Here is a 288,358-nt window from a genome sequence, read left to right as displayed (position 1 = left end):
AGAATAACATAAACAAATAGGAATACATCAAAATAAAAAGCTTCTGCACAGCAAAAGAAACCATCAACAAAATAACAAGAGAGCCCACTGTCTGGGAGAACGTTATTTGCCAATTTTATATCTGATAAGGTTTTAATCTCCAAAAGTTACAGGGAACTCCTACAACTTAACAAAAGGAAGATAAACAATCCATTCAAAAAATGGGCAAAGGACCTAATAGACACTTACCGAGAGTGGACATACAGAAGGCCAAGAGGCATATGAAAGCATGCTCAAAGTCACTAATCATCCGAGGGATGCAAACCAAAACAACAATGAGGTACCATCTCACCCCTGTCAGGATGACTATCATCAACAAATCAACAAATGACCAGTGCTGGTGAGGATGCGGAGAAAAAAGAACCCTTATACACTGCTGGTGGGAATGCAGACTGGTGCAGCCACTGTGGAAAACAGTATGAAGTTTCCTCAAAAAACTAAAAATGGAACTCCTATTTGACTCAGTGATCCCACTTCTAGGACACTATCCCAAGAAGCCAGAAACACCAATCAGAAAGAATATATGCATCCCTATGTTCATAGCAGCACAATTCACCATAGCTAAGATTTGGTAGCAGCCTAAGTGTCCATCAGCAGATGAGAGGATTAGAAAACTGTGGCACATCTACACAATGGAATATTATGCTGTTGTAAAAAAGAAGGAACTTTTACAGCAGCACGGATGGAACTGGAAAGCATTATCCTAAGTGAAACAAGCCAGTCAGTGAAAGATAAATATCACATGATCTCATTCATTTGTGGAATGTAATGAACAGTGTAAACTAATGAACAAAAATAGGCCCAGAGACACAGAAGCATGAACAGACACACTAGCCATGGAGGGAAGGCAGGGGAGGGGGGAAGTGGGGATGGGTAAGAAGTCAATCAAAGGACTTGAATGCATGCATATAAGCATAACCAATGGACACGGACAGTAGGGGGCAGGACATGTGGGGGGGAGGGCGCAGGGCAGGAATAGCCAGAGAGGGGACAATAGGGGAGAAAGGAGACATATGTAATAATTTCAACAATAAAGAATTTAAATTTAAGAAAAAGGGCAGGAGAAAGGAGTCATAGGGCATATTTCTATAGGCAACTACAGAATGGAATCTTCCTAAAACAATGAAACCTTCCTATGGAATTATCCTGGATCAATGCTTCCTTCTCCTTACCAGAACTGAAACTTTTCCCACTTTATCTACTTTCTTTAAACAGAACTTTCAGAAAAATAAATGTTTGGTAATAGACACTGGAGGACTCACAAGCACGGGTTCAACTGGCTGGGGAGACTGGGGAGACTCTTCATCTTCTCCTAGTATTCTTTTCCACAAGGATCTTGCACTTACACGCCAACTCATATTTCACACTGGAAGTAGAACATTTTGGTTTGGATAATGTACTTAAAAGAATAGCTATACTACTTTCTTGGTTAAATGATTTCTTTCTTTTATTTTAACTTTGAAAGTACTTTAAATATATGTGCGCAGGCTTTCTGGTTATACCAAGCACATGGGCTTGCGAAGACATCATGTCATGACCCTCTGGCAGGGTCATCCCCTCAAGCGGGTGACAAAGGCGAGGACTGGATTCCCGGTATGAAGACATTTAGGAAAATGCTGCTTGAGAGACACTTGTGAGATGGTTGCTCTTGCTGCCCTCCGGGTGAAGAGGCCCATTTCCCCTTAAATAGAGCTCAGCTGGACCACAGACAGGCCCGAGGCTCTGCAGGCTGCCTGTGCTGTGGGCAGGGAGGGAGAGCTGGCCAGTGGGGGTGCAGTGGGGGTGCCTGCCTCTCCCTTGGCCTCTGCTTGGCGCACTGCAAACCCCAGGGCGCTGCTGAGGTCCCTGGGCCTTCCCCTTTCTAGGCCTTTCCTTTACCGCCGCCCCACCCCCTGCCCAGGGCTCCAAGGAGGACTCTGGATCCTATGCTCCCTTTCCTGGTGCCCACAGGACCCAGGCACCTGAAATAATACCCCAGACTCTTGCTGATCCCTGTCCACGTGGGCGCACCACCCTCCTTGTCCAGGTCACGTGGGCACTCCCAGGGCCCCGGCGGCCATGATGCCTGAGAGGAGAAAGGCGCTGACCTCGGGCCCTCCCCCTAGGAGGCCACGGGCTCCTCCTCCCACTCTCCCATGCTCACTAGAGTCCTGGGGGCGCTGCTCCCTGCATCCACCAGTTCAGTCTTAATGGGAGAAAGGATGCGATGCAGGAAGACAGCCGCCTCCCTTCCTTCTCCTCCCAGGATGCTGGCAGCAAGGCGCATGCGCAGCAACTGAGGAGGCTCAAGTGCGCATGCCCGGCAATGCGCTTGGGTCCGCTTGGGGCTTGCACAGTCACGTGGGCCATGCAGTGAAGCTTGTCATTTTCTTTCTTTTTTTTTTATTTCTTAACTTTTTATAGAATTTGGCAAGTTAAAATAGAATAAGTTAACAAGTGTTTTTTTCAAAAAAATGTTTTGTACAAAAATACTGTCAAAATTTCCTAAAAAGCTTTCAATACTGAATAAAACTATTAGAACAGTGTCAAAAATGTTGAAGAGGAAACAAAATAAAAATCTGGGGTCCTGCAGCCTGACCTGCATGCGCCATCGCCAGGGAGGCCTGGGAGACCATGGAGGAGGAGGAGGAGGAGGAGGAGCAGGAGGAGAAGGAGGAGGTAAGGCTCCAGGGAGGCCAGGGCCCCCCGCCCCACCCCCTGCCATTCACAGGCCACCTTGGCCCGGAGCCCAAAGTCCTTCCTCCCGGGTAGGCAGTGGGCGCCAAGGGGAGGGACCGCTCCTGAGGACAGGAAGCTGCTGCTTAAAAGGGCAGCCCTTGCAGGGCCATCCCTCCCTCCCATGGTCCCGAGCCTCTCAGAGAACTTCTCGTCCGCCCCCACCATGTCCCACTGCCTGGGCAAGGCATCGGGCTGCAGCCCTGGGCTCCGCTGCAGCTGATTTGGCTGCGCTGCTGGGCCGGCCTGGCCTGCAGGCAGCCCGCAGCCGCCACCCTGCAGCCGGAGCTCCCTCCACCTTCCTGGTGACACTACAGCCAGGCAGCGGCTGACTGCCAGGACTACCTGACTTCTTCAGGAGGGTGGAGGGCTTCTTCCACTGTGCGCCAGCATCATGGAGGACAAGCTGGTAGAGGACCTCAAGACCCTGGAGGAAGAGCGAGGGAGGAGCCGAAGCGGGTGCGCGGCATCATGCGGATCATCAAGCCCTGCAACCATGTGCTGAGCCTGTCCTTCACCATCTGGCGCCAGGACAGTTCCTGGGAGGTCATCCAGGGCTACCAGGTCCAGCACCGCCAGCACCGCACGCCATGCCAGGGAGGTAGCTATTCCTGACAGCACTGAGGTGAGTGTAGATGAAGTGAAAGCTTTGGCTTCTCTGAGGACATGTTCATGTGCCATTTGGGGGTGCCAAAGCTGGTGTTATGATCAACCCCAAGAACTATACCGATAATGAGTTGGGAAAGATCACAAGGAGGTTTACCATGGAACTGGCAAAGAAGGGCTTCATTGGTCTGGGCATTGTGCCTGCCCCAGACATGAGCACGGGGAGCGAGAGGTGTCCTGGATTTCGGACACCTGTGCTAGCACCATCGGGCACTATGCTATTAATGCCCTTGCCTGTGGCACTGGCAAGCCCATCAGTCCAGAGATGGATCTCTGCTACTGGCTGGAGAGTTTTCCATGGAATCAAAAACTTCATCAATGAAGCTTCTTATATGAGCATTTTAGAAATGACACCAGGGTTTGGAGATAAAACATTTGTTGTTCAGGGATTTGGTAATGTGGGCCTTCACTCTATGAGATATTTGCATCGCTTTGGTGCTAAATGTGTTGGTGTTGGTGCATCTGATGGGAGTCTATGGAATCCAGATGGTATTGACCCAAAGGAACTGGAAGACTTCAAATTGCAGCATGGATCAATCCCAGATTTCTCTGAGGCAGAGCTTTATGAAGGGGGCATCTTAGAGGCCGACTGTGACATACTGATCCCTGCTGCCAGTGAAAAGCAGCTGACCAAGTCCAGTACACCCAGATTCAAAGCCAAGATCATTGCTGAAGGTGCCCATGGGCCAACAACTCTAGAAGCAGATAAGATTTTCCTGGAGAGAAACATCATGGTTATTCCATATCTCTACCTGAATGCTGGGGCGGGGCGGAGGGTGGGGGGACGGCGTTACAATATCTTACTTTGAGTGGCCGAAGAACCTAAATCATATCAGTATATCAGTTATGGCTGTTTGACCTTCATATATGAAAGGGATTCTAACTACCACTTGCTCATTAGCTTCTCCATCTGCTTGTGGATTGACTGAGCCACTGCAAATGGATCCACTCCTTTCATTCTTCAGCAAATTCTCTCAGCACATATCCAAGTGAGGGTGACATATTATTCCCAGAGGGGAGCCCTACTAGGAAAGACTGTTTTCAAGTCAGCATTGAATTTACTGAAATTTGTAAAATTTTTCTTAAGTGGAAAAGCCTGCTTCCAACACAAAGAGAGCTGAGGTCTCTACAGAATGGTCCTATGTGTGTCCACATCAATGATGATTTGTTTTCCGAATGTGGACCTCTGAGCAGTCCTGCTTCCTGGCATTTCCTATGTAGGGCAGTAGATTCCATTTCCCCTGGCCTGACATTTCTGACTCTCCTTTCAGAAATGAGTTTGCTAATGCTTGAAACATTTAGGTTGCTTTTCCTGGCCCACCTACATTTTATTGACAGTTTTCTTACAGTCACTGAAATAAATCTCAGTATCCCATTGAAAGCCTCATTTACAGTAAGTAACATGAATTTAGCCTTGGGACTTCCTATTTTGAGACCATCACAGTGGTTGGTTACTCGCTTCTCAGTCTCTTAACCATGATGTTGAATTTCAGTTCCCAAATGTGTGACATCACAAACCATCTTTTAAAATAATGTTTTGGTTATTGCAGCATTGGTCTACTTCATTTTGACCATAATTGGTTCGACATGCCCTGGAAACATCACTGAAGAAACTTCAGCTGGACCGTGTAGATCTATTCATCATTCATGTGCCAATAGGTATGAAGGTCAGCCTTTGTTTTCCTTGTTATCCCGAGTATTTAAAGGTAATTTTAAGTTTTGATGTAATTTCACGTTTACAGAAATTTACCAGAATAATAGGAGGACCTTCCATATACCCTTGACAGAGATTCATCAGTTTTGTTCATTTGCCTAATTTTTTGATTGCCTCTTCCCTATTTTTCTTCTCCTCCCTTTCCCCCCTCTCCCTCTTTGTGTGTGTATATTAATGTGTGTGTACACGTCTTTGTGTGGATTTGTGTTTCATTTCTCTTAGTAGACTTCTAGGGTAAAAGTTGACGAGTCATGTGGTAATTTTTATGAACCTGAGGAATTATTTCCAAACTAACCTTATAATACTGTACTCCAACCATCTGTGTTTGAGGGTTCCAGTGTCTCTGCATCTTGTACAGTAGTACTTCTTATAGTCTGTCTTTTTTTTTTAAATTTGAATGTATTGCAGTGACATTGACCAGTGAAATTATATAGGTTTCTGGTATACAGTTCCACAGCAGATCATCATCTGTATATCGTACTGTGTGTTCACCACCCCAAGTCAGGTTGCCTTCCATCATCATTCATCTACTTCACCTCACCCCTTTTAGTCTATCTTTTTGCTGAGGCCCCGTCTAGTGGATATGAAGCAGTATCACATCGTGGATTTAATTTACATTTCCCTAGCACAAGTGATAATGAGTGTTCTCTCCTATGCTGTTTACCATTTGTGTATCTTTGGAGAGATATATATTCAAATATATGACTCCCAACCCTTTTGGGGGTTGTTTGTCTTATTCATTTTAAGAAATCACATATTATGAATACAAGTCCTTTATCAGCTGAATCTTGCCTTTTAAAACCCAGTCTGGCAATCTCTTATGTTATTTGAGTTCTGGGTATGGTTCCTTCATAGTTAATATTCATAAAGTTGTTTTTAATATCTGCTATTTCTCTTTGTGTTTTCTGTTTTTCCCATAGATAAAAATGTCCCTATGTTCATTTTTTTAATTTAAGTTACATTTTAGTGAAGATAATACACATCAACTTATCCTAGTATACTTCAAAATACTACAAATTTAATTCTGGTAAAATACATTACCTTTATTCTAGTAACTTCTGTTCTTCTGTTTCTGCTATTACTGTCATATGTAGTATGCGTATATGTTACAACTCAAAAATACAGTGCTATAACTGCACTTTATATAATCATTTTCAGTCTTTGTTGGGAATGTCTTTAATATGCATTTTTTAAAAGAATATTTTAGCTGGATATAGAATAATACATGGTCAGACAGCTTTTTTCTTTTTTAAAGTTTTCCTTGTTGTTTAAAAAATATATTTTTATTGATTTCAGAGAGAGGAAAGGGGAGGAAGAGGGAGATAGAAACATCAATGATGAGAGAGAATAATTGACCACCTGCCTCCTGCACACCCACTACTGAGGATTGAGCCTATACACTGGACATGTGTTCTGACCGTGAATGGAACCATAACCTCCTGGTTCATAAGTTGATGCTCAACCATTGAGCAACACCATCCAGGCCGTTTTTTTTCTTTAATAACTTTGAATATGTTATCCCACAGATCCTTGACTTCCAGTATTTTGGTGAGAAGCCAGCAATTCATCAAAATGTTTCTCTCCTTTGGTGATAGGTTGTTTATTTCTCATTTTCAAGATGCTTTTCTCAGTTTTGACCTTTAGGTGTGTATGTCCTTGTGTGTTTCATGCTTGGATTTGTTGAGTTTCTTGGATCTGTACATTAATGTTTTTCATTAAAGATGAGAAGTTTTCTTTTTTTAAATCTTCATCTGAGGATATGTATCTATTGATGAGAGAAAGAGAGAGAGAGAGAGAGAGAGAGAGAGAGAGAGAGAGAGAGAGATTAACATCAATGTGAGAGGGAATCATCGATGGGTTGATTCCGGTGCACCCCAAACATGAGTCAAGCCTCCAACCTAGGTATGTGTCCTTACCAGGAATACAACCTACAACATTTTGAGCCACCCGGCCACAACACATTTGAGAAGTTTTTAACAATTATTTCTTCAAATATACTTATCCATCCTTTAGTGTCTCTCTGCTCCTTCTGGGATTGTCAATACTTGATGTTGATCCGGTCTCTTGAGCTTTGTTACTGTTCTTCATTGCCTTCTCTCTCCTCTTTAGACTGAATAATTTCATTTGATTTTTCAAGGTCACTGAATTCTTTCTTCTACCATCTCAAATCATTCATCCCAATGAATTTTTCATTTTAGATCATTGTATTTTTCAGCTCCAAATCCTATTTGGAATTCTATTTGGTCTATCATATACTCTCTATCTTAATTGAGATTCTCCATGCATTGCATTATTTTCATCATAATTTTCATTAATTCTTTCAACATGGCTTCCACCAGTTCTTAGAACATGTTCATAATAGCTGTTTTAAAGTCTATACGAAATCCAGCATCTGGAGGAGATAAGCAATTTCTATTTTCTTTCTTAGTACAGGTCACATTTTCTTACTTATTTTCTTTCTATTCTCATTGAATTTCAGCTAGTGTTGCAAAAATAAAAATATATTTTTATTGATTTCAGAGAGGAAAGGAGAGGAAGAGAGAGATAGAAACATCAATGATGAGAAAGAATCGATATTCTTTGTAGAGGTTGTTCTTGTTTTGTTTAGTAAGTTGCCTCCAGATGTTGTGCAATTTGTGAAGTTTGTCTCTACTGGAGTGTGCAGCCATTCATGTCTCTGTTCATTTAAAAGAATTTGAATCTTGCTTCCTAAGGGTTATTGCTGTGTTTGGATTGCTTACCATTTAGCCAGTGATTGGACCAAGGTTCTCTACACACCACATCAGTCAGGACTTCCACTCTGCTGATGGATCTGTGGGTTGACTCACAAGTACATTCAATGTTCAGAATATTTTCAAGTCTTCCCTGGTTTTGCACATCACAGAGAACAAATGAATCAGTTGTGGAAAAGTGTTCCACATGTTTCTTGGTTACTCTTACTAGGAAAAACATTAATGACAGCATTTCAACCGGATTTGGAAAACCTTTGCTAAGAGATTTGGTAAGGCAACCATCTCTCAGTTGTTTTTCATCACAAAAGAAATATTTGTCAACACATTATGAATTCCAGTAGCATAACTTAAATGAGTGTGCAGGAAAGCTGAACCAGGGCATTATTTGAGTCTTAGATAAGCACAAGAGTTCCAAGAAATACCTTTCTACAGGGCATCTGCTCTGGGTCTACAATTAGTTTCCACAGAGATGTGGGAATGGGAAATTTTAAATTCCAGTTGCTCTTTGACCAAGGAAACACAGAAACTCAGAGCTGGCATAACCTATACTCTGAGTATCCCTGATCCATGGAGAAACACTAGGGTCAACTGACCTGGAGTCCTGGTGTGTGTTTCCGACCTCTCTGTAGCCGGGTCATGTCTTTGATCCTCATTGTAGGCTGCACAGGAAATATCAGACCCTTCTTGCCACATGTCACTACAGAGAGCCTCTCCTGTAAATTTGAGGAGCAAATAAGGGACAATAGATAACTTCTAGTTGGGCTGATGTAGGAGGCAACTGCTTGGTGATCATCGTTTACACCATTCACACACACCAAAACCAGTTGGTCTACCTCTGCTGAGTGACACATGTTTGGCCTCAGAATTTGTTGTTGGTTTTGATAGTTGTTCCTTTCCCAATGAAGGCACTCATCCCTCAGTGGGGAATCTGTCACCAGCAGCAATGTCTGCTGAAGGCCCAGGCACTCAACTTCTGAGCTTCCATTTCCAAGCAATTTTGTGAACTACTCAAGCAACAAAGAACCAAATGGCAGTAAATGGTCTCAGAAGAATAAGTTAAAACCTATGTATTTGTCTTGCTGTAAGATGTGTTTGCCAAACTTTCACATTTTTCTGGTGCATTTTGTGCAGTGTTGGTTTCTGTTACTTTTCATTTTGGTTAGCACTTGAAATCATTAACAAATGCAGTGGGAATGTGGTGAGTTCTGAGTTAGCTGGGTTTGTATTAGCCGTTGCTGTGGGGCTGCTCCTGCTCCTGTGTGTTTCACCCACCGTAGCAGGTGTAGTCCATTTGGAGTTGCTGGATCAAGAACTACACTAAAAGGAGTCTCTGTATGTACTCACATGTTTATACCAGTTTCTATGGAATATGGAGTCAACCTATTTTACCTTCCTAACACATGGTATAAAGATGGAAAGACAGAAGTTGCTGGTAGAGAAAGAAGGAAGCAAGGGGAAATGAGTATTTAGACTTTAAGTTTGTTAATCTTAAAGAATATGGAACACTTATGGAGTACAAGAGGCTTCATGATGGTGAAGATAAGGTCAGTAAATGAGTTACTGAAAAATTTGGCTAATGTGATTTGTGGGAAAAATAGCCATTTTATATAATTTTATTTTTAGCGATTATCTTATTCTTCAATAAAAACGACCCCTCTTGCTTGCATTTTACTTTATTTGTTTTTCCATCTGCATCATAACATTCCTCAATATCTTTCTGGTGAAATCTTTACCATGCAGTTTGCCTTTCCTGAAAAACTGCCATAAACTCTCAACTCCTTCACCAGTTATGAAATTACAGCTTTCTTCAGTCTGATTATCAAATGTACAGATATTAATGCAATAAACATAATGATAATGGCAAAATAGTCTGTCACAATAAAAAATGAAAAATCCCTGATATGTCTAGAAGTGGGCAAAATTTACATAAGAAAAAGAAATACCACATCCATAATAATGTCAACAACAACAAAAATAATTTCAAAAGCAAAAATAAAAATACCATTCTGGCTGGGAAGCTCAGTTGGTTAGAGCATTGTCAGGAAACGCTAAGGTTGTGGGTTGATCCCCAAGTCAGGGCTCATAGAAGAAGCATCCAAGGAAAGCATACATAAGTGGAACAAGAAATCGATGTTTCTTTCTCTCTAAATAAAAAAATAAATAAATACATAAATCTCTCTATATAAAAACCTAAGTAAATGGCTGAATGTCCAACTTTCCAACTGGTAGCTATGACAGGCACTGACAACCAGGGAGCAGACGCTCAATGCAGGAGATGCCAAGCTGCAGTGACTTGGCAGCTGTGGGTCTTGGGTGACACACCTGAGACTAGAGAGGAGGTATTCTCCATCTTTTTTTTTTTCAATATTATTCTGTACTAGTGGCACACTGCATGAATTTGTGAACCTTGAAAGAAACTGTGGACCTCGAGGCTGAGGTGGGCACAGGAGCAGGTCTTGGCCCATCCTCTGAGTCACTGCCCAACCCCTACTGCCATGCCCCCACCGTCCCCTGTCTGCCAGAAGCCCTGCTTCTGCCACCACCACTCCCATGTGCTGACAGCGCCAGCCCCACTTGCACCCGCTGATGGCACGGAGTGATTGGGGCTCATTCCAGCAGTGGGTGTGATCAGGGCCGGCACTATTAGTGGGTGTGAGTGGCAGCTGCTGCCCGGATCGCCCCTCAGGGGCAGGGGGAGGTGTGAAGCCCTCAGGGGCAATTGGGGCCAGCAGCTGCCACACACACCTGCTGACGGCGCCAAGCAATTGGGCCACTGCCGGGTGCCAGCAGCAGGTGTGAGTGGGGCCAGTGCCAACAGCAGGTGTGAGTGCTGGGTATGACCACAATGTGTGGGAGCAAAGAATTTTCAATAAGTACCAGAGGCTCACCCTGATGACAGTGACCAGCACCCTGCCTTGGTCTGGTGCCCCACTAACCTGTTCCACCATCCCACCGTGGCTGACACACCCATGTTCTGAATTTTGCTGCCTGTGGCCATGCCCCCTGGTGGTGACTGCATGTCATAGTGACTGGTTGTGCGGTTGTTCTGTCAGTCAGTCTATCTGCATATTAACATTTTATTATATAGCATTAGTTTCATGTGTACAACATAGTGGTTAGACAATCTTGTACTTTACAGAGTGGTTCCCCTGATATTTTAAGTACCCACCCCCCCTGGACTGTACATAGCTATTACAATATTATTTTTCCCCCATTAGCTTCTCCCTGGCCACTCCCACCCCCCAGCACATGCTCTCACCCCCCGTCCCAATGGCTGTGTATATTTGTAATGCTTCTATGCATGCATACAAGTGCTTTGGTTGCAGAGTTTTTTTTTTAAGGGAAGTTTCCTAGGACATAATTCCTTGTGTATCCTGGAGTTTCACACCACCCTAGCTCTGTTCTTAGGCAAAGACTGCTTTTTCACTGGGTGAGTAACTGTTACAAGCCTCTGGAAATACTTGGCCAACTCCCAGGGATGTTTGAGCAGAACCCAGACCTTCCCACAGGAAATCACTGATATATTTCTTTTAATTTTTATTTTTCTTAATCCTCACTGAGGATATTTTCCCCATTTTTTAAATTTTTAAATATTTATTCATTACTTTGTGGAAGGAAAGTACTGGAGGGAGCAGGTTTAGGAGAGAGGGAGGGAAAGAGAGAGAGAGAGAGAGAGAGAGAGAGAGAGAGAGAGAGAGAGAGAAACATACACATGAGAGAGACTTGAATTGACTGCCACTAGCATGCATGCCCCTAACTTGGGACCAGGGATCTAATCTGCAACTTTAGTTCATGCTCTTGACCACTTATGGGACCGCCACCCTCTGGTGCTGGTGTGGGAGCTTGTACCAGGGAGACACACCCACCAGGGTAGTCTCTGAGATTTCAGATATTTGGGCTTTGCACATGTGCTCTGGCTACCTTTGACCTCAAGGCTCTATGTGCAGGGGTAGTGATGTCAGAGGCCGTTGCTTGGTTACTATGATTCCGAGAGGAGATGGTTAACTGCCAAACTGCCCTGCTTGAATGCTGTGGCATAAGGTGGTTGGCTAGAGAGCTCGTGTTCGGCTCAGGAGGTTCAAAAAGCAGAGGGAAGTTAGGGCTTCTCTGAAGCCCTAGACTCTCTGCCATGCAGAACCGTTTTCCTTTTCTGAGAAGTTCCAGAGTGGGAGTCATGGATTCCCCCACCAGTCCTGGGAGCAGTGGCCTGGGAGCCAGAATGCCCCACTATGGTGATGAAGATATGGGCGCCATCCACAAAGCTGCCAGCGTGGGAAACCGTTTTCCTTTTCTGAGAAGTTCCAGAGTGGGAGTCATGGATTCCCCCACCAGTCCTGGGAGCAGTGGCCTGGGAGCCAGAATGCCCCACTATGGAGATGAAGATATGGGCGCCATCCACAAAGCTGCCAGCGTGGGAAACCTGTGGAGAGTGAGGCAAATCCTATTGTTCAGGAAAAGTAGCCTGAATGATAGGGACAGGATGAGCAGGTAATAGGGTCTGGGAGGCTGGCAGCCTGGGGTCCACTGGGAGGAGGTGGGTGGACGGGGAGAGGCGCACCCTTGCAAGGCCCAGCAGCAACTCCTTGGTGGACACCGGACCTGGGGCAAGTGCTCAGACCAAATTTATGAGCAGCAAAAAATAAAAACACATGGACTCACACAGAATTCTTCTTACAGAACACTTTACTAACAATTTTTAAGTGATTTAACTACATATCAATAATGAAGCCATGCACCAGTGGAGTTCCTTGGCCTGGCCTGCAGGACTGGGCCCAAACCGGCTTTCCAACATCTCCTGAGGGGTCCTGGATGGTGAGAGGGTGCAGGCCAGGCCAAGGGCCCCTACTGATGCACATTCGGGGCCAGGGAGTGACACGAGAGGTTGGCCAGCTGCAGAGGGACCATGGGAGGGCTCCAGGGCATGTCTGGCCCATCTCGCTCAGTGCTGATCAGCTTGACCTCAGCAGTAAGCAAACCTACTGGTCCGAGTGTCTGCTCCCTGGTGGTCAGTGCACTTCATAGCGAGTGGGTAAGTGGCCTTAGCTTATCATAAACATATTACTCTTTGATTGGTTGAACAGGTAACTGATAACCGACACTTAGCATATTAGGTTTTTCTTATATAGGATTTTATACCATACACATTTTTATACCATGATGTTACATACTATAGAAAAGTGCACAATGAGAGAGATAATTCCCATAATAGATCCACTTCTGGGCTAAAAATTCCTTGGATAAAATCTAATAACCTATGTTCTTTATGGAGGGAACTCAGAAGCAACTTTGAAACGGGAAGGTGGCTGTGGTCCTGATTATGATGACTGAGTTTCTCAAAATGTGTGCTTGTCCTGTTTATTAGTTTTACCAACCAATTCAATATACTTTAAAATTTTTGAGTTACATGTTATCTCCCATCATTGGAATGAAATTAAGACAAATTTTGCATAGTAGACACAAGTTTACCCTTCTAGCTATTAATGTGTGCTATACATTTCCACAAAGTATTAGTTTACTATTAGCTGAAAAGACAGATAAATGATAAGAACAGAATGGAAAGTGCCCAAACCTCCAAATATATGTAACACTTTAGAAGTAGATACTGGTGACGTTTCATATTTGTAGGAAAAGGTCAATGAAAAATGGTGGAGGATTCTATGTTAAGTGTTTGTATAAAACTAGCTATATTTTGATTACTCCAAATAAATCTCAGATGAAAATTTTAAATATGCAAAATGAGAAAAGTACCAGGAGAATACACAAATGTCTGTTTATACTTTGTTGTTGTTTTTTAATGTTGACAAAGACTTGAAGCACCAGATTTCTGGAGGTTGATTGAGCAATATAAAAAGTTCAAGTCCGGCTGCATGACTTAGTGTTTGAGTGTTGACCTAAGAAACAGGAGGTCATGGCTCGATTCCTGGTCTGGGTATACATCTGTGTTGCAGGTTCTATCCTTTGTAGGAGTGTGCAGGGGGCAGCCAATCAATGATTCTCTCTCAACATTGAATAAAATATATTTTATTCATCAATGAAAATATATTTAAAATGTTTCAAACACTCTGTCTATCAGAAAATAATTTTAGCAAAAGAAAGAAAACGTTCTTGCAAAATATTTGCAGTATATGTGTATCAGAGGAAAGGTATGTCTTCCTTTTACAGAGAAGTCTTTGAGATCAACAACAAAAAACTATAACTTGAAAATGAACACAGTATTTTTTTGCATAAGTATAAGTGACCAATGGACAACTGAGAAAATATTTAGTGTCCCTGGAAAAAAGGGAATAAGGTAAAAGAATAATATAATATTTTCCATCCATCCAGTTTTTGAAGATTGTCCTTATACTGCTGTTTAAATTTTACATTGTTTTTGACATTTGCAGTAGGCAATTTGGCCCTGAGCACCACATTTAAAAATCTGCTAGTAGACTAATAAAGGGGTAATATACTAAATATACTGGATAGACCAGACAGCTTCCAGACATCCTTCTGTATGACCTTTCTGACAGAGCAGGGGCCCAGGTGCCTGCAGCTGGCTAGAGGGAGGAAAGCCTGGGTACCAGGTGCCTGCAGCCAGCTGGAGGAGAAAAGCGGAGGTCCCGGGTGTGGGAGACGAGGCAGATGCAGTTTGAGGCGATCAGGCAGGCAGTCAGAGCAGGCAGGGTGGCAGGCAAGTGGTTTGGAGCCAGTGGTCTTAGAATGTGAGAGGGATATCCACTGAGGGACTGGGCCTAAACCAGCAGTCAGACATCCCTTGAGGGATTCTGGATTGCAAGAGGGTGCAATCCAGGCTGAGGGACATACCCACCCCCGGACAAATTTCTTACATTGGGCCTCTAGTATAGATATATTCCCAGTACCCATCAATTCTATTTATACTAAAATCTAATTTTTATAGTTTGTTTCACTCAGTACTTCTGAAAATAACAATGTCTTAATAAGAAAAACTCATTTTGATTATACATACACACAAACAGACTATGATCTTAATTAGTGAAAAATAGATGCAAAATGTGATAAAATTTATTTCTGAGCATTTGTATTAAAAATGAACATTTCCTTTTTAAAAAATCTGATTTCATGTTTGAACATGTACGGAAATTCTAGTAAATATTATTATGAATAAAAGCATCCTCAGGAAGAGCAATCATATGAATCGTGCTCACTAAAATTCATTTCTCACTTTCTGCCTTTTGGACTTCTTTTGAAAATGTTTTATTTTTATTGTTGACACTGTCAGAGATGTCTCCCACCTCAACACTTTAGTGTCTCTCCACACAGTCTTCAGGCTTCACACATTGTTGTCTGTGTCCAAGGGCTATGCATATGTGCATATATGTTCTTTGGCTAGTCACTTCCCTTTCCCCACACCCCTTCCTCTGAGATCTGTGAGTCTGGCCCAGGAATCCAGGCCTCTGGTCCTATTTTGTTTGTCAGTTTATTTTCTTCATTATATTCCATGTGTAAGTGAGATTATATGGCATTTGCCTTTCTCTGACTGGCTGATTTCATTTAGCATAACAATCTCCAGATCTGTCTATGCTGTCGCAAAGGGTATAAGAGTGCCTTCTTTTCTACAGTAGCATAATATATCATTGTGTAAATGTACTACACATTTTTCATCTACTCATCTACTGATGGGCACTTGAGCTGTTTTATAACAGTGCCTGTAAAGTATATATATATCTATACTGATAAAAAAGGAATATGGTAATTAGATTGGGAGTCCTTCCAGAGACCTTCTAGATGTCCTTCTGGACAAAGCCTGGAGCTTGGCCAGCCTGAAAACTACCCCCAAACTACAGCCCTTTGCCCAGGTCCCCTTAACTGCAGTGGGGACCCTAACCCCATGGGGATGTGGCCAGCCTCCAAAAGGCCATTAGCCCCTTGCCCAGGCCAACCCCGCCCCCAGCGGAAACCCTCATCCCAATGGGGGCTTGGCCAGCCTGCAAGCAGCTATCAGCCCTCACCCAGGCTGGCCACACCCCCAGCAGGGATCCTCACCCCAAAGGGTGTGTGACTGGCCTGAAAAGAGCCCCCAGCCTCTCACCCAGGCTGGGCATGCACCACAGCAGGGACCCCCACCCAGATGGGGGCATGGCAAGCCTGCAAACTGCCCCTGCCCCTTACCCAGGCCAGCAATGCTCCCATGGGGACCCCCACCCTGATCAGGAAACCCCTTCAGGGAAGACAAGCTGGCCCCCACCCATGCATCAGGCCTCTATCTATACTAATAAAAGGGTAATGTGCTATTTAGGCCGGGAGACCTTTGGGAGACTTTTTTGGATTTTCTTCCAGACAAAGCCATGGTGTCAGGGCTGAGGCAGAGGCAGTTAGGGGTGATCAGGCCAGGAGTAGAGGGTACTTAGGGGCAATCAGGCTGGCAGGGGAGCTGTTGGGGGCAAGAAGGCTGGCCGGGGGAGGGGGAAGTTGGAGGCAAATAGGCCAGCAGACAAGGTAGCTAGGGGTTATCAGGCAGTCAGGCAGGAGGTGGGCGGTTAGGTGCCAGAAGTCCCAGATTGCGGGAGAGATATCCGACTGCCATTTTATGCCTGATCCTTAAACCAGCAGTCAGACATCCCTCAAGGGGTGTAAGTTTGGAGAGGGTGCAGGCCTGGCTGAGGGACACCCCCCTCCCCCCCCGCCCCCACCATGCACAAATTTAATTTACGGGGACACTAGTCCTGTAAAATAAAAGACCAGTGACCATAATGGTGTAAAGACCAGAATGATTGCTCTACCAGTCACTATGAGGTGCATCAACCACCTCTTGGACCCTCCCCGCAAGTTCGCAGGCTCTGATCATCAGCTGGTGAATGGAGAACCAGGGCGGGTCTCAGTGCTGCGGACTGGGGACTGGTGAGGTGAACAGGGTAGGAGGCAGAAGTGTGGTGGGACTGGGGAATGGCGAGGGGAACTGGGTTGGTGGCGGCGGCGGGGCAGGACTAGGGACTGGTGAGCAGGCAGAAGATGGACCTGATCACAGACTAGGCCTAGGGCCCTGCCAGAAGCCAATCCCAGCATGACAGCAGGGCTGAATCTGGGAATGGCTGATGGCCTTTCCCCAAACCTCAAAAGGGATTGACTGATAGTTTGCTGCCAGACAGCTCAGGGCATCTTAATCTACATGTAATTGCCTCCTACTGGCCAAACACCTGAATAGCTGTAGGCTAATTCCCCAAATCTGACAATGCCTCTGTATAGGAAACCCTGACCCTTTGAAGGATATATCTCTGCCTTGCCTCAGGACCAATTGTGTTAATCAAAAGCATGGGGTCCTGAGACAAGGAGATCTTAGTTTCCTTTAACCTAGGTTCCTCTGACCCCCAAATGCCTTTCAAAATTATGCATCATCTCTGGATTGTTATTTAATCTACGCACAACCTTCTCCAGATTTCCTGAACCCTTCGTAATACTGGAACAAGAACCCTGGCAGGGACCCTACCTGCACACAATTTCGTGCACTGGGCCGCTAATACACACACACACACACACACACACACACACACAAACACACTAGAGGTCCGGTGCACAAATATTTGTGTACTCGGGGGGTCTCTCAGACCAGCCTATGCCCTCTTGCAATTTGGGGCCCCTTGGAGGATGTCCACCTGCTGGCTTAGGCACACTCCATGAGGTGTTGGGCCAAAGCTGGCAGGCAGACATCCCTCTGGCAGCCCGGCAGCCCTCAGGGGATGTCCACATACCAGCAGGGAACAGACCTAAGCTGCAGTTGGACATCCTCAGTACTGCCTGAGGTGGTGGGAGAGGCTCCCGCCACCACCACTGTGCTGGCAGCCATCAACCTGGCTTGTGGCTGAGTGGAGCACCCACTGTAGGAGCGCACTTAGCACCAAGGGGCAGCTCCTGCATTGAGTGTTTGCCCCCTGGTGGTCAGTGTGTGTCATAGTGACCAGTCATTCCCAGTTGTTGTGCTGTTAGGGTCAGTTTGCATATTATCCTTTTATTATAAAGGGTAGAGGCCTGCTGCACAGGTGAGGGCTGGCTGGTTTGCCCTGAAGGGTGTCCTGGATAAGGGTAGGGCTCCTGCTGGGGTGTGTGGCCAGCCTGGGTGAGGGGCTGATGGGTGTTTGCAGGCTGCTCACATGCCCTTCATGGTGGGGGTTCCCACTATGGTGCCTGGCCAGCCTGGGTGAGGACCTGATGGCTGTTAAAAGCTGGTCACACCCCTTCAGTGTGGGGGTCCCCAATGGGGTGCCTGGCCAGTCTGGGTGAGGGGTTGAGGGCTGTTTTCAGGCTGGCCAAGCCCCGCCAGCGATGGAAGCTCCCAGCCTCTCCTTTTTTTCTTTTTTTTTTATTCTGGCATTTATTTACCTTCTATAATTGAAATTATGTACCTTGATTGGACCTCAGAGCAGGTCATGGTTGCTGGGAAGCTTGGCTTCCTCCATCACCAGGGGCAACCCAAGCCTCCTGCTTGCTTCAGCTCCGTGGCCACGGCCGACTGAAAGCAGGTATCTGGGGTTTATTTATCTGCTATAATTGAAATTTAGTTGCCTTCAGTGAAGCTCAGAGTTGGCCATGGCTGGTGGGAAGCTTGGCTTCTTCCATCACTGGGGAACCGAGGTTCCTGCTTGCTCCTGCTCTGTGGCTGCCGACTGCCTTCTTGGTTGGGTTAATTTGCATATACTCACTCTGATTGGCTGGGGGGCCTGAGTTAAGGCATAGAGAAGGTTTGATCAATTTGCATGTTTGTATTTTATTACTGTAGATATATATATATATATATATATAATTATACACATATGTGTTTTATGTTATATAGCTTTATTACATGTAATATGTAAGTTATTATAGATTAGTCACATCTTAGTGTGCTTATGAACCTAAAAATTTCAAAATAGCACCCTGATCAGTATGGCTCAGGTGGTAGGAGCACCATCCATTAACCTTATTGTACTCTGAAAGGTCTTGGGGTTTGTTCCTGGTAATAGAGACCTATCCAGGTTTCAGATTTGGGGTGCCTATGGGAGCAAACCTATTGATGCATCTCCCTCACATCAATGTTTTTCTCTCTAACCCTCCTTTCTCTTAAAATCAATTAAAAGTACTTTTTAAAAATTTTTTTATTTTTTGTTGTTGTTTTTGTCAGTATTACAGAACTCTCCCATTTTGTCCCTTTTTTGTCCTCCTACCACCTAAACCACACCCCATTCCACCACAGAACTTTCTCATAATATTGTCTGTGTCCATGGGTTATGCATATATGCTCTTTGTTTAATCTCTTCCTGTCCTACCACCACCATCCCTAGATCTGTTGTTCTATTCTAGGCACCATTACCTCTGGACATATTTTGTTCATCAGTACATTTTGATCTTTAGATTCCACAATTAAGTGAGGTCACTTGAAATTTTTCTTTCTCTAACTGAGTTATTTCTTTAAAAAAATATAATTAAAAAATAGAAAGCACAGAAGAACTAAAATGGTTACACAAGTATACCCTGGTACTTGCCACCTCCAATAACCACATCAAAATTACAACTAAAATACAGATACAGAATAACCATCATTCAGAATCACCTGACATCTGGGTGAATGGAATTCCTACAGCTAGAGAAGTAAAGAAGAAGCACATTTTGGTGGGTAGGAAGGGCAGAGGCACTGAATGGGCTGGTCCCACAACAACATGTGGCGTCTTTTTCTAATCTTGATATATGTTGTGGTTATGGAGGCTTCCTGTGAGAAGCAAGGGTGTCCCAGTCTTACACGAGACCCACAACCCAGGGTTCCAGAGCAGGGGAAGAGAATTCCCTTTAACTTCAAGCTGTGAAAATGAGCAATCATTGTGGCTGATTGACAAGAACACACACTGTGGGAGACCCAGGTAGTTCCTTTTAAAGGGCCACCACAAGAACCTACTAGGACTGAAACACTTTGTACTCCATCCTGGTGGTGGCAGCTTGAAAGGAACTTGTGACAATCGGGGAGTAACTGGATTGTCTGGCATCAGGGCAAGTACTCAGAGGCAGCTTTCTCAGAGACAGAGGTGCTCACAGAGGTCATTGTTCCTGTGCTGAGACTTCCCCCATCCCAGAACTGACAGGCACCCATATCTGAGTTTTCATCAGCTTGTCTCAAACTGTTCGCTCCACCCTGGTGATTCTCTGAGACCCAACCACATGCAATTTGAATACCACTCAAGCGCTTTGTACCACCGTTAACATATGAATGGCATGTCCTGGGTCAGGCTTCACACTTTGCTAAAATATCTCAAACAAAAAAAATGTATCTCCTTCACAACATCTCTTCCAATGTAGTCCCAGCTGATCCTCACAGCCAATTGGCCTGGAGATCAACTGCACCTAGTGACACCGACAGCAGTCAAGGCACAGATAAATGATTCTGCACATAGCCCACACAGGGGTTCACCTAGAGTGCCCAGCTCAGGTTCCTAAAGAGACTGAGCCACAGGATACCTCTTATACAAGGCCACTCTACTAATTCCAGGAGACATAGAGGTTCTACCTAGTACATAGAAACAAACACAGGGAAGCAGCCAAAAATGTGGTGACAAAAATACATATCACAAATGAAAGAACAGGAGAAATCATCAGAAAAAGAACTAAATGAAATGGAAGCAAGCGAATTACTAGATACAGCATTCAAAGCAATGGTTATGAGGTTGCTTTAATGAGAGCTTCAAGGAACTTAGTGAGACTTACAAGGATTTAATGACTACACCAAAGACATAAAAACGGACCTGGATCCGTCAGAAATTAGGCACACACTAACTGAAGTCAAGAATAATTTTGGGGATTCAGCAGTACAGTTGAAGATCCTGAGAATCAAATTAAGACTTGGAATATGAGGAAACAGAAAATGCCCAGTCAGCAGAGCAAAAAGAAAAATGAATCCAAAAAATATGAAGACAGTGTAAAGATCTTCTGGGATAACTTCAAGCATACCAACAATTACATTATGTTCCTGCCAGCAGGTGAAGGGAGAGAGCAAGATAATGAAAACCTATCTGAAGAAATAATGACAGAAAAATTTTCCTACCTGCTAAAGGAAATAGAATTACAAGTGGAGAAAACACAGAGAGTCCCAAACAAGAGGAATGCAAAGAGGCCCACACCAAGACATATCATCATTAAAATGCCAATGGCTAAAGACAAAGAGAATTTAAAAGCAGCTAGAGAAAATCAGTTAGTTACCTACAAAGGAATACCTGTAAGACTGTCAGTTGATTTCTCAAGAAAAACTTTGCAGCCCAGTAGCGAGTGACAGGGATTATACAAAGTGATGAATGGCAAGGACCTACAATCCAGATTACTCTACCCAACAAAGCTATCATTTAGAATTGAAGGTCAGATAAAGAGCTTCACAGACAAAAAAAAACTAAAAGTGTTCACAATTACTAAACCAGTGTTGAATGAAATGTTGATGGGTATTCTTGAGAAAGAAAAATAAAGAAGAAGAAGAAGAAGAAGAAGAAGAAGAAGAAGAAGAAGAAGAAGGAGGAGGAGGAGGAGGAGGAGGAGGAGGAGGAGGAGGAGGAGGAGGAGGAGGAGGAGAAGAAGGAGAAGAAGAAGAAGAAGGAGGTGGAGATTAAGAAGAAGAAGAAGAAGAAGAAGAAGAAGAAGAAGAAGAAGAAGAAGAAGAAGAAGAAGAAGAGTTTAAAAATAGAAACAATAATATGTCAATACATATGTATTTACTAGACACCCAATGCACGAAATTTGTGCAAGGATAGGCCTTCACAGCCATGGCCTCTACCTGGATCTCTCCCTTGCAGCTACAGGGGCTTCCTTGATTCTGTGGCTGCAGCCCTGCCTTCATCTGGAAGTCGTCCCGAAGGATATCCAGAAGGACCTCTGGTCTAATTAGCATACTATGCTTTCATTATTATAGATCATCAATTGAATGTAAAAATCAAAACAAGTAATTAATCTAATGAACAACAACAACAACAACCAATGAATAGAATAGTACCAGAGGCATGGAAACCTGTAACAGACTTCTGTATCTCAGAGGCAAGGGGGAACAGAGGAGCAGGAAGAGATTAACCTAAGATTTTACCTATGGACACAGACAGTAGGATGTTGAAGGCCTGGGGTGGGGCAGGAACCAGGTGGAGGGTGACGATGAGGGAAAAATGTAAGAGATCTATAGTACTCTTAACCATAAACTTTTTTAATAAAGAGAGAAAATGTAAAAGATTACTATTAATGCTGAGGTGTGTTTTTAATCTATAAAGATTTATTTAAAAATATTGAACTCTTCCACTATGTGTATGCATTCTCTCAATCCATTTTTACATGAAAAATAACCTGAGTACCTATTATGTAGCAGACATATTCTACTCAGGACCCTTTCCCTCCAAATCAGGCCCTTTCATCTTTATGATTTCATGTTGCCCAACATGAGCAAAATGAGAAGTTCATAATTGAAATATTAGGACATCATCAGGTTGAAACTTTTTCTACCTGTTTCCAAAAAAGTATTTCTGAAAGTAGGAAATTGTAAAAAATAACCTTAAACTGGCCTTTTGACGATGTATAATAGTAAGAAATACTAATATTGTTCATTGAAAACATCCGTTTTCCCTACAATCTATAAATCTAAATATTGAACAAAATGAGTCAACCTAAATATTTGAATCCTGACCTACCTTTGACTTAAATTTTCTTGAAAATCAAAGTCAGAATTACCTTTAAAAATTTTCTTGATTTCTTTTTGTGTCCTCTTTACCACCATAAAGATATTAAGAATTAATATGAATTTAAATGCCAATCATTTGACAAAACTGCAAGATCAATGTTATAGTTAGCCATATTTTCCTTAATGTAAGGTACCATGGATGTCCAATTGTCAGTATATTTTGTATTAATTAATTTTTTAAATGCTGCCAATAATGTTTGTAAGTCTTTCTGATTTAAAAACTGGATTCTAATATCAGCGATTTTAAATTGTGAGAAAATAAGCATTTTAGAAGCATTGAAATACTATGTACATTCTGATGCTTATAATAGATCTGCAAAGTAGGTATGATGATATCATTTTATTTAATTGAAATGTGGTTCCTGTAAATTGGTAGTAATCTACACTAATAAAAGAGAAACATGGTAATTAGCGTACAACCGCTACCCTTCCCAATGGCTAATCAGCATATGCTTATGCAAATTAAATGTCAGCCAAGATGGCGGCCGGCAGCCATGCACTGAAGCGAACAGGGAGGCTTGCTTGCTCCAGTGAAGGCGGACTCCAACGTTCCCCGCCTCACTTGCTGGCCTCTCAGCTGCAACTCTAAGGAACTATGTTGCAAATATAGAAGCTAAACAAGACCCCAGAAACCTGCGTTAGTCAGCCAGGCTTCAGCCAGCCAGACCGCAACATTGTATCAAATACAGAAGGTAAAGGCCAGAAACCGAAAGCGAGGCCTCAGAGCTAAAGCTGGCCCAGAATAAAAAAAGAAAAAAGAAAAAAAAGGAGAGGTTGGGAGCTTCAGTCAACCCACCAGCCTGAAAACAGCCCTCAGCCCCTCAGCCAGACTGGCCAGGCACCCCCGTGGGGACCCCCACCCTGATCCAGGACACCCTTCAGGGCAAACCAGCCGACCCCCACCCATGCACCAGGCCTCTATTCTATATAGTAAAAGGGTAATATGCCTCCCGGCACCGGGATCAGCAGAGCAGTGAGGCCTCCCGGCACCAGGATCAGTGTGACAGGGGGCAGTGCCCAAACCCCCTGATCACCCTGCAGCTCTGTGTGTGACAGGGGGCGGGGCCACAACCTCCCTATCTGCCCTGCTCTGTTCGTGACAGGGGAAGGCACCCCAACCCCCTGATCAGCCCTGCTCTGTGCCTGATAGGGGGGAGCTCCCCAATCCCCTGGTCACCCTGAACTCTGTGTGTAACAGGGTGTGGCGCACCAACCGCCCCCCTCGCCCCCGGGCCCTGCTCTGTGTGTGACAGGGTAGAGCCATAACCTCTCCATTGGCCCTGCCCTGCGAGTGACAGTGGCGGCGCTCAACCCCCTGATCAGCCCTGCTCTGTGGGTGATAGAGGGCGGTGCCCCAACCCCCCTCCACAGGCCTTTCTCTGTGTGTAATGGGATAGTGCCATAACCTCCCCATTGGCCCTGCCCTGAGTGTGACAGGGTGCAGTGTCCCAACCCCCTGATCTGCCCTGCTCTGTGTGTGACAGGGGGTGGAGCCCTAACTCCCCTATCGGCCCTACTCTGTGCATGATAGTGGGGAGCTCCTCAACCCCCTGATTGACCCTGCTCTATGTGTGACAGGGTATGGAGCCCCAACCCCCCTGATGGGCCCTGCTCTGTGAGTGACAGGGGGTGGCGCTGCAACCTCCCCATCGACCCTGCCTTGAGTGTGACAGGGGGCGGTGCCCCAACCCCCCAATTGGCCCTACCCTGAGCGTGACTGAGGGTAGCATCACAACCTCCCAATCCGCCCTGCTGTGTGCATGATGGGGCGGTGCCCCAACTCCCCAATCGGCCCTGCTCTTAGCCCGACCAGGGGCTGCACCTAGGGATTGGGCCTGCCCTCTGCCACCCGGGAGCAGGCCTAAGCCAGCTGGTCGTTATCTCCCAAGGGGTCCCAGACTGCGAGAGGGCACAGGCTGGGCTGGGGGACCCCCGTCTCCCCGCCCCCCGAGTGCACAAATTTTTGTGCACTGGGCCTCTAGTAATAATAATAATGATACTGATATTTTCTAACAATTATTGAGTTATTTTTCCCTGGGTTAAGAACTGTAGTAAATACTTTGCATAAATTCTCATGAAAGCCAACAATGGTATCCTGTGAGATACCTATTTTTTTTATCCTTGTTTTGTTGATGAGAAAATTGAGGAACAGAAAGACCCAGTGTTATCTAATAAGTGACAGTTAATATAGGAACAGAACCAAGTAGAGCTTCATCCTCAGGTCATCCTCCCTCTATTCAAATAGGGTAAGTAACAAGACCTAATAAATATTGTACTGTCTCCAGAAGAAAACTACAGATTTAATTTGAAGGTATAGTGGGAAATGTTTACAATTACATAGACAACTGTATGCTTTAATGTAGTGTACTCTAAGTCCCTAATAAGTCCTCTCACTTTCATAGGACTGCTCTGCACATGGCCTGTGGCAAGGGCCATCCAAGAGTGGTGAGACTGCTAGCTCAGAGACATTGCCTATTGAACCTTTGTGATATTGACAACAAAACAGCTCTAATTTACGTATGTATTAGCCAACTATGTGAACTTGAGATTGCTTTTAATTTAATTACTTAGAATAACTTGTGGAATGTTTACTTTGCATTACTAGAATTTATCATCTATTTTTTGCCATAATACTGACAGGCCATCCAAAATGAGCAAGAAGAATGTGCCGCAATTCTACTAGACCACGGTGCCGATCCAAACAAAATGGATATCCATGGAAACACTCCTCTTCACTATGCTGTCCTTGGTCAAAACACAGCAATAGTGGAAAAGCTACTTTCCTGTATGGCAAATATGGAAGCGAAAAACAAGGTATAGATCAAGTAACTTTATTTACAAAATGTTTAAAATACATGTTTTTACTTCAGTTTTAAGCCTTTTTAAAAAAACTGTATGTTTTGTTGATATTAAAGATAAAGGAAGGGAGCGTTAGATAGAAATATCAATGATGACAGAGAGTCATCCATTGGCTGCCTCCTGCACACCCCCATTGGGGGATCCAGCTCACAAGCCCTACATTTGCCTCCTGATTCAAGAGTCAACATTCAACTGCTGAGCCACCCCAGCTGGGAACAAGCATTTTCTTTCTCACTTACATACACTGAATAAAATAAATCAGGCCCTGTCACTATGAAAACAACTCCAATGCCCAGGCAGGGAGGGCTGGAGAAATGTGGGGTCCATGGAAGGGGCAAAGCTCTGCTTCCCAGCTACCCTTCCACCCCAGAAGGAAGAACTGACTGTTAGTATCTGGGAGTGGTTGATAGGCTCAGATCCCACAAAGGACTGAAGGCAGGGAGGAGTGAAGTGATGGTGGGGACTGGTTGCCATGCTGACAGGGGCCAAGGAAATGGCTGCTGCTGGCCATGGGTGGGGAGAGGAGACCTAATACCCAGCAAGGGGAGCTGGGTGAGTGCAAGTGAGAAGAAGAGGTCCCAGTCCACAGGCAACATAATGACGACAGTGTACCAGGATAGATAGTAAGACAGGAACATAGAATCTTGGAACCCACACTGTAAATCATTGAGGTGAGTTTTGGGGAATGATGTCAGAGTTAATCTGTTGAAGAGGGAGTGGAGGACATTTTAAAGGGAAGAAGCATTCAGTGACTGTTCAGAGGTGAGAAGAACAGGGCTGCTACTATTTTTTTTTTTTTTCATCGACATCAACACATTTTTTTCCATTGCTTTTTGAGAGAATTGAAGGGAGAGAAGGAGAGAATGAGAGAGAGAAAGAGAGAGAGAAAGAGAGAGAGAGAGAGGAAAACCTATGTGTGGGTGCCTCCCCATAGGCTCAGGCCAGGGTTGGGGATCAAACCTGCTATCTGGGTATTTGCTCTTGAATGGGAATTAAACCTAGACCCTTCAATGTGCCCTCCAATGGTCTAACCAGTGAGAACATGAGCCAGGGCAAAAGGGGATGCTGTTTATTTACTTTCTATTGTATATGTTTAAGTTCAGAGGATCTATTTAAATTCAAATATTGAGTTTGGATTCATTTAATTCTATGAATTATAAATAGTTTCTTCTGCTCTACAGGATGACTTCACACCACTTTCACTTGCCAAATCTGAAAACAAGGAGAAAATGGTGGAAATTTTACTAACTAGAGGTTCAAAAGATCATCCACTGGAAGGGTACAATTGTTCATTCTTTTGTTTTTTATTCAGAGAGTACATTTGTTAAAGCTGGGGACAGGGAAACAAGGAAGGCCTTAGGATAGAAGAAACAAGTGTTACTTGGAACCATTCGAAGCTGTCAGAGAGGTTCAAATAATGCTGCAGGAAAAGACCAGACATTCCTTCCTCCTTTGTTTCCATTTCTGTTCCCCCGGTTTGCCTTAAACCCTATAGAGCATCTTTGTTTAGATAGTGGAAGGTCCCATATTGCCTTTCCCAGTGTAGTAGGCACCAGCTTGCCTGAGATACCAAAATTGAGGTTGGCCCCTCAAGTGATCTCTTTGCCATAACTATGAGACATTCCCAAGAGGGTTGAATTTCCTCAGGTCTGAAAATATTTAAATTGTGTCTCACATGAAAGCCAATCAACAGAAAGCTCTGATTGAAAAATAAATTATCGGCCCTAACAATTACTATGGGTGCATGACCCATCAGTGTCCATGTGTGACAAGTTGAATTCTATCTTCCAAGCCAATTGGGAGTGGACAGGGAGAATAAGCATCATTCTCATGAAGATCTGCTGGTTCACAGTTTGAGGAGGTAGAGAAGGGACAGTAGTAGTCTAGGCCAGGTCCTAACTTCTATTAGTTTTCTATAATTCACATTATTCAAAACAAAACTAAGGTAACATTGTGCTATCTCACTTCATGAGATAATATATTTGCATATAAATTTAGTTGCAAGTTCTAAAGTAACTGACATCCTCTGAATTACAAACCACAAAGAAAGGACAGGTAATTACCAAAATTAATAGCATTTTCAGAAAACTGTGACATTTCAATGTTAGAAACTATCAAAAACCCACATGAGGCTTTCTTTGGGATTCCAACACAGTTTCAACAAATAAAGTTGAATAAAAGATTTTTCCTTTGCCGTACTGTTTCTCTGAGCATCTCTTTTTGATGTGTTCTTTCATTCCAATCTCCTAGCAACCTTCTAAAGTAAGGCCGATAGATTCTTATTTTGTAGAGGAGGACCTCAAGCCACAGAAAAAGAGTCTTGTTTGAGAACAAATAGCCCTGTTTATAAAACTAGGAAGTCTGAGTTCAGAAGACTTGCCATTAAGTGAAGCTAAGTCTAATTAATTCACGGAGCTAGATTGCCTGCAAATCATGACTCTTTTATGCTACTTTTCCTCAAAGATTACATGCTTTATCAGAAGTTTGTGGAACTTACAAATTTGAAGTGTGTAATACAACTAATGTTTTAATATTAACTCTGATATTATCTGACATATGCTGAGAATTTATAATAGTTGGAAAATATTTTTTGTATGTGTATTAAGATGGTAATATCATTTATCACCATTTTTTATTCACAGCAACCAACAAGCAACTTCTGAAAAAAAAGAAAAAAGAAGACTTTTGAAATCTTTTGGAAGTAACAATCTTGGTAAGACTTCTGATAGTGAATTACTCTTGGTGCTCCTACCATAGATGAATTAAGAGTAAGGAAATTTTGATAATTAAGGAGCAAGAAAAAACAAACAATGTGTAAGTTGCACGTGAATGTTTTCTTAATCTCTTTGTTAATAGATTAGTATTCAGTATTATTTAAAAAATTAATTGTAGATAATTTTAAAATCTGGATCAATATTGGTTGAAAAGAAGTTCATTTATTTATTATTGATCCCTAAAATTCTATATGATATCTTTATGTAAATAAAGATTTTAAGTTAGGATGTTGTATGTTTTCTCTATTTTCACATGTAAACTATAGGACTTGTTATACAAAATGGACCTTTTGTTTAGTGTTTACAGGCCATGGATTACATTTTGTAAATGAGAACTTGGTTATTATAAAAATCTTTTTTTAAACATATTTTAACTTATTTGAGAGAGGAAGGGAGAAGGAGAAAGAGATAGAAACATCAACGATGAGAGAGAATCATTGATTAGCTGCCTCCTGCACGCCCACCTCCAGGGATTGAGCCTGGACCCAGGAATGTGCCCTTGGCCAGAATCAAACCCAGGAACCTTCAGTCAGCAGGCTGACACTCTATCCACTGAGCCAAACTTGCTAGGGCTGAAAACCTGTTTTACAGAGTGATTTGTCTCACTAAAAAAGTAGCTAAAAGTGAGAACTCACCAATACTTTCCTGGTACCACAAACAAATGGCAAACAATAAGAACTACACCACTTAGTGTGCAATTATCCCAATGAAATTGTGTTGCTGTTTTTCTTAAATACATTTATATTGATTTCAGAGAGGAACAGTGAGAAAGACAGAGAAACATCAAAGATGAGAGATAATCATTGACTATCTGCCTCCTGCATGCCCCACACTGGAGATCTAGTCCACAAAGGGGGCATGTGCCTTGATCACTAATGGAACCTTGACCTCCTGCTTCATAGGTCAAGTCTCAACCAATGAGCCCCACAGTCTGTGAATACTGAGGTTGTTTTTTAAGATACCTACCAATAGCACAGAAGTCATAAAGGCAATACCTGTTGAGAATCATAGTATACTTTACATATTATTCCAAAAAGACCTCACTACAATCAACTTCATTCCTCAGAAGTCAGAACAGAAAGAGATATGTTGATGCATTAGCACAAGATGTTTCCTCCTGTTTGTTGCGGAATAGTCAGGACAGTGCAATTTTTTAGAACAGGAAGCAATATTGCCATTGATCAAAAGATAATCATAATAAATATACAAATACCCCAACTCGGGACTCAATAAATTATAATAAAAGTACAAAAGTGTCTTACAGTGACAAAGATGCCAGTGGACTACCCAGTTCCATTTCCAACTTTTTTGAGGAATTTCCATGCTGCATTCTACAATGACTGTACCGCTTTACAATCATATGAATAGTACAGAAAGGTTTCCTTTTTCTTTATATCCTCGCCAACACTCATTATTTATTTATATTTTAATGACAGCCGTTCTGAGAGGAGTGAGCTGGCACTTCATTATGGCTTTCACTTGCATTTCCTGATTAGTGATGTTGAGATATGTGCTTCCTTTAATTTTTTAAAAAAATTTGTTTTTATTGATATTTAGTGAGAGAAGAGGGGAAAGAGAGAGAGAGAGATGGAAATGGCAAGGAAACAATCATATTGCTCGGCTGCCTCCAGACCACCCATACTGGGCATCCAGCCTAAAACCTGGGCATGTTCCCTAAATGGGAATCCTGCCAGCCATCTCCTGGTGCATGGGACGACTCTCAATCCACTGAATCACACTGGCTTGGCCTATATGTTTCTTTTAAATCGGAAGAAAACAGATTGCCTTGCAATTGACGTCCCCTATCTAACATATTATAAGATTGGGTTACATCACACGATTGTTCCTAAATCAGTTACTGTGATGAGCTCAGTATAATTTTTTCTCTTTTTGGAGCTAGGGAGATACCACAATCGTTATGTATCACGACAGTGACTGTCCAAATAGAGTTGTGGTTCTCCAGCAAGTGTGGAGACTGAGGTAGGGAGCCAGCATATTCACTGCAGGGATTCACTGGAGTTTTGAGCAGAAGTGTAACAAGATTGGATTTGATTAAGGCCCTCTGGTTGTGATATGAAGTAGGTATCAGCAAGATTTGCCTGTAAAGGGCTTGATTTTAGGCCAGGTGGTCTGTCATATCTACTCAAGTCTGCCATTGTACTGTCAGAGCCATCCTAGACAATCTTTAATTCAACAGGCAGGACTGTGTTCCAGTGAGCCATTTCTTTACTAAACCTAATGGCAGCTTGCATTTGGCCTGTGGTCCTTCATTTGCTGAGGCCTACCCGCCCCCCCACCATATAAGTGACAGATGATAGGAAAGCACATAAAGAGACTGGGAAACAAAGGAAGATTTTGCCTCCTTGGGCTAGCATTAGTCTATTATGAAGTATCATCTATCCATAAGTCAGAAAGCTCAATTTATTGTGTCTAAAAATGTTGTTTTCTAGGTGTATGCCTTTCTCATTTTTCTGCTCCAAAAATCTTATTAATTCAAGAGGAAACAAGAATAGCTGGTGGGAATTTTCCCCTGTGAGAGCCATCTCTGTTAAGAGCCTTTGTTTGACTAGGGCAGTTGACAGTAGCAAAGTAAAGCAGAGACAGAGAAGAGGTCGAGTTCATATAATTTTATGATGGATCAATGTAAAATGTTGGTCGGGAGAGAGAAATACAAGGTGATTTGTAGGTTTCCAGGCAGTGCACTGGCATTTAGATTGGACATGAAGAATAGGACTTTGTGAGATGAGCAGGAAAGAGCAACAGTTCAACTGGAAAAAACAGTATGTACCCATACATGTTGAGTTTGGTGGAATATCCATGGATATCCCTAAGTTCTTAGTAATATTTCTTTGACTTTTTGACTTGTCCTCCCAACAACTGCCTTTAGTGGGCAAGCCATGCTTTCAGTTTTATAGGAAATCAAGAAAAGGATTAGGAGGAAATAGAAAGAACTCTGCAAGCACTAAAACACTATTACACGACATGTGATAATTATTGTTTTTCTGTAGCTATCCCAGTTATTTGATTGACTCATAACTACTATTGCAAAAAGGATTAAAGCCTGCTTCTTTGGAGAAAATTGTCAGTATGGGGGCAATTGTTTTTAGAGGAACTTCTATGTTACGGAATATGTTGTCAATCATTTGGATTCTGTATCTTCTATTCTGAGTAAATAGGATTGCTGCTTGTTTAACATTGTTTTCTGACATTTATGTTTTATTTATCCCTTTTATGCCTTTATTTCAATAGTTACTGATCTACAGAAATCTCTAAAACAAGCTTGGAGCAAAAGAAAATCAAAGAAAGGTATTCTATGAAATCAAGTTCTGACTGTAATCATGTATCAACCAAATTATAAAAAATTCACATAATGAAATTGAGATAGAAGTTCCTAAACCCTCACCTAAGTTTGCTTTGCACTAGAATGATTCACGGGACTCAGCATATAGTTATGCTCCTACCTGAGATTTATTGCAGTGAAAGGACAAAAGCAAAATCAGCCAAGTGAAAGGTTTGTGTGACAAAGTGTGAGGGAGACCAGGAACAAGCTTCCAAGGGTCCTCTCTCTGTAGAGTTACCAGGATGTGCTGAATTATTCCAGCGTCAAATTTTGACCACACACATGAGATATGTTATCTACAAGTCTTCTTAGACTCAGTGGCAAGGTTTTCATGGCACGCTACTCACATAACCATCTTCCCTATAGCATGTACCAAAATTCTAGATTCCCAGAAGGAAAGCAAGTGTTCTGCATGAACCTCATTGCTTGTGCCACTCTTTGGGCACTGGGGGCCACTGTTATCAGATAGGGAAAGATGGGAACCCCCTCCCCAGATTCAAGTTTTCAGACACCAAATAAAGGGCAGCCATTTCAGCAGGACTTTCAAAGGATAACAGTCCTAGGCCTGCTGCATGACATGTTTCAGCACAATGTATGGCCCTCACTGAATTTTTGGCATTGACGTACTTTTTTTTTTTTTTTAGAGCCGGTAATATAATAATATAACATGGTACTGGTTTCTGTTGCATCATCCATAATTGCTTGCATTTCTGGTTATTTTTCTGACTCTTTTTGAGTATTTAACAGGTATTTGTACATAAATTACTAGGGCAATATTAGGCAATTATATGCTTTTTTTAACCAATTAATGTTTCAAAATAATTTTTAGATAAAATTATCATAATGATTTCTGATTTTAAATTATAATAAAACGTGTCTTTCAATTACATGGATGATTCAGTTTTGGTTTATGTTGCACTTAATCCCTGGTTGTAATTTTAAAGCAAGATATTCAATCATATTTATCAGTTATTTTCTTTCTCTACTATACGGTTAAAATTATTGGCTTTATTTATGTCTTTTCAAATGGCTAAATCAAATCTGAGGATAATCGCCGTATTCAGATACTTGGATCTTTATATTAATTTACAAGTTGACTGTGTCTTGAAGATAGCATAAATATGTTGACAAATGTTAATAGCATGTTCCTCAGATGCTGTAAAAATTTAATAAGACAGTTTTAGAGCGGGTTTAGGTGCACAGCATAAAGGAGGGGAAAGTGTGGAGACTTCTCACAAGCCCCACATCCCCTACACACAGCCCTGCTCATTTTTGTCATCCTGCAATAGAGGTACTTTGGATGAACCTGCTTTGACCCCTCATTATCAACCAAAGTCCGTATTTTACATAAAGATTCACTCTTGGTGTACATTCTAGGGATTTTGACAAATGTATGATGGCATGAATCCACCATTAAGATTATCATATAGAATCATTTCATCGCCTAAAGAGCCTCTGTGCTCTGCTTATTTATCCTCTCCCGTCTCTCTTGGCCTGGAACCCACCGATCTTCTTACTGTCTCCGTAGTTTTGCCTTTCCTGAGTGTTGTATAGTTGGAATCATACAGTGGGTATCTTTTTGCATGTTTAAAACATTAAAATGTCAAGGAAATTGGCTGTAGCTTTCCAAGACGTTCTTTCTCCTTTGTGTCTTGTTGTTGTTCATCAGCATAGGCTCTGATGACATAAGCCATACAAGCAGAACAAGCTTGATTTCTACAGGCTTTTGCCACCTGCTGGGCAGGGTTGAGAAAAATGACCTTATGCACTACTAGCGCCCTCCCTGTCTGGACCCCCCTGCTCTATGAGGTAGGAACAGATACAAGCTAGCATTGGAAGGAGACAGTCTCAAGGGATTCTACTTTATACAACTGGAATCACAAAGTCTTTTCTACTTATTTTTGCAATTACAAATTTGCCATAAAGTTTCCATTTCCTATGTTTTGCTAGGCTGGATAGTGTAGTGCCTAGCAAAGACCAAGCTTTTTTGTGATAGTGTGTTTCATCCTAAACTAGTGAGTCTTCACTGAAGAACTGGAGAAGTTAAATTGTGTTTTGGAAAAAATAAGTACACTCTCTTCTAAACCTTCTTAGTGAAAGGAGTCCAGAAAATTCATGCTATATAAGTTTGATACTTTTAGTTTATGATTCCGCTTCTACTATCCATACCATTTTCTGTCAGCCGAATGCGGTTTGTTTGGGATTATGTTCATTGTAAATATCAGATCCTTTTCTTTCTATCTTGCATTTGATATTTTTAAAGAGAGAAATTAAGTGTTCTTAATGTATTAATGGCCTACCAATAATATGATTAACATTTATCCTCTGTATGTGGTGTGTGGTCCCAAAGGAATACTTTCTAACAAAGCATTACTCAGGTACTTTTAATGTCCTATATTTATATATTATTGTTTTACAATGTATTTTACTTTTTTCCTTAATAGCACGTGAGTTAGCTGAACAAGAGGCTTTATTCAGGTAGGATTTTGTGGATTTTTAAAAACAATATATAACCTACAGGAATGCAGAGAAAGGAAACTAAATGTTCTAGAGTAGTCTACTATCCGCTAGAGACCCTATTTTATGTAACTATCGTGTGTTAAATATTCATCACAATAACTTTCAAAGTAGCTGTGCTATTGTATTCATTAGGCAACTTTTTAGTAATGAGACAACTGTGGTTCAGGGAGGTGGAGAAATTGACACCTGATTCTATAGTTAGCGAGTGGCCACCTGTTTAACTTCCAAATCTATTCCATTGTCCCTCAACATCTCTGATGAATTCCTTTGTAGCATTGGCGTGAGATACAGATGCGAATCAGATCAACTCAGAAAGTAAACCTGATTGTGTGTTAATTCTGATTTAGAGTTTTTCTAAGAGTCCTAGTTAGTCCAAGCTCTTAACTTATTATTCTTGACAATTGTAGTGGTAGCAGTCAATAGAATCTTCTTCTTCCCACTGAAGTTTTAAGGCCCATATCAGTTAGCTATGGTCAGACAACCAAGGCATTTACCTAATCAAGGCCTGGTTATGTTAAAATGATATTTATTCTTCTTGGAATGAATTATTTATCTGAAAGTAAAGAATGTCTATGTATTTACCCTGTTATCTTAATTAAATTCAGCAGGTACTTAGAGGATATCTCTAATTAATTTCTCTATTTATTGTCTTCCCAGTCTGGTTTTCTTTTCAGGCTACTACCTTTGCCTACTTGTGTGAGGGTTTTTTTTTTCTTTGTTGCTATACTCTTTCTTTCCTCTTTCATGACTTATTGACTTTAAAAATTTTTATTCTCTCCTTTTTTGGTGTTTCTTTCTTTGTGTAATTTTTTTTCCAATTCTGCCAGCTATGGTGTTCTCCTTTTTTCTATACAGAATCAAGGGCACATAGAAGTTCAGGAATTTAAGAAAGCCTAGAAATTAATTAAACACAATTCCCTTGAGCTCTTCAACCAGTGTTTAATGTTCTGGCTAAGTGGTTGATTGCATGGAGTATTAGAAATTCAAAGAGTTTAATATGACCTATTGGGTTATAGTAAATGGTGGAATTCATTTATAAATTCAGGTTGATGAGTGTAATAGTCTTCCTTCTTTATTTTTCTGCGTCTGAGTTTCATAATACAAATATGGGGAGTGGGTAAGAAGAAGAAGAAGAAGAAAAGTTGAAAAATATAAAATATAATATGTCTATAAATATATATCTACTAGAGGTCCAATGCACGAAATTTGTGCAAGAGTAGGCCTTCTCAGCCATGGCAGCTTCCTGGATCCCTCCCTTGCAGCCTTGGAGTCTGCCTGGATCCTGTGGCTACAGCCCGTCTTCATCTGGAAGGTTTTCCAGAAGGATGTCCAGAAGGACATTTTGCCTAATTAGCATATTATGCTTTTATTATTATAAGTCGACAATTGAATCCAAAAATCAAAATAAATGAAGAAGAAATCTAATGAACAACAACAGCAACAACAAAACAATGAATAAAATAGTACCAGAGTCATGGAAACATGGAATAGACTTTTGTATCACAGAGGCAAGGGGAACAGAGGGGCAGGAAGAGATTAACCTAAGATTTTACCTATGGACACAGACAATAGGGTGTTGAAGGCCAGGGTTAGGGCAGGAACCAGGTGGAGGGTGACGATGAGGGAAAAATGTAGGACATCTGTAATACTCTCAACCATGAACTTTTTTAATAAAGAGAGAAGATGTAAAAGATTATTATTAATGCTGAAGTGTTTTTTTAATCTATAAAGATTTATTTAAAAATATTGAACTCTTCCACTATGTGTATGCATTCTCTTAATCCCTGTTTACATGAAATATAACCTGAATACCTATTATTATGTAGCAGACATATTCTTCTCTGGGCCTTTTCCCTCCAAATCTCAGGCCCTTTCATCCTTACAATTTCACGTTGCCCAATATGAGCAAAAGGAGAATTTCATAATTGAAATATTAGGGCATCATCAGGTTGAAGGTTTTTCTCCCTGCTTCCAAACCAAAGTATTTCTGAAAGTAGGAAACTGTAAAAGATAACCTTTAACTGGCCTTTTGATGACGTATAATAGTAATGAATACTAATATTGCTCATTGGGAACGTCCGTTTTCCCTACAATCTAAAAATCTAAATATTGAACAAATTGAGCCATCTTAAATATTTGAATTCTGACCTTTCTTTGATTTAAATTTTCTTGAAAATCAAAGTAAGAATTACCTTTAAAATTTTCTTGATTTCCTTTTGTGCCCTCTTTACCCCCATAAAGCTATTAATAATTAATATGTATTTCAATGCCAAACATTTGACAAAACTGCAAGAGGAATGTTATAGTTAGCAATATTTAACTTAATGTAGCGTACCATGGATATCAGATTGTCAGTATTTTTTGTATTAATTAATTTTTTAAATGCTGCCCATAATGGTTGTAAGGCATTCTGAATTAAAAATTGGACTCCAATGTCAGAGATGTTAAATTCTTTGTAAATAAGCATTTTAGAAGCATTGAAATACTATATTCTTTCTGATGCTTATAAGTTCTCAAAGTAGGTATGACGATATCATTTTACTTCATTGAAATGTTGTTTTTGTAAATTGGGAGTAATAATAATAATGAAGATACTGATATTATCTAACAATTATTGAGTTATTTTTTTCTGGGCTAAGAACTATACTAAACACTTTGCATAGATTCTGGTGTCCCGTGAGATACCTATTATTTTTATCCCCATTCTGTTGATGAGAAAATTGAGGCACAGAGAGGCCAAGTGATATCTGATATGTGACAGTTAAAATAGGATCAGAACCAAGTTGAGCTGAGTCCCCAGGTCATCCTCTCTCCATTCAAATAGGCTTCTCCTTCACTAATGTGGTGAGTAACAAGAACTAATAAACACTGTACTGCCTCCTGAAGAAAATTAAATATTTGTTTTGAAGGCATAGGGAGAATGTTTACAAGAACATGGACAAGTGTATGCTTTCATCTAGTGCACTCTAAGTTCCTAAGGATCCTCTCCCTTTCATAGGCATGCTCTGAAGGTGGCCTGTTACAAGGGCCATAAACGAGTGGTGAGTCAGCTAGCAAGCAGACGTCGCCTATTGAATCTCTGTGATACTGACAATAAAACAGCTCTAATTCACGTATGTATTAGCCAACCAGGTCAACATGAGATGGGTTTGAATTTAATTACTTAGAATAACAATGTGTTTATCTCATTTAACTAGAAGCCATTGGTGAAAGTTGTGGAATGTTACTTTGCTTTCCTAACACTTATCTATTTTTTGCCATAATACTGACAGGCTATTGAATATGAGCAAGAAGAATGTGCTGCTATTCTACTAGAGCACGGTGCCGATCCAAATGTAGTGGACATCCACGGCAACACTGCTCTTCACTATGCTGTCCTTAGTCAAAACACAACTATAGCGGAAAAGCTAGTTTCCTGTATGGCAAATCTGGAAGTGAGAAACAAGGTATAGATCAAGTAACTTTATTTACAAAATGTTTGAAATACATGTTTTTACTTCAGTTTCAAGCTTTTTTTTAAAAAACAAACAAACTATGTTTTACTGACTTTAAGGAGAAAGCATGGGAGGGTTAGATAGAAATATCAATGATGACAGAGAGTCGTCCATGGGTTGCTTCCTGCACATCCCCGTTGGGGGATCCAGCTCAGAAGCCCCACATGTGCCTCCTGGTTCAAGAGTCAACACTCAACTGCTGAGCCACCCCAGCTGGGAACAAGCATTTTCTTTCTCACATACATACACTGAATACAATAGATCAGGCCATGTCACTATGGAAACAACTCAAAAACCCAGGCAGGGAGGGCTGGAGAAATGTGGGGTCCATGGAAGGGGCAAAGCTCTGCCTCCCAGCTACCCTTCCACCCCAGAATGAAGAACTGACTGTTAGTATCTGGGAGTGGTTGATAGGCTCAGATCCCACAAAGGACTGAAGGCAGGGAGGAGTGAAGTGATGGTGGGGACTGGTTGCCATGCTGACAGGGGCCAAGGAAATGGTGCTGCTGGCGATGGGTGGGGAGAGGAGACCTAATACCCAGCAAGGGGAGCTGGGTGAGTGCAAGTGAGAAGAAGAGGTCCCAGTCCACAGGCAACATAATGACGACAGTGTACCAGGGCAGATAGTAAGACAGGAACATAGAATCTTGGAACCCACACTGTAAATCTTTGAGATGGGTTTTGGGGAATGATGTCAGAGTTAATCTGTTGAAGAGGGAGTGGAGGACATTTTAAAGGGAAGAAGCATTCAGTGACTGTTCAGAGGTAAGAAGAACAGGGCTGCTACTATTTTTTTTTCATCGACATCAACACATTTTTTTCCATTGTTTTTTGCGAGAATTAAAGGGAGAGAAGGAGAGAATGAGAGAGAGAGAGAGAGAAAGAGAGAGAGAGAGAGGAAAACCTATGTGTGGGTGCCTCCCCATAGGCTCAGGCCAGGGTTGGGGATCAAACCTGCTATCTGGGTATGTGCTCTTGAATGGGAATTAAACCTAGACCCTTCAATGTGCAGTCCAATGGTCTAACCAGTGAGAACATGAGCCAGGGCAAAAGGGGATGCTGTTTATTTACTTTCTATTGTATATGTTTAAGTTCAGAGGATCTATTTAAATTCGAATATTCAGTTTGGATACATGTAATTCTATGAATTATAAATAGTTTCTTCTGCTCTACAGGATGACTTCACACCACTTTCACTTGCCAAATCTGAAAACAAGGAGAAAATGGTGGAATTTTTACTAACTAAAGGTTCAAAAGATCATCCACTGGAAGGGTACAATTGTTCATTCTTTTGTTTTTTATTCAGAGAGTACATTTGTTAAAGCTGGGGACAGTGAAACAAGGAAGGCCTTAGGATAGAAGAAACAAGTGTTACTTGGAACCATTCGAAGCTGTTAGAGAGGTTCAAATAATGCTGCAGGAAAAGACCAGACATTCCTTCCTCCTTTGTTACCAGTTCTATTCCCCCGGTTCCCCTTAAACCCTATAGAGCATTTTTGTTTAGATAATGGAAGGTCCCATATTGCCTTTTCCAGTGTAGTAGGCACCAGCTTGCCTGGAACTCCAGAATTGTGGTTGGCCCCTCAAGTGATCTCTTTGCCATAACTATGAGACATTCCCAAGAGAGTTGAATTTCCTCAGGTCTCAAAATATTTTAAATTGTGTCTCACATTGAAACCATTCAGCAGAAAGCTCTGATTCAAAAGTAGGTTATTGTTCCTTACAATGCTATGGGTGCATGCCCCATCAGTGTCCATGTTGACAAGTAGGATTCTATCTTCCAAGCCAATGGGGAGAGCACAGGGAGATTGAGCATCATTGTCACATCATAAAGATATGCTGGTTCACTCTTTGAGGAAGAAGAGAAGGGATAGCAGTAGTAGTTCAATTAGTTTTCTACAATTCACATGATTCAAAACAAAACTTAGGGAGCATTTTGATATCTGAGTTCATGAGATAATATATATTTGTACATAGATTTAGTTGCAAGTTATACAGTAACTGAGACATCCTGAATTAAAAACCACAAAGAAAGGACAGGTAATAAACAAAATTAATAGTATTTTCTCAAAACGGCGACATTTGAATTTTAGAAACTATGAAAAACCTGTATTAGTGTTTCTTTGGGATTCCAGCACAGTTTCAACATATCTAGTTCCATAACTGATTTTTCCTTTGCCCTACTGTTTCCTGAGCATCTCCTTTTAACGTGTTCTTTCATTTCAATCTCCTAGCAACCTTCTAAAGTAAGGCAGTTAGGTTTTTATTTTGTAGAGGAGGACCTTGAGTCACAGAAAAGTGACTTGTTTGAGAACAAAAAGCCATGTTTATAGAGCTGGGAAGTCTGTGTTAAAGAGACTTGCCATTATTTTAAGCTAACTCTAATTAATTCACCGAACTAGATTGCCTTTACATCAGGACTATTTTATGCTACATTTCTTTAAAAATCACATGTTCATAAGAAGTTTGTAGAACTTACAAATTTGAAGTGTGTTGTATAATTAATGTTTTACTATTAACTCTGATATTCTCTGAAATAGGCTAAGAATTTACAATATTTGGGAAATATTTTTATATTTGCATTTTGATGGGAATATCATTTAGCACCATTTCTTTATTCACAGCAACCAAAAATCAACTTCTGAAAAAAAAGAAGAAATAAGACCTATGAAATCTTCTGACAGTGACAATCTTGGTAAGACTTCTGATAGTGAATTACTCTTGGTGCTCCTACCATAAATGAATTAAGAGTAAGGAAATTTTGATAACGAAGGTGCAATAAAAACAAACAATGTGTAAGTTGCATGTGAATGTTTATTGTATTCAATATTATTTAAAAATTAATTGTAGGTAATTTTAAAATCTGGGTCAATATTGTTTGAAAAGAAGTTCATTTATTTAGTATTGATCCCTCAAATCCTACATGATATCTTTATGTAAAAAAGAAAAAAAGATTTTAAGTTAGGATGTTGTATGTTTTCTCTATTTTCACATTGTAAAAGATTGGACTTGTTATACAAAATGGACATTTTGTTTAGTTTTTACAGACAATGGATTACATTTAGTGCATGAAAACCTGTAGTTTATTTTAATCTTTTAAAAAATATTTTTATTTATTTGAGAGAGGAAGAGAGCGGGAGAGAAAGGTAGAAACATCAATGATGAGAGAGAATTATTGATCAGCTGCCTCCTGCATGCCTCCCACCTTGGACTGAGCAGTCAACTCAGGCATGTGGCCTTGAACAGAATTGAACCCAGGACCCTTCAGTTCACAGGCTGATGCTCTTTCACTGAGCCAAACTGGCTAGGGCTGAAAACCTGTTTGTTTGTTTTTTGTTTTTTTTTAAATATATTTTATTGATTTTTTACAGAGAGGAAGGGAGAGGGATAGAGAGTTAGAAACATCGATGAGAGAGAAACATCGATCAGCTGCCTCCTGCACACTTCCCACTGGGGATGTGCCCACAACCCAGGTACATGCCCTTGACCGGAATCGAACCTGGGACCTTTCAGTCCGCAGGCCGAGGCTCTATCCACCGAGCCAAACCGGTTTCGGCTGAAAACCTGTTTTTACAGAGTGATTTGTCTCACTAAAAAAGTAGTTAAAAGTGGGAACTCAACAATCCCTTCCTGGTACCACAAACATATGGCAAATGATAAGAACTACAACACCTGGTGTGCAACTATCCCAATGAAATTTTTTTTTAAATAATACTTTTATTGATTTCAGAGAGAAAGGGCGAGGGAGAGAGAGAGAGAGAAACATCAAAGATGAGAGGTAATCATTGATTATCTGCTTCCTGCATTCCCCACACTAGGGACCTAGCCCATTAAGGGGGCATGTGCTTTAATTGCTAATGGAACCTTGACCTCCTGATTCAAAGGTCTACCCTCAATCAATGAACAGCACTGCCTGGGACCTTTGAGGTGTTTTTTTTTTTTTTTTTTTTTTTTTTTTTTTTTTAAGATACCTACCAATAGCACAGAAGTCAGAAGGGCAATACCTGTTGAGAATCATAGGATACTTTACATATTATGCCAAAAAGGCCTCACTATCATCAACTTCATTCCTCAGAAGTCAGAACAGAATGAGATATGTTTATGCATTATAACAAGATGTTTCGTCCTGTTTGTTGGAAAATTGTCAGGACACTGCAATTTCCTTAGAACAAGAAGCTCTCTTGGCATTGATCAAAAGATAATCATAATAAATACTGTATATAAATACCCCAACTCGGGACTCAATATATTATAATAAAGTGCAAAAGTGTTTCACAGTGACAAAGATCCCAATGTGCTACCCAGATGTGGCACCTACTGCATTTTGCAATCTGAACCGGAACTGTATGAGGACAGCTTAGTAGACTTCAACCAGAGGATTTGTGTATGTTGATTTTGTAACTTATAGGAAATACAAGATGAAATGTCATTTTGACCTTGATCTCATAATATGTGAGCTGTCACTCTTTTATTTTTTGTTTATCTCATCAGAATTTTCAAAGAAAATGTCAAAATTCAGTTATTAATTTGTCTGCTTACTGGTGTACTATTTAACTCTCAGGTGCCATTTACGTCCTGAATGCTATTCTGATGTTGCAGAATTGAAATGTTTTAAAAACACAGTCTCTGCTCTCCAAGAGCTTGTTACTGCCATTTTTATTAGTTACTATACTTTATTCAGTGCTTGCTGGGTGGTAGAACATACTAGGAGCTTATCATTATCATTATTTATTCTTTTTTATTGGTGTGTAGCATGTGCCAGCAACTTTAAGTCCATGATGAGAATGGGAGTTTTAAAAATATGGTGAAGCTTTGGCGGGTAGGTCACTTGCTTAAAGTATTGTCCCAATAGGCCAAGGTTTTGGGTTTGATCCCTGGTCATCGTCCATGCCAGATTCAACCAATAAGTTGCACAAAAAAGCAATGTTCTCTCAACATCTCTTTTTCTTAAATCAATGTTTAAAAGGTGCTAAAAATTAAAGAAAATTAAAGACATGCTTGCACACCCAAGACTTACCCATTTTCTTTCCCCACAGGGATGATTCACATAGACACTAAGGTACCCCAGGAGGCTTACAACCAGAGCAACAATGGTCAGTAGCAATTAATCCTGGGAAAACCCTCTAAACCTGACTTCTTAGTGAACCTGGGCTCATTTCCCCAGCCCTTTCTTGTCTCACTATCCCCACCTTCAATAATAAATGTCCTCTAAAATTCACCTACACACAAATAAAATAAAGAATATAAAATAAAAATGTGGGTGAGATTTAAATTAAGCCTGCAGATGGAGAAGTTTGCCAGGTTAAAGGGGCAGCAGGGTGATGTTTGGCAAGAGGAACATCATTCCAAGGGCTATGATGTGCACTGTAACTTTGGAGGATTTTTGAGCTGTACATTTTCAATGTGCAAAATGTGCGCTGTGGGAACGGGTGGGAATGAGGTAGTGCCTAGCTAAAGCAAGCTTATGAAAGGCTTTAGTACTACAGAGAGGACTACATCTTAGCCTGTGGCCTTGGGAAATTCATCAGACAGAATGTTTTTAGCTTCAGGTTATAATGGGTGGCCTAATTAAAAGGCTGAAACAATAGGAGCCAGGATTGTTTTGGTGGTTCAGTGATGGCATTAGGATCCCAGGTGTTGTCTCTTATTCAGCTGTGAGGTTGACAGTGCTTATGACTGATTTCCTGGTGGACTAATTAGTGATGGCTCCAAAGCATCCTATTCTCACGTGACAGTATGAGAAGGCCAAAGGACTGCTTTGGTCAATTTTAAATTTTTTATTAAAGTCTAGTTGGCACAGAGTATATTACTTTCATGTGTATGACATAGAGGTTTGACATTTACATATGTTATGATGGGTTCACCATGATAAGTCTAGTAACCACCAATCACCATACCATGTTGTTACAATACTAGAGGCCGGGTGCATGAAATTCCTGCACGGGGGAGGGGGCATGTCCCTCAACCCAGCCTGCACTCTTTCCAATCTGGGACCCCTCAAGAAACTTCTGACTGCCCATTTTGGCCCGATCCCAGGAGCATCGGGCCTCCTGGGATGGGGCCTAAACAGGCAGTTGGACATCCCTCTCACAATCCAGGACTGCTGGTTCCCAATTGCTAGCCTGCCTGCCTGCTTCATTGCCCCAAACCACTCCCGTGCCAGCCTGTTCGATGCTTAACTGCTCCTCTGCCAGCCTGGTGACTCCTAACTGCTTTACTCTACCAGCCTGGTCGCCCTTATGTCCTCCTGTGCAGGTCGCCCCCAACTGCCCTCCCCTGCTGGCCTAGGTCCCCCACAACTGCCCTTCCCTGCTTGCCTGGGTCTCCCCCAACTGCCCTCCCTTTCAGGCCTGGTACCACCCAACTGCCCTCTCATACTGGACTGATCGCCAACAGCCCTCCTCCATTGCCGGCTATCTTGTGTCCACATGGGTGCAGCCATTTTGTGTGTTGGAGTGATGGTCAATTTGCATATTACTCTTTTATTAAATAGGATTGACACATTCCCTTTGCTGTACAGTAGATGTCTGTTGCTTATATATTTTATCATTAGAATTCTGCACTTCTCATTCATATTCTTCTATTTCAGCCATCTCCTCAACTCACTACCCTCTGGCAAACATCAGTTTGTTCTCTGTAGCTATGGGTGTGTTTTTGTTTTGTTTGCTTTGTGGTTTTAGATTTTACATGTAAGTGAGATAAGGTATTTGTATTTCTAAGTCTTATTTCACTTAGCATAACCTCCACTCAGTCCATGGATGTTGCACTAAGTGGCAAAATTTTGTTCTTTTTTACGTCTGAGTAATATTATATATATTGCATCTTCTTTATTCATTTCTCTATGTAAGGACACATACAGTGCTTATATATCTTGGCTATTGTAAATAATGGTGCAGTGAAGATAGGGGTGTGGATATCTTTTCAAATTCCTGTTCATGTATTTGTTGTATAAATATGCAGAAGTGAAATGGCAGTTCTATTTCCAAATTTTTGAGAACATTCCATGTTGTTTTCTACAATGACTCTAGTAATTTACAATCATATGAATAGTACACAAAAGTTTTCTTTTTCTTTTTCTTTTTTTTTATTTTTTATTAAATCTTTATTGTTCAGATTATTACATTTGTTCCTCTTTCTTCCCCCCCATAACTCCCCTCCTTCCAGCTCCCACCCCACCCTCCGCCCTCACTCCCCACCCACTGTCCTCATCCATAGGTGCACGATTTTTGTCCAGTCACTTCCCGCATCTTCCATAGCCCTTTTCCCCGCAAGAATAGTCAGTCCATTCCCTTTCTATGTCCCTGATTTTATTATAATCACCAGTTCATTCTGTACATCAGGTTATTTATTCACTTGATTCTTAGATTCACTTGTTGATAGATGCATATTTGTTGTTCATAATTTGTATCTGTACCTTTTTCTTCTTCTTCCTCTTCTTAAAGGATACCTTTCAGCATTTCATATAATACTGGTTTGGTGGTGATGAACTCCTTTAGCTTTTCCTTATCTGTGAAGCTCTTTATCTGACCTTCAATTCTGAATGATAGCTTTGCTGGATAAAGTAATCTTGGCTGTAGGTTCTTGCTATTCATCACTTTGAATATTTCTTGCCACTCCCTTCTGGCTTGCAAAGTTTCTGTTGAGAAATCAGCTGACAGTCATATGGGTATTCCCTTGTAGGTAACTGAGTTTCTTTCTCTTGCTGCTTTTAAGATTCTCTCTTTGTCTTTTGCTGTTGGCATTTTAATTATGATGTGTCTTGGTGTGGTCTTCTTTGGATTCCTTTTGTTTGGGGTTCTCTGCGCTTCCTGGACCTGTAAGTTTATTTCTTTCACCAGGTGGGGGAAGTTTTCTGTCATTATTTCTTCAAATAAGTTTTCAATATCTTGCTCTCTCTCATCTTCTGGTGCCCCTATAATTCTGATGTTGGTACGTTTGAAGCTGTCCCAGAGGCTCCTTACACTATCTTCGTATTTTTGGGTTCTTTTTTCATTTTGCTTTTCTGGTTGGGTGTTCCTCGCTTCTTCCCATTTCAAATCTTTGACTTGATTCTTGCCCTCCTCTGGTCTGCTGTTGGGAGTCTGTATAATATTCTTTATTTCAGTCAGTGTATGCTTACTTTCTAGATGGTCCTTTATCACACCATCGAGGGTCTCATTAGATTTCCTGTACATCTCATCAAGTTTATCGACAGACTCTAGAAGCCTCTTGAGAGACCTCAAAAGTGTGGTTCTGAACTCAATATCCTCCCTTGATAGTTTTGTCCTGTTTCTTTGTCTCCGCATTTTTTATGCTTTCTTGGTACACCCCCTAGTGGTCTTTGTGTGCAGTCTTGTTGTAGTTAAGCCTTGATTGTTGTAGTTAATACTAGAGGGATTTGACCTCCGGGCCGACTGGCTGTGATAATCAGCTGTGTCTGCAGTGGAAGAACTTGTGTCCTCTAGGGAGGTGCTAATCTAGCCTTTGCCTGAGGTTATCCGGCAAATGCCTCTGGGCAGGGCTTGGGCGGGGCGGGTCCCACGGGATCAACAGGGTGGAGGAGGGAGCAGTTATGGCTGCTCTCAGTCCATCCCCAGTGGCTCTGTCTCTCTGTCCCAGCAACCGCTGCAAACCTCGGAGGGACCATAGCCAGACAGTCCTGCTTCTCCCATTTGAGTCTGGGTCCCTAGAGACTCACCCGGAACTGGAGCTCAGAGTCTGAGGCTCCCTACGGATTGAAACAGACAACTGCGCCCTCAGCCACCAGCCCGCTCCATGCGCACTCTGCACCTTAGTATTTCACTTCAGCACTGCGCCTCCTCTGATTCTCAGTTTCTCCTAGTTGTAGAACTTCCACTCAGCCAGCCTTCCTGTGGTTCTGGATGATGTCCATTCCGTCTTTTAGTTGTATTTTGAAGTGGTTGTTCGAAGCAGCAAACTCCGGCGTTAACCTATGCCGCCATCTTGGTTTTTCCCCAGTTTTCTTTTTCTTCATATCCTCACCTGTCGTGTAAGACTCGCTCCACATCCCACATGGAGTAGAGTTCAGTATCTGAAAGAGGGGCCACACACAAATGAGAAAAAAGACATGAGATAATTTTGCAATATTGGAGGACCAGGCGGGCAAGTCCAACTCCAGGAGAGGGACTTCCACTGATGCTCAGGCCGCTCCAATCTTTTATTGAGCTTGTAGCCGTACATAAGGAGATTTCAATGACACACAGATCAGCAGACAGTTTCTGGGAATAGACAGAGTATCTCATTAGCTCTCAGTAGACACTTTCCTAGAATAGGCAGGGTATCTGATCAACAATAATCAACAAGGATCTACACAAGTATCTAAGGAATTCAGTGAGCTAAGGTGGGCATATTGCTTTACCTAGCATCATCTAGATTAACTGGGTGGTGTCTAAATTAACTGGGTAGTGCACAGCCCTGACCTTTGCTAGGACTTTCAAAGGTTACTAGCTTTTGGGGGGTCTCTGTCTATACACACCAAATGATGTGTGATGAATAAGAAAGCTCAATTTATTCCATTTAAAATGTCATTGTTTTTCTAGGTCTATGTCTTTCCCATTGTTTTTGCTCAAAAAGTCTTATCAATTTAAGAGGAAACAATAATAGTTGGTGGGATTTTCCCCTGTGAGAGCCATCTGTTCAGAGCCATTGTTTGACTAGGGCAGTTGACTGTAACAAAACAAAGCAGATACAGAGAAGAGGTCTATATTTTTGTGAAAAATCAATGTAAAACATTGGCGGGGAGAGAGAAATGCAAGGTGTTTTGTAGGTTTCCAGGCAGTGCACTGGCATTTAGATTGGACATGAAGAATAGGACTTTGTGAGATGAGCAGGAAAGAGCAATAGTTCAACTGAAAAGACCAGTATGTTTCCATACATGTTGAGTTTGGTGGAATGTCCATGGATATCCCCACATTCTGGGTAATATTTCTTTGACTTTTTGACTTGCCAACAACTGCCTTTAATGGGCAAGCCATGCTTTCAGTTTTATAAGAAATTAAGAAAAGTATTATGTGGAAATAGGAAGAACTCTGTAAGCACTAGAACACTACTACATGACATGTCATAATTATTGTGGCTTGTTGTTCGTCAGCATAGGCTCTGATGACATATGCCATACAAGCAGAACAAGCTTGATTTTTACAGGCTTTTGTCACCTGCTGGGCAGGGTTGAGAAAAATGACCTCATGCACTACTAGAGCCCTCCCTGTCTGGACCCCCCTGCTCTATGATGTGGGAACAGTTACAAGCTAGCGTTGAAAGGAGACAGTCTCAAGGGATTCTACTTTATACAACTGGAATCTCACTTATTTGCTATTGGAAATGGGGACAGAAAGTGTCTGTTTTCTATGGTTTGCTTTGAAAGAAAATGTATTGACTAGGCATCAAGCTTCCTTGTGGTAGAGTGTTTCATCTTAAACTGCCTAGTCTTCACTCAAGAGCTGGAGATGTATTGTGTAACGGGAAAATAACTCTCTTCTTACTGCTGTTAATGGAAGGAGTCCAGAAAACCCATGATATTTAAGTTTGACATGGTTAGTCTATGATTCTGCTTCTACTAATGATACAATTTTCTGTCAGTCTGATGGGGTTTGGTTAGGATTATGTTCATTGTACATAGCAGTTCACAGGTAAGTATCAAAATTTGATATATCCCATTCTTTTTTTGCATTTAATATATTTAAAAAGAGAAAGTAAATGTTCTTAATGCATTAATGGTCCACCAATAATAGTAACTCTAGTGTAGTCTTCAGGTGTGGTTCCAAAGTTATACTTTCTAACAATGCATTAATCTGGTACTTTAGAGTCCTATATTTTTACTGCTTTAAAATGTATTTTCCTTTTTTTAAAAATAGTGGTTGATACCTCTGAAGAAGACTCTTCAAGCAGGTAGGATTTTATGGATTTTTCAAAATTATATGTTAATTAAGGGAATTCAGAGGAAAGAAAATAACATTTCTAGAGAGTTCTACTGTGGGCTAGAGCCTAATTAACCTGTGTTATACAGTCATCACAATAACTCTGTAAAGTAACTGTGCTATTATAGCCTACGTTTTATTAATGAGGCAACTGCGGTTCAGGGAGATGGATGAATTGACCCAGGATTCCATAGTTAGCAAGGGGCTGAGCCATGATTTGACTGTCAACCATTTTGGCTACCAAATTATTCTGTTATCCCTCAACATACACTGATAAGTTCCTGTGTAGCTCTGCCATGGAGATAAAGATGCAAACAAGTTCATCCCAGAAAGTCAAATCTGTGTGTTAACTCTGATTTAGACTTTTCCTTAGAAGCCCAGTTAGTCTAAGCATTTATCTTACTCTCCTTGACAAATGTGGTGATAAATAGGACCTTGTTCTTCCCACCAATGCTTTTAGGGCACATCTCAGTTAGATATTGCGACAGAACCAAAGATTTTACCTAAACAAGGCCTATACAGGCAAGTGGTTTTAGTTAAAATGATATCTATTCTTCTTGGGAGGAATTATCTGTGAGTAAAGAATATCTATGTATAGACCATGTTATATTCATTACATCCAGCATCTAATTAGAGGATATTTCTAATAGATTTCTCTATTTACTGACTTCCCAGTCTGGCTTTCCCCCTCAGGCTTGTACCTTTGCCTAGTTGTATGAAGGTTTTTTCTTTTTTCCTAGAGTCCTTTTTTCATCTTCCATTGCTTTCCTTGATTCTTTTACTTTATTGTCTAGATTTTTCTGGTGTTTCTTTGGTTGTGTTATTTATTTGCTCTTCTGGCCTCTCCAGTGTTCTCCATTTTTCTGTGGACAGAATGAAAGGCAGGTAGAATTTCAGGAGTTTAAGGAAGCCTAGCAATTAATTAATCAAAACCTCCTCTAGTAACTTCAACCTGTGTTTACATCTTGGCCAAGTGGTGGTTCCTCATTTAAATCTTCCCCTGCTTCAGATTAGTGACCTCAGCATAGTTTCTTATCTGTTAGAGGACTTCAAATTAGCAATACCCAAGTGGGATAAGAGGTGGCCGTTTTTCTCCTTCATTTTAGCCTTGGAGGTAATTTACACGATGAACACTTCAGCATGTAAATGGTCAACTCTAGACAGACAAACAGGGTATTAACTTGGAAGTATATCAAGTTAGCTGTTTCAATAACATAATAGAATATGCCAAGGGTGAAGTGACTTCTGTGTTATATACACAGCCCGCATGCTTACAGGAAATACAGTAAGGCTTCTTTTTTAGCAAGGTACTGATGGCTTTTCTCAAGTTGACTGTGAGTGGACTGCAGAAGAATGTGCGTTTGTTGGTGGTTTTAATTTGTGTTTGTTTTGAAGTACTAGTTATCACTAAATGAGGTTTAAAATCATTTCACTGTTACTTTTTTTGTGACAGGTGAGATTTCATAGTTTGGGTCAGGTAGTTTGGGAATGCCAGTCAATCTAGGTCATCAGCCAGAAACCAAGGCTCAACTAGTTAGAAGGAGCAATGGGCCAGATTCTTTATCTTAAAACTTTTGAGATTTTTACCCATTTCATTCCAATCTAACTCCTATGCATAAGATTATAAATAAAGTCTCATCTCTGGTTTTTCTAACTAGTTATTTTTGGTCTTGAAGTGTTCACTGTAGCAGAAAATCTGTAGTGTCTGGGGCTATCTCCTATCCATTCCCCCTTGAATTCTTCAGGAATATAAGGATTCTCTGAGTTCAAGGGAGACAATCTTCTCTCACAAGTCAGATGGAGAGGTGAAAAAGGGACATTCTAAATTTTCTGTTGTTTCCATTGATTCTATTGCTGTTGAGTTGCCATTGAAACCCATCATATAGTCATGATTGATCTTTGCTCCCTGGTTGGCCTTGCTGATTCAGATTCCTGAGTCTTCATGTTGATTCACACTTGCACTTGAGAGTTACAGCTTTTTTTTTTTCAGCTTATACACATATGCTTTGTATGCTTAGCCACTATTACAATTACCAGCTCCCTATTCAGGCAGCTGGGCCTCCCAGCTCTAGCCACCCACAGCCCCCCTCTACCCACTCCCCGCTCCACCACCCACACTGGAAAGCTTATGTGGAGCTTACTTCTTAGCCCAGATCTTTTCAGACTAGTTACTCTTTGAGCTTCTTGGGTTTTTTTCCTGCTAGAAAGTGTTAGTTGGAACCATTCTGAGCTGCCAGGGATATTCAAAGAATGCTGCAGGAAAGGACCAGATGTTCCTTTCTCCTTTGTTTCCAGATCTGTACCCCAAGGTCACTTTCTATTCTGTAGCGCACCTTTCTTTAGGTAGTGGAAGGTCCCACATCACTCCCGCAGAGCGGTAGGCACCAACTTGCCTGAGGTCCCATAATTAAAGTTGGTCCCTCAAGTGATCTTTTTGCCATAATAATGAAAGTTTCCCAGGTGACTTAAATTTACCTTAGGTTTCAGAGAATTTTAAATTATGCCTCATATAGAAGCCAGTCAACAGAAAGCTCTGAATCAAAAGTAGGTTATTGAGCCCTGACCGGTTTGGCTCAGTGGATAGAGCGTTGACCTGCGTTTGATTCCAGTCAAGGGCATGTACTTTGGTTTCAGGCATATCCCCAGTGGGGGGATGTGCAGGAGGCAGCTGATTGATGTTCCTCTCTTATCGATGTTTCTAACTCTCTATCCCTCTCCCTTCCACGCTGTAAAAAATCAATAAAATATATTCAAAAGTAGGTTATTGGGACTTAAAATTGCTTAGGCCGCATCCATGACTCAAGTTTCCATGTGTGACCAGTAGGGTTCTGTCTTCCAAGCCAATTGGGGGTGGATGGGGAGATTAAGCATCATTTTCATAAAGATCTGCTGGATCACAGTTTGAGTAGGTAGAGAAGGGATAGTATTAGCCCAGGCCAGGTCCTGGCTTCTATTAGTTTTCTGTGGTTTGTTTGATTTGCTACATAAAGAAGGGAGCATTGTGTTATCTGACTTCATGGGGTAATCTATTTGTACATAAATTTAGTTGCCACTTACATAATAGCTGAGATGCCCTGAATCACAAACCACAACGTAAGTACAGGTTATAACTAAAATTCATAACATTTTCAAAAAACTGCAACATTTGAATATGAGAAACTATGAAAAATTCACATTGGTATTTATTTGGGAATACTCAAGAAATAAATGTCATGACTAGATTTTTTCTTTGGTTTATGATTTTCTGAGCATATCTTTTTGCTGTCTCATCTCTTTTAATCCTCCTAACAAACTTCTAAAATAAGGCAGTAAGTTTCTTATTTTGTAAAGGAGAACTGAGCCAAAGATAAGTGACTTGTTTGATAACAAATAGCAGTTGGTTATAGAACTAGGGTGTCTGAGTTCTAGAAATGTGTGATTATGTCTAATTAAGCTAACTCTAATTAATTCACTGAATTATACTGCTCTCAAGTCATGAAAGTTACATTTTTAAAAAAATTTTACTTCCCAAAACAGTTGTGGAACTTACAAAAATTTGAAGTGTATGGTATCATTAATATTGTAATATTAGCTCTGATATTATCTGAAATATCCTAAGAATTTACTGTATTTGGAAAATTTTTTTATATTAATATTAAGAGAGTAATGCTATTTATCACCATTTTTATACACAGCAAGCAACAACTAACTTCTAAATATAAAGAAGAAAGGAGACCCCAAAGATCAGAAAGTGGCACTCTTGGTAAGACTTCTGATAGTGAATTCCTCTTGGTGCTCCTACCATAGATGAAGTAAGAGTAAGAAAGTTTGATAATTAAAGAGCAGTAAAAAAATACCAAACAATGTGTAAGTTGCATGTATAGTTCTTCTTAATCTCTTTCTTAATAGCATAGTATTCAGTATTAATAACAAAGTTAAAATCTGGGACAATATCCTTTGAAAAGAAATTCATTTATTTAGTCCTGATCCCTACAATCCCATAAGATATCTTTATGTAAAAAAAAAAAAAGATTTTATGATACGATTGTGTACATTTCCTCTATATTCACATTATACAAAATTGTATTTGTTCTAAAAATGGATCTTTTGTTTAGTTTTAACTGTGAGTGGATTATATTTAGTAAGTGAGTACTTGTTATTGCATAGTGATTTGTCTCACTAAAAAATAAAAATAAAAAAATAACTAAAACTAGGAACTCAACAATACTTTCCTGGTAGCACAAGCATATGGCAAACAATAAGAAGTACACCACTTAGCCAGTGTGCAAGAATCTCAATGACATTGTGTCTTAAAGATATCTACCCATAGTTCAGAAGTCAGAAAAACAATGCCTGTTGAGAAGCATAGTGTATTTTTCACATTATACCAACAAGGTCTCATGACATCAACTTCAATCTTCAGAAGACAAAACAGAAGGAGATATCTTGACTTTATTAATTTGATAATTATCAGGACACTGGAATCTCTGTAGAACAAGATGCTATGTTGCCATTGGTGAAAAAATAATCTAATAAATATTCAAATAGCCCAACCTGGGACTCAGTAAATTACAATAAACATACAAAAATGTTTCTCCATAACAAAAATGCCGGCTCTGTTACCTGTTCATTGTGCAATCTGAATTGTGTGAGACACCTTGGACTTAGTAGACGTTTATCAGAGGACTTGTGTAGGTTGGTTTTGCAGGTTATAGGAAACACAGAGATGAAACAGTGTTTTGACCTTGAAGGTATGCATAACATGGGAGAGCTTTCCTGGGCTTATTTCTCTTTGTTTTTTTAAACAGAATTTTCACAGAAAATATCAAAGTTCAGTTATTCATTTTTCGGCTTAATGATCTGCCTTTTAACTCTCAGGCGTCTTTTAGGTACTTGTTACGGTGATGTTGCAGAATTCAAATACCGTCCCTGCCTCCAAGAGCTTCTTATTATCATTGCCATTTATTATTGTAGTGATTTACTATACTTTATTCAGTGCTTATTAGGCACCAGATCACACTAGGTGCTTACAAATATAGTTACTTTTTTCCTTTTTACTGGGTCACAGTGTGTGCCAGCCACTTTAAATCCATGATGAGAATTAGAGTTTTAAAAATGTGGGTGAGGCATTGGCTGGGTTTCTCGTTTGCTTCAGGCTCTGTCCCGGATATGCCAAGGTTGTGAGTTTGATGCCTGGTCAGGGCACATACCAGAGTAACCCAGTGAAAGCATAAATATGTGAAACAAGAAAGCAATGTTTTCTCTCTGTGTGTCTCCCTTACCCGTTCTCACTTTCTAATCAATTTATTAAAATTGAAAAAAAATTGTGTAGTATTTAAGGTAAGTATGCAGAGTATGAAGAACTTTACCAGGTAAAGAGACAGACCGTGATGTTTGACAGGAAGAACATGTTTTGAGATGACACATTTGGCAGAATGAACAGCAGTGCAAGGGCTGGGATACACAAGGGAACTTTGTGGGATTCATGAGCAGTACAGTTGCCAAGGTGCAAATTGTGTGCCATGGGGGTATTTCGGAATGAGGTGAGTGCCTAGCAACAGGCTTATGAAAGTCTTTAGTCCTACACCAGAGACTAGATCTTTTTTTGTTACAATTTTTTGTTAAAATGTAGCTGACACATAATATATTACGTTCTGGTGTATGAAATTATAATGTGACATCTACATTCCTTAGGATGTGTTCACAATGATAAGTCTAGTAACCATCTATCACCATGCAACATTAGTACTACATTGGGTCATTGCCTGTTTTGCACACAAGATCCATGTAGCTTATATATTTGATAACTGGAAGTTTGCACTTCTTATTCATATTCTTCTATTTTATCCGTCTCTCCAAGTCACTGTCCTCTGTAAACCCATCAGTTTGTTCTCTGTAGCTATGGAGCCTGTTTCTATTTTGTTTTATTGTTTTAAATTGCACATGTAAGTGCGATCATATGACATTTGACTTTCTCTGACTTATTTAATTTAGCCTAACACCCTCTCTTCCCATCCATGTTGTTGTAAATGGCAAGATTCCATTCTTTCTTATGCCTGAGTAATATATTCTCTCTCTCTCTACATATATATGTATATGTATGTATGTATAAATATATATATATAATATATAATACATATATAACATATATACATAAAACATGTACATAACACATCTTCTTTATTCATTTATCTATGGAAAGACCCTAGGTTGCTTCCATATCCTGGCTATTATGAATGATGCTGTAGTGAACATAGGGGTGTGAAGTGTGTCCAGCATGGCCGATGGTGAAGGAGGGGTGGTGAAGGATTAAAGACAACGGACAGGAGAATACAGTTGGGACCAGGTGAATCACTGTGCCTGGATGAGGAAACAGTGACCCTGCCTGTAAGCAAGATCTTTATTTTATAGTCAGATCACACAAAGCAAAACAAGGGCAAGATGTTTATAATGTTTTTGAGAATTTCTAAGATTGTAAACAGTGACCCTGCCTGTAAGCAAGATCTTTATTTTATAGTCAGATCACACAAAGCAAAACAAGGGCAAGATGTTTATAATGTTTTTGAGAATTTCTAAGACAATTGGCTTTTTTCCTGTTGTTGCCATTCTCTGAACTCTATCAAGCTTTGTTTAGGCAGCACTTGCTGCACCCCCTGCAGCCCACATCCCTTAGCTACCTAGGACTGTAGGGTTGGACTATAAGGTCAAGCTTACAACCATAGCCTTTTGGCTATAATTGTGCTGGAGGGCTTTGCCCTTAAAGCTGAAACTTGTATGTGGCTTTGCCACAAGTGAGTCCAAGGCTTGATCCTGTCTGAACACTGTAGCCACTCTCCACAGGGGTGCACAGATATTTATTTTCAAAATTTGTGTAATATATATATCTGTTGGGTAAATACCCAGACGAGGAATGGCAGTTCCATTTCTAATTTCTTGAGGAATCTCCATGCTATTTGCCGCAATTACTGCAGCAATTTATATTCACATGAACAGTGTGTGAGGCTTTCTCTCTTACCCATGTTCTCGAAAACACTTTCTATTTATATTTTGATAGCAGCCATTCTGAGAAGAGTGAGATGGTACTTCTCTATGGCTTTAATTTGCATTTCCATGATTAGTGATTTGAGCTATGTGTTTCCTTGAAAATTTTTAAACGTGTTTTTATTTATTTTTAGAGAGAGAGGAAGGGAAAGTGAGAAAGAGATAAAATCATCAAAGAGAGAGAACCATCACATCCATCGGCTGCCTCCTGCTTGCCACTGCTGGGGTCGAACCTGCAACTGGGGCATGTGGCCTGACCGGGAATTGAACCAGGAACCTCTTGGTGCATGGGACAACTCTTAATCCACTTAGCAATACTGGCCTGGCCTATGGGTTTCTTTTAAATAGGGAAAAAACTGAGAGACTTGGAGTTGACTTCCCCTAATTTTTGATGGGCTTGGATTATATCCCATGTTCATTCGTAAATCCTTTAGTGGTAAACTAGTGACTTCAATGAGCTTAGTATAATCATATCTTTCTTTGGAGCTGGGGAGATACAAGCTTCTTTGTGTATCAGAACAGTAAATGTCCAAATACAGTTGTGGTTCTCCAACAATAAGGAAGACTAAGGTAGGGAGCCAGCAATGCTTACTACAGGGATTCACTGGAGTTTTTGGCAGAAGACTAACAAGAATACATATGATTAGGGTCCTCTGGTTGTGGTGTGAAGCATGGATCAGCAAGATTTTTCTGCTAAAGGGACTGATTTTAGTCCATGTGGCCTGTCATATCTACTCAAGTCTGCCATTGTAGTGTGAGAGCAGTCATAGAGAATCTGTAAGTGGGTAGGCACGGCTGTGTTCCAGTGAGACTATTTGCAAAACCAGATGGCAGCTTGTATCAGCCTTTGGGCCCTATTTTGCTGACCCTTCATGTAGAGGATAGATGAAAGGAAACCACATAAAGAGATAGGAGACCAAAAAATATGTTGCCTTTGGACTAGCATAAGTCCACTATGAAGTTTTCAAGCATCCATGCTGAAATGAGTCAGGAAGCTCAATTTATTTCATTGAAAATGTTAGTGTTTTTCTAGGTTTACGTCTTTCTCATTTGTTTTGCTTTAACAAATCTTACTAGTTTAAGAAAGAACAATAATAGTTGGTAGTATTTTCCCCCCTGTGAGAGCCATCTGTAAGAGTCCATGTTTGGTTAGGGCAGTTGACAGTAGCAAAATAAAGCAGAGACGGTAGGTTTTGTGATGATTGCATGTAAGAGTTAGTGGGGAGAGAGAAATCTAAGGTGACTCATAGGTGCCCAGGTAGTGCACTGGCATTTTTTCAGTTGTTGTTGTTAATCCTCACACGAAGGTATTTTTCCATTGATTTTTAGAGAAGGTGGAAGGGAGAAGGAGAGACAGAAACATTGATGTGAGAGGGACACATCGATTGGTTGCCTCTTGCATGCACCCTGACCAGGGACAAGGAACCTGCAACCAAGGTACTTGCGCTTGACTGGAATCACACCTGGGAAATTTCAGTCTGTGGGCCAAAGCTCTATCCACTGAGCAAAACCAGCTAGAGCCTGCACTGGCATTTGGATTGGACACAAAGACTAGGACTTTACTGAACAGCAGGAAAGAGCAACAGTTCATCAAGAAAGACCAGTATTTTTCCATACATGTTTAATTTGATGGTATATCCATGGATATCCCTACATTTTGCATACAATTTCTTTCACTTTTTACTTGTCCTGTCAGCAACTGCCTTTGGTAGATGAGCCATGATATTAGTTTAATAAGAAATTTTTTAAAAGATTAGTAATGAACAAAAAGAACTCTGTAATCATTAGAACACTTTTTAAAATTATATACTAGAGGCCTAGTGCAGGAATTTGTGCACGGGTGGGGTCCATCCGGCCCTCCCCGATGAGGGTCGATCGGGGGCAGGTTCTGTCGGGGGGTCTAATGCTGGAAGCTGTAGCTTTCCTCCAGCTGGATCTAATTATACTTTAAAGATGGCCAAAAGAGAACCCACAACAGAACTGTTTTGCATTTCACGTGAAGTTGTTTATGTGTTGTTTGCAAACGTATATCAAGATGGAAGATGGCCCTTTAATGATTTTTACGTTCTTCCCGGGGCTCTACTCTGTTTCCCAATATGATCTTCATGTCTATTTGTTTAAAAGTATTTCTGTTTTTGAATGTGCCTACCCTTCGCTGTTGCTCCTGGCAGCCTGCAGGTCTTCTTTGCCACCCCATTTAAAGAGAGATTGAAAGCTCACCTAATCTGCAAGGCACTGCAATGTCACAAAATCCCCACACAGCCTCACTACATTCCTCTGCAAAGGGCCACCATCCCGTTAATGCTTAGGTCACCTTTTTGGCTAACTTGGAAGGACTCCTGGAGCTGCCTTTCCTGGAGGGAGAATTACACACCTTGACTGCAATATTAGCAGAGGCCTGTGGAGACTCTGGTCGGGGTCAGAAGGGACTGATAATTATTTTCTTGTGCTTGCACTAAATGTACATGCACCAGAGAGCTAGGCAGTGATCAGGGGTGATGGGAGTCGATTGGGGTGGGGGCCAGCTGTGGGGAGGGGCCGTGGGTGGTTGGGGGCCGGCCAAGCCCCAGATCAGGGAGTTCGGGTGGATTGGGGGCCGGGACAGCTAAGGGGGTGGGGGTAGGGGGGCGATCTCGGCCCAGATCAGGCTGGTTGGCTGCCATGGTGTGCATCATAGCCACCGGTCATTCTGGTCGTTCTAGTTGTTCTGCCCTAATGGTCGCTGGGCTTTTATATATTATAGATAATAATTTTTTTTCAGTTAGCCCAGTTAGTTGATTGATTCATAACTGTATTAAAAGGGTATTAAACCCTGTTCAGTTAGAGAAATTTGTCAGTGAGATGTCTTCCTTTCCTTTCCGTTATTGGAACTTTGATTCTATAGAACATGTCAATTATTAGGATTCTTTATTTCTTATTCTGACTAAATAGGAATGTTGCTAATGTCACATAACTTTCTGACATCATTGATTCATTTGTCCCTTTCATGTCTTTATTCTAATTGTTATAGATCTACAGAAAACTCGAAAACAAGCACTGACCGGAAGAAAATCAAGGACAGGTATTCAGTTAAATCAACTTTTGTATTGTAATCATGTATAACACATCAATCCAGATGATATTTTTACATAATGCAATTTTGTTAGATGTTTCTAAACCCACCCCTAGGTTTGTTTATTCACTAAAAAATTTGCAGGACTCAGCATATAGGTGGGCTCATACATGAGTTTTATTACAGTGAAAGGTTTAAAGCAACATCAGCAAAGAGAAAAGGTGCGTGTGACAAAGTTGGCAGACATCTGGTACAGCTTCCAAGAGTCCTCACCCTGTGGAGTTTCCAGGATGTGCTTAGTTATTCAAGTGTCAAGTTTTGACCACACACATGAAATATATCATATACCGGTCTTGTTAGCTTCAGTACCAAGGTTTCTATGGCATACTAATCACATAGGCATCTTCCCCATCACATGTCCCAAAATTCTAGATTCCCAGAAGGAAAGCAAGTGTTCAGCATGGACCCCATTGGTTGTACAAGGTATTTAGGCTCAGGGAGCCACTCTTCTCAGTTAGGGAAAGGGGGAAACCCTCCCCAGATTCAGGTTTTCAGATACCAACTGAAGGGTAGCCATTCAAGCAGGACTTTCTAAGGATAGCAGTCTTAGGCCTGCTGTATGAAATGTTTCTGCCCAGCAGGTATAGCCCTGACTGAATTTTTGGCTTTGGTCTAAAATTTTGTTTTTAAAGCAAGTAATATGATAATATAACATGGTACTGCTTTCAGTCGCATCATCTATAATTGCTTGCAATGCTGGCCACTTTTGTGACTCTTGGTGAGTATTTCACAGGTATTTGTACATAAATGACTAGGGCAATATTAGGCAATGATCAGCTTTCCTTTTTTATCCAATTAATATTTCAAGATAATTTTTACATAAAATCAGTATAATGATTTCTGATTTAATAGAATAAAAAGTGTCCTTTAATTATATGCATGATTCATTTTTATTTATATTTCACTAAGTTCCTGTTTATAATTACAAAGGAAGTTATTCAATAATATTTATTAGTTATTTTCTTTCCCTAGAATGTATACATTTAACACTATTTGCTTTATTTATGTCTTTCCATATGCTACACTCCATTGCGAGGATAATCCCCATTTTCTTATACTTGGATCTCTATCTTAATTTTTAAGGTGACTGTGTCTTGAAAACAGCATAAATATGTTGATATATGCTAATAGACGATTCAGGGGATACATTGTTTTGAAGAAAATTACTAAGACTTATTTTTTAGAGCAATGTTAGGTGCACAGTCAGATTGAGCGGAAGGTACAGTGTGTGCCCATAAACCACACAGCCCCAAACACACAGCCTTGCTCATTTTTTACATCCTGCACCAGAGAGGGATATTTATAACAATGGATGTCTCCTATGTGTAGCTGTGCTGCAAAGTATGGTGCCTGGTGATTAAGCTTCCTTGGGATAGAGTGTTTCATCTTAAATTAGCTAGTCTTCACTGAAGAGCTAGACAGTTTGTATTGTGTTACGGCAAAATAAGTATACTCTCTTCTGACTGCTGCTAATAGGAGGAGTCCAGAAAATTCAAGCTATTGAAGTTTGACTTGGTTAGTCTATGATTCTGCTTCCAGTAATGACATAATTTTCTGTCAGTCTGATGGTTTTTCGGTTAGGATTATGTTCATTGTACATAGCAGTGCACAGGAAGGTATCAAACTCTGATACATCCCATTTTCCTGTGTGTGTGTGTTTGATATATTTAAAAAGAGAAAGTAAATGTTCTTATGTATTAATGGCTACCAATAATACAATTAATGTTCACTCCGGTACAGTCTTCAGGTGTGGCCCCAAAGTTATACTTTCTAACAATGTATTAGCCCAGTACTTTTAAAGTCCTGTGTTTTTATTGCTTTAAAATGTATTTTACTTTTTTAAAAATAGTGGTTGATACCTCTGAAGAAGACTCTTCAAGCAGGTAGGATTTTATGGATTTTTCAAAATTATATGTTAATTAAGGGAATTCAGAGGAAAGAAAATAACATTTCTAGAGTGTTCTACTGTGGGCTAGAGCCTATTTATGTAATTAACCTGTGTTATATAGTCATAACAATAGCTGTCAATGTAGCTGTGTATTGTAGCCGACTTTTTATTAATGAGGCAACTGTGATTCAGGGAGATGGATGAATTGACCCAGGATTCCATAGTAAGCAGGGGGCTGAGCCATGATGTGACTGTCAAACAGCTTGGCTCCCAAATCATTCTGTTGTCCCTCAACATACACTGATAAGTTCCCGTGTAGCTCTGCTATGGAGATAAAGTTGCAAACAAGATCATCTCAGAAAATTAATCTGATTGTGTGTGAACTCTGATTTAGAGTTTTTCTAAGAGGCCCAGTTAGTCTAAGCATTTATCTTACTCTCCTTGACAACTGAAGTGGTAAATAGGACCTTGTTTTTCCCACCAAAGCTTTTAGGGCCCATCTCAGTTCTCTCTGGCTACAGAACCAAAGGTTTTACCTAAGCAAGGCCCACTCAGGCAAGGGTTTGAGGTAAAATGCTATCTATTCTTCTTGGAATGAATTATTTATCTCTAAGTAAAGAATATCTATGTGTAGATCATGTTATCTTAATTAAATTAAGGATATTTAGAGGATATTTCTAATAGATTCCTCTATTTACTGACTTCCCAGTCTGGTTTTCTCTTTAGGGTAGTACCTTTGCCTAGTTGTTTGAGGTTTTTTCTTTGTTCCTATATTCTTTTTTCCCTCTTGCATGAGTTTTTGATTTATATTAGTTTATTCTCTACTTTTCTTGGTATTTCTTTCTTTGTGTTATTTTTTCCAATTCTGCCAGCTATAGTGTTCTCCATTTTTCTATAGACAGAATAATAGACACATTGAAAATTATAATTTTAAGGAAGCCTAGCAATTAATTAAACAAAACCTTCTCTAGTACTTCAACCTGTGTTTGACAATCTGGCCAAGTAGTTGTTCACATGGAGTATTGGAAGCACATTAAAGTGACTCATTGAGATAATAATAAGTGGTGGAACAGAGATGTAAATTCAGGTTGCTAAATGCAATGCTCTTTCCTTTTTTTTTCATTCTGTAGGTGAGTTTTCATAATAGAAATATAGAGGGTAGGTTGTGAACATAGTTAATAGAGGATAGGAATGGAACTAGAAGTTCCATTTTCAAGCAGAACAACACTGGGTTGGGTTTGAAATAAGAGTTTTGGAAAAGAGAGGAAAATATTGAAGTTTATGAGAAGTTAAAGATAAGTTTTAAGAAGAAGGACACTGCATGTGGTTGTTCTCCAGAAAGGCAGATTAAAATATGGGGCTCAGGATGTCCTGAAAAGGTTGCTGCTCTTTTGCATGGTTGTTCAATTGGCGGAATTAGCAGCATTCAAGGTTTCTTTAGAAAAATATGAAAAGATTTTGAGCCACTGGAAAGATTCTTTTGATCACATAAAGGACTATGGTCTCATCTACCTGAACTGTAGCTCACAGAGTGGGGCTTATGTCCTCTTGAGTCCTGGGGAATGGAGATTGCTGAACTACATAGATCCATGGCCCAAGGCAGGTGTCTTCTCCCCTTTACCTGGGTTCCCAATTAGCTGATGTGCTTCCCATGTACATGGAGGGTTGGCCAGGCGCAGGACTAGATGTCAAATCAGAAATGGAGTTGGGTAACACTAAAACGTTTTTGTAAGTAGAGCCCCACCGTTAATTATATCAAGAATCATTATTTTATATGCAGATAGCTTATCTTTCACTTAAATTTTTTGTTGCTTGTTTTAAAAAAATGAACTCACTCATTTTTGTTGTATATTTTACTGTAAAGACATTGCAGCAAACCTGGCATTGATGATTCAAGGCCTACATCACACGATGAAGACTTGAAGGTAAAGTGCTCCCTTTGGAAATTAATTTTCCTGCTGTCAATTTAATTTCGTGTGGCACTTACTCTTATAATTTTGTAGCAGCCTACCTATCATTGATTTATGTTTGTAATGCAAAATTAGTCTTTTTATTGTTAAATTCTCAACAGAGATATGCCCTTTTTTTTTTTAATATATTTTATTGATTTTCCACAGAGAGGAAGGGGGAGAGATAGAGAGTTAGAAACATCGATGAGAGAGAAACATCGATCAGCTGCCTCCTGCACACTCCCCACTGGGGATGTGCCCGCAACCCAGGTACATGCCCCTGACCGGAATCGAACCCGGGACCCCCCAGTCCCCAAGCCGACGCTCTATCCACTGAGCCAAACCGGTTTCGGCGAGATATGCCTTTTTAAAAACTGATTTGAGAGAGAGAGGAGGGGGAAGGGTTAGAAGGAGAGAGAGAGAGAGAGAGAGAGAGAGAGAGAGAGAGAGAGGATCATTGAATGAGAGAGAAACATGGATTGGTTTCCTTCCCCATAAGCCCCAACTGGAATTGAACTGACAACCTGTGTATGTGCCCTGACTGAGAATTGAATTCATAGCCTTTTAGTACATGGGACATCACTCCAACCAACTGAACAACACAGGCCAGGAAAGAAAATATGTTTATTTTATTGCGTGATTCCTTTTATATGTAATTTCCACAGTAAGTGACTACATAGAGACAGAAATCAGAGGCTGCGGTAGGGGGAAGGGGGAGTTACCATTTCATGGGAATGAAGTCCCCTTCTGGAGTGATGACAATTTTTGGAACTAGATAGAGGTCATCATTGTACAACATTGTAAATGCATCTAATTTTTCACTTAAAAATGGTTTATTTTATTTTTGGTGAACTTTACTCACTACAAAAAGAATACTCTCATAATAATAATGAATCAACCGATCGAATTACGATCATGTTACACGCTTAAAAACAATCCAATAGGCTCATTTAAAACAGGTCTTCTGATGAAAGGTTACATTGTTAATTTGAGATTCTTCTTGTTTCTTGAAGTAGGCCTGCATTGCTGTGAATTTCCCTCTTAGGACTGCTTTCACTGTGTCCCATAGATTTTGGTTTGTCATGTTTTCATTTCATTTGTCTCAAGGTATATTTTGATTTCTACCTTGATATCATTATCAACCCATTCACTCTTTAGTAACAGGTTATTTAGCCTCCATATGTTTGTGTAATTTCAGTGTGTGTTATTTTGTTTGTTTGTTTTTGTAATTGATTTGTGGTTTGATACCATTGTGGTTAGAGAAGATATGTGAAATGATTGCAATCTTTTTAAATGTATTGAGGCTTTCATGGTCTAACACGTGGTCTATACTGGATAATGTTCCTTGTGCATCTTGAAACAAATGCATTTCCTACAGTTTTAGGATATAATACTGTGAAAATCTCAATGAACTTTATTTGGTAAAATAAGTCCTTCAAGGATGCTGTTATCTTCTTGGTTGTATTTGGTAGGTCTATCCATTGATGTAATAAGCACTAGGTATATATTTTTTAAGTCCAATAGCTTAAATATAAGTTACACCTCATGGCCCACCTAATGTGGATCAGTGGTTGACCCATGAAACAAGAGGTCCCTGGTTGAATTCAGAGTCAGGGCACATGCCCTAGTTGCGACTGGATTCCCATTGGCGGGTGTGCAGGAAACAGCCTCTCCTCATCAATGTTCCTCTCTGTCCTTCTCTCTCCCTCTCTCTCTGAAATCAATTTTAAAAATACCCATAAGTTGCATCCCAGAAACAATAAAATGGAAGGAAACTCTGAGAGGAGGGATATAAACAAAATCCCCAGCTAAACTCATCTATTTTTGTGCTATAGTGTGTGCCATCTTCTATGGTTTACTCAAAACCTTGGAACTTAGAATTCCAATGTGATCGCATCCAGATATTTATTTATTTATTTATTTATCTATTTATTTATTTATTGTTTAAAGTATTACAAATAGTAGTACATATGTCTCCTTTTCCCCCCATTGACCTCACCCCAGCCACTTCTTCCCCAACCCCGGCACATGCCCTCCCCACAAGTGTCTGTGTTCATTGGTTATTCATATATGCATGCGTACAAGTCCTTCTGTTGATCTCTTACCCCCCAGGTATTTTTATTTTAGTTTATTTTTAGTTACAGTTTACATTACAGTTTACATTGTATTAGTTTCACATGTACAGCATAGTGGTTAGGTAATCATAAACTTTACAAATTGGTCTCCCCAATATTTCAAGTACCCACCTGCACTGTACATCATCATTGCAATTTTATTGAGATATTTTAATAACAAACATATATACTTCCACATATGTTTTTTATCACCACTCTCAGATGTGTTTGTTGAATCAAAGCTTTACATTATGCTGTTTAATAAAGTGTGGTACTGCCATAAAAAAAATGAATCCTTGCTGTTTGTGACAGTATGGATGGACCTAGTGGGTATTATGCTAAGTGAAATACATCAAACAGATAAAGATAAGTCCCATCTGATTTCATTTATATGTGGAATGTAAAGAGCAAAATAGGTGAACTAAGAATTTTGAGACTCATAGATGACAGAGATCTGACTGATGGATGACAGTGGGAAGGGGGTCGGTAGATTGGGTCAAAAGTAAAGGGTTCAACAAGTACCAATTCGTAGTTATAGAATAGTCACAGAATGTCAAGTACAGCATAGAGAATGTATTCAATCATATTGTAATAATTATGAATGGAGTCAGGTGTGTATTAAAATATCAGGGGATCACTTTGTAAAGTATTTGATTATCTAACCAGTGTGCGGCACAACTGAAACCAATATAAATAATATTGTGAACTGTAATGGAAAGATTAAAAAACATAAAAAGCTACAGAATACCTGTCAAATATAAAAGCATGGTGATTGTCATTTTGACATGTATGATGTAATCATGTAGGTCACATAAATTATTTGCAATAAGATCAGTATTTGTTTCTAAAGGAGAAAACTGAGTTTTGAGGTGCATTGACTTTTAAAATGGAAAAAGATTGAGATATGCTGCTCCTTCATAAGAAAAAGCAGATGAGCCCTCTCATTACACTAAGGCATTAAATTACTTTTTGAAAGTCATGCTTAATTTGCCTGCTTAATTTGATGAAATTTTCTGTTTATTTATTTGATTCAGCATTATAGGATTATATCCTTTCTTTTGGTGCCATAAAATGCAAGGAATTGGGTCCTTACGAAGGTTGGATAGGTCATTTAACCTTGGTTTTATTTCTGTTATCAGTAAATATGGGGCTAAAGTAAGTAGATAACTACTTCTGTGTGCTCTAGCTATAAAATTGTATAGTGATCGTATTACTCATTTTCCAGAATTGTACATTAACCAACAATCCATTGGCTCCACTCTGCTCCAGTGCTGTGGTGAACTGTGGTTCATATATTTTATGAATACCACCACTTTTTTGATGCCCTCAAAGATTTTAAAGAAAAAAGAATTGTAAAAGGCAAAGGGGGAAGGGATAGCTTCGTGCAAACACAGGAAAGCTTCCTATTTGTTTCTGAGGCACAATGTCACATCCTCTAAATCTGACTGTAATGCAAGACCCAGGTGGGACAGACAGAAGAGGACACCTTTTGCATTTTTGTCCTATTATTTCTCTGTCTCTGCTAGACAAATGGGGAGGGGTGGAATGTTAGGTAACAAAGTGTGGATGTGATGTGAATAGGAGCACAAAATTAAGGCAGCTCTTTTACAAATCTTGGAAAATTCTGCTTCTTTACTGAAACAGAAATGAAGAAGAATTTACAGCTTCAATGACCTATAATGAAAAACACACAAAATATTTTTATTGATTAGAGTCCTGTCAATTAAACTAAGAGTCAAATGATAAAATTAATGAAAACACAGTCTTTTTAATGAATAAGGTAATAACAATATCCTTAATATCAAACTTTCATCAAAGGTTAAAGAAGAAAAAAAGCAGAAAAGCAGTAAAAGGAAAGTGTCAGGAAACATGTATAATGCTGCTGCTGCTGACAGTGGTGGACGGAGTCAGAAAAGCAAAGTTAAACAAGCTGATAAGCAGCAGCTTCCTGTTATGGAGAGTGAAGATTCTGCTAGGTAAGCCTACAGCAGTATTTAATAATATGTAATTACTCTTTTCCTATAAAACAAATTCCAATTTGAGCAAATATTCATGATTAACAAATTTTATATTTTTACTAGAGAGATTGATCCTTGCCTGGTAATCAGAAAAATTAAAAATCAACAAACAATGAGATACCATTTAAAAAATTTAAAATGATAAATATTTTATTTAAAAAATAACCAGAATTGGCACATGGGAGGAAAAGGCACTCCCGTGCACTACAGGTACATGAAATTGGCACATCTAACCACCTCTGCCTGCCTGCCTGATCGTCCCTAATTGCTCCCCTGCTGGTCTGATCACCCCAATTGCCTCTGCCTTGCCCATCACCCGGGACCCAGGATTCCCTCCTCTGGCTGGTTGCAGGAACCTGGAATCTGGGCTTCCCTCCCTCTGGCCGGCCACAGGCACCCAGGACATGGGCCGGCTTCACCCAGGCCCGGCACAGCTGCAGGAGACTATGGGCAGGCGGCTTGGCTGGGCCACAACCTCAGGTGCCTGGGACCAACAGGGTGGGTGGCTTGTCCCTCTCATGGGCCACAGCCACAGGCACTGGTGCCCGGGACTGCAGGCAGGCGGCTTGTCCCTCTCCCAGGTCACAGCCTGGCTGGTCCCCATTCCTCTCTCCCCAGTGTTGAGTGTCTGAACAGTTAAGGCATGATGGTGTGAGGGCGTGATGATGTGAGGGTGTGGTGGCCATTTGCATATTAGCTCTTTATTATATAGGATGTATATAAAATATACAGTAGGTCATTACATGTGTTTATATATAATATGACTGCTTATGTATATATTGTATATATTGTATAGTGTATATACATTAAGGATATTTATACAAATGTTACTTGTATACATATATAAAGATATTTATTACAACATTACAGAAAAGTTGTAGGTAGTGTAAATACCTATCTATAAGGTAATACATTATTATACCCATAAAATAATGTAGTATGCAGCCACTGGAACAAATGGGGGAAGTTCTGGTCTACAGAATACTGATTGTTACCCTTGTAGTTAAAGCATTGGGTTTAGTGTCATGATTTAAGCAAATTTGGTGAGAATATTTTTAATATCCATTCAGTTATAAAAGGAAGTTACATGCTACACTGTCACTCTATTTGTTTCCACCTAATTTGCTAGTTACTAGATTTTTGTGTTTTATTCCTAATACCTGAGTGCTCAAATATTGGGCACTCAAATTAATCTGAAAACTGAGGGATTTCACAAGGTAATTTAGTCCATATTTTATATACAAATTTCAGTATATTGTGTAAAACCTATTAAAAAACATCAGGGGATTACTCTTCGAGGTGAGGGGCTGACAGAGCTTTTCTCTAAAGTGCCAGATAGTCAGTATTGTGGGCTTCGTGAACCATCAGGTCTCTGAAATCTGTCATAGACACTAGGTAAAGGAGTGGGTGTGGCTGTGTTCCAATAAATCTTTATTTACAAAAACAGGCTCCGGGCTGGATTTGGCCTGCAGCATTCATTTGTTGACCTTGCGTCATAAAACAAGGTGCTCCTAGTGAGTGAATCTTCTTTTTGAAGGGTACACTGCATGCCTGCCTTTATCCTTCCTTTTTTGGGAGAATACATTTCAGTATGCACCACACACAATTTTTCAACAGGGACTTCATATTACACAATTAACAAAAATAGTTTATAAAGTAAGAATATTACCTGTATGCTTCCCCCTTTATTTCTGTTACACAATTTTAATATGACTAATTACAGTGTGCTTTGTACATTTGAGTAGTGTAACATATTCTAGGATTGGATGATTTTCATCCAGCAAGAAATCCTGTCGTCTTTTTAAGCATGAGAAACATCACAATCAGATTATGTAATCTTATAGATCTAGAAAAATTTCATGGGGTCTTTTAGTTGTATAATTTGTGAATTTGTTATGTAATAGCTAGTCTGGCATGTTTTAAACCATGTAATATTACAGGTATGTAATGAAAAGACTTTTAAGTATTACAAAAATTCTTTAGAGTCATTATGAAAGGATTAAAAGCTACAGGTAAACATGAAGAAGATGAGATTATCCAAGCCCATGTAATTTAGCTACAAAGTCCTTAAAAGAACTATCTGTACCGGGGTGGGCAACCCCTGGCATGCGTGCCAAACATGGCACACCAGTAACTTCTGCTGGCAGGCGAAACTCTCTCTTATAATCTTCCATTTACAATTTTTTCTTAATATCAACTTCTTTATTTTTCAGATAAATTCAGTATAGGTGCATCTTAGATAAATAAATAATTTTACATAACAAGTTATCTTAAAGACCATAGACATGGATTGACGAGAGAGGGGAAGAGCAATTTCTATGCCTCTGCCTTAACTCTCCCTGCCTCCCTAGACCCTACCAATGTTTTGATTTCATCCACATATGCTTGTGAATATTTGTTCTCAGTGATGAATTTTGTTAAGTCTTGTAATAGGAGTAGCTTGACGGATGAAAGTAGTAGCTCGTGCATATCTCTGAAGGTCACGAAATATAAACCTGATGTAAAATCTCTGTCATCAGTGATGCAGCAGCAAAAGTCCCACTGATAATAGCAAACGGAGTCATAAAGTTTTCTGTCGGACTATCAGTGTACATGTATACATTAAAAAATAAATGTAACCCTAACCGGTTTGGCTCAGTGGATAGAGCGTCGGCCTGCGGATTCAAGGGTCCCAGGTTCGATTCTGGCCAAGGGCATGTACCTTTGTTGCAGGCACATACCCAGTAGGGAGTGTGCAGGAGGCAGCTGATCAATGTTTCTCTCTCATCGATGTTTCTAACTCTCTATTTCTCTCCCTTCATCTCTGTAAAAAATCAATAATTATATTAAAAAAATAAAATAAAAATAAATGTATTTTTCATCATCATATACTGTGTTTTTGCCGCTGTAATGAATTTTATTATTTCTTCAAGGTTCTTCACATATGTACACCTTAAGAGATATCAAGTAGGCGTAACATGTTCTCAAAAAATTAGGGTTGGCACGCAGAAGAATTTTGAGTCAGAGATTTTGCTGGTTTTGGCACGCACTTACAAAAAGGTTGCCCACCCCTGATCTATACTCACTGATTCCACTTCCCCTTCCATGCACTCTTGAACACACTCTCATAATGTTTAGTCTCACCTCATCTCCAAAATTGTTTTTCTCAAGGTTTGTACTTGTTTTCCTCTATAAATCTAGACACAATGTTTTAGACCTGGTTTTACATAACCTATCAGCAATATTTGAGCCATTGGAAAACTCTCTTTTTTCATTTGTCTCTTAGGACTTTGAGTTTTTAGGAAGAGGAAGGGGAACACACGTGGTTTCACCCTTGTCTAGTCTGTCCTTCTCATTCTATTTTGTTTCTCTTCATCTCCCAACTTTTACACATTCAAATGTCCGGGGATTCAGTCCTTGATCTTTTTTCTCATGACGTTTACTACTTTGTATATACTAATGATCAGCCCAGATCTCTCTCCTTAAAGCCAGACCTATAAATCAAACTGCCTACTTGATCTCTCTCTTTTTTTAATAGCTATTGGGTGTTCCAGACTTAAGATGTTCAAAATTAATCTACTGATAGATTAAAACCTGCCCTTCACATGGTCTTTCCTGTTTGAGTGAACAACAGTTCTTCAATTGCTCTGCCAAAAACTTGGTGTCATCCTCAACTCCTGTCTTTCTCTTTGTCTTAAACCTCACATCTAATCTGTGGGCAAATCTTGTCAGAATTCCTTCAAAATATAGTAAAACCTTGGAGCAAAGGAACAGTTTGGAAAAGGGGGTGTCCTCAAAGTGGAAAGACCATTCTATATAATAAAGTAGGTTTTCTGAATGTATATGTTAAAAAATTGACAAGTTAGTTTTCCTGTTTTTATGTCTGTAGACACATTTGTGTAATTAAAATTAAGTATTTATGAAAAGTTTAATTTCCCAGAGAAGTTTCCTATAGGTATTGCTTATATACTCACCATAGATTTGAGACTGTAGTAAGTATGCAATCTTAATAGAAACAACCATTTTTTCAGAAAATACACTTTATATTTAATAACAAATGAACAATGTTCTAAAAACAAAACAAAATTTAAATTTTATAAGAACAGGAAAAAAATGTTTTCCTATTTAATTGTCTTTGGATGATGATATATCCAGACACTCCTGTTGTGATGTGACATATAATGTTCAATGTTGAGGTGCTTGCTTTAGGTAATCCTGCTTTGACAAAACTATCATATTTAGTTTGAACGTTTGAAGTCTGCTGTTTTTTATAATTAGCTCCCTAATGTTTTGAAAATGGGTTTAATGAAGTGGAATTTCATTATCTGATGGATTGTCAATAAATGTTATTAGATCGTGGAGATGGGATCCCACCACTAATAACTTTATGTTTGGGGCATGTTGTTCCTTCTTCCTCCTTATCTTCACTGCCACCCTCATCTTCCCAGGTCATCACCTCATCTGCAATTTCACTTTCAGTCATAGTGTGGTACCCAGGGTCACCTTCATCTTCTTCTAACCACTGTAAAACATCTTCCTCAGCTACTTGTCCACCAATATTGTGTGTTGTCCCACAGTAATCAGTAACCTCCAGACCTTCTAAACACAAGTCTCTCTTCATCGTCAAGCCAATTCTTCCAACCAGTTTCCAATGTTTGCACTTTCACTTCTTTTCATGCTGCAGCAAAGTTTAAAAATTGCTGATTTTAAACGGTAACTCTTTAAAACGGTAAATTTTGTAAGATATACTGTCCTGTTGTATGTTCACCATTAACTTCATTCTGCAATACAACCAATACTTCCTCTAAAAACGTTTTGCGGTATATTCATTTGGTTGCCAGAATTATCCCCAGGTTCATGGGCTGGATACGTGATGCTATGTTTTTTGGCAAAAACATACATCTAAATTTGCCATCTTCTGAACATAATTTGGATGGATGAGCAAGGGCATTGTCTAAATGCAATAAACATTTTGCATCCTCTGGTGGTATTCCAAGCTCTTCACCTTGAAACTTCCTGACTGCTGATACAAATTCTTTCAACAACCAGTCTTGGAAAATGTCCGCATTGGGCCATGCCTTTTTAGAGTTTTAATGCAAAACAGGCAGATGATTCATTATATTTTTTTAAAACTCCAGGTTTATGAGTTTTGCCAACAATTAGGGGTATTAGTTTGTGTGATCCATTGGTGTTGGCGCATAGCAGTGCCAAGATCCTGTCCTTGCTGACTTTTCCTCCAAGTGCTGGTTTTTCATATTTGGGGGCTTGTGTATTTTCAGGCACAGAAGCCAGAATAAAGCACTTTCGTCATCATTCTAAATCTGAGACTATAATAGGACTTCATTATTTATAGGTTCTATTATTTTTGCCTTAATGGTTCAGTCTCTTCTGTTGTAGCACTTAATGCTTCACCGTAAGTTCATTTGTACAGAACTCCGTGCCTCTTGGAAAGGGCCAAAGCCACCCATCACTTGCTTTGAATGGTGTGTTCATATGATTTGCAACCTTAACTGCCGCAGAGTTCAATTCAGCTGCCTGCACTGGGCCCACAGGAACGCTGTTGTGTGCGCACTGCAACAATGCTTCCTCAACTGAAGTGCCACGTGCCCAGTTCATTTGCTTTCTGGTGCCAATTTCATATGTTTTCTGCTTTTGTTGTTTGCACCTATATAAATATTAACTCAAATTTTAAATATTTGTCCTTGTTTTGTTTTTGCTGTAATGTTGTTAACCCTTACTCGAGGATATTTTCTTCATTGATTTTTTTAGAGAAACTGGAAGCGAGGGAGGGAGAAACAGAAACCTCAGTGTGAGAGAAAAACATCAAGTGGAACAGGGCTGGGGATGGAACCTGAAACCCAGGTATGTGCCCTTGATCAGGAATTGAATCCGTGATCCTTTCGGTGCGCGGGCCGATGCTCTCACCATTTAGCAACAATGGCCAGGGCCGTCTTTGTTTCTTTTTAATGTCCACTACACTTTGCTTTTTTTATGCCATGTTGCTAATATGTATGAACACACACACTCCTGACTCTTCTAATTTGCAATTTAGCGTTAAATTAACTCTTTTCCTTTTCTTTATATTTTAAGACTAGGGTTAGAATGATGTGTTTAATACATAATTTTAAATTTATAGCGAATAGGTCTAATAATGCATGCATTCACCAGTCACCGAGAATAAGCAAATGCACACGGCTGGAGTGCGGCTCAGTGCACATGGGAACGTTGGCCGGCACATGTTAAATCTTCTGCAGACAGTCACTCCACTCGACAACAGAACCAATTACCCATGTGCCATGTGGTTTGATCATGTCCTAATCATTTGCCAAACATTGTTTAGGAGCAGTGATTTTTGGATTTAAATATGTAGTCTATAGTTGTTGATAAGTAATATGTATTTATGTTGGTGAAATTACTACAGTGGTTTTACAACATATGGCTTTTTGATAAAATTTGTTAAAAATAACTGTGAATTAATCACACAAAAATAACCTGTTGAGTATAAGCAAATTTTGGTTAAAAACATTTTCAAATTAATGGGGTGTTAATTTTCACATAGGACATACAGAAGTTTTATCCATTAAACCCAAAGTCTGTTAATTCAAGGTCTACAAACTCAAGAGTTGACTGCATAGCCCAAATCCTGTCATATCTTCCAGGCCCAGTCACCATCATCTGCTATCTAGATTAGCTTAATAGCCAATTAACTGATTTTTTTTCCTTCCTTCCTTCCTTCCTTCCTTCCTTCCTTCCTTCCTTCCTCCCTCCCTCCCTCCCTCCCTCCCTCCCTCCCTCCCTTCCTTCCTTCCTTCCTTCCTTCCTTCCTTCCTTCCTTCCTTCTTTCCTTTTTTCCTTCCTTCCTTCCTCCTTCCTGCCACCTTCCTTCTTCTTGCTCTCCCCCCACTTCTCTCTCCTTGCCTTTCCCCCTAATTTTCTTTTTTCCCATCAATTCTAGTCTTTTGTTCAATTTTAAACATAGTGGGCCTATTAAAATATAAGTCAGATTGTGTTGTTCCTCTGGTCAATACCTTTGAATTGCCTGATTCACTCAGAGTGCATGAGTCCCACAGATGCCCCAGCCTGGGATTGAACCTGAAACCTGGGTAGGTGTCCTGATTTGGAATCAAACTTGCATTTAGGTGTATGGAACAAAGCTCCAACCAACTGAGCCACCTGGCCAGGGCTAACCAAATGTGTTCTGTTTAAAAGTTGCCTTTCATCAGCTATGTTCAAAATGAAAACTATTTCATATTCAATATTTAGAGACTTATTTTTGAAGTTTGGGTCAAGAGGCATTGTTTAATAATTGCTCTCAGGAAGATCCTCCCCCCTTTCTAATATGTTTTTATTGATTTTAGAAAGAGAGAAAGGGAGATGGAGAGAGGGATAGAAACATCAATGATGAGAGAGAATTACCAATCAGCTGCCTCATTCATGCATGCCCCCTACTAAGACTGAACCAGCTACTTGGGCATGTGCCCTGACTTGGAGTTGATCTGGTGACCTCTTGGTTCATGGGTTGATGCTGAATCACTGACACACACTGGCCAGGCAATCCCCCTGTTTTTGTTTGTTTGTTTTTGTTTTTAGATATGTAGTCTTAACTAGGAGAGTTATTTAATTAGCTGATGTGCTTCCCAAGTACATTGAGAGTTGGGCAGGGACAGGACAAGCTGTCAAATCAGTAGTGGAGTTAGGTAGTTGGTAACACGCCTATGTTATGCGTGGATTTCTGAGACTCCTTTTAGATTGTTTTCCAGGAGCAGGGAAATAGAGAGCTCCTGATCTTGGTCCTTTGAGCCTCTCCTTGTTTCAGGAGTCTGTGCCACATAGGCTGACGATTTAAATGTTGGAGACTGGCATGGAGCCTGCAGAGGGTGATTTGGGAGTGGGATGGCTAACAAGACATAACTTTGTTCTTTGACATTTGGACATTTAACTTTCCACCATTTCAGGGAACTTCCTGTATGGCTTTAGGGTAAAAGGAAGGAATGAGTTCTCCTTAATAAGTGGTTTCCATGCTAAAGAACTAAGACTGCCAGTTTTGACCAACATCCAGTAGTCTTTGAACCAGGGACAGTCAAGGAGGAAAGGACAGTGTATCTTCCTACCTTGATTTAGGTCAGTGATGGCGAACCTTTTGAGCTCGGCGTGTCAGCATTTGAAAAACCCTAACTTAACCCTGGTGCCGTGTCACATATAGAAATTTTTTGATATTTGCAACCACAGTAAAACAAAGGTTTATATTTTTGATATTTATTTTATATATTTAAATGCCATTTAACAAAGAAAAATCAACCATAAACCAGTGTCATAGGTTCACCATCACTGAGTTAGGTCATCAGATGTGTGCCAGTTCAGGAAACAAAAGTTATGTCAGCCATTAAATGGTGAAAACAAAGTAGTCTCAGGCAGAGTGTGTCTTCAGTTAAATAGTTCATAGGTTGGGAGAGGTGGCGGCAGAAATAGATAACTAAAGCCTTTTTTGAAACAGAGCACCAGCACCAATTATATCAAGAATCTTTGTTTGTTATACAGATAACAGATCTTTCACTTAAACTTTTTGTTGCTTGTTTTAAAGAAATGAACTCACTCATTTTTGTTGTATATTTTACTGTAAAGACTTTGCAGCAAACCTGGCATTGATGATTCAAGGCCTACATCACACAATGAAGACTTGAAGGTAAATTGCTCTCTTGTGAAATTAATTTTCCTGCCACCAGTTTAATTTTGTGTGGCACTTGCTCTTATAGCGGCCTACCCAGCATTGATCTATGTTTTAATGCAAAATTAGTCTTTTTATTGTTACATTGTCAACAGAGATATGCCTCTTTAAAATTGATTTTAGAGAGAGAGAGGAAGGGTTAGAGGAAAAGAGAGAGAGAAAGAGAGAGAGAGAAAGAGAATCATTGACGAGAGAGAGAAACATGGATTGGTTTCCTTCCCCATGAGCCCCAACTGGGATTGAACTGACAACCTGTGTATGTGCCCTGACTGAGAATTGAACCCTTTGGTGCTTGGGACAACCCTCCAACCAACTCAACCACATAGGCCAGGCCAGAACATATGTTTACTTTACTGTGTGATTCCTTTTATATGTAATTTTCACAACAAGTGAGTCCAGAGACAGAAATCAGACAAGTGCTTGCCAGAGACTGCGGTAGGGGGATGGGGAGTCTCAATATCGTGGGAATGAGGTTCCCTTCTGGAGTGACGAAACGTTTTGGAACTAGATAGAGGTCATCATTGTACAATATTGTAAATGTACCAAATGCTACTGAATTTTTCAGTTTAAAATGGTTTATTTTATGTTTGGTGAACTATACTCACTACAAAAAGAATACTCTCATAATAATAATTAATCAATTGGTTGAATTAAGATCATGTTACACCTTTAAAAACTATTCAATAGGCTCATTTAAAACAGGTTTTCTGGTGAGAGGTTACACTGTTATTTGAGACTTTTCTTGTTTCTTGAGGTAGGCCTGCATTGCTGTGAATTTCCCTCTTAGGACTGCTTTAATTGTTCCATAGATTTTGGGTTGTCATGTTCTCATTTCATTTGTTTCAAGGTATCTTTTGAATTCTTCCTTGATCTCATTGTTAACCCATTCACTGTTTAGTAACAGGTTATTGAGCCTCCATGTGTTTGTGTGTTTTCAGGTGTTTTTTATTTGTGTGTGTGTGTGTAATTGATTTGTAGTTTGATAACACTACAAATGTGGATGGAGAAGATGTGTGAAATGATTTTAATCTTTTTAAATTTTCTAAGGCTTTTTTAATGGTCTAACATGTGGTCTATCCTGGAAAATGTTCCATGTGTACCTGAAGAAAATGTATATTCTGCAGTGTTACAGTGTAATTCTCTGAAAAAATAACTGAAATTTGTCTGGTAAAATGTGTCCTTTCAGGTGCTGTTATCTTTTTTATTTCTTTTGTAAGATCTATCCATTGATGTCAAAGGGGTATTGAACTCCCAACTATTATTATATCAATATTTGCTGTATATAATTAGGTGCTCTTATGTTTACAAAAGTTATTTCTTGTTTTTGGATTGATCCCATTACTATTATATAATGGTCTTCTTTGTCTCTTGTTATAGCCTTATTTTTAAATTCCATTTTATCTGATATAATTATTGCTATCCTGGCTTTTTTTTAGTTTACATTTGAAAAAATTTTAATTTATTTTTACTTACTGATTTGAGAGAGAGTGAGAGAGAGAGAGAGAGAGAGAGAGAAACATTGATTTGTTGTTCCTCTCAATATGCATTCGTTGGTTGCTGCTTGTTATGCCTTGATGAGAGCTTGAACTTCCAAACTTCGTGTATCGGGACAATGCTCTAACCAACTGAGTTACCATGCCAGGGCCTTTTTAGTTTGCATTTTCAAGAAACATATTTTTCCATTCCTTTGCTTTCAGTCTGTGTGTATCTTTCACTAAGGTTGGTCTGTTGTAGATAGCACGTGTAGGGGTCTTATTTTCTAATCCATTAATCTATTCTATGTCTTTTGATTGGAGCATTTAAGCCATTTACAATTAAAGTAATTATTGGTAGGTACATACTTTTTACCATTTTATTCTTTATAATTATGTTCCCCCCCCTTTTTTTCTTTTTCTTTCTGTAGAAGTCCCTTTAATATTCCCTTCAATGCTGGTTTTTTGATGATGAACTCCTCTAGCTTACCAGGGAAGCTCTTTATTTCTCCTTCAATTTTTAATAATAGCCCTGCTGGGTAGAGTGGTATTGGTTGTAGGTCCTTCTTTTTCAACATTTTGAATATTTTATGTCAATCCCTACTGGTCTGAAATGTTTCTGCTGAGAAAGCATCTGAAAGTCTTTTGGAGGCTCCTTTGTAGTTAACTATCTATTTTTTCTCTTTTAGCCTTTAAGATCCTCTCTTTGTCTTTAACCATTGCCGTTTTAATTATGAAGTGTCTTGGAGTGGGTCTCTTTGAATTCCTCTTGTATGGGACTCTGTGTCCTGCACTTGTGGTCCTTGGTTTTCACCAGGTCAGGGAAGTTTTCAGTCATTATTTCTTCAAATAGGTTCTCAATTTCTCGTACTCTCTCTCCTCCTTCTCACACCCCTACAATGTGAATGTTACTATGGTTTGTGTTGCCCCTGAAGTCATTGAAACTAGCTCATTAAATATATATATATATATATATATATATATATATATATATATATATATGCTTTAATTGGGTGCTTCCTGCTATCTTGTCTTCTAAATCAAATATCCTATTCTTTGCTTCATTGAATATGCTGTTGATTCCTTCTAGCGTATTCTTCATTTCAGATATTGTATTCTTCATTTCTGAGTGGTTATTTTATGTGGTTTCTTTGTCCTTTTTTATACTTTCTATCTCTTTGTTGAAGTTATTACTATGTTCCTTGAGCATCTTTGTAACCATGTTCTTGAACTCTGTATCTTATGCATATTTTCCCTCCATTTCCTTTAGTTCTTTTTTTCTTGGAATTTCTTCTGTTCTTTCATTTAGGGCATGTTTGACTCCCCATTTTAGCTGCCTCTTACTATTTGTTTCTGTATATTAGGTAGATCTGCTTTGCATCGTAGTCTTGGTATAATGGCCTTATGTATTAGGTTTCTTTGAATCTCATTGGCACAATCTTTCTGATCACCTCAGTTAGGTACTCCTGGAATGTCACTATGTGTGTTCTGTGAACCCTTCTTTTGTAAAGTCTTGATTGCTTTGGGCCTATTTGTGGATGGGGTTGATCTTCAGGCTGGCTGACTACACACAGTATATAAGCTGCTGTGCAAAGACTGACCCCATGTTGACTAATTCATGCCAGCTCAGTTTGCTGTCTGCCCAGATCTTCATTTGGGTATTCTGCTTGTGGAGCTAATTGGATCATGATCTGAAGTCCCCCCACCCAACCCCTGGGTGTATTGGTTCTGGGGCCTCTTGGAAGGGACTCTGCTGAAAGGCAATGTCAGTCTCTGCCTGTGATTTTCCCTGGGCTACCTCTGTGGAGCTATAAAGAGATCCAGTATGTGTGACTGTCTCTGCTGGGCCTGGGTACGCCTGGGAGGGGCCAAGCTGCACAACAACGCCTCCTTCCACCAGCACCAAGCCCATGGGACAGCTGAGCAAAAAGCCCACGTCACTTGGACACTCGGGCTACCTCCACCCACCAGCTTTCTGTTGGGGCCAGTCACTGAAAGAGCTCCCATTGGTATGTGAGTCCCATGAGGTAAGTGAGTCACCAGGTAGGTGCCAGTGGTGTTTACCATGCTGATACGGATCCAAACATGGTTTCATTTCTGGGTGTGAGGCCACTCAGCACAAGTCCCAGGGTACACAAATGCCACTTCTCACCCACCAGGTACCCGTGGACTGTTGTGGTTGGGTGGGGCCTCAGGGAGACATTAGGGGAAGGCCATCAGAATTCATCAGGGCCCAAAGACCAAGATTTGGCCGTATGGAGGGAGGGCTCAGCAATGGAATGGTGGCTTTGGTTAGACCAGCAAGAGAATAAAGACCCACAACCCAAAGTCACACAACTCAGTCTCTGACTCCCCCTGAGTCCACCCAGACCTGCTTAAGAGACCTCCACGAAACACCATGGGCCCACACTCCTTTGCAGTGTGTAGCTCCACAGGGTTGGGAACAAGGATTCAGGACGATGGGCTAGTACATTCCCCAGGCTGAGGCCATAAGGAAGGGGAGGGCTTGACCCAGGGGTGATGGCATCGGTGGGCATTGTGGGAGAGGGACTCAGCACAGGGAGGGCACCCAGAGGCCATCCCCTCAGCTCTCTCCCAGAGCCACAGGAAACAGTCTCCTCACAGGACTCCCAGGCCACTCTGAGCCACCCCTTCTTCATAGGCCCAGGGTAGGTGGTGGGAAGGATACTTGTGTGCTGGCCTTTTACAAGGGCTCCTGTTTTTCTAGCAGACTCCCACCTCTTCCTGGAGGGCATAATCCTTTCTGATTTCACAGCCAGATGTCCTGTGGTCTCCTCTTCCAGGCTCTGGTTCTCAGGGCTGGGAGCCCAGCGTGGGGTTGAGTCAACATACTCCTCAGGGGGATCGTTACACTGAGACATGCCTCTGTTTCTCAACCACCACAAGTGGATGCGGGGATAGCCTTTTGAAATCTCTGTCCTTTCTGCTAGTCTAGCTGAGGGTTCTTGGGTATAAGAATGATATTCAGCTAGTCTTCAGTTGGTTATTCAGATTAGTAGTTACATAATTGAGTTGTAATTCCAATCTGGTCCACGGAGGAAGTGAATGTAACTTTCACCTCCTTTGCCTCCATCTCAGATCACCCTAAAAAATTCTGAAATGCACTGCAAAAGGTCACTATTTAGGATATAGTGAGGTGAAAAGTGAGGAAGGTTTTATAATGTTAAAATTCAGCTATTAATTTATTTCTGATAGATTTAACATCTAATGAATTCATTGATTCCAATAGTGTTACAATTAGGTTTGAGGGCACAGGTTTTTATTTTAATTTAGACGAAGGCAAGTTTTTCTTTTTTTCTTTTCTTTTCTTTTTCTTTTTTTTTTTTAACTTCTCAGTTACAATTCATTGATTTTGGGAATAGGTAGTCATAGATTAAGAATTCTAACAGTTAATTTTAAATTATATTCTAATTTTTCTTTGTCCATACTTGATTACTTAAGGATAAAGTTGTTTCAGAAACACATACCCCGACAGCAAAGACATCTAAAAATCAAAGCAAGCATATCCGTCTTCCACTTTTGCATCTGGGAAAAATGACTCGAGAATCACAAATAAATAGGGCCTGTGACAAAGAGGATACATCTGCAGATTCAGGACACCCTTCTATGCAAAAGAAGGAGCAAATGTGCATCAAACAAGGCACATTAAAACAGAGGAAGAATTTACAACTTCGCAAAGATGAGTCAAAGCAGAAGTCACATGAATCTTCTGTAAAATTCAAAATGACTGATTATCCTGAGGAAGAGCCACTACGTAATCACTCTAAAGAAGGAGCAAGCTTAAGACAAATGCCTTCTAATTTGACAAGTAAAATGCTTGATTGTGAGGGAAAAGATGCATTTGGAAAGTCTGCCTCTGCAGCATTACAAACATTTCCTGGACGAGAGAAACCGACTCTCAAAATTGTTTCTCCATCTCATGTAGACCCTGGGTCTCCGATAGACTCTCCCTGGTCATCTTCTTCTGAGCTTTGTTTAAGAGAAAAGGAATTACACCCTGAAAATGATCACAAACCTGACGCTGAACATGTTTTAAACAAAAATGAGGAGAGTTTTCATAATGATACAGAAAATAAAAAAGTAAGACACCCAGTAGTTACGTCTGAAGTGAAAGAAGACCAAGAGTTTGCTATGCAGATGACAAAAAATATGAACCCAAATACCACGGATTGGAAATTAGGCATCGGACCTACACCTCAGTCCCGTGATCCAGAAAGCCGTCTTGAATGGCAGCGTCCCTGCTGCAATGAAATCAAACTCAGCATTGACACAAAAAGCCAATATATACCTGCTGTTACAAATACTTATAACGAAACAAAGCCAAATCAAGACTTGTTCCAGAAGCCATTATGTGCAGATCATTGCAGTGCTAACTATTGTAAAAGCATGGACTCTAAATTAAAAGATGAGCGTTCCTCTGCACTGCACAATGACAGAACACCTGGAGTATATGTAATTGAAGAACTACGGCAAGATGTACAAAGTCTTAAGAATGAGGTAGACATGTTCAAAGTAGAGGGCAAAGATGAGTCAAAAAAAGAGAAAGTTCCACTTCAAAAAGAGGTAGAATTTCACTTGCTGCAACTGTTTGTTTTTTCTCTTTATCAATTCTCTGATCCATTCTGATTTTCCACTTCTGAAAAATATACTGTACGTAAAATGAGGTTGTCTAAACATGTAATTGTGTATATAATTAGATTCCTTCAACTAAATAATAGGAGTTTAGGAAAATATTCTCCTGTTCTTTAATTGACTTAAGTCTCTCTGTCAGTCTTCCCTCTGAATTGGGCAATTAATTTAGCTATGTACCATGTGACCTATGTACTATGAACCAGTGAAAAGTATAAAGGAAATTTTTAAAAATATGTAATAAGTACTATGCTGTTGCTTTTTAAGTCCATTGGCTTAAATATACATTACATCTTACAGCTCAGGGCATGTGGTTCAGTGGTAGAGCATTGACCCATGAACCAAGATGTCCCTGATTGGATTCAGGGTCAGGGCACAGTGTTGTGGCTGGATCTATAGTAGGGGATGTGCAGGAGGAATCCAATCCATGTTTCTCTCTCATCGATGTTGTTAACTCTCTATCTCACTCCCATGCTCTCTTCCTAAAATCAATTTAAAAAACCATAAATTGCATCCCAGAAACAATAAAATGGAAGGAAGCTATGAGTGGGAGAAAGGATATAAACATATATCCCCAGCTAAACTCATCTATTTTGTGCTATATTGTGTGCTATCTTCTATGGTTTACTCAAAACCTTGGAACTTAGAATTCTAATATGATTGCTTCAAGATATTTTTATTTCATTTTTGTTACAGTTTACATTCAATATTATTTTGTATTAGTTTCACATGTACAGGATAGTGGTTAGGTAATCATATACTTTACAAATTGGTCTCCCCAATATTTCAAGTACCCACCTGCACTGTACATCATCATTGCAATTTTATTGAGATATTTTAATAACAAACATATATACTTCCACATTTATTTTTTATCACCACTCTCAGATGTGTTTGTTGAGTCAAAGCTTTACATTATGCTGTTTAATAAAGTGTGGTACTGCCATAAAAAAAAATGAAACCTTGCCGTTTGTGACAGCATGGATGGACCTAGAGGGCATTATGCTAAGTGAAATAAGCCAGACAGAAAAAGAGAAGTCCCATATGATTTCACTTATATGTGGAATGTAAAGAGCAAAATAGGTGAACTAGGAAATTTAAGAGCGACTCATAGATGACCGAGATCTGACTGATGGATGCGAGAGAAAAGGGGGTCAGTAGACTGGGCAAAAAATATAGAAATTAAGAAATACAAAATGGTAGTTACAGAATAGTCACAGGGATGTCAAGTACAGCATGGAGAATGTAGTCAATCATATTGTAATAAGTATGTATGCTGCCAGGTGGGCACTTGGAATATCAGGAGGATCACTTTGTAAAGTATCTGATTGTCTAACCACAGTGTGGCACAATTGAAACTAATACAAATAATGTTGAATGTGAACTGCAATTGAAAGATTAAAAATATAGAAACGTAGAATACCTTCCAAAAATAAAAGCATGGCAATTATCATTTTGACATGTATGTATCATATAGGTCACATAAATTATTTGCCATAAACTCAATATTTGTCTCTAAAAGAGAACCTGAGTTTTGAGGGGGGAAAAATTGAGATATTATGCTCCTTTATAAGAAAAAGTGGATGAGCCTTCTCATTACACTAAGGCATTAAATTACTTTTCAAAAGTCATACTTAATTTACCTGGTTGATTTGATGAAATTTTCTGTTTATTTATATGATCTAGCATTATAGAATTACTAGAGGCCCAGTGCACAAATTCGTGCAACAGTGGTGTCCCTTTGTCTGGCCTGTGGGATTGGGCCAAAACCGGCTCTCTGACAGATTCTGAGGGGTCCCAGATTGCGAGAGGGTGCAGGCCAGGCTGAGGGACCTCACTGATTTATGACTGGTGCCAGGGAGGGACACGGGAGGTTGGCCAGCTGGGGAGGAACTGCAGGAGGGCTCCAGGGTGTGTCCGGCCCATCCCATTCAGTCCCAATCAGCGGGACCCCAGCAGCAAGCTAACCTACCAGTCAGAGCATCTGCCCCCTGTGGTCAGTGCATGTCATAGAGACTGGTCAACTGGTCATCTGTCTGCCCCCTGGTGGTCAATGAAATAGTTGAGCAGCTTTAGCATACCATTCGCATATTACACTTTGATTGGTTGAACAGTCAACCAGATGACTGGACACTTAGCATATTAGGTTTTTATTATACAGGATATCCTTTCTTTTGGTGCCATAAAATGCTAGGTAATGCATCTTTAGGAACTTTGGACAGATCATTAAACCTTGGTTTTATTTCTGTTATTAGTAAATATGGGCTAAAGTAAGTAGATAACTACTTCTATGTCCTCTAGCTATAAGATTTTATAGTGATTGTATGTGACATTAGGGACGCATTACTCATTTTCCAGAATTGTACATTAACTAACAATTCATTGGCTTCACTCTACTCCAGTGTTGTGGTGAACTGTGGTTCATATATTTTATGAATACCACCACTTTTTTGATGCCCTCAAAGATCTTAAAGAAAAAAGAATTGTAAAAGGCAAGAGGGGAAGGAATAGCTTCCTGCAGAAAGAGGATAGCTTCCTATTCGTTACTGACGCACAATGTCACATTCTCTAAGTCTGGTGGGTAGTGTAAGACCCTGGTGGGAAAGACAGAAGAGGACACATTATGAATTTTTTATCCTTTTCTTCTCTGTCTCTGCTAGATAAATGGGGTGGGGCGGGTAAGAGGAATGTTAGGTAGCAAAGAATGGATGTGATGTGAATAAGAGCACAAAATTATGACAGCTCTTTTAAAAATGTTGGAAAATTCTGCTTCTTTACTGAAACAGAAAGGAAGCAGAATTTTCAACAATTTCAATGACCTGTAATGAAAAAATTAAACACACAAAATATTTTTATTGATTAAAGTCATGGCAATTAATCTAAAAGCCAAATGATAAAATTAAAGAAAACAGTCTTTTTAATGAATAAGGTAGTAACAATATCCTTAACATAAAACTTTCATCAAAGGTTGAAGAAGAAAAAAAGAAGCTGAAAGGCAGTAAAAGGAAAGTGTCAGGAAACATGTATAATGCTGCTGCTGCTGCTGATGACAGTGATGGACGGAGTCAGCAGAGCCAAGTGGAACAAACTGATAAGCAACAGCTTTCTATTACGGAGAGTGAAGATTCTGATCGGTAAGCCTTCAGCAGTATTTAATAGTAGGTAATTATTCTTTTCCTATAAAACAAATGCCAATTTGAGCAAATATTCATGATTAACAAATTTTATATTTTTACAAGGGAGATTAATCCTTGCCTGGTAATCAGAAAAATGTAAACAAACAATGAGATACCATTTTTTAAATTTAAAATTATAAATATTTTATTTAAAAAATAACAACCAGAATTGGCACATGGGAGGAAAAGGCATTCTTGTGCACTACAGGTACGTGAAATTGGCACATCTTTTTCAAAGGATAATTGAGCTGGTTTTGAAATTTCAAATATGTCATTCCTTTATCCCAATAGCTTCACTTCCAGAACTAGATCCTACAGGAAAACATGACTTGGATATACACTCATGTACACATTCTAAGGATGTCAATTACATATTATTATGTATATAAAACATACAGTAGGTCATTATATGTATTTTATATATATTATGGCAGATGTTAAGGATATATAATATACATTTATGCATTAAGGATACTAATATAAATGTTACATATATACATATGTATAAGTACATTTATTATAACACTAGAGGCCCAGTGCACAACATTCATGCATTGGGGGGGTTGGTGTGGGGGGTCCCTCAGCCCGACCTGCACCCTCTCCGATCTGGGAGCCCTCAGGGGAGCCCTCTCCAATCCGGGAGTTTCTGTCTGTCTTTGCAATCATATGAATGAATTGTCTGAGACCCCAACTCAGTTTGGTTTGTTGCTCACAGAATAATGGAGGCATTTTTTTTCTTTGCTTCATTGGTGGAGATTTCCTGGAAGTTTTAGGGATATCTTCCCTTTAATTTTTCCAAGAAACTCTGATTTTACTTATGTCTCTCACCTTTGCTTTCCCTCTATCCCCCACTGCGACAGTAACTTGCTCCAGGCTCACTTTTCTCTAGTGCAGTGATGGGGAACCTATGACACGCGTGTCAGAGGTGACACGTGAAACTCATATTTTTGTTTGATTTTACTTTGTTAAATGGCATTTAAATATATAAAATAAATATCAAAAATATAAATCAAAATATAAATCTTTGTTTTACTATGGTTGCAATATCAAAAAAATTTCTATATGTGACATGGAACCAGAGTTAAGTTAGGGTTTTTCAAAATGCTGACACGTGGAGCTCAAAAGGTTCACCATCACCGCTCTAGTGTCTAGGAGATCCATCTGCCACCAAAACTATGATTCCCAGCATTCCTGGTGCTCCCTGCTCTCTGGGCTTCTGCTTCTGGTCCTGGGGCTGCCACCAAAACGACTATTCCCAGAATTCCTGGTGCTCCCCACACTCTTGGTTTTCCCTTTCTGCTCAGTCTCCATCCCATGGCCTCCCACTCTGCCAAGCCCTCCAAGCCACCAGTTCTCCCTCTCTGCTCTTCATCTGGCGGCCTGGCGAGCCAAGTTCCACAAACTGCTCCACTCTCTGCCGGCTCTCCCGCTCTGCTCTCCACCCGGTGGCTTGGGGGGAGTGACTGAGGGATCCACATCCCCCCAAGCCACTGGCTCTCCCGCTCTGCTCTCCACCCGGTGGGTTAATTTGCATACTCACACCTGATTGGCTGGTGAGTGTAGCAGAGGAATGGTCAATTTACATGTTTCTCTTTTATTATATAGGATTGCTTACAAAAAAGTTGTAGGTAGTGTAAATACTTACCTATAAGGTTATACATTATTATTCACATAAAATAATGTAGTATGCAACCACTGGAAAAATGGGGGTAGTTCTGATCTACAGTATACTGATTGTTTCACAATTGACTTGTATTTAAAGCATTGGGTTTAATGTCATGTCTTAAGCAAATTTGGTGAGAATACTTTTAATATCCCGTTCAGTTATAAAAGGAAGTTACATACTACACTGTCACTCTACTTTGTTTCCACCTAATTTGCTAGTTACTAGATTTTTGTGTTTTGTTCCTAATACCTGAGTGCTCAAATGTTGGACACTCAAATTAATCTGAAAGCTGAGGGATTTTACAAGGCAATTTATTCCATATCTTATATACAAATTTCAGCATATTGTGAAAAACCTATTAAAACACATCAGGGGATTACTCTGCGAGGTGAGGGGCTGACAGAGCTTTTCTCTAAAGTGCCCGATGCCAGTATTGTGGGCTTCGTGAACCACCAGGTCTCTGAAATCTGTCATAGACACTAGGTAAAGGAGTGGGTGTGGCTGTGTTCTAATAAATCTTTATTTACAAAAACAGGCTCTGGGTTGAATTTGGCCTGCAGGCATTCATTTGCACCACACACAATTTTTCAACACAATTGACAAAAATTCAATTTATAAAGTAAGAATATTACCTGTATGCTTCCCCCTTTATTTCTGTTACACACTTTTAATATGACTAATTACAGTGTGCTTTGTACATTTGAGTAGTGTAACCTATTCCAGGATTGGATGATTTTCATCCAGCAAGAAATCCTGTCGTCTTTTTAAGCATAAGAAACATCACAATCAGATTATGTAATCTTATAGATCTAGAAAAATTTCATGGGGTCTTTTAGTTGTATAATTTGTGAATTTATTATGTAATACCTAGTCTGGCATGTTTTAAACCATGTAATATTACAGGTATGTAATGAAAAGTATTACAAAATTTTTTAGAGTTATTATGAAAGGGTTAAAAGCTACAGGTAAACAGGAAGAAGATGAGATTATCCAAGCCCATGCCTTTTAGCTACAAAGTCCTTAAAAGAACTATCTATACTTTCCTGTTGGTAAATCTAGCTTTTTATCTAAGGTTAGATGCAAAAGTTACCAAATAATTTCATTTTCAAAGAAAACCATAACTAATTGGATTATTGCCATTTTCTAACTATGTATGTAATGATATGCAGGTATTTTATTTTTTCTAATTTTTTTCCAGTTTTATTGAGCTATAATTGACATGTAACATTGTATATTTTGAAGGGATACAGTGTGTTTATTCGGTACACTTTTATGTTGTTAAATGATTACCTCAGGATTCTTTGTTCACATTTCCATTACATCAGATAGTTACCAATTCTTTCTTTGTGGTGAGAACATTTAGATCTACTCCCTTAGCAACTTTCAGTATATAATATAGTATTGTTCACTATAATCAACATGCTGTACATCAGACAGGATTGGATCTTATATGAACATATATGACATTTATTTAAATAATGCTGGCAATATGAAAGAGCAGCAGGTCATCCAAGAAAATCTATTCTGCACCCCCACACCATATGCCAGCTGCTTATATGGGGTAGAAAGACAAAGATTACATGGGGAAGTAGGCAGAAGAAATAAGAATGGGCATGATGCAAATGCAACAGAAATGGGTATTACAGGCATGGGGAAAGAGGCAAATGGAATAAAAATGGGTATAATGGTAAAGATTACACCAATGAAGGCTGGGACTCCATTGTTTCATCAGCAAAGTTGTTAATCTTTCCCTGATAACAGGTAGTTGAGGATGGACCACATTTCCAGGTTAACTCCCAAGCGCAAGTGGAGTGGGGGGAACTCCCAGCCAGATGAGAATATGATTTCTTTAATCAGAACAAAACAGTCATGGTTAACAGAGCATGATTAATATTTGTTATAACTATAGCTAGTCTCTACTACTCTATTTCTTCCCCTAGCAGTAGGATTTCCTTCTTTCTCTTTTCCCTGGCAAAATTCCACTGTATGTGTGTGTGTGTATGTGTGTGTGTATGTGTGTGTGTGTATATGTATGTGTACACACATCTACACTATTAGAAGACAAAGATGCTAATTGACTGTACCTTTGCTATGCCCTAAGCCACGCCCACCAGCCAATCAGAGTGACTATATGCAAATTAACCCAACCAAGATGGCGGCCGGCAGCCACAGAGCTAGAGCAAGCAGAAGGCTTGGTTGCCCCAGCGATGGAGGAAGCCAAGCTTCCCACCTGCTCTGAGCCAGCTGTGGCCTCCGCTCATGGCAACCAAGTTTCAATTATAGAAGTCAAATAAATCCCAGATACCTGCTTCTAGCCAGCCTCCACTGGGACCTTGGGTGGCTGAGGGTTGTGGCCAGCCTGCAAACAGCCATCAGCCTCTCACCCAGGCTGGCCACACCCTCACGGGATAAGGGTCCCCGCTTGGGGGCTTAGCCAGCTTGCAAACAGCCATCAGCCCCTCACCCAGGCTGGCCAGGCACCCCAGTGGGGACCCCCACAGTGCAGGGGTCGTGGCCAGCCTGCAAACAGCCATCAGCCCCTCAACCAGGCTGGCCAGACACTCCTATATAATAAAAGGGTAATATACAAATTGACCCTAACAGCAGAAGGACTGGGAATGACTGATTACTATGACACACACTGACCACCAGGGGGCAGATGCTCAATGCAGGAGCTGCCCTCTGATGGTCAGTGTGCCCCCACAGTGGGTGCTCTGCTCAGCCATAAGCCAGGCTGACGACTGCCAGTACAGCGACGGTGGTGGGAACCTCTCCTGCCTCCTCAGCAGCTTAGGCCTGCTCTCCACTGGCAAATGGACATCCCCTGAGGGCTCCCAGGCTGCCAGAAGGATGTCTGACTGCCAGCTTAGGCCCAATCCCCCAGGGAACGGACCTAAGCCAGCAGGTGTTCATCCCAAGAGGGTTCCCAGACTGCAAGAGGGCATAGGCCAGGCTGAGGGACTCCCCCCTCCCAAGTGCAAAAATTTTTGTGCACTGGGCCTCTAGTTTACTATATAAACACACATATACATGTACATTCACATACTTAATATACACACCCATACATACAAACAGACATGCATACATACCACATCCTCTTATCTGTTCATTTATTGGTGACCACTTAGTTTATACATCTTGGCTATTGTGAATAAGGCTGCAGTGAACATGGGAGTGCAGCTATCTCTTTGAGGTGGTGATGAAAAATGTAAACTGCTCTCTAAATATTTGTTATATCCATTGGTCTAATGTTTGGTTCAAGTTTAACATTTCCAGCTCTTCACACTGAGCCTTTAAGTGTGTTTAAGAATGAATTGAACCCTGGCCTTTGTGGCTCAGTTGGTTGGAGCACCATCTCTTATACTAAAAGTTTATTGGTTTGATTCCCAGTCAAGACATATACCTAGATTGTGGGTTTGATCTCTGGTTTGGGTATGTATGGGAGGCAAGCAATCCATGTTCACTCTCAAATTGATGTTTCTGTCTATCTGTCTGCCTGTCTGCCTGTCTGCCTGTCTGTCTGTCTCTCTTTCCATTCCCCTCTTTCTAAGACCAATGAGCATATCCTCAGGGGAGGATTTAAAAAATTAAGAAAATGAATGAATTGAGTCTCTTGAAGGCAGCATATAGTTAGGTCTTATTCTAATGTGTCAAGACATTCTCTACTTTTTTTGGTTGATTTTTTTCCCTTTATTGATTAAGATATTACAAGTGTGTCCTTATCCGCCTACTGTGCCTCCATTCCCCCCACTCATGCCCTCACCCCCCAGTGTCTGTATCCATTGGTTATGCTTATATGCATGCATATAATCCTTTGGTTGATCTCTCCCCCTTAGCCCCACCCTCCCTGCCTTCCCTCTGAGGTTTGAGCATCTGATCAATGCTTCTCTGTCTCTAGATCTGTTTATGTTCATCAGTTTATGTTGTTCATTATAATCACAAATGAGTGAGATCATGTGATATTTATATTTCTCTGACTGACTTATTTCACTTAATATAATGCTCTCCAACTCCATCCATGCTGTTGCAAATAGTAGGAGATCCTTCCTTTTTAAAGCAGCACAGTATTCCATTGTGTAGATGTGCCAAAGGTTTTTAATCCACTCATCTGCTGTTGGGCACTTAGGTTGTTTCCAAATCTTAGCCATTGTAAATTGTGCTGCTATGAACATAGGGATGCATATATCCTTTCTGATTGGTGTTTCTGTTTTCATGGGGTATATTCCTAGAAGTGGGATCACTGGGTCAAATGGAATTTCCATTATTAGTTTTTTGAGGAAACTCCATACTGTTCTCCACTGTGGCTGCACCAGTCTGCAATCCCACCAGCAGCACATGAGGGTTCCTTTTTCTCCGCATCCTCTCCAGCACTTGTCATTTGTTGATTTGTTGATGATAGCTATTCTGACAGGAGTGATATTTTACCTCATTGTCGTTTTGATTTGCATCTCTCAGATGATTAGTGACTTTGAGCATGTTTTCATATGTCTCTTGGCCTTCTTTATGTCTTCTTTTGAAAAGTATCTATTGAGATTCTTTGCCCATTTTTTTAGTGGATTGTTTGTCTTCCTTTTGTTAAGTTGTATGAGGTCCCTATAAATGTTGGAGATTAAACCCTTATCAGAAATATCGTTGACAAATATGTCCTCCCATGCAGTGGATTTTCTTGTTGTTTTGTTGATGGTTTCTTTTGCTGTACAGAAGCTTTTTATTTTGATGTAGTCCCATTTGTTTATTTTCCCTTTAGTTTCCATTGCGCTAGGAGCGATATCAGTGAAGAAATTGCTTCAGCATATGTCTGAGATTTTGTTGCCTTTGGATTCCTCTAGTATTTTTATGGTTTCCCACCTTACATTTAAGTCCTTTATCCATTTTGAGTTAATCTTTGTGTATGGTGTAAGTTGGTAGTCTAGTTTCATTTTTTTGCATGTGTCTGACCAAATTTCCCAACACCATTTATTGAAGAAACTGTCTTGACTCCATTGTATGTTCTCGCCTCATTTGTCAAATATTAATTGAGCATAGTGGTTTGGGTTGATTTCTGGATTCTTTATTCTATTCCATTGATCTATATATCTGTTCTTGTGCCAGTACCAGTCAGTTTTGAGAATAGTGACTTTGTAATATATCCTGATAATCTGGTATTGAGATCCCACCTACTTTGTTCTTCTTTCTCAGGATCACTGCAGCTATTCGTTTTCTGTTTGTTTGTTTGTTTTGTTGTTGTTGTTGTTGTTGTTTTGTTTTTATTCCAGATGAATTTTTGGAGAGTTTTTTCCAGATCTGTGTAATATGATGTTAGTATTTTTAAAAAATATATTTTATTGATTTTTTACAGAGAGGAAGGGAGAGAGATAGAGAGTTAGAAACATTGATGAGAGAGAAACATCGATCAGCTGCCTCCTGCACATCTCCTACTGGGGATGTGCCCGCAACCCAGGTACATGCCCTTGACCGGAATCGAACCTGGGACCCTTCAGTCCGCAGGCCGACGCTCTATCCACTGAGCCAAACCGGTTTCGGCTGATGTTGGTATTTTAATGGGAAGTGCATTGAATCTATAGATTGCTTTGGGTAGTATGGACATTTTAATGATGTTGATTCTACCAATCCATGAACACGGTATGTGCTTCCATCTGCTTGTATTCCTCTATCTCTTTTTTCAACATCCTGTAGTTTTCCTCATACAGGTCTTTTACCTCCTTAGTTAAGTTTATTCCTAGGTATCTTAATTTTTTTGGTGTGATGGTAAATGGGACTGCTTTTTTAGTCTCTCTTTCTGTAAGTTTACTATTGGTGTATAGAAATGCCATAGATTTCTTGGCATTGATTTTGTATTCTGCTACATTGCCAAATTCATTTATTAAGTCTAGTAATTTTTTGATGGACTCTTTAGGGTTTTTTATGTATAATATCATGTCATCTGCGAATAAGGACAGTTTTACTTCTTCTTTTCCAAGTTGGATGCCTTTTATTATTTCTTCTTGTCTGATTGCAATGGCTTAGTACCTCCAGTACTATATCAAACAGGAGTGGTGAGAGTGGGCATCCCTGTATTGTTCCTGTTCTTAGGGGAAATGGTTTTAGGTTTTGCCCATTGAGTACTATGTTGGCTGTGGGTTTGTCAATAGGACTTTCATTATGTTGAAGTATGATCCTTCTATTCCCAACTTGCTGAGAGTTTTTTTTTTTTTTTATCAAGAAACTGTGCTGAATTTTGTCAAATGCTTTTTCTGCATCAATTGATATGACTATGTGATTTTTATCTCTCAATTTGTTTATGTGATGTATCACATTTATTGATTTGTAGATATTATACCATCCTTGCATCCTCAGGATAAATCCTACTTGGTCATGGTGTATGATCTTTCTGATGTACTGCTGGATCCAATTTGCTAGAATTTTGTTGAGGATTTTGGCATCTATATTCATCAGAGATATTGGCTTTTAATTCTCTTTCATTGTGTTGTCTTTATCTGGTTTTGGTATTAGGGTAATGCTGGCTTCATAGAATGAGTTTGGAAATGTTACTTCTTCTTGAATTTTTTGTAATAATTTAAGGAGGATAGGTTTAAGTTCTTCCTTGAATATTTGGTAAAACTCCCCTGTGAAGCTGTCTGGCCTGGGGTTTTGTTTGCTGGAAGTTTTTTTTTATGACTGTTTCAATTTCTTCCATAGTTATTGGCCTATTTAGGTTTTTAGAATTTTCCTGATTGAGTTTTAGAAGGTTACATTTTTTTAGGAATATGTCCATTTCCTCCAGGGTGTCTAGTTTGTTGGAATAGAATTGTTCATAGTATTTTTTCACAATCCTTTGTATTTCTGTGGGGTCTATTGCTATTTGCCTCTTTCATTTCTGATTTTGTTTATTTGGGTCCTCTCTCTTTGCTTCTTGGCGAGCCTGACTAGAGGTTCACCAATCTTGTTTATCCTTTCAAAGAACCAGCTCTTGGTTTCATTAATCTTTTGTATATTCTTTTTGTATGTCATTTATTTTTGCTCTGATCTTTATTATCTCCTTCCTCCTGCTCACATTGGGATTTTCTTGTTGCTCTCTTTCTAATTCTTTAAGTTGCAAGGTTAAATAATTTATTACCAGTTTTTCTTGTTTTTTGAGGTAGGCCTGTTAAGCTATGAACTTCCCTCTCAGGACTGCTTTCATTATGTCCCATAGATTTTGGATTGTTTTGTTTCATTGTCATTTGTTTCCAGGATGTTTTTTTATTTCTTCTTTGATCTTTTTGGTAACCCAATCATTGTTTAATAGCATGCTATTTAGCCTCCAAGTGTTTGATTTTTTTCAATGTTTTTATTGTAGTTGATTTCTGGTTTTATGCCATTGTGATCTGAGAAGATGCTTCTTATGATTTCTATCCTCTTGAATTTGAAAAGACTTTGCCTGTGTCCTAATATGTAGTCTATCTTTGAAAATGTCTCATTTGCACTGGAGAAGTGTGTATATTCTACAGATTTGGGGTGAAATATTCTGAAGATGTCAAGTAAGTCCATCTGATCTAGTGAGTCATTTAGGATTGCTGTTTCTTTGTTGATTTTTTTGTTTAGAGAAGTTATCCTGTGGTGTCAGTGGAGTATTAAAGTCCCCTACTATTACTGTATTGCTATTGATCTATCCCTTGATATCTTCTAGATGTTGTTGGTGTAGGTGTTTGGGTGCTCCTGTATTGGATGCCTATATGTTTACCAAAAGTATATCTTGTTGAATGGCTCCCTCTAGTATTATGTGGTGGCCTTCCTTATCGCTTGTTATGGCCTTTACTTTGAGGTCTCCTTTGTCAGATATAAGTATTGCAACCCCAGCTTTTTTCTCATTTCCATTTGCCTGAAAATTTTTTTCCGTCCCTTCACTCTCAGTCTGTGTGAATCTTTTATTCTGAGGTGGGTCTCTTGCAGACAGCAGATATATGGTTCATGTTTTCTTATCCATTCAGCTACCCTGTGTCTTTTGATTGGAGCACTTAATCCATTACGTTTAATGTTATTATTGATAAGTACTTGTTTGTCTTCATTTTTATTCTTAATGTTTGTGTTTCTTCTTTTTACAGCAGTCTCTTTAGCATTTCTTGCATTGCTGGCTTGATGGCAATAAACTCTCTTAGCCCCTTTTTTGTCTGTGAAGCTCCTGATTCCACCTTCAATTTTGAATGATAGCCTTACTGGGTATAGTATTCTTGGGTTCAGTCCCTTGCTTTGCATAACTTTGTATATTTCATTCCATTCCCTTCTGGCCTGGTGTGTTTCTGTTGAGAAATCAGTTGATAATCTAATAGGAGATCCCTTGTAGGTAACTTTCTGTCTCTCTCTGGCAGCCTTTAAGATTTTTACTTTGTCGTTGGTGTTTGCCAATTTAATTATGATGTGTCTTGGTGTGTCAGACTTTTGCAGTTCATCTTGTTTGGGACTCTATGTACCTCTTGGACTTGTGTAGTTTCTTTCTTGCCAATATCAGGGAAGTTTTCTGTCATTATTTCTTCAAGCAGGTTTTCTATTCCTTGCTCCTCTTCCTCTCCTCCTGGTATCCCTATTATGCGAATGTTGTTTCACTTTATGTTGTCCCAAAGCTCCCTTAGGCTCTCCTCATGCTTTTTAAATTTTCTTTCCAGTTGCTGCTGTGTTTGTGTGTTTTTTCCTACCTTGTCTTCTGATTCACTGATGTGGTACTCAGCCTCTTCCAGACTAGTGTTTAAGCCTTCCATTGTGTTCTTTATTGCAGTTATGTCATTCTTCATTTATTCTTGGTTCCTTTTCATGTTGGTAACATTTTCATTCAGCTCTTAATAATTTTCATTGAGTTGTGTGTATTTGTCATTGAGTTGTGTGTACTTGTCAGCCAGCCTTTTGAGCATCCTTATAACATTACTCTAAATTTGTTCTCTGATATGTTACTAGCCTCAATTTCATTTCACTCCCTTTCTGGTGATTTCTCTTTTTCTTTCCTTTGGGGATTGCTTTCTTTGTCTTCTCATGTTTTGCCGTAATGTTTTAATTGTAGATCCATTTGCTTTGCTACCCAGGTTCTTTTGGGGATGGTGCTACTGGTGTGATCTCTCAAGTCTCCTAGGCTTGGTAATCTAGCATAGCTCCCTACTTGAGCTATTTGGGTTCTCTTGATGTAGGCTTGTGATCTGGAAAGACACAACTGTGGTGTCTAGAAGTTAGCAGCTGTGGAGGGTGAGTGTCCCAATTTTTGCTGTCTTGCGCCCTTGGTTGGAATAGTGCGTGCCCAGCGGAGATTCACAGTGGTACCCAAGAACCATCTGTTGTGGGGCTCAGGTGGCCTGCGCTTTGGAAAGGCGTGACAGTGGTGTCCAGAGTTCTGTAGTTTTGGGTGGGCAGACTCAGCTTTTGCTGCTCCCACCATGGTTGGATACATGCACCCCCAGTGGCAGCTCACAGGGGCACCTACAGTGCATTTGCTAGCAGGGTGTACTGACAGATTCTGAAGGCCCTGGTTCTGAAGCCACAGAATTGTGGTATCTGTGGGCAGGTATCCCAGAAGAGGAAATTCAGCATTTCTACAGCCCAGGAGTGTGCCCTGTTTTGTATATGTGCATACCCCACAGGGGCTCACAGCAGTGCCCAAAGGCTGCCTGTGAATGGGTGGGCTTGGGAGGCCTGCATGCTGGAAAAGCGTGTGCCTGTAGTGTCCAGAGTTCTGCAGTTAGAGGGTGGGAAGACTCAGTTTTTGCTGCTGCACCTGTGGTGGATAGGTGCGTGCTCCCAGTGATGGCTTTCAGGGGCACCTGTGGTGCCTTTGCCAGTGTGGCGGTGCACTGAAGCACTCTGAAGGCCCCTGGCACTGAAGTCGCATTAATGGAGGCATCTGTGGGCAGGTGTCCAGGATGAGTGAATTCAGAATTTCTACTGCCGGGGGAGTGCGTCCCTGTTTGTCCAAGATCACACCCAGCTGGGGCTCTCAGCAGCTCCCAAGAGCGTCCTGTGGATAGATGGGCTCAGGGTGCCTGCTCCTTGGAAATGTGCAACTGTGGCAGTGCCCTTGCCAGTGCAGAGTTCTGATGCACTCTGAGGGGCCCTGGTGCTGGGTTGTCTGTGGGCAGTTATTCAGGGAGAGGTAATTCAGAATTTCTACTGTGGGACAGCACACCTGTGTCTGTACAAAATCACATCCAGCAGGGGCTCACAGTAGCTCCCAAACGCTGCCCATGGAGTGATGTGCCCTGGAAGTCTGCGAGCTGGAAACACGCGAATGTTAGAAACCTGCGAATATGGCTGGGGAGGGGGGAAGTTGCACTTACTGCAGTGGGAGCAGTGCACCTTTGGAGCTGGTGGTCCCAGGGTCTGCGGGTTTGCGGGCGGGGCAGCAGGATTTTGGCTGGAGGGGCTGCTGGGTTGCACGCAGTGTCCAAGGCCTGTCTGGGTGGTGGTGCTGATGAGTTCCTAGAAGAGGCTACTCTCCCCTTCAAGGTGGCATGGGCTCCGCGCCTCGAGTCCTGCAGTTTGGGGAGTGCCCGCAGCGGTGGTAGTCTCTCCCTGTCCAAGGGAGCCTGGTCTGCCAGCCACTGCTGCTCCTGCCAGATTTAACTGTCCCTCACTCACTCACACACACACCACACCCACCCACACACTCTCCTTTCATACCTTCACTCACTCACATCCTCTCCCTCACCTCCATCCTGCCAGCTGTCATCTTTTTTTCTCTACTTTTTTTTTCTTTTTATTGAATTTATTGAGGTGCCTCTGGATAACAAAATTATACAGGTTTCAGGTGCACATTCTACAACACGTCATCTATACACTGCATCCTGTGCTCACCACCCCAATCATCCTATGCCTTTTGATTGGAGAATTCAATCCATTTACAAAGTAACTATTGGCAGGTAATGACTTACTAATGCTATCTAGTTGTTCTCTGATTGTTTTGTAGTTTCATTGTTCCATTCTTCCTCTCTTGCTGCCTTCCTTTGTGAATTGAAGATTTTCCATAGTGTGCTTTGATTCCTACTCTTTATCTTTTGTGAATTTGCTAATGGTTTTTGCTTTGTGGTTACCATGAGGTTTACATAAGACATCTTACAATATAACAGTTTATCTTATGTTGATCACATCTTTGGTTATATTTAACTACAGATCTACCTTAAGAGGAGAAAAAGAGAAGAGACAAAAAGCTGATCTGTTATGTGAAAAAAACAGGGTGCAGTTAAGAAAGAAAGAAAAGGACTCTATTAAAGTAGTTGAAATGAACCCACAACTTGAAACCACCATTAAAACACAAGCCATCGCACTGAAGATTATAGGAGAGAATGAGGTAAATTTATCTTTGGGATAAATCTCTTATTTCTAACAGTACTTCATCAATATTTATATCCCTGTCATTTAACGTATGTTATGACATTTAAAACAAATCAAAAGATTTTATCATTCTAAATGTGAACTGTGGCATTTATGATTTAAATTATTATTAATTTATTACTATCCTTGGCATCTAATAGATGCTTGTGAATATTTTCTTTTTTTTTTTAAATGGTTGTTGTTGTTTTTTAAATATATTTTTATTGATTTTTTGCAGAGAGGAAGGGAGAGAGATAGAGAGTTAGAAACATCGATGAGAGAGAAACATCGACCAGTTGCCTCCTGCACATCTCCTACTGGGGATGTGCCTGCAACCCAGGTACATGCCCTTGACCGGAATTGAACCTGGGACCTTTCAGTCCGCAGGCCGACGCTCTATCCACTGAGCCAAACCGGTTTCGGCAGTGAATATTTTCTAAATGAAGAAATGGAAAATAAATTGATCCTACCCATTAACATAAATGTTAACTCTGGCTCATAAAAAATGTTAAAATACAGGCTACATTTCCTTGAGACTGTGATGGAACTAGTCAAATGTTCATAAATAAATTTTATTTCAGAATACTGTATTTTTGCTCTATGACAAATGTAGCAATCACTTACAATTTTAGTTTTTCATGGAAAGGAATGATCCTTGTGCTTAAACAGGCTACTTCCTTTTCACAGTTTGTTTAAGATACTGCTCTTAAGCTTTGACCTTTCTTTTTTTAATGGAATGAGATCAAAAACGAAATGAAATGTGTCCCTAGGTTATAAAAGAGCAAAATTACACTCATAGGCAACCTTCTCCAGAACAGAACACCAGAATATTACAAGATAAAATTCTGACCAAACACTTTTGCAAACCAAAGTTGATAGGAATAGCTCATAAGAAAATGAATTCTGAGGTAGTTTATTTAGTCATTTTCAAATGTATCAGCATGTGAATATGTGTAAGTTTGTATATATTTAAAAAAACAATACTGTACAATGGAAACTGTGGAGGATTTAAAAAGCATATGAGAGAGAGAGAGAGAGAAAGAGAAAGAGAGAGAGAGAGAGAGATGGCTTTTGGGTCCATTGGATAAAATGATATTGTTAATTCAAATTCATTTGTCTCAAGTAGTGACATTCACAATGGCTTCATCCAAAGAGAAGGTTTTTAATATTTTCCATAAGAACTGATGTGTTGTCCATGATCTCAAAGGTATTGCTACTAACAACAGATGTGTCAGATTTTGTCAGTGATTTCATTTCCTTGATATATTAATATAGAGGTAGGTTAGTTTTCACTTCCAGTGATGGAATGGAGGAAAGTATAGCAGGTTCAGAGATCACATTTTAGATGTCATTCTTCTACTTTTGAGAAAAGTAACAATTGGTTCTAAGTAGTATCCCATTTTAATACAAGTGACTTCTGAAGAGAATGCAAGCCATAATATATACTTCGTGATAATTTATTGGTAAGTATTTTAGTGTATTCCCTCCAATTTCACATTTAATACTAGTTTAAGCATCATGAATGAGAAATAAAAGTTATTGACACAACAAATAATCTCATGATTTTCTAAGAAGACTTGGTAAATTTTAACTTAGTCACCATTTGTTTTTGGAAACATAGGCTTCTTTTGTGTTTCTATATCTACACTGGAGAAGAACTATGGATTGGTGCAAGAACACGAATTGTGGAGTCTGAAAACCTGGGGGAAATCCTGAACTTGCTTATCTTTTTAAACCCTCCATTCCAGATTGTGATAACTGAGTTGAGTTCATTGATGGATATAAAAGGGCTTAGCAAAATTCTTGATTATCAGTTACTAATAGAAGTTGTTTTTATAACTGACTATGAAAGTATTAGAAAAGTAGAATATCTATGGGATAATATTGGGGAAAAAAGAATTTTAGGAAATTTAGTTTGTCCTAATATATGCGTGGTTAATACTCTTATTGTGGGGTAGCTCTATGTTCAGACGATAATATCAACTTGTAAGTGTAGAGTTATTAGTCTTTTAGTTAAATGCATTGTCGGTTTGTGATGATTTAAAAAAAAACCCTTTCTAATTCTGAGACTCTTAAAATTCTGTTGTGATTTTTTCACTTAAAAAATTCATCATACTATATTACATTTTTGAACTTTGGAGAATTTATGCTTGTATAAGGTTAGAGGTTTGGATCCAACTCTATTTTTTTCCAGTGGGATATCCACTTATTGCAACTTTTTATTATAAACCTAGGTTATTCTTTAATTTCAGAGGCTATCATGACATGTCATTTCAGTGTTTTAGCTAAAACTCTCCTTTGTGTTATTTAGGTTTCTGAGAGTTCTGAAAAAGAAAAACGTCGATTGCATGAAAATCACATGATGTGGGATGAAATTGCCAAGCTAAGACTGAAAATGGGCACAATAGAAAAGACCCAGGAAATGGGAAAAGGATATTCTGAGGAAATTGCAATTGCTAGAGAAAAGAATGACCATCTTCGAAAGACAATAAGAGAAGAAGTATTTCAACACAATGCGCAGCTTGAGGTCCTGAGAGCTGAGCTTATAATGCTAAACAGTAAACTGGAGGATGAACAACAAAACAGAGGAAGGTTGGAAGCAGAAGTTGAATCATACCGGTCTAGACTGGCTACCGCTGTACAGGATCATGAGCACTGTCAGACATCAAAAAGAGACCTACAACTTACTTTACAGAGAACAAGAGATGAATGGCTTTGTTTATGGGACAAAATGAATTCTGATATGTCTAACCTAAAACATAACAATGAGATTCTTTCTCAACAACTTTCGAAAGCAGAAAGTAAAACCAATAGCTTAGAAGTTGAGCTTCATCACACAAGAGATGCTCTCAATGAAAGGACGGTTTTAGAAAGAGACCTCAGTCAAAAACAGTGTCAAAAGGAGGAAACTGAACACATGTATCAGGAGGAACAAGGTAAAGTGGATAAAGACAATGGAAAGCAGGAATCCTTACAGGAGAAGTTTTCTCACTTACAGAGTGAAATTATGTTGCTTCAACAGCAACTGGGTCAGACTCACAACAAAGTTGATAGAGTAATTAACATCCAAGATCAGATTCCAGCTATCATAAAAATATTTGATGGTAAAAATGAAAATTATGTTCTTACGCTGAAGAAAATAATTGAGGACTTAACCAATGATTGGCATCATTTTAAAGAAAGAATACAACGGTATGAAAATGATGGTGTAGAAAAAGATGTAAGTATCCAGATAGATAAGTGTTTTTCAAATTTTCTAAGAGAAAATTCAGAGTAATATTTGATGATGGCTAAATGTTGAATCTAGTTGAATATTAAAAATGTAGAGATTATGGCCCTCACTGGTTTGGCTCAGTGGATAGAACATTGGTCTGAGGACTGAATGGTCCCAGGTTCAATTCCGGTCAAGGGTACAAGCCCGGTTGCAGCCTCAGTCCCCAGTAGAAGTGTGCAGGGGACAGTCAATCAATAATTCTCTCTCATCATTGATGCTTCTATCTCTCCCTCCCTCTCCCTTCTTCTCTGAAATAAACAATATATATATATATATATATATATATATATATATATATATATATTCAGTTTATAAATGTGTTTGCTCTATCAGCTTTAAAGCAGATGTTGTATCCCATAGATGAACATTAAACCTGAGAGGTGCTTTGTTTTGTGTAAAGACATTGTGCTGCCCATGAAATTTTAAGAGGTTATGTTATAGATTATTATTTTTTTAATGTTTATTTTTTATTTTTTTAAAATCTTTATTGTTCAGATTATTATAGTTGTTCCTCTTTTTTCCCCCCATAGTTCCCCTCCACCTGGTTCCCACCCCACCCTCTGCCCTTACCTCCCCCCACCCACTGTCCTCATCCATAGGTGTACGATTTTTGTCCAGTCTCTTCCCACACCCCTTCCTGGCCCCCCTTAGAATAGTCAGTCCACTCCCTTTCTATGCCCCTGATTCTATTATATTCACCAGTTTATTCTGTTGATCAGATTTTTTATTCATTTGATTTTTAGATTCACTTGTTGATAGATATGTTTTTGTTCATAATTTTTATCTTTACCTTTTTCTTCTTCTTCCTCTTCTTAAAGAATAACTTTCAGCATTTCATATAATACTGGTTTGGTGGTGATGAGCTCCTTTAGCTTTTTCTTACCTGTGAGACTCTTTATCTGACCTTCAATTCTGAATGATAGCTTTGCTGGGTAAAGTAATCTTGGTTGTAGGTTCTTGCTATTCATCACTTTGAATATTTCTTGCCATTCCCTCTGGCCTGCATAGTTTCTGTTGAGAAATCAGCTGACAATCGTATGGGTACTCCCTTGTAGGTAACTAGCTGTTTTTCTTTTGCTGCTTTTAAGATTCTTTGTCTTTTGCTCTTGGCATTTAATTATGATGTGTCTTGGTGTGGTCCTCTTTGGATTCCTTTTGTTTGGGGTTCTCTTCATTTCCTGGACTTGTAAGTCTATTTCTTTCACCAGGTAGAGGAAGTTTTCTGTCATTATTTCTTCAAATAGGTTTTCAATATCTTGCTCTCTCTCTTCTTCTGGCACCCCCATAATTCGGATGTTGGTACGCTTGAAGTTGTCCCAGAGGCTCCTTACACTATCTTCATATTTTTGGATTCTTTTTGCTTTTTGCTTTTCTGGTTGGGTGTTTTTTACTTCTTTGTACTTCAAATTTTTGACTTGATTCTTGTGATCCTCTAGTCAGCTATTGGATCTCTATATAATATTCTTTATTTCAGTTAGTGTATGATTATTTTCTAGTTGGTCCTTTTTCATATCCTTGAGGGTCTCACTAGACTTATTGAGGGTCTTACTAAATTTATCAGCAGTTTCTAGAAAATTCCTGAAAAACCTTATAACCGTGGTTTTGAACTCTGTATCCAGTAGTTTGCTTTCCTCCATTTCTGTCATTTGTGACCTGTTTCTTTGTCTTTGCATTTTGGCTGCTTTCCTGTGTTGATAGAGTGGTTTTCTGTGCTAGGTATTCTATAGGGCCCAGTGGCTCAGCCTCCCCAATTATCTGAGGTGGACACTCTTGGTGCACCCCTTTGTGGGCTTTGTGCACAGTCTTGTTGTAGTTAAGCCTTGATTGTAGTTGGTATCAGTGGGAGGAATTGACCTCCAGGCTAATTGTCTGAGAGAATCAGCTGTATCTACGGTGGGAGAACTTCTGTGCTGGAGACACCCTTATGGGGCAAGACTTGCTTCAGTGGGGCTTTGGTGCTCACTGAATCTGCCCCCTGAGTGTGTCCCTTATGGATCTGAGGAGTAGTAATCTGGATGGTCCCACTCTGACCACTGGGTGCACTGGCTCTTGGATCTCTAAGGAGGTGCTAATTTAGCCTCTGCCTGAGGCTACCTAGCAGGAGCTATGGAGAGATCTGCAGATTCCTCTTCTTTGTTTGGGATTTGGAGGTGCCCAGATGAGGCCCAGCTGTGAAGCAATGCAAGCTGCTGTGGGACCTTGGGCCTTCTTTTGGATGTTCTGGGTCTCTCTGACCCAGCTGCAGTTTGTTAGGTAATTTTAGATTGCAAAGGGCCAGGTCATTCATATGCAAAAGCCTCTGTGCACAGCTTGGGTGGGGCGGGGTCTCATGGAATCAACAAGGCAGAGCAAACAGCTATGGCTTGATCCTCAGCCTTGCCCTAAGAGGCCCCTGGTCTCAGTGGCCTGTGGTAATCTCTGCAAGCACCTCTGAGAGAAAGCTGCCCTCAAGTTCTACCTGCTGCCAGACAGTCCAGTTTCTCTCCGAGTGAGTCTGGGTCCCCAGAGACTCGTCTGGAACTGGAATTCAGAGCAGTCGGGAGTTTGTGTCTCCCTCCCAATTGAAAAAGACAACTGCATCCTCAGTTGCCAGCACTTTCCGAGTGTGCCTCCATATCTCTGCACTTACTTCTGCACCTCCTCCGAGTCTCAATGTGTTTTTCTCTTTCCTTCTAGTTGTAGAATTTCTACTCAGCCAGCCTTCCTGTGGTTCTGGATGATGTCTGTTTTGTCTTTTAGTTGAATTTTTGAAGTGGTTGGGTGAGGCAGCAATTTCCGGTGTTTACCTTTGTCGCCATCTTGGTTTCTTATAGATTATTAATAGATGTAGATTTATATTTAGTCTTATATTAATAAAATAATGATTTTAATCTTTCTGTCACCAAATTGAAAACCATTATGAAATAGGTAAATGGAAATGCTCTACCTAGAATGAGTATTTTGAAATTAAGATTCAATTCAGTGGATTAATTTGAAAGCTAAGTTCAGATTTCCCAGATGAACTGAAATGTAGATGCTTTATCATATATACTACCTTTCCGTCAATAGCTTCTTATACATTTTAGTTGGTATAAAGTTTTTCTTATTCATGCCAATTTGAATTACATTTGGAAATATTTTAGTCTCGAGTAATATATTCATATGACCTCTCAACTCTTTTAAAGGCATCTACTTTTCATTAAATCATAATTTGGGACAAATGTGATGTGTTTTAGCAAACCTATACTTGATTTAATCTTTCCACTACTATTTAAAATTTTATTTGAATATTTTTTCAAATAATGTGCTCGTTTCTCATTTTGAGGCCTAATTACTATCATTTGGAAATAAGTTTGTCCAAGATAGAGAGAATTGTAGCCCTCTGTGATTTATTAACTTGGCATTGGATATCCATTTCAGATTAGTGAGGGGTGGCAGGATTTATGTGTAGCAGAGGGGGAGGTGAAGACCTGGTTAGCTAGGGCCTTGAAGGCCATTGGAATGACTTCATTTTTGTTCTAATTTAGGAACCTATTGGGAGAATTTGAGCAGGGGATTGAATGTGTGAGGAACTCTGAAGTTAATTGAAGCCTCTGGTTAAAAAAATAAATAAAAAGAGAAAATTTTCAATAATATTGATTTTACTACCACTTGATGCACCATTTCTCTTTGAGATGTCAGAAGATTGTATAGCTTTGAGATTTATGGGGGAGGGGGATAAGAGTGGGGCTGAGTCAGCTGTCTGATTTGGCAGGAGTGTTACATTTTTTGTGACTTTAACCTGATTAAGCAAAGAGGAACATGTCCATATGAGGAAAAGAAGGTGAATTGATGTAGCTGATGATATTTTTCCAGTCATAGATTATCGTAATAACATTATGATAATAATATATGACTATAACAAGGTATATCCAGGGTGGGACAAAAGTAGGTTTAAACTTTTTATAGTTGTTTGTATGGAGAATAATACAATAATTAGTCAATAACTATATAAGAGTAAACTCTGTGTTTTGTGTACTCACAACTGTAAACCTTTTGCCCCATCCTTTATGTGAAGTTATGTATTATTAATATAATTTCATAATAATGTGATTTATAAAATGAGTAACAGAAATATCTTACTAGGCCATTGTGAGACAATTTCAACAAGAACTGGCTGATACCAAAACAAAACTATGTATGACAGAGCTTTATCGGGAGATTGAATCACGTCATCGTATGCATTTAGAAGATAAGAAACAAGATTTCAAGAACAAACTAGATCAAAGTAGAAGTCAAGTATGTATGAAATTTCACCTGTCATCAGTTAAACTATAGCTGGTTAAATAATACAAAGTATTTTAGGATACTACTTTTCTTATGTATTTCATTGTGATTAATTTACAGTGGGGCCTTGACTTACGAGTGTCCCGACTAACGAGTTTTTTGAGATACGAGCTGTCTCTTGGCTGATTTTTGCTTTGAGTTGCGAGCTAAAGTTCGGGTTACGAGCTAGCTTCAGATACCCCACTGCTAGTTGTCGCAGCAAACGTCACAGTGAATGCCACAACATATTAATGGCATTTCAATTCATTGTAATGGTGAAAATTGATTTGACATACGAGTAATTTGAGTTACGACCTCTGTCACAGAACGAATTAAATTCGTAAGTCAAGGCCCCACTGTATTATAATTGTATTATCTCTATAGTGCACTTATATCTTAAACCCTGGCTTTTATTCTGCCATTTGTATATATTTTTTAATATTTACCCTTAGGAAAGTTGAGAATTATGCATCATTCTTCATAGAAGTCAAGAGGCTTTGTTTTCTACTAAATAACATTGCAGTTCATGCCATTGGAAAAGCAACCTCACAAATTGTTTTCAGATCAGCTCTTCACCTTGGGCTTCCTGGAGGTGTTGTAGGACAGTGCCTTTAAAACTCTTACATTCTGAAAATCCTTTGAGGCACCACGTAAATGTTTCTGAGGTCTTAAGGCAGTGCTTCTCAACCTTCCTAATGCTGTGACCATTTAATAAAGTTCCTCATGTCGGGGAGACCCCCCAACCATAAAATTATTTTCTTTTTTTTTTAAATTAAATCTTTATTGTTCAGATTATTACATTAGTTACTCTTTTTTCCCACCATAACTCCCCTCCACCCAGTTCCAACCCCACCTTCTGCCCTCACTCCCCACCCACTGTCCTCAACCATAGGTGCACAATTATTGTCTATTCTCTTCACTCATCCCCACACCCCTTTCTCCCCCTCCCCCCACAAGAATAGTCAGTCCATTCCCTTTCTATGTCCCTGATTCTATTACAATCACCTGTTCATCAGATTATTTATTCACTTGATTTTTAGATTCACTTGTTGATAGATGTGTATTTGCTGTTCATAATTTGTATCTTTACCTTTTTCTTCTTCTTCCTCTTTTTAAAGGATACCTTTTAGCATTTCATATAATACTGTTTTGGTGGTGGTGAACTCCTTTAGCTTTTTCTTATCTGTGAAGCTCTTTATCTGGCCTTCACTTCTAAATGATAGCTTTGCTGGATAAAGTAGTCTTGGTTGTAGGTTCTCGGTATTCATCACTTTGAATATTTCTTGCCACTCCCTTCTGGCCTGCAAAGTTTCTGTTGAGAAATCAACTGACAGTCGTATGGGTACTCCCTTGTAGGTAACTGATTTTCTTTCTCTTGCTGCTTTTAGGATTCTCTCTTTGTCTTTTGCTCTTGGCATTTGAATTATGATGTGTCTTGGTGTGGTCCTCTTTGGATTCCTTTTGTTTGGGGCTCTCTGCGCTTCCTGGACTTGTAAGTCTATTCCTTTCACCAGGTAGGGGAAGTTTTCTGTCATTATTTCTTCAAATAGGTTTTCAGTATCTTGCCCTCTCTCATCTTCTGGCACCCCTATAATTCGGATGTTGGTACGCTTGAAGCTGTCCCAGAGGTTCCTTACACTATCTTCGTTTTTTTGGATTCTTTTTTCATTTTGCTTTTCCGGTTGGGTGTTTTTTGCTTCTTCGTATTTCAAATCTTTGACTTGATCCTTTCGACCCTCTGGTCTGCTGTTGGGAGTCTGTATAATATTCTTTATTTCAGTCAGTGTATGCCTAATTTCTAGTTGGTCCTTTATCACAACATCGAGGGTCTCATTAGATTTCTTGAGGATCTCACTACATTTATCGGCGGTCTCTCCAGTCTTTTCGAGGGCCTTACTCAATTTATCAGCGGCTTCTAAACAGTTCTTTAAAGACCTTAAAAGTGTGGTTTTGAACTCTATATCCAACAGTTTGCTTTCCTCCAATTCTGTCGTTTGTGTCCTGTTTCTTTGTCTTGGCATTTCTTATGCTTCGCTGTGTCGATAGAGTGCCTTTCTATGCTAAGTGTCCCAATTACCTGAGGTAGACACTCTTGGTGCACCCCCTTGTGGGCTTTGTGCACAGTCTTGTTGTAGTTAAGCCTTGATTGTTGTAGTTATCACTGTGAGGAATTGACCTCCAGGACAATTGGCTGTGAGAATCAGCTGTGTCTGCAGTGGGAGAACTTCTGTGCTGGAGACACCCCTCTGGGGCTAGACTTGCTTCGATGGGGCTTTGGTGCTCACTGAGTCTGCCCCCTGAGTGTGTCTTTTATGGTTCCACGGAGCTGCAAACTGGATGGTCCCACTCTCACCTCTGGGCTTCCTGGCTCCTGGATCTCTAGGGAGGTGCTAATCTAGCCTTTGCCTGAGGCTATCCAGCAAAAGCCTCCCTGCAGGGCTTGGGCTGGGTGGGTCCCACGGGATCAACAGGGCAGGGTTAGCAATTATGGCTGCTCTCAGTCTTGCCCTCAGAGGCTCTGCTTCTCAGTGTCCCAGTAATCACTGCAATCACCACGGAGAGAAAGCTGCCCTAGGGTTCTGAGCGATGCCAGACAGTCCCGCTTCTCCTGTATGAGTCTGGGTCCTTAGAGACTCGCCCGGTACTGGAGCTCAGAGCCTGAGACTCCCTCCCGATTGAAAACAACAACCTCGCCCTCAGCCTCCAGCCCGCTCAGCATGCACTCCGCACCTTAGTATTTTACTTCAGCACTGTGCCTCCTCTGAGCCTCGGTATGCTTTTCTCTTTCCTCCTAGTTGTAGAACTTCCACTCAGCCAGCCTTCCTGTGGTTCTGGATGATGTCCGTTTCATCTTTTAGTTGTATTTTTGAAGTGATTGGTCGAGGGAGCAAACTTCCGTGTTTACCTATGCTGCCATCTTGGTTTCTCCCATAAAATTATTTTCGTTGCTACTTCATAACTGTAATTTTGCTACTGTTATGAATCGTAATGTAAATATCTGATATGCAGGATGTATTTTCATTGTTACAAATTGAACGTAATTAAAGCATAGTGATTAATCACAAAAACAATATGTAATTATATATGTGTTTTCCGATGGTCTTAGGCAACCCCTGTGAAAGGGTCGTTCGACCACCAAAGGGGTCAAGACCCACAGGTTGAGAACCGCTGCTCTAAAGGCTTGTTCATTCACAGGTTTGTCAGGTGCAGCGGGCTTTTGGCTGGGACGCTCGCTGGGGCAGTCTCAGCTGGACACCTGTGTGAGGACTGACCATGTGGCCTGGGCGGCTTCGTTCTTCACAACACGGTGGTGGGTTCTCAGGGTGAGCTCCCTGGGGAGAGAGTCAGAGGGCACCAGACAGAGCAGTCACACAGCACTCACCATTATCACTGACATTCCAGCAAGTTTGTTATTGTTGATGATAACGTTGTTTTGTTTAGTATCTTCCCTTATTTTGTGGGAAGTAACAAAGAATTTCAAGATAGCATTATTGAATTCAGTCTCCCACCCCCACTTTTTTTGGTTCTAAAAAATGTAGGGCTTATGTCGCTAAACTTTAACAGTAAAAGTTTTAATTTCTCTGAAATCCAGGCAATCATTTCTTCTTGGAATGCAATTCAAATTAGCATAAAATGTTTCTGGTTCAGTAAAAGACCTATGCCATTAGAAGCCATATTCATAAGATCGATTAATTAGTCTCATTTTGAAAGTCTTATCTTGGGAAGCATTTGGTGACAGTTCTGAATACCACAATATGATATCTCTAAAACTTTTTTAAAGATTATGAAGAGTTAACATGGGGGAAGAGGTAAGAGACTTTCTACTAAGGGCCAACGTGTAGTCATTTTGTGGAGGAAAGACATGAAACAGTCATAGGAAAAGGAGTATAATGTCAAATGCAGACGTGTGGCAAAGACGACAACAGTAAATATATTTTTGTCTCCTGGTAGTTTTAACTTTGGTTTTGATTCTGAGTTATTCAAGGTTCCACATCCGAAGACCCTACCACTGTACAGATAACATTTTATTGCAACTGAACTCATTTCAAAATTTCATACTGGTGTCCACACCTTCATAACCAAACTATATCCTTTTATTCATGCAGAATGATGATCTTAAGGCAAAACTGCAACCATCATCTTCAAAATGTTTACGCCTGGATGAAGAAAAGACGCCTCAACAGGAGTTAGCAATGGGAGCACTTCTAAAGAGACGTGAAGAACTAAAGCCTAAACAAGAGAAGTGGAAACAAAGACCAGTGAAACTCAGAACACGTATCACAGAAGACTGTGTAGGAGAGAAGCATAAAGTAACTGCAAAGGATCTAGCAGACCAAGTGACACAACTCGATTTATTTTTACAGGTTAATTTATTGATTTAATGTGCTTTAATTCACTTCACTGCAAATTACATTTTGTATAGTGTTTTGCCTTTCTTCTACTTCCTTTAATAGCAATTTATTTTGTAGATTTCTGGAAGGAAGGTGGCATTTGTTTTTCCTTTTTAGTATTTCAGTTTCCATCATTATTATCACTGAATTGATCTTTCCAAATGATTCTAATTAGAGGATCATTTTATTTTTAAGACCAGTTGATGTTAAACAAGACTATTTGAAAGCAAAGGGAAAAATGTGATTTAGAAATGGTTCCATACTCTTGAATTAAGTTATGTCATTCTACTTTAAAATGTTTAAACTGATTCTATTATTCTTTGAATTATCAGATTACATGAGTACTAATAGAAGAATGATTAACTTTATAACTCAGATTTAATTCAATGGACATTGATGAAAAATATTTTAAATGTCAGCTTTTTTTCCACACTTAAAGCTGATCTCTGAGTCGTTGACTCAAAACTAAAGAAAACCATTATAAACTGTTCAGGTTATACTTAATTTGAAAATGTATCCTTTTTATTTGCTTTAGACACAAAGATAATCTCAAGAAACCTCAGAGGAGTTAATATGTATTCATAGTGCTTCAATAAGAAGTCATTTGGAACTCAGAACTCCTCTTTGCAAACTTCTCAAGATGACAGCAGAAAGAGAATCAGAAAAATATGTCCGACTCTACCAAGAAGAATTGGAACCCAGAAAATTATTGGGAAAGAAATGAACTTTATACGTCAACTGCAGAATCAGAGAAAATAAATTTAACTCATCAATTAGCCTCTAAACTTAAAACATAATTACTATTGTGCCAGGTTCATGAGATTAGTAGGGCATGAAAGCTAACTAAATAGTATAACTTTGGCAAATGATGTTAGTAAATAAACTTACCTTTCAAATGTTCCTTCAAGACAGTTTCATCTCTCCTCCTTTTTTGGTTTTACGTGCCTTTAGTTTTTTTCCCCCTTAATGTTTCCATGTAGTTAAACTAATCTACTAGTCTTTAAGATGAATGTCTTGAAGCTCTAAAAGTTATCAATATTATTATAAAATCACGTGTCAGAATTCCCCTAAATAGAAACATTTAAGACAACTTAAACACAAAGGGTTAAGTTCCTCCAACACAATCTGGTACTTGGTAAATTTATTTTCTTTATTGTGATATTTTTTATTATCACTAGAGGGAGCCTTTAGAGAAACTATCCTTTATAGTTTTTCTACTCCACATAGAGCCATACATGTTAAATAGGCAAAGATTAACATAAGGGTGAGGGGCAGTATAATTGACAAAGTGGCTAAAAATAATGTGATCTGCAGGAGGAGGGTGTGGGGAAGACAGAAAGGGCAGATGCCACCTCCAACGCCTTGGTCACAATGTTATAAGCAATGGCCTCTGGAGCTGTTTTTGTTCATTTGATCACCAGCCAGGCTATCCTGTTCTCCCTTAGAGGTTGTTGCTCTAAATTATGCCTGGGTGTCAAATTATTAATATCTCCAAGGTAAGGAGTGTATTGTATAAGGGTGGCGAAGGCAAATGCTTGACAATGTCTTTGAGGGATTTTTTTTTTAATCTCTAAAGTGGCTGCTAAATATGTCCAAGGGCATCTTTAAGGATCTCGTAAGTACAGCCCTTCCAGAGGCAGCAAGTATTACCTGATAAGCTGTCTGCATCACTGACAGCCTTCTTCCTTTGGATTACTTAGCTGGGACCATCTCTCCTCACTCCCTAGAAACATAAGTACTTTTTAGAACAGTTTAGAACCTATACTTGAATAGAGTAGCTTTGCTCTGACACATTTTCATTGTTAAAATGCTATTTAATGGGAAATTCCATTTACTATCCTGGATACTTATAAAAATGCAAGTCACTTAGGGAAAAATAAAATACTAAGCACCTGTTGTTTACCATCTTTACAGGGCTCAGAAGCAGCTAGCAGAGGTCAGCACTGAAGTTCTCCTTCTTGTAGAAACAACAAAACAGATGACTGAACACTACTAATACGAGGCCAGTCCTGGAGACACCTTGTGCTGGAAATCCTAATAGTTTCGCATGAAATAGGAAACTTGGTGATTCCTCCGCTGAGAATCTTTTCTTATGAATTAAATAAACATGTAATACTAAACTGATTAATTTCTGTGTTTAAGTGTGAATTTTTGTCATCTTACGTAGAGAACATTCTTAATTGCTACTTTACTTAGAGCATTTTTATTTCAGTTTTTATAAAATGTCTTGCTGAGCAGTTGTACATTTTCTAAATAGTGAAATGAAGGAAATATTTGAATTTTTATTTTATATATTTGCATTTTTAAATGAAGTTCACTTATGTCTGTATCTTGCCAACCCTTGAATGACTGATGACTAAGATGGCAGTGTCAGGCCATGTTGACATAGCAACTAGTTTTCATTGTGTATCAGTTATCAATATATCCATTCATTATCTCATTCATTGGGCTTTCTAGTTCCATAATTAGTTTGGTTCTTTTTTTATAGTTTTCATCTCTTTGGTAAAGTACTTCTTTTGTTCATTGATTTTATTCCTGAGCTCATTGAACTGCCTTCTTGTATCTCATTGAGGTTCTTCATGACTGCTGTTCTGGCTTCTCTCTCCTTTAGATCACAGTCATCCATTATTTTGAGATCCTTTCTGGAGAATTGTCCTTGTCCTCCCGTGTAATTGTTACCTGGGTCGTCCAGGCTGCTGGATGGGCCGTTCCTCTGCGGGCACATTTGAAGTGGTGAACACTTTTCTTATCTGGGAACATTTTCCTTTCCACAGTTCAGCAGGTTGATAATTTGGTCTTTCTTTTGTTATCCAGTAGATGGTAGTATAGCGCAGTTTTTGTTTTCTCTTACCTGGACTACTTAAACTTGGGGCAGGGGATGCTTGTGAGTAAAGGTGTAGGAGGCTTTGCCTTGGACTTGGGAGTGCAGGTGGGGTGACCAGGGTAGTGGGTTCTGGTGTTGGATCCGGGTTTCCTGGGTCTCAGCACCACCCCCCTGACAGGGATGTGGTCAGTTGAGGGGAGCCAGTGTGTGAGCCCACTGAGCTGCTACCTCATTCCCTATGGCCACTGGCAGCAAGGTACTGCGGCCTGGAAGATGGAGGCTTGGCTTTGCTGCTGCTGCTGGTCTGTGAAGGTGTGAGCAGAGCTGCAACTGGGGAGGGATCTGGACTTGTGGGAGGGAGAGTTAGGAATGCTGCTGGCAGTTGCCTTGCACTGGTTTGTGGTGTGGAAGCTGCACCCCGACTCAACCACTGCTTCTGTGTTTGCTGGACCCGTAGGTTCAGCCTTGCTGCAGTGATGGGTCTGTCCCTGTCATCCCCTCTCCCCCCTCCCATCCTGCCTCTCCTACACATTCCAATATACCCACCTTCGGAAGTACTGGCCATGGACTTTTCAGTGTGTGGCGCACAGGAACCTTTGTTGGGTTCTGGATATCTGACTAGTTGTGGATTTCAGGGGACATGCAAAGGAGGTCTCCACCATGATGCTGTCACTCACTAAAATACCCATTTCAATCAGTGCACGTGGCTGATGGTTTTGATGGTGCTTTTATGGTCCTAATGCAGAGAAAAACAGCATAGGCCTGTGCTAATGAGGCTTCAACCTTGTTTTTCCATTTGGCTTCATCGGATCACATCATAGAAGAGCAAAGCTGAGGATTTTTAGATCACCTTTTGGGCAAATATGGTCTAAGTGCTTCAAAGTTGTGAAACTGGACTATTGGGTACAAAAAGAAAATGAATGGCAAATACTTCTGTAAATTGGTAAGCATGAGGCAAACCTAAAATGTTCTTGTTCGTTCTCACCAGGAAAATCAGAGAATGTCTCATTTTAGAAGATGAAGATGAAAGAGTGTGTAGCTGCAGAAGCAATACAAGAGAAGATATTTGTGAAAAATTTAGTCTTTAATCTTTTGGAAAGAAAAAGGTGTTTTTGTTTTTTTTAATTATTTCTAGATAATTTGAAATAAAATAGTTTAAACTTAATGTTGGTTCCAAGGTGTGAATAGTTTCCTTGTGTGGTATTGGTTCACCAAAACATGCTAGACTTTATAGAGATTAAAAAACGCCACTTTATCCAGGTACAGAGATCAGCCACAAATCCCCGCAGAATGCCTGGAAAGACTTGTTGTACAGCTGTTGTTTACAGAGTCCTGAGACTTACAGACAGAGGTGCCTTCTAGAGCTGCTGGGAGTTTAATTATTGCCACTAGGAAAACATAAAGTAATCCAATCCTAGGAGAGGTGCTAACATGCCGTCTAAATTGAAAGAGTGGGGTGGGTTCTGGGATGGGCCATTACAAAACAACATATTCCTACAGTTTTTTAAGCTGTGACTCTGGAGAGTAAAATGTTAAAAATGCCTTAATATTGAATTTGTTTTTCAATCCCCTTTATTGGCAAGGTTTTAACATTTTGAAATATTCCTACCTTGTTTTCCCAACTTTAAGCACAATAATTATAATGAAGTATCACTAATCGGTGCTTTCAGTTTTCTCCACTTTCAGAAGATTTAGATGTGTTGCTTCTCTCACCATGACATGGTTAGCCTTGTCCACTTGATTCCATTTAGGTGTATAGATGACGGCCCGTCTGTTTTGATGATTTTTACCTTTGGTATTTACATTCTAGTTTAATTCTGGGATGTTTATTCTGTATGTCAGAAGTAATTTCAGTGTTCTTTGATGATGATATAAAATACAAGAGATAAAATTAGGACAATATATCACTAGTTAGATTTTCTTTTATGTTTTTTCTTTAATCTTTACCCAAGAATGTTTTTTCAATTGTTTTAGAGAGAGAGAGAGAGAGAGAGAGAGAGAGAGAGAGAGAGAGATGTGAGAGAGCAACATGGATCAGTTGCTTCCCAGCAAGTGATCAAATCAGCAACCTAGATATGTGCCCTGCTGGTGATGGCAGCTGCAGCCTTTGGGGTACTGGATGACACTCTGACCAGCTGAGCCACCCTGCCAGGGACTAGTTAGATTTTCTTGCACCTGAAATATTTTACTAATAACTGAAAACTTAACAATTTATTCCAGGAAATTTTTTAACAGATGAAATTTCTCTGGTTTCAAAATATTTTATGTGCAAGTGTTTTTCAGTATTTGTGTTTCTAACACAATTCATGGCATGACAGTTCCTCACTCATTATTCTTTAAACCTGTGTTAAATAGGGAGGCTCAATTTTACATTGATTGATTTTAGACTTTTGGTCCACTTGTGACACTGTCATAAAATATTAGAATGCTAATGATTTATTAAAGTTTTTCCATTCCTCAAATGTGTGTTCAATAGTTTAGCCACTCTGTATACAAATATATGGAAGCTAAAACATTTACTATTCCTAAGACTTTAACTTTGTACATGGCAGACAGAACATTGTGTCTCAACAGAATGTTGAGTCAGATATCTTCCTGACTAAACACAGGCCTCACGTTTACATCACCAAGGAAGTGCCTTTCTACTCTGAATTTTAACTCTATTCAAACTATCACAGTAGTTAGGCTAGTTTCTCAGAAGGCAGAGATGAGTTGAATCAACTTGTTTTTATATTGCTCTATGCAATTGCTCATGGCCTCACTTCTCTTTGCTCACTTAGATAATTGTCCCATAGTCATTTTATCTTTTGAAGGATACAGATATTTGCTCAACTTATTCCTATTTTTTTTTTCACTCATTTTCTCTGTACTTAACTTTTTAGTTCTTGGTCAATAAATTTTTCCTCATTTTTTTTTTGCAGCGAAATACATGCTTTTAATATTTACAAACTGCCTAGTGTATTTCCTTTTGCACATTAATCTATTCACAGTTGGATAATGAATTGCAATACTTTAAATGGGCAAATGGACTTGATTTTATTACATTTTATATTACATTTATTTCTATACCATTTAAAATAATATCAAAATTTAACGTAAAAGTCTCAACAGTTACTGAAAATATATTAAATTTGAAAATGTGCACATGTGTCTGGTTTGTATATGTTTATCAAATTGGTCTCAGAGAGAGAATGCAACATTATTTTCTAACCCATAACCTCAGATATAATTTAATGGTAGCTTATCAATAAATTAGTGTTGAATGAATGAACATCTACTTGTATTTGTTGTGCTTTGGTTGGTATTGGCTTCATTATAATCCTTTCTAAAATGTAACTTTCCCCCTCTTTATAGTGGGGGTTGTTTTGGACAATGTACATCATTATAAAATCAAGGAAGAAGAAACATTTCTGTAAGTGTTGTGTAGTCATCTTTCTTGTTGGAGCTGTGGTGGGGTAGGTGGCAAATGACTGCCTTCTTTCCCTTCTGTTATTAGAACCTAGGAGTCAGGCAGATGGAGGTAAAATCACTAGCTTGGTTACTAACATGCCATAATGAATTGGAGGATGAGGTTCATATGTGCGGCCACATTGGTCTTTGGACACAATACAAGAGAAAAAAACCTTTTAAACATTGTATAATTTAGTGATGTATTATAGGGTATATGAATTACAGCTTAATAAAGATATTATAAAGATCCTATTTTGTTTTTCTTAATTTTAATATTTTAAATTACAGTTGATGGTACAATATTATATTTGTTTCAGGTGTACAACCACATCTAGTGACCACCCAATCTAGTACCCATCTGACACCATACATAGTTATTATAATAATAGAGGCTCTGTGCATGGATTCGTGCACTGATGGGGTGCCTTGGCTTGGCCTGCGGACATCCCCTGAGGGGTCCAGATTGCAAGAGGGCACAGACCAGGCCGAGGGACCCACCCGTGCATGATCAGGGCATGGGAGGGACCGTGGGAGGGCTCCAGGGCATGTCCGTCCTGTCTCACCCAGTCCCCATTGGCCTGACTCCAGCAGCAAGCTAACCTACCAGTCCGAGTGTCTGCCCCCTGATGATCAGTGCACATTATAGCTACTAGTCGATTGGTCAAGCAGTTGAATGGTTGCTTAGGCTTTTATTATATAGGACTATTGACTACATTCCCTGTGTTGCATTTTACATCCCTGGGAGTATTTTGTAACTACCAATTTGTACTTCTGAATCTCCAACTTTTTTTAACCCATCCTTCGTCTCTTCCCTGCCACCCCATACTGGCAACCCTCAAAATGTTCTCTATGAGTCTGTTTATGTTCTGCTTGCTCATTTATTTTGTTCTTTAGGTTCCACATATAAGTGAAATCAACTAGCATTTGTCCCTGTGTGACCTATTTTGCCCAGAGTAATATGAAGATTTCATTCTTTATTATGGCAGAGTCATATTCCATGCACCACTTCTATATCCATTCATGTATTTATGGACACATAGGTTGCTTCCGTATTTGGCTATTGTAAATAATGCTTTGATGAACATATGGATGTTTATGTCTTTTCGATTTAGCCTTTTACATTTATTTGTATAAATACCCAGAAGTGGCAGTGCCAGGTCCTTCCTTGTCTTTCGCTAGATAGCCTTTGTTTTAAAGCCTATTTTGTCTGGTATAATTATTGCTATCCCAGCTTTTCTGTTTTGCTTCCATTTTCATGAACTATCTTTTCCCATCCCTTTACTTTCTATCTGAAATGAGTATCTTGTAGACATCATAAGTAAGGGTCTTGTTTTGTTATCCATTCAGTCACCACATGTCTTTTGGTTGGAGCATTTAATCCATTTTCATTTAAAGCAATTGTTGATAGATATGTACTTATTGTCATTATATTATTCATATTTTTATTCCTCCCGCCCCTTTCTTCTTCTTAAAGAAGATGCTTTAACTTTTCTTGGAATGCTGGTTTGGTGGTGGTGAGCTCCTTTAGCTTTATCTTGTCTGGGAATCTCTTTTATGTTCTTCAATTCTAAACGATAGCTTTGCTTGGCAAAATAATCTTGGTTGTAGGTCCATGTTTTTCATCACATTGAAAATTTTGTGCCAGTCCCTTCTGTTCTGTAAAGTTTTTGTTGATAAATCGGCTAATAGTCTTATGAGAGCTCTGGTGTAGGTAACTAATTGCTTTTCTATTGCTGCTTTTAAGATTCTCTCTTTGTTTTTAACCTTTTGCATTTTTATTATGATATGTCCTGGTGTAGGCCTCTTTGGATTCATCTTATTTGGGGCTCTCTGCAGTTACTGCACTTGTATGTCCATTTCCTTCACCATATTAGGGAATTTTTCTTCATTATTTTTTCACATAGGTTCTTCCTTCCTTCCTCTGTCTTCTCCTTGAGGCACCCTATGATGTGAAAGTTGGTCACATTATAACCACTTGAAGTTGTCCCAGCACATCTTAAACTACCTTCATTCTTTTTGTTCTTTTATTTTTGCTGTTCTGATTGTTTTCTGCTTCCATATATTCCAAAACGCTGGTTTGACTCTTAGTTTCATCTACTCTACTGTTGATTCCCTGTAATATACTCTTCATTTTAATAAATGTATTCTTCATTTCTGACTGTTTCTTTTTTGTTGTTGTTGCTATTGTCGTTGTTGTTTTAGTTTTGCACATACTGTTTTTATGCTGTTGAATTTCTCACTAAGTTCTTTGAACATCCTTTTAACAATTGCTTTTAACTCTGTATCTGCTACCTCTCTTTCATTTAGTTCTTTTTTTCTGAAGACTTCTCCTGTTCTTTAATTTGGGATCTCTTTTTTTCTTCTCATTTTTGGCTGCTTTCCTGTGTGTGTGTTTCCATGTATTAGATCTTGGTATAGTGGCCTAATGCAGTAGGTTTCCTATAGGAGCTAGTGGTGCAGCTACCCCAGTCACTGAGCTGGTGTGCACCTTGTGTGTGGGCTGTGTGCACTGTCCTATTGTAGTTGAGTCTTGATTGTTGTTGGCAAGTCACTGGGAAGGACTGACCCCCAGGCCAATTGGCTGTGAGGACTGGCTTCAACTATAGCTTAGGATCTGCTGGGCAGGGGTTGATCCCACAGAGCAGGACCTGCTTCAGTGAGGGTTTGGTGCCTGCCAAGTCTGCCCTTTTAGTGTGTTGCTTGTGGAGGTGCTTGGGTTGTAATCTGGCATGGTCTGAGGCTCACCACTATGTTCACTGGCTCTACGGCCTCTGAGGAGGTACAAGGTGAGCCACTGCCTATGCCCTGCTGGGGAGAGGCCAAGCTCTAAACTGAGGCTGACTGTTGCTAGTACCAGGCCTGAGGCCACTTAGGAAGATGTATGGGGCTTGCTAGGTCAGATGCTACTTGTTTGAGAAATTTTAATAATGTTTGAAGGATGACACAACACAGCCCATTTGTATGGAAAAGTCCCTAGAAACAGCTTGGCTGGGCCCACAAGTTTGGTGAGGCTGCGTGCCAGGGAATCACAGGTATGGGGCAAACAGTGCTAGCCAGGTTGACTCAGTTATGGGGCTCACCTGCAGGCTCCGTGTGGGGAGGGCTCAGCAAATGAACAATGGCCTTTGCCAGCACTTTTTTTTTCTGGCAGAAAGCTGCTCCTCCAGCTCTTACCCTAATGCCAGACAACTCAGTTCCTCCTTGTGTGTGCCTGGTGCCCCAGTGCTGGAGCTCAGAGAGAGTGAGTCTGAGTGAGACTGTGCATGGGCCTTTTAAGAGGAACTGCCTGAGACTCCAGCAGCTCTCTGTCTCACTCAGCCACAATCCCTGCTGATTTCCACATCCAGAGGTTCGGGACTTCTCCTGATACTGGAACCCAGTGATGGCAGGCCTTGTGTGGGGCTGGGATCCTCACTTCTTAGGGGGGACCACTGCAGGCAAGATATCCCTCCTGATTTTTACTCATCACACATGGGTGTGGGACCAGCCCATTGTGTGTCTTCACCCTTCCTACCAGTGTCAATGTAGCTTCTTCTGTATATCCTTAGTGATAGAAATTCTGTTCAGCTAGTTTTCAGGCAGTTTATTCATAGTTTTGATGTCGTTGTTGGAGGTTCTGAGTATGGTGTTTACCTATGCTGCCATCTTGACCAGAACTCTTCAAAACACTTCTTAAATGACAACACTTGTAGTATCTTACATTTTAAGCTTCCAAGAACATAAATCAATACAGACACAATTTTGAATCATGCTTTAAATAGCTTTCTCTGTATGACAATTCACAAGAGTATTTATTATAAAGTTTATGTTCATCTGTAGTGATTTTAACGGTTTCCTCATTTTCATTGTATCTTTAGCACTGTCTCTTTCTTCTTCTCTTTCTATCACTTCTATTTTGACAGACCAGGAGATGGAAGCCATGTGGCAGGTACTGTAGTAATCCTATATAATAAAAGCCTAATATGCAAATCAACTGAATGGCAGAATGACCAGTCACTATGATGTGCACTGACCACCAGGAGGTAGATGATCAATGCAGGAGCTTCCCCCTGGTGGTCAGTGCACTCTCACAGGGGGAGTGCCGCTCAGCCAGAAGCCAGGTTCATGGCTGACAAGCACAGCGGTGGTGGAGGGAGCCTCTCCCACCTCCATCACAGCACTAAGGAACAGCGAGCCAAGCAGTAAGGAGCAGTGAGTAGGCGGGCAGTAAAGAGCAAGGATCCTGGAGTGCGAGAGGGCACAGGCCGGCTGAGGGGACCCCACCTTCCAGTTCACGCATTTTGTGCACCAGGCCTCTAGTATAAGTACATTGATTTTAATTGTACTTAAAGAAAGCTTTTCCTTCCTTGAACAACAGAAATACGATAACAAAGTTTTTGTTATATTTTAATAGTTGGTCTTTCTGAAAAGATTAGGAATGCAGATTTTTTATTTTAAAGAATGGAAATATATACATATATATTTATATAATATATATTATATTAACAAAGAGATATACATTTTTATATAATTACTAGAGGTCCGGTGCACAAAAATTTGTGCACTTGGGGCAGGGGAGGGGGGTCCCTCAGCCCGGCCTGTGCCCTCTTGCAGTCTGGGACCCCTCAGGAGATAACGACCTGCTGGCTTAAGCCTGCTCCTGGGTGGCAGAGGGCAGGCCCAATCCCTAGGTGCAGCCCCTGGTCAGGCTCAGAGCAGTGCTGATTGGGGAGTTGGGGCGCCACCCTCTGTCATGCACAGAGCAGAGCGGATCGGGAGGTTGCAATGACACCCTCAGTCACGCTCAGGGTGGGGCCAATTGGGGGGTTGGGGCACCGCCCCCTGTCACACTCAAGGCAGGGTCAATGGGGAGGTTGTGGCGCCACCCCCTGTCACGCACAGAGCAGGGCCCATCAGGGGGTTGGGGCGCTGTCCCCTGTCACTCACAGAGCAGGGCCCATCAGGGGGTTGAGGAGCTCCCCCCTGTCACGCACAGAGCAGGGCTGATAGGGGAGTTCGGGCACCGCCCCCTGTCACACACACAGCAGAGTGGATCAGAGGGTTGGGGCGCCACCACTGTCACACTCAGGGCAGGGCCAATGGGGAGGTTATGGCTCTACCCCGTCACACACAGAGCAGGGCCCATTGGGGGGGTGGGGTTGGGGCGCCGCACCCTGTCATACACAGAGCTTGGCCCATCAGGGGGTTGGGGCGCCTTCCCCTGTCATGAACAGAGCAGGGCGGATAGGGAGGTTGTGGCCCTGCCCCCTGTCACACACAGAGCTGCAGGGGGATCAGGGGGTTTGGACGCTGCCCCCTGTCACGCTGATCCCGGTGCTGGGAGGCATATTATCCTTTTACTATATAGGATAGAGGCCTGGGGATCGGCTGGTTTGCCCTGAAGGGTGTCCTGGATAAGGGTGGGTGTCCCCACTGGGGTGCCTGGCCAGTCTGGGTGAGGGGCTGAGGGCTGCTTTCAGGCTGACTGAAGCTCCCAACCACTCCCTTTTTTTTCTCTTTTTAAATTTTATTCTGGGCCAGCTTTAGCTCTCGCTCTAGCTCTGAGGCTTCCTATCTGGTTTGTTTGCCGTTCTATAATCGAAACAATGTATAACTTCAGCTCTGAGATCCCGGCTGGCTGAAAGCTGGTTTCAGCTTCTTATTTGCAACATAGTACATAGTTGCTTAGAGTTGCAGCTGAGAGGCCGGCAAGTTAGGTGGGGAACGTTGGAGTCCGCAGTCACTAGAGAAAGCAAGCCTCCCTGCTCACTTCAGTGCATGGCTGCCAGCCTCCATCTTGGCTGACAGTTAATTTGCATAAGGATATGCTGATTAGCCAATGGGAAGGGTAGCGGTCGTACGCTAATTACCATGTTTCTCTTTTATTAGTGTAGATAAATGGTTTCAAATACACTGAAGAGTTTAACCTTTCATCAAATATTTTCTTTTTTTGTTGTTAATCCTCATCTGAGGATATTTTTCCATTGATTTTAGAGAGAGTGAAAGGGAGGGGGAGAGATGGAGAGATAAACATCAATGTGAGAAAGACAATTGTTGGTTGTCTCCAGCTTATACCCCAACTGGGGCCAGGGATCAAGTCTGCAACTGAGGTATGTGCCTTTGACCTGAATCAAACCAGAAACCCTTCAGTCCATGGGCAACACTCTATCCACTGAGCCAAACAGGGTTGGGCTAAATGTTATCTTTTAAAACTGATCATAATTTTTAGAGTTCGAATATTCTCCTGCAAAGGAACAACTCTCATACCATATTAATATGGAATTTAGAAATAATAAAACACAAGTTTTAAATAACAGTTAATAAATCAAGGTTTTAAAATTCAATTTAAAAATGAAGTCACCTTGTAGATTTGTCAGGTAAATTGTTCTTGGTCAGCATAGTTATGTCATAAAAGTCATGATGAAGAGGATGGGTTCACATCATTTGAGGCCAGCCCTGCGTACTTTAACCAGACCATAAGCTACTTAAGGAAAGGACTGGGTCAACTGTTATAACAATGGGCACAATTAAAGACCCAGGAATGATTTTTCTGAATTGCATTGAATAATGAAGTCCAGTTAATAAATACCTTCAGATCTGTGAAAAATGTGGCAGAAATCCCTTTCCATAAGTGTTTAAAATTAAAATTTACTCTTCCTGGACAAAAAGAAAAACACAACAGACCACCTTAATTGAAATAATTGAAATGTGCCTGGAAGTTCAAATTATTTATAGATATAGGAGCTTTCAAGTTTTAATGAAACACGTTTAGCACTCACATTTTGATAAGAACTTTTTGCAGCAAGTTCTACAAAGATAGCCTGAAAGGTGAAGTTCGATAAAAGGAAGGAAATCAAAAGCTGAAAGGGATTTTCTATCATGTGCACTGTGCTGGTTTGGGCATTTCTTTGCTTTCCTAACTGAAGCAGGGTGGACCTTCCCTGTGCTACTGGCACCACCTGGGAAGCGAAGTGGTTCTGAGGACTGTGTGCCTGTAGGTTGCAGATAGGAAGGGGAGGACCAGAAAGAATAACTTTACCAGCAGGAGTGGGAGATCAGCAGATGTCAGTATAAAGCCACACTTTCCCTTGATTTCCCTTTAACCTAGCTGAAAAGATTGGGTCCTGCCTGTCGCTCAGAGAAACACAGCTGGAGCTTCCTCCCCTCCAAAATGGCTACTTCCCCCTCTAGGATAGCAGCACTTAAAGCTATATGTGGAATAATTATTTCATGCCCCAGATATCACCTGTCCCCCACTCCCTTACACATGCCACACCCCCACCCTCAGGATTCGTGTTCTACATTTCTGAGGCAGCAACTCGGATTTTGCATTTTTAATAATCTCTAAAGAACATTCTGATGAACAGCCAGGGTTGAGAACTGATGTCTGAAGGGCTGGTAACAAATGTATGATTTTTGAATCCTTGCATACTTGTTTTTTCTAAGTGTGTCCTAAGACTTTACTGTTTCTTTTCCTGAAATGTATTTATTTATTGAGTCATTGATTCATTTATTAGTTCATGTATAATTTACTGAGTCTACTAAGTCCTAGGAATTGTCCTAGGCTAAGGAGGGTACCCTTAAGTGTGGTAGGGACGATAAATAAGAAACGATTTCAATGTAAGGTGACAGCTATGACTGAGATAAATTCAGCAACGAGGGGGAGCTCTTAGCCTAAGGAACGCAATCATGGCATGACGAAAACATGAATGGGACACGTCAGTTTGGGCAGCACGGGTGCCCCTGTCCTTGGTGCTGAACCTGCTGCGTAGGGTAAGGACATTTTCCCCTAACACCTGGCTTCTGATGATTTCTCTGCTACCTATCCACTAATTCTGAACCAGCTGAGGAGAGAGGTAGAAAAAAAATGAAGGAATACAAATATAATAAGATTAAAGAGGTTGTTGGAGGGATAGCCGCTGAGTTATTGACTCAGTGATGTGGGAATTTGGGGAAGTAGGGAGTAGAGTCTTCAAATTATTTCGAAGAATAAAGTTTCTGCAGTACATTATGGAATATTATACTTATGAAACCAGAGACCTTCCAGAAGTACTAACAACCTGAAATCAGTCCTGAAATAACATCTTTAGGTGAAGGGGTCAGAGATCCCAACAGTCTGTATCCTCCTCCAACCCTGAGCAGGGTGTATTACAAAGCTGTTAGTTCACACTCTTGCCATTGGTGACATCTGACACGTGGCACAGCCACAGGTTTCCCCGTGACACGCTGAGAAGCAGGGGCTGAACAACTGCTGAAGCACAGAGCAGCCCGTTCAAGCCCTCTGAGAACCTGCCTCTCGCTGCCTGCCCTGACTTCCTGGGGCCAGATTTTGGATCCAAAGGCTTACTTAGATACACCTGGACTAACAAACGAAAACGGATTTATTATGGAAAATGAGTGCCAACATAGCCTGAAATGGTGAAACGAGGCAACTTTCAATACGTCCAACGTGAGAACCACACACGATGTCTTTCTTACTTGAAACATTGGAATCAAAATGTTAATTTCCGACGAGCACAGACACAGAGCATTTTGACGAACTCTATCTTCATGAGCCAGGAAGAAAAATGTTCACTTAAGACAAGTAAAATGCTCTTTTCTTTGGCTATTTTGAAAAACTTACTAAAATACCAGAGTTTCAAATTCGCTAAAAAAAACCCACCCTTATCCTGATCTAACTGCTAACATCAATCCTGAAATAGGTAATGTGCAGAAAAAAAGCAACATCTAAAAATTCCACCTCCCCTCTCCCCACTCCAAAGTTTCATTTAAAATACATTGGGAAATCTTTCTTTAGAGCAGCAAATGAATGGCATCTCGGGTCACTCAGCTACTAACAAACCTAAGACCTTTGGGCAGAAGCAAGCCAGGCGCTTAACTGTGCATGCTGGGATTCCTAGTTCAGGTCGCTTCCGTTTTGAAGAGGAGTCTCATGTTCATACTGTATCTGTGTACGTGCTGCCTCCTAGTGGAGCTCGGTTGGAACTGTTAAGTCCAAGTAGAAGGTGAAAAGTGGAAAGCATTTTACAGCTTACTTAGGATGTGGCACTCATTTCCTTCACTTTAAGTTTAATCTCTCTCTAAGTCCTTGTCGTTTGTTTGCACCTACTATGTACTGTTCTGAGGTTCACAAGATAGAATAAGCCAGGCCCTGGACAGTGTGCACAGTGGTTAGAGCCTCGGCCCAATCACCTAAGGGTCTCGGGTTCGATTCCCAGTCAAGAGTAGCAGATGGGTTGCAGGTTCCATCCACGGGTGGTTCAGGGCTTGCGTGGGAGGCAACCAATCAATGTGTCTCTCTCACATTGGTATTTCTCTCACCCCTCTCTCCCTCCCTTTCACTATCTAAAAATCAATGGGAAAAATATCCTTGGTGAGGATTAACAAAAATATTGAGCCAGAAATTGCCTGTGGAAGATAGCAGCAACAAAATAGAAGGAATCCAGGTCACTGAAGATGCTGGGGCCTTCCACCAAGTAGATTGATTTTTTATTGATTTCAGAGGAAGGGAGGAGAAATAGAAACATCAATGATGAGAGAAAATCATTGATTGACTGCCTCCTGCACACCTCACACTGGGGATCTAGCTTGAGCCCACACCCCGGGTATGTGCCCTGACTGGGAATCAAACCGTGACCTCCTGGTTCATAGGTCGATGCTCAACTACTAAGCCATGCCGGCAAGACCCTAGATGGTTTTGAGGGAGGGAAATAAAAATTGTCTAGTGGTTAAGGTATAGTTGTGGTTATTCTGTCACACTCAGTTTATTCTAATCACTAATACGTGTTTAGTGGCAGAAGGCAGCCATCCTGACTACACTAAGGGAGGGGGCTGGGGATCTTCAGTAGAAGTACACGTTGGGTGAGAAAAATTAAGTTAGGCAGAAGAGAACAGATATCAGATCAAAAAGAAGGGACTAGGTCAAGTGGGCCCTCTATGCTAGGCTTAATAACTGGCATTTTATCTGGCATTTCATTGGGCAGAATGATTGTGTAGGTTATTTGTGCATGTAATATAGAAGTTGGCTTACTCAACACTCACCCCTTTTCCATGCCTGTTACTTTCGAAAGGCCAGAAAGCAAAACTCTCAATTCCTGCTAGAGTTGGCTGGCCAATGAAATGTAGTCTGGAATTTCTGAGGGCTTCTCTCTTAGAGAGGTGAGGCTTCTCTGAAAGGCTTTTGATTTTTGCTCTCCCGACTCCTTTCTCTTGGAATGCAGCTATGATGCCTTGGGACACAGCAGTCACTTTGTGACTTGGTGTGAGGTCAGAGGCACACAGTAAAGACAGCAAGGTAAGAAAAGGGACCTGATTCCTTGAAGTTGACCTCAAGGTAAGAGCCCTAGACTAACTCCTCTGGAGTTTTCATGTGAGAAAAATAAACTTCTTTAGATTCCCTTTTTCCTTTAGGTTTTTTGTTCTTGGAGCTAAGTGTGTTCATAACAGTCATAGTGCTTGAGAACATTGTGGAGTCAGAAAGATGAAGGTAGGTTCCTATCTCTTCCCCAGTAGTTAAGTCACTTAACTCCCAAACCTGCTTTTCTCACCTGTGAAATGAAGTTAACTATAGCACCTACCTCAGGGAAGGAAAGAATGTAAAACCACCAGCACAAAGTGTTCCATTTGAACTTAATGTTATTATTAGAAATGAAATAATGGATAGCAAAAATTGTCCTTTAAAAATCTTTAAAATAAGAATATTAACAAAGAGAGAGAAACTATAAAAAAAAGAACCAAACAAATTCTGAAGCTGAGGAGATTGAAAAATACACTAGAGGGGCTCAACAGCAGACTTGATCAAGCAGCAGAAGAATCAACAAAGTTGAAGACAGGTCATTGGAAGTTATTCCTTCAGAGAAGCAAAAAAGAAAAAAAAAGTGAAGAGCCTAAGGTACTTGTGAGACATCAGCAAGTGGACCAATATATGCACAGTGGTACTGCCAGAAGATAATGGTAAAACACTTCCCAAATCTGAGGAAGGCAATGGACATCCAAATTCAGAGTCAAGCAACATTCTACTAGACTGGACACCTGAAGATGGACTGTGTTTTTAATGGCCTCAAGGTAGTTTTATTACCCAGGTGTGCTTACCTAATAATTTGCATTATTTTTATTCAGTAGAGGAGCAGATATTGCAAAGAATCAAATCTGCAGCTCTGTTATAGTGTCTTGTTTGGGTAAGTGTGGAAAGGAGAAACAACACTCCCAGGGTACAGACCTGGGGGAGAAGAGAGGATTTGAGGGACAATTTCTCCTTAGCCCCAGAAATTGCTATGATAGTATGTTAAGCAAAACCATGCAATACATTGACTAAAAATGACAGCTATGATGTACTTCATAATTTCTTTCCTGGAAATGAATCTTACCAAAAAGGCCAAAAAGGCCTTGAAATGACTAACTCTGTTCTGAACTTTATGTAACTTGTTTTGTGCTTTTCCAGTCTTGTGATACAAAATATCGGATACTCTCTGAAATCATAGTCCTTGACCTCTTAGAGAGTCATAGAGCCCTTTGAGAAGATGATAAAAGAAAGTATAAACCCAAGTATCCTAGAAAAATGAATCCGCACACAAGCTAACCATTTTTCAGGTTTTATAGCCTGCATGAAGCTCATTCACAGATGCCTTGAATATGTGGGGTCTCAGGTTTAGAACACGGTATTTAGATAGAAACTCTGGTGCCGTTTCCTCGTCTCTAAAATAAAGGGTAGAATGACATAGTAATCCTTTCACCTGGGAGTAAAGAGCAATAGAGTACATAATTCAGGAACAAACAAACCAATTTAGAGTGCTTATATAGGAAATGGGCTGGGTGGGTAACAGAAAAGTTTTGTAGTTACTACAGTAAAAGGAAGATTAAGACTAGAAAATAAAAAAATGGTCATAGCATTTACTATCCCATAACAATTGAAATCCAGAAAGCATGTGCATTTTTCCTTAGCAATTACATCACTTAAAACTATTTTTATTATTGATAGTATTACAGATGTCCCCCATCCTCCCCTCCTCTACCTTCCTCAGGCCAGCCCCTCCCCATCCATGCCTTCACTTCCCTATTGCCAGTGTCCACGGGATATCAGTTCTTTGGTGTATCTCTTCATCTCTCTACCCCCTCACCGAGGCATGTCAGTCTGTTCCATGCCTCCATGCTTCGGATCTTATTTTGTTGGTCGATTCATTTTGTTCATTAGCAAAATTCTAAATATTAACAAATGAGACAGGAGAACCAAAGATATCCTAAATATCCTACCAGAAAAGCATTAGTTAATATTATAGGAGTTGGATTCAGTACTAATTACTGACTGAATATTCAAGGTACTAAACAAAAAATTTATAATTTTGTTAAGTTCCATGTGGATAATGCTACAGTAATAAAAATGGATATAAGTTAAAGTTTCCTTCAATAACTTTATTCTTTAAAAATATATAAATAAATAAGACAGTTCCACTTCTTAGTATGACATTCAAGACGACGACATTGCTATCCCCTAAACTACTAGAATGCCTCAATCTCCTGTTCCTTCACCTTTCAATCTAGTGGCAAAACTAAAACAGAACTGAAATTAAGTTGGACTGTGACATAATCGCCAGGCATAGACACATGAAGTAACAGCGGAGGAATGCGGGGCCCGGAAAAGTGCCAGGTGACTACTGCATCTTGCACTCCGGCAGGTCCTTTTCTGAGAAGGCCTGACAAGCAGCTGACTGAGGATCCACATTCTCCCCTCCAGCAGCTGGCTCTTCTAAGGAAAGAAAATAAAAAACAGAACCAACCTTATTTAAAAAATACACAAAACTCAAGTACAACTGGAAATGCAAAGGATGTTAAGACAGTGGAGATATGAAAAATGAAACATGGCAACATGATCATTAACATCCTCATGTCCAGTCATGAAAAAAGGTGCATTTCACTTCATCAGAGACAGAGAAGTTTATTCTCCATTTTTCCCATACAATGAATTGTGAGAAAAACCATGCTGTATATAAAACCAAGGAGTGATAAAGTCTTATTTGATTTCATAAATTTGAGATAAAAAGTGAATCAAACATGGATTAAGTTTGGTTTTCTTTTGTCCTAATTTTAGAAAAAAAAATGGTGTCTTAAAATAGTAGTTTAGAGAATATTGAGACATCTTTGGAAAACTCTGAGCCTTTAAAAGCACTTCAGCTGCATCTATTTGTTTATGAACCGTATACAGTACAGCCAACCCTTGAACAACAGGTTTGAACTGCACCGGAAAACTTATATGAGGATTTTTAAAAAAAGTTTTTATTGACTTTTGAGAGAAAGGGAGGATAGAAACATCGATGAGAGAGAAACATCATCAATTGGCTGCCTCCTGTACTCCCTTGCTGGGGATCGAGCCCCCAACTCGGCACTGAGCCTCACTGGCTGGGCTACATGTGGATTTTTTCAGTGAATAACTATAAATTATTTCCTCTTCTTTATGAGTTTATTAACATTTCATTTTTTCTAGCTTACTTTATTATAAGAATACAGTATATAATACATATAACATACAAAATAGGTGGTAATTGACTATGTTACCAGTTAGACTTCCAGTTAACACTAGGTTATTAGTAGCTGTTTCTACAGGAGTCAAAAGTTACTTGGATTTTCGAATGTGCAGGATGGTCAGCACTTCTAAACCCTCACATTGTTCAAGGATCCACTGTAAATCTAGCTTAACTGCTCTGGCCAGTCATCTCAAGTTCTTGAGATAATTTAGATTCCCTTTTATAGTTAAAAACTGACAAAATTTTTTAGACTGTCATTTTACTAATTTAAGTGGGACTATGTCTTTTAATTCTGAATCGGTAAGTTTTTTTGATTTGTATATTCCTCCAGCCTACTCTTTTGTTAATTTCACTGAAAAATAGTACCAGAGAGATCTGTTATTGATAAATAGACTGAAACAGATTTATTTGTGGTTGGATTAATTCCTACTATGCCTGTGCTTCAGGCATTGTCAGCTAAAGAGAGAAGGGTGGTTATAAAAATTTCTATTTTTCCAAACTCTTCTAAAATAGTGTGTATGTATACAGCAAAAGTTCCATATAAGTGTTAACTAATGGAAGGTCTTAAATGGTTGTTAAATACTACTCCATGAAGTGAATAGTTTAAAAAAAAATTGGAATGTTCTGTGTCTTACAATACCCCCAAGAGCATGTTCAGACTGCTGATGACAGAATTTGGATGTGTGGTCAATGAGAATCGGTTTCTTAGACTAGGTAAGATTTCTTCATCACAAAGCAGAGCTCTCATAAACCCTGACTAGATGATTTGGCAGGTGCCTTTCTTGGTGTACGATTTTGTTGCTTTAGATGTCTACAGCTGTGTAATAGGGTGTTTCAGACGGGCAGACACACTGTCACACAGGGCTCAGCCCCGCACACCTGGGCACGCTGAATGCCATGTGGTGAGAAAGACTACAAGCAACACATTACAGAGCTTCCCTTGCCATGACCCACCTAGTGCAGCACCCCTGCAGAGCTGGGAGTGAGCCTTGACACCGCCCCACTCCCTCCCACCAGGCCCCCAGCACTGCTGACTTTACTTCCAGACCTCTCCCATCTGCCTACTTCTCTCCACCGCTGGTGCACTTGCCCAAGTCCACACTACTGTCACTCTTGCTGAGGCAACTGTCAGAGTCTTGCTCTTATTCTTTGCTGGTTACCTCACAGCAGAGGTAATGTTTTCAAAATGTGTGACTCACTATGTTCCCTGCCACTATTTAAAATCTTTCAAAGGCTTTCTCTACATGCTTTCAGGAAGGAGTAAAACTCCCTCTGTGTGCTCTAAAAAGCCCCACAGCTTGGCTCTTCTCTCTCCCGCTTCCCTGACTTCATCCCCACAGGCCAGTGCTCACTGTGCTCTGGCCACCAGTGTCTTACCAACCTTCCCTGTTGTGGTCCCTCCTACTGATAGGGGACCCATATCTGATAGAGCACCTGAATTAATCTGAAAAATAATCACATTATTTTAAATCTTAGAACTCATATATTTATGTGAATAGGGCGTTACGTTTTTCTTAGAGTTTCCTTTCCAAGGCCTGTGCGAAGCAATTGAGGAGGTGACTCGGCTGTGAATCCAGCAAGCAGAACCAATAAGCGTGGTCAGACCAGGAGTCAAAACATCATCTCAGCAACATCATCTCATCGCCTGATGTCTACAATAGCTGACGTGTTTGGACCCCCAGGGCTGCAGATAGCACTAGCCCCTTCCCCTTTATAATCCTGTCCCCTGTACCTTGCTGGGAAGGCAGGATTTGATGCTTGTAAGCGCCCTGTCTTCTGGGTTGGCTGGCCTTTTCAATAAACGCCTAATATGATTCAACCCTTCCTTCATTATCGGACACAGCCACAGGCAGCCCAAGCCCAACTGGGGTTTCCTGGTAACATTACCCTGGGGCTGTCGCTGTTCCATCTGCCTGAATGCCTTTCCCTCTCCTCTTTGTTAAGCTAACTCACATTAACCTCTTAGATCTCAGTTCCCTTCTTAAAGGAAGACTGCCTTAACATTCATGGAACAAAAACCTATGATAAGCCTTAGAGTCTGGTGCACCCTTAGAATTTTACCCTTTGTGGACTACTTGATTCCCAACTATACTGCAAACTCCAGTGCGCAGGGACCATGTCTGGTTTTGCTCATTTATGTACCATCAGGGTCTAATGTGTGGCACATAGTTGGTCAAAATATTGTTTACTGAATGAATTAGTAAGTAAATGATACAAGCCAATGAATATAATGCTATTGGGACTACTGGCCCACTGAATGGATGAGAAAGTCTTTTTCAGTAAAAGTTTTGTATATAGGGTAGTGTCTTTACGTCCTTGAGAGAGTTGCTTTGTCTATCTTTGGGAAAAGCTTGAGGGTTTAAGAGGCAGAATAAAGTCTTCACTTGGAGTGACTGGACCTCAGTGCTGGGCTTTGGAGAAACTCTCACAAAGACAGCAAATGAAGGCTGTCACACCACCGGCTCACCTCCTCCTTCTCGTCAAAACTTGCCCTTTGGGGCCACATAGTACAGTTAAGTCCCAACTGTTACCCCTGATTCCCAAGGAACCAGTACATATTTACCCACCTGGACAAAGGCCTAAACCTGAGTTATCAAAATAGCGAACTGGATGGGGTACTGGAAAGGACTTCGACCGGCTGTCAAAAAACCGAGATTTTGGTGATTCCTTTGGCAGAGGGTCTTGTAAATTCTGCTCCTTGCACTGAGAAGGTGTTCGGTGTCTCTTTTCAGAAGCTTTTCTTTTTGGAGTCTTTGGAGAATTCTCACAAGTTACATATTTGAGAGCCTCATTGGAAAGATGATGATTATTGCTTAAATGGGGGGGGGGAGAGGAAGATAAAGAAGACTTTAAGACTACAACAAACAAGATTCCTAAATTGGGTTTCCTTATAGACCTCGAGTAGCCAGAGATGCTACCTGATCTCACCAGGACCCAGCTTCAAATCCTGCAGTGGAGGTCATCCTCCTATTACATCTAGGATACCACCCAAACTTCCTCAGAAAGATCTATGAGGGTCTGTGGAATCTAGCACCTATGGCACCTCATCTTGCATTTGTCTCATTCTCTATGCTCTGGCCACAGTGGATGTCTTTCAGTTCCACCTAACTGGTTATTCTTTCTCACTCACAGCTTGTGCACATGCTGTTCTGTGGGCCCAGGAGGCTTACCGATCTCTCCTTTCATCCAGCTCAACTTGTACTCATTATCCAGATTTATTCATAGATTAGTCTCTTGATCACCAGCTTTCTTTATCACTTAAAGTTTGATCCTCTGGTAAACTCTTTCATTTGTTTAGCAACACTCATTAGAAAGAATTAGTTATTTGTGTAATTATTTGATGCCTATTTTTCTTCTACTATATCATTAGTAGACTAGAGGCCCAGTGCATGAAATTTTGTGCACTGGGGATGGGGGTGTCTCCTCAGCTTGGCCTGCACCCTCTCACAGTCTGGGACTCCTCGCTCCTTACTGCCCACCTTCAGTGGAGGCGGGAGAGGCTCTCACCACCACCACTGCACTTGCCAGCTGTGAGCCCGGCTTCTGGCTGAGCGGCACTCCCCCTGTGGGAGTGCACTGACCACCAGGGGGCAGCTCCTGCATTGAGTGTCTGCCCCCTGGTGGTGTGTGTCATAGTGACTGGTCGTTCCGTCGTTTGGTCTATTTGCATATTAGGGTTTTAATATATAGGATTAGCACAGGATTCTAATCTTTGGTAGAAGCCAAATAAGTTTGTTAAAACTGCTTGTAAAGTAAAAGGAAGCAGGTTACAAAAATGGCCCTAAGGAGTCCTCTATTGAGTAAGGACTTATGACTTTGGTATATGGACATGTAGTATATTTAAGCTAACCCCTCAAAGATCTCTGTTCACATCTTGGTTCTTGGCTTAGTCAAAAAGAGGTCAGTTGACTGATAGTAAACATCTGGACTAGTGTTACCATATTCTTATTCCTTTTAAAGAAGACACATTACATGAACTCTACAAATTACTTTCCCCTTGTTCGAAGGGTTGCTAATTGCAAAAAACATATATGTATGGATATATACTTTCCTCCCCAACATGTAACAGCCATAAACATAATTTCTGTACCATGTAAGCAGCTCTTACCTTAATGGTTCATTCTTTTGGTGTATTAGCTGTTCATTTTGCTGCTTCAATTTAGAAATTTCCTTTTTTAGTCTTACATTTTCACTTTTCAAAATAAGAGCTTTTGTGCTTCGTACAATGCCACTGCCACCCCCACATGTGAGGGGTTTATTGGAAGGTTTAGAATCATTAACTTCTAGTACAACTGTGGGAGGCAAATAAAGGAAACATTACTAAATGCAATAAGTCATTCTAAAACCCAACACATCTCAACCACCATCTCCCTGGAAATCATCCTTGAATTCCTTCTTCTTTCTGACTTCCAATGCCTGTTCCATCATGAATTCTAAATATCTCTAGAATTCTTCCCGCTGTTCTCCATCCACCAATTTTGCTACCATAATCCTGCTGAAGCCTTTCCCCATGACTGCACAGCAGCAACCCTCTCTAATTAGAGTTGTCCTCCGCTGATCTATCTCTTGCATCAGAGGAATCACCTGAAGGGCTTCTTCCAACACAGAATGTGTGTGTGGGGCCCACCCCAGCCACTCAGTGCACTGTAAATACTCAACACATACTTGTTAACTAAACAAACCTTAGAATTATGTTAAAGCATATATTATCCTGTATTCTACACTATATGTATAAAAAAAGTGGTATGAGGAATTGTTTTGTAAATTTTAGGTAAAACTGCATAAAAATGTGAGTAGCTTAGAAGAGTCCACTAAATAATTAGAAATAATCACTGATAATTATAAAGGGGTTAATGTGTGAAGATACTCAATGTCCATTTTGTTTTGAATTATTTTGATTTCAGGCACAAGGTATACCTAAAAATCACTTACTATTCAAGAACCATTATCCTGACCCTAATGTAACAACAAAGAGTCCTCGTTCTATTTTTACCCATTGAAGTTTCCCATGTAGGAGCTGCAATAGGCAGTAGGGACATTCAACTAAATTATGTTCTAGACAACATCTTTAACACTATCTCTAATTTCTTTTTTAAGTAAACAGACAATACACACAAATACCACCTTACATTTGCTTAACATTTAGAATATTCAGTGTGCTTTCATACACCACTTTTAGCGTGATCCTCATAACATGTGTACACACGTATGCTAGAAGGTCAGATGTGGTCCCCTCGATTTCTCACAGCCATTAAGTGAGGGCAATCAGTTGAGAGACCTGCCCCTGACTTTTAGTTCATTGCTTGGTATATTATATGAAGCTGCCCTAAGTACTGTTCAGCATTCTCTCTTGGAAGATGAAACACAAGAGATAGGGATATGGAATAAAGTATAGTTTGAGGAATGTATATGCAGAAATTTGATTATTAGATTTGATAACTATACCTAAGATAAATTTTAAAGAGTTTACAAGTAAGCACAAACCCTGTATTTTCAGTATTAAGAACAAGTAGGATATTTACTTATTTGTATTATGCACTGATTATATTTTACTATGTATAATATTAAAATCTATTAAGATATGTTTGGATTTTTATTGGGAAGGTACTTCTATCTTGATAGTTAAGTCATTCTTTTATAGTACTGAATATCTTCCCTAATTTGTAAAGATCTGATAATGCAATGGTAAAATTAATATTTTTCAAGAACCTATACTGGGTAAACAGCTGACATTATAGGAGATGTCACAAGAGAAATATAATTGCAATAAATTCATTTTAAAAGCAGTTCTTTCTAAATTAGTGATTTGTTCTTGACTATCACATATATAATAGTAGTTCTCAAAATGTATAAGTGTATTGAGAAGTAAAATGGAAAGGACCTGGAAATACCAGCAGTTTCTACTTACTTGAGGTATCTTGGGCTTGTTGATTTCTTCTAAGATTTTCTCTCAATACCCTTATAGCTTCTTTTTGATATTCTACAGTGGCTTTTGTAGAAGCAATTCTAATGAAAACAATAGATATATGTAAGAACCCAGCAACTAACTTTTAATAGAAGAATACACAGACCTGCTGACAAGAATTTTCTATTAAGGTATATCACACTGACATAATACCCTGGTATCATGCACTTTGTAGCTATAATACCATCAAATTGGAAGTATCCTGTTTGCTTTCAGGGGCAATGATTTAACATTGAGAAACCAACCTTTTAAATTTGTGGAAGCTCAATAGCTATTAATTGGATATTAGTTTCATTAAAACCAGTAGTGTTATCAATGGAAGGATGATTAGAATGCATAAAGATTCAGGGTGCTATCTTTTGGCATAAATTTATATATATTATCATTAAATATTTATTAAAGATTTATAGGAAGAATAAAGTGTTAGAAATCAGAAGGGATCTTGAAATCTTCTAATACAAATCTATCCTTTTATTGATTATTACTGAGGAGCAGAGAGATTAAACAACTTGCATATTGATATATTAATAAATGGCAACATTATATTTCTAATTCAGGTTACCCAACTTTCTTTTAATGTTATCTTCATCATGCTATACCACAATGAACTTGAGGCATGCTAGTATGTGCAGTATCATACATAGATAAAGCAACAAGAGGACATGCATTTGAGCACTAGATACTATAATTTCAAAGGAATTACAGGGTGTGGTAAAAGTAGGTTTATAGTTGTGAATATGGGAAACAGTTTATTCTTGTAATATTAATTATTGTATTATTTTCCATATGAGAAACTGTGAACCTACTTTTGCCCCACCCTATACAACCTTTACATAAAAACACAATAGGAAGAACAAATGAAACTGAGAAGCAACAGAGACCTTAGTCAAACTGCTAAATACACATTTATATACACATACACATTTTTTAAAAAAATCCTCACCTGAGGGTTTAAAAAAATATATTTTTATTGATTTCAGAGAGGAAGGGAAAGGGAGAGATAGAAACATCAATGATGAGAAAGAATCATTTGATTGGCTGCCTCCTGCATGCTCCACACTGGGGAACAAGCTCTCAACTTGGGCATGTGCCCTGACCAGGAAAGGAATCGTGTCCTCCCGGTTCATAGGTCCACGCTCAATCACTGACCCACACTGGCTAGGCAGGATTTTTTTTAATTGATTCTGAGAGGAAGGGAGAAAGGCCGGGTGGGGGTGGTGGGGAGAGAGAGAGAGAGATAGAGAGAGAGAGAGAGAGAGAGAGAGAGAGAGAGAGAGAGAAGAGGGGAGGGGAGGGGAGGGGAGGGGAGGGGAGGGGAGGGGAGAGGAGAGGAGAGGAGGGAAGGGGAGGAGAGGGGAGGGGAGGGGAGAGGAGAGGAGAGGAGAGGAGAAGAGAGAAGAGAGGTAGAAACATCAATCAGTTATCTCAATCAATTGCCTGCTCAGCAAACTAGCTGAGCAAACATGGTGCCCTGACCAGAATCGAATCTGAAATACTTGGGTTGTATGGGATGGTGCTCCAACCAACTTAGCAACCTGCCAAGGCCACACATGCACCTCTTAACATTCACTTTCAAGCATAAAAAGGCCATTTTAAGCTATTTATATGTGATTAAGCAGGAAGCATCCAAAGACATAGTGTGTTAGTAATTGATCAGAATTGTGCTTCCTTTTCAAAATCTTTGCATATATAATGAGAATTTAACAAATTAAAACCCTGGGGTTGTTTGTATTCATTTAAAAAAAGCTATAACAACAGTATTTTCAAAAGTTAACTAATGAAAAGAAATATATCATTTGGAAAGAAAATTTAAGATATTAAAATCATGTTCAATTAAGGCAAGGACATACTCCTTTTCAAGCTCCTTGACAATTTTCATATTCTCTAGATCTGTTTTCACCAGCTTCATTTTGAAATCTTCAATTTCTTCTTTATAGGGTTTGGCTCCTAAAGCAACTTTGTCCTTTTTTAGAGAAAAGAAAGATATAAGTTTAGAGCAGTTTCACTTTATTGGTAGAAACATTTTCAAACAGCAAACTCTACATATATGAAAAATGGGGAAGGCACAAATTTGAACCCTAAAATGAATAACAAATAGATATTTGATGTGAAGTATATTTGAAGCTATTGGAAACTAGTATGTAGAGAACATATGAAGAATTTTATTTCTTAAAACAAATTATTTCCCCAATTAAAAAACAGTAACTACAAAATAAAACATAAAAGTTGAAAATAAAGAAATGGGTAAACAAATGAAACAAAGTTAGGAAAATGAAACAAAAAAAGACATCAGAAATTATAAAAATAAAACTGAATTCAAGGCACAAAGTATTATATTGCATTGTATTCAAAGATGGTTCAATCCAGTGACATAAATGTATCTACTTTCCACTCAGAAACAAATTATCCTATCTAATAAAGAGGCAATATGCAAACTGACCATCACTCCAACACACAAGATGGCCAGCAGGGGAGGGCAGTTGTGGGCTATCAGGTCAGCAGGGGAGGGCAGTTGGGAGGGACCAGGCCTGAAAGGGAGGCCTAAAAGTTGGGGGTGACCAGGATGGCAGAGGAGGGCAGAAAGGGGTGACTGGGCCAGCAGGGGAGCAGTTAGGCGTCTATCAGGCTGGCAGGGGAGTGGTTAGGGGGTGATCAGACTGGCAAGCAGAAGTGGTTAGGGGCAATCAGGCAGGCCGGCAGGTGAGTGGTTGGGAGCCAGCAGTCCTGGATTGTGAGAGATATGTCTGACTGCCCATTTAGGCCCAGTGGGATCGGGCCTAAACAGGCAGTTGGACATCCCTCGAGGGGTCCTAGATTGGAGAGGGTGCAGGCTGGGCTGAGGGACACCCCCCCCCCCATGCACGAATTTCGTGCACCTGGACTCTAGCTCATATAAAAATACATACATATAGAATTCTTTTTTTTTAATGAATGTCTCATTGAGTAAATGCTAAGTAATAAAAAGAGTACACATTCTTTTTTGTTGTTGTTAATCCTCACCTGAGGATATTTTTCCATTGATTTTTAGAGAGAGTGGAAGGGAGGGAGGGAGACAGAGAGAGAAATATCCATTTGAGAGAGACAGATCAATTGGTTGCCTCCCGAATGTGCCCCAACCAGGGCTGGGATAGAGCCTGCACCTGAGTTATGTGCCCTTGGCCAGAATTGAATCCAGGACCCTTCAGTCCATGGGCCAATGTTCTTTCCACTGAGCCAAACCAACTAGAGAAGAGCACACATTTTTTACTTCTTTCTAATTAACTGGACTGACAAGACACTGGAGCCAGAATAGCAAACTTAAATGTCTATTAGCGCCAGACTCAAGTAGCAGAAGTGTGAGAAGTGGCTGGAGCTAAAACAAAAGGGAGTGGGTTAAGGATGTGATAAATGAGGATGTGCTGTGTAATGGCATTCAAGTTAAAAAACACTGAAATGACTATTATTTCTAAAGAACATAGGTCAGATTCAGCCCGTAGGCTACTGGCTAATAGGTGGACTCAATAAGTAGGGCATTAAAATAGAAAAAATAATTTTTCAAAATGTACTTATAAGGAGGGTTAAATATTAAGAAGCATTTTTGAAAAATGAACGCACATCTTAAATTATTAAAAATATCTATTTCTTTTAAAATTTTTTCTAGAAAGATATAAATAATCATTATTATATTCTTGTATTTCATTTCTAAGTTGTTACTTGCTTTTTCAAAGCCTGAGTATTGAATTTGAGACATACCTAGCTAATAGGAAGTTGAAGTAAAAGCCTGGGTTCCCAAATGATCTGCCAAATTCAACAGTAAAAGGAAAAAAACAACCCCTCTTATTTATGAATTTGTGAAGTTACCTGAAGTTCTTGGGTCATTTCTTTTGTTTTCTCAAGGCATTTATTTGATTCATTAACTTGTGCTTGAAGTTTTGATATTACATCATAAGTCATCTGAAGTTCTTTCTGCATGTTTATAATCTTGCCTTCCTTATGCATAGCACTTTCTTTAGCTTCATGCAGTGAAGCTTCCAGCTCTTTAATTTTCTATAAAAAAAAGACACATATGGGAAAATTGGACAGGTACATGCGCAAACCTGAAACTAGACCACAAACTCACACTAAACACAATAAACTCAAAATGAATAAAAGACTTAAATGTAAGCCATGAAACCACAAAAAGCCTAGAAGGAAACATAGACAATAAAATCTTAGATATCTTGAGTAATAATATTTTTGTTGATATATCTCATAGGGCAAAGGGAACAAAGAAAAAAACAAACAAATGGCACTACATCAAACTAAAAAGGTTCCACACAGCAAAAGAACAAAAAGCAAAAACAAAAAAAATCCATAAAAAAACAGCAACAAAATGAAAAGGGAATCCACTGTATGGGTGAACATATTTGCCAATGATACATCTGATAAGGGGTTAATTCCCCAAATATATAAAGAACTTCTACAACTTGCCTGGCTGGCTGGCTCAGTGGTTGAGTGTTGACCTGTGAATGAGGAAGTCACAGTTCATTCCAGTCAGGGCACATGCCCGGGTTGTGTGTTCCCCAGTGTGGGGCATGCAGGAGGCAGCCAATCAATGATTCTCATTATTGATGTTTTTATCTTTCTCTCCCTCTCCCTTCCTCTCTGAAATCAATTAAATATATATAAACTTATACAACCCAACACCAAGAAGACAATCCAATGAAAAAATGGGCAAAGGAAACAAATAGACACCTCTCCAAAGAGGACATACAGATGGCTGATAGACATATGAAAAAGTGTTCAATGTCACTAATCATCAGAGTGATGTAAATTAAAACCTCATGTCTATCACAGAATGGTTATCATCAATAAATCAAATAAGCCTATCTCTCTCTCTCTCACACACACACACACACACACACACACACACACACACAGACTGGTCCATGTTCCTTAATTAATATATTCAATAGTATAATTATGCTCTGAAATGTTGTATGAGATACATCTTTAACTTTGTGATGAAGCTGCAAATTGAAAAATATAAAAAATTAACATACCTCTGTGGTGGGCTGTGTGTCTCTCGATGTAACATGAAGATTCTTATTGTCTTGTGTAGTAGGATTAGCAAGGGCACCAGGTGTCTGAGAGATCTTCAAAGTTTGGTAGTTTTTAAACAGTTTTTCATTTTCCTCTTTCATTGATTTCAGGTCAAGTTCCCATTCTTTGGCTAAAGTAGCATTTCTTTCCTCAAATTCTGTTGATTCATTCACTATAGCCTATTGAATAGTAAAAATACCATTATAACTCTAAAGTGAATTACATACTTAAAAGAAAAAAACCCTATGAAAAATATTAGAATTCTAGGACAAGATACTAGTATATGTTGAAATTCATTTTCCAAACATTCTAGAACAGTTTGTGAAGAACATAAAAGAATGTAAATGTTCTTTTTTATTTTTAATATTTTTATTGATTTTAGAGAGAGAAAAAGATAGAGGGAGAGGAAGGGAGGGGGAGAGGGAGAGTGAGAGAGGGAGAGAGAGACATTGATATGAGAGCCTAGTATTCATCGACTGCCTCCCGCCCACACCCCAACTGGGGATCAAACTCCCAACCTGGGCATGTACCCTGAGCAGGAATCGAACCAGTGGTGACCTTTCAGTGCATGGGATGATGCACAATCAACTGAGCAACACTGGCCAGGGCTATAAACATTCTTTGTGGTTTGCATTGGTTCCTAACATTTTAGATGATGTTGGATGTTGAGGAGAATAAAAAAAGGCTAAGGACTGGAGAGGATTATATTTATTTGTAAAACACTAGAGGCCTGGTGCACAACATTAATGCACTGGGGCACGGGGGTCCCTCAGCCCAGCCGATGCCCTCTTGCAGTTCAGAACCCCTCGGTGGACATCCCCTTAGGGGTTCTTAGTGCTGCTACAGAGAGGGGAGAGGCCCCCGCCACCACCGCTGCGCTGTGAACCCGGCTTCTGGCTGAGCAGTGCTCCCCCTGTGGGAATGTACTGACCACCAGGGGGAAGCTCCTGCATTGAGGGGAATAGCAATCAATACTGTCTTTTACATTGAAGGATAACTAACTCTGAAATTACTCATCCTTTCTTTTGTTAATTCCTATAGGATTTTCTTTTTGCTCTCATCACAAATGGCTTAATTGGTCATTCTGTCAGACCTGCATCCTAAATTAGTTTTATTCTTACTGGTACCCTGGACTTCCCTTGGCACTGGACTACCGACCTCACACCATACAAAGTTACCAATTCCTACTGCCAGGGTGCTGACAGACGTCTCATCTCCATGCTGACTCACATGGTAGAAATCCCCCATATTACAAAAAACTCTGAATTATATGGAGTTTATCTAAACATTGGTTTTATTCTTTTTTCTATTGGTTGCGGACTTTTTAACTATCCATTTAACAGTATCTATATTTCAATGTAACTTAAATCGTTTTCAGATGAAATCAAAGTGTTAAGAACTACCCAAACACACGAAATTAAAAAACCCATCTTAAAAGCTACATACTCCTGATTTCCCCTTCAATTTTTAATGATAGCCTTGCTGGATAGAGTATTCTTGGATTCAGTCCCTTGCTTTGCATCACTTTGTATACTTCCTTCCATCACTTTCTGGCCTGATGTGTTTCTGTTGAGAAATTATTTGATAATCTAATGGGAGATCCCTTGTAGGTAACTCTCTGTCTCTCTCTTGCAGCCTTTAAGATTCTCTTTGTCATTATCATTTGCCATTGTAATGACAAGGTGTCTTGGTGTGGGTGTTTGGGGTTCATCTTGTTGGCACTCTGCTAGTGTGCCTTTTTTCTTCCCCACATCAGGGAAATTTGCTGACATTATTTCTTCAAATAGGTTTTCTAACCCTTGCTGCTCTTCTTGTCTTTCTCGCACCCCTGTTATACGTATGTTGTTTCATTTCATGTTGTCCTAAAGCTCCCTCAGGCTCTCCTCATGTCTTTTGATTTTTTTCCCCAAAAGCAGTTCAGATTGGGTGTGTTTTACTTCCCTGTCTTCTAATTTGCTAATTCAGCTCTCCATTTCTCCTAGTCTACTGTTGAAAGCTTCCATAGTGTTTTTTATTGTAGCTATATCACTCTTTATTTCCTCCTGATTCTTACACAGGTTGTTGATTTTCTCATCCATCTGGATTACCAACTGTATGACCTTTATTCTGAATTCTTTTTCTGTCATATTGCATGCCTCTGTTTAATTTAGTTTCTTTTCTGGAGATTCCTCCTTTACTTTCTTTTGGGGGTTGTTCTCGTGTCTCCCCATTTTTTCTCTCACCAGGGGATCTAGGTCTGGAGTCATGTGGGGCCTGTGGCTGCATCTGTGGGCTTGGTGGTGGGTTGTGCAGTCGCTGGCGGTGGCTGCTCCTCAAGTTGTTGTAGGCAGAGCTTGCCCCTTGGGCAGTCGTGAGTGGCTGCTGATCCTTGCGTGGTCGTGGGGCAGCCTCTCCTCCCATGCTCGTGGGAGGAGGCTGCTCCTTGGGGGGTTGCAGGGTGGCTGTTTCTTGTGTTGTTGCTGGAGGTGGCTGCTTGCTGGGTGGCTGCTTTTCAGGTGGTCGCAGGCAGCAGCTACTCCTCGCATGGGTATAGAACTGCTGCTTTTCATATGGTCATGGGTTGGCTGTTCCTCACGCAGTCACAGGAGGGAGCTGCTCCTCATGGGGCTGGTGGCATGGCTGCTGGAGCAGTCATGGTGCCCAGGCCTGCTGCATAAGGCTTGGCTATTCGTGCACTTGGTCGTGTAGGCTGTGGCTACTGCTTAAGGCTTGGTTGTGTGCACATGTGATGAACCCTGGGGCTGCTGTGCAAGGCTCAGCTGTTCAGGTGCTCAGTCATGGAGCCCAGGGCTCCTGCGTAAGGCTTGGCTGTTCACGTGTGTGTGTGTGTGTGTGTGTGTGTGTGTGTGCTCGTGGTGTCTGGGGCTAAGGCATTTGGCTGGGGGGAGAGGAGTGTCCTCACAGGAGCCTTCAGCTAGGGAGGCTGGAGTCCTGGTGTTTGTGGGTCAACAGCTGAGGCAGCAGGTCCCTGGCTGGAGTGGTTGTAGGACCCCAGGTGGTATCTGAGAGCACATGGGTGTAGGTGAAGTTGGGTTCCTAGTCAGAACTGCTCTCCTCTTCAACATGGGGAGGCTTCTGTGGGAGAGCCAGTGCTCTGGGGGAGATTACAGCAGTAGCAGAGGCTGTCTGGCTATGCGAGCCCACTCTGCCAGACCCTGAAAATCCTGTGAGATCTAGCTGTCCCTCTCTTAGACACACACACACACACACACACACACACCACACTTTCACACACTCCCCTTTCACTCCCTCTCTTCCTCACACTCTCTCCCTCACATCTGTCCTGCTGGCTGCCATCTTGGAATCTCTACATATATCCTTTCTGATTGGTGTTTCTGTTTTTTTTTTATATATTCCTAGAAGTGGGATCATTGGGTAAAATAGGAGCTTCATTTTTAATTTTTTTGAGGAAACTCCACACTGTTTTGTACAGTGGCTGTACCAGTCTGCATATCCACCAACAAGTGTATGAAGGTTCCTTTTTCTCCACATCCTTGCCAGAACTAGTTGTTTGTTAATTTTCTTTTTTTTGCTAAAAGTATTACAAAGGGTATTAGATATGTGTCCCCCCCCCCCCCCCCCGCCTGGCCCTTGACAATCCCCTGCCCTCCCTTACCCCCCAGTGTCTTATGTCCATTAGTTATGCTTATATGCATGCATACAAGTCCTTCAGTTGATCTCTTACTCCCCTCCCTCCTGCCCCCCAACCCTCTCTGGCCTTCCCACTGCAGTTTGACAATCAGTTTGAGGCAGCTCTGCCTCTGTATCTATTATTGTTCATAAGTTTATAATGGTCTTTATTATCCATGAATGAGTGAGATCATGTGGTATTTTTCCTTCATTGACTGGCTTATTTCACTTAGCATAATGCTCTCCAGTTCCATCCATGCTGTTGCAAATGGCAAGGATTCCTTCTTTTTTATAGCAGCATAGTATTCCATCATGTAGATGTACCACCGTTTTCTAATCCATTCATTTACTGACGGGCACTTAGGTTGTTTCCAGATCTTAGCTATGGTGAATTGTGCTGCTATGAACATAGGGGTGCACATATCCTTTCTGATTGGTGTTTCTGGTTTCTTGGGATATATTCCTAGAAGTGGGATCACAGGGTCAAATGGGAGTTCCATTTTTTGTTTTTTGAGGAAACTCCATACTGTCTTCCATAGTGGCTGCACCAGTCTGCATTCCCACCAGCAGTGCTGGAGTGTTCCTTTTTCTCCACATCCTCTCCAGCACTTGTCCTTTGTTCATTTGATGATGATAGTCATTCTGACAGGTGTGAGATGGTACCTCATTGCTGTTTTGATTTGCATCTCTCAGGTGATTAGCAACTTTGAGCATGTTTTCATATGTCTCTTGGCTTTCTGAATGTCCCCTTTTGAAAGGTGTCTATTTAGGTCCTTTGCCCATTTTTTGATTGGATTGTTTATCTTCTTTTTGTTAAGTTGTATGAGTTCCCTATAAATTTTGGAGATTAGGCCCTTATCAGATATGGCACTGGCAAATATGTTTTCCCACGCAGTGGGTTTTCTTGTTGTTTTGTTGATGGTTTCTTTTGCTGTGCAGAAGCTTTTTATTTTGATGTAGTCCCATTTGTTCATTTTCTCTTTAGTTTCAACTGCCCTAGCAGCTGTATCAGTGAAGAAATTGCTTTGGCATATGTCTGAGATTTTGTTGCCTTTGGATTCTTTTAGAATTTTTATGGTTTCCTGTCGTACATTTAAGTCCTTTATCCATTTTGAGTTTATTCTTGTGTATGGTGTAAGTTGGTGGTCTAGTTTCATTTTCTTGCATATATCTGTCCAATTTTCCCAACACCATTTATTGAAGAGACTATCTTGGCTCCATTGTATGTTCTTGCCTCCTTTGTCAAATATTAATTGACCATATTGTTTCGGGCTAATTTCTGGACTCTCTATTCTATTCCACTGATCTATATGACTGTTCTTGTGCCAGTACCAGGCAGTTTTGAGAACAGTGGCTTTGTAATACAGCTTGATATCTGGCATTGAGATCCCACCTACTTTGTTTTTTCTCAGGATCGCTGCAGCTATTCGGGGTCTTTATTTATTCCAGATGAATGTTTGGAGAGTTCGTTCTAGATCTTTGAAGTAGGCCATTGGTATTTCAATGGGAAGTGCGTTGAATTTATAGATTGCTTTGGGTAGTATGGACATTTTAATGATGTTGATTCTACCAATCCATGAACCTGGTATGTTCTTCCATCTCTTTATGTCTTCCTCTATCTCTTTTTTCAACGTCCTGTAGTTTTCTGAGTAGAGGTCTTTTACCTCTTTTGTTAAGTTTATTCCTAGGTATATTAATTTTTTTGGTGCGATGGTAAATGGGATTGTTTTTATAATCTCTCTTTCTGCAAGTTCACTATTGGTGTATAGAAATGCCTCAGATTTCTTGGGGTTAATTTTGTATCCTGCTACATTGCCAAATTCATGTATTAAGTCTAGTAGCTTTTTGATGGAGTCTTTAGGGTTTTTTATGTATAATATCATGTCATCTGCAAATAAGGACAGTTTTACTTCTTCTTTTCCAGTTTGGATGCCTTTTATTTCTTCTTCTTGTCTAATTTCAATGGCTAATACTTCCAGGACTATGTTGAACAGGAGTGGTGAGAGTGGGCATCCCTGTCTTGTTCCTGTTCTTAGGGGAAATGGTGTTAGTTTTTGTCCATTGAGTATGATCTTGGCTGTGGGTCTGTCATATATGGCTTTTATTATGTTGAGGTATGATCCTTCTATTCCCACCTTGCTGAGAGTTTTTATCAAAAATGGGTGTTGGGTTTTGTCGAATGCTTTTTCTGCATCAATTGATATGACCATGTGGTTTTTTTCTTTCAATTTGTTTATGTGATGTATCACGTTTATTGATTTACGGATGTTGTACCATCCTTGCATCCCTGGGATAAATCCTACTTGGTCATGGTGTATGATCCTTCTGATGTACTGCTGGATCTGATTTGCTAAGTTTTTGTTGAGGATTTTGGTATCTATGTTCATGAGGGATATTGGCCTGTAATTCTCTTTCATTGTGTTGTCTTTACCTGGTTTTGGTATTAGGGTGATGCCAGCTTCATAGAATGTGCTTGGAAGTGTTCCTTCCTCTTGAACTTTTTGTAGTAGCCTGAGGAGGATAGGTTTTAGTTCTTCCTTGAATGTTTGGTAAAACTCCCCTGAGAAGCCGCCTGGTCCTGGGCTTTTGTTTGCTGGAAGCTTTCTGATGGCTGCTTCAATTTCTTTCCTAGTTATTGGCCTATTGAGATTTTTAGATTCTTCCTGATTCACTTTTGGAATGTTGTATTTTTCTAGGAATTTGTCCATTTCCTCCAGGTTGTCTAGTTTGTTGGAGTAGAGTTGTCCATAGTATTGTTTAATAATCATTTGTATTTCTGTGGGGTCTGTTGTTATTTCGCCTCTATCGTTTCTGATTTGGTTTCTTGGGACCTCTCTCTTTGCTTCCTGGTGAGCCTGGCTAGGGGTTTGTCAATCTTGTTTATCCTTTCAAAGAACCAGCTCTTGGTTTCATTGATTTTCTGTATTGTTTTTTTGGTCTCTATGTCATTGATTTCTGCTCTAATCTTTATTATCTCCTTCCTTCTGCTCACTCTGGGGTTTTCTTGTTGCTCTCTTTCTAATTCTTTGAGTTGTAGAGTTAGATGATTGACTACCATTTTTTCTTGTTTTTTGAGATAGGCCTGTAGAGCTATAAACTTCCCTCTCAGGACTGCTTTCATTGTGTCCCATAGGTTTTGGATTGTTGTGTTTTCATTGTCCTTAGTGTCCAGGATGCTTTTAATTTCTTCTTTGATGTCATTGGTAACCCAATCAATATTTAATAACATGCTATTCAGCTTCCAAATGTTTGAGTATTTTGGGTTGTTTTTATTGTAGTTTATTTCTAACATTATGCCATCGTGGTCTGAGAAGAAGCTTTTTATGATTTCAATCTTCTTGAATTTGGGGAGACTTTGCTTGTGACCCTATATGTGGCCTATTTTTGAATATGTCACATGAGCACCTGAGAGGAATGTATATTCCATGGCTTTGGGGTGAAGTGTTCTGAAGATGTCAATTAAGTCCATCTGATCTAGTGAGTCATTTAGGATTGCTGTTTCTTTGCTGATTGTTTGTCTAGTGGACTTATCCAGTGATGTCAGTGGTGTATTAAAGTCCCCTACTATGATTGTATTATTGTTGTTCTCTCCCTTGATATCTTCCAGGAGTTTTTTTATGTATTTGGGTGCTCCTGCATTGGGTGCATATATGTTTACTATGGTTATATCTTCTTGTTGTATTGATCCCTTTAGTATTATGAAGTGGCCTTCCTTATCTTTTGTTATGGCCTTCACTTTGAGATGTATTTTGTCTGATATAAGTATTGCTACCCCAGCTTTCTTTTCCTTTCCATTTGCCTGGAAGATATTTTTTCCATTCCTTCACTTTCAGTCCGTGTGAGTCCCTTCTAATGAGGTGGGTCTCTTGTAGACAGCAGATGTATGGGTCATGTTTTTTTATCCATTCAGCCACTCTATGTCTTTTGGTTGGAGCATTTAGTCCGTTTACATTTAAAGTTATTATTGAAAGGTACTTGTTTGTAGCCAGTTCTTTTTTTGTGTGTGGCTGTTTTCTTTCTGAGCTTGTTATTTCTTCTTTTCACACCAGTCCCTTTAGCATTTCTTGCATGGCTGGCTTGGTGGTGATAAACTCCCTTAGCCTTTTTTTGTCTGTGAAGCTTCTTATTTCCCCTTCAATTTTGAATGATAGCCTTGCTGGATAGATTATTCTTGGATTCAGTCCTTTGCTTTGCATCACTTTGTAGATTTCCATCCATTCTTTTCTGGCCTGATGTGTTTCTGTTGAGAAATCATTTGATAATCTAATGGGAGATCCCTTGTATGTAACTTTCCGTTTCTCTCTTGCATCCTCTAAGATTCTCTATTTGTCCTGAACATTTGCCATGATAATTATGATGTATCTTGGTGTGGGTCTTTTCGGGTTCACCTTGTTTGGGACTCTCTGGGCTTATGTGACTTTTTTCTTCCCCACCTCAGAGAAGTTTTCTGATGTTATTTCTTCGAATAGGTTTTCTAATCCACGTTCATCTTTCTGTTGTTCTGGCACACACTCTGGCCCCTGGCACCAAGTAGCCGGCCGGTTGGGAAAATCTAAGGCTGCCCCTTTGCATCCAGTCCAACTAAGAGCTTATTTATAGTGTTACCTTCTGCCAGCAGCCCTGTGGGAGCCCTCCCCACTTGCGGGTCACGCTGGCCTCAATGGGCGCAGACTTTGTGGGGCGCAGATTCCCCGCCCCCAACCCCGCGCATGCGCGTTCTTTGCTCCAATCTGAATTGCAAACCGCACCTTTGGGGGAAGTCTAACCTTTCTGTGGGGGGAAGCAGGTCTCCTCTGAGTTCATGTAGTCGCACTGCTTGAGAGCCATTGCGTCCAGGTTAGTAGCCGATCTCTGGATGCAGATATCAGCTACTCAAGATGGCTCGGTCTCGCGGCTGAGCTGGCGCCCAGGGGGAGGTTTCAGCCTCAATCTCTAAGCATCCCCATTTTCTAGGAGTTCTCTGTCTTTCCTGGCTGCAGACTGTCTCTCAGCTGAATCTCCTCTGCTTGTTCAGGCTGATTGTTACCCGTTTCAGCTGCTCGCCCTTATCTGCTCCGGGACAAAGCACCAACACGTCCGTCTAAACCTCCGCCATTTTTTCCAGCCCCTGTTAATTTGTTGATGATAGCCATTCTGGTAGCTCTGAGGTGATACTTCATTGTCATTTCGATTTGCATTTCTCACATGATTAAAACTATTTTTTAATTTTATATTTGATTGATTATTATTAGCATATGGAAATAAAATTGATTTTTGTATTTTGATCTTATAGCCTATAATTTTGTTAAACTCTTATTACTTCTAGTATTTGTGTGTGTGTGTGTGTGTGTGTGTGTGTGTGTGTATTCCACAGGATTTTCTACATACAAGATCATGTCATATGTTGGATTTAAAATTTTGATAGCCTTTAGTAAATGTGCCTTATGTTAGGTTATTCATGGCTGTAAGCAAATTAAATAGTTTTACAGCTTCATACTTTGATTGGAAAGAAATTATATGAGGTCCACAAACCTTTATATTTTCTTAAATCAATAAATTGGAGTATTTTATTTTGATCTAATGAATAACAGATTCTACATTTTGCTAATTGTCACTGCATTTAGCAGCTAGTGTTTACCCTCAGTCATACATACTATATGATGATGACAGAGAAGGAGTCCTGAGCTATTTATTTAGGGCAACTTAAGTTTGAGGCTGGTTTTCCTATGAATTAGCATAACATCCACAGTTCTACATTCATTCATTTTTCTGTCTTTTCTAAACAGTGACTGTCCACACTGACCAAAGCTGTTGTAAAAAGCCATAGTAAGTGACTAGCAACACTATATTTTACCTCTTAATAATATGCATAAGAATAGTAATGAACAAAATAAAATTATCACTATAAACACTTGATACTATTTCAATTGTTTTTCACAAAAAGATGAGAGTAAAAATGAAAATCTTTCATTATTGCTTTGCTTAATGGATGATCACTAATAAAAACTTCAGAGGACTGAAGTTTTCCACACAGCTGATTCCCACAGCCAGTCGGCCTGGTGGTCAAATCCCTCTAGTATTAACTACAACAATTAAGGCTTAACTAGAACAAGAGGGTGCACCAAGAAAGCATAAAAGATGCAGAGACAAAAAAACATGACAGAAATGGAGGATATGGAGCTAAAAATCGCAATTTTGAGGGCTTACAATAAACTTGTGGAGAGCCTCACAAAAACTAATGAGACCCTTGATGCTATGATAAAGAACCAACTAGAAATTAAGCATACACTGACTGAAATAAAGAATATTATACAGACACCCAATAGCAGAACAGAGGAGTGCAAGAATCAAGTCAAAGATTTGAAATGCGAAGAAGCAAAAAACACCCAACTGGAAAAGCAAATTGAAAAAGAATCCGAAAGTGTGAAGATAGTGTAAGGAGCCTCTGGGACAGCTTCAAGCGGACTAATATCAGAATTATAGGAGTGCCAGAAGATGAGAGACAGCAAGATATTGAAAACCTATTTGAAGAAATAATGACAGAAAACTTCCCCCACCTGGTGAAAGAAATGGACTTACAGGTCCAAGAAGCGCAGAGAACCCCAAACAAAAGGAATCCAAAGAGGACCACACCAAGACACATCATCATTAAAATGCCAAGAGCTAAAGACAAAGAGAGAATCTTAAAAGCAGCAAGAGAAAGAGACTCAATTACCTACAAGGGAATACCCATACGACTGTCAGCTGATTTCTCAACAGAAACTTTGCAGGCCAGAAGGGAATGGCAAGAAATATTCAAAGTGCTGAATACCAAGAACCTACAACCAAGATTACTTTATCCAGCAAAGCTATCATTCAGAATTGAAGGTCAGATAAAGAGCTTCACAGATAAGGAAAAGCTAAAGGAGTTCATCACCACTAAACCAGTATTACACGAAGTACTGAAAGGTATCCTTTAAGAAGAGGAAGAAGAAAAAGGTAAAGATACAAATTATGAACAACAAACATGCATCTATCAACAAGTGAATGTAAGAATCAAGTGAATAAATAATCTGATGTACAGAATGAACTGGTGATTATAATGAAACAGGGACATAGAAAGGGAATGGACTGACTATTCTTGGGGGGGAAAGGGGAATGGGAGATGCGGGAAGAGACTGGACAAAAATCGTGCACCTATGGATGAGGACAGTGGGTGGGGAGTGAGGGCGGAGGGTGGGGCGGGAACTGGAAGGAGGGGGGTTATGGGTGGCGGGGGGGGGGGGAAAGATGAACAAATGTAATCTAAACAATAAAAATTTAATTAAAAAAAAATAAAAAGTGTTTAAATAAAAAATGTTTCTTATTCAGAAGTTAATGTTTTGAAAGCATTCTGGTCAAAAGAATTAGAATGAAAGGGGAACATAGGAATGAATTTTTTGACCTTAGGTTAGGTAAAATCTAGGTATGGCTCCAACTGCACAAGGAAAAAAATAAAAAATATGTAAATTAAATTTCATTAAATATTAAAAGTGTTTGCTACAAATGATATCATCAAGAAAGTGATAAGACAATCCACACACTGCTGGTGGAAATCCTAAATGGTAACGGTATAAGCCCTTGGGGTGGGGGTGAGTATGGTGTTAGGTAATAGCTTTTTAATTTACATATGGAATTACCCTTTGACCCAGAGATCACACTTCTAAGAATGTATTACTAAGATTCAGTGATGAAGAGAAGTAATGCATATGCACAGGACCTCCTATTATTAACAGCCAAGGACTGAGTGGAATAACCCCAGTGGCCTTGGGGAGGGGAGTCTTCTGAGAGAACGTCGGGAGATTTGAAAATACAGCAGTTAAAATCCATTACGATTTGTAAATAGGGTTGTATGAACCACCTCTTCCCCTCCACAGCTGTCTTCAAGTATTCCCATGTGGAGAGGTGGTGGAGACATAAAGATATAAATTAGACATATAAGTTAGGTAATTTCATAGGTCAATCATTTAGTTAATGAGAAACTATTAAGCACCTACTCTTCTAAGAGCAATGAAAATAAATAGTAAAGAAAATAATTACTTTTATCATGGATGGCAAATTCTAGTTGGGAGAAAGTAGACAGTAAACAAATATTTAACAGGTCAAGTGTAAACAAACACATATTAAAGCTGACAAGCTCAGGGGAGGTGCATGGCAGGCCTTACAAACTCAGAGACCTAAAGTTACCACCCAGCGTTATCAGTCCCCTCCCCCACGAGTGCTTGGAGTTGGGTCCTTCCAACATCTGGAGAAAAAGAAATTTCTGAGACTCACACAGGAGGAGGAGGATTTACATCCCTGGGTTTGCAAAGTCCCATTTCCCTCCATCCAGGCCTGAAAAATGTGCAGCTGGGGACTCGGCAGAGCTTGAAGCAGAGCCAGTGTCCAGAGTTTCCTTTCCACGGTGGAGCTGGGTCCTGCACAACATCAGGCTACTTGCAGTCCATTAGTCCATGGTGTGTGGGGGCCACATGGCCTGGGCCTATGCGGGCAAATGCAGGAGCATGAGAGTCCCGCAGGCCAGGAGCGTGGCCTAGCAAGAGAGAGAACTCCTTTGTTTAGGAGGTAAGTGTCTCTAATCTTCTCACACTTGCAGTGGCCACACCTTTTCTAGCCATTTAGTTAATGACCCTTTCCCAGGTGTTACTGACAGTCAAGCACCTTCCCTATTTCAGGGAGACTTGACTGGGCATGAATCTATTCCTCCTCTGTCCAGTCCCTTCCCCCCTGCTGTCTGCAGGGAATAGCCCTGGGGAGTGTTAAATTGCAGTTTCCTGGCAAAGCTGCACAAATGACATGCCTATAAAATTTGGCCTTCCCCTTACTCCTGAAAGGGTGAGGGCTATGCCCTCCATCTTACCCCGTATCCTCCATGTTGGGGCAGGAGACATGTGCTCAGACCCCCCTTCTTCCTGGAAGCCCAGGCCTCTGCTGGCTATGCCTGGGATTTCTTTAAACTAACCAATGACAGTCGAGGGATGTGCGCACCATAAAAATTACCGCATCCTCTGTAACAAGACCCAGCTTGCGCCTGGCCAATCAGCAGGGCCCACAGTCCCCTCACTCCACACCCTATTAAAACCCTGTTTTTTCTCACAGCTGTCTCCCTCCCTCCCCCCTCCCCCCACTTCTTGCCCGTGGGTCAGAGGGGGCTGGGAGCCAGACCCGGGTCTGTACTAATAATAAAGAACTCTCTGCTTTTGCATCAGACTTGGCTGGTACCCTGTTGGTCTATTGGGGATCTTGAAATCTGGGCATAACACTCCTCTCCAGTTACTTTAACTGGGTTTATTATAGTGGTATCACTGATGCAAAAGAAGCCGTCCATTTATGGATGAGAACAGAAATCCTCAAAACCAAAAATATAACCTGAGATTTTAATGCACAGTCAAGAGACATTTTAAACTAGGTGAGAAAAGGTGGTTTGTACAGGTAAACACCATGCTCCAAAATAAATCTTGGATTGATTAAACATTTATTTGGAAGAAATAAAATGTAAGTGTAAGCGGTGGGCCAAAGGGAAGATTAAGAGGCATGTGGAAAGAGGTTTTATCTCATCTGGAGAACAGGCACTGGTTTCCCACAAATTTGCACTTGCAGACACATATTGCCATCATCTCTGAAACCATGAAAACATCCTTCTGTTTTTGCATCCCCTACCATCCCTGGAGGTTGGCTGGGGCCCAGAGTGATGTGGAACAGACATAAACTAGGGCACTGGGAGATTTAGAGATGTTTTTAAGGGGACTTTTCTGGGGGACCAGACCTTGAGCATCCTCAAGTTTCACACCACCCTAGCCCTGGTCGGAGGCAAAGACTGCTTTTTCACTGGGCGAGTAACCATTGTAAGCATCTGGAAACACTTGGCCAATTCCCAGGGATGTTTGAACAGAAGCCACACCTGCCCACAGGCAGTTCCTGAGATTTGTGAGGTTTGGGCCTTGGGCATGGGCTCTGGCTGCCCTTGACCACAGCTCTGTGCACATGGGCAGTTACGTCAGAGGCTGTTGCTTGGTTACTGTGATTCCGCGCTGCGAGATTCCAAACTGCCAAACTGCCAAACGGCTCTGCTTGAATGCTGTGGCCTGAGGTGGTTGGCTAGAGAGCTAGTTTTGGGCTCAGGAGGTGTGACAAGCGGAGGGAAGGTAAAGCTTCTCTGAAGCCTGGACTCTCCGCCATGAAGAAGTTGAGGTTTTTTTGGAAGAGTGCCAGCATGGTGGCCGCGGCCTTCCCTGCCAGTGGGGCCGTGGTCTCCTCTGCCAGCAACGCCAAGGTCTCCCCTACCGGCAACGCCAAGGTCTCCCCTACCGGCAACGCCAAGGTCTCCCCTACCGGCAACGCCAAGGTCTCCCCTATTGGCGGGGCCAAGGTCTCCCTTACAGGCGGGGCCAAGGTCTCCCCTACCGGCGGGGCCAAGGTCTCCCCTATTGGCGGGGCCAAGGTCTCCCCTACCAGCGGGGCCAAGGTCTCCCCTACCAGCCAGCGGAGCAGTAGCATAGGAGCCAGAAGGCCTAACTTTGACAAAAATGATATGAATGCGATCCACAAAGCTGCCAGAGATGACAACCACTGGAGAGTGCAGCAAATCTTCTTTTTCAACATAAGTGATGTGAATGAAAGAGATAAGAAGCGCAGGTAATAGGGACTGCAAGGCTGGGGGCCCGGCTCCACTAGGAGGAGGCGGTTGGGTCTGGGAGAGGCGCGCCCTTGCCTGGCTCAGCAGCTGGAGAGCAGCCTCCTGTCAGCGAGGGCGCTGGGCTGACTTCCCTCCCGGGCCCCGCAGCTCCTCTCTGGTGGACACCTGACCTGGGGTTTAGTGCTCAGACCAACTTTATGAGCAAAAAGAAAACCATAAAGACCTACTCATTATTCTCTTACAGAACACTTTACTGCTGTCTTTTAAGTGATTTAACTACATATCAATAATAGACATGAAATTAAGAATATACAGCATTTTATATGTGATGTACACATTTTTATACCATAATGTTACATATTACAGAAAATTGCATAATGAGAGAGATAATTCCCATTGTAGATCAATTTCTGGGATAAAAGTTCTTTTGATAAAATCCAATAACCACTTATATCAGTGTGCACCTATGTTCTTTATTAAAAAACACTTTTATTGATTTCACAGAGAGAGAGAGAGAGAAACATCAATGTTGAGAGAGAATCATTCATCGGCTACCTCCTGCATGCCCACACTGGGGATTGAGCCCACTACCCAGACATGTGCCCTGTCCTGAATCAAACCGTGACCTCCTGGTTCATAGGTCGATGCTCACCTACTGAGCTACATCAGGGCTCACCTATGTTCTTTATTGTGGGGCCTCAGAAGGAATTTGAAGTGGGAAGATGGCTGTGGTCCTGATTAGGATGATCCCATTTCTGAAAATGTGTGCTCTCCCTATGTGTGTCAATTTTACAACCAAATTAATATGGTTTTAATTTTATAAATTACATGTTTTATCATTGTGATGGGATTAAAAAAAATTTTTGTATAGTAGGCACAGGTTTACCCCTCTATATATCAACATATGCTATATATTTCTACAAAGTAGTTGTTTCCTAGTACCTGAAAAGACAGATAAATGATTGGAACAGAATGAAAAATGCCCAAGCACTCAAATATATGTAAGACTTTACAACTTGATGCTGGTGACATTTCATGTTTGTAGGAAAAGGTCAATGACAAATGGTGAAGAAGTATCTGTTGAGTATTTGGAGAAAACTAGCTAGATTTTGATCTCTTCCAAATACATTCCAGATTAAAAATTTTAAATAATCAAAATGAGAAATGTACCAGAAGAAAACACAAATGCCTACTTATACTTTTTTTTTATGATTACAAACACTTCAAAAGCAAGGTTTCTCAAGGTTGATTAAGCAATATAAAAAATTCAAACTCTGTTAGAAAATAATATTAGTAGGGTAAGAGAAAAAGTACTAGCAAAATATTTGTACTGTATGTGTATCAGAGAGAAAATGTCTTCATTTTACAGAGAAGTTTTTGAAATCAACAAGAAAAAACTGTAATTTGAAAGTGGACAAAGTACTTTTTGCATATGTACAAGTGACCGATGAATAAAAAATATTTAGCATTCCTGGTAGGAAAAGGAGTTTAAGTTAAAAGAGGAAAATAATATTTTCCATCCACAAGACCAGTGATTATCCTTATACTGTTGCTTAAAGTTTACATTGCTTTTGAGCAATTTGGTGCTGAGTACCACATTTAAAAATGTACTTATACTAGGGGCCCGGTGCACGAAATTTGTGCGGGGGGGGGGGGGAGGTGTCCCTCAGCCTGACCTGCACCCTCTCCAATCTGGGAGCCCTCAGGGGATGTCCTACTGATGACTTGGGCCCGCTCCCCATGGTTCTCTGCTCTCTGCAGGGCCTGCCTGCTCCACACCACAGTGACTGCCAAACAGGCCGTCCTGGGTGCTGCCTGCGGGCCACACTTGCCTGCTCCCTGGTAGCAACAGCAATGGCCAAGCAGGCCATGCTGGGTGCTGCCTGCAGGCAGCTTTGCCTGCTCCTGGGTCACCGTGGCGACGCCCAAGTGGGTGGTGCTGGGAGCTGCCTGTGGGCCTGTGCTTCCCTGATCCTGGGTCACCGCGGTGATGGCCAAGAGGGCTGTGCCTGAAGCTGCCTCCTATCTGCTATCAGTCTACACGGAGGCAATGAGGTTAATTTGCACACTCACTCTGATTGGCTGGTGAGAGCGTAGGGATGGTTAATTTACATATTTATTTTATTATATAGGATCCCCTATACCCATCAATTCTATTTATACTAAAATATCTTTATGAATTAGATAACTTACATAGTTTGTTTTATTCAGCACTGCTTAAAATAGCAATATATTAAGAAGAAAAGGTCAGTTTGTTTATACATACCCACAAGCAGACTATGATCTTGTATTAGCCAAAAATAGGTGCAAAATGTGATAAAATTTATTTCTGAGCATTTGTATTAAAATGAGCAGTTCTTAAAAAATCTGATTTCTGCAATGAACGTGTATAAAAATTCTAGTAAATATTATTATGAATGAAATAATCCTGGGGAAGAGCAGTAATATGAGTCTTGCACAGATAAGTTTTTTTAAAGTTAAATCATTTCTTTTTGTCTTGTTTTTGACAGTATGACAGATGTGTTCCATTTTTGTCCCCCCTCAACCCAGCCTCCACCCCACCACAGGCCTTTCCCATACTATTGTCTGTGTCCATGGGTTATACATATATGTATATATGTTCTTTGGTTAATCTTTTCCTGTTCCTCCATCCCCACCCTGAGATCTGATATTCTGTTCCATACATCCATACCTCTGTTCATTAGTTTATTTTGTTCATTAGATTCCACACATAAGTGAGATAATGTGATATTTGTCTTTCTCTAACTGGCTTATTTCTTTTAAAAAAATAGAAAAAAGAAGTGATTATTCCTATTCCAGAACTATCATTTTAACTTATAAAAGTTTTCTTCAAAAATATTGAACTCTCCCACTATGTTTATCCATTCTTTCAATCCATTTGTACATGAAATATAACCTGAATATCTATTATGTAGCAGACATATTCTACTCAGGACTCTTTCAATCTATCTCCCAGACCCTTTTTTCATCCTTAAAATCTTCCTGTTGCCCAATATGAGCAAAATGAGAAATTAAAAATTGAAGAAGTAGGACCTAATCACAGTTGAAGTTTTTTTCTCCCTGTTTCCAAACAAAAGTATTTCTGAAGGTAGAAAATTATAAAAGATAACCTTTACCTGCCCTTTTGTAAATGTATAATAGTATTAAACAATATTGATCATTGGTAACATCTGATTTCCATACAATTTATAAATCTAAATATTGGACAAAATGAGTCATCCTAATCATTTGAATCCTGACTTTCCTTTGGCTTAAGTTTTTTTGAAAATCAAAGTAAAAATTACTTAAAAAAATTTCCTCTTTGTTTTTTTAGTCCTCTTTCCCCCATAAGGCTTTTAAGAACTAAAATTTATTTAAATGCCAACCATTGATTAGAACTGCAAGAGCTCTGTTTTACTCACCATTATTTCACTTAATGTAAGGCACCATGGATGGCATGATGCCAGTATTTTATGTATCACTAAAATTTTTAAACGCTGCCAATAATAGTTGTAATGCATTCTGAATTAAAAACTGGATTCCAATGTCAGAGATGTTGAAGTGTGAGATGATAAGGATTTTAGAATCATTGAAATACTATGTTCTTTCTGAACCTTAAAACAGGTCTGCAGAGTAGGTATAATGATATCATTTTATTTAATTGAAATGTCTTTATAAAGTGGCAGTAATAATGATACTAATATTATCTAACAATTATTGAGCCAGTTTTTTGTGTGTGCTAGGAACTGTAGTAAACACTTTGCATAGTTCTCATTTAAGCAAACAGTGGTATCCTGGGAGATAATTACTATTTTTATCTCCATTTTGTTGATGAGAAAATTGAGGCACAGAAAAGCCAAGTGATAGCTAATAAGTGACAGTTAAAATAAGATCATACCAAAGTTGAGCTGAATTCCCAGGTCATCCTCTCTCTATTCAAATAGGCTTCTCCCTCATTAATGTGGTGAGTAACTAGAACTAATAAATATTGTATTGTTTCCAGAAGAAAATGAAATATTTGTTTTGAAGTCATAGGGATAAATGTTTACAATTACGTGGATAATTTATGTTTTGAGATAGTGCCCTCTAAGTTCCTAACAAGTCCTCTGACTCCCATAGGACAGCTCTCCATGTGGCCTGTGCCTATGGCCATCCAAGAATGGTGAAACGCCTGATAAAGAGACCGTGCCTGTTGAACCTCTGTGACATTGAGGAAAAGACAGCTCTGATTTACGTATGTGCTCGCCAACTATGTCAACATGAGTTGGGTTTGCTTTAATTACCTAGAATAAAAATGAGTTTATCTCGTTGACTGTAAGTCATTGGTGAAAGACATGAGATGGGATTGATTTAATGACTTAGAATAAAAATGAATATATCTCATTTACCTAAGCCATTGGTGAAATTTGTGGAATGTTTCCTTTGAATTCCTAGAACTTATAATCTATTTCTTGGCATAATACTGACAGGCCATACAATACAAGAATACGGAATGTGCAAATGTTCTGCTAGACTATGGTCCCGACCTAAATATAAAGGACAACGACGGCAACACTGCTCTGCACTATGCTGTCCTTGATGGCAATACAGCTATCGTTCACAGGCTGCTTGCGCGAAAGGCAAATATTGAAGCGAGAAACAAGGTATAGCTCAAGTAACCTTATTTATAAAGTATTTGAAACACATGTTTTTAGTTTAGTTACAAGCATTAAAAAAATGTTTGTATTGAGAGAGGAAGAGGGAGAAACATCAATGATGAGAATCATCCATTGGTTGCCTCCTGCTTGCCCCCTACTGAAGATCGAACCCACAAATCCAGCATGCGCCCTGACCTGTCATCAGCCATGTCCTCTAGGTTCATGGGTCCACACCAGCTGGGCACAAGCATTTTCTTTCTCACATACATATACCGAATATAATATATCAGGCCCTGTTACCATGGAAACAACTCCAAAGCCCAGTCAGGGGACTGAGGAAATGTAGTGTTAATGGAAGGGGCAACACTCTGCCTCCCTTCCACCCCAGAAGGAAGAACTTCCTGTTAGTGCCTGGGAGTGGGAGAGGGGCTCAGAGTTCACTAAGGATGAAGGCCGGGGGGAGTGAAGTGATGCTGGGTCCTGGCTGCTGTGCTGGCAGGGGCTTAGGAAATGGTGCTGCTGGGGATGGGTGGGAGGAGGAGGCCTAGTACCCAGCAAGGGGAGCTGGGTGAGTGCAAGAGGGAAGAGGAAGCCCCAGTCCACAGGCAACAAAATAACAACAGGATACCACAATAGGAACACAGATTCTGGGAACCCGTACTGTAAATGTTGGAAGTGAGATTTGGAGAAGGATGCTGCAGTTAATCTGTTGAAGAGGCAGTGGAGGGCATTTTAAAGGGAAGAACAGCCAGTGACTGCACAGGGATGAGGAGAAAGGGGCTCCTCTTTTTTTAATCCTCACCAGAGGATAGTTTTCCCCATTGGTTTTAGAGAGAGGGGAAGGAGGGGAGGGAGATAAGAGAGAGAGAGATAGAGAAAGAGAGAGAAACATGTATGTGAGAGAGACACATGGATTGGGTGCCTCCCCCATAGGCTCTGACCAGGGATGGGGATCCAACCTGAAACCCAGGGACTTGCCTTTGAATGGGAATCTAACTCGCAACCCTTCCATGTGCAGGCTGACACTCCAGCCACTGCGTAACACTGGCCAGGGCAAAAGGGGCTACTTTTTATTTACTATCTATATTCTATGTGCAAGTTCAGAGTATCTTTCATAATTTTTAATATTCAATTTGGATATATGTAATTTCTTAAATTATAAATTGTTTTTGCTGCTTTACAGAGTGACCTCACACCACTTGCACTTGCTAAACTTGCAAACAATGATGAAATGGTGAAATTTTTAGTAGCCAGAGGAGCAAAAGATGATCAAATGAAAAGGTACAGTATTTTGTTCTTTTTAAAATTTTATTTGGAGAGTACATTTATTAAAGCTGGGGACAGTGAGACAGGAAGAGCTTCGGATAGAAGCGGGTATTAGTTGGAACCATCCTCACCTGCCAGAGAGATTCAAATAATGCCGCAGGAGAAGACCAGACGTTCCTTTCTCCTGTGCTACCAGATCTGTACTCCAAGGCCACTCTCTATCCCGTGCTGCATCTTTGTTTAGGGAGTGGAAGGTCACACAGGCCTTTCCAGAATTGTAAGCACCAGCTTGCCTGAGGTTCCATAATTGAGGTTGTCCTCTCAAATGATCTCTTTGCCATAACCATGAAACTTTACCTCAGGTTTCAAAATTTAAATTATGCCTCACATGGAAGCCAGTGAGCAGAAAGCTCTGAATCAAAAGTAGGTTGTTGGTCCTTAAAATTGCTAAGGGCCCACCCATGACTCATCAGTATCCATGGGTGACCAGCAGGATTGCATCTTCCAAGCCTATTGGGGTGGACAGAGAGATTAAGCGTCATTCTCATGAAGACCTGCTGGCTCACAGTGCGAGTAGGTAGAGAAGGGTAGTAGGAGTCTAGGCCAGGTCCTGGCTTCTATTAGTTTTCTGAAGTTGGCAAGATTCGCTACAAAAAGTAGGGAGCATGGTGCTATCTGGCTGCATGAGGTAATATATTTGTATATACATTTAGTTGCCAGTTACATAATAGCCGAGATGCCCTGAATTACAAACCACAGTGTAAGTACAGGTAATAACCAAAATTAATAACATTGTCTGAAAACTGCAACATTTGGATGTTAGAAACCATGACAATTTCACACTGGGATTTATTTTGGATTAAAAAATAGTTTCAACAAATAAAGGTTATTTTTTCTTTGTTTTACTATTTTTCTGAACATGCACTTTTGCTCTGTCATCTCATTTAATCCTCCTAACAACCTTCTGAAATAAGGTAGTAAGATTCTTCTTTTCTAGAGGAGGACCTTGAGCCAAAGAAAAGTGACTTGTTTGAGAAGAAATAGCTGTGGGTTATAGAATTAGGAGGTGTTAGTTCAAGACATTTGTGATAATGTCAAGCTAACTGTAATTAATTCACTGAACTATACTGCCCTCATATCATGACTTGTTATAATTTTTTTAAATTACATACTTCATAAAACAGTTGTATAACTTACAAATTTAAAGTAGATGGTGTAAAGTTTTAATATTAGTGCTGATATTATCTGAAATATTCTAAGAATTTACAGTATTTGTAAACTATTTTTATGTTAATATTTAGAGAGTAATATTATTTATCACCATTTTTTTTGTACACAGCAAACAACAACTAACTTCTGAAGAAAAGGGACCCCAAAAATCTGAGAGTTGCACTCCTGGTAAGATTTCTGATAGAGAATTTCCCTTGATGGTCCAACATAGGTGAAGTAAGAGTAAGGAAGTCTTGATAATGAAAGAGCAGGGAAAAATACCAAACAATGTGGAAGTTGCATGTATAGATTTTCTTAATCTCTTTCTTAATAGCATAGTATTCAGTATGGTTAACAAAGTTCATTGTAGGTAATTTAAAATCTGGGGCAATATCCTTTGAAAGAAGTTCATTTATTTAGTCCCGACCTCTAAAATCCCACATGAGATTTTTATGTAAAAAAGAAAAAATAAATTTAAGTTAGGATGGTGTATGTTTCCTCTATATTCACAATAACAAATTGGACTTGTTCTAAAACAGATCTTTAGTTTTAGCTGTGAATGGATTACATTTAGTAAATGAATATTTGTTATTGCATAATGATCTGTCTCACTAAAACTGTAAATAAAACTAGGAACTCAACAGAACTTTCCTGGTAGCACAAAGAAATGGCAAATGATAAGAGCTACAACACTTAGCCAGTGTGCAAGAATCCCAGTGAGATTGTTTTTTAAAGATATCTACCTATAGTACTGAAGACAGAAAGGCAATCCTGTTGAGAAGCATAGCGTACCAGTATTTTTTATATTATACCAACAAGGTCTCACTATGATCAAATTCATTCCCCAGAAGTCAAAACAGAAGGAGATATGTTGACTTCATTAATTTGATAATTATCAGGAAATTGGAATTTCTTTAGAACAAGATACTCTGTTGCCATTGGTCAAAATATAATGATAATAAATATTCAAATGGCCCAACCCGGGACTCAACAAATTATAATAAATGTACAAAAATGTTTCCTAATAACAAAAATGCCAGATGTGGGACCTAGTTCATTGTACAATCTGAACTGTATGAGGACACCTTGGACGTAATAGACCGTTATCAGAGGACTTGGTGTAGTTTGGTTTTGCAAGTGATAGGAAATACAAGGATGAAAGAGCATTTTGACCTTGAAGATGCTCATAATATGGAAGAGGTGTCCCTGGTTTATTTCTCTGTTTTTTTAAACAGAATTTTCAAAGAAAGTGTCAAAATTCAGTTATTCATTTTTCAGCTGAATTGTCTGCCATTTACCTTTCAGGTGTCTTTCAGGTACTAAGTGTTATTCTGATGTTGCAGAATTGAAACATTTTAAAAACAGTCATTGCCCTCTAAGAGCTTGTTAATATCATTGTCATTTCTATTACTTACTGTACTTTATTTAGTGCTTATTAGGTGCCAGAGCTCATTAGCATCTTATAATTATCCCTATTTATTCATTTTATTGGTGTTTAGTATGTATCAGACCCTTTACGTCCATAGTGAGAATTAGAGTTTTAAAAATGTGTCTGAGACTTTGGTCGGGTTTCTCAGTTACTTAAAGCATTGTCCCTGATGTGCCAAGGATGTGGATTTGATGCCTGGTCAGACTCACACAATGAATGCATAAATAAGTGGAACAACAAACCAGTGTTTCTCTCTGTCTCTGTTTCTCTATCGTTAATTAATTTTTAAGAAGTTTAAAAATAAAAATGTGGATGAGTTTTAAAGTAAGCATGCAGACCACAAAGAAGTTTTCCAGGGAAAGGGGCAGAAGGGTGATGTTTGGCAGTAGGAACATCTATAGAGATTACATGTTTGGTAGCAGGAACAACAGGGCAAGGGCCAAGATGTACACGTGAACTTTGTGAGAATTATGAGCAGTAGAGTTTCAAAGGTGCAAAATGTGTGCTATGGGAATGGTTGGGAATGAGGTGAGGGCCTAGCTAAGGCAGGCTTATGAAAGTCTTTAGTGCTACAGAAAGGACTAGATCTTATCCTATGACCTTGGGAAATGTATCAGATAGAATGCTTTCAGCTTCAGATACTAGGTGCCCTAATTATCAGAGGCCAAAATAATAGGAAGCAGGTAGTTCAGTGGTGATATCAGGGTTCCAGCTGTTATACCTTATTCAGCTGTGAGGCTCTCAGTGCTTATGGTATGTCAGCTTTCCTGGTTAGTAATTAGCAAAGGCTCCAAAGCATCCTATTCTCACATGTCAATATGTGAAGGCCAAAAGGACTGCTTTTCCTTAGATGTTTCTTTTTCCTTTTGTTAATGTTCCTTTTTAACATTTTGTTAAAGTAGAGTTGGCACCCATTATATTGCTTTCAGGTGTGCAGCCACAGTGGATTGACGTTTATGTACCTTATGACGTGTTCACAATGATATGCCTAGTAACTATCTATCACTGAACAAAGTTTTTAAGATATTGACACATTCCCTTTAATGCACACTATGTCTTATGGCTTATATATTTTATATGGGAAGTTTGCACTTCTCATTAATATTCTTCTATCTCACCTGTCTCTTCAGCTAACTACCCTCTGGCAATTGTCAATTTGTCCTTTGTAGCTATGCGGTCTGTTTCTGTTTTGTTGTTTTACATGGCATCTCTAAGTCAAACCACATGGTATTTAATTTTCTCTGTCTAATTTCACTTAGTATAAGACCCTCTTGGTCAATCCATGGTTCCATAAATGGCAAGAATTCATTGCTTGTGTGTTGAGTAATTCTTCATGATGTGTGTGTGTGTGTGTGTGTGTGTGTATACATTCTACATCTTTCTTTACTTTTCCATTGAAGAACTTCTACATTGCTGTCATATCTTGGCTATTGTAAGTAATGCTGTAGTGCACATAGGGGTGCAGATATCTTTTCAAATTCCTGTTCATGTTTCTGTTGGGTAAATACCCAGAAGTGGAATAGCAGTTCTATTTCCAATTTTTTGAGGATGTCCATGCTGCTTTCCACAGTGACTGTACCAATTTACAATCACATGAACAGTGCACAAGGCTTTCTCTTTTCTCCACATCCTCGTCAACACTTGTTCATTATTTATATTTTGATGACAGCCAATCTGAGAGGAGTAAGGTGGTACTTTATGGCTTTCATTTGTATTTCCCTGGTAAGTGATATTGAACTATGTGTTTCCTTATTTTTTTTAAAAAAAATGTTTTTATTGACTTTAGAAGGAAAGGAAAGAAAAGGGAGAGAGAGATTGAAACATCAATGAGAGAGAGCCATCACATCCATGGGCTGCCTCATTCAGGCTCCCTCCCAGGCATTAGCCCTGCCACCCTGGCATCTGCCCTGACTTTGAATATAACCAGTGACCTCTTGGTGCATGGGACAATTGCCTGAACCTACTGAACCACACTGGCTGGGCCTATGTGTTTCTTTAAATAGGAAGAGACCTGAGAGGCTTGCATGTGACTTCCACTAACATTTTATAGGCTTGGGTTAATCCCATGCTCATTCCTAAACCAGTTAATGGTAAACTAGTGACTCTGATGAGCTTAGTTTAATGATTTCTCTTTTTGAAGTTGGGGAGATACCACCTTCTTTGTATATTAGGACAGTAAATATCCAAATAGAGTTGTGGTTGTCCAGCAAGGATGAAGACTAAGGTAGGGATCCAGGAATATTTACTGCAGGGATTCATTGTAGTTTTTATTTTTAAATATATATAATTTAATTTAATTTTTTAAATTAAATATTTGTTGTTCAGATTATTGCAGTTGTTCCTCTTCCCCCCCCCCCCATAGCTCCCCTCCACCCGGTTCCCACCACAACCTCTGCCCTTACCCCTCCCCCCCCACACTGTCCTCATCCATAGGTGTACGATTTGTATCCAGTCCCTTCCCACACCCCCCACACCCCTTTCCTCCCCCCCCCAGAGAATTGTCAGTCCACTCCCTTTCTATGCCCCTGATTCTATTATATTCACCAGTTTATTCTGTTCTTCAGATTTTTTATTCACTTGATTTTTAGATTCACTTGTTGATAGATATGTATTTGTTGTTCATAATTTTTATCTTTACCTTTTTCTTCTTCTTCCTCTTCTTAAAGAATACCTTTCAGCATTTCATATAATACTGGTGGTGATGAACTCCTTTAGCTTTTTCTTATCTGTGAAGCTCTTAATCTGACCTTCAATTCTGAATGATAGCTTTGCTGGGTAAAGTAATCTTGGTTGTAGGTTCTTGCTATTCATTACTTTGAATATTTCTTATTTTTAAAAAAATATATTTTATTGATTTATTACAGAGAGGAAGGGAGAGAGATAGAGAGCTAGAAACATCGATCAGCTGCCTCCTGCACATCTCCTACTGGGGATGTGCCCGCAACCCAGGTACATGCCCTTGACTGGAATCGAACTTGGGACCTTTCAGTCCTCAGGCCGATGCTCTATCCACAAGCCAAATTGGCTTCAGCTACTTTGAATATTTCTTGCCACTCCCTTCTGGCCTGCACAGTTTCTGTTGAGAAATCAGCTGACAATCATATGGGTATTCCCTTGTAGGTACCTAACTGTTTTTCTCTTGCTGCTTTTAAGAGTCTCTCTTTGTCTTTTGCTCTTGGCATTTTAACTCTGATATGTCTTGGTGTGGTCCTCTTTGGATTCCTTTTGTTTGGGGTTCTCTGCGCTTCCTGGACTTGTAAGTGTATTTCTTTCACCAGGTAGGGGAAGTTTTCAGTCATTATTTCGTCAAATAGGTTTTCAATATCTTGTTCCCTCTCTTCTTCTGGCACCCCCATAATTCAGATATTGGTATGCTTGAATTTGTACCAGAGGCTCCTTACACTATCTTCATATTTTTGGATTCTATTTTCTTTTTGCTTTTCCGGTTGGGTGTTTTTTGCTTCTTCGTATTTCAAATATTTGACTTGATTCTTGCGATCCTCTAGGCAGCTGTTGGATCTCTATATAATATTCTTTATTTCAGTCAGTGTGTGCTTAATTTCTACTTGGTCCTTTTCCATATCCTTGAGGGTCTCACTAGATTTATTGAAGGTCTCACTAAATTTATTCACGGTTTCTAGAAAATTCTTGAAAAACCTTATAACCATGGTTTTGAACTCTATAGCCAGTCATTTGCTTTCCTCCATTTCTGTCATTTGTGACCTGTTTTTTTGTCTCGGCATCTTGGCTGCTTTCCTGTGTTGGTAGAGTGGCTTTGTGTGCTAGGTGTCCTATAGGGCCCAGTGGCTCAGCCTCCCCAATTACCTGAGGTGGAAACTCTTGGTGCACCCCTTTGTGGGCTTTGTGCACAGTCTTGTTGTAGTTAAGCCTTGATGGTTGTTGGTATCAGTGGGAGGAATTGACCTCCAGGCCAATTGGCTGTGAGAATCAGCTGTGTCTATGGTGGGAGAACTGCTGTGCTGAAGACACCCTTATGGGGCAAGACTTGCTTCAGTGGGGCTTTGGTGTTCACTGAGTCTGGCCCCTGAGTGTGTCCCTTATGGATCTGAGGAGTTGTAATTTGGATGGTCCCACTCTGACCACTGGGTACACTGGCTCTTGGATCTCTAATGAGGTGCTAATTTAGCCTCTGCCTGAGGCTACCTAGCAAGAGCTAAGGAGAGATATGCAGATTCCTCTTCTTTGTTTGGGGTTTGGAGGTGCTCAAATGAGGCCCAGCTGTGAAGGAATGCAAGCTGCTTTGGGGACTTGGGCCTTCTTTTGGATGTTCTGGGTCTCTCTGGCCCAGCTGCAGTTTGTTAGGTAATTTTCAGATAGCCAAGGGCCAGGCCATTCATATGCAAAAGCCTCTGCACACAGCTTGGGTGGGGTGGGGTCTCAGGGAATCAACAGGGTGGAACAAACAACTATGGCTGATCCTCAGCCCTGCCCTAAGAGGCCCCGGGTCTCAGTGTCCCGAGGTAATGTCTGCAAGCACCTCTGAGAGAAAGCCGCCCTCGAGTTCCACCCCATGCCATACAGTCCAATTTCTCCCCGTGAGTCTGGGTCCCTGGAGACTCGCCCGGAACTGGAGTTCAGAGCAGTTGGGAGCTTGTGACTCCCTCCCAATTGAAAAAGACAACCTCGTCCTCAGTTGCCAGCCCTTTCCACATGCGCCTGTGTACCTCTGCACTTACTTCCCCACCTTTTCTGAGTTTCAGTGTGCGCTTCTCTTTTCTTCTAGTTGTATAATTTCCACTCAGCCTGCCTTCCTGTGGTTCTGGATGGTGTCCGTTTTGTCTTTTAGTTGTATTTTTGAAGTGGTTGTGTGAGGCAGCAATTTCAGGTGTTTACCTCTGCCGCCATCTTGGTTTCTCTCTGAAAAATATATTTTATTGATTTTTTGCAGAGAGGGAGGGAGAGGGATAGAGAGTTAGAAACATCGATGAGAGAGAAACATTGATCAGCTGCCTCCTGCACACCTTGTACTGGGGGTGTTCCCGTAACCAAGGTACATGCCCTTGACTGGAATTGAACCTAGGACCTTTCAGTCCACAGGCCAACACTCTATCCACTGAGCCAAACTGGTTAGGGCTCATTATAGTTTTGAGCAGAAGAGGAACAAGATCAGATTTGATAAGAGCCCTGTGGTTGTGGTATTAAGCAGGCATCAACAAGTTTTCTCTGCAAAGGACCTGATTTTAGTCCCGTGGTGTGTCATATCTACTCAAGTCTGCCCTTGTAGTTGTGAGAACAGTCATAGGGAATCTGTAAGTGAACAGGCACGGCTGTATTCCAGTGAGACTTTATTTGCAAAACCAGATGGCAGCTTGTATCGGTCTGTGGGCCCTAGTTTGCTGACCCCTCATGTAGAGGATAGATAGAAGGAAACCACATAAAGAACCTGGGAGACAAAGGAACATTTTGCCTCCTTGGACTAGCATTAATCCATCATGAAGTTTTCAATCATTCTGAAATGAGTCAGGAAGCTCAAGATATTCCACTTAAAGTGTTGGTGTTTTCTAGGTCTATTTCTCTCTCATTTGTTTTGATTAATGATAACTTATTAATTTAAGAGGGAACATTAATATTTGGTGGTATCCCCCCTCCCCCGTGAGAGCCATCCGTTAAGAGCCCATGTTTGACTGGGGCAGTTGACAGAAACAAAATAAAGCAGAGACAGTAGAGAGGTCTAATTCATAAGACTTTTGTGATGTTTGCACATAGAGAGTTAGTGGTGAGAGAGAATTCTAAGGCGATTTATAGGTTTCCAGGTAGTTCACTGACATTTAGGTTGGACATGAAGACTAGGACTTCATCAGATGAGCAGAAAAGGGCAAAGGTTCAACAGGAAAGAACAGTATTTTTCCATACAGGTAGAGTTTAATGGAATATTTATGGATATCCCTACATTTTGGATACAATTTCTTTTACTTTTTGACTTATCCTATCAACAACTGCCTTCAATAGGTGAGCCATGATTTTAGTTTAATAAGAAATAAAAAAGATTAGTCATAAATAAAAAGAACTCTATAATCATTAGAACACTTGTTTAGTATATATGATAATTACTGTTCTTCTGCAATTATCCCAGTTACTTGATTAAGTCACACTGTTGTACAATGGAATTAAACCTTGTTTAGTTGGAGAAAATTGTCAGAGTGATGTTTTCCTTTCCTTTATAGAAACTTTGATACTATAGAACATGTTGTCAATCATTAGGATTCTGTATTTCCTATGGTGACTAAATAGGAATGTTGCTTATTTCACATTATTTTCTAACATCAATGTTTGATTTATCTCTTTCATGTCTTTATTCCAATAGTTATGGAACCACAGAAAACTCGAAAAGAAGCCTGGACCAAAACAAAACCAATGATAGGTATTCTGAGAAATCAACTTCTGTAATGTAATCATGAATAACACATCTGTCCAAATAATGTTTTCACCTAATGCAATTTTATTAGAGGTTCTTAAACCCACCCTTAGGTTTGCTTATTTATTAGAAAACTTTACAGGACTCAGCATATAGTTCTGCTCATACCTGAGATTTATTATAGTGAAAGACCACAGTAAAATCAGCAAAGAGAAGAGGTGTGTGTGACAAAGGGTGGAGGACACCAGGCACAAGCTTCCAAGAGCCCCCTCCCTGTGAAGTTACCAGGATGTGCTGAGATATTCCAGTGTCTAATTCTGACAACTCATGTGAAATATGTCATCTACCAGTCTTGTTAGACTCAGTGAAAGGTTTTTAAGGCATCTTCTCCATCGCATGTCCCCAAATTCTAGATTCCCAGAAGGAAAGCAAGTGTTCAGCATGAACCCCATTGGTTGTACAAGGTGTTTAGACACACGGGGCCACTCTTCTCAGTGGGGGGAAGGGGGAAACCCTTCCCAGATTCAGGTTTTCAGACACCCACCAAAGGGTAGCCATTTAAGCAGGACTTTCTAAGGATAGCAGTCTTAGGCCTGATGTATGAAATTTCTCTGCACAGCAGGTATAGCCCTGACTATCTGGCCTTGATCTAAAAATTTATTTTAAGAGCAAGTGATATTTAACATAACATGGTACTGGTTTCAGTTGCATCATCCATAATTGCTTGCAATGAGGGTTTCTTTTGTGACTCTTGGTGAGTATTTCGCAGGTATTTGTACATAAATTACTATGACAATATTAGGCAATTATAAGCTCTCCTTCTTATCCAATTAATGCTTCTAGATAATTTTTAGATAAACTCAGCATAATGATTTCTGATTTAAAGTTAGAAGAAAAAGTGTCTTTTAATTATATGGATGATTTTTATTGTACTAAATCCCTGTTTATAAATACAATGCAAGGTATTCAATCATATTTATCAGTTATTTTCTTGCACTAGTATATATTTAAAAGTATTTGCTGTATTTATGTCTTTTCATATCCTTCACTCAATGGCAGGAATAATACCTACATTCTGATACTGGGGTTTTTATCTTAATTTCCAAGGTTACTGTATCTTGAAAATTGCATTGATATGTTGATATACCATATGTTAGTAGTAGATACAGGGAATACATTATTTTAAACAAAAATTTATAAACCATATATGTTTTTTAAAATATATTTTATTGATTTTTTGCAGAGAGGGAGGGAGAGGGATAGAGAGCTAGAAACATCAATGAGAAAGAAACATTGATCAGCTGCCTCCTGCACATGTCCCACCGGGGATGTGCCCGCAGCCAAGGTACATGCCCTTGACCGGAATCGAACATGGGACCCTTCAGTCTGCAGGCCGATGCTCTATCCACTGAGCCAAACCGGTGCTGGCTAAACCATATTTTTTAGAGCAGTCTTAGGTGCACAGTATAATTGAGTGGAAAGTATAGAGAGTGCCCATAAACCACAAATGCAAATATATACAACCTTACTCGTTTTTATTAATTTATTTTTTATTGATTTCAGAGAGAAAGGGATAAAGAGACATACATAGAAACAGCAATTATGAGATAGAATTATTGATAGGTTGCCTCCTGCACACCCCACACTGGGTATCGAGCCCACAACCCAGGCATGTGACTCTACTGGGAATCAAACCTTAACTTCCTGGTTCCTAGGTCAATGCTCAACCACTGAGCCACGCAGGCCTGGTTCCTTGCTCATTTTTGACCTCCAGTAACAGTGAAGTATACTTATTACAGTGGATGGACATGCACTGACTCATCATTATCAACCAAAGTCCTTAGTTTACATTGAGGTTCACTCTGGGTGTTGTACATGCTAGGGATTGTGACAAATGCATGAAAGCACATACCCACCATATCATCATATCATATATAGTATGGTTTCACTGCCCTAAAAATCTTCTGTGCTCTGCTTATTCATCTTTCATTTCTCCCTAAGCCCTGGAAACGTCTGATCTCTTTTACGTCTCCCTAGATTTGCCTTTTCCTGAACATTGTATAGTTGGAATCACACAGTGGGTATCTGTTTGAATATTTGAAAAATGAATTCCAAGGTAATTGGATGTAGTTATCTAAGATGTTCGAGGGCCTTAGTTGTTTGTTGTTGTTTTTCATTAGCATAGGATCTGATGACATATGCCATACAAGCTGAAAGAGAATGATTTCTATAGGCATATTCACCTAATGGGAAGGTTAAGAAAGATGACCTCACACACTATTGCAGAGCACTAACTATTGGACCACCTTGCTCTATGAGGGGTGTTCAGAGAGACTCTCCCAACTGAAGGAGACAGCCTCAAGTAGTTCAACTTTATACAACTGGGATCACAAAGTCTTTCCTACTTATCTTCCAATTGGAAATGGAGCCAGAAAGAATTTGTTTCCTCTATTTTACTGTGCAGCAAAGTGTAGTGCCTAGTGACAAAGTTTCCTTATGATACGGGTGTTTCATCCTAGACTAGCTAGTCTGCATCTAAGAGGTGGAACATTTGTATTGTGTTATGGCAAAGTAAGTATACTCTCCTCTAACTGCTCTTAATGGAAGAAGCCAGAAAGCTCATGCTACTTAAGTTTGACATGGTTAGTCTATAATTCTGTTTCCACTAACAATAAAACTTTCTGTCAGTCCGATGGGGTTTGGTTAGCATTATTTTTCCTTGTACATAGCAGTTCACAGGTAAGTATCAAATTTTGATAGATCCCATTTTTCTTTCTTTTTTTTTTTTTAGTTTTATATGTTTAAAAAGAGAAAGTAAATGTTCTTAATGCATTAATGGCCTACCAATAATATTTACTCTAGTACAGTTTTCAGGTGTGGTCCCAAAGTTACACTTTCTAACAATGCATTAATTCAGTACTTTTAAAGCCCTATATTCTTGTTGATTTAAAATGTATTTTGCTTTTTTTTAAAAATAGTGATGGATGTCTCTGAAAAAGACTCTTTAAGCAGGTAGGATTTTATGAAAATTTAAAAATTATATGCTCGCTAAGAAAATGCAGAGAAAAGAAACTAATATTTCTAGCGTGCCCCTCTGTGGGCTATACCCTATACCAGTGGTTGGCAAACTGTGGCTCGTGAGCCACGTGCGGCTCTTTGGCCCCTATAGTGTGGCTCTTCCACAAAATACCACGTGCAGGCATGCACATACAGTGCAATTGAAACTTCGTGGCCCATGCACGGAAGTCGGTATTTTGTGGAAGAGCCACACTCAAGGGGCCAAAGAGCCACATGTGGGTCGCGAGCCGCAGTTTGCCGACCACTGGTCTAGGTCATCAGCCAGAAAACAAGCAAAGGCTCAGCTAGTTAGAAGAAGCACTGGGTCAAATTCTTTATCTCAGAACTTTTAAGATTTTACCCATTTCATTCCACCTAGGACCACTATGCATGGGGTTAAAATCTCAGCTCTGATTTTTCTAACTACTTATTTGGGGTCTTGAAGTGTTGACTGTAGCAGAAACATCTGTAGTTTCTGGGGACTATCTCCTATATCCCCCTAGCTCCCCCCACCCCCCCGGCCTTGAATTTTTCAGGCACATAAAGGATTCCCTAAGTCCAGGAAGACAATCTTCTCTCACAAGTCAGATGGAGATGTAAAAAAGGACAGTCTAACTTTTATGTTTTTTCCATTGATTCTATAGCTGTTGAGTTGCCATTGAAACCCATCATATAATCATGATGGATCTTTGCTTCCAGGTTGGCCTTCCTGATCCAGATTCTTGAGTCTTCGTGTTGACTCACCCTTGGACTTGGGGGTCACACCTTTTTTTTTAGTTTACATACATGTACTCTGTATGTTTAGCCACTATGCCAATTACCAGCACCCTATTCTGGCTGCTGGGCCTCCTAGCTCTAGCCACCCACAGCCACCCTCCCACACGGGAAAGCTTATATGGAGCTCACTTCTTAGCCCAGACCTTTGGGGCTGAGTTATCCTTTGAGCTTCATGGGTTTTTGTTTTGTTTTTCTGCTAGCAGGTGTTACTTACAAACAATACTAAGCTGCCACAGAGATTCAAATAATGACACAGGAAAAGATCAGAAGTTCTTTCTCCTTTGTTACTGTATCTATACCCCAAGCTCACTTTATATCCTATGGAGCATCTTTGTTTAGGTAGTGGAAGGCCCCATACTGCTTTCTCAGAGTAGTAAGCACCAGATTTCCTGAGGGTCCATAATTGAGGTTGGCCCCTCAAGTGATCTCTTTGCCATAATAATGAAACTTCCCTGAGTGATTTGAATTTACCCCAGGTTTCAAAATATTTAAAATTATGCTTCACATGGAAGCCAGTCAACAGAAAGCTCTGAATCAAAAGTAGGTTATTGGTAATTACAATTGCTAAGGGCACATCCCTGACTCATCAGCATGGGTAGGTGACCAGTAGGATTGTATCTTCCAAGACAGTTGGGGTGGTCAGGGAGATTAAGCATCATTCTCATAAAGATGTGCTGGTTCACAGTTTGAGTAGGTAGAGAAGGCATAGTCTTAGTCCAGGCCAGGTCTTGATTTCTATTAGTTTTCTGTGGTTGGTGTGATTTGCTACAAAAAGAAGGGAGCATGGTGTTATCTGACTTCATGAGGTAATATATTTGTACATAAATTCAGTTGCCAGTTACACAACAGCTGAGATGCCCTGAAATACAGACCACAACCTGAGTAGAGGTAATAACCAGAATTAATAACATTTTCTGAAATCTGCAACATTTGAATGTTAGAAACTATGAAAAGTTCACATTGGGATTTATAGTACTTGGAATTCAAAAATAGTTTCAACAAATAAAGTTCATAACTAGATTTTTTCTTTGCTTTACTATTTATCTGAGCATATCTCTTGCTGTATTATCTCCTTCCATCCTCCTTACAACCTTCTGAAATAAAGTAATAAGATTCTTATTTTGTAGAGGAGGACCTTGAGCCAAGAAAAGTGACTGTGTGAGAAGAAATAGCTGTGGGTTATAGAAATAGGAGGTGTGAGTTTAACACATTTGTGATTATGTCTAGCTAACTCTAATTCACTGAACTAGACTGCCCTCATATCATGACTATTATACCTTATTTTGTTAGAAATTACATACTTCATAAAGCAGTTGTAGAACTTACAAATTTAAAATGTGTGGTACAATTAAAATTTTAGTTTTAGTTCTGATATATTCTAATAACTTACTATATTTCAAAAATATTTTATGTTAATATTAAGAAAGTAATATTACTTATCACCATTTTTTTCTTTTTTTTTGGTACACAGCCAGCAAAAAATAACCTCTAAAACTAAAGAAAAAAAGGGACCCCAAACCTCTGAAAGTTGTACTCCTGGTAAGACTTCTGATAGTGAATTCCTCTTGGTGTTGCTACCATAGATGAAGTAAGAATAAGGAAGTTTTGTTAATGAAAGAGAGGGAAAAAATACCAACAATGTGGAAGTTGCATGTATAGTTTTTCTTAAACTCCTTCTTAATAGAATAGTAGTCTAGTATTATTAACAAAGTTAATTGTAGGTAATTTGAAGTCTGGGGCAATATCATTTGAAAAGAAGTTCATTTATTTAGTTCTGACCCCTAAAATCCCACACTCTATCTTTATGTTAAGAAGAAAAAAGACTTTAAGTTAGGATGGTGAATGTTTCCTCTATGTGTCACATTATACCAAACTTGATTTGTTCTAAAAATGAATCTTTAGTTTTAACTGTGAATGGATTATATTTAGTAAATGAATATTTGTTATTGCATAGTGATTCGTCTCACCAAAAAAGTAACTATAATTAGGAACTCAACAATACTTTCCTGGTATCACAAACAGATGGCAAACAATAAGAGCTGCCACACTTAGCCAGTGTACAAGAACCCTGACAACATTGTTTTATAAAGACATCTGCCCATAGTTCAGAACTCAGAAAGGCAATGCTTCTTGAGAAACGTAGGGTATTTTTCATATTCTACCAACAAGGTCTCACTATTGTCAACTTTATTACTCAGAAGTCAAAACAGAATGATATATGTTGACTTCATTACTTTGGTAATTATCAGGAAACTGGAATTTCTTTAGAACAAGATGCTCTGTTGCCAATAATCAGAAGAAAATGATAATAAATATTCAAATAGCACATCCCGAGACTCAGCAAATTATAATAAACGTACAAAAATATTTCCCAATAACAAAAATGCCAGATGTGGCACCTGGTTTTTTGTACAATCTAAACTGTATGAGGACACCTTGGACTTGGTAGACCTTCATCAGAGGGTTTGTATAGATTGGCTTTGCAAGTTATAGGAAATAAATGAAATAGCATTTTGATCTTGAAGGTACTCATAATGTGGGAGAGGTGTCGCTGGTTTATTTCTCTGTTTTTCTGAACAGAATTTTCAAAGAAAGTGTCAAAATTCAGTTACTCATTTTTCAGCTGAATGGTCTGCCATTTAACTTTCAGGTGTCTTTCAGGTACTAAGTGTTACTCTGATGTTGCAGAATTGAAACATTTTAAAAACAGTCATTGCTCTTTAAGAGCATGTTAAGTTCATTTTAATTTCCATGGTTTGCTATACTTTATTTAGTGCTTACTGGGTGCCAGATCGCATTAGGATTTTATAATTATCCTTGTTTCACAATGATATGTCTAGTAACCATCTATCACCGAGCAAAGTTATTGTGATATTGACCCATTTCCTGTGCTGCACAGTACACTGCATCCCTCTGGCTTATGTAATTTATAACTGGAATTTTGCATTTCATATTCTTTTATTTCACCCATCACCTCTGCTTACTGTGCTCTAGCAACCAGCAGTTTGTTCTCTGTAGCCATGGGGTCTGTTTCTGTTTTGTTGTTTTAGATTGAACCTATAAGTGAGACCCTATGGCAGTGATGGCAAACCTATGACACGCGAGTCAGAGGTGACACGGGAACTCATTTTTTGGTTGATTTTTCTTTGTTAAATGGCATTTAAATATATAAAATAAATATCAAAAATATAAATCTTTGTTTTACTATGGTTGCAAATATCAAAAAATTTCTATATGTGACATAGCACCAGAGTTAAGTTAGGGTTTTTCAAAATGCTGACACGCCGAGCTCAAAAGGTTCGCCCTCACTGCCCTATGGTATTTGTTTTCTTTGTCTTATTTCCCTTAGCATAAGATCCTCCTGGTCCATCCATGTTTCCATAAAAGGCCAGAATTTATTGTTTTTTATGTCTGAGGAGTTTTTCATTATGCATATGCATAATGAGTGTGAGTGTGTGTTTATAAATTTCGCATCTTTTTATTTACTTATCTATTGAAGGACACCTATGTTGCTTCCATACCTTGGCTATTGTAAATAATGCTGTAGTGAACATAGGGGTGCAAGTAACTTTGTAAATTCGTGTTCATGTTTCTGTTGGATAAATACCCAGAAGTAGAATGGCAGTTCTATTTTTATTTTTTTGAGGAATGTCCATGCTGCTTTCCACAGTGACTGTACCAATTTACAATCACAGGAACATTGCATGAGGCTTTCTCTTTTCTCCATATCCTTGCCAACACTTATTTACTTATATTTTGATGACATCCATTCTGAGAGGAGTGAGGAGGGTACTTCCTTACGAATTTCATTTGCATTTCCAAGATTAGTGATGTTGAGCTATGTGTTTCCTTAATTTTTTAAAATAATATGTTTTAATTGACATTAGAGAGAAAGAAAAGGGAGAGAGAGACTGAAACATCAATGAGAGAGAGCCATCACATCCACGAGGTGCCTCCTGCACACCCCCTCCTGGGGACTAACCCTGCCACCCTGGAATCTGCCCTGCCCTGGAATATCACCAGCGACCTCTTGGTGCCTGGGACAGTGGGCTCCATCTACTGCACCACACTGGCTGGGCCTATGACTTTCTTTTAAATAGGAAGAAACTGAGAGGCTTGCAGTTGACTTCCCTAGCTTTTTATAGGCTTCGGTTAATCGCATGCTCATACTTAAACCAATTAGAGGTAAACTAGTGACTCTGATGAGCTTATTATAATCATTTCTCCTTTTGGAACTGATACACAAAGAAGATACCTACTTCTTTGTGTATCAGGACAGTGAATGTACAAATAGAGTTGTGGTTCTCCAGCAAGAATGAAGACTAAGGTCGAAAGCCAGAAATATTTACTGCAGGGATTCATTGGAGTTTTGAGCAGAAGAGGAACAAGATTAGATTCGATAAGGGCCCTCTGATTGTGGTGTGAAGCAGGGATCACCAACCTTTCTCTGCAAAGGGCCTGATTTTAGTCCATGTGGTCTGTCATATCTACTCAAGTCTGCCATTGTAGTGTGAGAGCAGTCTTAGAGAATCTGTAAGTTAATAGGCACAGATGTATTCCAGTGAAACTATTTGCAAAACCAGCTGGCAGCTTGTGTTGGCTTTTGGGCCCTAGTTTGCTGACCCCTCCTGTAGAGAATAGAGGGTACAGAAACCTTATAAAGGGCCTGGAAGACAAAGGAACATTTTGCCTCCTTGGATGAGCATCAGTTCAATTTGAAAGTTGTATGCTTCCATGGTCAAATGAGATAGGAAGCTAAATTTATTCCATTTGAAATGTTGTTTTCTAGGCCTATGTCTTTCTCATTTCTTTTGCTTAAACAAATCTTATTCATTTAAGAAGGAACAATAATATTTGTTGGTATTCCCCCACACTCAGAGAGCCATCTTTTAAGAGCTTATGTTTGACTAGTGCAGTTGACAGTAGCCAAATAAAGCAGAGAAAGTAGAGAGGTCTAGTTCATATGACTATGGTGATGATTGCATGTAAAGAGCTGGTGAGGAGAGAGAAATCTAAGGTGATTGATAGGTTTCCAGGTAGTGCACTGGCATTTAGATTGGACATAAAGAATAGGACGAACATGCTATGGCACGCACTGACGCCAGGCCAACCAAGGAGGGTGCAATGCAATTGGTCAGAGGGCCCGCTGTCACCCCACAATCGCCCCTCAGAAGGAGGCCCAGGCAACCAGTCAGAGGGGCGATCAATCGGAGGGCTCCGCAATCATCCCAAAGAGGGAGGACCAGGCTAGTGTCTGTGGGATGATCAATCAGGGGGCCCTGGGGAGCCAGGGAATTTGGGGTGTGTGGGTGGTGGACATGGGTGGGGGGCATGGCCCTGAGGCAGCCCAGGCCACGAGACAGCCGGGGCTGGAGAGGCCCGGCAACTGGGGCTGCGAAGGTCTACCCTTGCACGAATTTCACGCATCGGGTCTCTAGTATATGATAACTACTGTTCTTCTGCAGTTATCCCAGTTACTTGGTTGATTCACAACTGTTGTACAAAGGAATTAAACCTTGTTTAGTTGGAGAAAAGTGTCAGTGTGATGTCTTCATTTCCTTTATAGAAACTTTGATACTAAAGAACATGTTGTCAATCATTAGAATTCTGTATTTTCTATTGTGACTAAATAGGAATGTTGCTTATTTCACATTATTTTCTGACATCAATGTTTGATTTATCCCTTTCATGTCTTTATTCCAATAGTTACAGATCTACGGAAAACTCAAGAAGCATGGACCAAAACAAAATCAATGACAGGTACTTTTTGAAATCAATTCAAATAATGTTTTCACATAATGCAATTTTGTTAGAGGTTCCTAAATCCATCCCTAGGTTTTTTTATTCACTAGAAAATTTATAGGACTCAGCATATAGTTGTGTTCATACCTGAGATTTATTATAGTGAAAGACCACAGTAAAATCAGCAAGGAGAAGAGCTGTGTGTGACAAAGGGTGGAGGACACCAGGCACAAGCTTCCAAGAGCCCCCTCTCTGTGAAGTTACCTGGGTGCTTAGTGATTCAGTGTATAATTATGACAACACAGGTGAACTATGTTATCTTCCAATTTTGTTAGTCTCAATGAGAGGTTTTTATGGCATGCTAGCCACATAGGCGTCTTCCCCATAGCATGTACCAAAATTTTAGATTCCCAGAAAGAAAGCAGGTGTTCAGCATGAACCCCATTGGTTGTACAAAGTATTTAGGCTCAGGGACCCCCTCTTCTCAGTTAGGGAAAGGGGGAAACCCTCCCCAGATTCAGGTTTTCAGACACCAATGGAAGGGCAGCCATTTAAGCAGGACTTTCTAAGGATAGCAGTCTTAGGCCTGCTGCATGAAATACTTTTGCACAGCAAAACTGACTGACCTTTTAGTCTTCATCTAAGAATTTATTTTAAGAGCAAATAATATTTAACATAACATGGTACTGGTTTCAGTCACATCATCCATAATTGCTTGCAATGCTGGTTACATTTGTGACCCTTGGTGAGTATTTCACAGGTATTTGTACATAAATTACTAGGGCAATATTGGGCAATTATAAGCTTTACTTTTTAAATTTATTTTTTATTTTTTTTGAAAATATATTTTATTGATTTTTTACAGAGAGGAAGGGAGAGAGATAGAGAGTTAGAAATATTGATGAGAGAGAAACATCGATCAGCTGCCTCCTGCACATCTCCAACTGGGGATGTGCCCGCAACCCAGGTACATGCCCTTGACTGGAATCGAACCTGGGACCTTTCAGTCCGCAGGCCGACACTCTATCCACTGAGCCAAACCGGTTCTGGCAAGCTTTACTTTTTATCCAATTAATGCTTTAAGGTAATATTTAGATAAAATCAGCATAGATTTCTGATTTACAATTAGAAGGAAACGTGACTTTTAATTATATGGATGATTCAGTTTTGATTTATATTGCACTAAACCCTGTTTATAATTATAAAGCAAGGTTTTCAATCGTATTTATTAGTTATTTTCCTGTCTTAGTATACAATGGAAATTATTTGCTTTATTTATCTTTCCATATGCTTCACTCAATAGTGGGGATAACACCCATATTCTGATACTTGGCTATTTATCTTCATTTCCAAGGTGACTGTTTCTTGAAAATAGCATTAATATGTTGATGTATGTTAATAGCAGATTCAGGAAATACATTTTTAAAAATTCTTTATTGTTTAAAGTATTACATGAGTCTCCTTTTTTCCCCATTGACTTCTCCCCCACTACCCCCTCCCCACAAGCCCTTACCCCCTTACTGTGTGTGTCCCTTGGTTATGCTCATCTGCATGCATACAAGTCCTTTGGTTGATCTCTTACCTCCTCACCTCCCACCTTCCCTCATAGGTTGTACAGTCTGTTTGATGCTTCTATGTCTCTGGTTCTATTTTTGTTCATCAGTTTATGTTGCTCATTATATTCCACAAATGAGTGAGATCATGTAATTTTTTTTTTTTCTCTGACTGGATTATTTCCTAGGCATAATGCTATCTAGTTCCATCCATGCTGTTGCCAATGGTAAGAATTCCTTCTTCTTTACAGCGTCATAGAATTCCATTGTGTAAATGTAGCACAGTTTTCTAATCCACTCGTCTGCTGATGGGGACTTAGGCTGTTTCCAAATCTTAGCTATGGTGAATTGTGCTGCAATGAACATAGGGGTGCATATATCCTTTCTGACTGGTGTTTCTGTTTTCTTGGGATAAATTCCTAGAAGTGGGATCACTATGTCAAATGGGAGTTCCATTTTTAATTTTTTGAGGAAACACTATACTGTTTTCCACCAGTCTGCATTCCCACCAGCAATGCACAAGGGTTCCTTTTTCTCCACATCTCGCCAGCACGTGTCATTTGTTGATTTGTTGACGATAGCCATTCTGACAGGTGTGAGATGGTACCTCATTGTTGTTTTGATTTGCATCTCTCATATGATTAGTGACTTTGAACATCCTATCTAATAAAAGGCTAATATGCAAATCGACCAAACAGTGGAACAACCAGTCGCTATGACATGCACTGACCACCAGGGGGAAGGCAGCTCAACACAAGAGCTGCCCCCTGGTGGTCAGTGCCCTCCCACAGGGGGAGCACTGCTCTTCCAGAAGCCGGGCTCACAGCTGGAGAGAACAGTGGCGGTGGCAGGAACCTCTCCCTCCTCCATGGCTAAGTGAAATAAGCCAGTTAGTGAAATAAAAATACCACATGATCTCACTCATTTATGGATAATAAAGAACATTATAACTTGATGAAAAAAAAGATAGATACAGAGGCAGAGAAGCATCAAACAGACTGTCAAATTACAGTGGGAAGGCTGGGGAGGGTTGGGAGGGGGAAGGTAAGAGATCAACTGAAGTACTTGTATGCATGCATATAAGCATAACCAATGGACACAATGCACTGGGTGGTGAGGTAAGGCCATGTGCTAGGGGGTAGGGGAGGCTGGGGGAAAGTCAATGGGGGAAAAAAAGGGAGATATATATACTACTATTTGTAATACCTTAAACAATAAAATAAAATTTTTTTTTAAAAAAAAGAATGTCCCACTGATAGCTTAGGCCCATGGGGAGTGGGCCTAAGTTGGCAGTTGGGCAACCCCTGAGGGCTCCCACACTGCGAGAGGGTGCAGGTTGAGCTGAGGGACCCCCCCTGAGTGCATGAATCTCGTGCACCAGGCCTCTAATGTTTTCATATGTTTCTTGGCCTTCTGTATGTCCTCTTTAGAAAAGTGTCTATTTAGGTCCTTTACCCATTTTTTGATTGGATTGTTTATCTTCCTTTTGTTAAGTTGTTGGAGTTCCCTGCAAATTTTGGAGATTAAATCCTTATCAGAGGTAACATTGGCAAATATGTTCTCCCATGCAGTGAATTTCTTACTGTTTTGTTGATTTTTTTTTTTTTTTTTTTGCTGTGCAGAAGCTTTTTCTTTTGAGGTAGTCCCATTTGTTTATTTTCTTCTTAGTTTCCATTGCCCTAGGGAGCTGTATTGGTAAAGATATTGCTACAAAATATGTCTGCTATTTTGCTGCCTATGGAGTCTTCTAAGATTTTTATGGTTTCTTGTCTTATGTTTAAGTCCTTTATCCATTTTGAGTTTATTTTTGTGTATGGTGTAAGTTGGGGGTCTAGTTTCATTTTTTTGCGAGTATCTGTCCAATTTTTCCAACACTATTTATTGAAGAGACTGTCTTGACTCCATTGTATGTTCTTGCCTCCTTTGTCAAATATTAATTGAGCATAATGGCTTTGGTTGATCTCCGGGTTCTCTGTTCTATTCCATTGGTCTATTTGTCTATTCTTGTGGCAGTACCAGGAAGTTTTGAGAACAGTGGCTTTGTAATATAGCTTGATATCTGGTATTGTCATCCCTCCAACATTGTTCTTCTTTCTTCATATTGCTGCAGTTAATCGAGGTCTTTTTTTTATTTCAGATGAATTTTTGGAGAGTTTGTTCTAGGTCTTTGAAATATGCCATTGTATGTTAATGGGGATTGCTTAGAATCTATAAATTGCTTTGGGTGGTATGGACATTTTAATGATCTTGATTCTACCAATCCATGAAGATAGTATATTCTTCCATTTAGTTAGGTCTTCCTCTATTACTTTTTTCAGCATCCTGTAATTTTCTGAGTACAGGTCTTTTACCTCTTTGGTTAAATTTATTCCTCAATATCTTATTTTTTTTATTGCAATAGTAAATGGATTGTTTTTTTAGTTTCTCTTTCTGTGAGTTCATTATTGGTGTATAAAAAAGCCAAAGGTTTCTGGGTGTTAGTTTTGTATCCTGCTACATTGCCAAATTCATTTATTAAGTATAGTAGTTTTTTATGGAGTCTTTAAGGTTTTCAATGTACAATATCATGTCATCAGCAAATAAAGACAATTTTACTTCTTCTTTTCCAATTTGGATACCTTTTATTTCTTCTTCTTGTCTGATCACTATGGCTAGCACTTCCAGTACTATGTTGATCAGGAGTAGTGAAAGAGGGCATACCTCTCTTGTTCCTGTTCTTAGGGAAAATGGTTTTATTTTTTGCCCATTGAGTATGATGTTGGCTATAGGTTTGTCATATAAGGCTTTTATTATATTGAAGTATGATCCATCTATTCCCACTTTCCTGAGAGTTTTTATCAGAAAATGGTGTTGGATATTGTCAAATGCTTTTTCTGTATCAATTGATATGATTATGTGATTTTTGTTTTTCAATTTGTTTATGTGATGTATCATGTTTATTGATTTGTGGATATTGTACCAGCCTTGCATCCCTGGAGGAAATACCTTTTTAAAATAAAAACTAATAAGCCTTTTTTATTTTGTCATTTTAAGACTTATTTTTTAGAGCAGTTTTTGGTGCACAGTAAAATTGAATGGAAAGTAGAGAGATCTCCCATAAGCCACATAAACTCAGATACACACAGCCTTACTCATTTTTTAAATTTATTTTTATTGGTTTCAGAGAGGAAGGGATAGGGAGACAAAGATAGAAACATCAATGGTGAGAGGTAATCATTGTTCTGCTGCCTCCTGTACACCCCACATTAGGGATCAAGCCCACAAGTGGGGTATGTACCCCCACCCGAAATCAAACATTGATCTTCTGGCTCCTAACTGGATGCTCAACCACTGAGCCTTGCAGGCCTGCTGCCTTGCTCATTTTTGACCCCCCCAGTAACAGTGAAGTATATTTTTTACAATGGATGGATGTGCATTGACTCATCATTATCAACCCAATTCCATATTTTACATTAAGGTTCACCGTGGTGTTGAACATTCTATGGGTTTGGACAAATGTATGATGGCACATACTTACCATTACAGTATCATATAGAATCCATTCACTACCTTAAAAATCCTCCATGTTCAGATTATTAATCCTTCCCTTCCCCCTAAATTCTGGAAACCACTGATCTTTTTATTATTTTTTATTTATTTTTATTTTTTTATTTTTTATTGTTCGCTAAAAGTATTACAAAGGGTATTACATAAGTGTCCTTTTTTCCCCCCCGCCCTTGACAAACCCCTGCCCTCCCTTACCCCCCAGTGTCTTATGTCCATTAGTTATGCTTATATGGATGCATACAAGTCCTTCGGTTGATCTCTTACTCCCCTCCCTCCTGTCCCCCAACCCTCCCTGGCCTTCCCACTGCAGTTTGACAATCAGTTTGAGGCAGCTCTGCCTCTGTATCTATTATTGTTCAAAAGTTTGTAATGGTCTTTATTGTCCATGAATGAGTGAGATCATGTGGTATTTTTCCTTCATTGACTGGCTTGTTTCACTCAGCATAATGCTCTCCAGTTCCATCCATGCTGTTGCAAATGGTAAGAGTTTCTTCTTTTTTACAGCAGCATAGTATTCCATCGTGTAGATGTACCACAGTTTTCTAATCCATTCATCTACTGATGGGCACTTAGGCTGTTTCCAGATCTTAGCTATGGTGAATTGTGCTGCTATAAACATAGGGGTGCATATATCCTTTCTGATTGGTGTTTATGTTATCTTGGGATATATTCCTAGAAGTGGGATCACAGGGTCAAATGGGAGTTCCATTTCCAATTTTTTGAGGAAACTCCATACTGTCTTCCATAGTGGCTGCACCAGTCTGCATTCCCACCAGCAGTGCCGGAGTGTTCCTTTTTCTCCACATCCTCTCCAGCACTTGTCCGTTGCTTATTTGTTGATGATAGCCATTCTGACAGGTGTGAGATGGTACCCCATTGTTGTTTTGATTTGCATCACTCAGATGATTAGTGACTTTGAGCATGTTTTCATATGTCTCTTGGCTTTCTGAATGTCCTCTTTTGAAAGGTGTCTATTTAGATCCTTTGCCCATTTTTTTTAAATATATTTTATTGATTTTTTACAGAGAGGAAGGGAGAGAGATAGAGAGTTAGAAACATTGATGAGAGAGAAACATCGATCAGCTGCCTCCTGCACACGTCCCACTGGGGATGTGCCCGCAACCCAGGTACATGCCCTTGACCAGAATCGAACCTGGGTCCTTTCAGTCCGCAGGCCGACGCTCTATCCACTGAGCCAAACCGGTTCCGGCAACTTTGCCCATTTTTTGATTGGATTGTTTATCTTCTTTTTGTTAAGTTGTATGAGTTCCCTATAAATTTTGGAGATTAGGCCCTTATCAGATATGACGTTGGCAAATATGTTTTCCCACGCAGTGGGTTTTCTTGTTGTTTTGTTGATGGTTTCTTTTGCTGTGCAGAAGCTTTTTATTTTGATGTAGTCCCATTTGTTCATTTTCTCTTTAGTTTCAACTGCCCTAGGAGCTGTATCAGTGAAGAAATTGCTTTGGCATATGTCTGAGATTTTGTTCCCTTTGTATTCTTCTAGAATTTTTATGGTTTCCTGTCGTACATTTAAGTCCTTTATCCATTTTGAGTTTATTCTTGTGTATGGTGTAAGTTGGTGGTCTAGTTTCATTTTCTTGCATATATCCGTCCAATTTTCCCAACACCATTTATTGAAGAGACTATCTTGGCTCCATTGTATGTTCATGCCTCCTTTGTCAAAAAATAAATTGAGCATATCGGTTCGGGCTAATTTCTGGACTCTCTATTCTATTCCACTGATCTATATGTCTGTTCTTGTGCCAGTACCAGGCAGTTTTGAGAACAGTGGCTTTGTAATACAGCTTGATATCTGGCATTGAGATCCCACCTACTTTGTTTTTTCTCAGGATCGCTGCAGCTATTCGGGGTCTTTTTTTATTCCAGATGAATTTTTGGAGAGTTCGTTCTAGATCTTTGAAGAAGGCCATTGGTATTTTAATGGGAAGTGCGTTGAATTTATAGATTGCTTTGGGTAGTATGGACATTTTAATGATGTTGATTCTACCAATCCAAGAACATGGTATGTTCTTCCATCTCTTTATGTCTTCCTCTATCTCTTTTTTCAACGTCCTGTAGTTTTCTGAGCAGAGGTCTTTTACCTCTTTAGTTAAGTTTATTCCTAGGTATATTAATTTTTTTGGTGCGATGGTAAATGGGATTGTTTTTATAATCTCTCTTTCTGAAAGTTCACTATTGGTGTATAGAAATGCCTCGGATTTCTTGGGGTTAATTTTGTATCCTGCTACATTGCCAAATTTGTGTATTAAGTCTAGTAGTTTTTTGATGGAGTCTCTAGGGTTTTGTATGTATAATATCATGTCGTCTGCAAATAAGGACAGTTTTACTTCCTCTTTTCCAATTTGGATGCCTTTTATTTCTTCTTCTTGTCTAATTTCAATGGCTAATACTTCCAGGACGATGTTGAACAGGAGTGGTGAGAGTGGGCATCCCTGTCTTGTTCCTGTTCTTAGGGGAAATGGTGTTAGTTTTTGTCCATTGAGTATGATGTTGGCTGTGGGCCTGTCATATATGGCTTTTATTTTATTTATTTATTTATTTATTTATTTAATATTTTAATAACTTTTATTTCTTAAAGTATTACAAAGAGTATTACATATGTCTCCTTTTTTCCCCCCCTTGACATTCCCCCGGCCCTTACCCCCCGCCCCCCGCCCCGTGTCTTGTGTCCATTGGTTAATCTTATATGCATGCATATAAGTCCTTCAGTTGGTCTCTTAATCCCCCCCCCCAACCCTCCCCAGGCTTCCCACTGTAGTTTAACATTCTGTTCAATGTTGCTCTGCTTTTGTATCTACCCCTGTTCATCAGTCCATACTGGTCCCCTTTATTTGTCCCAACCTCACTGGAGTAGTCTCAACCTCACCAGGGCCGTCTGAGCCACACCAGGGCCATTTCAACCTCACAGGGGCCGTCCTTACCTCACGGGGGCCATTCAACCTAACCGGGGTCGTCCCTACCACACCGGGGCCGTTTCAACCTGACCGGGGTTGTCCCTACCAGACCAGGGTCGGCCCTACCTCACGGGGGCCGTTTCAACCTGACCGGGGTCGTCCCTACCTCACGGGGGCCGTTTCAACCTCACCGGGGTTGTCCCTACCACACCGGGGCTGTTTCAACCTGACCGGGGTTGTCCCTACCACACCGGGGCCGTTTCCACCTGACTGGGGTCGTCCCTACCTCACGGGGGCTGTTTCAACCTCACCGGGGTCGTCCCTACCTCACGGGGGCCGTTTCAACCTCACCGGGGTCGTCCCTACCACACCGGGGCCGTTTCGACCTGACTGGGGTTGTCCCTACCTCACGGGGGCTGTTTTAACCTCACCGGGGTCGTCCCTACCACACCGGGGCCGTTTCGACCTGACTGGGGTTGTCCCTACCTCACGGGGGCCGTTTCAACCTCACCGGGGTCGTCCCTACCTCACGGGGGCCGTTTCAACCTCACCGGGGTTGTCCCTACCACACCGGGGCCGATTCAACCTGACCGGGGTTGTCCCTACCACACCGGGGCCGTTTTGACCTGACTGGGGTCGTCCCTACCTTACGGGGGCCATTTCAACCTCACCGGGCTCGTCCCTACCTCATGGGGGCCGTTTTAACCTCACCAGGGTCGTCCCTACCACACCGGGGCCGTTTCAACCTGACCGGGGTTGTCCCTACCACACCGGGGCCGTTTCAACCTCACCGGGGTTGTCCCTACCACACCGGGGCTGTCCCTACCTCACGGGGGCCGTTTCAACCTCACCGGGGTCGTCCCTACCTCACGGGGGCCGTTTCAACCTCACCGGGGTTGTCCCTACCACACCGGGGCCGTTTCGACCTGACCGGGGTCGTCCCTACCTCACGGGGGCCGTTTCAACCTCACCGGGGTCGTCCCTGCCTCACGGGGGCCGTTTCAACCTCACCGGGGTCGTCCCTACCACACCGGGGCCGTTTCGACCTGACTGGGGTCGTCCCTACCTCACAGGGGCCGTTTCAACCTCACCGGGGTCGTCCCTACCTCACGGGGGCCGTTTCAACCTGACCGGGGTTGTCCCTACCACACCGGGGCCGTTTCGACCTGACCGGGGTTGTCCCTACCACACCGGGGCCGTTTCGACCTGACTGGGGTCGTCCCTACCTCACGGTGGCCGTTTCAACCTCACTGGGGTTGTCCCTACCACACCGGGGCCGATTCAACCTGACCGGGGTTGTCCCTACCACACCGGGGCCGTTTCGACCTGACCATGGTCGTCCCTACCTCACGGGGGCCGTTTCAACCTCACCGGGGTCGTCTCTACCACACCGGGGCCGTTTTGACCTGACTGGGGTCGTCCCTACCTTACGGGGGCCGTTTCAACCTCACCGGGCTCGTCCCTACCTCACGGGGGCCGTTTTAACATCACCAGGGTCGTCCCTACCACACCGGGGCCGTTTCAACCTGACCGGGGTTGTCCCTACCACACCGGGGCCGTTTCAACCTGACCGGGGTTGTCCCTACCACACCGGGGCCGTTTCGAACTGACCGGGGTCGTCCCTACCTCACGGGGGCCGTTTCAACCTCACCGGGGTCGTCCCTACCTCACGGGGGCCGTTTCAACCTGACCGGGGTTGTCCCTACCACACCGGGGCCGTTTCGACCTCACTGGGGTCGTCCCTACCTCACGGGGGCCGTTTCAACCTCACCGGGGCCGTTTCAACCTCACCGGGGTCGTCCCTACCTCACGGGGGCCATTTCAACCTGACCGGGGTTGTCCCTACCACACCGGGTCCGTTTCGACCTGACCGGGGTCGTCCCTACCACACCGAGGCCGTTTAAACCTCACCGGGGCCATCCCAGCCTTACTGGGGAAACAGGAAGTTTGGCCCTCTGTCCCCTGCCGGTGGCTCCCCACCAGACAAAATCTCCAGGCGTTCCTGGTGGTTGAACATCCAGCTCTCCTGCCCTCCACCAAGTGCACAGACTGCCTGTCTGCTGTCCCCCAGCGCCCCACAAGAGACTGGGACCAGTGGGCATGTTTTTGTGCTTGCTGGTACAGCGGTTTCACAGTGCCGGCCCAGTCAGGCCCAGCCCTGGCCGGCCCCGGACCCGACTCTGCCCCCCGATTGCGTCCCTCCCAGATGCAAGGAGCTGAAATCTGCAGCCTGCTGGGATGGGCTCTGTACTTGGTGCCTCTGCACATCCTACTCAGTCTCAATGCGCTTCTTTCTATGCGAGGAGTTGAAATCTGCAGTTTGTTGGGTTGGGCTCTGTACTTGGTGTCACATCCTACTCAGACTCAATGTTCTTTTTCTCCTTCCAGTTGTAGAGCTTCCACTGGGCCAGCTTTCCCATGGTTCTGTATGATAGGTGTTTGTCTGATATTTGGTAGTTTCGATGTTGTTGTGTGAGGTAGCACGCACAGGTCTCTTCCTTATGCCGCCATCCTGGTTCTCCTGGGTCTGCTTCTTGAGTGTGTCTCCCATGGCTGCGAGCAGTTGAAGTCTGCAATTTGTTGGGATAGGCTGCAAAAATGCAGGTGGGTCTTTTTGTGTACCTGGCACAGCTTGGATGGGGATGTAAATTGATTAGGGCTGAGTCTCAGGGAGTCGCCATGGCGGAGCAAATAGCACTGGCTGAGTCTCCGCGGCCCCTTGAATCTCTGCCAGGGCTTTGTGTCCCCCAGTGCCGGCGAGCAGCTGTGCAACAGAGCCTCCCTCGCTTTCTGATGGCTGCAAGGCCGTGCTGCCTCTCCCCGTAGGGTCTGGTGCCTCATGATCCCGCCTGAACCAGCTCAGTGGATTTGAAAGTTTGCAGAAGCAAAGGCGTTTCTACTTGTGAGTCTGGCACAGCCCAGATGGGAATGTAAATTGCGTAGGGCGGGGTCACAGGGAGTCGCCAGGGCGGAGACTCAGCGGCCCCTTGCCTATCCAGGACACCAGGACTTTGCGTCCCCCAGTGCCGGCGAGTAGCCGAGCACCAGAGCCTCCCTCGCTTTCTGACCGCTGGAAGGCCGTGCTGTCTCTCGCCTTGGGGCCTGGGGCCTCAGAGACCCGCCCGAACCAGCTCAGTGGATTTGAGAGTTTGTAAAAGCACAGTCATTCCCTCTTGTGCCTCTGGCACAGCCCTGAGGGTAGGGCGGGGTCACAGGGAGTCGCCAGCGTGGAGGAAATAGCGATGGCAGTGTCTCCGCGCCCCTCGCCTCCCCGGGACACCAGGACTTCTTGTCCCTCAGTGCCGGCGAGCAGCCACGTGTCAGAGCTTCCCTCGCTCTCCGACCACTGCAAGGCCGTGGCCGCCTCTCCCTGTGGGATCTGGGGCCTCAGAGACCTGCCCCGAGCAAGCCCAGAGGATTCGAGGGTTCATAAAAAACCGAGAATCCATTTGCAGCCCGCGTGGCGTGTGACTGCGTACCTCTGGTTTTGGTGCCTCCGTAGCTCCCACTCAGTCTCACTGCGCTTCTTTCTTTTCTTCCAGTTGTAGATCTCCCACTGGGCCAACTTCCCCATGGTTCTGAGTGGCGGTTGTTTACTTCATAGTTGATAGTTTCAATGATGCTGTGAGAGAGCAGCACACACAGGTCTGCTCCCTACGCTGCCATCTTGGTTCTCTCCTATGGCTTTTATTATGTTGAGTTATGATCCTTCTATTCCCACCTTGCTGAGAGTTTCTATCAAAAATGGGTGTTGGGTTTTGTCGAATGCTTTTTCTGCATCAATTGATATGACCATGTGGTTTTTTTCTTTCAATTTGTTTATGTGATGTATCACGTTTATTGATTTATGGATGTTGTACCATCCTTGCATCCCTGGGATAAATCCTACTTGGTCATGGTGTATGATCCTTCTGATGTACTGCTGGATCCGATTTGCTAAGATTTTGTTGAGGATTTTGGCATCTATGTTCATGAGGGATATTGGCCTGTAATTCTCTTTCATTGTGTTGTCTTTACCTGGTTTTGGTATTAGGGTGATGCTAGCTTCATAGAATGTGTTTGGAAGTGTTCCATTCTCTTGAATTTTTTGTAGTAATCTGAGGAGGATAGGTTTTAGTTCTTCCTTGAAAGTTTGGTAAAACTCCCCTGAGAAGCCGTCTGGTCCTGGGCTTTTGTTTGCTGGAAGCTTTCTGATGACTGCTTCAATTTCTTCCATAGTTATTGGCCTATTGAGATTTTTAGATTCTTCCTGATTGAGTTTTGGAATGTTGTATTTTTCTAGGAATTTGTCCATTTCCTCCAGGTTGTCTAGTTTGTTGGAGTTCAGTTTTCCGTAGTATTGTTTAACAATCATTTGTATTTCTGTGGGGTCTGTTGTTATTTCGCCTCTATCGTTTCTGAGTTGGTTTATTTGGGACCTCTCTCTTTGCTTCTTGGTGAGCCTGGCTAGGGGTTTGTCAATCTTGTTTATCCTTTCAAAGAACCAGCTCTTGGTTTCATTGATTTTCTGTATTTTTTTTTGGTCTCTATTTCATTGATTTCTGCTCCAATCTTTATTATCTCCTTCCTTCTGCTCACTCTGGGGTTTTCTTGTTGCTCTCTTTCTAATTCTTTGAGTTGTAGAGTTAGATGATTTACTACCATTTTTTCTTGTTTTTTGCTTTCATTGTGTCCCATAGGTTTTGGATTGTTGTGTTTTCATTGTCATTAGTGTCCAGGATGTTTTTAATTTCTTCTTTGATGTCATTGGTAACCCAATCAATATTTAATAACATGCTATTCAGCTTCCAAGTGTTTGAGTATTTTGGGTTGTTTTTATTGTAGTTTATTTCTAACATTATGCCATCGTGGTCTGAGAAGATGCTTTTTATGATTTCAATCTTCTTGAATTTGTGGAGACTTTGCTTGTGACCCAATATGTGGTCTATTTTTGAATATGTCCCATGAGCACCTGAGAGGAATGTATATTCCATGGCTTTGGGGTGAAGTGTTCTGAAGATGTCATTTAAGTCCATCTGATCTAGTGAGTCATTTAGGATTGCTGTTTCTTTGCTGAGTTTTTGTCTAGATGATTTATCCAGTGATGTCAGTGGTGTATTAAAGTCCCCTACTATGATTGTATTGTTGTCGATCTCTCTCCTGATATCTTCCAGGAGTTTTCTTATGTATGTGGGTGCTCCTGCATTGGGCGCATATTTGTTTATCAGGGTTATATCCTCTTGTTGTATTGATCCCTTTAGTATTATGAAGTGGCCTTCCTTATCTCTTGTTATGGCCTTCACTTTGAGGTCTATTTTGTCGGATATAAGTATTGCTACCCCAGCTTTTTTTTCATTTCCATTTGCCTGAAAGATATTTTTCCATCCCTTCACTTTCAGTCTGTGTGAGTCCCTTCTAATGAGGTGGGTCTCTTGTAGACAGCAAATGTATGGGTCATGTTTTTTTATCCATTCAGCCACTCGATGTCTTTTGATTGGACCATTTAGTCCATTTACATTTAAAGTTATTATTGAAAGGTACTTGTTTGTAGCCATTTCTATTTTTTTGTGGCTGCTTTCTTTCTGGGCTTTTTATTTCTTCTTTTTACACCAGACCCTTTAGCATTTCTTGCATTGCTGGCTTGTTGGTAATGAACTCCCTTAGCCTTTTTTTGTCTGTGAAGCTTCTTATTTTCCCTTCAATTTTGAATGATAGCCTTGCTGGATAGAGTATTCTTGGATTCAGTCCTTTGCTTTGCATCACTTTGTAAATTTCCGTCCATTCTTTTCTGGCCTGATGTGTTTCTGTTGAGAAATCGTTTGATAATCTGATGGGGGATCCTTTGTAGGTAACTCTCTGTTTCTCTCTTGCAGCCTTTAAGATTCTCTCTTTGTCTTGTACATTTGCCATCGTTATTATGACGCGTCTTGGTGTCGGTCTTTTGGGGTTCATCTTGCCTGGGACTCTCTGTACTTGTGTAACTTTTTTCTTCCCCATATCTGGGAAGTTTTCTGTCATTATTTCTTCAAATAGATTTTCTAATCCTTGCTGCTCTTCTTGTCCTTCTTGCAGCCCTATTATGCGTATGTTACTTCGTTTCATGCTGTCCCGAAGCTCCCTTAGGCTCTCCTCCTGTTTTTTAATTTTTTTCTCCAGTTGCTGTTCAGATTGAGCTTGTTTCTCTGCCTTATCTTCTAACTCACTAATTCAGTCTTCTGCTTCTTCTAGTCTGCTGTTGAAACTTTCCATGGTGTTTTTGATTGTAGCTATATCACTTTTCATTTCTTCCTGATTCTTGCATAGGTTATTGATTTTCTCATCCATCCGGTGAATGAATTGTACAACCATTATTCTGAATTCTTTTTCTGTCATGTTGCATGCTTCAACTTCATTAATTTCCTTTCTTGGTGATTCCTCATTGTCTTTCCTCTGGGTGTTGTGTTGTCTCTTCATTCTGATTATTTCCTGATGGTTCAAAGGTCGAGTTGCATGGGCCTGGGCCGTGTGCAGTGGGAGGCTCCCACCACCCTAGTGTCACTGAAGAGCTCTGACACTAAGATGTGTGGTTGTTGTTGGTTGGTGGGAACCAGGCTCGCTCTGTGTCAGTGTTGCCAACACTCAATGTGGCCTCGCACGTGCCCTTAGAATTAGGGACCCTGCCTGCACTGTGCTGAAATAGAGGCCCCCCTGGAGCGTGTTGAAAACCAGAGCAGAGCCCCCTAGCTTGCGCCAGGAGTCAGAGTTCCCCAAGAGTCCAGTATCAGAGTCTCTGTTGCTTCACGCGACCTCACCTTGAGAATCAGGGTCCCTGTGTGCCCTTGCACCAGGAATTGGATTCATTGGCTCTTAGTATGAATGCACAGGAAATCAGGATCTCAGGCGCAGGTGATAAGAAACACAGTCAAGTCACTGGTGCTTGGTGCTGCCTCCTGCCCTGAGAAACAGGGTCCCTGGGCCTGTGCTAGGCGGACAAACTCCTGTTCGTGCCATTGCTCCCAGCCCAGGGCTCTGAAGCCCGCAGTGCGCGTAGGATCAGTTCCAAGGTACTCGCACACTTCCAGGCCAAAGTTCCTGCAGCGCTGAGGCCCCAGGCAAGGGGTAGGTCTATCAGTTAGTTACTCTGGAGCTGCCCATGAGCCTGGGGGAAGGGGGGATGGGCTCTGGTACTCAAGGATCTGCCGCAGGGATTTCTGAACTTTTGGTGTCCTAAGGTCTGTAGCTGTGGTCGCAGGTCTCTGTCCCCAGTAGCTGCAGGGTCCTGGTATGCTTCTGAGATCAGACTGGGTGGTGCTGAGGCCAGGATCCTAGTCTCAAGCAGCTCTGTTTCCCAAGATGGCGTGGTCGCTGTGCCTTTGCTGGCCTCCCAGGAGTGTCCGCGCCAGGAGTGGGACTCCGCCGCCTAAGACTGCCGGGTTTAGCAGCCCCTTAGAAGACCTGCAGAGTCTAACTGTCCCTAGCTCATATACACTCACCACACACGTCCACACTCTTCCTTGCACTCTCACACTCTCTCCCTCCCTACCTTCCTGCTGGTCGCCATTTTTCCTCCCCAAACTCACCACTGATCTTTTTTATGTCTCCTGAGATTTGTCTTTTCTTGAATGTTGTATAGTTGGAATCATACAGTTGATATCTTTTTGAATGTTTAAAAAATGAATTCCAAGGTAATTGGATGTAGTCATCCAAGATGTTCTTTGGCTTTAGAGGTTTGTTGTTCTTCATAAGCGTAGGATCTGATGACATATGCTGTACAAGCTGAAAGAGAATGATTTCTATAGGCATTTGACACCTAACGCAGAGTTGAGAAAAATGACCTCACACACTACTAACTGTATGAACCACCCTGCTCTCTGAGATGGGAACAGATACACTCTAGCAATGGAAGGAGACAGTCTCAAGGGGTTCTACTTCATACAACTGGAGTCACAATGTCTTTCCTACTTATCTTGCAATTGGAAATGGGGTCAGAAGGAATCTCTTTCCTATGTTTTGCTTTGCCTAACGCCCAAGCTTCCTTATGATAAGAGTGTTTAATCCTCAACCAGCTAGTCTTTACTCAAGAGCAGGAGATGTTGTTTGAGTTACAGTAAAATAAGTGTACTCTCTTCTGACTGCTCTTAACGGAAGAAGCCAGAAAACTCATGTTATTTAAATTTGACATGGTTAGTGCATGATTCTGCTTCCACCCAAAGTGCAATTTTCTGTCAGTCTGTTGGGGTTTGGTTAGGATTATGTTCATTGCACGTAGCATTTCACAGGGAAGTATAAATTTTGATAGACCCCATTCTCTCTTTTTTTTGCATTTTATATGTTTAAAAAGAGAAAGTAAATGTTCCTAATGTATTACTGACCTACCAATAATAGGATTATTGTTCACTCTAATATAGTCTTCAGATGTGGTCTTGAAGTAATACTTTCTAACAATGCATTAAGCTGGCACTTTTAAAGCCCTGTATTCTTATTGATTTAAAATGTATTTTACTTTTTTTAAGAAATAGTGATTGATGTCTCTGAAGAAGACTCTTTAAGCAGGTAGGATTTTATGGATTTCTAAAAATTTTATGATAACTACCGGAATACAGAAAAAAGAAACTAACATTTCTAGAGTGTTCTACTGTGGGCTAGACCCTATGTCATTACCTGTGTTACATCATAGTCATAATAGTTTTGTAAAGTAGGTGTGCTAATGTAACCTACTTTTTTATTAATGAGGCAAATGTGGTTCTGGGAGGTGGATGAATTGACTCATGATTCCATTGTCAGCAAGGGACTGACTGACTGATTTGACTTTCAATCAGCCCGACTTCCAAATGATTCTGTTGTCCCCCAACATACACTGATAAGTTCCTGGGTAGCTCAGGCAACTAGATATAGATGGGAATCCGATCAACTCAGAAAATCAAATCTGATTGTGTGTTAAATCTGATTTCGAGTTTGCTAAGAGGTCCAGTTAGTCCTAACATTTATCTTACTCCCCTTAACAATTGTAGTGGTAAATAGGGCCTTGTTTTTCCCACAAAAGTTTTTAGGGCACCACTCAGTTAGCTATGGCCAAAGAACGAAATGTTTTACCTCAGCAAGTCTTAATCAGGCAAGTGTTTTTAGGTTAAATGATATGAAATCTTCCTGAAATGAATTGCTTATCTGTAAGAAAAGAATATCTATGTGTAGTTCATGTTATGTTACTCTATTTGCTGATTTCCCAGTCTGGTTTTCCCTCCAGGCTGGCATTTTTGCCAAGTTGTATGAAGTTTTGTCTTTTTCCCTAGAGTCATTTTCCCCTTTTCTATGATTTTTCTTGATTGTTTTACTTTCTTCTCTACTTTTTTTGTGTGTTTCTTTCATTGTGTTATATTTTCTCCATTTCTGCCATCTCCAGTGTTCTCCATTTTTCTATAGACAGAATGAAAGCCAGGTAAAATTTCAGGATTTAAGTAAGCCTAGCAATTAATTAATCAAAACACTCTATTACTTCAAGCTGAGTTTAACATCCTGGCCAAGTGGCGGTTCTCCATTTAAATCTTCCCCTAATTCAGATTAGTGAGTTCAGCATAGTTTCTTATCGGTGAGAGGACTGTAAGTTAGCAGTACCTAAGTGGGACAAGAGTAGCCCTTCTGTTCCATTCATTTTAGCCTTGGAGGTAATTTACACAGATGAACACTTCAGCATGTAAATGGTCAATTTGAGACACACAAACAGGGTATTAACTTGGGGAGTATATCAAGTTAAATAACGTAATAGAAGATGCTGAGAGTGAAGCGATCTCTGTATTATATATATAGCCCTCATGCTTGCTGGAAATGATGCGTCCACAAATACAGTCTGGCTACTTTTCCAGCAAGGTACTGATGTATTTTCTCAAGATAACTATGGGTGGACTGCTGATGAATATGCTTTTTGAGTGGTTTTAGTTTGTGTTTGTTTTAAAAAGCTAGTTATTACTAAAATGAGGTTTAAAATCATTTTACTGTTCCTTTTTATGTACCAGGTGAGATTTCATAGTTTGGTTCTGGCACTTTGGGAATGCCAGTCAGTTAGAATAGCTAATTAGCCCAAAACAAGCAAAGGCTCACCTACTTTGAAGAAACAATGAGCCATATTTCTTATCTCAGAACTTTTAATATTTTTACCCATTACATTCCAAGTAAAACTCCTATGCATGGGGTCACAAATAAAATCTCAGCTCTGATTTTTCTAACTAGTTATTCGGGGTCTTGAAGTGTTCACTGTAGCAGAAACACCTGTAGTTTCTGGGGACTATCTCCTATTATACCCTCCCCCTTGAATTTTTCAGGAACATAAAGGATTCCCTAAGGCCAAGGGAGACAATCTTCTTTCATAAGTCAGATGAAGATGTCAAAAAGTACATTCTAAATTTTCTGTTGAATCCATTGATTCTATTGCTGTTGAGTTGCCATCTAAACCCTTCCTATAGTCACACTTGATCTTTACTCCCGGGTTGGCCTTGCTATTCCAGATTCCTGAGTCTTCATGTTGACTCACATTTGGACTTCAGGGTCACACCTACATTTACTTTACATACATATGCTTGTGTGCTTAGCCACTATGCCAATTACCAGCACCCTATTCTGACAGCTGGGCCTCCTAGCTCTAGCCACCCACAGCCTCCCTCACACACTGGAAAGCTTATAGGGAGCTCACGTCTTAGCCCATGTCTGTGGGGATGGTTATCCTTTGAGCTTCATGTTTGTTTTTTTCTGCTAGCAGGTGTTACTTAGAACAATTCTAAACTGACAGAAAGATTCAAATAATGCTGCAGGAAAAGACCAGATGTTCCTTTCTTATCTATCTATCTATCTATCTATCTATCTATCTATCTATCTATTTTACCATCTCTATACCCTAAGGTCACTTTATATCCTATGAAACATCTTTGTTAAGGTAGTGGGAGGTCCCATATCTCCTCACCAAGTGTAGTAAGCACCAGCTTGCCTGAGGTTCCATAATTTAGATTGGACCTACAAGTGATCTCTTTGCCATAACAATGAAATTTCCCAGGTGACTGGAATTTGCCTCAGGTTTTAAAATATTTAAGTTATGCCTCACATGGAAGCCAGTCAACAGGAAGCTCTGAATCATAAGTAGGTTAGTGGTTCTTACAATTGCTAAAGCCCCAGGCATAACTCATCAGTATCCATGGGTGACCAGTAGGATTGTATCTTCCAAGTCAATTGGGGGTGAACAGGGAGATTAAGCATTATTCTCATAAAGATCTGCTGGCTCACAGTTTGAGTAGGTAGAGAAGGGATAGTATTAACCCAGGCCAGGTCCTGGCTTCTATTAGTTTTCTGTGGTTTGTATGATTTGCTACATAAAGAAGGGAGCATAGTGCTATCTGACTTCATTATGTTATATTAAATAACAATAGAATATGCTCAGGGCGAAGTGATCTCTGTAATCTATTTGTACATAAATTTAATTGCCAGTTACATAATAGCTGAGATGCCCTGAATTACAAACCACAACATAAGTACAGGTAATAACCAAAATTCATAACATTTTCTGAAAACTGCAACATTTGAATGTTAGAAACCATGAAAGGCCCACATTGGGGTTTATTTGGGAACCAAAAATAGTTTCAACAAATGAAGTTCATAACTCAATTTTTCCTTTTCTTCACTGTTTTCTGAGCATATGTTTTTGCTCTATTATCTCATTTAATCTTCCTCTCTGAATTAAGGTAGTAATATTCATATTTTGTAGAGGACCTTGAGCCAAAAATGTGATTTTTTTGATAACAAAGAGCTGTTGCTTATAGAACTAGGATGTGTGACATTTGCCATTATGTTAAGCTGACTCTAATTAATCCACTGAGCTATACTTTCCTCAAATCATGACTGTGATATCTTTTTTTTCCATTACATACTTCATAAAATAGTTATACAACTTACAAATTTAAAGTGTATGGGATAATTAAAGTTTTAATATTAGTTCTGACATTATCTGAAATATTCTAAGAACTTATTACATTTGGAAAATATTTTTATATTAATATTAAAAAGTAATATTATTTAACACCTTTTTTTGTACACAGTAAACAACCACTAACTTCTACTGGTAAATATAAAGAAGAAAGGGGACCCCAAAAATCTGAAGGTTGCATTGCTGGTAAGACTTCAAATAGTGAATTACTCTTAATGGTCCTACCATTGATGAAGTAAGGATAAGGAAGTTTTAATAATGAAAGAGCAGGGGAAAAATACCAAACAATGTTTAAGTTGCATGTATAGTTTTTCTTAATCTCTTTCTTAATAGAATAGTAATCAGTGTTATTAACAAAGTTAATTGTAGGCAATTTAACATCGGGGGCAACATCACTTGAAAGGAAGTTCATTTATTTAGTCCTGACGCCTAAAATCTCATATGGTATCTTTATGTAAAAAAGAAAAAAGATTTTAAGTTAGGATGGTGTATGTTTCCTCTATATGCATATTATACCAAATTGTACTTGTTCTAAAAACAGATCTTTTGTTTAGTTTTAAATGTGAATGAATTACATTTAGCAAATGAATACTTATTATTACATAGTGATTTGTCTCACTAAAATAACTACAACTAGAAACTCAGCAATACTTTTCTGGCAGCACAAACAAATGGCAAACTATAAGAGCTACAACACTTAACCAGTGTGCAAGAAACCCAATGAGATTTTTTTTTTTAAGATATCTACCCATAGTACTGAAGTCAGAAAGGCAATGCTTGTTGAGAAGCATAGCAAATTTTTCATATTATACCAACAAAGTCTCACTATTATCAACTTCATTCATCAGAAGTCAAAACAGAATGAGATATGTTGACTTCATTAGCTGGATAATTGTCAGGACACTGGGATTTCTTTAGAACAAGACTCTCTGTTGTCATTGGTAACGATAATGATAATAAATATTCAAACAGTCCAACCTGGGACTCAACAATTTTTTTTTTAAAATTTTGTTTTATTGCTTAAAAAATTACAAAGAGTATTATATATGTCTACTTTTTTTTCTCCCCTTGACCTTCCCCTGGCCTCCCATACCCCCCAGTGTCTTGTGTCCATTGGTTATGCTTATATGCATGCATACAAGTCCTTCAGTTGATCTCTTACCCACCCCCAACCCTCAACCCTCCCCGGCCTTCCCACTGTAGTTTGACAGTCTGTTCGATGTTGCTCTGCCTCTGTATCTATTTTTGTTCATCAGTTTATAATGGTCTTAATTGTCCGTAAATGATTGAGATCATGTGGTACTTTTCTTTCATTGGCTGGCTTATTTCACTTAGCATAATGCTCTCCAGTTCCATCCATGCTGTTGCGTATGGTAAGAATTGCTTCTTTTTCACAGCAGCATAGTATTCCATCATGTAGATGTATTACAGTTTTCTAATCCATTCATCTGCTGATGGGCACTTAGGCTGTTTCCAAATCTTAGCTATGGTAAATTGTGCTGCTATGAACATAGGGGTGCATATATCCTTTCTGATTGGTGTTTCTGTTATCTTGGGATATATTCCTAGAAGTGGGATCACAGGGTCAAATGGGAGTTCCATTCTTAGTTTTTTGAGGAAACTCCATACTGTCTTCCATAGTGGGTGCACCAGTCTGCATTCCCACCAGCAGTGCCGGAGTGTTCCTTTTTCTCCACATCCTCTCCAGCACTTGTCCTTTGCTTATTTGTTGATGATAGTCATTCTGACAGGTGTGAGATGGTACCTCATTGTTGTTTTGATTTGCATCACTCAGATGATTAGTGACTTTGAGCATGTTTTCATATGTCTCTTGGCTTTCTGAATGTCCTCTTTTGAAAAGTGTCTATTTAGGTCCATTGCCCATTTATTGATTGGATTCTTTATCTTCCTTTTGTTAAGTTGTGTGAGTTCCCTATAAATGTTGGAGATTAAATCCTTATCAGTGATAACATTGGCAAATATGTTCTCCCATGCAGTGGGTTTTCTTGTTGTTTTGTTGATGGTTTCTTTTGCAGTGCAGAAGCTTTTTATTTTGATGTAGTTCCACTTGTTTATTTTCTCTTTAGTTTCCAATGCCCTAGGAGCAGTATCAGTGAAGAAATTGCTTTGGCATATGTCTGAGATTTTGTTGCCTTTGGATTCCTCTAGTATTTTTATGGTTTCCCGTCTTACGTTTAAGTCCTTTATCCATTTTGAGTTTATTTTTGTGTATGGTGTAAGTTGGTGGTCTAGTTTCATTTTTTTGCATGTATCTGTCCAATTTTCCCAACACCATTTATTGAAGAGACTGTCTTGACTCCATTGTATATTCTTGCCTCCATTGTCAGATATTAATTGAGCATATTGGTTCAGGTTGATTTCTGGGTTTTCTATTCTATTCCATTGATCTATATGTCTGTTCTTGTGCCAGTACCAGGCAGTTTTGAGAACAGTGGCTTTGTAATACAGCTTGATATCTGGTATTGAGATCCCACCTACTTTGTTCTTCTTTCTCAGAATTGCTGCAGCTATTCGTGGTCTTTTTTTATTCCAGATGAATTTTTGGAGAGTTCGTTCTAGGTCTGTGAAATATGCTGTTGGTATTTTAATGGGAAGTGCGTTGAATTTATAGATTGCTTTGGGTACTATGGACATTTTAATGATGTTGATTCTATCAGTCCATGAACATGGTATGTTCTTCCATCTGTTTATGTCTTCTTCTATCTTTTTTTTTCAATGTCCTGAAGTTTTCTGAGTAGAGGTCTTTTACCTCTTTTGTTAAGTTTATTCCTAGGTATCTTAATTTTTTTGGTGTGACGGTAAATGGGATTGCTTTTTTAGTCTCTATTTCTGTAAGTTCACTATTGGTGTATAGAAATGCCACAGATTTCTTGGCTTTAATTTTGTATCCTGCTACATTGCCAATTTCATTTATTAAGTCTAATAGTTTTTTGATGGAGTCTTTAGGGTTTTTTATGTACAATGTCATGTCATCTGCAAATAAGGACAGTTTTACTTCTTCTTTTTCAACTTGGTTGCCTTTTATTTCTTCTTCTTGTCTAATAGCAATGGCTAATACTTCCAGGACTATGTTGAACAGGAGTGGTGAGAGTGGGCATCCCTGTCTTTTCCTGTTCTTAAGGAAAGTGGTTTTAGTTTTTTCCCATTGAGTATGATGTTGGCTGTGGGTTTGTCATATATGGCTTTTATTATGTTGAGGTATGATCCTTCTATTCCCACCTTGCTGAGAGTTTTTATCAAAAATGGGTGTTGGACTTTGTCAAATGCTTTTTCGGCATCAAATGATGACTATGTGTTTTCTTTCTCTCAATTTGTTTATGTGATGTATCACGTGTTTTTTTAATAAATCTTTATTGTTCAGATTATTACAGTTGTTCCTCTTTTCCTCCCCCGTAACTCCCCTCCATCCAGTTCCCACCCCACCCTCTGCCCTTACCCACCCCCACTATCCTCATCCATCGGTGTAGGATTTTTGTCCAGTCTCTTCCAGTACCCCACACCCCTTTCCTCCCTGAGAATTGTCAGTCCACTCTCTTTCTATGCCCCTGATTTTATTATATTCACCAGTTTACTCTGTAATTGTTTGTGTAATGTATGTGTTTGTGCCCTCTGGGGACCTGCCCCCAGCCTCAGCGGAGGCTCGGAGAAGGCACCCCATATGTGTGTGTGTGTGTTTGTGTCCTCTGGGAACCTTCCCCCATCTACACTATGGAGGCTCAGAGCAGGCACCTCATGTGTGTGTGTTTTTTTTGTTTGTTTGTTTTGTGTGTGTGTGTGTGTATGTGTGTGTGTCCACTGAGGGCCTGCCCCCAGCCACACCATGGAAACTTGTAGCACGGGCCCCCCTGTGTTGACCTCTCAAACTCCTGGCCATGGGTGCATGTTGTTCTCTCCCTTGAGCAAAGGCCAGGGCCAGCTGGAAGCTTGGCTTCCTCTATCATCTGGTGCAACTCAAGCCTCCAGCTTCATGGCCATCACTTAAGGTTTTCCTCAGGCACCCAGAATCCTTGCCTTTGGTTCGACCGCAGCAAGCCTTGGCTTCTCCGCAACCAAGCCTCTTCAGACTTCAGTCTTCACAGTCTTCAGGCTTCACTTTGGCCAGAGCCTTCATTCTCTGCTCGGTGCCTGCGTATGCAAATTAAATACACAATCTTTGTTGGATTAATTTGCATACTTATCCAATTGGCTGTTGGGCATAGCGGAGTGACACCAATTTGAATGTTTCCTTTTATTAGTGTAGATATTTTGATGACAGAATTTCTGAGAGTAGTGAGCTGGCACTTCATTATGGCTTTCATTTGCATTTCCTGATTAGTGATATTGAGATACATGCTTCCTTTAATTTTTTAAAAAAATAAGTTTTTATATTTATTGAGTGAGAGAAGAGGGGAAAGGGAGAGAGAGATGGAAATAGCAAGGAAACAATCACATTGCTCGGCTACCTCTTGCCCACCAATACTGGGTATCAAGCCTGTATCCTGGGCATATGCCCTAAATGGGAATCCTACCGGCCCTCTCTTGGTGCATGGGACGAATCTCAATCCTCTGAATCACACTGGTGTGGCCTATGTGTTCCTTTTAAATGGAAAGAAACTGGTTGCCTTGCATTTGACTTTGCCTAACATATTATAGGTGTGGGTTACATCACATAACCGTTCCTAAACCAGTTAGTGGTAAATTAATCACTGTGATGAGCTCAGTATAATTATTTCTCTTCTTGGAGCATGGGAGATAACACCATCATTGTGTTTCATACCAGTGAATGTCCAAACAGAGTTTTGGTTCTCCAGCAAGAGTGGAGACTGGGGTAGGGAGCCAGCAATATTTACCACAGGGACTCAAGAGTTTTGAGCAGAAGTGGAACAAGATTAGGTTTGCTTACTGCCTTCTGGTTGTGATATGAAGGAGGTATCAGCAAGATTTGCCTGTAAAGGGCCTGATTTTAGGCCGTGTGGTCTGTCATATCTACTCAAGTCTGCCATTGTACTGTGAGAGCCATCCTAGACAATCTTTAATTGAACAGGCAGGACTGTGTTCCAGTGAGACATTTTTTACAAAACCTGATGACAGCTTGTATTTGACCTGTAGTTTCGCATTTCCTAGTCAACCCCTCCACCCCCTATAAATGACAGATGATAGGAAAGCACATAAAGAGACTGGGAAACAAAGGAAGATTTTTCCTCCTTGGGCTAGCATTTGTCTATTATGTAGTTTCACCTATTCATGCAGAGATGAATAAGAAAGCTCAATTTATTCCATTTAAAATGTCATTGTTTTTCTAGGTCTATGTCTTTCTCATTGTTTTTGCTCCAAAAATCTTATTAATTTAAGAGGAAACAATAATAGTTGGTGGGATTTTCCCCCTGAGAGAGCCATCTGTTCAGAGCCATTGTTTGACTAGGGCAGTTGACAGTAACAGAACAAAGCAGATACAATGAAGAGGTCTAGTTCATATAATTTTGTGAAAAATCAATGTAAAACATTGGCGGGGAGAGAGAAATGCAAGGTATTTTGTAGGTGTCCAGGCAGTGCACTAGTGTTTAGATTGGACATGAAGAATAGGACTTTGTGAAATGAGCAGGAAAGAGCAAGAGTACAACTGAAAAGACCAGTATGTTTCCATACATGTTGAGTTTGGTGGAATATCCATGGATATCCCCACATTCTGGGTAATATTTCTTTGACTTTTCGACTTGCCAACAACTGCCTTTAATGGGCAAGCCATGCTTTCAGGTTTATAAGAAATTAAGAAAAGGATTATGAGGAAATAGGAAGAACTCTGTAAGCACTAGAACACTATTACATGACATGTGATAATTATTGTGCTTTGTTGTTCATCAGCATAGGCTCTGATGACATAAGCCATACAAGCAGAACAAGCTTGATTTCTACAGGCTTTTGCCACCTGCTGGGCAGGATTGAGAAAAATGACCTCATGCACTACTACAGAGCCCTCCCTGTCTGGACACCCCTGCTCTATGATGTGGGAACAGATACAAGCTAGCGTTGGAAGGAGACAGTATCAAGGGATTCTACTTTATACAACTGGAATCACAAAGTCTTTTCTACTTATGATGCAATTGGAAATGTTGCTAGAAAGAGTCTGTCTCCTATGTTATGCTATGCTGCAAAGTGTAGTGCTTGGCGACCAACCTTTTTTGTGATAGAGTGTTTTATCCTAAACTAGCGAGTCTTCAATAAAGAACTGGAGAAGTTGTATTATGTTATGGAAAAATAAGTACAGTCCTCTAAACTTTCTTAGTGAAAAGAGTCCAGAAAATTCATGCTATATAAGTTTGATATTGTTAGTTTATGATTCTGCTTTTACTATCCATACCATTTTCTGTCAGTCTAATGGTTTTTGTTTGAGTTTATGTCCATTGTACATATCAGATCCCTTCTTTTCATTCTTTCATTTGATATATTTAAAAAGTAAAGTAAGAATTCTTAATGTATTAATGGCCTATCAACACTATGATTAATATTTATCCTGGTATGTGGTGTGTGGTCCCAAAGGAATACTTTCTAACTAAGAATTACTCAGGTAATTTTAATGTCCTGTATTTTTATGTTATTGTTTTAAAATGTATTTTCCTTTTACCTTAATAGTACGTGAGATATCTGAAGAAGAGTCTTTATCCAGGTAGGATTTTGTGGATTTTTAGAAACAATATATTACCTACAGGAATATTAAGAAAAGAAACTAACAGTTGTAGAGTAGTCCACTATTGGCTAGAGTAGACCCTATATTATGTAACTAACCTGTGTTATTTAGTCATCACAATAACTTTCAAAGTAGCTGTGCTATTGTATTCATTAGGCAACTTTTTAGTAATGAGACAACTGTGGTTCAAGGAGGTGGAGGAATTGACACCTGATTCTATAGTTAATGAGTGTCCACCTGTTTGACTTGCAAATCTATTCCATTTTTCCTCAACTTCTCTGATAAATTCCTGTGTAGCACTGGCTTGAGATATAGATGCGAATCAGATCAATTCAGAAAGTAAATCTGATTGTGTGTTAACTCTGATTTAGAGTTTCTCTAAGAGGCCTAGTTAGTATAAGCACTTACCTTACTATTCTTTTTTTAATATATTTTATTGATTTTTTTTTTTTTTTACAGAGAGGAAGGGAGAGAGATAGAGAATTAGAAACATTGATGTGAGAGAGACATCAATCAACTGCCTCCTGCACACTCCCTACTGGGGATGTGCCCTTAACCAAGGTACATTCCCTTGACCGGAATTGAACATGGCACCTTGAGTCCACAGGATGACGCTCTATCCACTGAGCCAAATCCGATAGGGCTTACCTTACTATTCTTGACAATTATAGTGGTACCAGTAAATAGAACCTTTTTTTCCCGCCAAAGCTATTAGGGTTTATAGCAGTTAGCTATGGCCACAGAACCAAAAGGTTTACCTAAGCAAGGCCTGCTTAGGTTAAAATGATATTTATTAATCTTGGAATGAATTATTTATCTGTAAGTAGAGAATGTCTATGTATAAAGCCTGTTATCTTAATTAAATTCAGCAGGTACTTAGAGGATATCTCTAATTGATTTCTTTATTTATTGTCTTCCCAGTCTGGTTTTCTTTTTAGGCTAGTACATTTGTCTAGTTGTATGAGGTTTTCTTCTTTGTTCCCATATTCTTACTTAATTCTCACATGACTTCTTGACTTTAAAATGTTTTATTCTCTACTTTTTTGGGCGTTTCTTTCATTGTGTAATTTTTTTTTTTCCAATTCTGCCAGCTATGGTGTTCTCCATTTTTTATAGACAGAATCAAGGGCACATAGAATATCAGGCATTTAAGAAAGCATAGAAATTAATTAAACACAATTCCCTCCAGCTCTTCAACCAGTGTTTAATGTCCTGGCCAATGGTTGTATGCATGGAGTTCTGGAAAATCAAAGATTTTAAACTGACTTATTGGGGTATAGTAAAGGGTGGAGCTGACTTGTAAATTCACGTTGATGAGTGTAATACTCTTCCTTCTTTATCATTCTGCAGGTGAGGTTCATAATACAAATATGAGGAGTGGGCAGCAAATGCAGTCAATAGAAGATAAGAATGGATTTAGAAGGGGATCCCAGGTTTCGAGAGGAACAACACTGGGTTGGGATTGGAATAGAGTTTTAGAAAACAGATGGAGACATTGGGGTTTAAGACAAGTTAAAGATACATTTTAAGAAGGAAGGCCACAAGATTTGGCAGATTAAGATGTTGGGCTCAAGGATGTCCTGAAGAGGTTGCTGTTTTTCTGTTATTTGTTTAATTGGAGGAAGTAGGAACATTCAAGGTTTCTTTAGAAAAATATTTTAAAAAAATTTGGAGGCACTGGAAAGATTCTTTTGATCACAAATACAACTATGGTCTCGTCAACCTGAACTCTGACTCACAGAGTGGAGCTTAGGTTCCCTGGAGTCCTAGGGGATGGGAGATTGCTGAACTACATAGATCTATGGCCCAAGGCAGGTGTCTTCTGCCCTCTACCTGTTTTCCAATTAGCTGATGTGACTCCCATGTACACAGAAGGTTGAGTAGGAGTAAGACTAGATTTCAAATCACTAATGGAGTTGGGTCACACACCTGTGTTATGAGTTGATCACTCAGACTCCATTTATTTTGTTTTCCAAGAGCAAGGGAAACATGAGCTCTTATTCTTGGTCATTTGAGCCCATGCTTGTTTCATGAGTCTGTGCCTTCATAAGCTGAAGATTTAAATGTTGGATACTGCATGAAGCCTGCCAAAGTGTGATGTGGGAGTGGGAAGGCTACCAGCATATATATATACATTTGAATATTTAGCTTCCCACCATTTCAGAATGTCCTGTATGGTTTAAGGGTAAATGGAAGGAATGGGATCTCCTTAATAAGTGGTTTCCATTCTAAAGAAGCAAGAATGCATTTTTGACTGACATCGCTCAGTCTTTGAACCAGGGATAGATGATGAGGAAGGAACAACCTATCTTCCTGCCTTAATTTGGGTCATCAGATGTGTTCCAGTTCAGGGAATAAAAGTTATGTCATCCAGTAAGTGGTGAAAGCAAATTAATCCTAGGCAGAGTGTGTCCGTTAAATAGTTCATAGGCTGGGAGAGGTGACAGCAGAAATAGATAACTAAAAGGTTTTTTAAACATTGGCACAGTGTTAATTATATAAAGAATCTTTATTTAATATACAAAAAGCTGATCTTTCACTTATAATTTTGTTGTTGTTTTTTTTAAATGAATTTCTTCATTGGTGCTGTGGATTTTACAGCAAACATCGCATTGCTGTTTCATGTCCTACATCAGACAATGTAGTCTTCAAGGTAAAGTGCTCTCTTGTGAAATTGATTTTCTTGCTCTCAATTGAATTTTGTGTAACACTTACTCTTAAAATTTCCTAGTGGCCTACCTATCGTTGTTTTATGCTTTAAGTTTGTAATGCAAAATTTGTCTTTTTGTAGTTAAATCCTCAAGTAAGGAAATATTTGTTTGTTTTATTGATTTTAGAAAGAGTAGAAGGGGTAGGGTGGAGAGAAAGAGAAAGAGAGAGAGAGAGAGAGAGAGAGAGAGAGAGAGAGAGAGAGATTGACAGAGAGACAGAGAGAGAAACAGAGAGAGAGAGATTTTATGTGAGAAACAAACATTGATTAGCTGCCTCCTGCATCTTCCACAATAGGGATAGAACTGATAACATGGGAATATTGAAATGCAAATTGAACCCATGACCCTTCGGTGTATGGGTGGACGCTCCAACCACTGTGACCCACAGGCCACAGTGCAAAATATATTTACCTTATTGTATGATTCCTTTTACATGCTATTGCCCCAATAAGTGAGTCCATTGAGACAGACATCAGACAAGTGTTTGCCAGAAACTGGGTAGGGGAACGGAGATTTCCTATTTCATGAGAATGAGGTTCCCTTCTGGAGTGATGAAAGGTTTTGGAACTAAATAGAGGTGATCATTGCACAACATGGAACATGTGTCAAATGCTTCTGAATTTTTCACTTTAAAATGGTTGATGTTCGTTGAAGTTGAATCACTAAGAAAAGAATACTGTCATAATCAATCACTAGAATTAAGATCATGTTACACACCTTTTAAAACAATCCAATAGGCACTTTGGCGGCAAACGGTGGTTCGCGAGCTACATGCTGCTCTTTGGACCCTTGAGTGTGGGTCTTCCACAAAATACCGCCACACTCAATGGGCCAAAGAGCCACATATGGCTCATGAGCTGTGGTTTGCTGAGCCTCAAGTTTGCTGACCACTTCAATAGGCTCATTTAATACATGTCTTTTGGTAAAGGTTACATTGTTAATTTGAGATTTTTCTTATTTCTTGAGATCGGCCTGTATTGCTGTGAGTTTCCCTCTCAGAACTGCTTTCATGAGGTCCCACAGAGTTTTAGTTGTCAAGTTCTCATTTCATTTGTGTCAAGGTATCTTTTGATTTCTTCCTTGATCTCATTGTTAACCCCTTCACTGCTCTGTACTCTCCAAGGGTTTGTGTGTTTGTAGGGTTTTCTTTTTTCTTATTTTCCTCCAATTGATTTCTTGTTGGATACCATTGTGGTTGGAGAAGATGTGTAAAATGATTTCAATCTCTTTAAATTTACTGCGGCTTGTTTTATGGCTTTACTCCTGGTCTAGTTTGGAAATTATTCCTTGTGCACTTCAACAAAATTTATACCCTGAATTTTAGGGTAATAATACTCTGAAAATAAAAATGAAATGCATCAGGTAAAATGTGTCCTTTAAGGGTGCTGTTATCTTCATGATTATTTTTGTAAGATCTATTCTCTGATGTCAATGGAGTATTTAATATTTTAGTTGTGATTGTATCAATATTTGCTTTATGGATTAAAGTGCTCCTGTTCATAAATGTTATTTCTTCTTGTTGGATTGATCCCATATCATTATGTCATGGCCTCCTTTGTCTCTTTCCATAGTCTTAGATTTAACTTCTATTTTGTCTGAAATAAGTATTGCTATCCCAGCTTTTGTGGTTTGCATTTAAAAATATTTAAGAAATGTATTTTATTTTATTTTTTAAATACATTTTTATTGATTTCAGGGAGAGGAAGGGAGAGGGATAAAGAGGTATAAACATCAATAAGAGAGAAACATCCATCCTCTGCCTTCTGAATGCCACCCTCTGAGGATTTGGCCTGTATCCTGGGCATGTGCCCTGACCAGGCTGGTGACCTCTTGTTTCTTAGGCAGACACTTGACTATTGAGCAACACTGGCCATGGGAATATTTTTTAAGTGAATTTTTATTTATTGATTTGAGAGAGAGAGAAAAGGATAGACAGAAAAAGAAAGACACATCGATTTGTTGCTCCACTTATTTATGCATTCATTGGTTGCTTCTTGTATATCCCACAAAGTTGGCATATGGGGCCAACACTCTAATCAAGTGTGACACCAGACTAGGGCCCTTTTTGTTTGTATTATCAGGAAATATCGTTTTCCTTCTTTTTACTTTCAGTATGTGTGTATCTTTTTCTGAAGCTGTTCTTTTGTAGATAGCAGATATAAGGATCTAGATTTCTTAGCCATCCATTTAACGCTGTCTTTTGATTGGAGCTTTTAAGACATATATGCCCCCTGCTGGGCATTTACAGGGATTATTGATGGGTACAGGATTATTGCTATTTTATTCTTTTTTAAAAAATATATTTTATTGATTTTTTACAGAGGGGAAGGAAAGAGATAGGGAGTTAGAAACATCGATGAGAGAGAAACATCCATTAGCTGCCTCCTGCACATCTCCTACTGGAGATGTGCCTGCAACCCAGGTACATGCCCTTGACCAGAACCGAACCCGGCACCTTTCAGTCCGCAGGCCGACGCTCTATCCACTGAGCCAAACTGGTTTTAGCACTATTTTATTCTTTAAAATTATGTCCCCTGCCTTTTTCTTTTGCTTTTTATATAGAAGCCACTTTAATATTTCCCATTACACTGTTTCTTTGTGTGAGTGTGTGATGAACTTCTTTAGGTTACTTAGGAAGCTCTTTATCTCCTTCTCAATTATAAATAATACTTTTGATGAGTAGAGTAGTCTTGGTTTTAGGTCCTTCTGTTTTATCATGTTGAATATTTTGTACCAATAACTCTAGTCTGAAATGTTTCTGTTGAGGAAGCATCTAATAGACTTATGGGGATTCCCTTATTGGGTGCTATCTGGTTTTCCCTCTCTGCTTCTAAGATCTCCTTTTCTTTAAGCTTTTCCATCTTAATTATATAGTTTCTTGTTTGGGACTCTCTTTGCATCCTGCACTTGTGTGTCTTTTTCTTCACCAGGCTAAGGAAGTTTTCAATCATTATTTCCTCAAGTAGGTTCTTAATGTTTGCTCTTGTTCTTTTCCTTCTGGTGTGCCTAAGGACATTGCTATGTTTTCTGTTATCCAAGAAATTTCTTAACTAGTCTTATTAAGAAAAATTATATATATACTAGAGTCCCAGTGCACAAAATTAACGCACTGGAGGTGGTTCCTTCATCCTGACCTGCACCCTCTCCTATCCGGGACCCCTCAGGGGATGTCTTACTGCCAGTTTAGGTCCGATTCTGCAGGTGGACTTTCCTCTCGCAATCCAGGACAGCTGACTCCTAACCACTAACCAGCCTGCCTACCTGATTGGCCCTAACCACTCTGCCTGCCTGCCTGCCTGATCATTTCTAACCCCTTTGCCTTCCTGCCTGGTGCCCCTAACCTCACTCCCCTGCCATCCTGATCGCCCCAAACTACTCTCTCCCGCTTGCCTAATAACCCCCTCTGCCCTGGCCCCCACCACTGAGGCTTTGTCCAGAAGGACATCCAAAAGGATGTCCAGAAGATGTCCAGTCTATCCAGTCTCATTACCATATTATCCTTTTATTAGTATAGACACTTTTATAAAAGTATCTCTTCTTTTTTTTTTTTTTTAAATATATATTTTATTGATTTTTCACAGAGAGGAAGGGAGAGAGATAGAGAGTCAGAAACATCGATGAGAGAGAAACATCGATCAGCCGCCTCCTGCACATCCCCCACCGGGGATGTGCCCGCAACCCAGGTACATGCCCTTGACCGGAATCGAACCTGGGACCTCTCAGTCCACAGGCCGACGCTCTATCCACTGAGCCAAACCGGCTTCGGCAAGTATCTCTTCTTTACATATACTTTTATAAAAGTATGTGTACTTTTATAAAAGTACTAGAGGCCCGGTACACAAAAATTTGTGCACTAGGGGGGGAGAGGGGGGTCCCTCAGCCCATCCTGTGCCCTCTCGCAGTCTGGGACCCCTCGGGAAATAATGACCTGCTGGCTTAGGCCTGCTCCCGGGTGGCAGAGGGCAGGCCCAATCCCTAGGTGCAGCCCCTGGTCGGGCTAAGAGCAGGGCCAATTGGGGAGTTGGGGCACCGCCCCCTGTCATGCACAGAGCAGGGCGGATCTGGAGGTTGTGATGCCACCCCTAGTCATGCTCAGGGTAGGGCCGATTGGGGTGTTGGGGCACCGCCCCCTGTCACACTCAAGGCAGGGTCTATGGGGAAGATGTGGCACCAGCCCCTGTCACGCACAGAGCAGGGCCGATCAAGGGGTTGAGGAGCTCCCTCCTATCACGGACAGAGCAGGGCCCATCAGGGGGTTCGGGAGTTCCCCCCTGTCATGCACAGAGCAGGGCCGATTGTGGAGTTGAGGCCTCGCCCCCCGTCACACACGGAGCAGGGTGGATCAGGGGGTCGGGGCACCGCCACTGTCACACTCATGGCAAGGCCGATGGGGAGGTTATGGCTCTACAGAGCAGGGTCCATGGGGGGGGGGGGGGTGCCGCACCCTGTCACACACAGAGCAGGGCCAATCAGGGCGTTGGGGCACTGCACCCTGTCACACACAGAGCCACAGGGCAATCAGAGGTTTGGGGAGCTTTCCCCTATCAGGCACAGAGCAGAGATGATCAGGGGGTTGGGGCGCCTTCCACTGTCACAAACAGAGCAGGGCGGATAGGGAGGTTGTGGCCCCTCCCCCTTTCACACACAGAGCAGCAAGGCCATCAGGGGTTTTGGTCGCTGCCCCCTGTCATGATGATCCTGGTGCTGGGAGGTCTTGCTGCTCTGCTGATCCCGGTGCTGGGAGGCATATTACCCTTTTACTATATAGGATAGAGGCCTGGTACACGGGTGGGGGCCGGCTGGTTTGCCCTGAAGGATGTCCTGGATCAGGGTGAGGGTCCCCACTGGGGAGCCTGGCCAGCCTGAATGAGAGGATGATGGCTCTTTGCAGCTGGTCACACCCCCTTCAAAGTGGGGTTCCCCACTGGGGTGCCTGGCAAGTCTGGGTGAGGGGCTGAGGGCCATTTTCAGGCTGGCGGGTGACTGAAGCTCCCAACCTGTCCTTTTTTTCTTTTTTTTTATTCTGGGCCAGCTTTTGCTCTGAGACTTGCCTCCAGCTCTGAGGCCTCAGCTGCTGAAAGCAGGTATCTGGTTTGTTTGGGTTCTATAATTGTAACACTGTTGTGGTCCTGCTCACTCCCGCTCTAAGATCCCGGCTGGCTGAAAGCAGGGATCTGCTTTTGTTCTATAATTGAAACAATGTTGTGGTCCTTCTGGCTGAAGCCCGGCTGGCTGAAAGCAGGTTTCTGGGGTTTTGTTTAGCTTCTATACTTGTAACCATGTTTCTTAAACTGCAAGTTCAGAGGCCGGAAAGGCAGGCGGGAAACGTTGGCTTCCTCTGTCACTGAAGCAAGCAACGCTCATGTTTGCTTCAAGCTGCCTGGCTCCCAGCCGCCATCTTGGCTGGCAGTTAATTGGTATATCGCCCTGATTAGCCAATGGGAAGGGTAGCGGAGGTATGGCTAATTACCATGTTTCTCTATTATTAGATAGGATATATGTTGCTCCTCTGATTGGTTGCTTCCTGCTATATTCTCTTCTAAGTCAAAGATTCTATTCTATGCTTCATCTTCTCTGCTATGATTCTTTCTTGTGTATTCTTCATTTCAGGTATTATTTCTTCATTTCTGACTGGGTATTTTATATGATTTATTTATCCTTTTTCATACATACTGTCTCTTTGTTGAAGTTCTCACTATGTTCCTTGATCATCTTTGTACCCATGCTTTTGAACTTTGTATCTGGTGCGTATCTTGCCTCTATTTCATTTATTTGCTTTTTCTGGGGATTTTTTCCTGTTTCTTAGTTAGAGCACATTTCTTTTTCTTCCCATTTAAGCTTTCCTTCTATATTTGTTTCCTTGAATATGGGTAGACATATGTTGCCTCCAAGTCTTGGAAAAATGGCCTTCTGTATTAAGTGTTTGTCAGGCTCATTGGAACATTCTTTCTGATCACCAGAGCTAAGTGCTCCAGGAATGTCACTTGTGTGTGATGTGAGCCCTCTTTTTGTAGACTGTTGATGTTTATCTATTAGTGGATGGTGTTGCTGCTCAGGATGGCTGACCACAGTATACAAGCTGCTGTGTGATGGCTGACCCCATGTTGAGTAATTCACACCAGTGTGGTATGGTGCCTGCCTAGATCTTCCTTTCAGTTTTTGGCTTGTGGAGATAATGGTTCATGCTTTGTAGCTGCCCACTGGAGCCTTTTGAGATGGGGGTGGTGGGCACTCTGTTGTAAGTCAATGTCAGTCTTTGCCTGTGATTTTTCCTGAACGACCTGTGTGGAGATACAAAGTGATGCAGTGTTTGTGACAGCCTCTGCTAGGCCTAGGTTCACCAGGGAGGGGCCAAGCTGCACAGTAATGCCTGCTTCTATCAGCACCAAGCCCTCCTGACAACTGAGAACAAAGCCCAAGTCACTCTGAGTTCCTCTTCTGCCTACCAGTTTTCTGTTGTGGTCAATCACTGAAAGAGCTCCCATTGGTATATGAGTCCCAAGAGATAAGTGAGTCACCAGGTAGGTGTGAATGGTACTTACCATGTTGACAGTTTGAAACTCAATTTCATTTCTGAGTGTGAGGCCACTCAGCAAAAGTCCCAGCATACATAAATACCAGCCATCACCCACTGGGTACCCATGGACTTGATGGTTTGTTGGCACCTAAGAGACTCTTTGGGGTAAGGCCAGCAGAATTCATCAGGCCCAAAATACCAATATTTGGTCTGAAATTAGGGGAACATTACTCACTTTCCAAACTTGCACTTTAACTAACAATTCATTGGCTTCACTCTGCTCCAATGCTGTAGTATATTGGTTCATATATTTTTAACTTCTACCACTTTTGATACATTTAAAGATCTTGAAAAAATTGTAAAAGGCAATATGGGAAACAATATCTTCATGAAGAAAAACAAAGTTTCCTATTTGTTACTGAGGCACAAATTCACATCTTCTAAACCAATCTGTGTAATGCAAGACCCAGGTAGGAAAGACCAAAGTGGGAAATTTTGCATCTTTGTCTTTTTATTTCATTGTCTGTGGTAGATAAATGGGATGATGGTGAGAAGGGGAAATGTCATGTTGCAAAGAGTGGATGTAATGTGAATAGGAGCACAAAACTAAGAAAGCCCTTTTAGAAATCTTGGAAAATCCCTCTCCTATACAGAAACAGACAGGAAACCGAATTTACAATTTCAATGACCTGTTATGATAAAATTAAACATTCAAAGTATTTTTATTGATTCAAGTCATAGCAATTTCATTACGGTAATAAAATTAATGAAAATATAACTTTTGAATGAATAAGGTAATAACAATAACCATAATATCAAACTTTCACCAAAGGTTGAAGAAGAGGAGGAAGAGAAAAGTAGTAAAAGGGAAGTGTCAAGAGGCATGTATGATGGTGCTGATGATGACAGTGATGATGATGGATTGAGTCAGCACAGCAACAGGGAACAAACTGATAACCAGCAGCCAAAAGATGACATTAATGAAGACGCAGTCATTTTAATGAATACGGTAATGACAAACCCAAATGATAAAAGCCAAATGACAGAACTAATGACAACACACTCCTTTTAACGAATAAGGTAATAACAATATCCTCAATATCCAACTTTCATCAAAGATTGAAGAACAAGAGAAGATGACAAGTAGTAAAAGGGAAGTGTCAGGTAACATGCATGATGGTGCTGAAGACAACAGTGAAAGTGTTGGTGTGAGGCCGAAAGGCAACATGGAACAAAGTGAGAAGCAGCAGGTTCCTATTAAGGAGAAAGAAAATTCTCATAGGTAAGCCTATAGCAGTACTTAGCAGTAGGTAATTATTCTTTTCCTATAAAACAAATTCCAATTTGAGCTAATATTCATGATTAGCAAATTTACATTTTTACTAGATAGAACCTTGCTTGCTAATCAGAAAAAAAGCATATCAACAAACAATGAGATACCATTTTTTGAACTTATAATGATAATTATTATCTGTAAAAAATAAAAAACAGAATGGCCATGAGAGGAAAAGGGCATTCTCCTGCACTATTGGTAGATGAAATTAGCACATCTTTTTAGAAGGGTAATTGAGCTTGTTTCAAAAATTCAAGTATGTCATTCCTTTCCCAATAGCTTCACTTCCAGAACTAGATCCTACATGAAAACATGACTTGTATATACATACACATATGCCGTCTAAGGACATTTATTTTATGTTATTATGTGTATAAACCATACAGTAGGTCAGTACATATGTATATATATATATATATATATATATATATATATATATATATAATATTATAGAGTCTAACAACATATACTTTTGTTCTTTGACATTTGGACATTTAACTTTCCACCATTTCAGGGAAATTACTGTGTGTTTGATGGCAAAAGGAAGGAGTGGGATCTCCCTAATAAGTGGTTTGCATGCAAAAAAAGCAAGAAAGCCTTTTTTGACTGAAATCAACTAATCTTTTAACCAGTGACAGGTGATGAGGAAGGAACAATGTATCTTCCTGCCTTGATTTAGGTCATCAGATATGTTCTAGTTCAAGGAATAATAGTTATGTCAGCCAGTAAGTAGTGAAAACAAATTAATCCTAATCAGAGTGTTTTCATTAAATACTTCATAGGCTGGGAGAGGTGACAGCAGAAGTATATAACGAAAAGCTTTTTTAAAACATAGGCCCTTGCTCTAAGCGATTTGGCTCATTGGATAGAGCGTCAGCCTACAGGGTCAAGGGTCCCAGTTTCGAGTCCAGTCAAGGGCATGTATTTTGTTTGTGGGCACATCCCCCGTAGGGCGTGTGCAGTAGGCAGCTGATAAATGTTTCTCTCTCATCATTGTGTCTAAAATATGCCCAATGTTAATTATATAAGGAATCTTTATTTGATACACAGAAAGCTGATATTTCACTGAAAATTTTGTTGCCTTTTTTAAAGACATGGATTCCCTCATTGGAGCTGTGGATTGTACAGCAAACGTCGCATTGCTGTTGCATGTCCTACATCAGACAATGTAGTCTTCAAGGTAAAGTGCTCTCTTGTGAAATTAACTTTCTTGCTCTCAATTGAATTTTGTATAACACCCTTAAATTTCCTAGTGGCCCACCTATCATTGTTTTATGTTTATAATGCAAAATTAGTCTTTTTATAGTTAAATCCTCAAGGTGGAAAATGTTTTATTTTTGTTATATTGATTTTAGAGAGAGTAGAGGGATGGGGAGAGAGAGAGAGAGAGAGAGAGAGAGAGAGAGAGAGAAACATTGATGTGAGGGAAAGACATTGATTGGCTGCTGACTGCAAGGAGGATGGTCCCCGACAGAGATTGATCTGACAACCTCTATATATGCCCTGACTGGCAATTGAACCTATGACCCTCAGTGCATGGGGTGATGCTCCCATCCACTGAGCCCCACAGTTCAAAGGCGAAAATATATTTACTTTATTGCATTGTTCCTTTTATATGCCATTTCCACAATAAGTGAGTCAATAGAGACAGAAATCATACAAGTGTTTGCCAGAGACTGGGTAGGGGGAATGGGAGTTCCTATTTCATGGGAATAAGGTTCCCTTCTGGATTGGTGAAAGGTTTTGGAACTAAATAGAGGTGATCATTGCACAACATGGTACATGTGCCAAATGATACTGAATTTTATACTTTAAAATGGTATATTTTATATTTGGTGAAGTTTAATCACTAAGAAAAGAATACTGTCATAATCAATCAATCAAATTAAGATCATGTTACACACCTTTTAAAGCAATCCAATAGGTTCATTTAAAACATGTCTTCTGGTAAAAGTTACATTGTTCATTTGAGACTTTTCTTATTTCTTGAGGTAGGCCTGTATTGCTATGAATTTCCCTCTTAGGACAGCTTCCATGTTGTTCCATAGATTTTGAATTATCATGTTCTCATTTCATTCGTCTCAAGGTATTTTTTGATTTTTTTCCTTGATCTCATTGTTAATTCATTCACTTTTTAGTAACAGGTCATTTACCCTCCATGTGTTTGTGTGTAATTGATTTCTAGTTTGACACCACTGTGGTTGGAGCAGAGGTGAGGAATGATTGCAGTCTTCTGAAATTTACTGAGGCTTGTTTTATAGCCTTACCAGTTCCATGGCCTACCTAGGAACTGTTCCATGTGCACTTGAAGAAAATTTATACCCTGCATTTTTAGGTTAATAATGCTCTGAACATATCAATAAAATTCATTGGAGTTTTGGTTGGAACTTTTAAGATATATACATTTACCTTCTTGATTTTTTTGGAAAGATCTATCTACTAATGTCAATGGGGTATTGAACTCCCTAACTATGATGATATTGATATTTGCTTTATACATTGAAGTGCTCCTCTGGTTGGTGGATATATATTGATAAGGTTTATTTCTTCTTGTTGGATTGATCCCATATCATTATGTATTGACCTTCTTTGTCTCTTTTTATAGCCTAACATTTAACTTCTATTTTTTCCCAACATAAGTATTACTTTCCCAGCTTTTTTTGTGGTTTGCATTTTATTAATTTATTTATTTGATTACATTTTATTGGCGTGACATTAGTCTACATGAACATATAGGTTCCATGTGTGGATTACTAATTTACCAAATCTGTGAATAGGACCATGTGCCCACCACCCAAATTCAACTCTTCTCCTGTCACCTCATATTAGGACCCCTTTCTTCCCACAACCCCTAGTTGTTTGCATTTTAAGTTTTTTTAAAATATGTTTTATTGATTTCATTTTTATATTTTTATTTATTTCAGGGAGAGGAAGGGAGAGGGATATACAGATAAAAACATTGATGAGAGAGAAATATCCATCCTCTGCTTTCTGCATGCCCCCATGTGCCCTGACCAGATATCAGACTGTCACCTCTTGTTTCCTTTGTAAACACTTGACCACTGAGCAACACTGGCCGGGTGAACATCTTTTCAGTTGAATTTTTACTGATTGATTTTTAGAGAGAAAAAGATAAAGCAAGAGAGACAGACAGAGAGAGAGATAGAGAGACAACCATTAATTTGTTGTTCCACTTACTTATGCATTCATTGCTTGCTTCTTGTATATGTCCTAATGAGAGTTTGAACCAGCAAACTTGCTGTCTAGGAACAACACTAGCCAGTTGAGCCACCAGATCGGGCCTTTTTGGTTGTATTTTCAGAAAATATCTTTTTCTATCCTTTTACTATCAGTATGTATGTATGTTTTGCTGATGTTGTTCTCTGGAAGACAGCACATGTGGGGAATTTGTTTTCTTATCCACCTATCTACTCTATGTCTTTTGATTGGAGCTTTTAAGATGTATACATTTGCCATAACCGGTTTGGCTCAGTGGATAGAGCATCGGCCTGCAAACTGAAAGGTCCCAGGTTCAATTCCGGTCAAGGGCATGTACCTTGGTTGCGGGGCAAATTCCCAGTAAGAGGTGTGCAAGAGGTGGCTGATATATGTTTCTCTCTCATCACAGTTTCTAACTATCTCTCTCCCTTCCTCTCTGTAAAAAATCAATAAAATCTATATTTAAAAAAAGATATGTACATTTAGAGGGATTATTGATAGCTACTTGCTTATTGCTATTTTGTTCTTTATAATTAAGTCTACTGCCTCTTAGTTTTACTTTTTATATAAATCTCTTTAAAAATTCCTCTAATACTGTCTTCTTTTTGTGTTATCAACTCCTTTAGGTTACCTAGAAAGTTCTTTATCTCTTTTTCAATATTAAATATCAGCTTTGCCATGTGGAGTAGTCTTGGATGTAGGTCCTTCTTTTTCATCACTTTGAATATTTTGTACTAATTCTTACCAGTCTGAAATGTGTCTGTTGAAAAAGCATCTAACAGACTTATTGGGTCTCCCTTGTAGGTAACTATTTGTTTTTAATTTCTGCTTCTAAGATCCTCTCTTTGTGTTTAACTGTTGCCATTTTAATTATGAAGTGGCTTGGTCTACGCCTCTTTCAGTTCATCTTGTTTGGGACTCCCTTTTTGTGCACTTCTATGTATTTTTCTTGCCCAGGTCAGGGATGTCTCAGTTATTTTATTTCTTTAAATAGATTCTTAATTTTTGCTCTCAAACTTCTCCTTCTGGTACCCCTCTAATGTGGATGTGGCTATGATTTCTGTTATCCCAGAAGTCCCTTAAACTACTCTCATTAAAGAAAGTGTATATATACAAAATTAACCCCAAGAAATCTGAGGCATTTCTATACACCAATAGTAAACTTTCAGAAAGAGAGATTATAAAAACAATCCCATTTACCATCGCACCAAAAAAATTAAGATACCTAGGAATAAACTTAACTAAAGAGGTAAAAGACCTCTACTCGGAAAACTACAGGACGTTGAAAAAAGAGATAGAGGAAGACATAAAGAGATGGAAGAACATACCATGTTCTTGGATTGGTAGAATCAACATCATTAAAATGTCCATACTACCCAAAGCAATCTATAAATTCAACGCACTTCCCATTAAAATACCAATGGCCTTCTTCAAAGATCTAGAACGAACTCTCCAAAAAATCATCTGGAATAAAAAAAGACCCCGAATAGCTGCAGCGATCCTGAGAAAAAACAAAGTAGGTGGGATCTCAATGCCAGATATCAAGCTGTATTACAAAGCCACTGTTCTCAAAACTGCCTGGTACTGGCACAAGAACAGACATATAGATCAGTGGAATAGAATAGAGAGTCCAGAAATTAGCCCGAACCAATATGCTCAATTAATTTTTGACAAAGGAGGCATGAACATACAATGGAGCCAAGATAGTCTCTTCAATAAATGGTGTTGGGAAAATTGGACAGATATATGCAAGAAAATGAAACTAGACCACCAACTTACACCATACACAAGAATAAACTCAAAATGAATAAAGGACTTAAATGTACGACAGGAAACCATAAAAATTCTAGAAGAATACAAAGGCAACAAAATCTCAGACATATGCCAAAGCAATTTCTTCACTGATACAGCTCCTAGGACAGTTGAAACTAAAGAGAAAATGAACAAATGGGACTACATCAAAATAAAAGCTTCTGCACAGCAAAAGAAACCATCAACAAAACAACAAGAAAACCCACTGCGTGGGAAAACATATTTGCCAACTTCATATCTGATAAGGGCTTAATCTCCAAAATTTATAGGGAACTCATACAACTTAACAAAAAGAAGATAAACAATCCAATCAAAAAATGGGCAAAGGATCTAAATAGACACCTTTCAAAAGAGGACATTCAGAAAGCCAAGAGACATATGAAAACATGCTCAAAGTCACTAATCATCCGAGAGATGCAAATCAAAACAACAATGAGGTACCATCTCACACCTGTCAGAATGGCCATCATCAACAAATCAACAAACGACAAGTGCTGGAGAGGATGTGGAGAAAAAGGAACACTTGTGCACTGCTGGTGGGAATGCAGACTGGTGCAGCCACTATGGAAGACAGTATGGAGTTTCCTCAAAAAATTGGAAATGGAACTCCCATTTGACCCTGTGATCCCACTTCTAGGAATATATCCCAAGAAACCAGAAACACCAATCAGAAAGGATATATGCACCCCTATGTTCATAGCAGCACAATTCACCATAGCTAAGATCTGGAAACAGCCAAAGTGCCCATCAGTAGATGAATGGATTAGAAAACTGTGGTACATCTACATGGTGGAATACTATGCTGCTGTAAAAAAGAAGGAACTCTTAGGATTTGCAACAGCATGGATGGAACTGGAGAGCATTATGCTAAGTGAAACAAGCCAGTCAATGAAGGAAAAATACCACATGATCTCACCCATTCATGGATAATAAAGACCATTACAAACTTTTGAACAATAATAGATACAGAGGCAGAGCTGCCTCAAACTGATTGTCAAACTGCAGTGGGAAGGCCAGGGAGGGTTGAGGGACAGGAGGGAGGGGAGTAAGAGATCAACCGAAGGACTTGTATGCATCCTTATAAGCATAACTAATGGACATAAGACACTGGGGGGTAAGGGAGGGCAGGGGTTTGTCAAGGGTGGGTGAGGGGGGAAGGACACTTATGTAATACCCTTTGTAATACTTTTATCGAAAAATTAAAAAAAAAAAGAAAATGAAAAAAAAAGAAAAAAAAAGAATTCCATTGATTTTGTTCTTACTGTCTACCCAAAATACTACTAAAAATATTTAATAGATATTCCAGAATTATCTATAAAATTAAAGTATTAACTTTAAAAAAAAAAGAAAGTGTATATATATATACTACTGATAGGCAAGCCTTTGCTTGCAAATATATATATATTTGCTCTAATTCGGTGTTTCCTGCTACCTGTCTTATAAGTGAAAGATTTGAATATATACTTCATCTATCTGCTGTTGATTCCTTCTTTTGTATTGTTCATTTCAAGTATTGTACTCTTCATTTCTGAGTGGATGTTTTATGATTCATTTATCCTTTTTTACTTGTTTTGACATTGTCGAAGTTCTCAGTATATTCCTTTAGCATCTTTGTAACCGTATTCTTCAACCTTGAATCTGGTGCATTTCTCCCCTCCATTTCATTTAGCTCTTTTTTCAGGGGATTTATCCTATGGTTTTTTGTTTGTTTGTTTGTTTGTTTGTTTGTTGTGTGTGTGTGTGTGTGTGTGTGTGTGTGTGTGTGTGTTTCATTTGGGGCATCTCTTGTGTTCTTCTCATTTAAGCTTTTTCTCTGTATTTGTTTCTAGGAATATGGGTAGATCTACTATGCCTTCCAGTCTTGGAACAATGGACTTATGTGTTAGTTGTCTTGTCAAGCTCATTGGCACAATCTCTCAGACCATCAGAGCTGGGTGCTCCAGGAATGTCACTTGTGTGTGTTATGTGAGCTCTTCTTTTGTAGAGTCTTGATGCTGGCCTATTTGTGGATGGGGTTGATGCTCACGCTGGCTGACCACAGTGTATGAGATGCTATGTGAAGGCTGACACCATGTCAAGTAATACACTCCAGTATGTTGTGGTGCCTTGTGCAATCTTCATTTGGGTGTACTGATTGTGGAGTAATTGCTTCATGTTCTGTAACTCCCCACTGGAACCTCTTGAGATGGTGGTGGTGGGCACTCTGTTGTAAGTCGATGTCAGTCTTTGTCTGTGATTTTCCCTGGGAGACCTGTGTGGAGCTACAAAGCAATGCAGTGTTTGTGACTGCCTCTGCTAGGCCTAGGTGCACCAGGGAGGGGCCACGCTGCACAGCAATGCCTCCTTCCACCAGCACCAAGCCCTGGAGGCAGCTAAGAACAAAGCCCAAATCTCTCTGAGATCCACCTCTGCCTACTAGCTTTCTGTTGGGGTCAATCACTGAAAGAGCTCCCATTGGTACGTGAGTCCCATGAGGTTAGTGAGTCACCAGGTAGGTGTGAATGGTGTTTACTATGTTGATACAGATTAAACCTCAGCTTCATTTCTGGCTCTGGGGCCACTCAGCAAAAGTCCCAGGCTATGCAAATAGCAGCTGTCACAAACTGGGTACCCAAGGGCCTATGGTTGGGAGGCACATCAAAAAGTCAATACTGCAAGGCCAGCAGAATTCATTAGGCCCCAAAGACCAAGACTAGCTTTGTGAATTAGGAGAGCATTACTAACTTTCCAAAATTGTATTTTAAGTAACAATTCATTGGCATCACTCTGCTGGATTGTTGAAGTATGTTGATTCATATATTTTATAAATGCCATCACTTTTGATACCTTTAAAGACCTTGAAATAAATGTAAGGCAATGTGGGAAACAATAGCTTCTTGAAAAAAGAGGAAACCTTCCTATTTGTTACTGTGGCACAATGTCACATGCTCAAAATCTATCTGTGTCAGGCAAGAACAGCTAGGAAAGACAAAAGTGGGAAATTTTGCATGCTTGTCTTTTTATTTCATTGTCTCTGATAGATAAATGGGATGGGGATGAGGAGCGAAAATGTTAGGCAGCAAAGAGTGGATATAATGTGAATAGGAGCACAAAATTAAGAAAGCTCCTTTAGAAATCTTGGAAAATCGGGCTCCTATACAGAAACAGAAATGAAGCAGAATTTATAATTTCAATGACCTGTTATGATAAAATTAAACATTCAAAATATTTTTATTGATTCGAGTCATAGCAATTTAGTTACTGTAATAAAATTAATGAAAATATAACTTTTGAATGAATAAGGTAATAATGATAACCACAATATCAAACTTTAAGGTTGAAGAAAAAAATAAGCAGATAAACAGTAAAAGGGAAGTGTCAGAAAACATGTATAATGGTGCTAATGATGACAATGACAGAAGTGGATTGAGACAGCAAATCAACAGTGAACAAACTGATTCCCAGCTTCCAAATGATAAAATTAATGAAAACACAGCCTTCTTAGTGGATAAGGTAATAACAAACACAACTGATAAATCCAAATGACAAAATCAATAAAAACACACTTGTTTTAATGAATAAGGTGACAACAATATCCTTAAAATCAAATATTCATTAAAGGTTAAAGAAAAAAAGAAACCGAAAAGTAGAAAAAGGGAAGAGTCAGCAAACATGTATGATGGTGCTGGTGGTGATAGTAACAATGATGGATTGAGTCAGCACAGCAACAGGGAACAAACTGATAACCAGCAGCCAAATGATACCATTAATGAAAATGCAGTCATTTTAATGAATAAGGTAATAACAAACTGAAATGATAAAAGCCAAATGACAAAATTAATGAAAACTCAGTCCTTTATTGAATAAGGTAATAAAAATATCAAACTTTCATCAAAGGTTGAAGAACAAGAGAAGAAGACAAGTAGTAAAAGGGAAGTGTCAGGTAACATGCATGATGGCGCTGAAGACAACAGTGACAGTGTTGGTGTGAGGAAGAAAGGCAACATGGAACAAAGTGAGAAGAAGCAGGTTCCTATTAAGGAGAATGTAAATACTGATAGGTAAGCCTATAGCAGTATTTAGCAGTAGGTAATTATTCTTTTCCTATAAAACCAATCCCAATTTGAGCTCATATTCATAATTAGCAAATTTACATTTTTACTAGATAGAACCTTGCTTGCTGATCAGAAACAAATGCATATCAACAATGAGATACCATTTTTTCAAGTTATAATGATAATTATTATCTGTAAAAAATAAAAGCCAGAATTGTCCCATGAGAGGAAAAAGGCATTTTCCTGCACTATTGGTAGACGAAATTAGCACATCTTTTTAGAAGGGTAATTGAACTTGTTTCAAAAATTCAAGTATGTCATTCATTTCTCAATAGCTTCAGTTCCAGAACTAGATTCTACATGAAAACATGACTTGTGTAAAAATACACATATGGAGTTTAAGGACATTTATTTTATGTTAATATGTGTATAAAACATACAGTAGGTCAGCACATGTCAATAAATATATATATAGTTATATGTATGTAACTATATATATACATGTATATATATATACACATATATGTAGTTACATAGGCTAATAAAATATGCATTTGTTCTTTGACATTTGGACATTTAACTTCCCAGAATTTCAGGGAAATTACTGTGTGTTTTGAGGACAAAAGGAAGGAGTGGGATCTCCTTAATAAGTGGTTTGCATGCAAAAAAAGCAAGACTGTCATTTTTGACAGAAATCAATTAGTCTTTGAACCAGGGACAGATGATGAGGAAGGAACAATGTATCTTCCTGCCTTGATTTACGTCATCATATGTGTTCCAGTTCAGGAAATAAAAATTATGTCAACCAGTAAGTGGTGAAAACAAATTAATCCTAGTCAGAGTGTGTTCATGAAATAGTTCATAGGCTGGGAGAGGTGACAACAGAAATAAAAAACTAAAAGCTTTTTTTAAACATAGGCCTAGAGTTAATTATATCAAGAATCTTTATTTGATATACAGAAAGCTGATATTTCACTGAAAATTTTGTTGCCTTTTTTAAAGACATGGATTCCCTCATTGGAGCTGTGGATTGTACAGCAAACGTCGCATTGCTGTTGCATGTCCTACATCAGACAATGTAGTCTTCAAGGTAAAGTGGTCTCCTGTAACATTAACTTTCTTGTACTCAATTGAATTTTGTGTAACACTTACCCGTAAAATTTCCTAGTGGCCTACCTATCATTGTTTTATGTTCGTAATTCAAAATTAGTCTTTTTATAGTTAAATCCTCAAATTGGGAAATGTTTTATTTTTGAATAAAAATAAAGAGAGAGAGAGAGAGAGAGAGAGAGAGAGAGACATTGATGAGAGAGAAAGACATTGATTGGAAGCCACCTGCAAGGAGGATGGTCTCTGACAGGGATTGATCTGACCACCTCTATATATGCCCTGACTGGAAATTGAACCTATGACCCTTCAGTGGATGGGAGGATGCTCCATCCATTGAGCCCCACTGTCCAAAGGAGAAAATGTATTTACTTTATTGCATGATTCCTTTTATATGCAATTTCCACAATAAGTGAGTCAATAGAGAGAGAAATCAGACAAGTGTTTGCCAGAGACTGGGTAGGGGGAATGGGAGTTCCTATTTCATGGGAATAAGGTTCCCTTCTGGATTGGTGAAAGGTTTTGGAACTAAATAGAGGCGATCACTGCACAACATGGTACATGTGCCAAATGATACTGAATTTTATACTTTAAAATGGTATATTTTATATTTGGTGAAGTTTAATCACTAAGAAAAGAATACTGTCATAATCAATCAACAAAATTAAGATCATATTACACACCTTTTAAAGCAATCCAATAGGCTCATTTAAAACATGTCTTCTGGTAAAGGTTACATTGTTCATTTGTGACTTTTTTTCATTCTTGAGGTAGGCCTGTATTGCTGTGAATTTCCCTCTTAGGACAGCTTCCACGTTGTCCCATAGATTTTGAATTATCATGTTCCCATTTCATTCGTTTCAAGGTATTTTTTGATTTTTGCCTTGATCTCATTGTTAACCCATTCACTGTTTAGTAGCAGCTTATTTACCCTTCATGTGTTTGTGTGTAATTGATTTCTAGTTTGACACCACTGTGGTTGGAGAAGATGTGAGGAATGATTGGAGTCTTCTGAAATTTACTGAGACTTATTTTATAGCCTTACATGTGGCCTACCTAGGAAACTTTTCTTGCACTTGAAGAAAATTTATACCCTGCATTTTTAGGTTAATAATGCTCTGAACGTATCAACGAAATTCATTTGAGTTTTGTTTGGAGCTTTTAAAATATATACATTTACCTTCTTGCTTTTTTTTTTTTGAAAGATCTATCAATGTCAAAGGGGTACTGTACTTCCTAATTATGATTGTATAGATATTTGCTTTATATATTATAGTGCTCCTCTTGTGAGTGCATATATGTTCATAAAGGTTATTTCTTCTTGTTGGATGGGTTCCATATCGTTATGTAATGACCTTCTTTGTCTCTTTTTATAGCCTTACATTTAACTTCTATTTTGTCTGACATAAATATAGCTTTCCCAGCTTTTTTGTGGTTTGCATTTTATTTATTTATTCATTCATTCATTTATTTATTTATTTAAATTTCATTGGGGTGACATTAGACAATATGAGCACATAGGTTTCTTGTGTGTGGATTTCTAATTTACGAAATCTGCATATAGGACCATGTGCCCACCACCCAAAGTCAAATCTTCTCGCGTCTCCTCATATTAGTGTGGAGGGGTCTCTCTTTTCTGTGTGCAGCTTGGAAAGAGAGTGGTCTGGTTATTTGAGTAGAGGCTGCTGGGGATTTGAGAAATGAAAGAAAGAGACAAAACTCAAAGCTGGAAGAAAAAAGCTGGGACCGGGTGGGACCACCGTCCTCTTCTGAGGGACAGACAGGGACCCAGCACCAAAGCAGTGTGTTTATTTTATACCCCAAATACCAGTAGGTTTCACTAAAATTCAACATAAAGGGGCTTGGGTGGGCCAGAGTCCTATTCATTCCTGGTGTTAGACTGGATTTACATAACAAAACCCACTCCCAGACACCTGGGCAAAAATGAAAGTCAAGCTGAGAACACTTGTGCCTTTTTGGTAAGATGTGTATCCAGGACCTGGTTCTGCCTGTCACCTTGGGTTCAGGTGGCAGTTATTAAGTATAAATGCCCATGTGCCTTCCCAGGGGCCCTCTACATCTCCCTCATTTTTATTTTTAAATGTATCTTGTGGACATCTACTTGGAGACTTCAGACGTGAGATCACAGGAGCTTGCTGATGACTGAAAAAAGGCAGGATAAGATTAGTAGTACACAAAGGAATCCAATTAGGTACCAGGTCATGTTTTTTAACATATTCCACGGATTAAATTCTTTTAAATCATCCAGCAATTCTTTTGCTAGTTTTGCTGGAGATATAATATCATCATGACTATTTTGAATGATTTGCACATGTTTGGCTTGCCGCACTAGGACTATACTGATATTATTATGAGACCATATTCACTGTAGGTGCATCTTGATTTTATTTGAATCCCACAGAGAACTGTTATAACGGGCTGAAGTCACACAAATATATGTAAAAGCAGCAAGACATTGAAGCTGCTATCTAATCTCGATACTTTCTAATTGATTACCTAGTCCTATCACTACAGCTCAGCTTCCAAAGCATTTAAGTTTGTTTCTGGCCTTTTTTCTATATCTTCTTGATCCTGAAATGTAGTTGAGGTGTTCTGAGCCAATTCATTGACAGCTTCGCATTCTCGATGCTTTGGGTCAATGCAAGAGAAGCAGTTATAGCAGATGCAATAACAGTAACTAGGGTAACAATACCAAAAATAATAAGTCCCAAAGCATGCTTTTCCTGGGACAATAGTGTAATTCCTGCAATGCCTGAGGGCCCGCATCATGATTCCATTTTCCTGTTGGTAGGAAGCGTAATAAAAGAAGTCTGCTTTAAAATTAATATGTCCTCCTTCAGGTTATGCCTAGAAACACAGCTGGTAATGTTACTGTGATGGCATTGGACAGCATAATGGGTGTCCAATCTGTTGATGTTCACATTTCCAGTTACCAATACATATGGGGGCTGGCCACAAGCTCATAGCCATAGCAAGGGCTCGATGAACAGCTCCGTTAGTATTAGCTAAGAAAGAGCCAGTAAAATTAAGAAAGTCAAGGGCAGCAGCTAAAAGCCACAGATCTTTCTGTAAATTTCCTGTTTTCATGGTCAGGTCATTACTTACAAAACCTCCTGGTGACATAGGCTCATGATGGGATATTTATCATCAAGCCTGTGGGACCAATCCAATACATACAAGTCAGAGCCAAAAATAATATGTCTCAGTGGTACAGGACTGGCACAATCTTGCCATTGAGGACATGCTCCCAACTCAGTAGTGGTGCTATTAGGGCAGGAGGGGGGCAGGGGATGCTTATCAGACAGCCATCAGGTGGCCTTAGGAAATCCAAGTTTAGTAACTGTCTGAATATATTTTGCCATATCCCAAGAGCCTGCAATGTTAGCAATGTTTGTGCCTCCATAAGACGTCTTATTTTCTTGGCCAAGCTGCAAACATCCTGAAGTCCCCCTTTTAGATAAATAAATAGGGAGCTCCCCACTAAAACCATTATAAGTATAATCACCTTGGGAAGAAGGAGTTATATGCTTGTTGGAGATACCCCGGACCATATTAGTGTTGTCAGTAAATGCTGGCACTGATTCTCCGGTCCAGGAGGCTGGATTGACCATAGGGGTGTCTGGAACATAAGTCCAGTAAGTGTCAGCTGCAGCCATACCTACCTGACAGCTGACAAGCGCCAGCATAGCAACAAAAAGGTTGGAGGGTGTTACCTGAACCGCCTCTTCTTTCACCACTTGCTGAGTATCGGTGGTCAGCTTCTTCAGTTGACCCAATGTAGGGACACTAGCTTCTTGGGTGGCCTTAGCAAGCTGCCTTCTGCTATTCTCCTTCTTTGGGGCCTGTGGCTGAGCTGGCATCATCACCAGAGGTGTGATCTTCAGCTTCTTGAATGGTGGGATGAGTTGTTCTCCCAGGATCCATGGTCGTGACACACCGCTTGCTCTGGCACCCAGATGGGGTTAGAAGCACCTGCTGGAAAGATACAAACATGGCCTCTTCCCCATATTATTACTGGGTCTGGCTCTCTCCACTGCCCGGTTTGTAAATCCTTCCATCGTGCCATATCGGCAGATGCCACGGGACCAGGAGGTTGATGCCTCCTCTCGGCTGCTGTGTGACCCTATTGTCAAAATTTAAAGTGTAAAGGGCATGATTTAACTGATTCTGTGAAGTAGGATAATACCCCTCTCCCCCTTTCTGTTTTTGTAACTGAGTTTTTAAGGTTTGATTAGCTCTTTCTACAATTGCCTTTCCCTGAGGATTAAAGGGAATTCCTGTATTATGTATTATTTGGTATTGCTTGCAAAACTGCTGAAAGGAGAAGCTAGTATAGGCAGGCCCATTATCTGTTTTTACCTCTAGGGGCCGTCCCATGACTGAAAAAGCCTCTAGGCCATTGGTTCTCAACACGTGGGTCACCAACCTGTCAGTTGGACCGCTTTGGGGGTCAAACGCCCCTTTCACAGGAATCACCTAAGACCATCGGATAACACACATATAATTACATATTGTTTTTGTGATTAATCACTACGCTTTAATTATGTTAAATTTGTAACCCTGAAAATACATCCTGCATGTCAGATATTTATATTGCACTTTAGAACAGTAGCAAATTACAGTTATGAAGTATAAACAAAAATAATTTAATGGTTGGGGGTCACCACAACATGAGGAACTGTTTTAAGGAGTCGCAGCATGACATTTAGCTCTTTATTTTTGGGGATTTATCCTGTATTGTTTTGTTTTGTATTGTTTTTGTGTGTGTTTTCATTTTGGCATCGTTCTTCTTCTCCCCATTTAAGCTGCCTCTTTGTATTTGTTTCTATGAATTGGATTGATCTACTATGTCTCCCAGTCTTAGTAAAATGGACTTATGTGTTCGGTGTTTTGTCAGGCTCATTGGCATCATTCTTTCAGATCACCAGAGCTGGGCACTCCAGGAATGTCACTTGTGTGTGTGCCCTCCTTTGTAGAGTCTTAATGCTGACGTATTTGTGGATGGGGTTGATGCTCACGCTGGCTGACCGCAGTGTATGAGATGCTATGTGAAGGCTGACCCCATGTCAATTAATACACTCCAGTATGCTGTGGTACCTGTCGAGATCTTCATTTGGGTGTCTGATTGTGGAGTCATTGATTCATGTTCTGTAGCTCCCCACTGGAGCCTCTTGCTAGAGCACTCTGTTATAAGTCAATGTCAGTCTCTGCCTGTGACTTCCGCTGGGTAACCTGTGTGGAGCTACAACGAGATGCAGTGTTTGTGACTGCCTCTGCTAGGCCTAGGTGCACCAGCGAGGGGCCAAGCTGCACAGCAATGCCTCCTTCCAGCAGCACCGAGCCTGTGAGGCAGCTAAGAACAAGCCCAAGTCACTCTGAGTCTCATCTCTGCCTACCAGCTTTGTGTTGGGGTCAATCACTGAAAGAGCTCCCTTTGGTATGTGAGTCCCATGAGGTAAGTGAGTCACCAGGTAGGTGTGAATGGTGCTTCCCATGTTGATACAGACTCCAACTCAGCTTCAGTTCTGGGTGTGAGGCCACTCAGCAAAAGTCACAGGCTATGCAAATAGCAGCGATCACCCACTGGGTACCCATGAACCTTATGGTTGGGGGGCATCTCAGAGAGTCACTAATGTAAGGCCAGCAGAATTCATCAGGCCCTAAAGACGAAGACTTGGCAGTGTGACATTAGGGGAGCATTACACACTTTCTCTAATTGTACTTTAACTAACAATTCATTGGCTTCACAATGCCCCTATATTGTAGTAAACTTAGGCTCATATATTTTATAAATGCCACACTTTTTGGTACCTTTAAAGACCTTGGAAAATGTAAAAGGCAATATAGGAAACAATAGCTTCGTGAAGAAAGAGGAAAGCTTCCTATTTGTTACTGAGGCACAATGTCACATCCTCTAAATCTGTGTAATGCAAGTCAGAGGTGGGAAAGACAAAAGAAGGATATTTGCATTTTTTGTCATTGATTTTATTGTCTCTGTGAGATAAATGGGATGGGGTGAGTATGGGGAATATTAGGTAGCAAAGGGTGGATTTTGTGTGAATAGGAGCACAAAATTAAGAAATCACTCTTAGAAGTCTTGGAAAATTTGGCTTCTATATAGAAGCAGAAACAAAGCAGAATTACAGCAATTTCAATGACCTTTTATGATCAAATAAAACACTCAAAATATTTTCATTGATTCAAGTCATAGCAGTTTCATTAATATCATTAAATTAATGAAAACACTATCTTTTGATGAATAAGGTAATAACAATATCTTTACTATCAAACATGCATCAAAGGTTGAAGGAGAAACTAAGCAGAAAAGCAGTATAAAGGAAGTATCAGGAAACATATCTGATGGTGCTGATGATGACAGTGACAGAAATGGATTGAGACATCAAGGCAACAGTCAAGAAACTGATACCCAGCAGTCAAATGATAAAATTAATGAAAACACAGTTTATTTAATGAATAAGGTAATAGCAAAACTAAGTCATAAAGCCACATGAAAAAGGTAATGAAAACACAGTGTTCTTAATGAATGAGGTAATAACAATATCCTTAATATCAAACTTTCATCAAAGGTTGAAGAAAAGAAGGAGCAGAAAAATAGTAAAAGGGAAGAGTCAGGAAACATGTGTGACGGGGCTAATGATGACACTGACCGTGCTGGAGGGAGACAGATAAGCAAGAGTGAACAAAGTGATAAGCACCAGTTTCCTATTGTGGAGAATGATGATTCTGAGAGGTAAGCCTATAGCAGTATTTAACAGTAGGTAATTATTCTTTTCCTATCAAACAAATTCCAAGTTGAGCTAATATTCATGATTAAAAATTTTGAATTTATACCAGATTGACCCTTGCTTTCTAATTAGAAAATGCTAATCAACAAAAAATGAGATACCATTTTTTTGAACTTATAATAACTATTGTATTTAACAAATAAAACCAGAATTTTCGCATTGGAGGAAAAGGCATCCACATGCACTATTGGTAGGTGAAATTAGCACATCTTTTTCAAAGGGTAATTGAGCTTTTTTCAAAATGTCATGTATGTCATTCTTTTATCCCAATAACTTCACTTCCAGGGCTAGATCTTTCATAAAAACATAACTAGTATAAACACACACATACACAGTCTAAGGACATTTATTATATGTTATTATGTATACAAAACATAGAGTAGGTCATTATGTATATAATACTAGAGGCCTAGTGTATGAAATTCATGCTCTGGGGCAGGGGGGTGGGTTTCCCTCAGTCTGGCTTGCATCCTCTCACAGTCTGGGACTCCTAGCTCCTTACTGCCCGTGTGCTGGCTGCTCCTTACTGCTTGGCTCTCTGCTCCTTAGCACTGCTGCACAGGCTGGAGAGGCTCCAGCCACTGCCTCTCTGCTCACCAGCTGTGAGCCTGGCTTCTGACTGAGCAATGCTCTCCCTGTGGGAAGGCACTGACCACCAGGGGGAAGCTCCTGCATTGAGCATCAGCCTAATGGTGGTCACTGTGCATCATAGCAACCAGTTATTCTCGAATTTGGTCAATTTGCATATTAGGCTTTGATTATATAGGACTAGATCCTACGCTAGAGTATACAAAAGTTACCAAATATTTTACTTTGTAAGAAAATCATAAGTAATTGGTTTGCTGCCATTTTCTAGATATATCTCTATATATTAATGCATATATATATATATATATATATATATACACACACTAGAGGCCAGTTTCATGAAGATTCACACAATTGGCCTTCCTTTCCCTGACTGCCAGCACCAATTTTCCCTCAGCACCTGGGACCCAGGCCTTTGGTCTGGCTGCAGCAGAGAAGCCAAGCCTTGAGGCTAGGCTTCTCCACTCTGGCCACAGCGGAGAAGCCAAGCCTCTTCAGGCTTCAGTCTTCAGTTGTCCTCAATCTACACTCGGGCCTGAGCCTTCTGTTTTCGCTCTGCACCTGCATATGCAAATTAACCCTCCATCTTTGTTGGGTTAATTTGCATACTCATCCTGATTGGTGAGTGGGCATGACAGAGTGACAACCAATTTACTTATTTCTCTTTAATTAGTGTAGATTGCCATGTGGATAGTTTACTTTTTCAAATTTCAAATTTCTATTTTTCCCCGAACTTTATTGAGTCATAATTGACATGTAACCTTGCATATTTTGAAGGTATATAGTGTGTTCATTTGATACGCTTTTATGGTGGTAAGTGATCAGCACAGGAGGGTTTGTTCACATTTCCATTACAGCACATAATTACCAATTCTCTTTTAGTGATGAGAACATTTAGATCTAATCATTTAGCAACCATCGAGCACATAGTATAGTATTGTTAACTATAATCACCATGCTGTACATCAGACCCCCACAAGTGATCGACTTATAACTGAAGTTTGTACCTTTGACCAAAATCTCCTCGCCTTTACTCATACCCTCAGCCTCTGGCTACCACCACTGTACTCTCTGATTTTGTGAGTTTAGGTACTTTAGATTCCACATGCAAGAGAGATCATGCAGTATTTGTCATTGTCTGACTTATGTTTACTAGTCTAATGCTCTCAAGGTTCACCTATGTGGGTACGATTGGTAGTGAAACCTGACAACAAGGAAGTCCAGTCTGCCTGTCACTACTTGAGCCAATGAAGCAGAGACAGGTTTGATTCCTGTATGAGCATTGATTCCAACAATGCTGGCAGTATGGGAGAGCAGCAGGTCATCCAAGAATATTTGCTCTGCACACCATCCACCCCTGACCCCAATAAAGTGGCTGCTTAGATGGGGTAGAATGATAAAGATGACATGGGGAAGTAGGCAAATGAAATAAGAATGGTTATGTAAAAGTAACAAAAACGGGTATTACAGGCATGGGAAAATAGGCAAAAGGAAAGAGACGGGTATATTGTTTACAGATCACAGGCAATGCAAGCTGAGAGGTTGCAAAGTGTGGGCACCTCTGGGACTCCATTGTTGCTCCAACAAGGTAATTAATCTTTCCATGATATTAGGGAGTTAAGGAGGATGGACCACATTTCCAGGTAAACTTCCATGTCCCAGAGGTGTGGGGAGAGCACCCAGCCAGATCAGAACATTCTTTCTTTAATCAGAACAAAATAATCATGGTTAATAGAGCGTGATTAACATTTCTTATAACAATAGCCAGTCTCTATCATTCTATTTCTTTCTCATGCAAGAGAAAAATCTATTGTCTATGTATGTATGTGTGTGTGTGTGTATACATAGACACACATAATTATATACATAGTATACACATACCTACAAACATTCATACATACCACATATCTTTATCTGTTCATCTATTGGTGAACACTTAGTTCATATATCTTGGCTATTGTGAATAAGGCTGCCATATACATGGGAGTATAGCTATCTCTTTGAGGTGGTGTAAAAAATGTATGATTATGCAGAGTGGAATAAGCCAGATAACTATCACATGATCTCACTCATTTGTGGAATATAATGAACAACATAAACTAATGAACAAAAACAGATCCAGAGACAGAGAAGCATCAATCAGACCGTCAAAACTCAAAGAGAAGGTAGGGGAGGGTGGGGGTAAGGGGGAGAGATCAACCAAAGGATTATATGCTAGCATATAGGCCTAAGCAATGGATACAGACAACAGGGGGGTGAGGGCATGAGTGGGGGGATGGGGGGTAATGTAGGGATAAGGACACACCTGTAATACCTTAATGAATTAAAAAAACAAATGAAAAGCATTCCACTATTTCTCAAAAAAAAATGTATGACTGCTCTCTAAATGTCCATTAGGTCCACTTGTTCTAATGTTTGGTTCAAGTTTAACATATCCTTGTTGATATTGTGTCTAGATGATCAAATCATTGCTGAAAGTGGGGTATTGATGCTCCCTGCTATTATTGTGTTGTTGGATATTTAAACCTTTTAGTTCTGTTAAAATTTGTTTAATATTTTTAGGGGAACAAATGTTGGGTGCATACCTATTTACAATTGTTATATATGTTATGAAGTGATCCCCTTATTGTTATGTGAAGGCCTTGCTTGTGCCTTGTTACAGTTTGTGGCTTAAATTCTGTTTTGTCTAATATAAGTATATCTACGAATTCTCTTTGGTTTGCCCTTGCAAGGGATATCTTTTCTCTCTCTGAGCTTTTAGTCTTTAATAATGACTTGAATCCTGGCTAGTGTGGCTTTCTTGGTTGGAGCACCAACCAATATACCGAAAGGGTGTAGGTTTGATTCCAGGTTAAGGCATATACCTAGATTGTGGATTCCATCTCTGGTCTGGGTACATAGGAGAAAAAAACCAACTGATGTTCTCTCTCACACTGATGTTTCTCTATCTGTCTGTCTGTATCTCTATCCATTCCCCTCTCTCTAAAATCCTTGAGCACATCCCCTGGTGAGGATTTTTTTTTTTGGAAAGTTAAGAAAATGATTGGAGTCTCTTGAAGGCAACAAGTAGTGGGGTCTTATTACTTAATCCATCAAACACTGTATGCCTCTTTTCCTTTTCATTGAATTTATTGAGGTGACTCTGGTTATCAAAAGACTACAGGTTTCAGGTGCACATTTCTACAACACAGCGTCTGCCTGCCATATTGTGTGTTCTCCACCCCTGGTCGTTCCAGGCCTTTTGATTGGAAAATTCAATCCATTTACAAAGAAATTATTGACAGGTAAAGGATTACTAATGCTATCTTGTTGTTCTCTGGCTGTTTCGTAGTTCCATCGTTACATTCTTTATCTCTTGCTGCCTTCCTTTTTGAATTGAAGATTTTCCGTAATGGGCTTTGGATTCCTGCTCTTTATCTTTTGTGAATCTGCTGGAGATTTATGTTTTGTGGTTACCATGAGGTTTACATAAGATATCATATAAATATAACAGTACATTTTATGTTGATCACAGCTTTGATTGTGTTTAACTGCAGATTGATCTCACAAGAAGAAGAAGAGAAGAGACAAAAAGCTGATCTGTTAAGTAAAAAGAATACAGGGCAGACAAGGAAAAAAGAAAAGCAATCTATTAAAAATGTTGAAATGAGCCCCAAAGTTGAAAACACCACTAGAACACAAGTGATGGCATTGAAGACAGTAAGAAGGAATAAGGTAAATTTATCTTTGGTAAAAATTTCCTATATCTAACAGTATTTTATCAATAATTGTATCTTTTTTATTTAATGTACATTAAGACATTTTAAACAAGCCCAAAATGTTATCTCATTCAAAAAATGAACTGTGACATTTATGACTAAAATTATTAATTTATTACTATCCTTGGCAGGTAGTAGATACTCTGTATATGTTTTCTAAATGAAGAAAGGGACAATAAATTAAGTTTAACCATTCACATCAATGTTAATTTTGGGTTTAAAAAATGTTAACATACAGGATAAATTGCCTTGACACTGTGATGGAATTACTCAAAAGTTCATAAATAAATTTTCTTTCACAATACTGCATTTTTGCTCTATGACAAATTTAGCTATCCGTTAAGTTAAAATTTGAGTTTTTCATGAAGATGAAAGATCCTTATGCTTAAAAATGCTACTTCTTTTTAACAGTTTTTTAAGGAGCTGTTCTTAAGCTTTGAACTTTTTGTTAAAGGTATGAGATCAAAAACTCAATGAAACATGTCCCTAGGTTGTTGAAGAACTAAATTACACTCAGAGGCGACTTTCTCAAGAACAGAATGCCACTATATTACAAGATGGAATTCTGACCAAACACCTTTGCAAGCCAAAGGGGATAGAAAGAGCTCATAAGAGCAACAATTTTTGAGTCTGGAGACCTGGGGAAAATCCAGAAGTTGCTTATCTTTTTAACCCCTCCATTCCAGATTGTGTTAACGAATGGGTTCATTGATGGATGTAGAAGAGCTTAGGACAATGCCTAGATGATCAGTTATTAGTAGAGGTAGTTTTTATGACTGAAAGTACTAAAAAAGTAGACTATCTATGAGATAATCTTTGAAAAATATTTTTTAGGAAATTTAGTTTCTCCCAGTATATGCAGGGTTAATACTCTCACTGTGAGGTAGCTGTAAGTTCAGTCTATAAGCTCAATTTTTAAGTGTAGTTAGAGTTATTCATCTTTTACTTAATGTATCCTGGGTTGGTAGTGATTCAGAAAAAGCCCTTTCCAATTCTGAGATTCTTAGAAAGTACCTTGTGGTTTGCATTTCATTTTAAAAAATCCATCAACTTACATTAAATTTTTGAACTTTGGAGAATGTAGGCTTGTACCAAGTTAGAGGTTTAGTGCAATTCTATATTTTTATGAGGGATATCCACCTATTGGAACCTTTTTATAAGGTAAAAGATGAATAACTCTAGCTACACTTAAAAACATAAAGTTTTCTTTATTTCAGAGGCTATCATGATATAGCATTTCAATGAGTTCGCTAAAGTCTCCTTGGTTTTACTTAGGTTTCTGATAGTGATGAAAAAGAACAACGACTGTTACGTGAAAATCGCAGGTTGAAGAATAAAATTGCCAAGCTAACACTGGAACTAGACACAGTGAAAAATCAGAACCCGGAAATGGATGGAAAAAATGATTCAGTGGACATTGTGACTGTCAAAGAAAAGATTGACCATCTTCAAAAGACAATAACAGAAACACTATTTCTTCAACCCAATGCACAGCTTGAAGTTCTGAGAGCTGAGCTTACAATGCTAAGCTCTAAACTGGAGGATGAACAACAAAACAGAAGAAGACTGGAAGCAGAAGGGGACTCACACAGGTCTAGACGGGCTACTGTTGTACAGGATCATGAGCATTGTCAGACTTCAAAAGGAGATCTACAAGTTGATTTCAAGAAAGAAAAAGAAGAACTGATTTGTTCCCAGGACAAAAATAAATCTGATATGTCTAATCTAAAACGTGACATAATGGAGATTTTTTCTCAAAAATTTTCTATATTGAAAAATAAAGTCAATCGCCTAGAAATTGAGTTGCATCACACAAGAGTTGCTCTCAGAGAAAGGGCAGTAGTTTTAGAAGATGGAGAAAGAGACCAAAGCCAAACGCAGTGTCAAAAGAAGGAAATTGAAAATGTGTCTCAAAAGGAACAAGGGAAAGTGAATGCAGACATTGGAAAGCAGGAATCTTTACAGGAGAGGCTATCTCACCTGCAGCGTGAAAATAAGTTGCTTCAACAGCAACTGGAACGGGCTCACTACAAATCTGAGAAGAAAGGAGAGACAGTCATTAGAATTCAAGATCAGATTGTGGATACCATAAAAATGTTGCCAGCCAACAGTAAAAAGCAAGGTCTTAGGCTGAATGAAACATGTGAGGAATTAATCCACGAATGCCATCTTTTAAAAGAAAGCAGACTTCAGTATGAAAATGATAAAGCAGAAAGTGATGTAAGTATCCAGACAGATAAATATTTTCAAATTTCCTCAAAGAGAATTCATAGCAATATTTGAGGATGGCTAAATGTTGAATCCAGGTGAATATTAAAAATGTATAGATTATAAAGCAGTTTGTTCTATCATCTTAGAAGTAGACATTCTATCCATCAAATGAACATTAGACCTGAGAAGTGCTTTGTTTGAGTAGAGACATTGTGTTGCCCATGAAATTTTAAGAGGTTAAGTTCCGGATTGGTATTAGATGTAGGTTGATAATACTGAAGTCTTATATTGATAGAATAATAATTTTAGTCTTTCTGTCACCGAATTTTAATATTGTTAGGAAGCAGATAAATGGAAATGTTCTTGCCTCAAATGAGTATTTTTAAATTAAGATTTAATTAAGTGGGTTTTCTTGACAATCAAGTTCAGATTTCCCATATGAACTGAAGTGTAGATGTCGTATGTCATAGTACCTTTCCTCCCCTGGCTCCTTGTCCATTTAGGTTGACATGCTAGTTTTATTCATGCCAATTTGAATTAAATTTGGAAATATTTAGTCTCAAGGAATATGTTCATATGACCTCTTGATCTTTTAAAGGCATCTAATTTTCATTCAATCATAACTTGGAACAAATGTGATGAGTTTTAGCAAATGCATACCTGAATACACTTTCAAATACGATTTACAATTTTGTTTGAATATTTTTACAAATAATGTGGTCTTATTTCTCATGTTAAGGCCTAATTACTATCATTTGGAGCTGTTTGTCCAAGACAGAGAGCATTGTAGGTCTCTGTGATTTACTAATTTGGCATTGGATCTCCATTTCAGACTGCTGAGGGGTGGCAGGATTTATGTGTAGCAGGGAGGGAGGTCAAGGCCAGGCTACCTAGGGTCTTAAAGACCCTTGGAATGACTTCACTTTTCTTTTCAGATAGGAACCTATTGGAAGGATTTGAGCAGGGGATTGAAAGTTCCAGGAACTCTGAAATTAATTGAAACCTCTGGTTAGAAAGAAATAAAGAGAGAAAATGTTTCATAATATTGAAGTTACTACCACTGGATCCACTTACATACCCATTTTTCTTTGCGATGTCAGTAGATTGTAAAGCTTTGAGATTCATGAGGGGAGGAGGAGGGATTGAGAATGGGGCTGAGTCAGCTGTCTAAGCAACCTAGTACTGATTAGGCAGGAGGATTACATTTTCTGTGACTTTTACCTGATTTAGCAAACAAGAACCTGTCCATATGAGGAAAAGAAGGTGAATTGAGTCAGCTAATGATACTTTGAAAGTTACATTTTATGTTAATAATATATGACTCTAGCAAAATACATCTAGGGTGGGCAAAAGTAAATTTATAGTTGTTTCATATGGAGAGGAATATTCTAAGTAGTAAGTAACCTTCTCAAAACTGTAAACCTCCTTTTGCCCAATCCTGTATGTGGATTTATCTATCATTAACATAATTTAATAATAATGTGATTTATAAAATCAGTGACAGAAATATCTTACTTACTAGGGAGTCGTGAGACAGCTTCAAGGAGAACTGGCTGATACCCAAAGAAAACTGAGACAACTTCAAGGAGAACTGGTTGATACCCAAAGAAAACTGAGACAACTTCAAGGAGAACTGGCTGATACCCAAAGGAAACTATCTATGACAGAGGCTTCACTGAAGGTTGAAACACATCATTGTATGTGTTCACAATATCAAATACAAGAGTTGCAGAAGGAATTAGATGAAAGCAGAAGTCAAGTATGTATGAAATTTAACATGTCATCGTTCATCTATAGCTGGTTAAATAATATGAAGTGTTTTAGGATACAACTATTCATGGGCAGCTTTCTTTTGTATTTTCATTGTGATTAATTTATTATAATTTTATTATCTTTATAGTGCACTTATTTCTTAAACCCTGGCTTTTATTCTGCCATTTGTATTTTATGCTCTTTTATTATAATATTTACCTTTAGGAATATTCACAATTATGCATCATTCTTCATAGAAGGCAAAAGGCTTTTCTTCCCCTACAAAACAATATTTTCAGTGATATTTCCATTATCTTGATGAGGCAGCCAGATCAAATAAGAGGATAGTGCTGAAGGAAATGTTCCAGAAAATTGTTTTATGTCTTATCTTCACTTTGGTGAATCCATATTCCATAGATTTCAAAATAAGTTGTACAGGAGGTCATTATAGTAACCAATAGAAGTAGGCATGTCCTTCATTCTCACTCACTTAGAAATGAAAGCTTGGAAATATTCAGATCATTGTAATATGTATAACCACAACAGTCAGTTAAGGACATTAAATCTAGATCTCCTACTAATATTTAAAAAAAACTATCGATACAATTCACATAGCCACATATAATTGGCAAATTTAAATTGTATGATTTAATATTTTGAAACATATATATTTGTGCATCTGTCACCTCAATCAATTATAGAATATTTTTATCTCTCCAAACACCAACTATACACCTCTTAGCAGTTGCCACCAGCTTATCATCTTGCCCTGCACCAGGCAACAATCAGCCGAATTCTGTCTCCAATGATTTGCTTATTCTGAATATTATATGTATATGTATATATATATATATATATATATATATATATATATATATGTAATCACACAAATTGCAGTTCTTTGTGATGGGCTCTTTTCATTTGATGTCACATTTTAAAGGTTCATCCACACTATAACATATATAAATATTTTATTCATTTATTTTTATTGCTGAACAATATTTCATTGTGCTGCTCAACCCTTTATCCATTCATCAGTTGAGGCACCTTTGTGTTGCTTTCACTTTTAGGCTATTCATAATTGTACTATGATCATGAGTATACAAGTCATTGTGTGAACATAGGTTTTCGTATCCTGTCCATTGGATTTTAACTCTGGCCAATAACTGGGATGATTTCAGCAACTCTCCACCTTTACTCTTGCTGTCTATTTTGTCTTTTCAGGTTCTGTTCCCGGTGACTAATGCTTCATCTATTCAGACCTGGCTCCCAATCTTTCCTTCTCCATGAAGCGTACTCTCACTGTTGGAACTCTCACTGAACTCATTTTCTTCCAGAACTTGTCATCTAATCTGTGATAATATGTTAGCGCCTAATTTCACATGGTTTTGATTTTCTTCTTGAAGGAGAATCTTGTCTTTCTGAATATAATTAGTCTGTGGAGGCTATTATTTGATATGAGGGTGCCTGTGTTTGTGTACATTGAAAATATTTCAGGTTAACTATTGTTAGGATACAATTAAATGCTTTTATATCACTGGTGCTCTTGGGATTCAAACCAACATATTTGAACAACACAATGATGAGCTGAGGAGTCAAAATTAGCAAGAAGATAGCTCTAGATTTTTCAAGACTTCAAAGTATATAGTTGAGTAAGCCAGTGAAAAGAACTTCAGGAGACTTCCATAGGTCAGGTCTCTATGGAATAGGAAACTATTATTATTTTTTAAAGGCCAATAATTGATAATCTATTGCTTGTAAAAAGCATTTGTATTATAAGAGAAAAACAAGACACAGAAAGTTGGTCAACATCCAAAGGGTAAAGGCGCCCCCAAATTCAGAACATAACGGTCATACACTCAAAGTAGAACCAATAAGAATCAACATAAAATGTACCAGACCAGCTATCTCCAAAGGTGGTCCGTATCACTCATGGCTTATGAGTATGTGGCTGAAGATATTGTCTATGAAAGCGAGAAGGGAGAAAGAAATAAAAAGTACAGGTGACCTTAGTACAGGGGTCAAGGCTTGAAATATTGATTAAGGAACCTGGTTTGATCTGCTGAGCTTTATGGATCTCTGATTGGATTTTTAAAAAGAAATAGACTGATCTCTATAATTCTGTCTCTATTTTGCTTGGTAGTTCAGCTTGTTCATTAAATGCCACATCTGAGTGAAATCATATGGTACTTGTCTGTTGGTTGTGTTGATGGTGTTGGGGTGTGGTGCAGGGGTGAAGTGAAAAAGGAAAAAATAATAGAGAAAACCCATGAACATTGACAACATTGTGGTGATTTGTGTAATGTGAGAGTTTGTGTGGCAATGGAAGAGACCATAGAAGGGATACAGGTGGATAGAAAGAAAAAAAAAAGAGAAGTGCTATAGGAAAAAAAAGAAAATTGTGAACCTGGATGATGAACTATGGAGGATCAATACAATATTCTATCTGCTTCTGCTTCTGGTTAGATAATCTCTATAATAAAAGGTTAAAAGGATCCTCTTAGATTAACACTGTCTGTGTCTGCTGCTAGACTGGAGTTCCCCTAATTCATGTTTGCATAGTATTCCTCTTCTACATCTGTCTGAATTTGATATTATCAGTTTTGATCTTATCAGCTTTCTGAATTTTAGGGATTCTCAGGTTGATGCTATTATCTTCCTGTCATTAGATAGTCCTCATAATTTCTGTTGTATTGATTATATACTTATGTTCATATGACAAGTATATAATCTCTAGCCATATCTTTAACTTAAATATTCAAAACATCAGATTTAAGTTATTAACTTAAATATTCAAAGACAATCTACACTAATAAAAGAGAAACATGGTGCTGAAACCGGTTTGGCTCAGTGAATAGAGCATCGGCCTGCAGACTGAAAGGTCCCAGGTTTGATTCCGGTCAAGGGCATGTACCTTGGTTGCGGGCACATCCCCAGTAGGAGATGTGCAGGAAGCAGCTGATCGATGTTTCTCTCTCATCGATGTTTCTAACTCTCTATCTCTCTCCCTTCCTCTCTGTAAAAAAATCAATAAAATATATATTAAAAAAAAAAAGAGAAACATGGTAACTGGCGTAGGACAGCTACCCTTCCCATTGCCTAATCAGCATATCCTTATGCAAATTAACTGTCAGCCAAGATGGCGGCCAGCAGCCAGGCAGCTGGAAGAGAACATGAGGCTTGCTTGCTCCAGTGACTGCAGACTCCAACGTTCCCCGCCTTACTTGCCGGCCTCTGAGCTGCAACTTTAAGCATCTATGTTGCAAATATAGAAGCTAAACAAAACCCCAGAAACCGGCTTTCAGTCAGCGGACATCAGGCAGCCGACCGCAACATTGTATCAAATACAGAAGGTATAGGCCAGAAACCTGCTTTCAGCAGCCGAAGCCTCAGAGCTAAAGCTGGCCCAGAATATAAAAAAAGAAAAGAAAAAAGGAGTGGTTGGGAGCTTCAGTCACCCACCAGCCGGAAAACGACCCTCAGCCCCTCACCCAGGCTGGGCAGGCACCCCAGTGGGGACGCCCACCCTGATCCTGGAAACCTCTCATGGTAAACCAGTTGGTCCCCACCCATGCACCTGGCCTCTATTCTATATAGTAAAAGGGTAATATGCCTCCCAGCACCAGGATCAGCAGAGCAGCAAGGCTCCCGTCACTGGGATCAGTGTGACAAGGGGCAGCGTCCAAATCCCCTGATCTCCCTGCGGCTCTGTGAGTGACAGGGGGCGGGGCCACAACCTCCCTATCCGCCCTGCTCTGTTAGTAACAGGGGAAGGCACCCCAACCCCCTGATCAGCCCTGCTCTGTGCCTGATAGGGGGGAGCTCCCCAATCCCCTGATCGCCCTGCGGCTCTGTGTTTGACAGGGTGTGGCGCACCAACCCCCTGATCGGCCCTGCTCTGTGTGTGACAGGGTAGAGCCATCACCTCTCCATCAGCCCTGCCCTGAGGGTGACAGTGGCGGCGCCCCAACACCCTGATCGGCCCTGCTCTGTGGGTGATAGAGGGTGGCGCCCCCAACCCCCCTCCACAGGCCTTGCTCTGTGTGTGACAGGGTAGAGCCATAACCTCCCCATTGGCCCTGCCCTGAGTGTGACAGGGTGCAGCACCCCAGCCCCTGATCCACCCTGCTCTGTGTGTGACAGGGGGCGGTGCCCCAACTCCCCTATTGGCCCTACTCTGTGAGTGACAAGGGGGAGCTCCTCAACCCCATGATCGGCCCTGCTCTGTGCATGACAGGGGGGAGCTCCTCAACCACCTGACTGGCCATACTCTGTGGGTGATAGAGGGTGGCACCCAAACCACCCTCCACGGGCCTTGCTCTGTGTGTGACGGAGTAGAGCCATAACCTCCCCATTGGCTCTGCCCTGAGTGTGACAGGGTGCAGCGTCCCAACTCCCCTATCAGCCCTACTCTGTGAGTGACAGGGGGGAGCTCCTTAACCTCCTGATTGCCCCTGCTCTGGGTGTGACAGGGCGGCGACCCAACTCCCCAATCAGCCCTGCTCTGAGCCTGACCAGGGGCTGCACCTAGGGATTGGACGTGCCCTCTGCCACCTGGGAGCAGGCCTAAGCCAGCAGGTCGTTATCTCCTGAGGGGTGTCAGACCGGGCTGGGGGACGCCCCCCAGTGCACAAATTTTTGTGCACTGGACCTCTAGTCAGATTATAAAACAAGGTATGGAGTATCTTAAACTTGTTACTTCTTATCCTCAACTGCAATGTAGTTCTAGTCCATGGCTTTCAACAGGTGAAGAAAAATAGCCAAATAACCATGCTACCACTTCATATCCCTCAAAACAAGCAAAAATAAAGATAAAGATAAATAAAGACGGAATTGAAAGATTTGAGGACTGTACATCGTCGTCACTGTTTAGAAATGCACTGTGGTTGGAGAACCAGACCAAGAGAGTGTATGTGGTCATTGTTATCAGTTTCTGCTGAGAAGTAAAGCATTAAAGGACTACAAAAGATGATCCTCAAATTTTTTTAGTGCAATTATAGGATTGAAATTCTGATTCTAATACAAAAGAAAAGAATTCCTGAAGTCTGCAGAAATCTTGAGGGAGTTGGGGCGCTGCACCCTGTCACACTCAGGGCAGGGCCAATGGAGAGGTTATGGCTCTACCTTGTCACACACAGAGCAAGGCCCATGGAGGGTGGTTTGGGCGCCACTCTCTATCACCCACAGAGCAGGGCCGATGAGTGGGTAAAATATGAATATGCGGATGAGACCTTGTAGTAAAAATGTTAGAGTTTAATGGAAGGGGACCATAGGACTATAGAAAAAGCTACACAAATCAAGTAAAAGTTATGTTTACTATATAATATAGAAAAGACGCTTTATTGAAAGAGAAAAGTATTTAATAAAAAAGGAGAAACTGAAACCTATGGAAGAAAACTTGCAGAGAATGAGAGACTTTATCTCATTCTAAGTCAGATTATCATCATAAGGTAATGGGAAGTGATAGGAATTTTTCAAAGATGACCTTAGTAAGATGTGATTGAATACAACCTGGAATATCTTGACCTATTGATGAAAATGTATCTAGGGCACCTTTAGAAACTGAATGGTCAACGTAGCCTTAAATAGTATTTTAGCACTTACTATTTTATATACCAAACATCTGTTTTAACAAATTTTGGCAATTTTATTTCCAGAAAGAAAGTTGTGGAAATGTAAAGTCAATTTAAGCTGCTGTAAGAAGTCATTTTTCTTGAAATCTGTACTGATTGGCATCTAGTTTATAAACCCATCTACTACATTTCCTAAACTTGTCCACACATATTATTTCTGAACCCAGGAGAAATCACATTTTTAAGAAAGAAAAGTAAATGTCTAGATTCCCAAAAATAATTTTCTTTAATTTTTTTTCAAAGTGTCAGCGTCAAAAGGAAGAAATAAAGAAATGCATTGATTTAAACATATTTCTGCAACAGAGATTACATGAAGAAATGAAGAAAAAGAGTGATCTACAAAAACCAATGGCCAGGTAAAATTATAGCTCAGATCATTTACTTTATTAAAACCAAAATAAAATATTATTTCCTATCTGTAATTTTCATAATTAAACCAATTATCCTAATTAAAAATTGTCTGCAGAAACAGCACAATATGAAACTGTTTTGAGGGCTATAATATTATAGTTGTAATTTAATGATTCCTAAAACCATAATGAGGATGGCTTTTGCATATCCTGTCAACTGCAAGTTCCACGTCTATCTTGAATGTTTATTTCTGCAAAATATCTTCTCTGTCTGCTGATCTTCTTTCCTAGTGTGCGTCCCTTCAGCATTCAAATAGGCTAATATCTTGGTTCGGCTTATCTTTCTCTCTCTCTTTTTTTAGTTTTAAAAGATATCATACATACAAAAATGTCCGTATGACCTAAAGAAGAAGTGGGGAAATCCTGTTTTTACCACTCATAGAAACACAACAGCATCTTTCCCATATCTGGGAAGCCCCACATGGATTCCTTTCAGTTTAATGGCTGAGTTCTTAAGTTTGTTCTCTGATTCGCATCATCAGTGCTTTTCTTCTCACTTAACTGTTCTTTTTTTTTTTTTGTTTCATAGTCCTTTCATTTTAACTTTGTGCCAGCAAAGATCTCTTCTTAAAGCAGACTTGAGGACACTGTTACACAACATCTCTCTGACTTCCCTTCTTCTAAAGCCCTTCTCCTTCCCCATTTCCCCTTACACTCAGACTTCAAAGAGTTTTGTTTCCTGCTTCTCCTCCTATTTTGTATGATCTGGTTGATGTTGGTACTTTTCTTTCCTTCTTGTAGGTTGTTGTCAGTAGGTACCAAAAGGTATTTTGTGTCTTTTCAAAATATTCACATATCATTATGCTTTACTTCTTCCCCTTAGATACTTATCTCTGGGTTTTAGTTGATATTTGGTAACAGGTCCATGTTTTATATTAACATAGTAAAATGAATATTAATAATAACTTACTTATAAGAGCTCTATACAGTTACTATATTAACTCTATATCACACATGTCATGACTTGTCTTTCATCTTATTCATATAAGATTATAATTTAGCTAGTATGTTTTCAAACAAATTAGATTGGGACAAATAAGAGGATCATAATTTATAGATTTATTTATTTTAAATGAAGGAACATAATATCTGTTTAATTATTAAATATTTACTCTGAAAGAATTTGACACTTTTTTTTTGTACATTTCTGCAGATTTCAGGAACCTTTAAACATTTCAAAAAGGAATCTCAACAAAGAGCAAAGTTTCGACAGAGATTTAAATCCAAGTTTAATAGAAATGAAAATGAAGACTGACAGGTTAATACAGGAGGTAATTATAATTCAGTTTTGGGGCCCCAAAATACCTAATTTGGGGAAATAGATATCATTCAATGTTTTGAACAGTGAAATATAGATTTTTTCTATTTATTTTAAAGACTTGTCATCAGGGGAAAAGGCAGCATTTTCCTTACCACTTTTCCATAAAAAAGGGCCTACTGTTAACTCTCCATGTCTTAAGCCCTGCCACCGGCACCAAATCACAAAGCTTTTGGAAGCAGCTTTATTGAGACATAATGAACATACCATGAAGGTCACTCATTTAAGTGTACAATTCAGTGGCTTTGTCTGCATTCAAAGAGTTCCACAGTCATCATCACAATCACCTTGAGGATATTTTCATCCCCCTAAAAAGTAGCCCTGTGCCCTTTAGCAACCACCCTGTGCCAGCTTCCACTTCCTCACTCTTCCTAGCCCTAGGGGACCACTACTGTCCTCTCAGTCTCCCTAGAGTTGTCTATTCTGCACATTTTTATCAGTGGAATGATATAACATGTGCTCCATCAGGACTGCTATTTTATGAAGCATAATGTTGTCAAGGTACTGCTTTCTTGTAGCAGGTATCACCGGTACCTCATTTCTGTTTATTGCTGAAGAACATTTCATTGTATGAAGTGATTACATATTTCTAAATTTACTCATCATTTGATGAACCTTTGGGTTATTTCCACTTCTGGTTTGTTAAAAATGCTGCAATGAGCATTCATGTCCAAGTTTTTATGTGCACATATGTTTTCATTCCCTTGGAATCCTATCTAATAAAAGAGAAACATGGTAATTAGCTGTACGGCTGCTACCCTCCCATTAGCTAATCAGGGAGATCTGCAAATTAACTGCCAGCCAAGATGGCGGCCGGCAGCTGACAGCCTAAAGCTAACAGGAGGCTTGCTTGCTTCAGTGACGGAGGACTCTAACGTTCTCCGCCTGACTTGCTGGCTACTCAGCTGCAACTCTAAGCAACTATGTTGCAAATATAGAAGCTAAACAAAACCCTAGAAACCTGCTTTAGTCAGCCGGGCTTCAGCCAGCTGGACCACAACATTGTATCAAATATAGAAGATAAACAAAGGCCCGAAACCTGCTTTCAGCAGCCGAAGCCTCAGAGCTACAGCTGGCCCAGAATATAAAAGAAAAAAAGGAGTGGTTGGGAGCTTCAGTCACCTGCCAGCCTGAAAACAACCTTCAGCCCCTAACCCAGGCTGGCCGGGGACCCCCACCCTGATCCAGGACACCCTTCAGGGCACACCAGCCAGCAACCACCCATGCACAAGGCCTCTATTCTATATAGTAAATATGTAATATGCCTCCCAGCACTGGTTTCAGCAGAGCCACGAGGCCTCCTGGCACCAGGATCAGCAGCGCCCAAACCCCCTGATCGCCATGAGGCTCTGTGTGTGACAGGGGGTGGGGCCACAACCTCCTTATTCACCCTGCTCTGTTCGTAATAGGGGAAGGCAACTAACCCCCTGATCAGCCCTGCTCTGTGCCTGATGGGGGGAGCTCCACAACCCCCTGATCTCCCTGCAGCTCTGTGTGTGACAGGGGGCAGTGCCCCAACCTCCTGACAGGCCCTGCTCTGTGCATGACAGGGGAGAGCTCCCCAACCCCCTGATCGGCCCTGCACTGTGTGTGACAGTTTATGGAGTCCAACCACTCTAATGGGCCCTGCTCTCTGCATGACAGGGGGCAACGCCCCAACCGCCTTATCAGCCCTGCTCTGTGCGTGACAGAGAGTTGCTCTGGAACTTTCCTGTCGACCCTGCCTTGAGTGTGACAGGGGGCGGTGCCCCAAACCCCCAATCAGCTGTACCCTGAGCATGATTAGGGGTGGCATCGCAACCCCTCGATCCACCCTGCTCTGTGTATGACAAGGGGCAGCACCCCAGCTCCCCAATCAGCCCTGCTCTGAGCCCGACCAGGGGCTGCACCTAGGGATTGGACCTGCCCTCTGCCACCTGGGAGCAGGCCAAAGCCAGCAGGTCATTATCTCCTGAGGGGTCCAGACTGCAAGAGGGCACAGGATGTGCTGAGGGACCCGTCTCCCTTCGGAATGCACACATTTTTTTTGCACAGGGCCTCTAGTATAGATATAAATGGAATCGCTGGTGCATATCTTTAACCTTCGGGAAATTTCCAGACTGTTTTCGACAGTGGCTGCACCATTTTGCATTTTCATTGACAGTGTGTGAGGGTTCCAGTTTCTCCACATTCTTGTAAATGTGCCATTACTTGTCTTTTGATTGTTGCCATCCCAGTGGGTATGCAGTGGCATCTTAGTGTTGGATTTGATTTGCAATTTTCTATTGACTAATGATGTTGACCACCTTTTCACATGCTTAATATCCATTTGTATATTTTCTTTGAATATATGTCTACTCAATTCCTTTGCCCATTTTAAATTGGATTATCTTTTTTTTTTAATCGTTTAAAGTATTACATGTCTCCTTTTTCCCAGATTAACTGTTCCTGCCCCAGGCTACTCGCCTCCCTCCAGGGCTCGCCTCCACTGCCACAGTGTCTTTGTTTGTTGGTTATGCTAATATGCATGGATACAAATCCTTTGGTTGATCTCTAACCCCACCTTCCTGTCCCTTGTTTCTGGATCTATATTTGTGCATCAGTTTCTGTTGATCATTATGCCGTACATCTGAGTGATATATCATAGTCATCATTCTGGGACTGGCTTGTGTCACTTAGCACAATGCTCCCCCCGTTGCATCCATACTGTTGCAAATGGTAAAAGTTCCTTCTTTTTTATAGCAGTGTAGTTTTCCATTGAGTAGATGTACCACGATTTTCAATTCATTCATGTGTTTATCAGCACTTAGGCTGTGTCTAAATCTTAGCTATTGTAAATTGTGCTGCTGTGAACATAGGAGTCCATATATCCTTTCTGGTTGGTGTTTCTGGTTTATTGGAATATATTCCTAGAAGTGGGATTACTGGGGTAAATAGGAGTTCCATTTTAACTATTTGAGGCAACCCCATACTGTTTGCCACACTGGCTGCACCAGTCTGCATTCCCACGAGCAGTGCAGGAGGGTTCCTTTTAGTCAAGACAGTCCCTTCAATAAATGGAGCTGGGACATTTGGTCAGACACATGCAAAAAATGAAACTATATCACCAGCTTACACCATACACAAAAACAAACTCAAAATGGTTAAAGGTCTTAAATGTAAACCATTAAAATCTTAGAAGACTCCAGAGGCATCAAAATATCAGACATATGTTGTAGTAATATCTTTACCAATACATCTCCTAGGACAATATACACTAAGGATAAAATAAACAAATGGGACTACATCAAAATAAAAAAGCTTCTGCACAGCAAAAGAAACCGTCATCAAAACAACAAGAAAGCCCCTGCCTAGGGGGACATATTTGGCAATGCTATTTCCGATAAGGGTTTAAACTCCAAAATTTACAAGGAACTCACACAACTTAACAAAAGGAAGATAAAGAGTCCATTCAAAATACGGGCAAAGGACCTAAATAGACACTTTTAGAAGGAGGACACACAGAAGGCCAAGAGACATATTATTGCATGCTCATCGTCACTAATCATCTAAGAAATGCCAATCAAAACAACAGTGAGGAACCATCTCACACCTGTCTGTAGGGCTATCATCAACAAATCCACAAATGCCAAGTGCTGGGGAGGATGTGGATTGTATTTTATTGTTGAATTTTAAGAGTTCTTAATTCTAGAGATACAAACCCCTTAGACAAAGAATTTTCAAATATTTTTCCCATTCAGTAGCTCACCTTTTCTTTTTTCCTGATGCTGTCTTTTAAAGCACAGAAGTTTTTTATTTTGATGAAGTTCAGTTTATCTATTTTTGTCTTTTTGCTTTCACATCTAAAAAATACTCAAATCCAGTCTTGAAGATATACATGTATGTTTTCTTGTAAGAGTTTCATAGTTATAGCTTTTACATTTTGAGTTAATTTTGATATGTGGTATGATGGACAGGTATAATTTTATTCATTTGCATGTGGATATTAAGTTGCCTCAGTACAAATTGTTAAAAAGACTACTCATATCTGATTTAACTTGGCACTCTTGACAAAGAGCACTTGGCCATAAAGGTGAGGGTTAATGCTGGAATTCTCCCTTCTACTTCATGGATGGAAAAGTCTGTCCTTATGCCAGTACCAAATCAAATTTTATGAGTACTCTTTCCCAGTTGTCTTGCATATTAACACTTGTTTTATGTAACAATAAAAAAGTCAGTGTAGTGGAATGTTTTTTGAGATGTTTTGTATCTTGATAAAGCCTGCGGCCAGCTTATGTTTTGCTGACACTCTAACATGATGGGATGACACCCATTACTTTTTTTCTCCATTCAAACCTTTAACCTCTAACCTAGTGACTCCCATTTCAATTCAATTCCATGGAATCCTGGTCACAGGATCTGCTGAATTAGCCATTTTCTTCATTGTGTCTAACTCATAGTTCATAGACTCAATGCCTGGGGAGGAAAAGATTCCAATCTGGACTGTCACCATTCCTCTTCAGAAATGTCTCAATTTGAGCACTAGCTGGTTTGGCTCAGTGGATAGAGTGGGGTTTGATTCTGATCAAGGACACATACCTTGATCAGGTTGAGGGCTCCTCCCTGGCTATTGATGTTTCTTTCCTTCTCTCTTTCACTCTCCCTAAAACAAATTAATGGAAAACTATCCTTGGGCGAGGATTTAAAAATATTAAAAGAAAAAATAAATGGCTCAATATGAAATCTCAGAATTTTACAGCCAGTTGTTTTTTTTCTGTGGAGAAACATTGTGGAATAAAATACAAGCAAGCTTGAAGGAAGCTAGAGGAGAACTTGTATTTCAATGGTGCCAAAGGACGTTGCATTGGTTTTCCCACTGAGATTTAAAGTGATTCCACAGTGTTGTCTGTTTCCTCACTGAGGAAAGGAAAACGTATTCCTAACCATGAAATGCTTCTCTGTGGACCTTGGCTGTGCCCTCTGAGTCTTTGCTCTGTCCTTTTCATAAGAAATGACCTGTGCTTACAGCTCTTGTCTCAGCCTGCTTCCTCCCTGTAGAACATCTGAAACCCTCAGGCCTCCTTTAATTGTGTACTGTGTTGGTCTCCCTTCAGGAGCTAGCAGGCAGGGTTTGTGCTACTACAATTCTCTTAGGAGCTTTGAGTTTCCTGTGAATTTAATTGGGGTTCATGGCATTAGAAAAGCCACCTTACAAATAGTTTTCAGATAAGCTCTTCACCTGGGGCTTCCTGGAGGTGTTGTAGGACAGTGCCCTTAAAATTCTTACATTCTGAAAATCCTTGACGGAATTTGAGGCACCACGTTAATGTTTCTGAGATCTTAAGGACTTTCATATGTCATGGCTTCATTCTTAGACCCTGTTTTCCTGGATTTGATGTTAGCCCTGAAAGCCATTTCTTTGCTTTCATATTATTTGACAAATGGACATGAAGGAAGAGCTATAAATGGGAAGTGGGTACTTGAAAGCCATAAATCCAGGTTCTTTTATAGATAACTAGAGGCCTGGTGCACAAAAATTCGTGCACTAGGGGGGAAAAGGGGGTTCCTCAGCCCAGCCTGTGCACTCTCGCAGTCTGGGAGCCCTCGGGAGATAACGACCTGCTGGCTTAGGCCTGCTCCCGGGTGGCAGAGGGCAGGCCCAATCCCTAGGTTCACTCCCTGGTCGGACTCAGAACAGGGCGGATTGGGGAGTTGGGACGCCGCCCCCTGTCATGCACAGAGCAGGGCGGATCGGGAGGTTGCGATGCCACCCTCAGTCACGCTCAGTGTAGAGCCGATTGGGAGGTTGGGGTGCCACCCCCTGTCACACTCAAGGCAGGGTCGATGGGGAGGTTGCGACACCACCCCCTGTCATGCACAGAGCAGGGAGGATCAGGGGGTTGGGGCACCACACTCTGTCACACTCAGGGCAGAGCCAATGGGGAGGTTATGGCTCTACCCCTTCACACACAAAGCAGGGCCTATGGGGGGGGGGGGCGCTGCACCCTGTCACACACAGAGCAGGGCCAATCAGGAGGTTGGGGAGCTCCCCCTTATCAGGCACAGAGCAGGGCTGATCAGGGGGTTGGGGTGCCTTACCCTGTCCCGAACAGAGCAGGGCGGATAGGGAGGTTGTGGCCCCATCCCCTGTCACACACAGAGCCACAGGGGCGATCAGGAGGTTTGGGCACTGCCCCCTGTCACGCTGATAATGGTGCGGGGAGGCCTCGTGGCTCCGCTGATTGCGGTGCTAGGAGGCATATTACCCTTTACCTATGGGGCCGGCTGGTTTGCCCTGAAGGGTGTCCTGGATCATGCTGGGGGTCCCGACTGGAGTGCCTGGCCAGTCTGGGTGAAGGACTGAGGGCTGTTTTCAGGCTGGCGGGTGACTGAAGCCCCCAATCGCTCTTTTTTTTATTTTATTTTTTATTCTGGGCCAGCTTTAGCTCTGGGGCTTGGCTCTAACTCTTAGGCCACAGCTGCTGAAAGCAGGTATCTGGTTTGTTTGGGTTCTATAATCAAAACACTGTTTCAACTCCAGCTCTGAGTTCCTGCCTGGCAGAAAGCAGGTTTCTGGGGTTTTGTTTAGCTTCTATATATGTAACAATGTTTCAAACTGCAAGCTTAGAGGCCGGCAGAGGCGGGGAACGTTGGCTTCCTCCATCACTGAAGCAAGCAAGCCTCATGTTCGCTTCAAGCTGCCTGGCTGCTGGCCGCCATCTTGGCTGGTAGTTAATCTGCATATCGCCCTGATTAGCCAATGGGAAGGGTAGCGGTTTGACACCAATTTGCATGTTTCTTTTGTACTAGTGTAGATTGTCTTTCTTTAGCTTATCTTTCTCATTGATTTCAATTTCAGCAGCTTCCTAGAGAGAATCCCTGTCATCTTCATTCAGTGTCACTTTTTTCACTTGCCCAGAAACCCTTGCTGTTAGCCTCCTCAGGAGCCATGAGGGCTTTTCTCAGTGTTTCTTGGAGGCCCTCCTGGTGTTCATTTTCACACTTCAATACATTATGTCGGGTTCCACCTACCTCCTGTTCAGAGGCATTCCCATGAGTGTGTGTTTCTTCCTTAGCGTCAGCACTCTATTGTTCTATCAATATCTGTGCCAGTTATTTATTTCTGTTTAATAAAACATTTCCAAACCTCCTATCTTTACATAGCATTTACTTTGTTCACAAATCTGCAGTGAGGCCACCTCATTTCCTTTCCACCAGCTGGTATGACATGAAGCTGAGAAATGGAATCATCTTGAGGCTGGTTCACTCTCTGGTTAGACAGTTGCAGAAGGCTTTTGGCTGTGACATTCACTGGGGCAGTCTCAGCTGGATACCTGTGTGAGGACTGGCCATATAGCCTGGGCTGTTTCGTTCTGCTCAACATGGCGGCTAGGTTCCAGGGTGAGCTCCCCTAGGGAGAAAGTCAGATGGCACCCCGACATAGCAGTCACACAACAGTCACCATATCCTATTCACCACAACCCAGTGAGCACTCAGGCCAGCACCTATTTCATGGACAAGTGCCAAACAATCTGGAGACATGCTTCAAAAACTCGGCATCACTCACCTTGTCTTACCAAAGAATCATTGTATGCAAAGGAAAGTAGTTCTTCCCAAGTTGTTGTCGTTGACATTCCAGCAAGTTTGTTGTTATTGATGGCGTTGTTTTTGTTTAGTCTGCTCCCTTATCTTGTGGGATGTAACAAAGAATTTCAAGATAGCACTATTGAATCAAGCCCCCTCCCCCATTTGATTGGTTCTGAAAAATGTAGGGCTCATCTTGCTAAAGTTGTACAGGGAGAAATGCAATTTCTCAGTAAACCAGGCAATCATCTCATCATGGAATGCAATTCAAATTAGCATCAAAAGTTTGTAGTTCGTAAAAGAATTATGGCACTAGAGTCCAAATATATAAGATTCATTAATTAATCTATTTTGGAAGTGCAATTTTTGGAGGCATTTAGTGAATCAGTCCTGAATACTTCAATATGATATCCCTAAAAATGTTTTTTAAATTGTGAAGTGTTAAGATGGGGGAAGAGGAATGGGACTTTCTACTAAGAGGCAATGTATATTCATTTTGTGGAGGAGAGACATGAAAAAGTCATAGAAAAGAAAGAGTCTAAAATCAAGTGCAGACGTTATGTGGCAAAGACAAGGATAGTAAATCTATTTCTGGGCTTCCTGGTCATTTTCACTTTGGCCTTGATTCTGAGTAACTCAAGGTTTCCACATTTTAAGACTCTACTAAAGTGCAGATAAAATTTATTGCTATTGGATTTGTTTCAGAATTTTGTGTTGTTAAACTATAAAGAACTTAAATAAAAAAAATTTCAGACCGGTGTCCATATCTTCATAACCAAACTCTATTCTTTTATTCATGCAGACTGAGGAGTTTATAGCCGCTTCAACATGTAATCATAGCCCTGAAGATAATACTGATCAGTTGGAGGAAGAAATGAAAGAACTTCAAAAGAAGTGTGATCAAATGACGTCTAGAAGAGCGTCGTGGAAACAAGAAATAATAAGAGTCCAAAGACAAAGGGAAATTAATAGGGCAAAACACCTTCAAGAATTACAGCGGCTAGACAAAATTGGAGAATGTGCAAGACCTGACATAGAATACAGAAGAGAACAAGTCAGGCAATTTTACCAGGATTTTTTCCCCCTTTAATATGCTTTACTTCATTTTACTGCAAATTAAACACTGGATACAGGCAGTGTATGTGTTTTCCCTTCTTCCCCTAATAGCAGCTTGTTCTTTAGATTTCAGGAAGAAAGGTGGCAAATTTCGCCTTTCAGTATGTTAGTTTCCATCATTCCCATCACTGAGTTGAGCTTATAGAATGATTTTTACTAGGGGATCTTTTTATTTTCAAGGTCATTGATGAAAAACGAGACTAGTAGGAAAATATAAAAGTCATGATTAAAATACTATACAACTAGAGGCCTGGTGAACAAAAATTTGTGCACTCGGGTGGGTCCCTCAGCCCGGCCTGTGCCCTCCCTCCATCTGAGGCCCCTTGGGGACCCCTTCCTCTGGCTAATAGCTTTTTGATGGAGTCTTTAGGGTTTTTCATGTATAATATCATGTCATCAGCAAATACAGACAGTTTTATTTTTTTCCAATTTGGATGTCTTTTATTTCTTCTTCTTGTCTAATTGCAGTGGCTAATACTTCCAGTACTATGTCGAACAGAATAGTGAGAGTGGGCATCCCTGTCTTGTTACTGTTCATAGGGGAAATGATTTTAGTTTATGTCCATTGAGTATGATGATGGCTGTGGGTTTGTCATATATGGCTTTTATTATGTTGAGGAATGATCCTTCTATTCCCACCTTGCTGAGAGTTTTTATCAAAAATGGGTGTTGAATTCTGTCAAATGCTTTTTCTGCATCAATTGATATGACTATGTGGTTTTTTTCCTTCAATTTGTTTATGTGATGTATCACGTTAATTGATTTGTGGATATTGTATCATCCTTGCATTTCTGGGATAAATCCTACTTGGTCATGCTGTATGATCTTTCTGATGTACTGCTGGATCCAATTTGCTAAGATTTTGTTGAGGATTTTGGCATCTATGTTCATGAGGGATATTGGCCTGTAATTCTCTTTCATTGTGTTGTCTTTGCCTGGTTTTGGTATTAGGGTGATGCTGGCTTCATAGAATGAGCTTGGAAGTGTTCCTTCCTCTTGAATTTTTTGTAGTAGTCTGAGGAGGAAAGGTTTTAGTTCTTCCTTGAATGTTTGGTAAAACTCCCCTGTGAAGCCGTCTGGTCCTGGGCTTTTGTTTGCTGGAAGCTTTTTGATGACTGCTTTAATTTCTTCCATAGTTATTGGCCTATTGAGATTTTTAGATTCTTCCTGATTGAGTTTTGGAATATTGTATTTTTCTAGGAATTTGTCCATTTCCTCCAGGTTGTCAAGTTTGTTGGAGTAGAATTGTCCATAGTATTTTTTAACAATCATTTGTATTTCTGTGGGGTTTTGTTGTTATTTCACATCTATCATTTCTGATTTTGTTTATTTGAGTACTCTCTCTTTGCTTCTTGGTGATCCTGGCTAGAGGTTCATCAATCTTGTTTATCCTTTGAAAGAACCAGCTCTTGTTTTCATTGATTTTCTGTATTGTTTTTTTTTTTTGGTCTCTATGTCATTTATTTCTGCTCTGATCTTTTTTATCTCTTTCCTTGTGCTCACTCTGGGCTTTAATTGTTGCTCTCTTTCTAATTCTTTGAGATGTAGAGTTAGATGATTTACTACCAATTTTTTGGTTTGTTAAGGTAGGCCTGTAGGGTTATAAACTTCCCTCTCAGGACTGCTTTCATTGTGTCCCATAGGTTTTGGATTGTTGTGTTCTCATTGTCATTACTTTCCAGGGTGTTTTTAATTTCTTCTTTGATCTCATTGGTAACCCAATCAATATTTAATAACATGCTATTCGGCTTCCAAGTGTTTGAGTGATTTGGGTTGTTTTTATTGTAGTTTATTTCTAATATTCTGTCATTGTGGTCTGAGAAGATGCTCGGTATGATTTCAATCTTCTTAAATTTGGGGAGACTTTGCTTGTGACCCAATATGTGTTCTATTTTTGAAAATGTCCCATGAGCACTTGAGAAGAATGTATATTCCGTTGCTTTGAGGTGAAATATTCTGAAGATGTCAATTAAGTCCATCTGATCTAGTGAGTCATTTAGGATTGCTGTTTCTTTGCTGAATTTTTGTCTAGATGATTTATCCAGTGATGTCAGTGGTGTATTAAAGTCCCCTACTGTGATTGTATTGTTGTCGATCTCTCCCTTGATATCTTCCAGGAGTTTTTTTACATATTTGGGTGCCCCTGCACTGGGTGCATACATGTACCATATTTTCTTGTGGTATGGATCCCTTTAGTATTATGAAGTGGCCTTCCTTATCTCTTGTGATGGCCTTCACTTTGAGGTCTATTTTGTCTAAGTATTGCTACCACAGCTTTTTTTTCATTTCCATTTGCCTGAAAGTTATTTTTCCATCCCTTCACTTTCAGTCTGTGTGAGTCTCATCTTCTGAGGTGGGTCTCTTGTAGACAGCAAATGTATGGATCATGTTGTTTTATCCATTCAGCCACTGGATGTCTTTTGATTGGAGCATTTAGTGCATTTACTTTTAAAGTCATTATTGAAAGGTATATGTTTGTAGCCATTTCTATTTTTTGTGGCTGTTTTCTTTCTTAGCTTTTTCTTTCCTCTTTTTACACCATTCCCTTTAGCATTTCTTGCATGGCTGGCTTGGTGGTGATGAACTCCCTTAGCCTTTTTTTTTTGTCTGTGAAGCTTCTTATTTCCCCTTCAATTTTGAATGATAGCCTTGCTGGATAGAGTATTCTTGGATGCAGTCCTTTGCTTTGCATCTCTTTGTTAGTTTCCGTCCATTCTTTTCTGGCCTGATGTGTTTCTGTTGAGAAATCATTTGATATTCTAATGGGAGATTCCCTGTATGGAACTTTCCGTCTCTCTCTTGGAGCCTTTAACATTCTCTTTTTGTCCTGAACATTTGCCATGGTAATTATGATGTGTCTTGGCATGGGTCTTTTCGGGTTCATCTTGTTTGTGTGACTTTTTTCTTCCCCATCTCAGGGAAGTTTTCTGATAATATTTCTTCCAATAGATTTTCTAAACCTTGCTCCTTTTTCTGTTCTTCTGACACCCCTATTATCCATATGTTGTTTCATTTCATGTTGTCCCATGGCTCACTAGGCTCTCCTCCTGTCTTTTAATTTTTTTCTCCAATTGCAGTTCAGTTTGGGTGTGTTTTTTTCCCCTGTCTTCTAATTTGCTAATTCGGCTCTCTGCTTCTCCTAGGCTACTGGTGAAACTTTCAATGGTCTTTTTTATTGCAGCTATACAACTCTTCATTTCTTCTTGGTTCTTACATAAGTTAGTGATTTTTTCCATCCATTTCTTCTTTATTCTTACATAAGTTGTTGATTTTTTTCCTCCATCCGGTTTATGCACTCTAGGACCCTTAATCTGAAATCTTTTTCTGACATTTTGTATGCCTCTGTTTCACTTAGCTGCTTTTCTTTCCTTTGGGGGTTACTTTGTCTACCCATAGTTGATCTCATCTACATACCTAGATGTTGAGTCATTCAGGGGCTACTCCTTGGATGGCTGTGGCTCCTCGTGCTACGGTTGCTCCTTGGGCAGTTGTGGTAGCAGTTGCTCCACAGTTGGCAGCAGCTCCTCTGTTGAGTGCTGTTCACAGCCGTGGTGGCTCCTCTGGTGGTGGGGGGAAGCTTCTCATACAGCTGCTGGTCCTCAGATAGAGCGTGTGCTGATCACGAAGCTGCTGTTCCTTGGATCGTGGCGGGCTACACATGTAGCTGCTACTCCTTGAACTGGGGCAGATTGCTCATGTGGTTGCTCTTCCTTGTATGTGGGCTGGCTGCACGCTGCTATTGCTCCTCTGATGTGGTGGGCTGCTTGTGGGGCTACTGCTCTTTGGACTTGGACAGGTTGATTGCAAGTCTACTGCTCCTTGGATGGAGGGGGGCTACTTGCACGGCTGCTGCTCTTTGGATAGGATTGAGCTGCACCCGTCGCTGCTGTTCCTCTCCAGGTGTCTGGTTATGTGTCTTGCTCTCTAGCACTTTAGCCAGACAGGATAAAATTCACCTTAGCACGAGATGACTCAAGGGGAACAAAGCATAAATGTACTCATGACACCAATAACCCCAATATAAGTGACCACCTGAGAAAAGAGAATTAGGGGAGAGAAAAGAGTACAAATGATATCTAAGAGAGAGAGAAAGAGAGAGAGGGAGAAAGAGAGAGAGAGGGAGAGAGAGAGAGAACACCACAGAACCAGTAGATAAATCAAACAAATACCACTGGCTTCTTTTTTCATTTGCTTTTCACTATATGAAGAAAACTAGTTGAGACAAGGAATAAGCTCATATTTTTAATCATACACCTCTAGGATGAATAAATCAAAAGGAAATAGCTGTCTAATGTACATATAATAATGGGAGAGTAGGCTGGGGCAGGGGAAAGAAACAAGTCTAACCTCTGGTCAGAACCTATTGTTCACATCTCGCTTGAGTGTGAATGATGTTTGGAAACCAGACCTAATCCCTAAGCTTCCCTGTTTGAACTACAACTAAAAACTGAGGACCCAAAGTAATCAAGCCATATTCCAAAAGGTGCTATGGCATCACACCCATCATCATCCACAGCCTTCCCATAGTTAATGCCTCATGACAATAACAATATCGTGTTGTCTTGGGACCACAGTAAGAAAATACAGGTAAAGTTTGTTTATGAATCCCTGTTATGTTCGTTGAGCCTATATATCAAAAAAAATTTAATAAAGGTGTTTGTTGCATGAAGATGGATTAGACAACACTGAAGTGATTTCTTTCCTTAGCATTTTATACTTCTAGCTAACTCAGGGACTAAGTGAAACAATATCCATTCTAAATGACACGGAGTTATAAGCAGGCATGTCAAATGCCTTAGACCAGCCATGGGCAAACTACAGCCCGCGGGCCGGATCCGGCCCATTTGAAATGAATAAAACTAAAAAAAATAAAGACTGTACCCTTTTATGTAATGATGTTTACTTTGAATTTATATTAGTTCACACTGACACTCCATCCATGCTTTTGTTCCAGCCCTCCGGTCCAGTTTAAGAACCCATTGTGGCCCTCGAGTTAAAAAGTTTGCCCACCCCTGCCTTAGATGTTTGAATTTAATTTTCTCTCATTCTATAATTACTTAATTATTACCAATTAAGAGTGTGGCATGGGCAGATGGTGACTTCCTATCTACTCATTTCTTTCTCTCAATTTGTTATTGCCATTAATTTAGTTGATGGTGATGGTGTTCAACTAAATCAAACTAATTAACAGTCTACTATGTCAAGGCCTTTCTCTTTGCATCTCATGCTCATTCATAAGTAGCTGATTTCTATAATATTATCAGATGTGAGGAGAATAAAGTATTTTGGGAACTTAACAAACATTTTGAAAATAAATATCTGAAGATTTCTAAATTTATGTAATTTCTTTTGCCAGAAAGTCATATTTATTTTATTTTGAATATGCTAAACATTCTAAGTATTCTCTTCCTTGAGATTTTTCAGGTTTTACTTTATGCAAAAAAAACTATATATTTTCATGGAAAAATATATATGTTATCCAATAATAGACAAACATGGTAATTAACCATACCTACGCTATACCTCCCATTGGCTAATCAGCATGATATGCAAATTAACCCAACCAAGATGGCGGCCAGCAGCCACACAGATGAAGCAAGCAGGAGGCTTGCTTTCTCCAGTAATGGAGGAAGCCAAAGTTTCCTGACTGCAACGGCCTGGTTCTGACCTCCGAAAGCAACAATGTTTTAATTATAGAACCTAAACTAACCCCAGATACCTGCATTCAGCCAGCCCTGGCCACGGAGCTGGAATGAGTAGGAGCCGGCTCCCAGCTCCAGTGACAGCCAAAAAGTTTCGATTATAGAAGCTAAAAAACACCCAGATGCCTGCTTTCTAGCAGGCCATGGCCTCAGAGCTGAAGTGAGTAGGAGCCTGCTCTCAGCTCCAGTGACAGCAACAAAGTTTCAATTAAGGAAGGTAAATAAATCCCAGAAAAAAAAAAAGAAAAAAAGGAGAGGCTGGGAGCTTCAGTACCAGGCCAGCCTAAAAACAGCCCTCAGCCCCTCACCCAGACTGGTCAGGCACCCCTTTGGGGACCCCCACACTAAAGGGGGTGTGGCCAGCCTGAAAACAGCCATCAGCCCCTCATCCAGGCAAGGGGGTGTGTCCAGCTGCAGCCAGCCATCAGCCCCTCACCCAGGCTTTCCAGGCACCCAAGCGGCACCCCCACCCTGATCCGAGGCACCCTTCAGGGCAAACCAGCAGGCCCCCACTCGTGCTACAGGCCTCTATCCTATATAATAAAAGGGTAATATGCAAACTGACCCTAACAGCAGAACGACTTGGAATGACTGGACACTAAGACACACACACTGACCACCAGGGGGCAGATGCTCAATGCAGGAGCTGCCCTCCATGGTCAATGCTCTCCTACATGGGGGAGCTCTGCTCAGCTACAAACCAGGCTGATGGCTGCCATTACAGCGGTGGTGGTGGGACCCTCTCCTGCTTCCTCAGAAGTGCTAAGGATGTCTAACTGCAGCTTAGGTCTTCTCCCTCCTGGCAAGTGGACATCCCCTGAGGGCTGCCGGGCTGCCAGAAGAATGTCTGATTTCCAGCTTAGGCCCAATCCCCCTGAGAAGGAGGCCTAAGCCAGCAGGTGTCCATCCCCCAAGGGTTCCAAGACTGCGAGAGGGTACAGGCTGGGCTGAGGGACCCTCCCCCCCAATGAGTGCACAAATTTTTGTGCACCAGGACTCTAACATATATATTTATTTCCTTATAAAGCAGTACACCACTAGATAAAAACATTAGCCTTGAGTACTAGCTTACCCCCAGTGAAAGCTATTGTTACATTTTTATTTGATAATGTGCTACTTCCTTCTAATGACAAAAAGCTATTGGACCAATTCCTGTACAAGCAGTTATCAGATTAAGTATCAAGGTGGAGATTGGTGGGTGTCCCTCACAGAAAAATATATAAAATGTTTTCTTTTATATATTTTATGTATTTTATTAAGGACTAGAGGCCCAGTGGATAAAATTCATGCAATGGGGGGGAGGGGCGGGGTCCCTCAGCCCAGCCTGCACCCTCTCTAATCCAGGACCTCTCGGGGGATATCAAACTGCTTCTCACAATCCAGGACTGCTGGCTTTTGACCTCTGCCTGCCTGCCTGATCACCTCTAACCACCTCTGCCTGCCTGATAACCCCTAACCATCTCTGCCTGCCTGCCTGATGGCCCCTAACTGCTCCCCTACTGGCGTGATTGCTCCTAACTGCTCCCCTGCTGGCCTGATCACCTTTAACTGCCTCTGCCTCGCCCAGCACCTGGGACCTGGGCTTCCCTCCCTCTGGACTGCTGCAGGCACCCAGGACCCAGGCTGGCTCCACCCAAGCTGGCTTCAGCTGCAGGGAACCATGGGTAGGTGACTTGGCCTGGGCCACAGCCGCAGGAACCCTAGACTGCGTGGTGGGTAGCTTGACCCTCTCCCAGGCCTCAGGCACAGGCACAGCTACTGGTGCCCAGGACTGCAGGGCGGGCAGCTTGTTCCTCTCCTGGACCGCAGCCTGGCTAGTCCCTATTCCTCTCTCATGAGCTCATTTGTGCCTGGATGGTCCCCATTCCTCTCTCCCCAGTGTTAAGTGTCTGAGCCATTACAGCATGATGGTGTGAAGGCATGATGACCATTTGCATATTAGTTCTTTATTATATAGGATTAATAACAGTTATGCCTGGTATGTGTGGCTCAGTGGTTGAGCATCAAATATGAACCAAGAGGTCTCCATTTTATTCCCAGTCAGGACACATATCCAGGTTATGAGCTCAATCCCCAGCTGATCGATTGATGGTTCTTTCTCAACGATGTTTCTATCTATCCTCCTTTCCTCTCTCTCTGAAATTAATGAAAATATATTTTTAAAGGTTAATAAAAGTTATTACGAAAAGTGACATACTAACAGCTGAATTTGTAGCAACATGAATTCCTTATTTAAGATCAAAATCTTAAAATCAAAAAACTAATTGGGCAGATGGAAATCTGAACTAAGCAGTCCCCAACACATCTCCTGAGTTTTATCTTTTCCCAAGGCTCTTTCATCCCAAATATAACTGTCAAACTCTCACTACAAGGAAGACTTTCAAAACTGTAGCTTTATCATAGACACTGTACTTCACCTGGAACTCATTTATTCAGCTCAAGCTTTAACCAGCTTTATAAAGGAATAAGAACAACAAAATAAATGCAAAATATAAGAGTAAAGCAGATTGGTTTTTTTAAGGCTGAACCTAGCCAGGATTCATGGACCTCATTTCAATGTTTTGAGTTACATATATATTAGCCTCGTAGTTCTTGCAATTTTTTCTTCAGACTACTTTGATTCTATAATCAATTAAAAAACAAAATAAAACACAACCAAAAATAATCCAAATTAAACTAAAAATGTATTAAGAGTACAAGCATTTGATTATGTGGTTTAAAAGGTCAATGGTTATTTTACATTAAACTGGTATTTTGAAAGTATGGGAGTGGCTATGTCTCAATATGTATTCCTTCACTGATAGTCATAAATAACACATTTTTATGAAAAGTAACTCTATTCCCTAAAGCAAAGATAAGTGCAGTACAAAAAGTGGCATTGCCTACATTTTTGTAAACACTTAAACATCTGGCTTAATAATATAGAATTGTTTTCTTGTACCTGATTCCGCATTTCAATTTCTTGCAATAAATCTATTGTGTTGGTTTGAATTATATGAAGGAAACCCAAGCTCACACAGTTATGAAAATGGAAAGCATAGGAGATATTAGTATTTTTATATTTTTTCAAATAATTACTAATATTCTTATTTTATTCTTTACAAAGATACATCATGTGGATTTGGGATTCTAATATTTTTGTGTTTTAATCTATAAGGGCAGAAGATTTTGACTTTAAGATCTTTGCACTTGAACTTAAAATACATTTTAATTTTGGAACTTTAATTTCTTCTTCAACATTTTAAATTGTAAGGGATTTTATTTCAAATATGGGACATCTTATTGATGTTTTATTTGTAGAATATCTTTATCATGTCATTTGATTTAATTGCAGAACTTCTGAGGCTGCTAGAAAATAGTGAAGGAAATAATTTATGGTTGGAAATAAGATAAGGAATGAAAGGGTCCCTTCTGAGCACGCAGTAACCTTGGAGTTGATTTGAATAAGACAGTTCTGGCTTTCAATATAGGGAGGAACAGGACTACCTAGCATATTGTGGGCTTTCTCTGACAGATAGAGCCACCATCTGGTTAACTAGAGGCTTAACATGAGGGGTTAAGAAAACAAATAGCTAGAGATTCAAGATGCTGACTTTACTACCTTGATTTCTATGTGAACAAACATCCTATATCACAGCACTCCTTCGTGCCCTGCTCTCCATCTTATAAACATGCTGTAGACCAATTCCAGCATGTCATAATTTTAAGAGTTTCATCAAAAGGTTGATGAGACTTGGGGACTCCACAGGGCTGAGTCACACATGTAGTCACCTGTTGGGAATGGCTAAAGGCATTTCCCCAAACCTGAATAGGAAACTGATTGTGGCTGCCAGACAGTTAAAGGGCATCTTAATCTACATGTTATTGCCTCCTACTGGCCAAACACCTGAAGAGCAGTAGGCTATTCCCCAAACTGACAATGCTTCTGTACCTTTTGAAACCTTACCCTTTGAAGTGTATTATCTCCACCTTGCCTTAGGACAAATTGTGTTAATAAAAGCAAAGGTGCTAGACAAGGAGGGCATCTTCAGCTCCTTTAGCTGAAGGTCCTCTGACCCCCAATGCCTTTCAAAATTATATCTCGTCTTCGGACTCTTTATTAGTCTCTGGATTCCTATGTCATCTGCGCACAGCCTTTTCCAGATTCCTGAACCCTTCTTGATGCTGGGACAAGAATCCCTGCATGTAAACAGAATTTGCTGACTAGGAAACCTATAGTGATCTAGCTGCCTGTGACAGAATGGATAAGTTTGTATAATTCTGGAGTGCAACACTGGAAAACCCAGTTTTCTACAACCCTAAGTCAGATTCTCCAATAACTTTTTTAGCCAATAAAGGGGTTGTTTTGATTTTTATCTGCTATTTCTCTCTTCCACTCAATGGATTCAGAGTCCATAAGGAAAGAGAGGGGTCTAATAGGTACCTTTCCAAAAGAATAAAGACATGAAAGACGTGTGTCCACACAAAAACTTATATTCAAGTGTGCATTGGAGCCTTATTTATATTAGTCAACAAATGGTAACCTAGATGGCCATTCATTTTGAATGGGTAAACAAAATGTGGTTCATCCATGGAATAGAATACTACTCAGCAATAAAAACCAACCAACATCTGATGCATACAACATCAGGAAAAATCCCAAAACCTTCACTCTAAGGAATGGGAGTCTACCACAAAAGACTACTTTTGAGTCTATTCCTATGAACGTTTAGAATACACAAGATTATAGTGACCAAAAATACATTAGTCAAAGCCCGGGAGCAGGGAAGTTTTTGAGAAAAACTTCAAAGGGCCACAAAGAACTTTTTGAGGTGATGGAAGTTTTCCAAAACTGGATTTTAGTCATAATTACATGTTTGTATACATTTATCAAAACCCTTTTAACTGTGAATTTTAAATAGATATATTTTATTGTGTATAAGTTATACATGAATAAGCTATAACTCAATGAAGCTTGAAAATAGACCAAGTTAGTAATGCTTTTGATCTATCAGGATGTGAATTATGGATAATACTAGAGACATAGTTTCCCTTTTCAAGAAGCTAATGGCAAAACCCAAAAAAGACATAATAGAAATGCAGATATCAGAACAGCCATGTTATACAGATGAACTTTGAGACACTGTTCCAAATAATAAGAATAAGCACAATCAGTTAGGATTTTATCAACACTCTATTAAATTGGTCAAACAACATTATCTTAGAGAAAAGTTTGAAATGTGGCTTTTACTTTGTAATTAAATAATTTAAAAATAAGATTAGTGATATATAGACTATATAATGAGACCCACAGGCCAGGGTTGAGCATATCTCTGTGAGATAAGGTATCAAAATATGTTAAAATATGCCACCACAAATAAATATAAAGTGATATAATTATTTGATTTTAAAATGTATTGCAATGTTAAGTAGATGATCTGTTTCTCCAAACTTGTCATGTTCCCTCAAATTTTCTTTTAAAATATTATCAGAAAAATATACATCATGTAAGCTTATGGAGAACAATGTTTTAGTATTTGCACCATGACATAGTTAATAAATTAATAGATTAACAGAATCTAATAATACTTGATGATAGGGAAGGCAGGGGAGACTTGTGGGTGGGAGTGGCTGGGGAGATGTCAATGGGGGAAAAAAGGAGACATATGCAATACTTTAAACAATAAAGAATTTTATTGTATTTTTTTATTTTTTTAACAATAAAGAATTTTTAAAAAAATACTTGATGATACCTGTTGAAGGAGATGAGTTATGGTTTATTTTAGTAAGAGCAAAGAGATATTTTAGTACCAATAATAATATGAAGTGAAGCTAAAATAAACTACTTAGTTTTCTTCAAAGCCAAATGACAATTTCAAAGGGAAAATTTCACTTATTCTTTGTGATTTTAACTTAAAAATCATCTTAAGCAGGTGGTGTGTTGATCCCCAACAGGGGGCATGCAGGAGGCAGCCAATAAATTATTCTCATCATTGATGTCTCTCTCTCTCTCTCTCTCTCTGTCTCTCTTTCCTCTCTGAAATCAATAAAAATACTTAAAAAAAGAAGGTGGTGTTTTGAGTAGCAGATATAATTATTCTAGTCACTGATAATCTATTTTATTCTGTATTACTTTTTAATATCATGGCTTTGTGCTCTCTAAACCTTTGCTAACTAACTTTTCGCTACACTAGGTTTTCATTTCCGTTTTGCTGTAGACTTTATGCATGGATTTTATAATTTCAACTTTCAGGCATCTGATCTACTCACCTAAATAACTTTATTTTGCATATTTTGAACCATCCTTTATCCAAAGGAAATACTCTTTTCAACTTTATCAACAAGAAAATATTAAGATTATCTAGCTCAACACACATTGGTAAAAAGCAATTAGTAGAAAAGAGATTCTGACAAGACTGTGGCCCTTATTTTAGGAGCAGTGATCTTTGTTCACTAATAGAAAAGAAGTTTAACAATATACACATACTAGAGGCCCCTTGCATGAAGAGATTCATGCAATAGGCCATCCTTCCCTTGGCTGCCAGCACCAGTTTTCCTCCGGCTCCAGGACCCAGGCCTTTGCTCCATCCACAGCAGAGAAGCCAAGCCTCTTCAGTCATTTTCAGCCTTCAGTCTTTGCTGCACCAGAGACTTCCGTCTTTCCTTCGAGCCTGTGTATGCAAATTAACTTCCATCTTTGTTGGGTTAATTTGCATACTTGCCTGATTACTGGTGGGCATAGCAGAGTGATACCAATTTGCATGTTTCTATTTAATTAGTGTAGATATACTGATAATTATTTTTTCAATTTTTTTTCTTTTTTTTCTTTTTTAAACAATTTTTATTTCTTAAAGTATTCCAAAGAGTATTACATATGTCTCCTTTTTTCCCCCCTTGACATTCCCCAGGCCCCTACCCACCGCCCCCCCCACCCGCCCCGTGTCTTGTGTCTATTGGTTAATCTTATATGCATGCATATAAGTCCTTCAGTTGATCTCTTAATCCCCCCCAACCCTCCCCAGGCTTCCCACTGTAGTTTGACATTCTGTTCAATGTTGCTCTGCCTCTGTATCTACCCCTGTTCATCAGTCTATACTGGTCCCATTTATTTGTCCCAACCTCACTGGAGTAGTCTCAACCTCACCAGGGCCGTCTGAGCCTCACTAGGGCCGTCCCTACCTCACGGGGGCCGTTTCAACCTCACTAGGTCCGTCCCGACCTCACCGGGTCCGTCCCGACCACACTGGGGCCGTTTCAACCTCACCGGGGCCATCCTGACCTCACCAGGGCCTTTTCAACATCACCGGGGCCGTATCGTTCTCACCGGGGCTGTCCCGACCTCACCGAGGCCATCCCAGCCTTACCGGGGAAACAGGAAGTTTCGCCCTCTGTCCCCTGCCGACGGCTCGCCACCAGACAAAATCTCCAGGTGTTCCTGGTGGCTGAACATCCAGCACTCCTGCTCGGATCATGCCCTCCAGCAAGTGCACAGACTGCCTGTCTGCCATCCCCCAGCGCTCGACGCGAGACTGGAACCGGTGGGCATGTTTGTGCGCCTGCTGGTACAGCGGTTCCACATCGCCGGCCCAGCCAGGCCCAGCCCCAGCCTGCCCTGGACCCGACTCCACCCCCTGATTGCATCCCTCCCCGATACAAGGAGCTGAAATCTGCAGCCTGCTGGGATGGGCTCTGTACTTGGTGCCTCTGCACATCCTACTCAGTCTTAATGCGCTTCTTTCTATGCAAGGAGTTGAAATCTGCAGTTTGTTGGGTTGGGCTCTGTACTTGGTGTCTCTGCACATCCTACTCAGTCTCAATGTTCTTTCTCTCCTTCCAGTTGTAGAGCTTTCACTGGGCCAACTTTCCCATGGTTCTGTATGATAGGTGTTTGTCCGATAGTTGGTAATTTCGATGTTGTTGTGTGAGGCAGCACGCACAGGTCTCTTCCTTAGGCTGCCATCTTGGTTCTCCTGGGTCTGCTTCTTGAGTGTGTCTTCCATGGCTGCGAGCAGTTGAAGTCTGTAATTTGTTGGGTTAGGCTGCAAAAGCACAGGTGGGTCTTTTTGTGCACCTAGCACAGCCTGGATGGGGATGTAAATTGATTAGGGCTGAGTCTCAGGGAGTCGCCATGGCAGAGCAAATAGCACTGGCTGAGTCTCCACGGCCCCTTGCCTCTCCGCCAGGGCTTTGTGTCCCCCAGTGCCGGCGAGCGGCTGTGCGACAGAGCCTCCCTCGCTTTTTAATGGCTGCAAGGCCGTGCTGCCTCTCCCCATAGGGTCTGGTGCCTCATGATCCCGCCCAAACCAGTTCAGTGGATTTGAAAGTTTGCAAAAGCAAAGGCGTTTCTACTTGTGAGTCTGGCACAGCCCAGATGGGAATGTAAATTGCGTAGGGCGGGGTCACAGGGAGTCGCAGGGGCAGAGACTCAGCAGCCCCTTGCCTATGGAGGACACCAGGACTTTGCGTCCCCCAGTGCTGGCGAGCAGCTGCGAGCCAGAGCCTCCCTTGCTTTCTGACCCCTGGAAGGCTGTGCCATCTCTTGCCTTTGGGCCTGGGGCCTCAGAGACCCGCCCGAACCAGCTCAGTGGATTTGAGAGTTTGTAAAAGCACAGTCATTGCCTCTTGTGCCTCTGGTATAGCCCGGATGATAGGGCGGGGTCTCAGGGTGTCGCCAGGGGGGAGGAAATAGCAATGGCAGCATCTCCGCGCCCCGCGCCTCCCTGGGACACCAGGACTTCTTGTCCCTCAGTGCCTGCAAGCAGCTGTGCGTCAGAGCTTCTCTTGCTCTCTGACCACTGCAAGGCCATGGCCGCCTCTCCCTGTGGGATCTGGGGACTCAGAGACCCACCCCGAGCAAGCCCAGGGGATTCGAGGGTTTGTAACCGCTTCCGATTGAAAAAAAACCTCGAATCCATTTGCAGCCCACCTGGTGTGTGACTGCGTTCCTCTGGTTTTGGTGCCTCCATAGCTCCCACTCAGTCTCACTGCGCTTCTTTCTTTTCTTCCAGTTGTAGATCTCCCACTGGGCCAACTTCCCCATGGTTCTGAGTGGTGGTTCTTTGCCTCATAGTTGGTAGTTTCAATGATGCTGTGAGAGAGCAGCATGCACAGGTCCACTCCCTACACCGCCATCTTGGTTCTCCTATTTTTTCAATTTATGAGATGCCAAAGTTCATAAATATTAATGTGGCTCCATCCTTTTAAAACAGCATATAATTTTTAATGTATTCTAACTCAATAAATTGGAATCATTATATAAAACTAGAGACCCAGTGCATGAGTTCATGCATGGGTGGGGTCCCTCAGTCTGGCTGGCGATCGGGACTGAGGGAGGGTGGCCGGCTGGGGGGATGGGCTGTGGGAGGTTGGCCAGCCAGCCCAATCTGGGCCAATGGGGCAGGCCTGCTGGGGGGAGGGACCACAGGAGGTTTGGTCAGCCAGGACGAGGGACCACGGGAGGTTGGCCAGCCATGAGAGGTTGGCTGTGCGAGTACACTGACCATCAGGAAGCTGCTCCTGCATTGAGTGTGTACATCATAGTGACCAGTTGACCAGTCATTCAGTTGTTTGGTCATTTGGTTGTCCAATTGTTCGGTTGCCTAGGATATATACACACTAGAGGCCCAATGCATGAAATTTGTGCAAGGGGCTCAGCCCTTGCAACCCCAGCTGCCTCGGCCCTTGCAGCCTGGCTTTGTCCAGAGGTCATCCCACTGTTTGGTCATCTGGTCTAATCAGCATATCATGCTTTTATTATTATATACTAGGGGCCCAGGGCACAAACTTGTGAACCTTGAAAGGAATTGTGGGCCACGAGGTTGCATTGGGCACAGGGGTGGGTCTTAGCCCATCGTCCGTCCCCCTACCCAACCACTCCTGCCATGGCCTGTCCCCTGTCTGATGGCAGCCTCACTCCTGCTGCTGTTGCTCTCATGCGCTGATGGCCCCGGCCCCTCTCGCACCCACTGACAGTGCAGAGCAATTGGGTCTGGCGCCAGTAGCGGGTGCAAGCAGGGCTGGCGCTGACAGCGGGTGGGAGTGTAGGCTGCTGCCCCAGTCACCCCTCAGAAGCAGGGGGAGATAGAGAAGCCCTCAGGGGCAATCAGGGTCAGCAGCCACTGACTGGTACTGGATGATGGCAACTGGTACAAGTGGGGCCGGTGCCAGCAGCAAGCGTGAGTGCTGGGCAGGACTGCAGCATGTGGTAGCAAAGAATTTTCAGTAACCACCAGAGTCTTGCCCCAATGACAGTGACCGGTGTCCTGCCTTTGTCTGGCACCCCTGCTCACCTGCTCCACCATCCCACCGTGGCCAACGCTCACCACGTTTTGCGCACACCCCCTGGTAGTCAGCGCACGTCATAATGACCAGTTGTTAGGTTGTTCCACCATTTGGTCTATTTGCATATTAGGTTTTATATAGATAGACAGATTATTTACTTCTGGGGGAAAAAGAGGGGTACAGTAGTAATACTTTCAACAATAAAGATAAAAACAAACAAAAAAGTAAAATAAAGTTATTTACTTCTAAATTTCAGATTCAGATGTTACCACCATTTAATTTATCTAAATATATAATAACTAGAGGCCTGGTGCATAAAATTCATCCACTCATGGGGGGGGCGGGGGAGGGGGGCACCTTCAGCCCACCTGCACCCTTTCACAGTCTGGGTGCCTCGGGGTATGTCCGACTGATGTCTTAGGCCCACTCCCTGGAGGGAGTGGACCATCAGTCAGACATCCTTAGCTCTGCCATGGAGGCAGGAGAGGCTCCCGCCACCACTGCTGTGCTTGCCAACCATGAGCCTGGCTTCTGGCTAATCGGTACTCCCACTGTGGGAGCACACTGACCACCAGGGGGCAGCTCCTGCATTGAGCATCTGCCCCCTGGTGGTCAGTGCACATCATAGCCAACGGTCATTCTGCCATCAGGCTGTAATCAGCTCTCCAACATCCCCCAAGGGGTCCCAGGTTACAAGAGGGTGCAGGCCAGGCTGAGGAACCCCACTGGTGCATGATCAGAACCTAGAAGGAGTGCAGGAGGTTGGCCAGCTAGGGAATGACTGCAGGAGGGCTCCAGGGCATGTGCAGCCTTTCTCACTCAGTCCCGATAGCTCGAACCCCAGCAGCAAGCTAACCTTCCAGTAGGAGCATCTACCCCCTGGTGGTCAGTGCATGTCATAGTGAGAGGTTGAGTGGCCTTCGCATATCGTTAGCATATTATGTTCTGAGTGGTTGAACGGACGACCGGACTACCGAACACTTAGTATATTAGGCTTTTATTATATAGGATGATGCTTCACAGCTTGGCTCATTACAGAGCATGTTGAATTTGAGAATATTTTATAAAATGCAGATTCTTTTCAAATATTAATTTTATTTTCTCCTTCTTATCATTAATAATGGCGATCTTAATATACTCATAGACTTTGATTTTGTGAGGATTCACTGTGGCTCTTTACAGAGTGAGCTCTCTGCTTGTATTCACAGAACTGCACCCAGTTATCCTGACCTGACTGAATGATGAAGAAATGTCCCCAAGTGAGTTAAGGCTAACTGCACTTTCTCACTGAAATCTAACTTTCATATTATCTTTGAAACTTAATCAGAAATTTGGATTAGATTAAGATGGGCACTAGCTTGGAAAGAGCTGAAAAGCCTAGGAGAGCCCAGACATAGTAAAGGGAAATAATTGAATTTGAAAATTAAACTGAAACTTTTGCTGCTACTGAATGCATTTTTATCTCTTATAGAAACTTATACCTGCAGAACACATTCTTGTATCTTTAGAGAAATATTTCTAATGGCAGTAATAAACATGAAAAAAATATTTTGCATGGGCACTATGCTAAAGACATAGCAAAATGTTGGCTTACAATGAACTTTAATTCAAATGGTTCCTCTTACCACTTATTTCCCATCCTATATAATAAAAGCCTAGGTTGTGTCGCCTGATGCCCTCGCATGACATCATCACAAGATGACCACTGCAACGTTGTCACAAGATGGCCTCCACAAGATGGCCACCACAAAATGGCAGTCAGGGGAGGGAAGTTCTGGGTGACCAGGCCTGCAGGGGAGGGCAGCTGGGGGTGATCGGGCCAGCAGGGAAAGCAGTTGGGGGTGATCGAGTAGGCAGGGGAGGGCAGTTGGGAGCAATCAGGCAGGCAGGCAGGCCAGTGGTTAGGAGCCAGCAGTCCAGGATTGTGAGAGGGATGTCTGACTGCCACAGGGATCGGCCCTAAACTGGCCGTCGGACATCCCCAGAGGGGTTTCAGATTGGAGAGAGTGCAGGCCAGGCTGAGGGACACCCCCCATGCACAAATTTCATGCACTGGGCCTCTAGTCATAGTAATAATATACTAGCTCATTAAATAATTGTTACTTTTATCTGGTTAGCAGTACTCTTACTCTTTTTTCTTTTTAAAAAATTTTATTTTTTTATTTTTATTTAATTTATTGGGGTGACACTGGTTAACAAAATTATATATGTTTCAGGTGCACAAGTCCAAAACACATCATCTATACACTGTATTGTGTGTTCACCATCCCATCAAGTCTTCACTGGTTTTTCCATATGCTTTATACTAATCAATTCATGATATAATCAGCCTATGGATAGGAAAACATTTTAAAGATTCAACAATGAAATCCAAGACAATTGAGAATGCATACTTTAGCAAGAATTAACTATTAATCAGTAATTTCGCCTGACAAGAAACTTCTGACCTTTTGAAACTGTGACATAAAATGTATGCATTTATACAGCGCACATGTATCGTAATCATGCATTTCAATAATTGCCTCTATCAATAGCAGATACTGATTTTGTTTTTGAGTGAACCATCACTTACTCATTTTCTTTCTTTTTCCTAAGGTGAAAGTTAATGATAATATAGGAAAGATTAGATTGTTATACATTCCCTGTGAATTAGTAATTTGGAGCATGAGTCAGTAAGCCTAACATAATGGTACCCTCTTGCTATTATTGATTTATTGTGAAGTGGATTTGACACATCTGTATGAATCATGTTTTGATGGTTATGCTGACTAGATAAATATTTATCAGTTTTCCAGTTCTTTAATTCCCCACCCATGCAATAGTAAATATTTTTTTAATAAATGTGGAGTCCCACTGTTTTTTCATACTTTAAAATTTAATTTCCTTACCTTTGTATAAACAGGACTTAAAGCTGGAGAAAAAGGTGAAAGAATAAAATATTAGAAGAAAACTTCTAAGTATTTCTAAAACCAAGTTCCAATAACTCCTTTGCCACTAGTTTATTTTTTTTTTGGTTGTTTTTTAAATTTTTTCTCTCAAAATATGCCCTGCTTGTGTCTGCCTCTAGTCTATACTAATGAGTTTAATATGCTAATTAGACCTTCCAGACAAACTTCCAGGTGAAGCCAGGGCTGCAAGGGAAGCCCAGGTCCTGTGTGCCTGCCGGCAGCCAGAGGAAAGCCTGGGTCCTGGATGCTGGTGGCTGGAGGGAACCCCGGGTCCCAGGTATCAGAGGGAAGACAGTGCCTGCAGCCAGGGGAAGGAAGGTCTACTCTTGCATGAATTTCATGCGTCCGGCCTCTAGTATACATATAAGTTCTTTGATAAATCCCCCTTTCCCTCTGAAATTCATCAGTCTGTTTCATGCTTCAATGTCTCCAAAACAATTTTGATTTCGTATATGAGTGAGATCATGTGATACTGGTCTTTCTCTGACTGGCTTATTTCACTTAACTTCATACTTTCCAGGTTCCTCCATGCTGGATTAATGAGGCTCCTAAATCCAGTGACTGGTGTAGTTATAATGAAACAGGAATTTTGCGGGATGAGAAAGACAGGTTTTAGGAAATTTTAGAAATTAAGGGGACCATGGAAGAAGCACAGGGCTACAGAGCAGCAGAAGATATATTTGTTATGCCCAGATCTCAAGATCCCCAAAAGTCCACACTAGGAGCCAGTTCGATGCAAAAGCAGAAGGTCCTTTTATTGGGCTAGCCGGCCCGACTCCTGCTTCAGGCCAACGCAGTGACCTGAAGCAGAGTGAAACCGCCTGGGAAAAACAGGGTTTTAATAGGGGGTGGAGTGAGGGGACTGTGGGCCCTGCCGATTGGCCAGGCGCAAGCCGGGTCCTGTTACATAGGATGTGGTCATTTCTATGGTGCGCATGTCCCTGGATTGTCATTGGTTAGTTTAAAATCCCGGGCGTGGCCAGCAGAGGCCTGGGCTTCCAGGAAGAAAGGGGCCTGAGCACATGGCTCCTACCCCAACATGGAGGATACGGGCAAGATGGAGGGCATAGCCCTTGCCCTTTCAATATTTCTATAGAATAGGGGAGCTGAAAAGCTGCAACAGGTCCATTACCATAGAATGAGGAAGCTGGGAACAGCAAAAGGTCTCTATTTACAAAATAAAGGGAAGGAAGCCTAGCATCCAGAAGAGAAGAGGAAAGCCTAAAAGGAATAGGAAAACAATAAGGAAGTGGGTGGCGGGTGGAGGGGGCTGCTGAGAACTCATATGTCCCATGTGAGGTTTGACCTTTGAGCTCAGGAGTTACCATAGTAACCAGTCTAAGGGAATAGTGACCAATCAGAGGGGATATCAGGGCACCAAGATCTGCAGCCTATATAAGCCATAGGAAAAAGGAACTCAGTGGGACCCTTTCCCTCTCCATTCTATGGGACTCTTCCCCCTCCCTACGTGGGAGTCTGTACTTGTTCTTTAATAAATTTCCACCTTTGCAATACGATCTTCTGTCCATGGATTCATTCTTCTCCTCCAGCGGACAAAGAATCCAGGTTCCAGTCCAAAAATTCCACATCAATAAGAAGAGGAGAGTAATACACAGTCGCACAGGAAGAAGGCCATGTGAAGACAGAGGCAGAGATTAAAGGGGGTGCAGCTACAAGCCAGGGAACAGCAAGGATTGCTTGGAGCCTCGAGAAGCTGGAAAGAGGAAGGGAAGAATTCTCCCCTAGAACTTTCAGAGGGAATTTTGCCCTGATGGCTCCTGAATTTTAAGTTGTAGCTTACAGACTGTGATAGAATGAATGTCTATTGTTTCATATCACTCATTTTTTGGTAATTTGTTAAGCCAGCCCTATGAAACTAATACAAAAGTAAATCCTCAGCAACTTTTACTGGATGAGAAAATGTTTGGATGTTTGGTTTGAATCAGGATATTCACTTCTGTTCCCCATAGAATATCTTGATTTTTCTGGTGTTTTAAGGAATAGCCAAGTGGTACTGCAGTTACTTTATGGCTGAATAAAAGAGAAGACATTATACTAGATAAACTGTATTTATAAATGCTACAGTGCCCTTCCTATTAGAAAGGAAAATTGATTTCTTCCACTCTGAACTGCAGCAAGTAGTCACTGCTATCGATTAGGGGGGAAAAAAAGACCATGGTAGTAGAAAAAGAGACAATCAGCTGAGAATTGGATGGAGATCTAACTTTAGCTCCAGTCCCATCTTATTTTCTAGAAATGTGTTCACCTAATTCTTTGGGAAATTAGTAATTCTGGCATTTAAAAAATACTCTGGTATAATTTTTATATTTACCAATTTTCTTAAGTTTTTGTGGGAGGGATAAAAGGAAACAGCCAACATATTAAAATATTTGTTTTAACAGGAATGATAACATTTTATCATGATATCCTAAAAATAATCTTAAAATATAAATAAGGTGAACATAGGAATAAAAATGAAAAGGAGACTTTGAGCCGAAACCGGTTTGGCTCAGTGGATAGAGCGTCGGCCTGCGGACTGAAAGGTCCCAGGTTCGATTCCGGTCAAGGGCATGTACCTGGGTTGCGGGCACATCCCCAGTAGGAGATGTGCAGGAGGCAGCTGATCGGTGTTTCTCTCTCATTGATGTTTCTGACTCTCTATCTCTCTCCCTTCCTCTCTGTAAAAAATCAATAAAATATATTTAAAAAAAAAAAAAAAAAAAAAAAGAAAAGGAGACTTTGAGAAAAGGTAGAAGTGAAATTGGAACTAAGAAGGCTCATTCTTATCTACAGAATTTTTTCTGTGTGTGTTTTGTTTGTTATATAAGTCAATTTATCTTGGCTGAGATTGAAGGCAGGTGATTGAATATTCTTAGCCCTAACCATTAAGAAAGTGAGTCTGGCACATAAGACTGTTTCTCCCCTGGGAGTAGAGTTGAGGAGCATCATAGCAATTATGTTCAACCTTTAAGGTCACTCTGAAGTGGAAATGGCAGGTAGTTCTCAACTTATAGGTCTATCTCTTGATGAAAGGAAAGTGGAGAAAAAAACAGGGTTTCTTGACTTCCTCATCACCATCTTTTCTAATTGCTGCTCACAGCCCTCTCTTCAGGCTGGGGCTTACCACTCTGCCCCCAAAGAACATTGTATCAGCATAGATCAGGAAAACATTTTCAGGTCAGTCTGCTAAAATGGTGAGATTTTTGCAATTTTTTTTTCAAGATTTCTGACATGTTTCAATACACAATTTATAACTGGCCTCCAAAAAATTCATTAAAAAACACAAAACCACAAAAGTTAGAACATAGATTATTATACTTATCATGATAATAATTCACACTGCTAAGAAATTAAACATTTATTGATTTTGCTGGCATAATAGTTCATATACATATTTTCACAAATGACAAAGATCTTAAAGTTTATCCCTTCAAGAACACGATGAAATTTAATGACATTGTAATGTTAAAGAAATTATACCAATAATATTTTTATCTATGACATTATAAATTGTAGTTTACACGTTCCAAGTTGGAACAAGTCACAGAAAATAGTCCACCAATTCACCTTCTCAGTTCATATGCTCCTGTTCATTCATCCATCTACACTAATAAAAGACAAACATGCAAATTGACCGTATATTCGCTATGCCTTAAGCCATGCCCACCAGCCAATCAGAGTGACTATAAGCAAATTAACCCAACCAAGATGACAACCAGCAGCCACGGAGCTGGAGCAAGCTGTAGGCTTGGTTATCCCAATGATGGAGGTAGTCAAGCTTCGCTCCTGCCGTGGCCAGCTCTGAGCTCCACTCAAAGAAACAAAGTTTCAATTATGGAAGGTAAATAAACCCCAGATACCTGCTTTCAGCCAGCTGTGGCCATAGAGCTGGAGCAAGCAGGAGGCTGGGTTGCCCCTGGCAATGGAGGAAGCAAAGTTCCCCCCGCCCCCGCCCCCTGCCACCCTGGCCAGCTCTGAGCTCCTCTCAAGGCTACAAAGTTTCAATTATAGAAGGTAAAAAAATCCAATAAAAGAAAAAAAAAATGAGAGGCCTGGAGCTTCCATCACCGGTGGGCTTGGCCAGCCTGAAAACGGCCCTCAACCCCTCACCCAGACAGACCGGGCACCCCAGTGGGGACACCCCCACCCTAAAAGGGCGTGTGGACAGCCTGAAAACAGCCATCAGCCCCTCACCCAGGCTGGCCAAACCTCCATGGGGCGAGGGTCCCCACTGGGGAGGCTTGACCAGCCTGCAAACAGCCATTATCCCCTCACACAGGCTGGCCAGGCACCCTGATCCGGGACACCCTTCAGGGCAAACCAGCCGGCCCCCACCAGTGCACCAGGCCTCTATCCTATATAATATAAGGGTAATATGCAAACTGACCCTAACAGCAGAATGACTTGGAATGACTGGCCACTATGACACACACTGACCAACATGGGCCAGACGCTCAATGCAGGAGCTGCCCTCTGGTGGTCAGTGCACTCCCACACAGGGAGCTCTGCTCAGCCACAAGCCAAGCTGATGGCTGCCAGTACAGTGGTGGTGGTGGGAGCCTCTCCCGCCTCCTCAGCAGCGCTAAGGATGTCCGAATGCAGCTTAGGCCTGCTTCCCGCTGGCAAGTGGAAATCCCCCGGGGGCTCCTGGGCTGCCAGATGTATTTCTGATTCCTAGCTTAGGCCCAATTCCCCGGGGAGCGGGACTAAGCCAGCAGGTGGTCATCCCCCAAGGAATCCCAGACTGTGAGTGGGCACAGGTCGGGCTGAGGGACCCCCCTCTCCCCTGAGTGCACAAATTTTTGTGCACTGGACCTCTAGTTACAAAATATTTGTGTTTCCAAGAAGGAATGCACTCCAAAGAATCTCAAGGGAAAATTAGTCACTTAGGAAGGAATTACCCATGGCATAAAGGAGCACAGACTGTGTCCATAGATATCATTATTTTTCTGGGATAAATCAACCAGAATGTGATGCCTATCGGAAGGCCTGTTAATATATGCATGCTTGTGTGTTTGTTCTCTTGTGTGTTTGTGTGCATGCATTTGTGTGTGTGCAAAGAAGAGAGAGAATAAGAAAAAAATATTGGTATAAAAAGGAAAAATAAAATACACCTTATGCACATAATTTAATTTTTTATTACATTTTTATTGATTTATTGATTTTCTTCTCCCATTAGGATCCAAAGTCCATGAAGAGAGGACTCAGTATATGTCACTGCTGTAATCCCATTAAATAGAATGGTAGCTGTCAAATAAAAGGTACTTCCTAAGTATCTGTTTATTAATGAAATAAATGAATAAGGGACAGTCTATATTAAAAGGCAATTTAAGATAAGTATAGGGGAACAAATGACATGTAGCTTCTAAAGAAAAGATTGTAACAATTATATTTTCCAAGATTTAAAGAATCACATTCTCTTATTATAGTACTAGAGGCCCAGTGCATAAAATGTGTGCACTGATTGGGTCCCCAGCCAGCCTGCCCCCTGGTCAAACCCCTGGATGAACTCCCAAGCAAGGGGATAATTTTCATACTATGCTTTTATTGTATAGGATATGTGCTGCTGAAGCAAGCACACGTTCTCTTATTGAGATGGCACTCACATAACATAAAAATGATCATCTTAACCACCTTCAGGCATACAATTCAGTGGCTTTTAGTACACTCAAAATGTTGTGCAACTATCACTACTACCTAATTCCAGAACATTTTCACCTGTGTTTATAAAATTGCCTATTTTGGGCATTTAATATAAATGTAATTGAACAATATATGTTTTCTGTGCAGAAACTAATAGTTTACACTAACCAGATGAGTGCTAACCAAAGGGAAAAAAAGCCTAAATTTCAGTAGGAGAGGTTTGTGATGTATTTACTACCTTACCCTGACTAACCCCCCACACCCAAGCTCTGCAGAGATCTTGAAGACTGCAGCTCACATTCCCACTATAGGTTTCTAGCACCTTAAGGAGCAGAAGAGGCCATATTCTCAGAGAACTGTGACTGTTTCTTTTGCCCTGTCTGGAATATCCTTGAAAAACTGTCCATGCTGTAACAGGCACCAGTACATTAATTTTGAGGATTGGTAAGTTGATTTGGACAGTTTTTCCAGTTTCTTCATACCTTTTATAGAAAGATAGTATTTGGAGTTTCCCATGCCACATGTCATTCACTAAAAAAATGTAATTGTTTTTATTTTTAATTGACTTTGGTTTCCAAAGATTTAGAACACCTTGGTTTTTTTAATAGTTCTGAACATGACCATTACAAAATATATTAGGTGAGGAGATGCTACTAAATCAAGTTCTTTCAAAAGCCAGGTAATTTGTTAAGTGCAAGGTAGGCTGGATGGAGGATGGTAAGGAGTGAAAGGGTTGTTGACGAGCTAAAGAACATGTCTCATGTCAAAAATTTGAAGTTTACTGAAAAAAATATATCTGTAGAAATAAACAAACAAATAAGCAAGCATAATTTTGCCCATGAATCACACATTTTTTACTGTAGATTATTGTCTTGTGATAAATTTTTCAATGACCTTTGTGGCTTAGCTGCAATGTATGATCTTTTAATATAAATCACTTATAATGATGTTTCTCATTCTAAGTGTAGGTTGTGGCATCTTAAATTTTTTTTAGCATGCTTTATATGTGACTAGTGTTAAAAATGCTCCATATTATATATAGGTTGATTTGACAGCTGCACATATATTCTGTTCATGTTGTGTTCATGTTGTTTGTGTCGTCTGGTTATAACGGATATACAAATTATTCTTTTAAAAATATAGAAAACCAATTTTGAAAACAGACCTTTTTAATTTAGCAAATTTGAGGTTTCTTTATACAAAGGTACCAGAGGCTAAGACCAACAGTAGTTAATATATTAATGTGATATTCCGCTGAAAATGCAGCATACTATTACCCTGCTGTTGGCCAAATGACTGAAGGCAATTCCCTAACGTGATAATCCTTTTACTGTTTACCAAACTTTACCTTTGATATGCCCATACAGATTCCTAAAGGGTAAATGTGTATTCAAGTGAATGAAAGAAAACGGGACCCAGAAGTCAGAGAGCCTCTCCACTAGAGGAAGGTTTCCGCCTGGCCCCCCATGCCTTCTAAATTCATATTTCTTGTCTAGTGCATTCGTTTGTGCACGGTGCCTTATCCAGATCCTGAATCCTCGCTGAAAAAGGTTGCAGCACAAAGGTATTATTTAAAGGTGCTATCATCAAACTGTGTCTGGTTCAAGAAGTCCAATTTTAAAAATTTATTTCTCTGTGCTTTTTTAAAAAAATACTTTTTAAAAAAAGACTTAATTTTTTTTAGAGCAGTTTTGTCTTAGCAGCAGAATTTAATGAGAAGTACAGTGTTCCTCTATCCTCCCTCCCCCCCCCACACGCACTCACAGCCTTCCCCGCCATCCTATAATTACTGAAACAACATTAATACACCATTATTATTCAAAACCCATAGTTTACATTAGGGTTCACTGTTGGTGTTGTGTACTCTATGGATTTTTATAAATGTACAATGACATTTATCCACTATTATCTATATATTTAAAAGCCTAAGCAACCGTTATGACCGAATGACTGAAATGACTGGAACTACCAGTCAACCAGTCGCTATGACATGCACTGACCACCAGGGAGCAGACAGTCAACTCAGGAGCTGCCCCCTGGTGGTCAGTGCACTCCCACAGCCAACCTTCCACGGCCGGCCAACCAGCCATGGCCAGCCAATCTCCCATGGCCCCCGGATAGGCCTTGATCGCTGGCCAGGCCGAGGGAGCCCACCTGTGCAGGAATTCGTGCACCAGGCCTCTAGTGGTATATAAAGAATAGTTTCAAAGCCCTAAAAATCCTCTGTGCTCCACCTATTTATCCCTTTCTCCTTTGATACTTTGGTAACAACTGATTTTTTTTTTTTTTTTTTTTTTTTTTACTGTCTTCCTAGAATGTCACATAGTTGGAATCAAACCTTTTGTAGCTTCTCAGGTTGGCTCACTTTTTTTAGTAATATGTGTGTAAGATTTCTCCACTCTTTTTCATGGCATAACATTTCTCTCTCTCTTTTTTTCTTTTTTAGCATGAATACTATTCCATTGTCTGAATGAACCACAGTTTATTTACCCATTTACCTACTAAAGACACATCTTGTTTGCCTCCAAGTTTGGGCAGTTATGAATAAATCTGCTATAAACATCATGTGTAGGATTTTGTGTGGACATAAGTTTTCTACTCATTTGGGCAAATACCAAGCAGTGTGATTGCTGTACCATATGGTAGGGATATATTTAACTTTGTCAGAAACTGCCAAACAATCTTTCAAGGAGGTTGTGCCATTCTGCATTCTCACTCGCATACATGTTGCATTTGCCCTGTTGCTCCACATGCCCACCAGCATTGGATGCTGTCAATGTTTTGGATTTCAGTCATTCTAATGTATGTGTAGTGGTATCTGATTTTACTTTGCAGTTTTCTAATGATGTATGATGTTGAACATCTTTTCATAAGTTTATTGATAAATGTGAAATATGTTGAAGCAGGAGGTCCCGCGGGGGTGAGGCCGAACGGAGTCCTAACAAAGCATGCCCGACTCCGGGGAAGGTTCAGTGACGCAGATCCAACTTTATTGTGTGAGTGCAGCAGTATATATAACATTCCAGACCAATCAGAAGTTTACAACATCCATAGGGCAACCAATAGTAGGAAAGATCAGGGTACCATGTAGGGGCTCTAGGAGGTCAGCTCAGGCGGGCGATGCCACTTCCTGGTGTGCCAAGGAAGCTTGTGCAGGCGGAGTGTGCTCACGCCATTGCATCTGCCGCAGCACTGAGATAAATCTCCTGAGCTCTTCCCACATCTCCCCCTTCTTTTCTTATTAGCGCCTGCTGGGTGTGTATGATCATGGCTTGCTGAGCACTTAGCTTATTGAACATGTTGTATAAACAGCGAAATAATACTACTCCTACGACGAATCCTACTATCATGACTCCCCAAATGAGGAGGTTGGCTGGGTTTAACCAGGAGGTTAGACGGCTGAGGGCATCACTTAAGAAACTAAACTCAACGGGTTTCACTCGGGTATTATTGCTTGAGGTGCTAGGTATATCCACTCTTGTCCCGGGGCAGTCCCATTATCTAGAGTCCACTTAAGGAGGTTAGGGCTACTGCTATCAGCCCATACAGTGCCGTTCTATGGCAATGAGACCGGTTCCGCTCCATCACAGTGTAAGTCCACAGAGCAGTCAGACACTTGGACAGAGGGGAATTGTAGGCTGTTGGCGCTGACAGGCATGAGCACCCCTAGATGAGGTATGGCCACCCATACATGTTGTGCTTGAGCCTGAGAGTTCACTGTTATGATGGCACACATTAATAGGAATAATGTCCCTTCTGACGGATTGCCTTCTGCTGCCATGCGTGCAGCTTGGTCCTGTAGGTTCTTGAGGGCCCATCGGTGTCTTGGTTGCCTCTGCTGTCAGGGCTGGCTGTCCTCTATGGTCAGGTCCTCCATTTCCTCTACCGGGGGTGATGGTGGTGGTGGTCTACGTCTCATCACTGGTGGTGCAGGGTTTGATGTTATGGGCAGGAATCCATGCGGGGTTTTTCTCACCTTCTGGAAAAATACAAGCAAACCCTCTCCCTTGGGTTAAGAGTGGATCGGGGCCCTTCCAAGCCCTGGTTAGTGGATCTCTCCACCAGGCCAAGGGGAGAGGTGTTGGTACGTCCCTGAGACCTCCCCAATGTTTGAAAATGGGAGGAAGACCGTCGGGGGCAAAATGAAAATAATTGAGAATTAATAAGGCCTGTTGTAATAGTTGTTGGGGCGTGCCTGTATTTCCCCCTTCTTTTTCTTTTTGAATCTGGGTTTTTAGTTCTTTGTTCTGTCCATAAGGCATTGGGTTGGAGCTCCCAGGGGTTGACCTCTTGTGGCTAGAGGGGGCCTAAAGGCAATAGGGGGCCACATGTTTTGCATGCCCGTATGAGACGCTTGCAGCTAGAGAGGGTTAAATGTGGAAATAGCTTGTGCAAGCTAACTGCCTCTATCTCTGGATTGTTTTTCCTCTTGTCTTCATGGCTGGAGCATTCCTGATGATTCCTCTCTGTTGCAGGAATCCATATGGCCTTGGAGTTGTTTTCTGAAAATATATAAATGTATTCTCGACCAAAGGTTAATAAAGGAAACTTTACTTGGGGTTCTATTTATTTTTGCTTAGATGAATTTCCTTTGGCTTATTTTGACACCACATAGGTTTTTCATGGGTGTCTTGCTGTTAGCATTACAAATGAAAAAATTTTTCTAGATGTAAATTAGTTACAGGATATTTTTCCTTACATGGTATTTTTCCACTATTCTTCCTTCTTTTTTTTTATTTAATTATTAGGAGAATTTTTGGAAAATTTATAATGCAGTTTAGATAACTTTAAATTTTAATTTTTTGCATAAAAATATGACTACTTTAGGTTCATTATGTGTTAAGCAAATTTTTCCATGAAATGAAAATTTTGGTTAATACTTCTTGAGCCACTTTTAATTCATCTGAAAACTTGACTACTATTTTATTGTCAAATTTAATATTTTAACAACAATCTTAGTTTACACTGTAAATATTAATGGAAAGGATTATTTTACGTCCTTGAGGAGGCTTAAGCATTCCTCTTAGGCTAGATTTAAATTTAGGGTCTGTTAACTAAGTGTTCATTTTTCTGGGTACCATTTTCAGCTGGACCAAGTCTCTTTTGTTATTTGGTTCCTGATCTGGGCTGGGCATGGGAAGCAAGAAGCAGCCATGGGGACAGGAGACCTTCCTCAGAATGGGCGAGTGTTCAAGCCCTTGCACCATTGGGGGGGGTAAGGATCTGTGCCCCACCTCTGTTGAACCCCAAGTTCTCTCCTACTGGCCCCCGGCTGTGCCTGTCTTAGGTTGCCCCACCCTGTGGGGTCTTACCCGTCTTTGACTACCAGCCATCTCTGGGCCAAGTAGGGTGATGTGAAGTTCAGTTCTGTCTCCTTGGTAGCCTATGTCCCTCTGGCCTTCATGCCCAGCAACTGCCTTTGGATCCCCTCGCCTGCTGGTGGGGCCCTGGCATTGATCATAGGGAACCCAGGTTCCTTAGGGCCCAGCTTATGCCATTGGGCAAGAGACAGATCCATGGTACCAGCTTTTCATGATCCCAGTTTGAACGAAGAGCTCAGATAACAGCTGTGGGCAATTGGAAGAGGGACCCCTTGGCAAAAAGGGCAAGAGAGGTCAATATAGAATGCTTAAGTGCCTTCCCAGGGGCCCTTCCACACAGTGGAAGGGATTAAATCCTTTCATGTTCTTATTAAATTGCTGATAACAATCCTAATTTCCAAACATTTAAAGAATTAGTTTGTAAGCTTGTTTGGAATAAATGTATAATATGCTGTTATAAAATATTAAAAATTATTAATGAGCTTCTGTTATTTTAAATTATATCTTAAAATTATACTGCTGTATTTTAAGAAATATTATATAAAATAACTTGTTTTGCCCTTTCTTAGAGGCAAAAACTCAAGATATATACTTATTAATTTTTATTTGATAAAGCTTTCCATGTGATTTCAAGCACATTAAATTGGCTTTATTAAAAAATCCTTTAAGAAGAGAGAATAAACTTTTGAAAACATTTCAGGGCCCATGAAATGTCTTAAAGTCATTCCTTGGTTATAGTAATTTTTATAATTATTAAGAGATATGAATTAAATTAAAACTGACAAGATTTTCTTTCTATATTTTAGACATTTAGTTACCACAATTATAATTTTTCCCAATTTAATTTAACTAGAACTTTAAACTTTTAGTTGGCAAGTTAAACATTCAGCATTTCTTTAGATTAATAAAAGTAGGTGCTTCCTTTCTTGTGTAATCTTAAGT

At 40.4% G+C, this 288,358-nt stretch overlaps 1 pseudogene; it reads left to right on the top strand.

Annotated features, from left to right (window-relative positions):
- Positions 1 to 2,652: 2,652 nt before the first annotated feature.
- Positions 2,653 to 4,349, top strand: LOC139019813 (glutamate dehydrogenase 1, mitochondrial-like; annotated as a pseudogene).
- The last annotated feature ends 284,009 nt before the right edge of the window (positions 4,350 to 288,358 follow it).

Source organism: Myotis yumanensis, unplaced genomic scaffold (genome assembly GCF_028538775.1).
Source record: "Myotis yumanensis isolate MYYU_CA2020_CCGP unplaced genomic scaffold, mMyoYum1.0.hap1 SCAF_1, whole genome shotgun sequence".
Lineage (NCBI taxonomy): Eukaryota > Metazoa > Chordata > Mammalia > Chiroptera > Vespertilionidae > Myotis > Myotis yumanensis.
Note: the sequence above shows the minus strand (reverse complement) of the source record. Positions and strands in the feature narration are given on the sequence as shown.